At 35.1% G+C, this 243,793-nt stretch overlaps 1 protein-coding gene and 1 pseudogene across 5 annotated transcripts; both read left to right on the forward strand.

Moving 5' to 3' along the window:
* The first annotated feature begins 86,396 nt into the window (after positions 1-86,396).
* Positions 86,397-242,889, forward strand: Fndc3a (fibronectin type III domain containing 3A). Of its 5 annotated transcripts, none has more exons than XM_071611506.1 (26): positions 86,397-86,449; positions 113,536-113,673; positions 145,522-145,597; positions 178,837-178,913; positions 189,321-189,558; positions 194,700-194,969; positions 197,059-197,117; positions 199,606-199,763; positions 202,042-202,101; positions 203,125-203,263; positions 207,524-207,577; positions 209,984-210,108; positions 211,885-212,059; positions 213,969-214,055; positions 219,207-219,345; positions 221,106-221,174; positions 222,417-222,535; positions 224,693-224,798; positions 224,884-225,059; positions 227,249-227,362; positions 228,518-228,667; positions 228,774-229,057; positions 229,157-229,369; positions 231,468-231,634; positions 232,707-232,834; positions 240,384-242,889. In XM_071611506.1, exons 2-26 carry the CDS (start codon positions 113,575-113,577, stop codon positions 240,696-240,698), a joined length of 3,597 nt encoding a protein of 1,198 aa, XP_071467607.1. In that variant the 5' UTR covers positions 86,397-86,449; positions 113,536-113,574; the 3' UTR covers positions 240,699-242,889. The 5 variants fall into 5 exon arrangements, with proteins under 5 accessions (XP_071467607.1, XP_027784682.2, XP_071467609.1 ...); XM_027928881.2 differs by lacking the exon at positions 86,397-86,449 and adding an exon at positions 87,056-87,306; XM_071611507.1 differs by lacking the exon at positions 86,397-86,449 and adding an exon at positions 87,822-87,838.
* LOC114087385 (COP9 signalosome complex subunit 8 pseudogene) lies at positions 117,913-122,081 on the forward strand (annotated as a pseudogene).
* Positions 242,890-243,793: the final 904 nt, after the last annotated feature.

Consider the following 243,793-nt stretch of genomic DNA (forward strand, 5'->3'; position numbering starts at 1 on the left):
TTTGATCCTTTGATTAAAAACTTGGGCCAAAGAAAAGGAAGCACAGAACGATGTTAAGTTCTCACTCACAAAATATTTTATTCTCTCATCTCACAGCTCTAGATACACTTGGGAAAGATGAAGAGGAATAGTTAAAAGATGACTGTGTTTTAAAAAATCTATCCATTTAAGTACTCAGAAATGAAGAAAACTTACACACGTTGAAATGCAATTCACATCTAAAAGTGTTTCTCTTTGGGCATTGAAATTACGGTGGAATCAATGGCAAAACTTTGGGAGGTGGGATCAGTTGATTTATGCTTTGAGGTCAGCAGAGTTACTGGGATGAAGCTCGGTGCATTGTCTAGATAACAGTATCGTTTGGTTCAACTTGTCAGGACACTTCTCTTTAAAAGTAAGAAACAGGAAGAGGGCAGGAAGAAATAGATTTTACAAAATATATTCACTTAACTGGAAAGAAATACAACCTAGCACTTGCAAGACTGTCTTAGGAGTTTACTTTTCAAATATTCAAGCAAACTTAATGACTGTTTTCTCAACCCAAAGAAGGTAAGAAGCTAAGGAGGAGGGCAGAATGAAAGAGAGATTATTAAGGGGAGACTCTAACCATCCTCAAAAGGGAAATCCAGTAACTCAATATGCAAAGGAGAATTAGGAAAACAAAAGCAAACCAACAAGACAGAATAGCTCAAAACCCATTTTAATCCAGGTCCCCTGGTGTAGGAAAAAGCCCATCTCCCATCGAACAAAAAGCAATTACTGACAATAATAACTATGACCTTAGGTCCATGAGATAGCAATACATGCTGCTATTGTGAAGCGTTTCATGTTAAAGCATGAAAAATACCAGATTAGGTTAAAATAAACTAGTTTCTTTACAACTTTCTATAGCCCTTAAGGTTCCCAAGAGGTAAATATGACACACAGTATTTCCTAAACTTTTTTGACCAGCAAATTTTGTCTTTTTAAGTCTTGTTTTAGAAATACCTCATAGGATCAGGTTAACTAGGAACACACACTAGAAAACATCACACTACGTTTTCAAGAAAAAGATTATATTCTGTGTGTCACTCGGGAGCAGGAATTATTCATTTTAGGAAGATTTCCATCCATCCACGACATATCTGGTTGTACACCCAAAATTTGTGCTCTACTCTTCCATGGTAGACAGTTGTCACTGAAAAGTGGCTGCCCAGCCAGGGACAATATTTCTATCCACCCCACCCCCACCACCACTACCCTTTGTAGCTTCTTGTAACGATGTAATTAAATCCTAGCCAAAGGTTTCTTTCAACAATGTGGGACCCCATTGTAATCCTTCGAGTTCTTTGCTCCTCTGCTGCCTGAACACTGATGTTTAAAGCAACCTTGGACCTCACATTGAAGATGGCAGAGCCCCCTTCATATTGAGCCCTTAAATGACTGACTGTGTTTAACAGAGGACTCCATCTAACATACACAAATGTGTGTACATGGGCACACATTCGCTACTACAGCTGCCACTTCCACTTGACCTTCACCTGCACCAGATTATCATGTGAGCATAAAATAAACTATTCTATTGTGTTAAGCCTCAAATAGCTAAAGCAAAATGAGGCTGGGAATTTGAATGGTAAATTGGGGTTAGAGCTCTGCCTCGGATGGGCAAGGGACACAGCTGCCCCAGGCCCTACGGCAATGCTGCACCTTACTCTTCTATTTTGAAATGTCATTAAAATTTAATTTTCAAGTTTCTGTCTTGAATAAAGATAACCCAAGGGAGCCTACTCTTAAAAGATGCTGTTGGAGAGATTCCCTTCAAGTGTGATTATCTTAGGAGACTGCACCAACTGCTTTGCCCAAGGACCCTGATCCTTTAGAAAGACCCTGACTTTAGTTATTTGGAAAACCCATCTCGTTCTCTAAAGATGCCAGATAAATTAATGTTTCGAGAGATATGCCTATTAATTTTGTAGTTGTGCAAACTCTTTGATCTCTAGAAATCCTATTTGAGCAACATTTGATTCAGCAAATGTTAACTGAGCACCTATAGGTGGCCAGAGCAGCGATCTTCAATACCAGATATGACAAGAGACTTGAAAGACACATTCCTAGGCTGAGGTGGGAAGCAGGCCATATTCATCTTAGTGCCAGTCCTGATGTGTGGTAGCTTTATACTACCACATGACTGTTCCTCTGCTCACTTTCTGACTTTGGTGGTTTGTAGTGTAAGTGTGTATCCTTTCCTAACAGTGCTGTCCTTCAAACTAGTGGTTCTGTAACTGTGATCCCAAACCAGCGGCATCTCCATCACCTGGAAGCTTATTAGAAATGCAGGTTCTCAGGACCCTTCCCCAGCCTACTGAATCAAAAGCTCTGGGTTGGGATCCATAAGCTGTGCTGTACCAAGTTCTCCAAATAATTCTATTCCTTCTGAAGTCAGAGAATCACTGCTCTAAACCACCCACACTTAGACTGTAACCTCCTCCCTCCAATTTCACCTAAACTCTTCTCTCTGCTAAGGTGAACGACTTAATACTTTGTATTGGTTGATGAAAACAGTTAAAATGTTGACTATCTCAATGAATAGGCTATTTTTTTTCCTTGCCAGACTTTTACCACATAAGTGAGAATTACACCTTGGGCCTAGTGTTGGGGAATCGTCCTTAGCTCTCTGAGGTAGAAATGTCAAGGCCATCATTCCTGTTTAATGGCTCACTTCCAGCCCCAGTCAAGACCTGCAGCTTTACCAGACTGCAGCCCCCTCTGCACAGGGTTGTAGAGTAGCAGCCAGACACTTCCCCACAGAGCGCATCACCTGGACGTCAGATGGTAGAAGGAGCTGGAAGCCTGTGGGACCACTCCCAGGCTAAGCCTGCTTCTCAACTGTCAGTCAAGACACACTTCTCCTATAATAATCACTTTGGCCTAATGTCTACAAATGTTTCACTTTGAACCATGATACTATTGCCCCATTCTTTTAAAAAAAAGATGAGAGCTAGAGAAAACCACAACGTGAAATGACATATAAAACCTCCTTTTGGCTGTGATAGTCAGTGTGAGTAATTTGACTGCCACAAAAAAGAATGAGTGCTCTGAGTTTTCTTCCTCTTCTTAAACAGGTAAATAGAGTAGTATATAAAAATCCCAGCAGAGCAAGCCCTAAAACAAGCTTTTCTGACCTGTGTTTAACTTGTACAGTACAACTAGAAGACCACATAACATATGTGTAAAATATTGTAAAGTTAAACATCAACCTAGCAAACTTTTAAAGTTTTTCCTCCTTTGTCAAATATATACCTTCATAATAACTTAGAAGGTCAAGTTCAAATTTAGGATCCTTAGATTCCAGGACAGAACTTGATGATAAGAGGTAAAATTGTTCCCAGCTGCTCCCTTTGTCTTCCCGTCCTTGACTCCAGACCACACCAAGACTGCCTTGGGTGCTCACTGCAATCTACATATTCAAGCTTTATCCCCAAATCTCTGCAAATAGTTGGCCCTTGGCTACCCCTGGGCCTGGTGTAAGGGAAGTGCACTCCAGGAAGACAAACTCAACTAGATACTCACATAGACCTAGTGGAGGAAGTATCCCAGGGAACTATGATTCTGGGTAGGACTAAGGAGAGTCCTTGCTTTATCTAAAGATAGTTCTGCCTATATCCTTCCTCGGATTCTCTAAGAAAAAAGGATTTTTATTCTAGTAAATTTGAGAAACACTACATAGTACACAGCCCTCTTGGAAAGGCAGAACAAACATTAGCTTAGTATCTTAGATCAGGCTGTCATAAAGGAAAACCACAGTTGCTTCAATAACTAATATTTGTCTCTCACAGTTTTAGACACAGGAAAGTTCAAGATCAGGGTGATGCCCACTTGGGTTTCCTGGTGAGAAAACTTTCTGACTCACAGATGGCTTCCATATCATGTGTCCTAACTTGGGAAAGAGATAGAGAGTGATAGAGAAAGAGTGCTCTGAGTTTTCTTCCTCTTCTTAAGAGGGCAGGTATTCTATCACGGGAGTCCCACCTGATCTCTTCCCAAAGGCCCTACTTCCAAATACCATCATATTGGGGTGAGGGTTTCCAAATGTAAATGTTGGAGGAACAAAATCATTTAGTCCATAACGCACAGACTCTGGGAAGGTGTGATGCAGAAAAATGCATGTGACTTTGAATATTATCTACAGGTATTTATTTATGGAAAAAAAATTGTGCAGTTTGGTGGTTGTTTGATTCCAAGAAAAATACTAGTATTTTCTCTAGTTCACAAGGACCTTAAATCAAGTACTACTTTGGCTCTATCCCCTTGGCCACAATCCATTTTATCAACATGGCACCTGTGTTAGTCAGCTTTATGGCTGTGACCAAAATATCTGACAAACAATTTAGAGGAGGAAAAGATTTGTTTGGGCTCGAGGTTTAAGTTCACAGTCAGCTGGCTCCATTGTTTTGGGCCTGAGGTAAGATAGAACATCTTAGTGGGAGGGTATGGCCAAGGAAAGCTCCTGGCAGCTGGGAAGCAGAGGAAGAAAAGAAAGAGAGAAAGAGAGAGGCCAGAGACAAGATAGAGTCCCTAAAGGCATGTCCCCAGTGACCTACTTCCACCAACCATGCCCCACCTGTCTCCAGTTTCTACTACTTCCCAGTAGTCCAATCAACTATCACTGGATTAATACACTGATGAGGTCAGAACCCTTATGCTACAATCAGTTTCCCAAGGCTCCATCTCTGAACATTTCTGCACTGGGAATCAGACCTTCAACACACTTCCTATCCAAACCATAACAGCACCTTACTTCAATCTATGGTTTTTATATTCGCATCTTATGAACACCATCAAATAAATCCTGTGTCTCAACTTCCTTCTCTGTCACTCTCAGGCTTGTCTTCTCTTAAATTGTTCTAACAATTTTCACAATTCCCCAAATATCAGTCAAGCATACTATATTCACAGCTACTAAAGTAATATCCGTAATATCACCCCCACAACAACAATGTACATGACGCTGTGACATTTCTAAATGCAATCAATAAGCAAGTGGTTAAGACTCGGACCCCACAGAATAGATTCAAAACGATTCTCTTGGGCTGGGGTTGTGGCTCAGTGGCAGAGCGCTTGCCTAATACATGTGGGGCACTGGGTTCAATCCTCAGCACCACATAAAAATAAATAAATAAAAATAAAGGTATTGTGTCTATTTAGAACTCAAACAAACAAACAAACAAAAAACATTTCCCTAAATTCACCGTTCTCTCCCCCTAGCATCTTAATCTGTTTTTCTTTCAGTCTGGAGATAAGTACAGCCAATTGGTTATATCATCAATGCAAAAATCAGAAATACAGAATCAAAAACAAAGTTAGATAAAATCTATGCTTTTCTGTAGCCTACAACAAATTCTTTGGTTCTTTTTATTTTTCCTTTTCCCATCCTTTAAATCAAAGGCTGTTGTGAAGATCTACTTAGCATTTATGAAATCCAGAAAAAAAAAAGAATAGAAATGTTGCATAAAAGCCCAGAGAAGTGTTTCATGTTGAAGAACAATCACAGTGTGTACTTCTGTTTACTAGGAAAAACATAAAGGATTCCCAGAAGGCCGATCCTAAAATTTAGTCACTATTAATCCCAGTTGCAGCCTTCCTCACAGCTGCCCTGTTCCTCTGCTGGAGCCCCCAGGGTCCAGTCACGCTGTTGCCGTGGTGACTGCTGCAACCACTTGCCTGTTTCAGCTAAAAAATATATTCAGGTTGTCAGCCTCCACCACCAGCTGAGTTTGGCTCAGAACATTAAGGTCACTGACATTGTCTTCTCAAAGCACGTTATCAATCGAACGGTACTGCAGTAAGAGAAAGTTGAAACACAGTTGTTCTCTAGGCCTGAAGCCAGTCAGGGTACTAAGGGATGATAATGTCCTTGGTCACCTCATTTAGAGCCTAGTCTACTAATTTTTGTCCAAATAGTCCGTTCTGTTGGGATACCTAGAGACAATTAGATGCTGGGGTGCTAATGAACATCAATCAAACTCACAAAGGAATAATGTTGAAATTAGAATGTCTGTTATTTGTGCTGGAAAATATAATCAAGGGTACCGAGCCAGACTTTGTGGTACACACCTGTAATCCCAGCAATGTGGGAGGCTGAGGCAGGAGGATCACAACTTTAAGTCCAGACTTAGCAATTTAGTGAGAGCCTGTCCCAAAATTAAAAATGGCTGGAAATGTAGCTCGGTAGTAGAGCACCCCTGGGTTTAATCCCCAGTACTTAAAAATATATATATACTGGAATTCCCATTGGCCAATAAATTCTTTGTGTGGTTCTACAAAGCCAAGTTCAAAGGGAACAGTTGCTGAGCTATTTAAGAACCAAAGAACCAAAGTCAAGGGAATAAGTGAAGCTATTTTAGTGGCCAAATCTTGAAACCCCACAACTCCACTGCAACCATTTTCTAAGTTATCTGCCCATGCATTTCCCCACATAAACCATCTTCCCTTAATCAGGGCAAAAACCAACTAATTGGGCTGCATCTTTAGACAATGTAGTGTGGCCATTCTTTTCTCAGTTTACAGTTAGAATGCTTTAATTTAGCTTTAGATATTCCCCAAACATTTCAGCCTCCCTTTTACAAACCATAACTTCAGATGTGTTAGATCTACAGACCACTGGTGTCCGATTGCCTTTTTCAATTGTTGCCTTATGTTCAATCTTGGAGAAGCCTATATTTGACTGCAGAAAACAATTCAATGTTGCAATTTTTAAAAGGAAAAACAGGAAGACGCTGTAGGAAAAAGACTCAGGACCAGTTTGATATGTGATTTCTGGTGAGAGATTTGATTTTTAATATTTTTGTCATATTCTGATATGTTCTCCAGGATGAAAATCAGGTACCATTTGTGGTAGACAGAATTCCAAGATGGCCTCCAAGGTTGCCACCACCTGGTACAGAGGTCCTGTTGGGTCCCCTCCCCTTGAGTATGGGCAGGACCTTTGAACATGATATGATATCTCTCCTGTGATTGGGTTCCTAATCAGTTGATGAGTTGTCTCTGAGTTAATTATAAGGAAAATTATCCTGGGTGGGTCTTCTTAATCTGGTGAGCCCTATAAAATAAGTTGAGGCAACAGAGGGATCCTCTACTGCTGGCCTACAAGAAGGTACACAGCCATGCTGTGAGCAGCCTAGAGAGAGGGCCATGTAACTTGCCATCACTCCAACATTCAGACCTCCTTAAATAATCTATGTTCATTCTTCCAAAGAATGTACACTCTATGTAACACAAGAAAAATAATAAGATACTTATATGTCATTGGTAAGAAAACAATGGAACATACAGTTGTTTCAAAAACATTGGTTAATGGTATATATTATCCTATTTCCTTCAGAAACTGCTGGGTGCAGAGAAAGCACTGGTTTTACTACTGTGTTTACAAATAAGTTTATTTAAGACAGGATTCCATAAAGGATATTACTATTTGGTATTGCCCCCCCCCCACAAGTAAAACACAAAGACAAGCAATTTTATGAAGACAAAGTATTTGTTGATAATGACTAAAACCAATTCAGAAGGAAGAATGAGATACATTTCATGCTAAATATTTATGTATGTGTCTGTAAGAAATATTAGAGAAAAGATTCTGATACCAAATACAATTTCCCCCAGGGATTGGCTAATTTTGGCCCAGATTGGCTCCCTCTTTTTCTGACCCCAGAGATTTCCTCTGCATCTCACTCAAGCCATCTTGAAATGGGAATGCCCACATCTTAGTTCTGACATTATGATGTTAAATGGTTGATGTTTACTCGTGTGATTGGCCAAGACATTATCTTTCAGTGCTCAATCTTAGTCACTTGATTCCTGGTATTCCTTAATTTCCTATGTATATTCTTTACAAAATGCTGGTTGTCTTTGTCCCTGTGAAATAAAATGAAAAACCACTTCTGCCTCCTTAGGGGTACTGAGATGGCATCATCATCCATGCAAGAGATAAATTCCTATTTTCCTGCAACCTTCCATATAGGAGAGACTCATGAGAGAGGAAAGCACACCTAAGTCTTTGATCCTATGAAAAGGGAAGCTGCAGTATTGCTTTTGACTCTGAGGAAGAAGTGCTACTCTGAGTTGAGCTAAGTAACTTAATGAGTTATCTCTCCCAGCTCTCCAATATAAAGCCCAGAGCTGAGTTTTAGGATAGGGACAAGAAAGAACCAAATCCCTTAGAATAATACAGTGAGAGGGATTTTGAGCCTTAGGAACCAGAAGAGACTTCGATAAGATGATAAAAAAGAGAATGGTGGAGGACAGAGCACCTGAGAAGTTTACTTGAGCAGGAATGGCCAAAGAACTTCGAACTCAGGATTCTAACTTCAGGATTAACCAACATCAGTTTTCAGTCATTTGCTGTGATATAATCCCCTCTACTCCATGGGGTAGATGGAGAGGATGGTGGTGAATAAATCTGGAAGTTTCTGATATGGTGTGATGCTGGGGGTAGGATGTGGACAATGCTCACAGTGGGTACTAGGAACAGTGATGAAGAAGAATTCAGCAGTAGAAGAAATTTTGGTTCAAAGATGAGTTGAATTATAAACCTTTAAGAATCATGAGAGGTATTTCAAGGCTACTTGGATACTCACCACAAGTAGGACAGGAACTTGAACCATTTTAATTTAAAAGTTATAATAGAACAGATGAACAGCTAATGATAGAGGACTTAGGGAAGCCCAGATGGTTGACATCTGCTGGAGCAGATGGACCCACTGTGTGAAGTTGCAGTTCTCGCCCAACCTCCCTAATCTCAGCACCTATAGCTGAATCTCCCCTGAAGTATGGCATTCACGGTGACAAGAATAAGGGTATTTCAAACTCTTTCCATGGAAGAACCACTTCTTGATAAGAATGCCAACTGAAAGCAAACTTTGGTACAGGAGCAAGGATGTTGTCTCCCTACATGTACACCGCCATTGGGCATGGCCCTGATAAGATTAGGAACAGCTCTTGTATTTAGAATCGTTCAGTTACTGCAGATCCAATCAATCATTAGCTAGGCTGGACATCTTGAGACTGGTAACAAGAAGTTCCTCTGGGGGTAGTAGAGAGGAGGGACTATTAACTCTGGCCTGAAAGTTCATGTGAGACATTTAAAAATGCTAATCTGAGGTAATGGACCATGCCAACGTGAACCCATTGCTACTGTTGGAACTGGTTGGTCCGGTTCTAGAATAGCATCATCAAACATTGCACTTCTCTTCATGCTTGTCTTAACAATACCCCATACAAAATCAAACTCCTCTTCCAGGGTTATGTTTATTGAGCAGTGGCTGAATGATCCTGTACTAAAAAAATAAACACTCAGATCCACATAATAAATTAATAAACAGAGCCTCTCTCCAAATAACCCCAAACATTCACAAAGCAGATTAAGGCAGTAAACCTCATGGGGGCAGAGACCTTGGTGAGTCTGGTTTGCCATTATGTTTCAAGAACTAGCAGAGTGACTAGCAAACAGATCCATGGTGACTCTGTCTCTTTACCATTCTTAAATGTCAGGCTTCATTTGTGTGGTCTAGTCGCCAATCTTCTGGCTGTCTCTGTCTCTCTGAAGATGTCCAGGACAAGAGGCTACACAGCTGCCCTAGGCTGCTGAGTCATCTTCCTATCAGGAAATTGTTTCTGCCTTAGCTAAATAGGTAGGCAATTTTCTGCCCATTTCAGACAGAAAACCTAAGTTTAAAAAAGATTAAGTGAATAGCTCAAGGTTATATGCAAACTCTGGCCCAGTTAGAAATAAAACCCAAGTTGTTCCTAACATTCAATTCTATGGTTACTTTTGCAGGGGAGCCTATCTTTGTAATTTACAGATATTGTTCCCAAATCGCTCGCTGAAAATTCTGCCCAAATATTGAAGGTAAAACAGCTTCATGGAGCCAATAGAGAGAGAGAGTATGTATAAAAAGAAATTTTTCCCACATGAGGAATGAATCACCGTAAAGAACATTTGTTCAGTTGTTTGATTATAAAATAAGAGCATCCCTCCCGGCTGCCACAAAATCCAAATGCTCCATTTTGTTACTAAACAATCCTTTTAACACCAAGCCAAAAATAAGTCACGATGTTAATGCAAACGTCTTGCAATCCAAGTAAAAGGACTGTGCCAAATTTATCAGAGTTAGAGGGAAATTGTGTCAGACCTGTCTGTCGATGAGAAACTTTCTATTAGATCACCAGTCAATAGGATATCAGCATCTGCTGATGCCAACTGAAGGCGTGAGTAATAACAGACAGCTTTAGAAAATACATTTTTCTTCCATAGTTAGCAATGCATGACTCACTAGAACTCTCCAGACACTATACTGCATGAATGACTCAAAATTCTACCAAGGACAGAGCACAATCAGTTCTCTCTTCCTGCGCCAGGATTTCTCATTCCAATTATCACTGATTTGTTAGCTTACTTCAAAGACAGAAAATCTCGGTCCATTTTCCTTCCTCTTTCAAAAATGGTGGTCTGTGTTTTAATATAAAGATAATTATTGGAGTGCTGCAGGAAACAGAGATTAAACATTACAGTGAAGGCTGAGAGCAATGTTCAACTACCCTCACTGCCGCCATTTGGGAAACTAAGTCTGGCAACGGCCATGGTGGATTTCTTTCTGGGATATTGACCAACAAGTAGAGACACTGTTGCAATATAAGAAATGCCATATTGTGTCAGAACAATGGCTTGCCCATCCACATTTTCAGTAGCCAATAGTGGTATCAAAGATATTTTGGAAAATAGATATTACTGTCTATGAAAGAAGCTTCATTTCCTTTAAGTAACTCTTCTCTTCAATTATTCTAGTAGCTTCCCAATGAGGGTTTCCACATCTCTAGGCTCCTTCCTTTTCATTCCATCCCTGGCATTCCATCTCCATATTGATTTTATTAAAGTATTATTCTAATTATGACATTAATTTAACATAGTGGTGAAGAGTACAGGTCTTGGAATTAGACCACCTGACTTCAAATCCAGGATGTATCAATTTATTTTTTTAATCTTTCCATGCCTCTGTTTTCTCATCTAGGCCCTAGAGTTTGGAAGGTACTTGCATAGCTTTCAACTTTGCATTAAAAATGAGTGTGTAATAAAATGGTGCATTGATTTGGTTCAGAGCATAGGCTCTTTAACAATGTGCAAGGCTACTAGTTAATTCTGTATAACAAATCACCCCTAAGCTTCCTGGATGATGACAGTAATAATCATTTTTTATCTTCCACAGTTTCTATAGGTCAGAAATTTGGGAGCAATCTGGCTAGATGAGCCTGGCACGAGGTCTCTCATGAGGTTGCAATCTGATGTTGGTTGGGGCTGTGATCATCTAGACTAGACTGTGATCATCTGTGACTAGACTGGAGCTGGAAGATCTATGTTCAAGGTAGTTCACTCCCATGGCAAGTTTGGTGTCGGCCAATGGCAGGAGACTCACTTTCTCTTCGCATGGGCCTCTCCACAGTCTGCTTGAGTGTTCTGATAATATAGCAAGAGGCTTACCACAGAGTAAATAATCCAAGAAAACAAAGCAGAAGCCACAATGCCTTTATTACCTTCTCTTGGAAGTCACATATCATTACCTCCACCATACTCTACTGGTCACACTGTTCAGCTCTGATTCCATGTGAAAGAAGTTTATTTAAGATCACCAACACCAGGAAGTGAGAATTATTGGCACTATCTTTGAAAGACTACCACAATGACCTTGAACAAGTTTTTTTTTTTTTTTTTTTTTTTAGGTTCATGAACTCTCAGACTCCTTATTTCCTGAATATAGAGACTAACAATATACTTACTTCAAAGTGTTGTTACAAGAATCTACAAGATGATGCATGTGAAGTACTTGGTATATAGTAAGTAATTTAAAAATTATATTAGTGTAGTAATTCAGTAATAGTGTAACTCTTTAAGAAGTTGTCATGAGGAAGAAGGTGCTATTTCCGGGGAGCAGGCAGAACTATCAATTCCACCCCCCATCTCCCTTGTTGTTACTTCTTCCCATTGACTTCATTTTATCTCACATATGTAAGGCTTCTTCATAAGATTTTTATTTGAAGAAAGGATTATCCAGATTTTTTTTAAAGTAAATTACTGCTGTTGGCCATTATTTATTTCAAGCAGTAGGAATTTTAGAATAGGTAAAAGGATCTGTATATCCACATAATTTCCATATAGAGAGCATTTCCCTTCTAATAGAGATGTAGTGTGGCTAGAAAGTAGAGAACATCAGATTGTATAAAAGAACACCTCGTGGAGGAGGGGACTCTAAGGCTATTAGACATCAATTTTTCATAGTAATCAAATGGAAGCCCTGACATTTGAGGCCACTGGGTGAATGGATTAAGTAAACTTCCTCACATCCCAAAGGTTCATTCATTCACCATGGTATTTATTCAAGCATCTATTTTATTCATGCACTGGTCTAACTGCTATATAGTAGTGAAAAAGATGAGTCCTGCTTTCCTTCATGTTTACATTTTTTTTAAAGAGAGAAAGAGAATTTTTTAATATTTATTTTTTAGTTTTCAGTGAACACAACATCTTTATTTTATTTTTATGTGGTGCTGAGGATTGAACCCAGTGCCCCGCACATGCCAGGTGAGCGCGCTACTGCTTGAGCCACATCCCCAGCAGCACGTTTACATTTTAGTGAAAGAAAAAAGATAGAGTAGACAAATAATGAACAACAAATAAATGAACATTGTATTTTTCAGGCAGTCAAATATGCTATAATAACAATGAGACACAGTGATATGTAAAGTGTCTGAAGAGTAGGATGAGCTCAGTTCACTAGGAGAGTCAAAGGAGTCCTCTATGAAAAGGTGATATAAGAACTGAGTCGTGAATGATGAGAAGGAACAGTCATATGAGGAACTGAGAAGAATTCACTGATATGCACTAACGTGGCACCTTGGGAAGACTGAACCATCAGGAAACCTCATTTCAATAGAAGTCGCACTGACTTCTATTGACTGAAGTCACTGACTTCTATTGACTTCACTGACTGAAGTCTTTGAAATTTGGTTTGAAAAATATTCATAATAGGCTGGTTTCCCCTTGATTATACATCTTCATAAGGACATTTAGCTAAAGTTGCTGACCAGACCAAGATTTCTGACAAAATTAATTCAATGGAATTGCTAATAGAAAATATGGCAGAAGCCAATTTCTTCAAGTGAAGAAGCAACTCTGAATCTGTGCCACTCCAAAAATGTTATGGATAATCTGAAAATCCAAATAAAGCCTATGAAAACAGAAGTCAGTATAATGACTTTTACAAATTATAGAACAGGCAATATATACACTCTTATGTTTTTTCCCTAAAATCTTCAAGCTGTTTTCAATACCAACTAATATACTTAGGAAGGAAGTGGGTGTCAAGTGAGAAGAGTCTAGGGTAGAATTGGAAGAGACCTCAGAGATGGTCTTGTCTAACCTCTTCGTGTTATTTAACCAAGTTTTAAATAAATGAAGCAACTTCCTCAAAGTACACAGTCAATGGTTTTAAGCAGCATCCTCATACCCAATGGGGGAGAGGGCCATATTCTCTTATTTCCCACTCAGGCTCAGATGCATAAAGGGTGAATTCAGGGAACTCTCCACCCCTCGTTCCCCCTTCCAGCCGTTAAGATGCCCTAATCTGCTTCTGAAACCTCCTATCCCTGGAATAGTAATAATGATAGTTTTCTTTTGTAAAATACCTTTCTTGTATTATTTTTTAATCAATCCTTCTTCTCTTCCTTCCTTCCTTCCTTTCTTATTTCCACAAATATATTTTTTTCAAATAGTGCTAAGAGTATATTAATAAACAGAATTCCTAAGCTGAAAGTATAGGAGGAAAATAAACAATTAAATAAGTCTTCAAAATACACCTTCATAAGTGCTATGCTAGGGGAAGTGCAGGGCAATATGGAATGGCCGGGAGGGGCACCTAACCTGGTCCAGGGAAGTGTCAGAGTGAGGGACATCTTCCTAAGGAAATGGCATTTAAGCAAAAGACAGAAAAAGATGAAAGGTAGACAGAACATTCCAGACAAAGAGAAAAGCCCTTTTGTAGGGCAAGTGAAAAGCAAGTCCATGTATATTTCAGGGACTAAAAGCACCTTAGTAAAGCTGAAGTATAAGCTTTACTATACGTGAACACAAGTGAAAAGACATGACAGGTCGAGACAGAAAGCAGTGACTTGGACTAGTCTGATGACAGAGGAGAAGAGAAATGGAGAGTCAGTGAGTAGCACTGATAGGACATGGGGATGACCTGAAAAAAGGAAGCAGCTAAAGATGAAGTCAAAGATGCTGCCCAAGCTTCTGGTGTAGGGAAGAAATAGAGAAAGGCCCATTCACAAATCCAGGAAAACCACAGGAAGAGGAATCAGTGCTTCTTTATATTGGGGATAGAGGGGGAGATGAGTCTGGATTAGGACAAACTGTGAAACATCTGTATAGAGAGTATCCAGAAAGCAACTGGGTATCAGGGTACCTAGGAGACAGGTCTGGATAGAAATACAGATTCATGGATAATCAGTTTATAGCTAAAGATGAGCCCAATTACCTCTTGTTTTTAGATGGCAAATATGAAGCACAGAAATGTAAAGCAACTTGTCCAGGGTCATACTAGTGGGTGAAGAGCAGGGATTTAAACCCTTAGTTTCCTGATTCCCACTTCTGTGCCCTTTCCATGGGAATTTGCAGCCGTAACTGTGCTCCAATGAGCAGTGATAGGAAGGTGTTGCAGCAGAATCATAACCTTTTAATTTCTACTGCATGCTTCTATTAGGATAGAGAAATATAAATATGTCCTAGGTGGGTGGCTATGTACATTTTGCAGCTTGTGCAGCCACCATATAGTCTGCTGACAAACAGCTAGTCACTTAGCATTGTCCTTTGGATGTATTTCCAACAAGAAATTTCCAAGCTAAGAAAAATCTAGTAACAGCTCCCAGATGTTCCCTTCTGGTTCCTATAATATTCCCCAAAGAATGAAAGCTGCTTGCCACAAATGCCCTTTTTATATGGGTACCTGACTATTCTCTCTGCTATCCAAGGAATCTGTGTGGAAGGAAGCAGCAGACATCACAATGTCCATTGCACTAAGACTGGGAGCCCAACCAGTCATTGGTACAGCAATAAAGTAGAAATGATGATAGCTGAGGTTTCTGAGAAAGTGGATTAAATGCTTTTAAAATTACTCTATACTGAGCACCAAAGACCAGAAAAGACCTAAAAGGTAACCGATCATTTTAACTGTATTATTTTTATGGTCCTCAAGGCATGACTAAAAACAATGGAAGATCCATGGCTATTAATCCAAACCCCTGAATACCCCCAAGTTCTTTCCATCACAATTGTTTGGCTTTCTATGCTTAACATACGTCTTCTTAGCTCCTTCAAAGTCAGCCCCTCTTTTCGGCCCTATCGTTTCTGTTTCTCTGCTTCAAGTCTAAGAAGCTACCCCCAAACCTCTCAATAATAACCTAAGACTACAGGGGTGAGACATTTAGCATTTTAACTCCAACAAGTCTCATTCCTCTTGCTCATTTCTTGCCATTTTGATGGTTTCTTCCTCTGGCATTGATGATCCTTCTTTATACTCTTCTAATAGGACATTCTCTAAGGTTCTCACTTTGGGTCTGTTTTCTAAAATCCCTATGCTTAATTCCTTGCTGATTTCAGCAATTCCACCCTTGCCTCAACAACCTAGCTTTAGCTATTTGGTTGAAATAGACTAGAACCCACATTTCTAGTCCTGAACTTCAAATCATATATTTTCAAACACCTGACAAATATTTCTCCTCAGAAGTCTTTTTTTTTTTTTCTTTTTTTTAAGACTGCTTCTTGCTATGTTGCCCAGCCTTGCCTCCAGTTCACTCCAATTCACTCACAATCCTCTTGCCTCAGCCTCCAAAGTAACCAGAATTACAGGCAGGCACCAACATGCCCATTTTAATCTTAATTGCCTGACTCCACTGTTGAGACCATCAAGTTCAAACTCTTAGACAACATTCACAGCTCTACAAAATATAGTTCCAACCTTCTTTTCTAGATTTATCCATCCTCTTTCTCTTCTACTCCCCTAATCCTTTCATCCCATTCTTCCACCTTGGTTATACCCTGAATTGTGTTATTCCTATCCCTTTCCTTTGCATATCTTTTCTGTCTACTTTAAAGGCCATTTCTCATCACCATCTTCAACTTTTAAGATAGAACCTATTCTCCCACATATTCCAAGTACCACATTCCCACAGTATGGTGTTTCCTTCAGCAGGCAGCCATCTGTGATAGACCAGTTACCTCCAAGTCCAGAGGACTTCTCTCCCATTCCCCGTGTTTAATCCACCATCTATCCTGGAAATTCTACTTCCTTAATTCAACTACCTCTTGAATTCATCCATCTTTCTTATCTCCATTGCATTAATTTTGACCAAGTCACCACCATTTTTCACATGGGCTACTAACATGGCCTACTAACATGGCCTTCTGGTTAACCTTCTGGTTCTCTTTTACCCACCTCCAGTTTGGGCCACACCATACATGCAGAGTGATTTTTCAGAACATGAGTCCAGTCTGATGTTCCCTTCAGTGCCTTCCCATTGCTCCTAACCACACAAGCCTGTGGTGCTCTGGATTCTGCCTACATCTCTGACCTCCACCTGCACCATGCCCTTCCTGCTATGAGTCCCCTATACCTTCCATTCTCTCTGATTAAAATGCTCTTCCTCTCCCATCCTGCTCTCTGAACACATTTGATAACATATCTCAAGTGTCCTTCTTCCTGAGAAGCCTTCCCTGCCTATTTTCCCCCAGCTGTCAACGGTACCATGTGTGGGCTTTCACCTCTTCTAAGTTCATTATTTTACTATATATTTCTATTATTTGATTCATTTCTCTCTCTCCCACTAGAATAAATGTTCCACAAAGAAAGAGGTCATGTCTGATATTCTATCCCAAATTTCCAACAATGCTCATAGTAAGAGATACTTAATAGACATTTGTTCATTGAATGAATGAATAATTATTTTCTGCCCTCAGATTTCCTAATTAAGAGAGAATTTTTACACATGACTAATTCCCTCTGGTGATGGTTTTCTGAAAATTAAAGTGTGAAATTTTAATCCGCTTTGTTTAACTGGTCCTGTGTGTATAATGACAGTCATAATTCCATGCTCCAGTTTCTTCTTCCTTTTTAAAAATAAAATATTAATGGGTATAAAAGCTCGCAGAGAGGAAAATTTAGATAGGTGTGAATGAGGTTAAGGGAGATTTTAGGTTAATTTGGTCACGCGGATAAATGTGATATTCACAGGTTATAATGAAAAACAATTTAAAATGCTTTTTTTCTCATGTCAACTGTTTTTTTTTTAATCTCTTACTGAAAATGATTTACACTGGGTTTTAAACTAAAAAAGTCTCAAGTCTTTTATCCTTTGACATTTCCACGAAAACCAAAGGTGAATGTGAGAGCTATATTGAGTCAGGGAACATGTAATGCAAATATAAATGCATTTTCTTCATTATCTGTGGCCCTAATGAGCAAAGGCGCATGCCCAAAGTTCTGCTTGTCAACATTCCTGTACAACTGCATTGAATTCCACTGACAAGCACTGAGAGGACCCAGAGAGGTGAAGAAATGTGGGTAATAAATAAAAAGAACATTCGTCTAAGTGAAAGAAAACCAGAACTCTAGCTTTCAGCGCCACCTCTTAATAGTCATTTGATAAAGCGTTCAAGCTCTCTGAGCCCAAGTTTCAAGACCTATCAAATAAGGCAATGATCAAGTTTTGGTTTGTGAGGGGAGGTTAAAATATATGCTGATCTTACTCCCCTCCCAGACATCCCATGGATTAACAACAAAGGGGCATATCCATTAAAGACTGAAATGGCTTCCTGTTGAGAGAAGTCACAGTTCAGGACCTATACAGAAGGCTACAGCAGAGATAGGAGTTGGGGTTGTTCTTACCCGGACCCAGGAGAGCACCAAGCACAGAGTTAGGAGGTATGAGAGGGGACGGGCTGGGGATAACCATAAGCATAAGTAAGTTAAACATCCACTATGGAAGCAACTACAGCAGATTTTCTCCCTCTTCATGAACCCCACATACAAATAGGCAGAAGTGGAGTTAGCAGAGGAAAACTATATCAGCTCCCATAATAAGAACCTAGTGCTTTTTTCACAAATATAAATGGAAAGCCAAGGATTCCTCCTATTTGAGAATAAAAGCCTCACAGGAAGTAAAGCATTATAATAAAAAAAAATTTAAAGAACAAAAATCTAAGAAATATGGAAAATAATTCTAGGAGAGCCAAAGTACGTCTAATAAGAATTTTGAAAACACAGCAAGCAAGAGCTTTAACAATTAAAGGTAAAATTTAAAGATATAATTCAAAATTTCCTGGAAGAAAGCTTGGAATTGTCAGATTGAAAGAGCCCACTGAGTGCCTGTTTGGATGAAATTTCAGAAAACACAAAGGCAAAAAAAAAAAAAAAAATCTAAAAACTTTCAAGGAAAAATAATATGCTTTCTCTTCATCCCACCCTGCAAAAGAATTAAGATAACATTGGATTTTGTATCAGCATTCTTAGGAACTAGAATACAATACAGAACCACCTCTAAAGGGATGAGAGAAAATTATTTTGAAGTTACAAGTTTGGCCACATTTTTAAATCATGAAGTTCATATAAACAGATTTCAGATTTGTTATGACTTAGAAAATCTATCCTCATCATCCTATTGTGAAAATTACTTGGAATTTCAATACACATAAAAAAGAAAGGAACCCCAAAAAAGAGGAAGATGTATAATACAAAGATTAGGTGACCTATCCCAGGAGCAAGGTAATTAAAGAAATCTTGATACTTTAGATGCACAGTATACTTAAATAACAACTGCAAGGATTCTAAGAAGAATGCATTCAAGAAGAAAATGGATTTCTTTTTAAATTATGCACTCATTAATGATTTAATAAAGATGTGATATTCTATTAATAGTATCTTAAGTTGGATTCCCCAGAAGATCCTGAGAAAAGGATCTTTCGCAAGTGATTTATGGATTAAATATTTTTTGGAAAAGAGAATGAGGTAAATAAAAAAGGGTAAGTGGAATAAAAAACTAGAATGAGGCACAGCTGAATGTGCACTGTATCCTGACTCTTCAGGAAATGGGAGCACAAATTGTTCCAGAGAATGGGTCTCATCTTAGGCAAGCTGGTTTACCATACCCTATGGCAGTCAATCTGCCAGCAAAGGGCTTGCATGGGAAGGGGTAACTTCCCTGGTGAGGCAGCTTCCAGCAGACTAAGAGCGATTCTTTGGATAGGTGGACGACTGTGAGCTACTAGAAGCCAGCCACTCATTGGAATGGAGGTATGGCTTTAATGTGAGACACTCATTATAACAAGGGGAGAAAAAAAGGCAAGCTGTTTAAAATTCCAGGAAACACAAAAAGTTGTAAAAGAAAGTCATTTCTCTAAATATGAAGCAAATTGCAACACTGTAACATATCTTGAACAATCAATAGGACATAAGGAAAAGTTGCCTCATTTGATGTTGATACTGGAAATACTCTCCTTTAAATTATATAAATTTAGTTACAAGACTATATTTTTTGCTGACTGCACTGTCATACGCCTGTAGTGCCAGCTACTGGGGAGGCTGAGACAGGAGGATCACTTTAGCCCAGGAAGTCCAGGCCAGCCTGGGCAAAATAGTAAGACCCTATTGACAAAAAAAAAAAAAATTAAACCAAAACTACATTTTCTTATTTAGAAACTGATCACCAATTATAGGATTGTATTAAATGTATTGTAAATATTTTCATGATCATATTAACATGTTTTATTTTAACTTTTTTTTAGAGTCCACTTGAAAACAAAGCACATAACAATTAATAGTTACAGAATACAAAGTTAAAAACCTTAACAGTATAAAAGCAATGATAGAGCTGATAGAAGTTAATAACAAGATGACACAGGAGGTGGAGGGATGTATAAGCATAAAAATTCTTCATCTTCCATAAATCGAATTCATGTTTCTAAAGTTGAGATACCAAGAAATACAGATTTAAGCACTATGTTATTTAGCTATAAAAGAATTACATAATAAGTATATAAACTACAAAAGTTTGAAGGAGAAAAGGTAATATAAATAATCCAAATTTCTCATTTTTCAGAAAAAAAGGAAATAATGGGTTTATTTAAGGCTGATAAAAATCAATAAAATGACCACATAATGATATTATTTGATGTGATGAAAATAAATACTAGAGGTGGAAATAAAAACAATTGAAAATGATCATCTCTGTGGAGTGGTGCAGAAAGAGTGGGAGAAGCAGTAAACACTTCTTTTTAATTTTTCACACTTCTGTATTGCTGGGGTTTCTGGGGGTTTTGTTCCCCTGTCTTTCACATGCATGACTTTTGTAGCTGTAATAAAAATGGCAATAAGAATACTTTCTGGCCTGTTTCAGTAAGTAATTAAGAGAAATAATTAAGGTAATGTACAGGAAAATTCTGAAAATTCGTAATTGCTGAGATAAATGTGAAGTAACATTAACAGGGTCATCTCACCAGCTCAAGATAGAGGGAGGGGACAGGCACATTCTTGATCCAGCCACTATGCTGAAGGTGCCAACATCCAAATTAAAAGGAAGCTGTCGCCAAAATGCTGACTATAAATATATGAAGAAATAGATGTGCTGAGAGGATGTATTTGGAAGGATGACAACAAGAAATTTTAAATAGTAAGCGTTGAGATAGAACTATTGGGTTTCCATCAAATTTTTCTCCAAACCAAAAACACCATAGGAACTATATACCATCAGCAAGTCTGTGGTCATAGGAAGTGCCACTACAGAAACAACTCTTAGCAAAATAAAAAATAAAAGCCTTTAGTTTGTCTATAATGTGCAACAAAAACCTGGGAACTGGGCTGATGTTGTGGCTCGGTGGTAGAGACTTGCCTAGCATGTGTGAGGCACTGGGTTCAATTCTCAGCACTGCATATAAATAAACGAATAAAATAAAGGTCCATCAACATCTAAAAAAAAAAGAAAAAAGAAAACCTGCAATTGCCTCTGAGCCATCTTGCCTATTTCCAAGTGGCAATAGGGAATATATTGGCCCCTGGGTAAAATTGTTCACTTGAGCACCTAAGAACACAGACTTTTCTGTTCTTATCTGAGGCTCCAATAGAAAGAGATTCAAATCCCACTGTCAGAACCTATGTGACCTTGGGCAGTTTCTTAACATTTTTTCCAAAATCACTATTAGCATCCAACAGGTACTTGTGGAAGAGGTGCTATATTGGCTGTCCGCCTTCTCAGAGATTCATTTAGAAAATGAAAATAATGGCTTCCACCTCAGAGAATCATTAATAGTGTGCCGCAGTCAGGCTGCAGCAAAATAGCCGGGGGGTGACGAACAACTTGTGTACATTGATACAGCAGGAATGGGAGCCGTTTATTGTAGGACAACAGAGGTATTTATACATTCCACACAGCTTATCTAATTAACATAAACTCGATACAGCAGTCAACCAATAAGGAATCTCCACACTTAATGGCTCGCTGGCGTTACTTCACAAACCACTCCCTCTGGCATTTTGCCAGGCACCATCCAGACTTGTTTACAGACTCTAACATTTGCTAGGTGCCATCCTGACTTGTTTATAGACTCTAACAATAGTGAGTTAAAGAAATAATATAGGCAAAGCCCTGGGTGTATAGTTAATTTTCATTAAATGGCCATACTTATTATTATTATTAATGTACAACTGCTATTACTAAGTGACCACTATGTTCAGCCGCTTCCCACAGAGCTGGTCAGAAAAGATAAGCAAAACCAGAAGCTCATGGTCCAATAGGGGATAGAACTAACTGCAGAGCCTCCTTATTGAGGGTCTCTCTCATGTACTCCATGCATAGGTCTCCTAAGAAACTAGCCCTACTAAACAAAATTTTCCCTCCTGGAATCCTATTAGGCCACTGACCAGTAATAAAGAGGTCCTTGTACTCAATTATCTGTGAACATCTTTCTCTCTCCCCTAAGAGTATTGAGAGGCGGGGGAAAGCCTTGTTCATTACGTTCCTCCATACTCCCTAACATGTGTGTCCTATAGAGTACTAAATGAATATTGGTTACATGGCCAATAGTAGTCAAGGTAAGAGACTGAGCCAAGGGAAACAATCCAGAAAGTGGTGATAAAGGAGGCTGTGGTCTCAGTAATCCACAATGAAAATGGCACAGGGATTCCCCAAGACTGAAGGAACCATGGTCTGACTGTGGGCACAGAGGTTCTGATTCTACCAACCCCCTAGATTGTCCCCAGAGAGGCCAGAAGCAGGTCTTATTTAAGCCATCAGGCTTTGTATCATGCAGCCCTTCCACCCTAACCCCAGGAAGCCACCTGAGAATTCATGGCCAAACCTGAAGATATACAAAGGAGCAGGAAAATGACCCATTGGTGAAAACCTCTACTGAAGGCACCACATTCAGAGTATTTGGAAAAAGAAAAACAAAACAACAACAAAAAGGTCCTCTTCAGCAAACTGATTTCAGTTTTCTTGCTATATACCCAAGTAGTAGAATTTACTAGGGTTTTTTTATGGATTTATTTTTGATAAACACATAATTTTGTGTATTTTATTGTGGATATATTTATGGGGTACAATACAATTATACATGGTATGGTGATCAAAGCAGGGTAATGAACACATCTACCACTCTCAACATGCATTATTTCTTGGTCGTGAGAACATGCAGAATCCTCTCTTTCAGCTATTTTGAAATACACAGAACTTTTTGTTTATAGTCACTCTACTGAGCAATAGAACTCCAGAACTTATGCCTCCTATTTAATTGTAACATTGTACCCACCGACCTCTACCTATCTTCCCTCCCTAAAATTTTTATTTTTTTGAGGAATCTCCATATTGTTTTCCAAAATGGCTGCACTAATTTATAGTAGTACCAAAAGTGCATAAGGGTACCCTTTTCTGCACATCATCACCAATACTTGGTATCTTTCATCTTTTTCATAAAAACCAATCTAACACATGTGAAGTGATGTGTCATTATAGTTTTAATTTGCGTTTTTCCAGTAACTAAAGATGCTATTTTTTTCGTGTATCTATTGTTATTTGTATGTTTGTTTTGTTTTGTTTTGTTTTTAAGAAATGTCTATTCAAGTCCTTTGTCCATTTTTAAAATCAGGCTATTTCCTGTTATTAAGTAGTTTTAATTCCTTGTATATTTTTAATATTAGCCCCCTATCAGATGAAGAGTAATATATATTTCAAAATAGATAGAATGATACATGTTAGGATAATGGATGTACTAATTGCCCTGATTTGATTGTTACACAATGTATACAGGTATCAAAACATCAAAATTTACCCCACAAATATGTACATTTCATTTTTTAATTAAAAATAAAATATTTTTTAAAGGCTCATTTCCACCTCACAGCTCTTGAACTCCCTTCTTTAAGGTTGCCGTGGTTTTACATTCCTTGGCATTTATATGGCAAGAGAACAGTGACATCTTCCTATGGGATTCACCTCAGTCCTGTGCATTTTCTTATTATAAGGTAAATATTTTCTCTTTGTTCTCTCTCATCGTTTTCTTGAACTTAGACTTTATATTTTGAAGTAAGGAAGCTAGCACACACAAAAAAAAAAAATTGGGAATGGATTGACCTCAGTTTATATCTAGATTCAGTTTCTTATATCAAAAATGTTTCAGCTTTAGAATGTTTTTTTTTTAATTTGGGAAGAGATTTAAAATACTCCACAAGGAATTGAATGTGCAAAAATGTTGTGACTCTATGAATTACAACGAGTATGCTAGAACATCCCTCTCCTTGAGTTAATTCCTGAGCCGGGCTCAGAATTAAACATGACCACATTCTCTATGTCTCTGCTTGTTATTCTTCATTCAGACCCTCATCACACTAGCCCGATATCAATGTCTCTTGATTTTCCAGCGCCCCCACTTATTAAGCAACAAGGATCATTTTTCCTGGCCCTGTAATGATTTTGCAGTAAAGGGCAGAATTGATTTCAAGGCTATGACTCAGGGCCTGGTAAAATATTGGCCAAGATGTGGGTGTAAGCAGCCACTAACACTCTGGAGATTTCTGTACCTTGTTAGCAGCTAAAAATACTCATGAAACCAATTATGCTAATTTAAAGAAAACATCTAAGTATTTGACTACTTAGAGGTTTCTTCATAAGAATCTTTAAAGGTTTAAGTAGTTTCCTATATTAATGCTCTTTATTCGCCATTTTGTGGGGAAGGGGGTAGGATGGCATATTTCATAAGGCTTTTTTTAAAACAAGATTACTATGTGTTTATCATAGTATGGGGGGTGTAAAAAAAGGAAGTATAAGAATCAACTCATGGCTTTAAGGGGTCAGAAACAATTCTCTAATTAAGCAAGATGCCTCCAAAGGAGCAGAACAATTATATAGGACTACTGGGATTCAAGAATGAAGATGATGTACCCAATGGTACAAGAGGGGACATCATGCCAGCTCAGCACAGGCCATGCTAAATCACGCAGACCACCAAGGATATCAACCACAGGCCCCTGCAACTGGCCTCAGAGATGGGAGGGAGATTCTTGCAAATACTGGTTCTTAGTGCTCCCTTTATTCAGCCACATGGAAAGACTTACCAGATGTTTTTCTGCTTTGGGTTATAATACAGGACATAATCAGGAGTCACACGTTGGTTCTGCCTGATACTAATACATGATGCTCTATAGCACCGCACTGAAGAGCCTGAGAGAGCTTGCCTCAACTTAACTTTCCAGATGTTCTACCTAATAACATCCCTCCCAACCCTTGTGCACTTCAACTCCAGAATTGTGCTCTCTACCAGGGGCAGTACTCCTTATCTTTCAGTATTCCTTATCAGTATTTCTTATCTCTCCCTGTGGAGTCAAATCTACCCTCCTGTCCCACTTTCCATACTTTCTCTTCACAAACTCTTTCCTGACTCAAACCCTAAACCACTGTCTGGCTGAAAATAAACTCACTCCATCAACTAGTCCAATACCATCTTGTTTGTAGCTTATCTCACACTTTTCACATTATACCCCATGCTGAATTTTCTGAAAATACCCTTCTCTCCTCACCAAATTATTTGAGAGGGAAGCAAATGCCTTTTCCATCTCTGTTCCCAAATTCCTAGAATGTTTCTCCCAAAAGGTATTTTAAAAATATCAGTTGCATGGCCTTAAATTAGTTAAGGCAAGACACTGAGCAAAGGGCACCAATGCAGAAGGAAGTGATCAAGGTGGCTCTCGGCCCAGTAATCTAAAAAGAAATGAGGGTGGAAGTCATGGCTGACAGTCAGCTGTGCTGCTTACTCACTCTGTTATATTAACCAAGTTATTTAAACTAATTTGACCTCAGTGGTCTGGGTAGACAGCACCTCTTTCAGTACTGTGGAGTCCAGATGAAACACAGTGTTTGAGGGAACTAGTCCACAGGCGAACCTTTGTCAGATGCAGCTGTTACTCAAAGCAGATGTGGTGGGGTCATGTGCCCTTGCATACCCCCACAGCATAGTGGCCTGTTTGCTATGAGAGTTCTTTGAACTTTTATTATTTGAGGAGAGGCTATAGAGGCAGAGAGGTTGAGCTTACCATACTCCTTAGTTCATGGCTCACTAGTGTCATTCATTGTTGCTAGGTTGCTCCCATATTTCTGGGATCAGTTAAGTATTTCTTCATTCTCATTTATTCCCATTTCCTATTCTCATGCGTCTCCTTGACTCCCCATATTTGTGAACCTTTTAATAAAATTCGGATTGTTGCTTTCTACCAATGTATTTTTAATTTAATGAAGTGGTATTGTGCTAAGGCTTGTCTTCTGTTCCTTCCTTTTTCTCACGTAGCACCATGTTTTAAGATGAATGCATGTTGGTTCATCTTACTCATCCATTCTTCCAGATACAGATGCTTAAATGACTTCCATCTCATCACAAAAATTACCACAGGGAACATACCCACACACTTATTAAACTTATATAAAATTTTCTCTGAGATATCCCCAGAAGAATAGTGTCAGGGTTTTAAGCAGGGTCAATATATATCCCCACTTACCCAAAGCACCCCACTACTTGTTAATAGCATTAATTGTTGATATTAAGTTAGGTACCATACTAGGCAAAGTGCATACTTCCCAGTGAACTAAGTGCTACCAGCTTGCCCATCAGCAATACTTAGTAACATGGGCTGAAAATTGGAATCATTTGATGAGCTTTAAAAAAGTGGTACTGCTTGGGTTCTACTTCTAGAGATTCTAACTAATGCAGTTGGTCTGAGTAGGGCCTGGACACAGGAATTTAAAAAGCTCCCAAGGATCTTAATGAACACCCAAAGTTGAAACTCTTCTATAGATAATGGTCTTTTTTTTTTTTTTTGGCACTTTATTTTTTTATCTTCAAATTTTTCATTTGTTCTTTTTAGATACATGACAGTAGAGAGTATTCTGACATATCATTACATACATGGAGTATAACTGATTCTACTTAGGATCCCATTTTTATGGTTGAACATGACATGAATGGTTTTTACCAATCTACTCTCCCATAAGCAGTTTTTATACACCCCACCTGTTCACCAACACTTGGCGTTATCCAGTTGAAAGCACTTTTCCAAGTGTAATTCTCTAAACATCAGGTTTTACAGCAACTTGTTCATTTAACCATGCCAAAGCTTCAGTGATTCACTCTGATTTAAGATGCTGCTTGCCAGTGAGATATTTCACATTAGCAATGACTCTGTTACATAAGCAAATGGCAGCTGGGTGCAAAGTAAACAAGGTTTTGAGAGGCTTTAACTTTTCATGTGAAATTAAATGTGAAACTGTCTTGTTTAATGTGATTCTTCCCACTGAACATTGTCCCACTGTCAGGCAGCACACCCAGCTCACCCCTGTGTCCACCTCAGCCCCAAGCTTGGAGATGGTGCAAATGGACCGGATAAAGGACTGAATGCCCATATCTTTTCCTGGTCCTGTCAGCTAACTGCTTGAGTCAATAAGGCAATTGAAAGAGCTTTTTAAAAGCTTTTTTAAAGGCAAAATATAAAGTAGTAATGATTTTAATTAATATTTAGTAAACCAAAGAAACTTCTAAAGAAAATTTCAATTTCTTAAGGTGGCAATCTTTCTAAAATTAATTACAAACTACCTTCTTAAGAGCACACTAAATTCCACTGAATTCCTTGGCAAATAACCCATTTTGATCATTATGGACATCAACACAATTAGTTTATTGTGCAGAACTGACCAAGGCCTACCAACTTCTTTGCCTTTTCTCTCTATGTCTGCAGACATAGAGGGTTTTTCTGACTTCTTCCAAACTCTCAGGACTCTAACCATTGCCAAGCCCTTCTGAAATATCCCCAAACTGTAACACCTTTCCTACTGCCATCCACATAGCTGCCTCTGATGTGCTTTGTGGAAATGAGATCCATAGTACTCAGCAAGAGGCTCAGACTGAGAGGATATATGGGTCTTCAGTGAGCAGAGACTTTGCCACATAACGTTGGTTACTCAGAAACTTTGTTTATTACTTATTGCTCAGCTATGTTCTCAAAATGATAAGAATGCTAGATAACTGGATTCTATGTAGAAAAGGATTACTCTGACATCTTTAGTCAATGCAATAGTTCTTATGATGGATAAGGAAGGAAATGCTTTCTCACTGATAATTTTTGATGACGTCCAGTTAGTATTGGGAAATCTGTTTTGAAGGGGGAAAGTAGTTTACACACTCTTCCCTTTATCTAAAGGTTTTTCCCTCCTTCTCTATCTGGCAAAATTCTACTTACCTTTGAAGACACAAGCTCTAGTGTCACCTTTTTTGAGGACATCTTGCCGGAACCTCCCTGGCAAAATTGTCTTTTCTGTCCTTCATGATCCCAAAGAGTAAAGGCCTCTGACCAAATAGACTATAAACTGAGAGTACCTCTTGTACATCCTTGGACACCCTAGACCTAACACAGGGTTTGACATGTAGTGTTTCAAACATGTGTGATCAAATGTATATATTTTAGAATATTCTATTTTGTGGCCACCTTAGGGAGTGGGAAAGATATGTGCATAGTTGAGGATGCTACTAGAAGGAAAAAAAGAGGTAAGAAAAAGGAACAGGCAAGAAAAGTTAGGGAAGGGGAAAGCTGAGAAGAGGAGGAGAAAGAGAACATGTGAATGATGGGGAGGGATGTGCCGAAACAGAGAATGAGATTTAATAGGTCCTGGGGTACTGGATGACCCACTCTTGCCAACTTATCTGTTTAAGCCACACATTTCGGAATCTGGTTTTCTTTCTTGTCTCTGTTCTCTGAGATGCTATTAGCCTTCAGAACATTGTTCATAATCTTCTGTTTTTCCCAACCCTAAGCCCTAAAGCTTCAAGGCTATCCTCCCATCACTCCCACTCTGCTGACTCAGAACTTTGAGATTCCTAGCCAGCTCTCTCTGTTTTTATCAGAATAATACAGTCAGAATGCAGGAAATACTTCTGTCATCAGAGTATTTCACACTGGGTGGGAGGGAGCACTTGTTTCAGGACTGGTGATTTACCCTTGATCAGAAGAAATTTGTTACTGCTATCGTCAGAAGAAATAAATTCCACACAATTCTTTGGACTGTATTCAGTATTTAATAAATTATTCCTTTACTTGACAAAAAAAAAAAAAAAAACAGAAAGGAAGTCTGTGGAGAAGAGGAAGCATAGAGCTTATTTCGTATGATCTATAAAATCAAAAGGCAAACAGCAGGGAGTCACAGATAGCAATCTGGGATATAAAGAAAGAAAATACCAAACTTCTCAATTCCATGGTTCCAAAACTAATTTATTCACCGTGAACCAATCTTACAATTCATTAGCTTCACCCCAGAGACAAGACTGAATGTCAACTCTCTTCCTGACCTATAAATAATAGGTGCCACTTGCCTAGAAATGAAGCTTAGTTAAGAGCATAATAACAAAGTGAATCAATATGATCTTTACAAAGCTAAAAAATAACAGGCCAACTCCTGAATCTTTGGGGAGAGATTTTTGACTCTGCTTTTTATGAAAAAAGTTTTCAACAGGAAAATTGATATATTATTTTTTAACAGAACTAAGGTTAAACCAAAAAATAGCCTAAAAATTAAAAATAAATAGTCATAGGGTTCAATCATTTATTTAACCTGAATGGACAGCTGGGAACAATGACATGACCTCATAGGCTAATTATGATGGTATGCCATTAGGTGTGGCAAGACTTAGTTCTTGATAATGGAATGTGGGTAGAATGTGTCCTGCTTCCAGGCCTGGCTCTAAAATACCTGCCATACACCTTTCTCCATGTGCTTTCTTCATTCCTGTGAATGGAAATAAAAGATGATATGGTCTGAACTGAACTTTATTTTTTCATAGCATTCATGACGTTTAATGTAACTAATACTAACCAGAGGCTCGTGTTAATTCTTAAATGAAGAAAATTCAAGGAAATAAGGATAGAATGATAAGCTACTTGTTCAATATGGCAAAATCTCAGTCAGCCTGGGACCCTGAATGTCTGTGTGGAGTACAGCCATCGCCAACCAAACTGGCTCCTAGACCAGCTCTGTTGCTTGAGTAAGAACTAAACCTCTAGTTCTCTAAACCACTACGTATTTTTTTAGCTTTATTTGTTAGCACAGTCTATGTGATTTGTATATATGTACTACTTTTATTTCATATTTATAAAGTTTAATAAAAATAATATAAATTCATTGGAAAAAATATCATTTGCAGATAATGAAAGGAAGGAAAGAAATAAAAAGAAAGCAGTCAGGTGAAGGGAAAGAAAAGGGAAATAAAAATCTCCTATAATTACTCAACATAATGATATCAACTGTTATAAGACAGAAATCACATTTTACCATTTTGCAAGACACTTTTTTCCTCTTAAAAATATTCTTTTTTTGTATCAGTAAATATTATACTACCATATTTTTAATGGAGGAATTAGAAAAGTTACACAGATCATTGGAAAATCACAGTTGAGCAAACAACAATAGTTCTGCTCATAAACTAATGAACCTAGAACAATGTTGGTTGATGTTGTTCTCAGAATGTTTCAATCCTGGGCTAGGAGTACAAATGACCACTTGGAAAATTCTAATTGGTCCTGGTACACAAGCCAGTTGGTATGATGGTAGAAGTTAAGCTGCTTTAACAATAGAAACAAAACAAAACAAAACAAAAAACCTTTGGCAGAATGCAGGACGCATTCCTGACATCAGACCACTTCCAGTGGGGTAGGAAAGAGCAATTGTTTGAGAAATATGACTTATCCTGTGATATCACAGCCTGGCAGGTCCAAGCCAATGTGGCACCTCTGCCTTACCCCACGGGAAGAAGAGAAGTCCAGGGTAAGCAATTTTCTTGATAGAAGTTTCATTGTTTCCTCCTAATCACATTCCATTCATTCCAGCTTAGTCTTCTGGCCAAACCTAGCTTCAAGGGCATTCTGGGAAATGGAGTTCAAGCAGGGTAGCCTTGGGGCTACTGAAAACTCCATGATATGGAAAAAGGGGAGGACCAATTTAGAGGGAAAATGGCAATCTGTCAAAGTTAGCAGGGTACAGTGTATAAGAACAGGAGCTCAGGGCTCTCTAGCATCAACTCCTACCTTGCCTAATTATTAGCTGTCTGACCTAGGACTGTTATTTAACCTCAGTTTGCAAAATGGAGACATTAAAATTCACACACTTGTTATGGGAATTAAATAATTTAATTTATATAAAGTGCTTATAAAATGTTGACTGTAATTACTATGTATCCAGAAAATTGATGGCATGTGTCCAAAAGAGAAAAGTGAACATTATACAATAAGGAAGCAAACTCTAAATATGCTAAATATAGTATAGTAGTTAAAAGCATAATCCTGGAGACAGACTGCCCATATTTGGATCATCTCAGCCACTTAACTAGCCTCTTTGGCAAGTTAGGTTACCTCTATGCCTCAGTTTCCTTATCTGAAAAGTGGAGATTATAATTAATATCTACTTCTGGGGTTGTAGTGATGATTACATGAGTTAATGTAGCAAATACGTAGACTAGAATCTAAAATACAACAAGCTCTATTTAAATGTTAGCTTCTGCAGGGCATGGTGGTACATGCCTTTAATCCCAGGTACTCAGGAGGCTGAGGCAGGAAGATCACAAGTTCAAAGCCAGCCTCAGCTACTTAGCATAACTCTAAACAACTTAGCGAGACCCTGCCTCATAATTAAAACATTAAAAGGTCTAGGGCTGGGATTGTGGCTCAGGGGTAGAGCTCTCGCCTAGGACAGGTGGGACCCGGGTTCAATTCTCAGCACCACATAAAGTAAAGGCATTGCATTGTGTCCATCTACACCTAAAAAATAAATATTTTTTTAAAGTTTTTTAAAAATTAAAAGGACTGGGGGTGTGGCTCAATGGTTAAGCACCCCGGGTTAAATCTCCAGTACCAAAAAAAAACCTAAAAATAAATAAATAAATAAATGTTAGCTTCTACCTATCTTAAAGTACATTGCCAAAGAAAATTAACCAGTAATTTTTTTTAACAAAAGCTATATATTTACTTGAACCATTGCAAGAGAGTTACACCTGCATGTACACTGATATCACACTAAAAAAAAATCTCACCATCTCCATTCTTGTTCCCCAGTATTAAAGTCTCTGTGCTTCCCCAAATCAATATATGGGTATTCTATAGTATAGGACGCGGGAATATATCCATCATCCAAATTGGACAGGCATTGCATCTGCACCGAATTTCATTTCCTTTTGGAGAGTCATGCATGTTCTCATACATCTTCCTTGGTTCTGTAATACAGGCTTCTGAATGAACAAAAGTGTCCTTTCAGGTAATGAATTTGCACAAAGAATGTCCCTGTTGATTCTGAGACTTCAAGATTGAAAGCTATTCTCAGAATCCAGAATTGAATTAGGCCATGTCTTTTTCTATTATTTTCAATCAATGCATTCTTGAATGATGATATGTGCCAAAAGGCCCTTCAGTATGATGCCTACATTTAAACTTCAATTAAATTTATCCATTTAAGTTGATGATGATTTGCAATCAAGAAAAAAAAAAGTCAAGATAGTAAGAACACCTTCCTGAAAGTCACAGTTTCTATTAATCTGTTTGGTCTCTTTGATAAATGTGATTAGTTTGTGGATCATTCTCACTTCTGTGGAGGATTGCTTTTCTAGAAAAGATGCCATAAGTCAAAATTATGTACGTTGGAAATTATTTTCCCACAGATTTAAAGTCATACTAGGGCATTAAATTCTCAATCAAATGTTTAATGTTTTAGTAAAATGGACCTAAAGACTATATTTAATTAATTATGAATTAACACATAGTGTGTACTACAAAATATTTAATCTCACATGCCAAGTTTTTATCTTCTGCATAATTTCTGCTTTATTTCACTGCATAAATCTGAAGGTGAAGAAATCCCTTCATAGAATCCAGAAGGGCTCTTTCTTTCATTTCCTAACTTTTTATTTTGAAACCATCTTAGATTTCTAAAAATTTGCAAAAATGCTACATGAAGTTCCATATGCCTTCCCACAGGTTCCACTAATATTTACATCTTATACAACCATGGTATAATTATTGAAACCAGAAAATTGACATTCATGCAATAAAATTAATCCACAGACCTTATCTAGATTTCACCAGTTGTTCTACTAATATCCTTTTTCTGGTCCAAGATCTCACATTACATTTAGTACTCATGTTTCCTTGTCTCTCAAACTTGGAATAGTCTCTTGTGAAAAATATAAGCCAGTTATTTTGTAGAATGCCCCTCAGTGTGAATTTTTTTTAATGTTTTGTCACTATTAGCTTGAGGTTACACATTTGAGTCAGAAGCATCCTAGAAGTATGATGTTGGCATTTCACAGAAAGAGGTACATGATAACTATATGTCTATATGATGATGTTAACTTTGATCATCAAGGGGTTGTCTGCTGTATTTCTCCATTATTCAGTGACTATTACCCTTTTGTAATTATGACTATCTTAAAGGAAGACATATTTTAAAACTATACAGATACTTGTTTCCCATGACACCATCATCCACTAATTTTAGCATCCATTGATGGTACTTTCCTAAAATAATGATTATGTTAATGTTTTCCATAGAGTGATTTTCCTATTTCCATCATTTATTCTACATTTTTTTCAATTGACATTCTACTGTAAATTTGAATGGTCCCTCTCTCTCCTATATTCAATTATTTTTTAAATTAATATGGACTCTTTGATAATTATTTTATTTTATGAGTTAAAATCCATTATCATCATTGTTTATTATATTGCTCAAATTGTCACAGATTTGCCTCTAGGGAACTCCAGAAGAACTTGAGTGCTTCCCACTTGCCTCTGAGGAACCTACATGGTAGTCCGAAGTCCACTTGAGGGCTTCTGAGAAATTCATCAAGGGATATGTCTTCTCATTCTCTTACTCGCTGTCAAAATTTCCTGTAGCAAGCACCAGTAGTTGAGATGATGTTTTGGGACTCTATACAAAGTTGCTTGGGGACAAGACATTCTTTTATGTGTTTCACTGCCATAAATCTAGGAAGTCTTATCATGAGTGACTATTTTTAAGAGTTCCTCCTTTCAAACACACAAAACCAACTTCTTTAGGAAAAGCAGTTCTATCATAGAAGGACCATTCAATCACATTTCTTATGCTTCTCCCCAGTGAACTATAAGCCCCTCCCCAAGAAAAGGAGCAATGATTAGAGACTCAATTCTGATTGTCTGGGTTTTACTACTGGGCAGACTTCCAGTGCCTAAGAGAAGACAAAGGGCCTGCCCTGCTTCCTTGCCGGAGTGTAAGGTGGCCTGTAAGGTTTGCCTCTGGGGCAATCGGAGAGAGTCCTCTCTCCCGTGCATTATTCTCTATTCCAGATAGCCTCAGGCTCTGCCATTTTATGTTCCAGTAGAAATGAATCAAAACCCTTGTTGGTCCTTCCTGTCCTAAACCACATTGGAAAATACAGCCTTTTCCTGAGAACTGTGCTTTGGAGAGTATCGGATACCTACGCCAGTGTTAATAAGCAATTCTTTGGGCAATTTTGCTTGGGCAGTCCTGTCTCCTGGAAAGAAAATATGAAGAGTCAGAAAAATCAACCTCCAAATCCCAGCATCCTGGAAAAAACACATAATGACTCCTTTGTCACCCCTTTTCTCATCCTCCAGTCACATCATCACAGATGACAACTGAGACAAGCCTCACCTGATGTTCAGAAATAATGACATTCTATGGGTTGTGGACAGCCACGTCAGGATCATCTAAAAGTGCAAATTTCTGGACCTCACTCATTCCAGAAATCTGCATTTTTCAAGCAGCTTCCCCAGATGCTTTCTATGTGCATTAACTTTGGGAATCAAAGTTCTGTTGGTAGAGTTTAACTTAAAATCGTGTTTTCTAGATCAAGTGGTCCAGTCAGAACAATGTAGTACCTCAAGACCCATTGACCTGTCTTCCTTCCCGCTAAGCATTCAGGAATATGTCATGTGTTTTATGTAGATTCCCAACTTGCAGTTTTCCCTACTACCAGTTAAGTTTATCTAAACAACTGGACTTCTTAACAAACCTCTTCCCTCCTGATATCCTTTCTTGCCCTGCCTCATCCATCCATTCCAAGGTGGATGCATCCCTCTGAACCCCAGATCTCTTGGGGAACAGTTCCTACCACCTTCTTGGCATGCTAAGACTATGAACTTATCTCTCAAATTCATATGACACAGTCTGCCTTACTCCCAAACATTCCACCATTACATAAATTTCTCCTGTGCTGATACATGCTGGTAACTCAAGATTCTAGGACATCACCTTTAGATCTGAGACTAGATGCCCTAAACTTTGCTTAATGTGCCTAGACAGCCCAGGAGACCTACCACCACCACCAAGAAAACTGTCAGATCTGTTGCTCCCATTTTCTCCTGGCCCTGCTTTAATCTCCTTCCGACCAGTTCTATTTGGCCAAGACCCCAGCATGCTTGGAGTGTCAGGCTACCATTTGCCCTCCCCCACATAATACATGGGGGAGGGAAGAGCAAATTCTGACACGTGGGAATCATCCTGACTTTCTCTACTTTCTGCCACACTTGTTTAAGGCAGGCACCAAGTCACATTATTCTTCACAATCTTACAGTACCAGTACTTAGCATCCTGCCTTGAAGTTTATAATACTAAAGTGTATTGAGAGGTTCCAGTTCCAGGTAAGATGGAGTAAGCACCCTTCACTTGTCACTTCCACTGAGTTCAACGACATAATGCATAGGTCGTTATTTGAGGACCCTGGAAATCAAACAGTAGTAAGTAGAGTAGAGAAAATATAAATTTCAAAATACCATCAAATCCATTGTGAATTTATCATTTTCTCCCCAAGAGTTTCCCCTAATCTGGACTGAAGGTTGCCCCAAACCCAGAAGTAGGCATTGGCGTGCCTTGGGGTGAATGAGTCTTGTAGTTCAGGCTCTGAAAGGGCCAGGAGTTCCCTGGAGGTGACAGCAGTGACAGTGGAGCCCACAATGACTATATTGATAAGATGAATTAACAATAAAATAACAACTGTAACAAATTATATCCCAATGATGATGATAATAACAATAATGGTTAACATTTGTTAAATCCCCCACTATATGCCAAACTCTCTTCTAAGTATTCTGTTTATTCTCACAAAAATGTCACCAAGTAGGTTATTATCTTATTTCAGAGATCCACAGATTTTTTTTTCTGTAAAGGATAAAATAGTAAATATTTAAACTTTGCAAGCCATGGTCTCTATCACAACTACAGAACTCTGCTGTGCTAGCACAAAAGCAACCACAGCTAATATGTAAATAAATGCTTTGGCTGTGTTCCATTTAAACTATTTGTAAAAACAGGCAGAGACTGGGTTTGGCACAAAGCCCATAGTTTGCTGACCACTGTTCTAGTTAGAAGATGGAGAAATCAAAACCCAGGGAAGTTAAACAACTTGCCAGAACTGGTAAGAGGCAGAACTAGGTTTCCAACCTGTTCTTGAGTCAGACTCTTCATAACTAGGCTACAAGGATATTTGTGAGTAAATGAATGAAATGATGACATCGAGATGGACTCAGGTGATAGCCTTGATATGAATTTTTTTCAGAGCCCATAGGCAGATGCTGAATGTTGGTATGTGCCAGGAAAATAAAATTACAATCTTGAAGAGCACCGAATGAGTTTTCTGTTGCTGTAACACATTGCCACAAACTTACTGACTTAAAAACAACACAAATTTACTATCTTCAAGTTCTGGAGCTTGGAAATCCAAATTCACATCCTCTGGAATAACATCAGTACAGGGCTGTATTCCTTCTGGAGGGTCAAAGAGAAATCTACTTCCCATTTCTAAAGGCTACCTTCTAAAGACTGTAGCCACTTTCTCCATCTTCAAAAATAGCAGCATAGCACCTTCAGATCTCCCTTCTGACTGACCTTTCTGCCTGTACCTGTAAGGACTCTTATGTTTACCTGAAGCTCACCTGAATAATCCAGGGTGATCTCCACATCTCAAGACTCTTAACTAATTACACCTGCAATATATCTTTTACCACATAAAGTAACAATTCTCAGTTTTCCAGACTTTATGTGTTTATCTTTGCAGAGGGCTATTATTTTTCCTGCCTGCTAGAACTTTGACCTTTTATCTGGCTGGTTTTCTCCTCTGACATCTCTTCATGATCTAACCTTTTATAATTTGAGTGAAAGTAGAAGTGACTCTGTGCCCCCCAGCTTTATGTATACAGTAGGAGCTGTAGTCAGAGGAAAAATAAACAAAACACCTGAGATAAGCCAAAAATAACAGAGTAGGCCACTTTTCTCAGTTCCAGCCTCCCAAATAAATGAAAATTTAAGTCTTTCTTTTAACAACAACAACAACAAAAACATTGTTAAGTTTGCACCAATGTGTTACAGCAACTATAGGAAACCAATACAGTCTTATTAAGGATCATAATTTTATTTTCTTGGCGCATTCAGCATCTGCCCATGGGCTCTGAAAAAAGTTCAGCTCTGACCTTTTTAATGCTGGTGTCTGAAGATATCGATGTCAGTTTGGGTTTTCTGAGAAACAGGTGTTAGGAGAGAATTAGGGGTGCAAATATTTATGGTGGGAAATGCTTGTGAAGGATTAAGGGAGCAAGGTCAGGATGAGGGGCTAGAAGAGCCTTCAGACCAAAATATGGGTCTGCTATTTACAAAATGAAGAGGGGAAGGAAGAAGCATTGTGTACAAAGAGCTTCAGGCTTCCAAATAGCTTTGGAAAAGTCTCACCTAGGCCATGGGGAACTCCAAAAAAATTACCCTCTAGAGCAATGCTCAGTCATTGGCCAGGGGCAACCCAGGGAGATGTGGCCTTGGTGTGAATGTGTGGCAGGTTCCAAAAGTGTGGCAAAGCAGGAGGCTGTTCACTACTGTTTCCTTGGCAGATTCTCCTGTAAAGGGAGATCTGAATAGCATACCTCTATGACCAACATAATATATCACAACCTTTATAGATAATTATGAGATAAATTTTCTAATCTTGAACCCTAAACACAACAGCTGTGATATGTACAGTTTTAGCAACACTGTGACTTTTTCCCTTTAGACATTTGTAGTTGTTTTTATTTTCCCTTAATTCAATGAACTGATCTTTCTAGTACCTTTTCTGTGAGAACGTTCTCTGTGAGTAAACTTATATTCTTCCTAAATGGTTTGGTTCAGCATCTTCCTTTTCATTGTGGTAGTGGTGAAGAGGAATTGGGGGAAAAGAGAAGAAACTAAGGAAACTGAAAATGTTGTGATAGATTAAGGAATTTTTCATTTGGTGAAATATACTTATTTTAAGCTGGGCTTATATTGTATGCTTATATATGTTTGTTCCCATAATGACATCAGCGCTGTGAGGCCAGTGTGTTTCCTAACAAAGTGAACCAAACAACGTGTCTTTTCCCTTATCCCAGAATCCAAGAAGCTGCAGATATGCAGGGACCCCTGGTAAATACGGATTTATGCCTCGCTTATGCTAAAAAAGATTGGGAGATGGGATAAGATAATCAGAATATGAATAACTTGTAAACTAAAAATGATCTACAAATCATTTCATTTGGGTTTATGCACAATCACTTCAAAATAGTACACCTACAGAATGGCACATTGAGAAGGAGGTAGGGCAGAAGCACAGAAGTGGTCTCTCCCACCACCCACACATTCTCTAAAGGTACTTCCTCCTTTTATAAACTCACTGTAGATTGCCTGGTGGTAGTAGATGCTTAGTACACAGTTACCAAACTGAGTTCTGTAGGCAAGCTCCTTTTTTAAAAGGTTAACCTTAAAGTGACTTCAGAGGAAACAATAAAGTTAAGTTCACAACAAACATCAGAAAGCTGGCCAGGAAGCACAGAAAAATGAGGTCAAAGGATTGGATTTTACTGGCGACTTCCCCATCAATTAACAGTACAGCCCTCTCCCCCATCCCCTTCTCCTGCATTCCTCAGGCCCCAGGGTAACTTTAGGGATGGAGGCAGGCCAGGTGCAGGGTGGGGAGAATTGGAGAGAATAGCAAGAGAAGTGAATGGAGAGACAATAGCCCAGGTATTCAAAGTCAATGGGAAAGATGATGAAGAAGGATACAGAAAAAGACCAAAAAGAGGAGGAGAGAAACTTCTATTAAAGAAATTGCTGACTTGACAGTCTTGCCTTTGTTGTTTTTTCTACAATTTCCTCTCATATCTAAAATATCCCTTTGCCTGTCACTCTTGGCCCACCTGGGTTGCACCATCTGGGCACTTCGTCATTACTGTTAAAAATGGAATATATATATATATATATATATATATATATATATATATATATATATATATATAAAATAATAAATATATCATTCAAGTCCAACCAGGAAACAGAGAAATAAAAGGAAATCGATGCATCAAATTGGTTAACAAGTAATGAAGGATGCTAGGAATCCCACCAGGGAAACAGAGATTAGCAAAACAGGAAGTTGCCTTCACCTCTAGGCAAGAGAGACAAAAGGAGCAGATGGTGTCCTCAGAGCTTGAGGGCCTTGGAAACTGGGGTCCCACCAGACCTGTCCAATGGGAACTGGCTGGATGTAGCCTCTGTTAGAAACACTGTCAAGACACAGAAAGGAGGGAGAAATATCTGTGCATCTCTTCCCTCTTTCTCTTCTATTGAGCACCAATATTTCCTACTGGTCAAATCCAACCAAATCCTGGCTAATTAGAGAGCCTGGGAAATGGAACCTAAAGACAGCCCCCTGCAATACAGAGTGGAACAGAGAAAGGGCAGGACGAGCAAGTCTAGGACACACTTAGCCACTTGTTCTGCCCAGCTCCTAAAAACCATCAATGATGGCTGATTTTGTGTCAAATTAACTGCACTTAGGGATGTCCAGTATCTGGTAAAATGTTATTTCTAGCTGTGCTTATTTAGGCATTTCCAGAAGAAATTAACCTTTAAATCAGTAAGCTAAAAAAGAAGATCCACCCCACCAATGTATCTAGGCATCACCCAATCCATTGAAGATCTAAAAAGAATTCTAAAAATAGAGGAAGAATGAATTCACTGTATCTTCTTGATTGGGTTCATCCATCTTCTCTAGCCCTCAGACACCAGAGTTCCTGGTTCTTGAGGCCTCAGACTCTGAGAGTTACTCTAGAGGCCCCTCCAGTTCTTATCATGGGACTTCTCAGCATTCAGAATCACTGTGATTTTGTGGGGTGCGAGATGAAGAAAACCTCATGTGTAGGATCTGAACAACAGGAAGAATGAAGAAGGACTGAATTTGAGGGGAGGAACCAGAAGGTAAATTTGTACCTTTTAAGTATGAAATGCCCACTTAGCCATTTAGAGGGAAGTACTGAACAGAATAACCAAGAAAACAGCCTGCTGAAACACACACACACACACACATACAAAATCTGTTTCAAGGAAGAAGCTGCTTTTCAAATGTTGCTGAGTTAATATTTAAAGTAAAGACTGAGAATGAAGCCTACAGATTTGCTCTTTATAAGCATTTTTCCAGTGCAGTGATGCAGTGAAAGGTTCATTTAATGGATTCAAGAGAGAGTAGGAAGAAGGAGGAGAGACTGTGAGCAGATACAACTCTGCCAAACAGTTGCATTGAAAATGGGAGCACAGAGAAGAGCACTAGTAGTTGAAGGGGATGTGGAGGTTATGGTAGGACTATTTCAAGATAGAAAACGCTATCATTTCTTTGCATGCTATTGAGAATGATCCAAGGGAGAGGAAAAAATTGATGATGCATTACAGAAGGGAACAGATTTCTGCAGCAATGTCTCTGGCTAGGATCCAGGTCTGTGAGCTTTGTAGGTTCCTTAGATGGGATGAGGCTCTTATCTTCTTACTCTAAGGATATATAGCAATCTCTTACTAAAATCCATTTACCCACTCTTTGTGCCAAACAATTAGATGAAAGGTATATTTTATTGTTGTTTAATATGCATTTTTGTAATCACTAATAAGTTTGAGCCCTTCCTCATGAATTTGTTGTCCATTTGCATGTCCATTTATTACAATTTGCCTATTTTTCAAATTGATTGCAATTGTAACACATTAATAACTTTTTGACCTTGCAATTGCCTTCTCTTTGTTTGGTATCTGTTAAATCTATCAGTGCCTGTGTTAAACAGAAATTTTTACTTTTTACATAGCCAAATCTATCAGACTCTTGCCTAAGTCTTTTTAAGTATTTTTGAGTCACAAAGATGATCTTCTACATGATCTTTTACTAAATAAATTGATTTATCCTTTACATCTTTACTCTGTTTAGAGCATACCTATGTCTACTGAGCAAATGAAAAGGTGATGAATTGAACTTAAAGAATATCTCTGCACCTTTTCTGGCTTTCCAATTGCTACCATATTTGTGTCATTGAAAATAACTATCATCCTACAATTCTATACCTAGCAAAATTATCTATTAAAGATGAGGTCAAAATGGAGACAACTTTCTATAAACAAAATCTGAGAGAACAGGGTTCTCATTACAGGAAATTCTAAAGGCAGTACTTCAGGTAAAAGGGAAGTGATTGCAAATGAAAGCAATAAAGATCAGTGAAAGTCATAAATGCATGGGTAATTTTAAGTGAACATATGAAACTACAGTATTTATCATGTAATGCTTTAAACAAAGCAAAAAGGAATTAAAATGTTTTCCCCTGGTAACACATAGGTCAAAAGAATTAACAAATACAGTTCAAGTATCTAAAGTCGTTGTATTGTTTAGAAAGAAAGTAAAGACAATTACTTTATGTTTAAATAAGCTAAGATTCATTGTGTGATTTCTGGAGTAAAAAAACACAGAGGGAACTGTGTTACTGTTGGTTCATGTCCATAGAGGAGTAGATGCCAAGAAAGGGTTAGAATTGCAAGAGATTTGTTGGGGGAAATGCCAGTGAAGGATAAAGATAAGGGCGTCAGAGAAAGTCAACTATGATGTAGATTGACACCTGTGAAGGATAGGAGGAAAGAAGGATTGAGTAGGATCATACTGTGTCCAAGAAAAGAAGGAAAAATTACAAAGCCAGAGAAGAGAGAAAGCACTTATGAAACATTTCATGATCTGCAAATGGTTCAGTAAAAATAGGGTCATCGTAGTGAAACCTCTAATTAGGAAGAGACAGGTCAATAAGTGTGCAGTCATGAAAGGCTTTACATGTCACACAGGAAGGAGTTGAAATTTTAACTTAAAAGCAATGGGAAGTAATTGGATGATATTTCCTGAGAAAAGGGTATTATTCACTAGATATTGGAGCACCTTCTCCATCCCAGGCACTCTGTGACGACCTCAGAACAAGACACACACAAACCCTGCCTTCCTGTTTCAATTTGGGTCAGCAAGGTAAAGATTTAGATTTGGGGGCAGGATCAGTTACTGGATACCAACATGGAGAACAGGAGTTTTTAAAAATGAAGCAATGTAGAGCTCTATGGTATAAGACCTGGATTAGGGTAAGGCAAGTCATGTACTCGAGGGTCAAAATTTAATGAAGCAGTTGCTCTTAGACTCATTCAAGTACAGGACTGACACCTGACGATGAATGCCTGCTGACATTTTTTATCTTAAATAATAGCTTTATTAAGATATCATTCACATTCAATAAAGCTCATCTTTTAAAAGATTGGACTTTCATTCATAGTATAGTCACAAAGTTGTGTATCCATCACTGTTTTCTAATTCATGACATTTTAATTACCCCTAAAAGAAACCCCATGTCCCTTAGCAGTAACTATCATTCCACACTCCCAAATTACTGGGCAACCACAAATCTTTTCAGTCTTTTTTTTTTTTTTAATTTGTTCTATTTAGTTATACACAACAGTAGAATGTATTTTGGCACAGTGTACACAAATGGAGCACAACTTCTTCTTCCTCTGGCTGAACATGGTGATCTGTTCAATCTTTATGGATTTGCCCACCTGGACATTTCATATAAATGGATTCAGAGAATATGTGTGGTTTCTTTTACTTGTCATAATGTTCTAAAGGTAGATTCATGTTGTATCTCACATCAATACTCCATTCCTCATTATTGCTGAGTAATGTACCATTGGTTTATCCACTCATAAGTTAATTAACATTTGGGTTGTTTGTATTTGCCGCTGTGAACATTTATGTACAAGTTTTAGTGTGGACATTCTGTTAGGTAAATATCTGAGTGTAGAATCGCTGGGTCATATACGAACTCTGTGTATCATTTCTTAAGGAAATGCCAAACCATATTCCCAAAGCAGCATTTTACCACCATCAATGTTTGATAATTCCAATTTCTATTAATTCTCACTAACATTTAGTATTTGGCTCCTTTTTCATTACACTCAACCTAGTTGGTGTGAAGTATTATCACATTATGGTTTTGACTTGCATTTGTAGTGACCAATGCTATTGAGCATCTTTTCATGTGTCTTTGCCCACTCACCATTTCAACCATTGCCTTAGAATCTAAAAAATGGAGGGAGATAAAATCATCTCCTCAATAACGTAGGAAACACTGAGTAAGAGTCCTGTGCCTCTCTTATTCCCCAGAGAGGCTTAACTCCTTCTTGCAAGAGAAGATCAAAATTGATAACTTACACTAGTATGGAACCAGGAATTCTTCGATTTTGGTCACAAGCTCTGGCTTATATCAAAATCACCCTATAACTTCATTTACTGGTTTCCAAGAAAAGTCTCCTTTTATAACAACTTTGTTAAAAAGTCTGGCTTTTATAACAACCTTGCCTAGAAAGACCCTTCAAAACGATGTCTCTTTAATCCCCTTTCTTGTCATAATTAAACTACCTTTTGCTTAAACAGAGCCTCTTCTCAGACACAGGAAAATAAGCCTGGGTTTTTCTTTATGTTTGTCTGGATTGAGTTTAAATGTCAAATATTCTCCATGCAGACAAAACAAAAATAAATAAATAAATAAAAATAAAACACTTGCCAGACTATCAGGCTAGCAGAGTTAAATGTTCACATGTGATTTATTTGATAGTAGAGTAAATTACACAATTTGTTTATATCTGCCTTTTCAACAGCAAAATGAAGCCATCTACCAAAAAGCCATATTGCTATAGGATGCCTCAGTGGCACAGGACTGAAATCTGACCCAAAGATATCAAGAAACACCATCTGTGTTATGATTTATGACAATGATAAAGAAAGATGCTGTTAAACTGTTTTGGAAATACTAAATACATTAAGGGCTAAATGTAGCATTAGGTACTACATTTTATTATTTGAATGCATATTAAGTATATCTGCCTTTGAAATGCATTGTAATTTGGGGAAAAATATTTTTCATAAGTCTGAATTGTTTTGAATGAGGACAATCATGGGAAAGTTAGACACCCATTTATAAAAACTTAAGCCAATATTCAGAACTATTTAATTACAGAGAATCTTTGCAGTTAGACCTTGTAGAAAACTTACCTTTGACTAAAATTTTTCCGTATTTTATTCCTTATTTTTAAGGTCAACTGCATTGGCCATGAATCTATTATGAATAACTGCACTGGAACAACTGTATCTTAAGTTTAAATGAAAGAGAGCCTATTGTAACTAATAAGGTATCAAATAAGTTTGAATTTTGCTTTTTCAAAGAGTTCTATCACTATGAGTGTCAAGATTTTATATGAAATCAGTAGAATGTCAAATGTCTGCAAAGAATAGACTAAGGGCAAAACTAAATTCTATATTTAACTAAATTCCAAGGTGCATTTTCCTTTATTATCTTCCCTGTTAATTAAATCATCCTATCATAACTTTTTCCAGATTTCATTATTTCTATCATTGGAATACAAATTCCAGTTCTTACAAGTAGTGAAAAAGTCTTCAAAGACTATTTGTATTTAACATTGAATTTCTGAGCAAATGGCCATGCTTACCAATGTACGAAATATGATTTGCAAATAAATGTTTTTTCAATGCTCTCATTACTTTACTTTCTCATAGATTTGGAGTAATAAGGAAATTGGAGGGAAGGGGGTCAAACTCACCCTTTCATTCTCTGCTTTCTGATGCTGGTGCCAGGAACCTACAAGCTACATTTTTGCTTTGTTAGCTAGTTCCTTGCCAGACTTTGCCAAAAGGCTTTGCACTAGAGGGAGACCACAGGCTGGAGGGTGGGGAGGGCTTCCTCCATTGACTCCTTGTCCACTTCCGATTCCTAGCTCCACAGCAATCTCCATCCCTCCCTGTAGTAAGTGTTGAATCCAGTTTGCAATCTGTCCAACACTTGCAGGGACCAGCCTCATTACCTCCCTCAGAAACACCAGCACCAACTGACCAATGTCCCTACCTCGGAGTCTCAGCCCCACAGAGTTTCCTTCAGGTTCAGAGATATCAACACCAGTCAAGCTGTGCCTTCCCCAAGATCTGAGTTCCAGCTCTGTGGGGCCTCTCCTCCAAACTTTTAAGTTTTAGTAATTCCAACTTTTTCCCTTTGATCCCCCAACCATAGGGATGGGAGCTCTTCCTGCGGTTGGTAACTTCATGATATATTAATGAATTCTTTCTGCTTTTTCAGTTACCTAATTAGCAATTTAATACTTAGTTAATAATTCTCTATGTTAAAATAATTCTGTGAAAATAACTGGTGTGATTTCTGTCTCCCAAGTGGACACCAGCTATACATGAATTAGTATCAGGAATAGTTCCAAGAACAACAACAACAATGTTTAAAAAATGTGATTTGGGGCTGGGGTTGTGGCTCAGAGGTGGAGAGCTCGCCTAGCATGCGTGAGACACTGGGTTCTATTCTTAGCACCACATAAAGCAAAATAAAGACATTGTGTCCACCTATAACTAACAAATCAATATATATTTTTAAATGTGATTTGTGGAGTGGTTTGGCTGTATCCTCAGACATGAATGCAATGCTACATCCCTTGGCAATGGAACATGGGATACTAGTGATCCATGCATTGGCATTGCAGTTAATCAAATTACACCCGTGGTTGGTTATGATAAAGTTCTTAATGAATTAAGTACCTTAAGGAAACAAGGGATTGCTCCACTTGATTGTTAATGAAGTGATGTTGACCTCAAGGACTGTGACATTGAACGAATTCTTCTGAGTGCACAGGAGCACTTACAGAATGAAAATTACAAGCTCAGGTCTTTACACACTCAGCTTCCATGACGGAGTATCAAAGAATTTCTATTGTGTCCTAAAATAATTTCTTACTTTTTATAGCCACAGGACAAATATCACTGAAAACCAAACACAAAATATAACTATATTGGTTGCGAAACTACCATATAGGGCTGGGGTTGTGGCCCAGTGGTAGAGAGCTTGCCTAGCATGTGTCAGGCACTGGGTTCGATTCTCAGCACCACATATAAATAAATTAATAAATAAAGTAAAGGTCCATCAACAATTTTTAAAAATATTTTTTTTAAAAATTACTACAGGGCTGGGGATGTGGCTCAAGCAGTAGCGGGCTCGCCTGGCATGCGTGCAGCCCGGGTTCGATCCTCAGCACCACATACAAATAAAAATTACTACATAAATTGAATTCACAGCCTCTCTGATTCTCTTATGGAAGTAAAGCCATTGATTAGCTAAGAAAGAGAGTTGAAACTTAGAATGGGGGCATCTACTTGGGTTCAGAAGACATTGATTATCTTAAACCTTCTCCCTCCCCTAATACTCTGAGGGTCTCAGAATAAGTCTGCCCTTACCTGGCTTAGAGGATATGTTCCTTGCCTGGTTACACCATAATAGTTTCATCTGAAGCAGTTGTTGTACAAGGTGACACTTGTTCTTCTGAAGACTTAACTGAATGTTCCACAGGTTTATAATGAAGATCAGATCTCATTATGCTCAAAGGGGAGGAACACTTAGTCTGATCTGGGAGACAGTGGGTTTAAAAAAAAAAAATTAAGTGCAAGATTTGCCAGTTGTATGTGGAGAAAATATGTGAACATGAAAGCCAGAAGGTAGTGGAAGATAAACCCCATGAAAATTCAGGGACCCATCACCTCATTAAAGTTTCTGCAATCCAATGATCTGGAACATGTTGAGATTTCTTCTTCAAGAAGAAAAAAGTTGGGCCCAGTGGCACACACCTATAATCCCAGCGACTCTGGAGGCTGAGGCAGGAGGATGGTGAGTTCAAACCCAGCCTCAGTAACTTAGCAAGGCCTTAAACAACTGAGTAAGATCCTGTCTCTAATAAAATATTTAAAAGGACTGGGGATATGTCTCAGTGGTTAAGCACCCCTGGGTTCAACCCCTGGTACAAAAATAAAAAAAAAAAGAAAGAAAGAGAATTTGCTGCATCTTGTACCACCTTCCCCCAAAAAATGGCTCAACACCAGAGAGGCCTGATTTTAGATTTTGGAAGCAACTTACATCACTTTCCACTGTCTACTTCAACTCATTTGCCAAATGCATATAAGACTGTCAGGTTCAGGTGGATACCAGAGTAAGGGAAGCTCTAAAGCAAATTTGGACTGAAGTACAAGCTGCATTTCCATCGAGATTTCACAGCCCAGCATATACAATAGATTCCTACTATGCACACAAGGAAAATACAAGAAAGCAAAGTTATAAACCAACTTTTCTCAAGTGCATAGATGTAGAAATTATGAATAAAATTTTATCATGCCGAATCCAGTGGTGTGTAAAATGCTAGCACATGAACGCCATAATACTGATCTCTGGATATTTATTTTTCATTACTGTGTCTTAACACTTTAAGTACAGACTGGAACATAATCAGCATCCAATTTTATTATTTGAAATGAACAAATGACTAAATTAGGTGTGTTCCAGGAATTCATGGGTGGTTTAACAACAATGAATTTAGAAATGTGTTTCGCCATATTAACTGATGGAAAAAGAACACACATACAATCAGTTTAATAGATACACTAAAAACATTTGATAAAATCAACTACCCATTTATATAAAAAATTTTTTAACAAACTAGAAAACAACTTGAAAATAGGAATAACCTATAAAAGAATAAAGTTATTTGGGAATATATTTAACAAAAATCTGTAAGAACTTTGAGGAGAAAATTTGATGTTATTGAATGATAAGTAGTTCCCAAGCACAGTTTTCAAACTAAATACATAACAATGTCATTTTTTTTCTCTCCAGTATACACATCTTGTTCCTGGAGGACTGATGGGATTCCTATAACCTTGGAGACACATAAATGACGCAGTTCTGAAAAGTGCATTAGAATCTATAAACAATATACAAGTCCTTGCTACTGTGAGTCTCCAGCAGCCCCTCGGAAAATGTGTACTGTGTTCTCGTCATGGGGCAGAGGTTGTGGAGCTCTGATGATTTTTGCAACCAGAAATAGCATAAGATGCAATTCATCTGCGTGATATCCCTTTTTCTTCTTTCTCTTTTAAAGATAAAAAGATCTCCCAACCCTCTCCCAAAAAGCAGCTGAGATAATTATTCTAGTAATCATAATATAGGTAAGAAATTCACCCTGACCTATAGATGCCCGACCCATAAATATTACCCATACTTTAATAATAATTGCTGACATTTATCAAGCCCTTTCTGTGCCAGATGTTAAGCACTTTACATGCATCATCTCATGACACATATGATACCTTTTCACAATAACTATGAGCAGATAATGTTCATTTTACAGAGATAGAAATGGAGATAGAGAAAGAGTTAGTTAACCAAAAACCACACAGCTAGGATATTAGTTGGACTACTGGAATAAATTACCATGAAATTTGGAGTTTAATATTCTCTCACAGTCTAGGAGGCTAGAAGTCCAAAAACCAAATATTGGTAGATTGAGCTCTGAGGGAGAATCTGTTCCCTGCCTCTCTCCTAGCTTTAGGTGGCTGCCAGCAAACCCTGACTGTCCTTTACTTGGGGCTGTATAGCTCTAATCTCTGTCTCCATCTTCACACAGCATTTTCCTGTTTCCATGTCTTCTCCTTTTTTGTCTCTTATTAAGATCCTTGTTATTGGATTTAGGGCCCAACCTAAGTCAGGATGACCTCACTTCAAGAGACATTAATAGCATCTGGAAAGACTTATTCCAAGTCAAGTCACATTCTGAAATTCTGGGTGGACATATTTTTCGGGGGTTGCAGGGGGTGCAATTCAACTAGCTACAGTTAGTAAATGGTAGAACCGGGATTCAAACACAGCTTTGTTTCAAAGTCTAACGCATCCATTTTTCTACACTTCTCTTTTTACTAAATCTTACATATAGTGTGTAGAGTATGTATAAGGGTTGTCTAAAATATATGTATGCAAATTATGTAAAAATAGTAGGTGCTCAATAAAAAGTTAATGACTGAATGAGAATTAAATAATAAATGTGATACTTGCAAAATCTCTTGAAGTGTTTTATACTGAAATTTATTCTAAAGTCATTTCTCAGAAGACTACTTCTAAGTAATCAGACTGTGCATAGCTACTATTCCTCCTACAAAGATGTCACTAACTTGCCTCTTCCTCCTTGTCATTATCCTCTTTGATCCTTCACAATCTGTTGTTTTAACACAGAAACCAAAGGCAAATTACAAATTCACTCAGGAAAGAATTAAAGAGAGAGGCGTGGTCAAGAGTCCCACTAATGATGTGAAATCAGTCACTGCCCTTGATCAAAAGGCAAAATGAACAGTCTCAGGCCTCTCCCAGGGTCTCTGTAAACTTTGGACTGCAATGCTAATCTACTTCCCATGTTTTCCAAGAACTCTCTAGCAGAATTCCTAGAACAAGAAGAGAACAGGGTCGTGGGGTTTTCTTGGTCATTTAATGTGATTTGAGCTCCCAGGATATTTCTCAGGTGGTTAGTCTTTCCAGCCTATGTCCCAGAAGCATAAAGCCATGGAAAAAAGGGAAGAATGAGCAAGACTTCTATTGCCAGTATTTTTAACTAAAAAATGTGGTAATATGAATGATGAAGAAAGTAATGAGATAATATTTCTGGTGATGCCATAAGCTCTTTCTTTTAAAAATCATTTCTAGGGCTGGGGATGTAGCTCAATGATAGAGCACTCTCCTACCTTGCACAATTGCTCTGGGTGCAATTCCCAGCACAGCAAAAACATAAAAATAAAAATCCTTTCTCAAGTCTGTGTTAAGAAATATTTTTAGCCAGACACAGTGACACATGCCTAGAATCCCAGCAACTCTGGAGGCTGAAGCAAGAGGATTGCAAGTTGGATGCCTCAGCAACTTAGAACGCCCTAAGGAACTTAGTGAGACCCTCTATCAATATAAAAAATGAAAAGGGCTATGCATGTAGTTCAGTGGTAAAGTGCCCCTGGGTTAAACACTCAGTACCAAAACAGAAAAAAAAAAGATTTTTATACAAAACCATTCATTGTGAGAGTTATACCTTAAGGATGACTGATGTATTTCCATTATCAAAAAATTCAAAACATTTAAATAATTCCAATATTGTACCTACTTCCATGGAAGACTGGGCAAAACAAAAGTGGGATCAAGGTCAACATCAATGAGCAGATAGGGGGTTCCATCCACAACCTAAATGTTGTTCTAAACTATCAAATTATAAATTCCAACTATTTTTTTATGATCTTAAATGGTGACAACAGAAAATGGGGTGTTTTTTAAAGATATAATGCATAGTATCAAGTTATTCTAAAATTTTCTAATTACCTTCTTACCCCCACATATGCTGGGGTGGGGAAGGAAGAGAGGGGTAGAGTTAGAGGCTGGTGGTTGGTGGGTTGGTTTTATCCATAATGTCCAACTTTCCAGCATCTCTATTCCTATTTGCAGTTCCCTCCCTGGACAGCAGGCAATGAGATGTGAACTATCGAGAAATCAACATTCATTTTCAGGACATGTATCCACTTTTCTATATTCGAGTAAGGTCGTCAAGTTCACAATCCCACCACTCCTAAACACAGAAAACTTGCCATCCAGAACTGGAATTTTGTGATCCTGAGCAATCCTTGAGTTGTGTTTGGCCCAAGAACTCCATGATTCCTCCATCTATCCCCATCTTCCTTGAATGGTCTGGACCTCAAAGTCCGGCTTCAGCTTAGGTAACCCTTGTTCCAGGTTTCTGTCCGCTTCTCTCCTAAAGCACCACAGTCTCAGGATGGCTTATGTCCAAACTCACTCAAATTTCTGTACATCCTACTTCTTCAGCATTTGATAATGACAGAAATACATTGCCACTTTGATTTCTTGGATACCCTCATTGCTTCCCAACTTCTCAGACTACTGTTCTCATTGAGTTCTCTTGCCAAGCCAATTCCTTTAACATTGATGTTTCTCCACATTCTGTGCTGAGTCCCTTGACCCTCTCAGCCTATTATCATAAACAATCTCATCCAATCCTGTGGCTTACCTCAGGCACTAGTGAAGTATGGTTCACAGACCAAATCTGACCCACTGCCAGTTTTCATAAAGTCTATGGCTGTTTTGATGTACAATACCAGAGCTGAGGAGTTAGGCCATATGGACTACAAAGCCTAAATTGTTTATTATCTGGCGCTTTACAAAAAAAAAAAATTATTGGCCCTTGGTTTAAACAAAATCATTTTTATATTGATAATTCCAATATTGTACCACTTCCATGGAAGACTGGGCAAAACAAAAGTAGAATCAAGGTCAACATCAATGAGCAGACAGGGGGTTCCATCCACAACCTAAAAAACATGGCTCAATTTGAACAACCAATGTCTGTAGCAGGAAGACATTGAAGGCCACACAGAAGGTTTCTTTTGCCCCTGAATGATAGATGATTGTTAAAACTGAGGAAAGAACACAGGTGGGGGAACAAATTGAACAGGAATGAAAGGCAGAAAGAGAGTGAATTTGACTTTGGGATCATTCCCATTACAAAACCAATGGGATAGCCAGTTTATGTCTGAAAGAAGAATTGGTTATGCCACACTGAAACCTGAGAGAGAAGGGTGAGAATACAGATTTGGGAGTCATCACTGTTTAAGTGAGAGCTGAGTCCTGGACTAAGAATGAGATCAACCAGCAAGCATGTGTGAAGTGTGTTTTAGCAAGACAAGGTAAAGGAGGCCAGGGGAAATTAATACCTTCTTGGGTGTAACACTAACCCACTAATTTGGAAAATGCTGATACTACTTAAGAAAAGAGATAAGGTAATCCACAAAAAAAAGGCAAGAGAACTGTGCCCTAAGTGCCAATTCTGGGGAGCAAATGCTAAAAAAAAAAAAATCTTCATTGCTATGGTAGCTGTTGTTGCTTCAGCTAACCAACCTGTAACTGTAGATAGTCTGATAGAAAGATAAGCAATTCCCTGGTAAACTTAATCAGTTCAGATCAATCGCAACATTCATTCCCAATAACACATTCTTTTATCTGAATTACCTGGATAATCATTCCTATGCCCACACATATTTATTCACTAAATAATTTTGTTTTGATAAATATAATTGCATTTCAACTAAAATGTGTTGTTTATTTGTATTGGGTTTATTTTTAAGTAAAACTATTTATTTCAGAATGATTTTAGATTCATAATAAGATTAAAAAGATAGTACAGAAAGTTTTCCAGAATATCCCTCACTCAATTTGCCCGAATATCAACATTATATATTACAATAGTAACTTTGTCAAAATTCAGAAGCCAACATTGGTATTATTTACTATTAGTACTATGACTATTAACTACATTCCAGACATCATTTGGATTTCACCAGTTTTTCTGTTAATGTCTTTCTCCTGCTCCAAGATCTCACCCAGGATACCAGGTTGCATTTAGTTTTCAAGTCTCCTGAGTCTCTTCTGGTCTGTGACAGTTATTCAATCTTTCCTTATTTTTCATAATCTTAACAGTTTTGAAGAGTACTGGTGTTGTATTTTGTATAATGTCTTTCAATTTGCCTTTTTTTTTTTTTTTTTTGGTACCAGGGATTGAACTCAAGGGCACTCAACCACTGAACCACATCCCCAACCCTATTTTGTATTTTATTTAGAGACAGGGTCCCACTGAGAGTTGCGTAGCATTTCTCAGTTGCTGAGGCTGGCTTTGAACTCGAGATTCTCCTGTCTCAGCCTCCTGAGCTGCTGGGATTACAGGCATCACCGAGCCTGGCTCAATTTGCATTTATATGATAGTTTCTCATCATCAAATTGGAGTTATAGGCCTTGCGGATACTTGATAGCAACATTATAATTGGTGATATTACTTGATCACTGGGTCAAGGGAGCATTGCCAAGTTTCTCTATAAAGTTACCTTTTTTTTTCCCTTTTCCATACTCTGTTTTTTGAAAGTAAGTTACTAGGATCAGCCCACACTCAAGGGAATTAAGTACCAAGAGGAAAAAGTACCCACTTCTGTTATTTGAAATTCTTCTTTGGGGAAAACTGGCCTCTTCTTTCATTTATTTGTTTATTCCATCATGCATTTACCTCATTATGGTCTCATATATTTATTTCATACTCCAGGTGGTAACTTAATACCATGCTACTTCCTTTGTCGCTCAGATGCTTCCAATTTGGGCTATGGGCAGCTTTTTCAGGTTGGCTCCTGTGTCCCTATGACATGCTTCCATTCTTGACATACTTAGCACTTCCTTGCTTTCTAGAAGAGATGCGCTGAGTTCATCCTGCATTTTATCCCAGAAATAACCCACTTTTTAGCTATTTCTAACAGACAAAGAAAGTTGGTTAGTTGCTTCAAGTTTTAAACAGTCACCACATGACTCAGCAAATTCCTTCCTAAGAGAATTGAAGATATGTCTACACAAAAACTTGTATATGAGTGTTTATAGCCACATTAACATAAGATCCAAAAAATAGAAACAGTCCCTATTTCCACCATATTATGAATAGAGAAACACTTTCTAGTATACCTATACAATGAAATAGTATTCATCCATAAAAAAGAATAACGTGTACAAACCTTGAAAAATTTAGTTGACGCAAAAGAGGTCCTTCACAAAAGGCCACATATTGTCTAATTCCATTTTTAAGAAATGTCCAGCAGAAGCAAGTCTGTAGACACAGAAAGATTAGTCATTTCCACGCGCTATAGGGAGGGAAGAATAGGGAATGACTACTTATGGGCACAGTTTCTTTTAGGAGTGATGAAAATATCCTAAAATTAGTGGTAATAATGACACATCTCTGTAAATATACTAAGAACCACTGCATTGCATACTTTAAAAGGGACAATTTTATGAAATTTGAATTATATCTCATTAAAGCTATTATGCTTTAAAAGAAAATAATAAGGCACTTTATATGATCATCCTTTGCACATCCTTTTCATCAGTATATAAATGCTCGTACATTTTCAAGCTTAAAAATCTTTAAAATATCAAATGAACAATCCTGATGGCTACTATTAATGTGACACCCACTGTATATACCAAGCTGTGCCACATGAAATTGCTGATATTTTAATGTCTGAGCAATAAAATGGCGATTTCATATAACTCAACGATAGATCCTAGAATATACTACATATAGTTTCAAACACCAGAACTGTACCATCAGCTAGGAAATAGACACAAGGAGACTGAGTTATCTAAAGTCATAGAACATATACTATGTTATATAGTATATGAATACACTAGAGCTAGAATTCAAATCCTGATCTATCTCCAGTATTTTTCAAAGTTGCCACTCTGAGCTCATTCTGCTGGTCTACACAGGTTCCCATAGTAAATCAGCCTCTTGAATTTTACAAGTAACAAGTCAAACAATTATTTTCATAAGAAGTAGTCATACGTAAGCTCACTTGTCTTTCCAAGATGGGAGAATTGGACCACCCATTTCCAACTCGGAATAGTCTCTTAGTAGAGCTAAAATCAGAACTTACTATCCTCAGACTTTACAATGAAGGGATTTCTGGGTCTCTCACATTGCTAGCGGTTCTGTCATCTCTAGGGAGGCAGGACTTCTTATTTATAAACTTTTGCCTGTTTTCTAAGACAAGAGAGTAAAAGAAGGAACCCAGGAAATTTATCTGAAAACAGAATCAATGATGCACAGGTTGACTGAGAGCATCAACTTTGAAATAGTAAACTGTTTTTAATATTACTTGATTTGTTTCTAATTTTACCTCAGTTTTTTTATTTGCTCTTTTTAGGTATACATGACAGTAGGATGTACTTTGACATATTATACATACCTAGAGTATAACTTATTCTAATTAGGATCTCATTCTCACAGTTAAACATGATGTGGAGTTACACTGGTCATGTGTCCATATACGGACATAAAAAAGTTATGTCTGATTCATTCTATTGTTTTTCCTATTCCCATCCCCTCTCTCTTCCCTTCATTCTCCTTTGTCTAGTCCAAAGAATGTCTATTCTTCCTCCCCTACCCCTTATTATGTGTTAGCATCTGCATATCAGAGAGAACATTTGGCCTTTGGTTTGGGGGGATTGGCTTATTTCACTTAGCATGAAATTCTCCAGTTCCATCCATTTACCCACAAATGCCATAATTTCACTTCTCTTTATGGCTGAGTAGTATTCCATTGTGTATATACACCACATTTTCTTTATCCATTCATCTGTTGAAGGGCACCTAGGTTGGTTCCATAGCTTTGCTATTGTGAATTGAGCTACTATAAACATTGATGTAGCTGTGTCATTGTAGTGTGCTGATCTAAAGTACTTTAGGTGTATACTGAGGAGTGGGATAACTGGGTCAAATGGTGGTTCTACTCCAAGTTTTCATCTCAGAGGTTCCAAGCTGATCTTTCTTCAAATTCTCAAAGTTTGATATCTGAGTGCAAACATTCTAATGACTAGAATTTGTTCTCCTCTTCTCTTTGCCTATTTACTTTCTTATTTGGTACTTCCTTACCATTCTATCCTTATTTCCTTGAATTTTCTTCATTTAAGAATTTACACAAGCCTCTGGTTAGTATTAGTTACATTAAACGTCATGAATGCTATGAAAAAATAAAGTTCAGTTCAGACCATATCATCAAATGTGCATTTATGGGTTGGGCTTTTTGGTATGTTTTTCGTTTGTTTGTTTTTATTGTTGCTTATTTAAGTTTTTGTTATTGTTTTGTTTGCATTTTTCTGGGCAAAGAGTTTTGTAGCGTAAGACCTTGCATGTTGGGAAGTTGGAAACTAACGGCTCCTCCACCGACCCCCACCATTCCCAAAACTTAACCTGTTTTATTTTTTCCCCTAAAAAAACTAACTCTGTCTGACATAATATTTATTGGTTTATTTTCTAAATTCCCACATTGAAACGAAGATCTCTTGAGGGCAGGGTTGTTCCCCACTATATCCCCTGTGTTGAGAATGGAGGTTGATCTGTAATAGGCTCTCAATAAATATTTGTCAAATAAGCAAATGAATTGATAACGGTGAAAGTGAACACAAAAGAAACAATCAACAAGAATTGTAGACCTTCCTTCCACCAAAATTGTCTTCATAGTTATTACAATATGATACTGAACGTCAAATAAAAATCAAAGAGGGAAATGTTTCTTATTCACCCCAAAATGCTAAGTTCTAAAGTTGACAACCCTTGGGAGAGAAACCGGCTGGTCTGAAACGTGAGAAGAGTGTGGAGATTAAAGGACTTACCGATTTACCGAGGGGAGAGGAGCAAGCATGAGGATCTCTAGCAGGATCACTGTAAAGAGGAAGGAAAGGAACAAGAAGTTCATTGCACAAGAGCGCAGAATAAATTTTCCTCCTTTTTAATTTTTTTCCTCCACCCTCTCTTTCTCTGAAGCATAGCTAATTTCTTTGCCATCAAATTAATTGCAACAGTTAGGAAAGACATTAATTAAGCACGAATTCTGCTTTAAACAGTGTGAATACATTGCAACCCTGTTCTAAGAAACCTGAGGCCTTTGGCTGGGGAAAGAAATAAATCTGAATGGCTGAGGAAGTCAGGCCACATATTCAGAGCCAATTAGATTCATGGAATGCCCAAAATTTAGCACTCTCTAATAATGAGCTTTTTTTTTTTTCTTCTCTAAACAGCCTCATTTCCACTTCCAGACAAACTCCTTACTATTATGAGAATTTTTTTTTTTTAGTAACTATAACCTGTCATTCACCAAAATGGCATCTCAGAAAGTCAATTTCAAGAATCATCTTGGCTGTCACTCAATCTCATAAATCTTTCCAAATCCCTTTAGAGCCAGCCTGAGAGCACAGCTTCACACGATTTAGGATAAAAGTCAGCTACACCTGTTGCCTGTAAAATGTGGTTTATTACAACAAATGCAATTGTAAACCTATATGCCCTAATGCTGGTTTTTATGGTGAAAATTGAAGCAGCCCTGTTTTTTTTTATTTGATCCCTAATAGTAGTCTTAAACAACACAGTGTTCAATAACTCACAGGGCTGCTCTTGATTCTGGTGAATGGTAAACCATGATTTTATGAAACATCACTTCCTAAGACAAACCATGTTACCCATGAATTGATTAAAAAGATGGGGCTGGGGTTGTGACTCAGCAGTAGAGCACTCACCACGCACTCAAGAGACCCTGGGTTCGATCCTCAGCATCACATAAAAATAAATAAGTGAAATAAAGGTATTGTGTCCGACTACAACTAAAAAATAAATATTTTTAAAAAAAGAAAGCAAAGTTACGACAACACAATCTCTTAAAAAGACTTGTGTTTTTCTCAAATACAAGTTCTCTTTCTGACATAAGTTTCCTGACCAGATTACAAATCTTCTAATTATATTCTGACTCCATAAATCTATCCCCTTTCATTTTCAATGAATGAATTATACTCAACTTGTCTTAAATGCTCTGAAGGTTTGCTCTAGAGTTAATTGCTACCATCCTTCTCCCCAGATAGTAATAATAATTTATATTTGTATAACTTGCTTCAATGTGCAAATTCCTTGCACATAAAATTTTTACTTTAATTTATAATGAAATACCTGTGAACTAGGTATCCTTAGACACAGTTTTAGAGACCAGGAAATTGAGACTCAGAAAAGTTTAGCTTGCAAAAAGTCAAACAATAACCATTCTCTTACCCATTTCAGCCTTAGGCTGTGATGTCTGTTACCCATAGTCTCTGCCCTGTTAGGTTCCTGAACAAGATAGAGAGTCTACATGCATTAGGAATCTCAGGGACTAGCTAGGAGGGCTTTGGAGTTGGTCTTGCGGCAGACCTGAGTCAGTTAGTTCTATATATTGTGATGCCCTTTAATTGGCTGCTCTTCCTTAATCTCTGCTTTAATCCTCTTCCAAAAACTGTTGTAGGTCCTAGTTCTCTGTCTGGCACTAGAGCTGTAGTAAGAACCCACTCTTGCTTATCTTGGCTAAAGAGCTAATAACACACCTAACCTCTCCCAGCTTCATCTCTTTAGGAGGTGGACCTAGTACCCTTGTGCTGGCTGGAAGTGTGTCCCTAAACCATAAAACTCCTTCACCATTATGAGATGATGAGGCTGATTCCCATATGCATAGAGCAAAGCACTCTCTGGAGAATTGCCCAGAGTGCTCCACAAATCCGATAAGACCTGGTCCAGATGAAGACTATGGAGAGGCCAGCCACATAAATAGCTATAGAGAACAAGCCCCTGTTGTACCATACTGAACGAGTTTATCTTGATTGATGAACACCCAATTTTGATCTCAATTGTTTGTTGGCCAAAAAGAAGCAAGTAAATAGTACAACACCATGTTTTTAAGAGATCATGAAGAATCTACTGGGATTCTTCAGGCAAACATAAATAGAAGAGGAAATCTCTGTAGCGAAGGAATTGGTTCATCTGTAGCAGTAAAAAACTCCAAATTAATAGTAGCCCAAATACAAAATATATTGTTCTGTTAAAAGTTCAGAATTGGTATTTCAGAATTGGATAAAATCCACACAGGTTTCCTAAGGAACCTAAACTTCTTTCAGTTTTCTGCTCTACCATCCTTAATGAATGGCCTTTGTCCATCTGAATCAAAATGGCTGCTGAAGCTCCAACTAACACTTCCACATTTCACCAAGTAGCTAGAAGGAAAGGGTCTAGAAAAGTGCACTCAATCTTTGAAAAATTTCCCAAAAGGCATGTATGATGCTTCCTCTTACAGCCTATTGGCTGGAAATTAATTATACAGCCACATCTCAAGGGAGACCAAGATTTAATCTTTATTCTAGGAAACTATGTGCCTCACTGAAAATTGGGGTATTATTACTAAATAATAAAAGAGAGATGGATATTAGGAGACAATTGGAAGATTTTTACCATCTGTTCCTGCCTCAAACAACTGTTGGATCTCTTTGCAGCAGGGGGATTCTATTCTGCCTTCCTCCAGGACTCATGATTTACCCTTGCGTCTCTCTCTCCCCAAGTCATCACCCTAGGATCCAAAAGAAGTTCACAAAGGCAACGTGGTGCATGAATGACTGCAAAAGAATTTCCTGAGGAACTATTTAAACTTTTTCACCTCAAGTGTTGAGTTTTTTTGATTCAGGAAATCTGAGAAATGCTCCTGAAAATCTTAAAATCAAAACCAAAAATCTCTCTAAATGATGCTGATCAACAAGTGTCTTCAGCATGTGAAAATTTGTCAAGTTTACACTTACATTTGTAATTTGTAATTTAGTAAATTTGTAATTTAGTATTTTTCTTTATGTATATTGGGCTTTAATTAAAAGTGCTTTTAATGTTAAAGAATATTTCTAAATGATTCTATTGCTTTGCAGAAAGAGCCTTGACCAGGGATTTATTCTGTCCAGGCCTGGAATCCTGTCATATGCCAAACTTCTATTTCTCTGACTAAACTGCTATTAAATTTTATACATAGATTTACAGAAGGAAGCATTGATTAATTTGCCTATTCACAACTGAATCCAGGTTTAAGACAGATGAGAAGAAGGTGGAGTTAGAATATTATCCCATAATTAAAAAAAAAAAAGTCTAAATTTATCTTACTATTCTTCAGCACCTCAGAAGCATTCCAGGACATATTTTGTTTTTATTTTTCTTCTAGTTTTCCATTCATTTATCCCTTTTTCTCCAGGATTCTCCCTTCCGCCTGTCTGGGTCTATCTGTAGCTGGGAGAGAAACTAATAGTCATCATAAACAGTGATACCAGTAAGAGAGAGGCCAGATGGGTTGAAAAATGAGAGCTGTGGAAAAAAGAGATCCTGCCCATCTAAGCCAAGCTAGCTCTGCCTATGAGGGAGATCAAGGAAGCCCTTGTTGTCACCTGAAATGACAGGAAACTGCTAAGCAAGGCTTTGCCTCAGGAATTCCGGGCTCTAGTCCTACTTGAGGTGGCAACTAAGTCACTCTGATACAGGGCTATCTCAGGCCAAAAAAAAAAAATTAGAAAAATCTCCTGTAGCAACTAGGATACCAACCACAGAAAAAAAGTTATCTCACATTCCACCAAACCTTGCTTTTCCCATTAAAAAATTATGGGTGGAGATGTTTTTGAAATACTTGCCTATCTTATCAACCCCAAATAAAACATTCACTGCAGTCATAACAATTTTTACCTTAGATCTATTTTGAAATGTTTGCTGATGGTGCAAACGTTCCCTCTTGGAAATGTGCTTGCTTTTAAAACAATGCCAAATGAAACCATTTTCCATGCATATAGGACATTTTATTTTGAAAACCCTTGCTGATGTATGCAGGGCCTGTGCAATGTCAAGAAACATATTTAATCAAACATCCCTGGGAAAACAGCTTAGTACCATTAGCCTCATTATACAGATAAGAACACTGAGATCTAAATGGGTTAACAAGAGGTTACAGAATCCTTCCTAACAGCAGAGCGCTCTAAAAATATTACGTGTACAGAAAGAAAAATGTGATCTCTTGTAGGGAAGAGACTAGGGAAAACAGCCTAGAGGCAAGAAGATTTTATATTTTTGTTTTGAAAGCTTTCATGGCTAATGTCAAAGAATACATTGTTCTCCTGAGCCATGTACAATTTTCTGATCCAGTATTTTGGGAAATTATACTACTTCGTTTCCAGAATTCAAGCAAATTAGAGGCACATCCATGCCTTTCCTCTGTGGATAAAAATTATTAAGAAAATTTTGGTTTGTTATTGCTGTCAATAGCGTGCATAATCAGCACATTGTCAATTGTGCCTCATACAAACCCAATGAATAAGTTGCAGGAATATATCAACTCTGGTTTTTTTTTTTCCTTCATCAAACACTTATTGAATATAATTATAATGCACCAATGAAATTAATTAATTTTAAAAATATTTATCAGTGGGCACTCTGGTTCAGTGCATGTGCTAAACCTGCAGATAAATAAAATATTCTCTACCTTCTAGCAGCTTAGTGTGTAGAAGAGAAAAACAAGATGGAATCGAATAGTTAAAAGATAACATGATTAGTTAAATTAGAAAATACATACTAAGTATCCTGGAAGCTCAGAGAAGAGTGCAGTGTGCTATTCCAGGAAAAAAAAAATAACTAGAGAATGTTAGAGAAACATCTTAAAGTATAGCTGCATGAAAGGCATTCTACCCACATAGAGTCATGAGTGGAAAGGCAGAAGAGTATGGACAGTATATTATGCAACCTGCATGCATTGAGTAGAGCTGGGAAATGGAGATGGAAAGATAGAATGAGATGAGCTTGTGGTTGGGGATGTAGTTCAGGGGTAGAGTGCTTGCCTAGGATGCACAAGGCCCTGGATTTCATCCCAGTACCCTACACACACACACACACACACACACACACACACCATTGAGATGGGCTGGTAAACAGCTAATCCCATCAGCAATATATTTGTGTTCTTGAAAGACAAATCTGTGTAAAGAATGGATGAAAGGAGATAAATGGGGCCTGTTAGGAAATCTTGAGTGTTCAGGGTGGTCCAGGACAGAGCTGATGAAGGCTGCAACCACCACAATGGTGGTGAAAGTAACTAAGAGCTATCAGACTCTGAAGATGTTTGGGTGGTAGAATCAACAAGACTCAGGACAACACTGGGCATGGTGAGATGAGTGCTATCTGAAGCTGGCATCATTATCTAAGATCATCGTAGAAAGAAGTTTGGGAGAAGGTAATCATGGGATTTTTACAGGTATATGACTGTCTCATTAAATAAATAGAGTTCAGGGAAAATTATTAAACCTTTTACCAATTGCCTTGTGATACCTTTATCATCATGATGCTGAAATGAAGAGCTTTCCAATTCCATTAGAAATTTGTAAGCATATCAGTTCAAGGGTACTTTTTTTTAAGTTTCTTTATGCTTGCAATAAGAGAAAGGCTTCCTTTTTTATCCCCAAATATAAGAATCTTAAAATCTGTCTTTTCATTTTATAAAGCCCATGGGAAAGTAAGGTTAACAAAATGGTATGTAAAATGGGAATTGAAAGAGACAACTCAAGACCTGCCTCTCAAATGAAATCAGCACATGAAAGAGATACCTGCACACTCACGTTTATTGCAGTACCATTCAGGATAGCTAAGATATGGAATCGGCCTAGCCAACTATCAGTGGATGAATGGATAAAGAAAATGAGATGTCTATACAAAATGGAATATTATTTGACCATAAAAAGAATGGAATCCTGTCATTTGCCATAAAATGGATGGAACTGGTGGACACTATGTCAAGTGAAATAAGCCAAGCACAGAAAGACAAGTGCTCGTGTACTTTCTCATATGTGGAAGTTAAAAAAAAAAACTACCTGAATATCTGAATATAGAATTGTGATTACTAGAGCTTGAGAAGGGAGAGGCAGGGTAGATTAGGGGAAGCCAGATCTGATCAGAGCATGCTGCATTCATATATTGACATATCACATTGAATCCCATTAATATGCACAACTAATACTTGTCATTCAAAAATTAAAGATAAAAAAATAAAATTCTAAAAAAGATCGGCCATAAAAAGGTAGACATGCCATTCTATCTTTGTGTCCCCAACTTCCGGTACAGGATATGGCCTACAGATTATGTTCATATTAATAAGTGAATAAAGTTAAATTTCATTATCATCTGCAAAGATATAATAAGACAGTGTGGGAGATCCTGTTTCTGCTCATTAGACACAGACTTGGAGATATCATTATTCAGGATATGTCTTCAAAAAGAAAGATTCTTAGCATATTAACCTTGTGAGTGACATTGGCCATGGAAGGGCTTAACCATAGATGTCCCTTGGTAACCACAATTGTGTTAAACAATCTGACCCAGAAATTTCTGTGGCACCCTTGTTTCCGCTTAATGGAAAAGCTGTTCTCAATTCAGACTTGAATCAAGAAATTATTCTACCCATCTTCACAATGCAGCAGATCACAGCAGCTGGCCAGAGCAATCAGATTTTAAAAAGGTAAAAGTAGAGAATCACACAGAGAAGCAAACTAATCCCAGGGAGTAACTAATAAGTAGCCGAAGACATTTTATAGACAATAAGGAAGGGATGAGCAATTGCATAAACAAGAATTGAGTGTTTGGGGCAAATAAGAGTTTACTTTTAGGATAGAGCCATTTATTTGTTCATTCGATTTAAAATTAAAAATTAAATGGCATCCATGCTAAAGACTTCTGGCACTCAGAACCACTCAACGCTAGCTCTAAGGCACTCTAATACTTAATGCACTTCAATCGTACATTTGTTCACAGATCAAAAAGGATGCACTCTTTCTTCAGGAAAACTTTTTCTCTGGAATTTGCTTTTGATATTGTCACTATCATTTTCACTTCTTTCTGTAGCTTCCTGGTTTTCCTTTTTACTGAAATGCATTTCAGGTTAACTGATGTTTCCAGGTAATTAAGCTCTTTCTATTATAAGTTGTTAATAATTTTTTAGCGTAGAATCTACGTACTTAATGTGACTTTAATATACATTTTTAAAAATAGTTTGTCCCATTTCAAATGAATAATGTTATTGCAGATCATGTCAAGGGTTATAGCAAGAACAAAACAAGAAGGGAGATACAAGCATGCATGTTTTAACCTTTTAGAGAACCTTATTGGCTCAATATTATACTCACATTTATATCTACTTTAGGTGATACTATGCTAAAAGATTAAACTCACAGGTTTTGCCTTATGACTGTATGCAGAATAGTTTGTTTATTGGTACTTTATAGTTGTGCATAATAGTGGGATTCATTGTTACATACTTGTATGTGCACATGATTTGCAGAATAATTTTAATATTTTTAGTTAGATATTTGATTTGGAGAAAGAAATATCCATGGAGTGTTCTTAATAAGCATCAATAAAAGAAATTATCTTTCCTGGAAAAATGAAGCCTGGTAAAAGGAAATGCTTATTATCCTTATTTCAGACTATTCCTAGAAATGTTTTACCTGAGTATTTGGTCAGTGGGATTAGGGGGGAAAAGAAAGAATGTACTGAGACTTTGTTCAAAAGAAATAGGAGCCTAGTTATTTCATCGGGAAATGGAGTCATTTTACAGCCATTTAGGACCCTAGATACAGAAGTGGTCTGCTGTCCGCATCTTTGTTCTCTGGGACAAGGCAGAACTCTGTGTTCACCAGGAAGAGGGGAGCTTCTGTAACAGGCTCCCCGAACAAAAAGAAGCCATTTATGGCTCAAGGCTTACATAATGCACGTAACCTTCCAGTAGGTCTCTTGGCTCTCACTGAGCTGTGACCTGTTACTGAAATTACATGAAGTGTATTATCTCTTATAACAACATGTTTAGATCATTAACAATTTGGGATTATAAATGCCATTTCAAAAATATCACTTGAGTTCAGTCAACATCAATATATATCTATTCATTGATTCCTGTTTTTTAAAAAAGAAATGTGTTAAATACCATGTTTTAAATGGTTTCTAAACCATGAATTTAGTACCTTTGGATCACAAATGCTTTTTTTCTTTTCTAACTTGCTCTTCTTTCTCTCTTACGTTTATCTAATCATGCTTTCATTCGATGGATACTTAATTGAACTCCTGTTAGGTACACAAGTCTATGTTAATACTATAAAGAATTCAAAAGAAGTATGAGAAGAGATACTTGTACTAAATATTTAAATGACACCAGAAAAAATAAGGTTCAGCATCAAAATAAGTAGGGAAAGGAGTTCAAACGAGAAAGGCACTTATGTGGGCAGTAATGGTCTAGAGTAGCTTCATTTAAAGTTACCTTGAGTAAAAATGTCAAGTAGATCCCTTCCACCGCCTCCCTTTCAGTATCCTGGCTGCCTACTGTCCTGATGTGACCTTCTCCCACTCCTCCCTCTCCCACACAGAAATATAATACCAGTTGGCTCAGGGAACCCATTATGAACTTCTCCCCATCAGTCCCCTTATGGTCTTTCACTCCTCTCTTTTTCCTATAGTTTATTCAATCTTACCTTTCCAATAGACTAGCATTCTTCTTGGAGCTTATTAAATTAATATAAGAAACTCATATTAATTAAAGGTGAAAACTTTTCTACTATCAAATGCTTTCTAGACTAATTCAAGGCAATGGTTTGACCATGGTAAGACTAAATGTCATTTAGGCAGGGTGATGGTGGTAATGTTTTGACCAAAAACCTATGAAGCCACTGGTTCTTTCAAAGAAACAGGCCATCCTACAATGACAAGCTCAGTCTTAAATGGGTTTCTCTAAAATTAGGGATAGATGAAGTATTGATTTTAATAGATAAGGTGCTGATTGCAAAATGTTTATATGGAGAGTGCTCTCAGAAGATATACCTGTTAGGGAAGTGAGAATTGCAGCTGCGATCAGAGGAGCTGACCCACAAAGCTGTTGTAGTTGAAGGCTCAGTCAATCCAAAACAGCTAGGATGACTGTTCGCATTGCCCAAAACTGAATTAAAACTTCAGGTCCTGGGCTGGGTTGTGGTTCCATGGTACAGCTCTTGCCTGGCATGTGTAAGGCACTGGTCCTCAGCACCATGTATAAAATAAAGTGTTTTTTTTTTTTTTCTTTTAAGAGTCAGGTCTTTTAACCCTGACCATTTTATCAGTCAGTCATTTGCCACCAGCTGCCTCATAGTAGGGGTAGTTCCTTGGTGAGGGTAGGGAGAGGTCTGGTTCTCTGTGGCAGAGGAAAATTCCACTGGGAAATACAGTATGAGCTGACAGCAGCCAATATGCCCATCAGCTGGAAGATGGAAGTGTCATTCCTGAACACAGCAACCTAGAAGGCCAAGGTATAATGACAAAATCAGGGGAATGTCTATTAGTATTAGATTGCCCTTATCTTCCAAGTTTGCGACTAGACATCCCACACTAACAGACTGACTTTGGTATTATTCCCTTATACCTAGCCTATATTTGCATTCTGTAATCAATAAACCAACTTCAGTGACTCAAGATGGTTGTCCCAATCATCTTAATAGGGCTCCCAGGTGAGAATAGCATAATATAATGATCTCCCCAGATAGCCCAAATAATGCCATCGGCTTCTGAGTCATCCTTCTTGAGAGGCAGAGGGAACACTTAATTTGAGGATGCTGTTACAACTGCAAAATATTCACATACAGTGAGTTCAGGCTTTCAGCTGAAATGGATGCTTTTTCAGTTCTCACACATTCTGAAGGAAATCATATTTTGAATCGTAACTCTACCCTGATAACAAGGCAAGAAGTTTGGTCTTTATGAAACCTACACATTTACATACATGGAAGCAAAATAGCACTCTGAGAAACCATGATTTTGCAAACCCTTGATTTCATTTAATTTCAAGAAATTAAAGATGAGATTTTATACATTCAATTTAGTAAACCTTCTAAATTTAAATTGATCACACTGTACTTCTAAAAAGGAATACCACAAAGAGAAAGAGCTCCTCATTTTAAAACAGGTAATTTAACATAGTGCCATTTCGTTTGAAATATTCAGACTCTACCTTCTACTAAAAATAACTGGCATTTAATTCAAAACACATCCCCCTGGGCCAAAAATTATATCCTCAAATTATACAGTCTAAATTTATTATGGTCTCCATCGAGTTTTTAATCTACTTAGACATTCTCTGTTTTGAATGATTACATTTGTGAGAGGTAGTCAAAGGTATTATGTGTGACTTCTATTTTTTAATTTTTTAGTTGTAGATGGAAACAATACTTTTATTTTATTTATTTATTTTATATGGTGCTGAGACTCAAACTCAGTACCTCAGACATGCTAGGCAAGTGCTCTACCACAGAGCCACATCCCCAGCTCCTATTTGTGACTTCTTAACATAATTTTGAAATTTCGTTCATAACCTCGATATGTCAATTACATCACATCATGAGTTCTTTGGTCAGCTTCAGGTTGAATGGCTTTGGAACTGACACTAAGAAAGTTAAAAAGCTACGCAAGCTCACTGGGTCTCAATAATCATCGAACACACTAGCCATAAAAATTGACTTCATTCAAAGGGTCTGTTAATTCTATTAATTTAACTGGCAAATGGACTAAGACTGTTGTTAATTCCCCGAAAAAGAGTAAAACACTTCCCATAACTAATCTCTAAAGGTGTGTTTGATGACTTCCAAGAATGATTATGAGGTCCAGACAATCTATATTACTACATCGCAGTTAAAGGACTTATGTTTTGTGATTCCCAAACTAAAAACCACACGTCCTGTATTACACACTTATTTTGGGGGTGGAGGCAAGTAGCATTGCTTGTGGGAATATTATTAAACCTCATTAGCAGAAGCAAACTAACTCCATCAAGTCTGTGTGCACAAATATGCAGAGAAACCCTACAGTAAACATATTAACTAGAACTTAAAGGAAATTAGAGGTTGAATTCACCTCACCTTGTATAGATTTGACTGAAATCAAACCCAGAGGTGGGGGCATGTGGGAAAGATTAGATGGTTTAAAAATAATTTGTCCTGCTCAGTTTAATTTGAAGTACCAATAAAGACAGGTCGTCTTGTCTTTCCCTTTGAGCTTTTAAAAGGCAGGATGTTCATAACAATGCTTAATACTTAAATAACACCTTTATTCTTCAAAGAGTTTTAAATACAGTAACTACCTATTAGAATCTGTTTCTAGCATGGCAGGAGAGCCCCTTACCTCAAACCCAACTAAATTATTGATGTCAAATGTCAAAGAACAGTGAAAGTGAAAAAATAAAGAGGAAATGTTTGGCTCATAGTCATCCTAAACCATGACAGTGAGTGACTGGTTAAATTCCTAAGCTCTTTTATATCCTTAAAGATTCATTATATTTCAATAAAATTTAATATTCTTTTTCCTTTGATTCAAAAAGAATATATGTTCATTTCAGGAAGAAAAACAGAGAAAATGAAAACAAGGAATGTTTTTTAAAAGAAAGAAAAGAAAAGAAGGCAAGGGGAAAAAACAATTTAGTGCATTACTAATCTACTTTATAGATTACTTTATTGTTGGCCACGTAACCCTTATCAATTCTTTGTTCTTTTTTTTTTTTCTGATACCAGATCATCTAGTTTATTTATTTAATTTTTTAATTAGTTGCTCATGACAATACAATGATCTTGACATATCATATATTTGATTCAAATGGGGTATGAATTCTCACTTTTCCATGTGTACAGATTGCAGGATCACATTGGTTATACAGCCACGTATATACATACAGCAATACTAGTGTCTATTGTATTCTGCTGCCCTCCCTATCCCCCCTCCCATCACCTCTCTCTACCCAATCTACTGTTCTTAAGGAATGCAGTGAGTCACAGTGAAAAATTGGAATTTTAAACTCAAAAGCAGTTTTACAACACAACTACAAAAAAATGCACCTGAACCTATCAAGAAACAAGAGATAGCAAGGAATATTTAAATCCTGAGACTTGATTTTTTAAAAAATGTAAAACCATCTATTTTTAAGCAAGATGGGTTGATTTCAATTTCAGCAGCCAAAATATTTACAATAACGTGTTAAGCAGATTTTACTTTTTATTCACTCTCTCTCTCCTCTGAATATTCCTTGTTCTTTATTCATGTATTTATTCATTCCGCAACTAGGGAATGAGAATATGCTGTGTGAACAGACTTGTGCTAGGAGCTGAAGACAGTAGTTAATGGGGAAAAAAAAAAAAAAAAAAACTCCTTGTTTCCTGATTTGGACTCATCTAATTTCTAACATTGTAAGAAACTACTATTAATACATGAAAGAAAGATTTAAATAAGTACTTAAAAAATAAAGACCTTTAAAGACCTCAGATTTCCCTTGTTTCATTTACAAACATATCATTTCACAACAGATTCTAGATCAAGTTAATTTATGCATTTATTTTTCATACTACTGGAGCCTTTCTACCCTCTTGAGAAACTAATTACTTCATATATAATACTTCATACAGTGTAAATTTTGCAGCTAAGAGAAACACAACTTAAATAATGAGGTAGGAAAACTATTGTAACGTGCATAATAGGTAAAGAATTTCTAATTCAATGAACTCCTTTGAAACAGGGAAGGCATTTTCAACACCATTGTGTGGCTGTAAGTCTCTCTCCCTACCTTCTAGGAACAAAGGCTATCACCCTCTCCAGGAACTTTCTAGGTCACACTGGCCTACAGTGAATATTTCCTATCTTTGAAGTCCTCTGGCACGTGTTGTACATGTGTTCTATACATTTAAGACATGCACATAAGACAGAAGATTGGTTGGTTATCTTGCTGTCTGAATATATTTGTCTTCCCAAGCTAGATTATAAATGCTTCATGGGCAGGCTGTCTCCCCTATGTTTCATTACCTGTTCGCAAATTGCATCCCAAGCCCTTGTTGTACAACTGCATAAAACCCCAAGAAGTTGCAATGCAGTGGCTGTGGTCATGTTCACTGGTGACTGTGTATTTTAGTACATGTTCTCTTTAGTCAATGCCCACTTCTCAAACCAATTGATAATTTGTGGCTCCCTGTGTTTAAGAGTAGAAAAATTTCAAGAGGGCCACTTTCAAGAGGAACAAGACAGAAAACCTGGCAGAGCATGCCCTTGGGTCCAAACGGGCTTTAGACCCCTTGAAAAATAGCTACCCTAAAGCTTTTGCCTCAGAAGTGGGTATCTGGGAAGGTAAGACTACTATCCCAAGAGAGGGATATGGTGAAAATTCAGGTTCGTATTTTTATTTTTCTAACAACAAACCTTTTATTATATGTCATAATACTGTTAAGTAAGATTCAGCTGAGTAATTTTCCTGTTCCATGTGGAGTTGACAAGAGATCTTATGGTGGCATTTTGCTAGCCAAGAGACTGGTCCAGAGAATCCAAGTGACTTCAATTACTTCCGGATGCCTTGGTAGAAATGGCTGGAAGGCTGGGCTCAGATAGGACATGCACCTGTCTGTAGCCTTTGCAGCATAGTGATCCAGTAAGACTTTTTTCATGGCAGTTCAAAGATCCCAGAAGATGTAGTCTAAGAACTCAAGTTATTTTGAATGACTTAAAATTTTCTTATTTGATTCATCTCCTCAAAGTGTCATTTAATTAAATAACATTCTTAGGGAAAAAATGTTTTATTTTGTTTTGTTTTTAATTTTTTATTTGTTTTAGTTATACATGACAGTAGAATGCATTTATGCACATTGATATATCATACATACATGGGATATAATTTCTCATTTTTCCGAGTATACATGTTGCAGAATCATATTGGTCATGTAGTCACATACATACCTATAGTAATAATGTCTGTTTCATTCATTCTGCTATCTTTCCTATCCCCACTTCTCCTCCACTTCCCTCACACCACTTCTCTCTACCTAATCTAAGGTAATGCTATTCTTCCCTAGTGCCTTCCACCTTTTTGTGAATTAGCATCAGCATATTAGACAAAACATTAGGCCTTTGGTTTTGTGGATTGGCTTATTTCACTTAGCATAATATTCTCCAACTCAAGCATTTACTGGAAAATGCCATAATTTCACTCTTTTTTAAAGCTGAGTAATATTCCATTGAGTATATGTACCACATTTTCTTTACCCATTCATCTATTGAGGGACATCTGGATTGGTTCCATAGTCTAGCTATTGTGAATTGAACTGCTATAAACATTGATGTGGCTGTGTCGCTATAGTATGATGATTTTAAGTCCTTTGGGTATAAATCAAGGAGTGGGATAGCTGGGTCAAATGGTGGTTCCATTTCCAATTTTCTGAGGAATCTCTGTACTGCTTTCCATAGTGGTTGCACCAATTTACATTCCCACCAGCAATGTATGAGTGTACCTTTTCCTCCATATCCTCGCCAACATTTATTGTTGCCTGTATTCTTAATGATTGCCATTCTGACAGGAGTGAAATGAAATCTTCATTCTTACTATTATACTCACTCTACTGAGTTTTAAATTTTTTATTTTTTAATATTGTAAAGATTATAAATTCACAGCCACAAAGGGAATCAAGCAATATATAAAATTATAAAGCATAAAGTAAAAATTATCTGAGATCCCACCACTGTTAATTATTGGAGGTTATAGAAACCATCATTTAGGAAGCCTGTGTATATGTATAAATATTTCTATATAAAGGTGTATATATATATATATATATATATACTTCATAACTGTATTTTACTTAATAGTATGTCATAGAGTTCTTTTGATGTCAATGAATATGGATATACAGCATCCTTTTAATATTTGTATATTAAATCATTTTGTGCTATAAAATTATATAATCAATCTCTTATTTGCAGATAAAAGTAATATGATTTCTTTTAATAAAATATTTTGGGGTATCAACAATTTCAAATAAACCTTAGATGAAATTCAGCCATTTATTTATTTTATCAAGTAAGTTATATAATAATTCAAGTGCTATAGGTTTTAAATAGGTAAATTTAGGAATAAAGAAGCCAGATAGAATATGTATGTGTTTTTTCTCTGTTTTGATCAAATAAACAACTAAGTAATGGCAGTTCTTTAGTTTGTTTTCTACTGCACTAACATAGGTTAACCTATGCTAACATTAACATAGGTTAACTATTCCCCTAATTATTTATGTGATTAGATAACTATCACTCAAAGTTTGTATTGTACTACATAAATCCAAGACAGAGAAAGAGAAAAAGAGAGTTACTATAAGGTATTTTTATATATGTAGGTGTATGTATCTGTAATATATTCTCAAGAAATTTGACCTAAGAAAAAATAACTAAAGCTTTCATCGAAGAAGTCTGAATTTACAAGGCTTTAGAATAAAAACATCTATGAGAATTCTCACTGAAAAGAGAATTTCTTCATTTTTAATTCAAAACAACAAATATCTAAGATGTGATAAGGGAAAAATCCTGATGGATAAAAATAGACTCTGCTCTCGACATTCTCAGTCTAGTGACACAGAAGTTTAAACAAATAGGTTGAATCTGTTGCATTGAGAAATTCACAAAGGACTGTAGGAAGAGTGAGAAGGAATAAATGTAGAGGAGTCTACACCTACTCTAGGCTTAATAGCTAAAAATACACAGAGGGAATGAAATAAGAGAAGGACTTTTCAGATAAGCAAGCAGTAAACTTCAGTGCCTATCAGGTACTGACTGGTCCCTTTAACACATTGTGCAAGTGGTACATGAGTAGCCCGGTCCTTGAGTTTGGTCTATAAATCATAGGCATCTCAAGTATAATGCTCCACCTCCAGTGATTCTGATAGACTTGAAACAGCATTTCTCAACAAACTCTCCAATGCATATACACACCCAAGTTTGAGTACCCAGGATCTAACCTGTGGAAGAGAAGATGGGTCAAAGAGATTGCATCCAACACCTTAGAATACCTTCCTTCGTGACTGTCTTATATCAATCTAACTATATTTCTACATACATACAATCAAATTGGATTTCTAATTTATGATGCCTCCTTCTAGGACATTCCTTTTAACTACTCCCTCACTGAGGTCCTGATTCTGATCCATTGTCAGAGACTCTGAAGTTAACTGTATTTTGAAGAGTCAACTAGGCCTCAACATTTTTGTTAAAGTATGAAATTTTAGACTTTTTGTGTGATAGATCTCTGCAATCAAGTGGAAGCCTATATACCCACTTCTAAAAATAAGTTTTTTCAATGCATAAAATAAAATACATAAAAGTAAAAAAAAAGTTGAAATATAGTTAACATATTAAGAAAAAAAGGACACTATTATGTGCTTCTTTAATGCTCTGAGTAACATGCACATATATACAAATTATAGGCAAGATAGATTAATCTGAGCATTATTGTTGCTTAGCTTTAATAACAGCATTGGACAGCAGCCTTTGACAAAGCAACACACAAGTCATATTGAACATAAAAGCGTGTGCTTTTTTTTTTTTCTTCTAAGTTTGTGGGCCTCTTGAAATCATATGGGTCTCTGAATCTCACATTAAGAAACTTAACTATGAGATTATCTACTTTAGCAGTCCTCAAATGAGGAATTACTGCACCCTGTGATGCATTTGAGAAATATTAGGAGGTAATTTTGGTTATCAAAATAATTGAAGAGATGGCATTGGCCATTAGAGGCCAGGAAGGAAGCAACACTGATGACCTGCAACGTGCTGGGGAAGTCCCATACAACAAAACTACTATGTCTTGCATGACTCACTGATGTTCTGATGAAGCCAGATTTAAAGACAGGTAGACAGTGTAGCTAGGTAAATCGGGTCTGATGGAGAAAATGGAGTCCAAGAAATTGGAAATAGCCCCTGGGAGAATGGAATGTTCAAGTCTCCAAAGCTCTTTGATACTACCCCTCCCAAAAAGGTTGTTAATTAAGCAACTCTTGAGCAGACAGGGAGCAAATAATCAACGCCTCCCGGGTCGCTCCCTTCCTGCCCAGCACTACACCTTGCCCTTCCAGCCTACCTGCCCACCCCCTGGCCATTCCACCACCTCCCCCAGTCACTATGCTGGATGAGGGGAAATGAACAAGATAAGGGAGAAGAATGCAGAACAAGGGAAACTTTAGATGTATAAAAGGGACAGGACTTCCTCATCCCATGGATTCTGTCTTGGGTCCCCTTTTCCACCCATGAGAAGTGTGTTTTACTATCCTTCACTAAATCTTACTTTCGACTCTATGGTTGTGGCTTCTCTGGTGTTATACTTCAACATTGGAGGAAGCAGGACTCATCAAGGTAACCAGTAGCCAGTGGTGTCACTGACATACATCTAGGTAAAAATCCTCTGTAATCATCTGAATCTGAAATCTACCTCCATTTCACATAGAAACACAAAAATAATGTATGCTAAACTATCCAGGATGATGGATAATTTGGAGGATGATCGGATTTTATTTTGTTTAAAACTTTACTGAGTTGTTCACCATTTTGGAAAATTATGTCACTCATGGAACTTGAGTCTCAAACAGCCTACCTGTACCTTGTAGCTACTGCATTAGTGGTGATTCTGTGTAAGTGTGTGTGTGTGTGTGTGTGTGTATGTGTGTTTGTATTTAGTCCTTTTATTAAAATGCCAAATATGAAGTAAAATATAAAATAAGTGGTAAATAAGATAAATGATAAATATAATAAAATGTTATGTTAAATTACCGATAATATTCAGTTGAATATTGTTTTCTTTTTCTTAAACCCCAAATTAAAACTTATAAGTACATATAAGCATAGGACTACTCATCATATTTGTTCATCTTGAAGCATTTATTTATATATCAAAATGTATATTGTTTTCATTAACTTGCTTTTCTTTTACTAATGTTGTAGTTTTAGCATTGTATTGATTGCTCATAAATTTTACATATAAAGTTATATTATTTAAAAAGATGTCTGGATCTTATATGGTTAGAAATAATTTGATTTAGTCCAACATTTTCACAAACCTTCACTAAAAGAGGTATTAAGGAAGATATGTTTCATTCAATAAGAACAATAAACCAAAATGGCTATTGCTTTCCACAAAAGAACAAAAATATACATACACATATAAATCCATTAAAATAACAGAAAAATAACCTATGATTTTAAGCCAGCAAAGAAAATTATGAAACACATGGAAAACCTTATTTAATCCTTTAGCAAACAAGAAGGAAGGTAAAGAAAAATGTTATAAAAAGGAAATCCAACTAAAAGTATAGAAATATGGGCTGGGGTGTGGCTCAGTGATAGAGTGCTTGCCTAGCACGTGCAAGACCCTGGGTTCGATCCTCAGCACCACATAAAAATAAATAAGTGAAATAAAGGTATTGTGTCCAACTACAACTAAAAAATAAATATTAAAAAAGTATAGAAATAAGTTCAAATAAATAAAAAAATCACCAATAAATGTAAGTAGATTATACTCACCTACAAAATATAGAGATTATCAAAGTGGATAAAAAATAAAGTCTACTTATGTATTATTTATAAATGACACACTAAAACATATAAAGACTAAAATAAAAGGATACAAAAATTATATATGCTGGGGCTGGGAAAATAATTCAGTGATAAACCACTCACGTAGCATGCCTGAGGTCCTGGATTCAATCCCCAGCAGCAGCACCACCACAACACCACTATATATATATATATATATATATATATATATATATATATATATATATAGTCACACATATATAGATATAACATATGTGTGTATATATATATATATATGAAAAATCAGACAAAAAATTGCAAAAATAAGATTAGATTAACTAGAATTAAGTCAAACATGTCAATTAGACAAAAATCACATTAAATATATTAAGAAGAAAGGAGAAATAATCCACAAAGAAAATACACCAACCATGTAAGTACTTATAAGCAGAGCCCCCAAAATATGTGAAACCATCTTACTAGGAGAAAAGAGCAAACTGACAATCCCAGTGGGAAATTTTTAACTGAGAGCTCAAACTCAAAATGATTAATAAGAATAATGAAGAGCTGAACAACAAAATTATCACCAAATTCAGTACATGTGAAAAGTTTTGCACCAAATAGAGAAAATACATTCTTTTCAAGTGCATATTTTTAGAATGACCTCATATTATATCACCAAAGAGAGATCAACAACTTCAAAGAACAGCTATTATGTAAAACATAGTCTCTGTCCAGAATAAAACAGGTTACAACTCAAGAATAAAATGTGAAACTTTTGGAGATAATGGATAGGTTTATAGCATGGTTTGTGGCAATGGTCTCATGGGTGTATACTTACCTTCAAGTTCATCAAGTGATATACATAAAATATGCACAGCTTTTGTATGTGAATCATAACTCAACAAAGTGGTTTTTTTAAAAAGCAAAACAAAAACAAGCTATATTTCTTTCTTTACTCCTACCTAAAACAAGATACTAAATTTTAATTTTAAAAAGTTTAAAAAGAAAAAAAAAGTACTCCAAAATAATTCTGTGGATTTCAAAGAAAATCATAGAAAATTTGAATAGCAGTAAACACACTGCACCTAAAGCCCTCAAGAAGTACTTGAACAACAGAACTACTAGCATGGAGGGCTTTTGACTCTCAGGCTAAAGATTTTATGTAGCAATTATGAGGAATACCAAAAGGGAGTATTTGAAAAACTATAAATATAAAACAAAGGACTGGGTAAACTCTAAAGATAATATTTTTCAACCTGTCAAGGAAGGGTTTCAAAAGATAGAGTATATAATTAAAAAAATTGTTTCAGTGACTTTTTTCTTTAGTGTATAAAAACAATGATATTATTTCTGCCACATATGTGATAAATGAACGAGAAATGAATCTGTTTTTTAAAATAAACAATCAAACAAAAATCCCAAGGGTAAAATAACAAGTGAACTTTATTAAGAACACCAGCTTTCATTACTCTGAATGTTTGATGAAAAAACAGAACTTTACATAATATATGCAGTACCTCACAGACCAATCAGCTCTGAATGTAATGAGGTTAGCTAAAGTCTTCAGTAAAGGATGGGTTGATGGAAGAGAGGGAGATTCTTTATTATGCTGAAATCTATTTCAATTATTGTCTTTTTAAAGAGAAAATGAGAAATTAGTTGAAAGAGTAAAATTAACTGGAAATCCAATCAAGCATTTTATATGCTTTTCCTGATCAATAAGCATTTCATCCTCTTGAAGAAAGACAACTTTTTACACAAGTTATCATTTATAGGTCTTCACTTGAAACTTTCTGTGTACTGTTCAATAGAAAAGTACTACAAGAATCTTTACAGTTCTAATCTAGAAAAACATTCCCTGTGATATCCAAATGTCATTATTAAGAAAAATATTAGTCAGACATTTTAAGATAATTCTTCCACCTATGTGATAAATGATCCGGAAAGAAACCTGAATTTTGCCAATCCCTAAAAAACAAATGCCAAATGTCTTCTTTGATATAAGGAGAGTAACTAAGAACAGAGTAGGGATGAAGAGCAGGAGAAGAAGATTAACATTTAACAGGGATGAGAGGTGGAAGGGAAAGGGAGAGAGAAGGGAAATTGCATGGTAATGGAAGGAGACCCTCAGGGTTATACAGTGGAGGAGGTAGAGAGAGAGGAGGGGAGGGGAGGGGAGAGGTGGGGAGGGGGGAGGGTGGAGGACGGGAAAGGCAGCGGAGCACAACAGACACTAGTATGGCAATTTGTAAATCAATGGATGTGTAACTGATGTGATTCTGCAATCTGGGTATGGGGTGAAGGTGGGAGTTCATAACCCACTTGAATCAAAGTGTGGAATATGATATGTCAAGAAATTTGTAATGTTTTGAACAACCCACAATAAAAAATTAAAAAAAAAAAAAAGAAACCTGAATTTCCTTTTCCTTACCTTTGCATTGTTGAGACAAACAGTACGTAAATCCTGTCTTCCATTAATAATGTTATAAATACTCAAGTACTTTCTAATTCTCATAGACAAATGTTGACTTCCTAATCATCAGGACTTTACTTTAATGGCAAAAAAAAAAAAAAAGTCTTTGAATTTGCCTTTTCTTCACACCAGGCAGGTTACTTTTTAAATCTCCTTTTCCCAAATAAGGTATTGTTTGAAAGAAAGGTACTAACTAATTTGAAATCCTCTGCGACTCAATGGAGTTAAAGCCATGGAAAACCATGGTTATAATAGACAATCAACATTCAAAGCACAGGCAATCCCCAAGTTGCAAATGGGTTATATTCCAAAAGTTAATTTGAAACTCTGCTGTTTAGAACTTGCAAAGGCATTTTGCCATGGAAACAAAGTTATAGATGACAGTTGAATCTCTAAGCTACCCACAAAAGTCTATCTAACCTATAATGTGTCTGAATCCAATTGCTTCAACGAGAGGTTTGTAACAGAACATAATAGTCCACTGACAGGCTGATTGGTGGTCCACTTTATCAGAATCTCTCCATTTTGTGTTGTTGGCTTGTCCTTTTAATATTTCTTCATTTTATCCCTTGAAGATGTATTAGTCAAATAATAATACCTTTCTATAAAAAGTGCTTATTTCATTTCTCATAGCCCTGGAGAATATTTTAGGACTTTGATTTATCTTAAAGCAAGAAAGAAATAAATATTCTTTTTTTCCCTCTGTGATAAAAATCAGTTTCTTTCCTTATAAGATGATTTGTTATTGTTTGATGTCTGGATTTTGCTCTTTTGGAAATTTATGCAAAGTTAAAATCCTTTTCCCATCACTTGGTTTGACGGCAGTAATCCATAAAGATTTTTTTTCTTGTTTTGCTTTAATGTATTAGTTATTTTAAATGACTCTGATAACAACAGTAGCTTGACAAATATCAGGGAAGGCCATTAATCAACAATACCAAATAGCTTTTTCGCTTTTGCCATTTCACTTCCCTGACCCCTGATTAAAAATAAATGGTTCCTAAATTCCTCATGTGCCACTCAAAGTCCTTCTTAACTTAGCCCCAACCTAATCATTCTGCCCTGTATCTCCATAACCTCCATCACAAACTTTGTTCTGACGTTTTTACCCCAGACACATTTGCCATTTTCCCACTTGCCTTTGCAGCTGCTGTTCCTACTAGAGCGTTCTACTTGGAACAGTCTATCTGAAACCCATTCTTCGAGGTTCACCTCAAATTTCACCCCTTTTGCACTAACATGGAGTGATGGAAAAGGTTCACACAGAGCTTAGTGTGAATCCCAGCTCTGCTCCTTTCTTAGCTGTATAATGTGAACTTCAGTTTAACCTCTCAGGGCAATGTTTCTCATCTATTGAATGGGACTAATAGTACTTTGATCAAAATGTCATTTCAAACATTAAATAAAGGAAGTTGCCTGTCTTTGACCATCCCATAACAACTGATTGTTTGCCCTTTGGAACACCTATAGCAAATTTTATCTCAGCTGTTTTTTAAATCTGTATCTCTAAGTGGCTTTTTACATGAGTATATTTTGACTCCCTAACCAAGTAGTTTTAACCTATCTGGATAAAATCTATCAGTCAAAGACAAGATAGGATCTCAGAAATCAGAAACCACTCTAGGTATTCCAGACCAAAAAAAAAAAAAGATTTCATTTAAGGAATTAGTGACATGGATGCTGGAAGACTTAAGGAGCAAATGGAGGATGCTGGAGGAAGTAACCAGCACCTCCAAGGTTACAGAAGCCAGAGAACTAAACAGAAAAACCTAGGAGCTTGAAGGAGAGAGGCCCTCATATGGTGAGTATTCCGCTCTCTGAGGAAGGTGTCTTGGTTGTGCTTATGCTAATAAAGGGGCACAGCTGGCTGGTCCTCTTAGCCCTGAAGCAATGTGGCACAGCTAGTGCTAAGCATACCAAACAACACAGGCGCTTTTTCTGTAGCTGTTATCTTTTGAAGGAACACCACTGACAGGCATTGCAATAGAAAGCAAGTCCTGTCTTTCTTTCACCTCCTTTCCAGTCACTCTTTTACTAACTGGAAGGATCTGGTAAGGAAGTTTGGGAAATGTAGTTTCCAGACTTAGTTTTAGCATACTGGAGCAGAATATAACAGGGTGGACTTGGAGCTCAAAATAAAAGATAAATAATCAGCACAAAAAGGAAATCTTTAAGATCAAGGCATTTGTTCTTTATACAAAGGTGTCACTATAAAAGGTATGCTAGAAATATTTCTTGGTTGTTGATTGGTTTTCTCCATTGCAATAGACCATTCTCAGAAGCAAATCTGGATTATCAATTTAAAATAGATTCTTACTAGAAAGGAGTTCACTCTTATTTTATGTTGAGTAAGATGCTTAGTATAATATCAATGTGCAATTGATACTATTATTAAGGAAATTAATATAGTAGGTTGTTTCATTAATATGCAAGTCCCTCACCTAAAGTAGCTGGATTTTGTAGCTGGAGTCACAGATTAAGCTTAATCTGTGTGTTTGTGTGTGTGTGTGTGTGTTTGTTTTGTTTTGTTTTTCCTTGCCTTGGGATTTGAACTTGATTTGGACAGGTCTGTAGAATTCAGAGAGCAAGCCTATTTACAAAGGAAGAGAAAAACATATCCTAAGTGAATAGAGATAAATGAAGTTTGCTAGCATTAGCAGTAAAGGTTTGGTAGGATATGTTGTCTATTCCATGAGCTTAATCTTGAGTCCTGGAATTGCAAACAAGTTACAGTACTGAACTAATCCATTTTCTGTTGCTAATAACACAGCATCATAGACTGGGTTGGTTATAAAGAAAAAGGGTTTACTTTGGCTCATAGTTCTGGAGGTGCAAAATCAAGGAGTTTCATGTGGTGGTGGCATTCTTGCCAGGTAGAATTCCTAGGTGGTTTGGGGCATCCCATAGCAAGAGATAGAGAGCATTTGTGTATATGTGTGGTTTTGGTCTCTCTCAGTCATACAGATCACCAGGATTCAGTCATGTAGGCTCCATCTTGATGAGTTTATCTAATTCTTAGAACCTCCCAAAGGCCTCATTTCTATTTATTTCAAAATCAGATAAGTTTTTATCCTCTTACTACCTTACGATGGACGTAAACTCCAGAATGAGTTTTGAGGGGGCAAAACAAATTTAAACCATCACAAGTATATAATTAAATGCTTCATTATGATGTACATAGTGGTTTGGGAGCTGAAGACAATAGCAGTAGAATGTTGTACCCAAGAAACCTCATCTTGGTAGAGGCATCTGTGTCCTTTAGTCAGGGGTTGGTAGCCTCAGCACAGGCGCAGATGCACAGCAGTGGGGAAGCTTTGTTGGCTTTGGAAGCAGTAGAAGAAAACACTTCCATGACCCAGGGGATGAAGATGGTAAATGTCATAGAGTGTCATAGAAGACTAATTCTTAGAGTGCACCTGTACAAATCTCTGGGGATCTTAGAATCATCTGGAAGAAATTTGACTGTGGATGACAAAGAGTGTGAGAACACTCTTTGAGACTTGTACTCTATTTTTACTCTTAGTCAGCTATAGTTTGGGAAAATGGGCTACATTTAAATTTCTAATGTTGTAGGCCATTAGCTTTTCTAATTTGAAGCTCAATGTTTATTTGGTAAAGTTGTCTTTAATTATTTTTTATGTAAGGGTTTCTTCAGTCTCTTTCAGTAATGAAAACTATTAGTAGTAATTAATTTTAGCTTTGTCTTTTTAACATTGATTGTACTGGGTTTATATGTAAAGATAAAAGACTATCAAAATTCAGAAGTGCTTTGATTTAAAAAAAACTTTACAGATAAAATTTTGAAATAAGAAATAAAATTTGTATTTCAATTTATTCCTTTAAGTCTTTAATTTTATGATTTCCCTAGTTTTCCCATTACTATACATCTCTGTCCTTATTTGAGAGATGCCTGTCTCATGACTACATTATATTAAAAAATAACAAAAATAAGTTATTGTATAAAGATATTTGTGCTTACTACCATGCATAGTTAGTTGATTTGTCTGGTAGTTTTAAAGTGAAATTTTTGTTTAAATGTTTGGATCTGAAAGTTGAAGAAAAGCTTTCTTTTTTCTTTTTTTAGAAAAAAAAGATTTATTTCTAGTATTTAAAAAAGGCCTGATTTATGTAAAACTAGAATAATACAAAAGAGTGAAAAACCCAACTGAAACATGAACTTTTAAGTTTCCTTGATAGGAAACATGTCATTATTCTAACTCCGAATGTTTTGTTAAATCAAATTGCTAAGAGTCTTCTTAAGTTTGGTAAATTACAACTGACTTTAGATTATCTGAATCTTCATTTCCTAATTCATTTAAATTTTATATTTTTTAGATTAAAATCTCATTTTGTTATCTTGGTAAAGTTTTGCTCTAGTTTTGAAATTTGCTTTTTCATTTAAAGAGGAAAAAGCCAGGTAGTTTAAGAATAGTTTTTTTTTAAATCCCAAGTCATCTTCTGCCTTATTATCCTTATAGATGCTTATCTCCTTCTTCTGTCTTTAAAATTGATTCATATGTCATCTGGTTATGCTGGATAATGATCATGATGTGTTCAACCCCAAGGCTTCTTATAAGAGTCTCCTAAAGCTGTACAAAACATCAAAGAGCTGTTGACAGTCCCAAAGACAGACATAGAAACTTTATTTTTCAGCCTAGTGAAAATCCTTATAATCTGTCTATTATTGTATAGCCCCTTCAATAGGAAAGCTATTCAATAAGTCCTGGCTAGCAACCAGATAAGTCTTTCCCCTTTTTGCAAGTGAGACTGTCCCCTGTAGAATACTATGAAACCATATCATTAAATATTTGGATAGTTAGGATTGGACTATTAGGATTATCATTTTGTGATTAAGGAATTCCTGGTCTCTTTTAGTTTCTCTATAAAGAAGAAACAATATAAAAAATTTGAACTATAGATGAAAATTTTTTTTCAAACAACTCAGTAAATTCTATTTTAATTCTATGTCACAGAGGAAAAAAAAAACATCTTTGCAAAAGTAGACTGTTCTTTGAGCTCATTGCTCTTAGGTACTCAAAGTATGATCCATGAACTGCCACTATCAGAATCGCTTAGAGTACTTATAAAATTTAGATTCCTGAATCCAAATCAGTGAGTGGGGAGAGGCATGAGTTGGAATCATTCATTATCTCTTAAACAATCACCCAGGGTGATTTTTATTTATGTCAAAGTTTTAAAACTACTTCTGTAGGCCAGAGTTACATTTTAGTTTAGGAAGTCACTTTCCTTGTGGCACTGTGAATTGAATTCAGTGCCTTACACATGCTAAGCAAGTACTCTACTACTGAGCTATACCTCAGCCTTAGGAAATCACTTTAATGAATTTTCTTAGTTTTGAAAGATATAAGGCTTCCAAGGCTATTCTAGATAAAAATGAGGACAGAAAACAAAGAAACAAATTGCTTTGAGTCATAAAGTTGTCCCTCCAAAACCTGTCCCTCCTTCCCCATATCATAACATACTCCTCAGAGACAGATAAAAGCTTTGTTGGCTTTAACTGGTGTACCTCCAAGTCAACTGGTTCTTCCTCTTCTAGCCTTGCACCCAAAAAGAGTGTCAATGGTAATAGTGTTCTCTCTGGCTATTATCAGTTAGGACCCTCAATTTTGCTTAGAGAATTTAGTCAACACAACTCTGCCACCGCAATCTGGTGTTCTCGCTTTCTTTTCTCTTCTTCATCAACAAGTCTTTTTTCTTTCAAACTTCTGAAAAGACAAGTCTTCACTTGCTGTTTGACTTCTTCATATCCCTCTCTCTCTATCTACCCACAAAAACCTATCAAGAAATGTGAAGGGTCTGAGATTTTATACTCCTTGCAAACTACTAACTTCATATGCCATAGTTTCTTGGATGTTGGCAGAAGGCCTGGGTCTTTGGGGTCAAAGGACTATATCACTCTCAGCATAGCAGGGAATACTCTTGTCATGTTCAATCAGTTCCCTTGCCTCCTAGGTTTTATACAAGGCAATGAGGGGTAGGCGTCAGCTGAGGAGCCATACACTTAGGAAACTCCAATCTTTCATAACGGTCTGCAGGAGAACTTGCTCCACCTGGATTAAGGAAATAACGTCTTTATTATAGTGGATGATAAACAAATATATCCTCTATTTTCAAAAGTTGTTTGACAAACAAAAATAATTTAAAAAAATAGTCTAGAATAAATGCTGTTAGTGCATTTACTAACAAGACATAGAGAAATATAAGAGTCCCATGGATAATTGTCTCCCAATACATTCCTGCACCTCTCATACAGAAGACTGCTCTCTCGAAAGTGATCAGTAATTTACTAGTTTTATAATCTAACTACCTTCTAGATCCTGGAATGAAAAATAAAATAGAATCCTGGAATAAACCTTAAAGAACAATATTCAGTCATTCAAAAAATATTATTTGGCATCTTCTATTTGCCAGGAACTATGCAAGCCCCAATGCACATGCTCCTTTGTCCCCATAGGGAGCAACAGACATAGTATTCACACATACCAAGATGTAATTACAAACTGTGGGAAATCTTAAAAAGGAAAGGAACTTGGTGGTAGGAGAATTGATATCAACTAGGGATCTTTAACTTGTCTAAGAGGTCAGAAATGTTTTTTCTCAAGGATGTCCCTTTCAAGCTGAGACCTGAAAGGTGAGTAAGAGATAAGGCAGTTAAAAGGGAGGAGAAGGGTAGGTATAGCGATCCTGCAGCTGTTGGGAATCATTGCACATTTGAGAAACTAAAAGACTAGGAGCTGGGGTTGTAGCTCTGTAGTAGTGCCATGCTTGCCTAGCACATGTGATGCACTGGGTTCAATTCTCAGTACCACATATAAACAAACAAATAAATAGATGGATGAATGAATGAACAAAATAAAGGTAGAGTCCATCTACAATTAAAAAAAATGGAAAAAAAAATCCAGAAAGTCTTCTGCCCAGGAAGTAAGGGAAGAGTGATATGAATGAGACTGCTAAATGTTTTATAGACCACTTTAAGAACTCTAGTCTTATTCTAGAACAATGAGAAGCTGTTTAAGGGTTTCATATAAAAAGTGACATAGTCCTACTTGTATTTTGAAATAAGCATTTTGGCTGCAAAGTACAAAGTGAATGAAGAGGCCCAGGCTATATGGCAGTTAGACCAAATTAGAGTGGTGGTGATGGAAAGAAGTGGACTTATTAGAAAGACTCTGGAGATAAAATTTCTGGAGGCTGGTGCTGAAAAAAAAAAAGCTGAAAATGAAGGTGAGGGGGACATCAGGAATGACTGACAGATTTTTGATTTGAACAATTAAATACATAAGGGAAAAGGAAAACAAGAAGGGTTCATGAACTCAGTCCAAACCTTGTAATTCTGAGACATTGGGTGGACATGTCGATGAAACAGTTGCTATCAGATTTGGAATTTAGGGGAAGAGACTGGAGCAGAGACCCTACATGGAAATCACTGGTATATAGATGGTAACTAAAGCTGTGGGTGTGGGTGATACTTTGTGAACTAAGAGATCATAATGAAAACAGAAAAGAACCTAAAATTGAATTCCAAGATTCTCTTTAATAGCTAGGGAGAAGAACAGGAATCCACAAAGGAATTAGAGAAACAGTGCCCAGAAAAGTAGGAGGAAAACTAAGAAAATACACTCCAAAGGAAGAAGAAATGTACAAGGAAGAATAGTGGTCAACGTATTGAGTATTGTTGAGAGTTCAAGAAAGATGAGGGCTGAAATAAGGAGGATGAAGTACTGAGATGAGAAGCAACTTGTCGTAAGTCAACATAAATCCTTGTCCCTCCTTGTGTTCTCAAAGAACTCATCTGGGGCCCAGGCTGGGGTAATACATCAGTGTGTGTTTCATTCTTTCTACAAAAGATAAATTCCCATGTTCACTTGGCTTGCTGCTCCACCTTACAGCACTGTATATCATACCACAATCTCTAGGTCAACTTCAATGGTATTTTTTAATTATATGCCTTTAGTCTCCTTCAATATAGTTGTTCTTTCTTGCTCTGCCTATCATGTAGGTATGCTCAAAACATAATTTTTAAAATATTAGTATTTATTTTAATTTTTTAGTTTTCGATGGACCTTTTTTTTTTTAATGTGGTGCCGAGAATTGAACCCAGTCCCTCACACATGCTAGACAAGTGCTCTACCACTAAGCCACAACCCCAGCCCCCAAATATTGGTATTTCTAATGTCATTTTTTGAACGCTGTGCTCAACCAAGTAGTCAGAATCTTGAGGGGTGAATTGTACAATTCTGCATTTTTAAAAAGCTTTGGAAATTACTAGCTTAAGTTTGGAAACCACTAGCTAAGCTTCAGATCAAACAAAGCTAGACAGCTATATGGAGAAGCTACCCAACTCACCCACACTCTACTACATCCTTATATTTTAAAACAGACAGTTATACTTCAGTTATTCCATGATCAGCTTTCCAGCAATTTTATCTGGAAGAGGGCCAAATCTAGAAGTTAAGAAAATGAAACATCTCTGTCAGGGAAAGAACTTTTGATAATGAACAGCAATGAAAATATCTCAAGATACCATATTTGATACAGAGTCACTCGGTTATTTACTGATGGGAAGAAAAGAAACCTCTCATTAGCTGGCTGTAGATATAAATACCCAATCAATCATCACCCGGAGCCATAGAGAAAAGCAGCAGAGAAAGAAGAAAAAGAGTAAAAAATAAACAGTCAAGTACAAAGAATGAGAGGATGGATCAAAGTGGATAAATAGGGAGATGAGGAAATGAGAAGAAGTGACAGATATTAGAAAAGGTGATGAGAACGTTTCAAAGGGGGGGGGGGGGCGGGAAGCAATGAAGTAGGGATTCTTTATCCCTCTGCAATCCCCCCAGCCCCGGATGTTAGCGTATGGCCAGGATTTCACACAGGATGATCATCAGTCTCCAACAAAGGATTTCATTAACCACGGCATGCGTTAAGGATGCAGTGAATACTTACATTTTTAACAGATTTCTGTAAAATGTTTTGTGTTTTTTTTTTTTTTTAAGATTGACATTTTCAATGGAGGCACAATTAATAAATTTAAATAAAGCCAGTCGTGGAGCTTGGTTTCATCCGTCGCCACTTCTGAAAGGAGGGTGCCTGGGGTAGGACTCCCGGTCCCAAAGGCTGCCCCCTCCCCAGCCTTCCGGTGGAAACTGCAGAAGTAAGCACCGCCAGCCGGCCCTTAGGCATTATTGCAGCGCCCCCCATTGCTTGAGGTTTAAGGAAATCGCTGCCGCGTTCACTTGTCTTCGTGCGGTGGTAAAAATTAAGGTAATGGGTTTCCATGAGATTTGGCTGGCTAAGAGACCAAGAAACCAACCCCTTTATTGTCAACTGAAGTAAATCTGTAAATATTTGGGAGGGGGGGGCCGCTCTCGAGATCCCAGGCTCTAGATGTTCGGGACTGGGAACCTCCGAGCCCACTTCGGTTGGCTTCCTAGTCCTTGGGGGAGTGTCTCTAAAAGCACCTGCTAGCGTTAAGTTCTGGCGTTTTCGGAAAGGAGCCGACACGGTGCGTCTCAGGGAGCTTTTAAAAATGTGTACTGCGACTTGAGTGTGTGACCCTGGGAACGTCAATTAACTCCACGTTTCCTGAGTGGGGCTCGAGCCCGGCCGCGGCGGAGGCTACCACCAGCCAGGCGCAGCCGGGCCTCGGGAGAGCCCGGGGCCGGGAAGGCGGCGGCGCTCGGGCAGCCGCGCGCGGGCGCTCGGACGCCACACGCCGGGGGCCCCTGTGGGGATTCGCACTGGGGGAGTGCTCCAGACGCGGACGCGGGCTGGGGCTCGGGGTCCCGGCCGGCCGGGGGCGCCGTCGGCGGAGCTCGCGCAGCCGCACTGAGCACACCGACGCCGACTCCTCCTCCCGGCTCCGTAGTAAGCATGGCGGCGGCGGCGTTCGTGGTCCCTCGGGTGAAACAGAAAGCGGGAGCTACGCGGAGAGGGAGCGAAGAGCGGGGCTGAGGCGGCACCGTCACTATCGGAAAACAACCTCAACAGTCAGCGCGCTAGCGGCCGCGGCGGCCCCAGAGAGCTAGCTCTGCCACTGAGGCAGAGAGAACGATCAGGAACCCGAAGAAGAGGCGCCAGGGGAGCCGCCTTCCTCCGCCTCAGAGCGGTGCGACTCGGAGGTGAGAGCGCGGGCACTCCCTCCGCAAAGGCGGGCGACCCCGACCCTAACCTGCCTGTCCCGCCCCGGAGCTGGCGCCGCGGAAACCGTTAGGCTGCGGCTGAGGGCCGGGGCGCCGGCGGGGCTCGGCCCGTCGAGGGGCCCGGCCGCCCCACCCCATCCCGGGCGCGCGCTGCGCAGAGGGGAGCGGGCGGGGCTCGGGACCCATCGACTTGCCCCGCACCTGCTGGAGCCGAATCTCGCCCGGACGCGCTCGCGGGGGCGCGGCCGCCCTCCCCTCCGTCCCCCGCCCACTCTCCGGCGGCCCGCGGCGAGCTTTGCAGCTCCGGAGGACAGGGGGCGGGCGCGCAGCCCTCGGGAAGGGATCACTCTGCGCCCGCAGCGCCTGCGGCTTTGGCTGCCCAACAGCCGCCGAACTTAAACGCTTTTCTGAAGAGCTTTCCCCCCGCTCCCCTGGGGGTTAAAACCTCGAAAACCCGCCCTTGTTTGATCCCGTTTGGCTGCTGCCTGTACCTGGCGGCTCCTCTCCCCAGGTGAGTTAACCACCTGTTCAGTCGGGAGGTGGACCGGAGGCTGCAGTCCTCGCTCTGTTCAACAGCCTGGATCTTTGAACTTTTGACACGGCTTTGCGTTAGGTAAAGAAAGATGAACAAATAATTTCGACGTCAAATTGCAAGCAGAACGGTGGATGTTATTAATAAGTGTGGTTGTTAATCCTTTTATTAAACTGTTAGCTTTAAAACAGCCTTGAGATATTTGGGGTTGGGGGTGTGACGATTGCTGGATGTGCTAGGGATCGAGAATTAGAGATATTCTTTTGAGATTTTATGTAAATTCCTTTGGACACCTTTGTGGCTGACCATCTATTAAGATTAACAGACTGGGAAGGTTTTCGTTTTCTTTTTAACAGCGCTATTCTGATTATGTGTTCACCGTGGACTTTTAAAACTGAGCCTCATAATTTTGCTTCTTATTGTGGTCTGTATTTTTAGTTCTTGAAACCAAAGTGTGTGTGTGTGTATTATAAGAATGAACTCTTTCTGTAGTATTTTATCATATGCTTTTACCAGCACAAGTACTAAACATATGCCACTCAGGAGTTGGAGCCATATGTTAGGCAGAAACAAATTGAGTTTTGTGGCTCTGATCTTGTGTTTGGATAAATATTTAGTTTTTTGTGTATTTGCTAAATCTGTAATTTTTGCCATCTAGTCAGTTTTGTTTAAACTACCTTAAAATGTTAAAGAGAAATGAGTCCCTTGCTGCCTTAATATTTTCTTTTTTGAATTATTTTTTCTCAAGTAATGAGTTAAAGTGCCCACTGAGACAGATAATGGGCCTACCAGAAAGCAATGGTAAATATTTTTAACACATTTTTATAAAATATAACCTAAAATTTTATTTTTAGCATTTTAACCCATTGGTAATTCTTACTATCACTAATAACATCCATTGTGGGAAGAAGGGAGGGATGATGACTTGACAAGAAAACAATCTTGTTAAAATTTTCAGCACTGTTACATTAAATTTTACTGTTTTCTTCCCAGTTTTCTATGTGTAGGTCAAGTGGAAAATTTTTATCCCAGACTGGCTACCGTTAGCCACTTGTATGCTTCTGTATTAACTCCCCTTTTTTTCCTTTTGTCTGAATCCTCCAAATCATGGAATGTTCAGGAAAAATCATAAGCTCCTGGTTAACACTCAACTCAGTCAAGCATAATTATAAGGGTGGTTTGCTTCTTCCAAAATTAATGATATGCATTAGGAAAAAAACCCCAGATTTTTTTGATGCCATTTGTGTCGTCACTTTTTCTCTTCATGTGATTGAGAGCTGATTTATTTTACTATGTATTTAACGATCTCTTTTACTTGTTAAATTTTCTACCATATAATATTAAGCGTATTTTATTATTGATTAAGAAAAAATTTCTTCCTCTTTCCTGGCCAGGCAGGTGAAGGGTTGAGAGATTCTGTAAAAACCGGGGGGAAGGGGGGGGGAATGCATAATTAATAAGCTTAATGATTTTTTGTTAGTTACTTAGGCAAAGGACATTTAATTTATAATTTAGTTTAGATGCACAGGTAATAATATTGTTTATTTTAAATTTTGGGGGCTTTTAAAATGTCTATATATCCAAGGCTTGTGCATGTGATATTTTGCCTATATTTTTAAAATATTGGTGATGTAGTTTTGCAATGCATCTACTATAATTTGATGTAACCAAAACAGGCTTTTTTAAAAAATAAAACATTCTGGGTGCATTTTTTCCATGCAGATGCATCTAGATTGTATCTTAGAGATGAAGGATATGCACATGATTTCCAAATTTATTATCCAGGTAATAGATAAGTGATTAGTGGGGTTTTCATTTGTTTGTTTTTGTTTTTCTTTTCAGCAATCTCTAATAGACTTCAAATAAATACACAGTATTGTAAGTCCAAAGATTTAGAATACTTTGTATGTCTATTCCATTGAGCACAACTTGTTAAAAAAATTAGTGACCATTAGTGTTGAAAGGCAAATTTTGTTCTTTTACATGTATTTGTGAGTTTTTATAATATTCTTAATACTTTGGTCTTTATTTCAGAATATTTTTCAGTGGTCTCTTTTTATGTATTAATTCTTAATCTTCTATCTTTCTGCTAATATGGTTTTGCTTGTCTTTAATATTTACTTTCTAAGTTCACAGTGTAGTCTCTGGTCTGCCATCAGGTTCCATATAGATGTCATCTTTTGATGTTTTGCATTACTTATCACCCATTACAAGTCCTCAGACTATTTTTTCTCCAAGATAGAGGAGTACACTTGGGAGGTGGTATATGCCCAGAGGATAATGAAATATTATCAAATGCAAAAGCAGTGTAATATGTGCCTTCAAGTAATTACAAACGAATTGGGGATACTAGACTTACACAAGAGATTATTAGCAAAAGCTATACAATAGTACTATTTAAGTGTGTGATACCAATTGTAATTTAAAGCACAGTGAGAGCTAGAACAATCCTGGCATTTGGAGGAAGTCAAACTTGAAACTTAGGAAGGATTTATATATCAAAGGAAATGTCATTTCAAAAGAGATTGACAAAGTTGGAAGTAGTAGTAAGGAGACCAGCTTGAGAACATCTAAGAAAAAGTATTAGGAAAAAGAAAGGTTAGGTAGAGATTTAAACTAAGCCCCAAGCTGTGGTTAGAAAGTAGGAAGGACTGGCAAGACAGTTGGCTGTATCATTAGGAACCCATCAAAGAAAGAATTATGCACTGGGAGCAGTGGCACATGCCTGTAATCCCAGCAGTTCAGGAGGCTGAGACAGGAGGATCGTGAGTTCAAATCCAGCCTCAGCAATGGCAAGGTGCTAAGCAACTCAGACCCTGTCTCTAAATAAATACAAAAAGGGCTGGGGATGTGGCGCTGAGTTCAGTCCCTGGTACCAAAAAAACAAAAAAAACAGAATTATGCATCCTGCTTGGCACATTAATAGTTAAGGCTTCATTGTATAGTGGGTAGCTTATATGTGTTTGTTTATATAGCTTAGGTTAAAGGTTAGCAGACTTTTTGTAGAGTACTAGATGATTAAAGCCCTAAAAGACCTTTATAGTCTCTGTGGAATATTCTTGTTTGTTTGCTTGCTTAACTCAGGGGCCACATATCTGTGAGCTGGATTTGGCTATTGGACCTGGTTTGCCGACTGCTAGCTAATAATTGGCTAGGTTATTATCCATATAGCACATACTGTGAAGTATCTTGTTTTGTCTACATGGTTGTTTGGTGTGTTTCATAACTATCATTTATATATTTTTCTTTATGGTATACTAAAAGTAAAGAAAATAATGCTAAAATAAATAGTACTGTAATTGTTAATTTGTGGCCAAACTTCTGGCAAGGGCCTAAAATAGGTCTCAGAACTGGGAAGTGAAAAAAGAAAAAAGCCTTTGAGCCAGGCCTTACAGCAGTGAAAATAGCTACGCAGTGATTTCATAGAATTTGTATAAGGTTAAGTATATCAAATGACTGTGATGGTTTTACATTTTTTAAAACTAGTATTTCAGAAACCTTGGCTAGAGTACTGGTGGACTATAAGTGTACTGGTGGCCTGTAAATGATAATAGAGGAACCAGGCAGTAGGGAATCTAATTTTTATAAGTAGTCTAGGATGACTTAGTAATTACTAAGAACAAACAGTTGGAAATCCTGTTTTAACTCCAAGAAGAGTCACTATGTGGGACCGTGTAATAATTGATATTTACTTTGATAAGCTTGAATCATGAAGAAAAGTTATATTGTATTATATACAGATTAAGGCAAAGAAAGAAGACCTAGCCCCTTTTAAAAATGTTTCCATTAAAATTATTTTAAGATAGCTATGGTGATTTAAAGGATAAGTATTGGTTATTTGAAAATTCATTTACATGAAACATCTCTTTGAAATTTCAAAATGTGTAGAGTGTATTTCTAAGGCAGCGCTGTTCTCTCAACCTCCTATGTTTCCTATCCCATTACCAGGTTAGTAGTGGTGCCTCAGGTTATAGCTTCATGAATCAATTGGCTTAGGTTTCTCTATATTGTATCAGGAGATCAAGAATATGGCATAAAAGCATTCTTTCATTCAGCAGCATTAGTAAATAGGTTCTGTATATCAGGGTTGATATTAGGTGCTGGAAAAAAAATGGTTTTAGGCGGGGGCTACTTGGATAGAATAGTGGTGTTTTATTTTCCTGTTAAAAACATTAAAACCAGATGAAACTGAAAGACTTAAGTTAATTTTTGTATATAAGTATCATTTTTCCATTCTTTGTGAATATCTTGAGTTTTAAGGCTATACAAACCCTTTGAAATAAGTTTCAGCCTTCATAAATTGGTACCTAATAAAAATTTGACTTTGTTTTAAGAAGAAATTAATAATGTACTCCCTTCCACCCCAACTTTTGTCAACTCTTGAAACAGCTTCCCCATTCCTGCTGTTTTCATTTCCTAAGTAGAAGATAAAATGCCTTGGATGATGACTCAAATCTAAATCTTAGTTCCATCTTCACCATACATTAGCGAATTGGTTTCAGGTTAGATTTTTTAATCTTCATTTTCAATTCTTAAAATAGAGAAAATTAAAACTATCTTGTTTTCCTTACAAATACTGTGAGGACCCAAAGAAATGATATAAACTATAAAAACATTAAAATACTGTACATTAATACTACTGGATTGGACAAAAATGCAGCCTTTTTTTTTTTTTTAAATAAGGTTAGAAATCTTAAGTCTCAGTTTTATCCTCCTAAGTTCTGTAAACCTACTATGTTTCCAGTAAACATTTAGTTTAAAGTTTTAACTGCTTTCTTGGCAAAGAGAATACATATAAAAACATTCTTGTTAATCTTTCAGTATTGTATATATATCCTATGTGCCTCTGTTCCTTTTTGCAAAGAAATACTGATCTTCTGTTCCATATAACCTCAGCTGTTCTTTACAAAGTGAGGTTAAAACTGCAAAAAGTGAATTCCTTATGGTTTTCTTTTTTAAAATCCACTTGTTGAGATTTCATTGGATTTTAGGGCCTATGGTTGATAATTTTTAAAATCCTACACAAACATGCCAGGTACATAGAGGTACTCTGATTTTACAAATATGATTGTAATTCTGATTTGACTTATTTCTCTTCCTCCCTCAGCTTCTTGAAATCTTTTATATGCTATTTTCTAAAAATTCAAAAGTATATATACTTTGTAATAAACCTTGACATAAAAGTTATTTAAATTTGATAGATTATATGTATTAATCAGCCTCTATCAGAAATGTTGAAAAGAGTTGTTTTGTTTTCCTTCTTGAGAATCCACATTTTAATACATATTTGAACAGAATGGTTTTTAAAAGTTACATTATTCCTTCACTGTCTATTTCCCCAGTGAGGGGTTACTTTAATTGATTTATGTATATAGTCATCTTTAGTAAACTGGCAGCCACAGAATTTGGAAGGGAAAAATCTTCCTACTGGAGGTTCCAAACAGATGTTTCGTAAGTACATTTGAAAGCATAGTTAAGACTTCACTTTTAAAAAATATCTTTAAAGTATTTGAAAATACTTTAAGAATAACTTTAAAAGTTATTACAGGTTGAGCATCCCTAATCTAAAAACACAAAATGTCTCATAAGAGTTCCATGATAATGCCACAAGTGGAAAATTCCACACCTGACTTCATGTGATGGGTGTAGTTAAAATGCAGGAGCACTAAAAATATTGTATAAAATCACTTTCAGGCTAGGTATATAAGGTGTATTTGAAACATAAATGAATTTTGTGTTTAGAGGTGTGTCTCATCCTCATTAAATACCTCATTAAATAGTATATGCAGATATTCCAAAATCTGAAATTGAAACACTTATGGTCCCAAGCGTTTTGGGAAAGGGATATTCAACTTGTATATTATAGAATTTGCTTTACAAAACATCATATACAACTCTTTGTTTAAGATCTAGCTTGTAGTCATTTCATTTTCCTCATCATAAGTTTTTCTTTAAGATTTGCCTAAAAAAGAAAAGTGAAAATTTATAATTTATGATTAAACTTTCTGGATTGTTTGGATTGAATGGTTGAGCCATTCTCAATTATGTCTTTGTTCATAAAATTTAATTTTTTTCCCACAAAACATTTTCATTAGCAATTATACATTTTTTTTTTTTACATTTCAGTGTAATAGTTTGACGTACATACCTTTTGTTTCTTTAGTAACTCTTAAAACCAGCTATTTCTACTACTATAGATCAGTATTCTTTAAAAGTACTATTGTATACTGACATTTATTTTTTGTTTATTACTTAAACCTTGCAAAAATTGGCCTGCGTGTAGTAGAGTAGTTTTTGGTTAAAACATGGGCAATTTTCTTTTCCTTCAACCCATCTTTTAGTGTGCTTCCAAATGTTTCAGAAACATAAATTTATTCAAATCATTTCTAAATTTTAGAAATTAAAATAATATCACTGTTTCTGCTGCATCAATTAAAATCTCTCTTGTCTTCTTGAGAGTTCATCCTCTTTTAATATGCTATGACTATATCACCATTCTCCATGACTTCCCAGCTTCATAATGTAGTATAAAGAACTACATTTTTGCTGTAGGCAAAGACATAGGCTTCTTCGTGGCTGCATATAAACATGATACTTTACCTCTTTGAGCCTTTATTTTTTCATTTTACAGTGGAGTAATTATAGTACCTATTTCTTAGAATACATTGTTACAAGGATTAAGAGAGAACCCAGTTAAAAAGGCAAATACAGTGATTGCCATAGGCTATTTATATCTAGAACTTAAGCAGGCAAACCTAATCATTATTATCCGGGTATCCTATTTTCATCATTTGTCTGTTATTTATTGAAAACTTTAAATGTCCAGATACTTAGAATATGAATGCCACAAAAATGAATGTCTTACTCCCTTCTCTTTAGAAATTCACAGATTAGGATAAGAGAAAAAGACATGTAAATAAATACATACTTTTAAATAATTAAAAAATAAATAGAAAATTTCTCTTGTCTTCTTTTTCCATGTGTGAATGCTACCTTTAATACTGAATGCTGTGTGTTTGCACATATTATAACAGAATATCATAATTGTGTATCATTATGTAGTGTGTGTGTATATCTATATCTATCTATCTATATTTTTTTTTAACTTGTCTGACTCAGCTATTAGAACATGAACTACTTGGATTTGAATATTACTGCTGGGGTTGGCAGTTCTTAAAGAGCAAATAGTAATATTTCAGGCATTGTAGGCAATATGGGCTCTCATATGTACTTAGATGAGCTACAGGAGCACAAAAACAGCCATAGATAATTACAAACAATGAGTGTGACTGTATTCTTTTGTTGTTGTTGTTGTGTGTTGTTAGCTGTAGATTATTTTATTTATTTTTATGTGGTGCTGAGGATCAAACCTGGTGCCTCACATGTGCAAGGCAAGCGCTCTACCACTGAGCTACAGCCCCAACCCTGGTGTGAATGTATTCTAATTAAGCTTTATTTACAGAAATAGGCAGCAAACCAGATTTGACCCACAGGCCTTAGTTTGCTGACTCTTGAAATGCTATATACCAATGCAACTGAAGTAGATACTATTATCACCATTTTAAACATGAGAAAACTGAAGCACATTAAATAACATGCCAAAGATCATACTACTAGTTGGTGAACAATCTGGAATTTGAACCCAGGCATTCTGATTCCAGAGCCTGGACTTGTGATTGGTAAATCATATAGATTCTAATATATTGACTCTAGGAGTGTAATGATGATTCTGTATCAGGAAACATTAGTGTAATTTACTATGTTAATAGATTTAAGGGGAAACTATAATTTCTCTTTGGTGCTAAAAATATCATTTTTAAAATTAAACTGTCAGTTCTAATAACTCTTAAAGAAATAACCTTACAAAATTATGTACCAGAAATCTATATGGACTCTAATAGTGAAATATTAGAAGCACTTCTGTTGAAAGATAGGAATATAACATTGGTCCAGAAATCTTAGCTAGTACATTAATAAACCTGAAAAATAATTAACCTTTATAAAATGGGAGAGAAATGTGCCACCATTATTATTTATAGTTGGTATGACTGCTAACTTAGATAATACAAGACAATCAGCTAAAAATTATTAAATTTAAAAAATGTTTTAGTTAAGTGACTAGCCATAAAGTAAACATCAGTATCTCATATACCAGTAGTAACAAATTATGAAATATATTAAGAAAAAGCATCCTAAATTACAGAATACTTAAGGAATGCATAGTAACTATATGAAGAAGCAAGAAGGTCTGAATGGATAGAGTAATATTAAGTTCCCTAATGTGACTGCTTAATAGTATAAAAATGGCAATTTACACTAGATTAGTCTATAAAGTCAATATAGTTCTAATTATAAATGCAGTGGGTTTTTAAAAATGGAATTTTCCAAACAATGGCTCAAGATTGAAAAGGGGAAATGTACCAGAATGGCAAGCTAAATTTCAAAAAGAAGTGCTAACAAAAGGAAGTGTATCCACTGAAGATCAAAACATTATTGTAAAATGCATTTATTAAAATAATAATTTGGAAGAGTGATAAGCATGTTGATCATAGGAGAAGATCCACAGATAAGAAGAAATATATGATAAATGGTTGAGTATTGGAAACACTATTCTATAAATGTTATGGAAAAATTGGCCATCCGGTTGGAGTAAAGATAGTTAAGTACCCACTTCATGGCAGTCTCAAAACTAATTTCCAAATGAACTAAATGTCTCTTAAAACAAAAACAAAATGGTGAAAGTTTTAGAAGTATATCTTAAAAAATTTTGAGATGATGGCCTTTTCAAGTGAGACATTAAACTTAGATAACAGTTTAAAATGCAGTCAAGAGACTAGGATGAAATATTTGACATGTAATAGACAAAATTAATAAATTTAGAGTTTATAAGATTTGCCTATAAATCAATATGAAAATGACAACCTTGTAGAAAATGGGAGAGAATGTGATCAGTACATTCACAGAAATAGGAAAATACATATATATACTGTAAAACTTTAAAGAGATGCTCATCCACACCAGTAAATTAAAACATCAATAAGACTATTTTTAAAAATGAAGATATATCATATGAAAAAAATAAGACACTGACCAAAGTATGTGATTTTATTTATCTAACAACTACTGCCAGAAAACTTGATACACAGCACAGTAAAAAGTCTGAAAGGTTACATACCATAGTTGGTGGCTATAGAAAAAGAGCTTGAATTTGGAGGCAGCAAAAAGTTGAAAGTAATGTTGATATGTGCATTTCAAAGTATAAGCAGGTTGTGTTGTAACAAATATGATAACAAAAGATGAAGATTTGACTTTGGTGATTTTGATTGGTCCAGCTTAGGACCATACCTTTTAATTGGATGGCCTTGGTTTATGTCTAATTTTCTTGTGTAATTTTTAAAAAATGTTTATTTTTTAGTTGCAGTTGGACACAATACCTTTATTTTACTTATTCATTTTTATGTGGTTCTGAGGACTAAACCCAGGGCCTCACACATGCTAGGTGAGCGCTCTATCGCTGAGCCACAACTCCAGCCCTTTTTGTGTAATTTTTTTTTAAGAGAGAGAGAGAATTTTTTTAATATTTATTTTTCAGTTTTCGGTGGACACAACATCTTTATTTTATTTTATGTGGTGCTGAGGATCGAACCCAGCACCCCGCGCATGCCAGGTGAGCGTGTTACCGCTTGAGCCACATCCCCAGCCCCTGTGTAATTTTTAATAGCACCTCTTTTCATTTGTAGATCCTTTCCAGTTGGCATCTAAAGTCATCAGTGCTTTTAGAAATAAGAGTTTCAGATCTGAAACTGTGATAAAGTAGGTTAAAGAAGTGAGAATTTCTTAGTGATTCATAATCTTTATAAACGTATCTGCCAACCCAGACAATGTTGTTGCACTTTATTTTCTAAGTTTCTATTATTACATTTTTCTTTTTTATGTGTAAAATTGTGGGACCAGGGATGTAACTCAGTAGAGTGTTTGCCTAGTATGTGCAAGGTTCTGTGTTCAATCCCCAGCACTACCAAAAAGAAATTGTGATTTCCAATATAGATTTGTTTTCCATATGCCTGGATATTTTGATTTCCCTCCTGCTAGTATCAGAAATAAATCTTCCTTCCTTCCTTCCTTCTTTCCTTCCTTCCTGATCAAACCCAAGGCTTTGCACATTCAAGGCAAGTGCTCTGTCATAGAGGTACACCTGCAGCCCTAGAACTTAGAATTTTAAGAAAGTTGGGGTTGAAGAAGTCAACAGCTTGAGAGGAAGACACAGAAAAGAGAAGGAATATGTTTTAAAAATAAGATGGAGTCCAGCCATAATTAAGCTCACCTATAATCCTGGCTATTCCAGAGTCTGGGGCAGGAGGATCAAAAGTATGAGACCAGCATAGGTAATTTAGCAAGCTCTGTTTCAAAATAAAAAATATTTTTGCTTTTTTACCACTATCTATATGCTATGGGTGTGTGGCTTAGGTGTGTGTGATAGAGTGCCACTGTGTTTGGTCACCAGTACTGCAAAACAATAATAAATAAATAAATAAAATGGGGAAGATGGTTGTGTTTAGAAGCAACAATTTTTTTTAACCCAGGCATTTATAAACAAAGGGTTTTAAACAAAGAATTTGGTTGACTAAGAAAGGACTGAGTTCTAAAAACATGTCTTCCCATTGAAAATAAAGTGTTTCTTGATTTTCTTATGGTAGAATTCTCTATTTGTAGTTTTGTTAAAGGAAACAGTGCAGATTTTACATAGGAATTCAAACCCTGTTGCATGAACTTAACTATCAAAGGGGTACTCTGGCCAGAAAATATTTAGAAACTGCTGGTTTACTCATAAGTCCAAAGTCATTCTCATAGGTATAGTCAAGAATTTGAAATTTTAAGACTGAAGTGAACAGTCTTTAATATAAAATTAGTACTTCTAGAGAGGGCAATAAAATATTTGAGGTGAAAATAGAATTGCCTCAGGTATAATTAACTTTGACACTAATGGTAATCCAAGTGCTCCAGACACAAGACACTACAGCTGTATATGGGATTTAAGATGTCATTTAAAAAAAAAAAATCAGTTGGTCTTATGTGCACACCATTAATTTTTTAATGGATTGGGGTTGATTTGAAGCAACTCTTGTTCTCTTATTTTCATAGTTTCCTGAGTAGAAGTATCTTTGTTATGTATTTTCCATTAGCAGTTCTTTGGGAATTTGTTTGAACCAGATTTTCATCTTAATAACTATTACAGTGTGATTTCTTAGTGATGGAGCAAGGGCTATATCCTGTGAATACCTAATTAAATTATATAATGTTTAATGCATTAGGTAATATTAAAAATTAATTAATCCTGTTGACTTAGGGGTAAGGTCTACCCTTCCTATCCATTGTACCTCTCCCAGTGGATAAGGAATTGAATATGAATACAATAAATTAGTTATAATAAATTTGCTAATAACCTATATAAACTAGTATTTTCCTTATAAGAATATGATTATGTATACTTCCTTGTATTAGGTTAAACCTTATGAAGTAAAGTTATTTTAAAGTTTTTGACCTTAAATGGCAATTTTATATGGTTTAGCCTATTATAAAACTATGATAGTCTCTGTCCTATGTAAAAATATTATTTTACGTATCACAAAAATACATTGTAAGCTATTTAAATAGTATAAATTCATATATAGCACATGACTGATGAAATATCACCGTACAAGTAAAATTGGATATCTATTTCTAAAAGGATAAAAGTAGTAAATAAAAAATATTTACTGCAGATATGCATCATTGTACACTATAGTGTTACACAACTTTCACCAAAAACTAAATTGAATTTGAGGATGATGAAACTAAAAGATAGTAATTTATAATTAAAAACCCTGTAGTAATTTATAAGAAAAAGCTATCAGGCTTGACATTGTCAGACAAGTTGAAGACACCACAAAAACTAGTACCAATTAAAGAAAGCATTGATGATAGATCTACAGATAAAAATGTATTTTTCCCCACAAATTGTAGGAATCCCATCTGTGTTTCATACCACTTAGTCTTAGTATAATCCTGAATTAGTGGCTTTATAAATGCTGGAATTATATGTATTTATGTTTGTGGATGACACATTGAAATAAGAACTCATTCTGCAGGTTTCTAGTAAGTAACCCAAAATAAATAACTTTGGTTTTTCTTTTAGTTTCTGGGCATATCTAGAGCACACTGACTTTAAGTGGTGAACTGTGGATCAATTTTTTATTTATTTTTTACTCTTTTTTTTAAATTTATTTTTATTGGTCCATTATAATTATACATAATAGTGGGATTCATTATGCCATGTTTGTACATGCGCATAAAATAACTTGATCAATCTCATTTAATATCTTCGTTTTCCCTTTCATCCTCTCTCCCCCAAATCACTTACTCAACTATGCTGATCTCCCTTCTATTATTATTACTATTTTAATTATACTATAATTATATGTATATAATTTGTATATATACATGCATGTATGTGTATGTATACATAACACAAAAGCAGGATTTGTAGATGGACATCGCAAATGTGCTTCCTCTTGCCCTCCCCTCTTCCTTCCCTCTGTGGATCATACTTTTTTAAAAACTCATATAGGTCATAATGAGTGAAATTATCTAGACACAGAAAGACAAGTATCACACTTTCTATGTGGAAAATAGAAAGAAAAACAGAAGGTAACCTGAAGAGGGACTATTAGGGAAAAGGAAGGGGAAGGGTAAAGTGGGAAGAGGAGTAGATGGTAACAAAACATGTTATATGCATATATGGAAATGTCACAGTGAAACCCATTAATTTATCCAGTAATATGTGCTACTAATTATAATAATTTTAAAAATCATACTTTTAAATCATAACCATTTGGATCCTGCTTTGGATAAATATTTTCACCTTTGTACAGTCCATTGGATACATTATAAATTAAGAGTAGCAAATTTAGGTCCCTTGTCAAGAAGGAATAAAAGAAGCTGAATTTACTTTTCTGCCAAACCAAAAAAACTAGACGAAGTACAGGGAACAGTAGCACTTGAGACAATAGGCATTGAGCAACAGAAGAGGGAAAACAAGGCAAACCCTATGATTGCCTTAGCTTCCTGGAGAAAGTTACCAGGGCATAACACAGGGAGGGAAACCCAATAAGTCTTGGCAGACTGCCTGATTTGAAGAAACAATGCTAGTATTCCCAGGAATCCAAGGGACTAGGGTTTACCGAGGAGAGAGCTGCAAAGAAAAAAAACTTCAGCGATACAGTGAAGGGTTTCTCTTAAGCATTCAGCAAAGTATTGGTAAATGTATACATTTATATACATCTAGGGGAAGAGCCACCAACAGGATTGTACAGAACATATCCAAGTTCATGTAGAGCCAAAAAAAGTGCCTCTTCCCACCAGCCACACATTGACACAGCCTTTGGTAAAGTATTCTGAAGATTTTTTTGCTTTAGAGGTGGAAAGAAATTAATCCTAGACTAAAAGCAACTCTGGGCCTGAATAAACAAGACCCAGAATGATCAAACTGTTTCCTCATTGAACCACATCTCAGAACAAAGCTCTAAATTATTTGTAGGAATAAAAAAGCACATAGCAGTCCACAAGGTAAAATTCACGTCTGACATTCAATAAAATTACTAAGTTTGCAAAGAAGCAGGAAAATACCAATCATAATAGGAGAAAACTCGACACTCAAAACAGTCCCACAGATGATGAATTTAATGGTCATTAAAACAGTTATGACTATTGGAAAGTCTGAACATTTTAAGTAGAGATCACTCCTAGATTAAAATTATAGTGTCGGAGATAAGACATACTGGATGGAATTAATGGCATGTTAAGACATTGCTGAAGAAAAGGTTAGTGGACATGAAAATATAGCAATAGAAATCACCTAAAAGGAAAGAGTTTTTTTAATGAACTAAAAATAGTATTTGAAGAAATAATGATCAGAATTTTTCCATATGAGATAAAAATATTATCCAAGAAAACACAGTAAACAAAATAAAGATGAATAAAACTACATGAAGGAACATCATAATCAAATCAGTTGTTTAAAAAAAAAAAAACAGATCTTTAAAAAAATAGAGTAAAGATAAGAATGACATCAAATTTCTCATCAGAAACAATGGAAGGTGGAAGACGATTGGAGTAGTAGCTTTAAAATACTAAAAGAAAAAACTATCAACCTAGTGTTCTTTACCCATTGAAATTGCCTTTTTAAATCAAAGGTAAAATAAAGATTTCAAACATACAAAAGCTGAAAGGGTTTATCTCCAGTCCTGTTCTAAAAGACATGTTAATTGGAGTCCTTCAAGCAGAAGGGAAATGAAACCACATGGAAACCTAACACCTGTACAAGGAGCTAAATGTATCAATAATGGTAACTACATGAATAATTATATGATTTTTAAAAAATATTTATTTTTTAGTTATAGGTGGACATAATATCTTGATTTCATTTTTATGTGGGGCTGAGGTTTGAACCAAGTGCCTCATGTGTGTTAAGCGACCACTTTACCACTGAGCCACAACCTCAGCCCCTTATAAGATATTTTTATTATTATTTAGATTTCTTTAAAAGATAATTGATGGTTGAGCAAAAATGAGCACAGATTGTGGAGTTTGTGACATGTAAAAGCAAAATATACAATAACAATTGAGAAAACAGCAACAAAAGGGGCGAGTTTGTAGATTTGTTGTTTGAATACGTATGCCTGAAATGTATAACTTAAAGGTAGATTGTGATAAAATTCATGTTATTAATACTAAAGCAACTACTCAAGTAACAACAAAGAATTAGCTTATAAGTCAATAAGACAGACAAGGTATAATAAGAAATGATCTAAAACAGAGATAAGGAGAAGGCAACAGAGAATACATGAGACAAATGGAAAACAAATAGCAAGGTAGTAGACACAATTCCTGACACATTAACAGTCACATTACATGTAAATAGTCAAAACACAATTAAACGGTAGAGATTGTTAGATTAGACTTCTAAAAATCAAGACCCCATTGAGGCTGTAGCTCAGTGGCAGAGCACTTGCCTAGCCTGTGTGAGGCACTGGGTTCGATCCTCAGCACCACATAAAACTAAACAAAAGCATTCTGTCCATTTACAAATACAAAAAAAAAATTAAAAAAGGAATCAAGACCCACTTCTATGACATCTGTAAGAAATTCACTTTAGGTATAAAGACACATGGTAAAATTATAGAAAAAGATATACCATGCTAACACTACACCAAAGAAAGCTAGAATCACTGTTAGATAAGCAGTTTGATGACTGAAATACAGTATTACCAGTACTACTGTTTTTTTTCATAATTTTAAAGGGATTAATTCAGTAAGAAGACATACAATCTTATAAATTTTTATGCAACAGAATGTAACATGGAATGTTGATGTTTCTTAAAAACAAAAGAATCTGTGGATTTTTTTGAATTAGGCAAATATTTCCTGGATACAGTGTCAAAGGCACCATCAATAAAATGAATTGGTGAATTGAACTTTCTAATTTTAACTTCTGCTCTTCAAAAGACATTTGTAAGACTACAAAAACAAGCCAGGCTGAGAGGAAAATCTTTGCAAATCAGTTAATAGGTAAAGGCTGGTATCCAGGATACATAAAACTGTCAAAACTCAAGAAAACAAACAATCCAGTAACAAAATAGGCAGAATGAATTGAATAGATGTTAAACCAAAAAGCTTGTGTGTAAATACTCGATGTATATTTGTTTCATTTGTTTATCTCATAACTGCATTTTCCAAGATCATTATGTTTTTTTTTTAACCTATAAAAATAGCAATTTCAAATTTGAGGGTATAGGATACTTTCTTAGTATGTTGATTAGGCTGAAATCTCCAAAGGTATTTTCAAAAACCTTACTAAACTTGATTACTTTACAAATACTTTCTTATAGTATCTAGTTTTATTTGTTTCTAATTGAGGTTAAGAATGTATTCACATCTGGAATGGGGCCTTCAAGAATGAGCTACACCTTATGTTATTATCAACTTGACATCTTTATTATAGATGATTACTTAAATAAAATAGTTGAGTCTTAAATCTGTATTGTCTTGAGACTGGCAGCATGAGCTTAGGCAGGAACTAGTTAGAAATTTGTATTTCAGAGCCCTATTCTACATGTTGGGCCCAGCATTCTGTTTTAATAAGGTCTGCAGGTGATTCTGATACATGCCAGAATTTTAAAACTATGAACTGAGAGCAGCAGTGGAATTTCATAGATGCTTGGGATACTGGTAGTTATGGAATTTGTTTTAAAAAGTGCTACTCCTAAAATTTGTGTTTCATATGTCCATTTAACCTTTTAAAAAAATAACTAAACAGATATTGAATACTAATTATTGAGACATCTGAAAGTGATTAGGGGTGAAGTATACTGATTTCTGCGACTTTGAACTGCAATTTTTAAAAAGAGGTGGAAGAATATATGTGAAAAGGGAAAATGTCTTTAGAACCCAAATGGCAAATATGAGTGTTATTTCAGCCTTCCCATAGCTTAAATTTTTGTATAATAAAATAGAAATCCTGCCATGACTTATTTTTTGTGGATTTTCTTGAATTAGGCAATGAAAGAGTGAAACATCCCAGAATGGGCTCCTAGATATAATATTAATGATGACTGGTAATGAAATTTTAGTTATCCTAACAGCAGTTATGAATAAAGATATATAAGACCTAGCTTCACTATATTGGTAGATTTATTATTCTTAGAAATAGAGATTTTTTTCCCTAGTCAAATTAAATTTGATATTAAAATGTGATATCATTAATGATCTCTAAATAACCCTCATTGATTGACTCGTTATTTCAACTTGAAATGGTTTGTCAGTTATATGTGATCTAGTTAATGTCACTTTTAAAGACATAGAATTTTCTGGTTTTTAAAACATTTTATTTTCAAGTGATAATTAAATGTTCCATACTTAAATTTAAAAAAGTTTAAAAGGACATAGTAAACAATAGTCAGGTACTTTTTAGTTATTCATAACATTAGGATTCATTTTGACTTAATTATAAAAGCCTGGATTATAATTTGCTTCAATCAGTTCCCAGTGCTACTCTTTTGTCCTGCCCTCTTCCCTCTCTCTGTTCCCCTTTCCTCTCCTCACTGCTCTTTTTACTTTTAGGTGTTTTTTTTTTCCGTTGGTTTGGGTTCTTTCTTTTTTTTTTTTTTTATAGTATTTTGTGAATATACATGATAGTGAGATTGATTCACTGGTATATTCATTCATGTACATAGATTCTTTCCACTGTTCTTCCCTTGTCCCATTGCTTCTCTTTCCTCCTCATTCCCATTCGTATCATCCCACAATTTTTCTTCAGTTTTGATGGAACCCCCTACTTTCCCTTTCTTTTCTCTCTCTTTTCCCCTTATTTTGGATAAGCTTCTGCATATCAGAGAAAACATTCAATCTTTGGTTTTCTGAGTCTGGCTTATTTCACCCAGCATGATAGTCTCCAGTTCCATCCATGTACCAGCAAATGCAATAATTTCATTCTTTATGGCTGAGTAATACTGCATTGTGTTTAGATAACCACATTTTCAGTATCTGTTCATCTGTTGAAGGGCACCTAGGCCAGTTCTATAGCTTGGCTATTGTGAATTATACTGGTGTAAAAAGACTTTTTCAGAGATACATAATGAATTATTTGCAAATGAAATTATGGAATGACCTGAATTGTTTCAGAATAATACAAGACAAGAAGTGAGTGGTGGTATAAATGAAACTAGACTGGCCATGAGTTGATACAGTTGAAGCTGAGTGATGAGTACATTATACTGTTAAGTTTATTTTAGTGTATATGTGAAATTTCACAATTTAAAAGATTTAAGAAAGATAAAAGTTAAATTGAGCTTTTTAAACATGATCTGAAAACATAACCTTCACTTATTACAATGTTTCTATGGAAAACATTTTTCAGACATTTTCCAGGAATGTTGGAGAGCAGCCTGTATCTTAGTTGAATATTGTTTTTTGACATAATAGTCTTAGTTGCAGTCTTTTCTTATGCCAAATTTTGTACCATTGTTCATTTTATATTTGCAGGGTCCAAAGAAATGAAGAAGTGATAGTAGAGAGAGAAAAATTGGGAGCTGGTTTAAATATAAGTCTTTTTTTTTTTTTAATTTATTTATTTATTTATTTATTTTAGTTCTCGGCGGACACAACATCTTTGTTGGTATGTGGTGCTGAGGATCGAACCCGGGCCGCACGCATGCCAGGCGAGCGCGCTACCGCTTGAGCCACATCCCCAGCCCCTAAATATAAGTCTTTTGAATAATTAAAAGTTGTCTTTTTCCCCCTATTTTATGTTAGTCATACATTGATAGCTCTCTTTCCTTTCATCTTCCTATTCCCCTTTTATGTTTTAATAAATTTATAAAAGAATATAGATTTATTTTATAAATATAAAAGAAAAAAAAACAATTGTCTAAAACCTCATAAAAATTCACATTAAAATGTGGAAATTTGGACTGGGGATATAGCTTCAGTGGTAGTGCTCCCCTTGCATGCATAAGGTGTCCTGGGTTAAATCCGCAGCATTTCCCCCCCAATCAAAAAAGAGGAAAATTAAGTGAAATAATACATTTAATTAATTACATGTTTTTTAAGAGCCATTTCTGGAGTACAGAAAAGATACCTTCTTCAACAAAGAGTGCTGGGAATACTGGAAATCCATATGTAGCAGAATGAAATTTAACCCCTGTCTCTCTCACCCTACACAAAACTCAACATGGATCAAAGACCTAGGCATTAGACCAAACACCTGCATCCTCTAGAAGAAACTATAGGCCCAACTTTCCATCATGTTGTCTTAGGAACCTACTTCTTCAACAGGATTCCATAAGCGCAATCAAGAGTCAATAAATGGGATCAAACTAAAAAGCTTCTTTACAGCAAAGGAACCAATCAAGAACATGAAGAGAGAGCCTGCAGAATGGAAGAAAATCTTTGCTACTTGCACCTCAGATAGAGCATTAATCTTCAAGATATATAAATAACTCAAAAAATTTAACACCAAAAAAATAACCAAATCAATAAATGGGCAAAGGAATTGAACAGAAACTTCACAGAAGAAATACAGTCAGTCAACAAATATATGAAAAAATGTTCAACGTCTCTACCGATTAGAGAAATGCAAATCAGAACTACACTGAGATTCCACATCACTCCCATCAGAGTGGCAATTATCAAGAATATAAGTAATAATAAATGTTGGTGAGGATGTGCGGGGGGAAGGTACACTCATACATTCTTAGTGAGACTGCAAATTGATGCAACCATTCTGGAAAGTAGTATGGAGAAAACTTGGAATGGAACCACCATTTGACCAAATTATCCCACTCTTCGGTATAAACCAAAAGGACTTAAAATCAGCATATTACTGTGATGCAGCCACATCAATGTTTATAGCAGCTCAGTTCACAATAGATAAGCTATGGAACCAACCTAGGTGCCCTTCAACAGATGAATAAATAAAGAGAATGTGGTATATATACACAATGGAATATTACTCAGACATTAAAAAAAAAAAGAATGACATTATGACTTTAGTAAATGGATAGGTCTGGAAACTATCATGCTGAGTGAAATAAGCCAATCTTTAAAAAAGGCCGAATGTTCTCTCTGATATGCAGAAGGTAACACGAAATAAAAGGGGGATAAAAGTTCACTGAATTAGACAAAAGGAAAGAAAAGGGAGGAGGGATGGAATAAGAAAGACAGTAGAATGAATCAGACATAACTTTCCTTTGTTCATATATGAATACGTGACCAGTGTAACTTCACATTGGTACGACCACAAGAATGGGATCCTAATCAGAATAAATTACACTCTGTATGTATAATATGTCTTTGGGAGATAATTAAGATGAAGTCATGAAGGTGGAGCCTCTATGATATAGTAAATGTTCTTATAAGAAGAGGAAGAAACACCAGTACTAATTCTGTTTCTCATGTGAGAATACAGTAAGAAGATATCTGAAACCAGGAAGAGGACTCTTACAGAGAACCACATCTGCCAGCCTTGAGAACTGTGAAAGACAAATATATTTTATGCCATCCAGTGTGTGGTATTTTGTTACAGCAGCCTGTGTAAGACAGTTTGCAAATGTTTTCTCCCATCTGAAGGTTGCTTTTTCACTCTGTCATTTGTGTCCTCTACTGTGCAAAATTTGTAAATTTGATGAAGTCCTATTTGTATGTTTTTTGCTTTGGTTGGGTATGCTTTTGCTGTCATTTTTAAGAAATCATTGCCAAGTTCAGGGTCATGCAGGTTTTCCACTGTTTTCTCCTTAAGGAGTTTTATAGTCTTGGTTTTTACCATGTTAGATCTTTAAGCCATTTCAAGTAATTTTATGTGTGGTTTAAGAGTCCAACTTCATTCTTTTGGTTGTGGAAATCCAGTTTTCAAGACACTATTTGTTGAAGATCCTGCCCTTTCCCTATTGAATGGTCTTTGTACTCTTGTTGGAGATCATTTGACTGTATATGTGGGAGTTTATTTCTGAGCTCTCTGTTTCATTGGTCCCTTTGTCTTCCTTTATGCCAGTACCACCCAGTTTTGATTCCTGTGGCTTTGTGATGTTTAGAAATCCGAAAGTTTTTCTTCCATCTCCTCTTTCAAAATTGTTCTGGATATTTAAGGTTTCTTGAGGTCATATGAATTTTAGGATGGATTTTTCTATTCTTGCAAAAAGAATGTTGGTGGGATTTTTCAAGGATTGCATTGAATCTGTAGATCACTGTGAGTAGTGTGGACATTTTCTCTATATGAAGTCTTTCAATACATGAACATTGGATATCTTTCCACACTTATTTTAGCAGTGACTTGTAGTTTTAGAGTGTGTCTTTCACTTTCTAGGTTAAGTTTATCCTTAGTATTTTATTCTTTTGATGCTATAAGTGGAATCTTCTTGATTTTTCAGATTGTTCGTTGTTAATATGTGGCAACACTACAGATTTTTGTGTATTGATTCTATATCCTGAAACTTCACTGAATTCACTCATGAATTCGAATATTTAGGGTTTCTACGTATAATATCTGTAAACAAATTATTTTACTTTACATTTAAAACAGCCTTTTTCCCCCAACCTTTTTTCTTGCCCAATGGCTTTGGCTATAACTTCCATCACTATGTTGAACAAGTAGCAAAAGTGAGCATCCTTGCCTTGCTCCTGATCTTAGAGGAAAAGCTTTTATCACTGATCTTCCCTCTGGGTTTTTCATATATGGTCTTTATTTTGAGATGGAATCTTTCTATTCCTAGTTTTGTTTTGTTTTTTTCCATGAAAGGGTGTTAAATTTGCCAAATGCTTTTTCAACATCAACTGAGATTATCACATGGCCATTTTAACTTTTAAACAATATTTTATTGAAGACTAATATACACAGAGAAGTACATATTTAATCAGTACAACTCAGTTAATAATTCAATGGTAATAAGCATATGACAGCCTTCAGATCAAGACAGAATAGTACCAGCACCACAGAAACTGCCTTCATGCCTCTCTCCTATCCTCATTCTTTCTTCCTTCCCAAAGGCAACCACTGTCCTTTCTGTTTTTGAACCTTAAAGTTATATAGTATGTATTATTCTCTATTTTTCACTTGCATTGTATTTGTGAAATTTATCCATGTTATTCCCTGTGTCACTAGTTCATTAATTTTTATTGTCATATGTAGTCCATGGAATGAATCAACTACAATTGATTGATAAGGGGCCTTTAGGGTACATATGCTTTTGTGCTATTAACAAATCATGCTGATGTGTACCTTCTCATGCTTGTTGTTTGGTCCACATGTACATGCATTTTTTTATAGTATACATTAGGAGTCTAATAGCTGAATCATATCTGGTTCATAGAGTATGTATTTGTTCACCTTCAGTAGATAATATAAAACTTTCCAAAGTGATTTTGTGAGTTTTCATTTCTATTCCTTGGTAAGTTTGCAGTTGTTCCATAGCTTTACTGCCACTTGATATTGTTGGTCCTTTTCATTTTTATCATTTTAATATTAGATGCATAATGACATATCATTATGATTTTTAATTAGTGTTTTCCTACTAATTGATAGAGAATATTTACAGGTTTATTAGCCACTTGATTTGACTTTTATGAAGAGCATATTCAAATCTGTTGTTACTTTTCTATTGTTATCTTTTTAATCAATATGTAGAAGGCCTATAAATATTCTAAACGTGTTCTTTGTTAATTATATATGTTTGTAAATATCTTCTCTCAGTCTGGTTTGCATTTTATTCTCTTAAAGATATTTAAATGTAGTTCCAGTAAATTATTTTTTCTTTATGACTTAAGAAACATATATCCTATTTAAGAAAACTTTTTGTGTCCCATGATTAAAGAGTTATTCTGTGTTATCTTTTAGAAGTATTTTTGTACCCTTACATTCAGATCTATAATCTATCTAGCATAGTTATTTTTAAAATATTGTTTAATTTAGCACTAAAATTTCAAACTTAGAGAAAATTTGCAAGAATATAGTACAAAGATATCCAGGTTTTCTTCATCCACATTCCCCAAATGTTAGTTTTTTACTCATTATTGCTACATGGTTCATTGTTGTTATGTAGATATGCTAGAGCCATCTTTACTTGTATACAAAAGTTGGTTGTTAAAAATTCAGAAATTTTTGGTCATCTTTTAAACCAGTGTATGCTCTACATTGTGAGTGGGTTTAAAGTATTTTTACTTTTAGCTTCAGCTGGGCCATTGGGTGGGGTATTTATCCCATGGACATTAACAAAATACTACAAGTCATTCCTACTCTTTTTCTTTTCTTTTTTGCATATATTAAGTAGTACATTATGAAGAACAAAATAGATGCATGACTAAAACCAAGAGTCTGCCCATGGTCACAAGATAATATGAAAATGTAGAAAGTAAGTAGTAACAAAATTAGAAGTGGATTGGAAGAAGAGACTGATAGTATTCTCTACACAAAGAATGAAAGGAATTTCTAGGTTGTTAAATGCAACATTTGCAGGGCTGAAGTTTCCATAGAGTATAAATGGTATGGTCAACAACAACAATAAAAAGTTTATAAATGAAATTATGGTGGCTTGTACAAGTTTTTAAAAAAGATGCTAATAAGGATGGTAATATTAAATTAATATAACATGTGGCTTCATACTCAACCTATCATAGCACTTACTATTCTTAGAATTAACTGGAAGAATCAGGGGGCTGGGGCATAGTTCAGTGGTAAAGCTCTTATCTAGCGTGCACAAGGCCCTGGGGTCAATTCCCAGCTCCAGGAAAAAAAAAAAAAAAACAGCAAGGATCAGAAGAAACCTGCATTTCTGTGTGTAAAGCTTGTAGTCTAGCTCTTAAAACCAAACTATGGTTCTATCCTCAATATTATATTGTAGAATATAAATTAATAATGGGGTCTGCAGCTTTAGTTAAACATATTATATGGAATATTACAAGTAGAAGATACAGTGACAAAATTAAAAAGACCCAATGGGTTTTTTAAATTTTTAATAAATTTCTTTTTAGAAAAATGAGCAGGGTAGGGTGGTGCGTGCCTGTAGTCCAGCTACTTAGAAGGCTGAAGCAAGATTGTTTGAGCATAGAAATTTGGGGCCAGCCTGGACAATGTAAATGAGACACTATCTCTTAATTAAAAAAAAAAAAAATATTCCCCAACAATACACACAAAAAAAATAAGAAAAGAACATGGAGTCATGAATTGATAGTGGCCAAATTATATTGTTGTATGTACATATAAATATGTTGTAATGAATCCCACCATTATGTACAAATATAATGCACCAGTAAAAGAAGTAGAAAAGAAAGAAAACTGAATTACTTACAAAGTCTCTCTTTAATCATGTATTAACTTCCTGGATGTTTCTTCTTACACTAAATTTTGTGACATGCAAGAGGGAAAATAATACATTGACTCTTTCCTATCTCATAATTCTTCCTATATTTCAAAAATAGAAATTATTTGAAAAATTTAAAACACTCAGCATTTTCACTGAACTTGAAGTAATTTAATAAAGCAGAGTGTGCCAGACATTAATTTGCTCGTAAACACACACATACACATCCAGGTATACATAAATAAATGCTATGGTTAAGTAACATGTATTTTCATGAGACAGTTAAATAATACAAAATGATTCATGCAATGGTTTTAAGTATGAAATCTTTAAATATACCTGTATTGGATATTTTTAAAAATCTTAGAGCAGTTTTTATATACCTAAATGGAAAATTATTTTCAGGTTAAATCAATTTGTATAAAAGTTTCTGCAAAACTTGAAGACTTTTAAAATAACATGAATTCAGTCTCATAAAAATTAAATCTATTAACCCTTAGTACTGAATGATAGAATACTATAGGCACTCCAAAATGTTTATTTTGCCTTTCAGAATAAATGATTTATTATTTATGATTGTGCTCAGTTTTCAATATCTTAGATGTAATTTACTATTGTTTAATTGGCGGGCATTGTATATAGTAGACTAATATTGCCTGTGACACATCTTTTCTATTTATATGAGTCATATTGTATCTACATTTAAAGATTTCTAAATGTATGTACTTTTATCACAGAAATGATCAGATTCATTGAAAAGAGAATATCAAGAATAAAAATAAAACCTTGCTGGGCACAGTGGCACACGCCTATAATCCCAGTGGCTTGGGAGGTTGAGGCAGGAGGATTTTGAGTTCAAAAGCCAGCCTTAGCAATTTAGTTAGGTACTAAGCAACTCAGCAAGACCCTGTCTCTAAATAAAATATAAAAAAAGTTGCTTCTGAAGTGTTTCACTAATCAATGGTTAAGTCCCCCTGGGTTCAATCCCCAGTAACAACAACAAAAGTAGTGAAACCAGATGATTGAGTAATGTAAAAGCTTAAAATTTAAGACTTAAAGGTTTTTTTTTTTTCCTAATCCTAAGCAAGTTTGTCTACCTTTTTTTTTTCAAAGAAGGAATGAAAAAAATCTTAAATTAAATTTTTCTTGTTCCTCAAAGTAAATTTTATGGTGATGAAGAGGATGGGTTTTTATAATTACCTTGTCTATCACAGACAAAAAAAAGTTAAGTGGAGAGTTGCCTTATTCAATCATTGTATTTTAGTGCCCTTGTGTTTAGTTATTAAGTACTGGTTATGGTTAAATTGAATAAATATTATGTAAAGGTGAAGAGAAAGATAGACATGGAATTTAAGTAGAGGGTTCTAATATATTAGCTCTAATGTATCTTATAAGCATTGGTTAGGTCATAAAAAATATATTACCTTGAATGGTCTATAGTCAACACAGTATTGCAGGATTTTTTTTTTGACAAGAATATCCCGTTAGCCAGGTACTGTGGCACATGCCTGTAATCCCAGTGGCTTGGGAGGCTGAGGCAGGAGGATCATGAGTTCAAAGCCAACCTCAGCAACTTAGCAAGGCCCTAAGCAACTCAGTAAGACCCTGTCTCTTAATAAAATACAAAAAAGGGTTGGGAATGTGTCTCAGTGGGTAAGCACTCCTGAGTTTAAAAAAAGGGTAACAAAAAATCCCTTTATGTTATAAAATGAAGACAAATCTTGAATGTGTTATATTTTAATATATTTTAACATTGTATACATAAATGGCTGTATATTTTTTGTTTTTCAGAGTTGGAGGGCTATCCGGTATATTAATGTCTTATTGATAATGGCAGAACATCCACCACTACTGGATACAACTCAGATTTTAAGTAGTGATATTTCTCTTCTATCTGCCCCTATTGTAAGTGCAGATGGAACACAACAGGTAAGGAAACCAAAGTGTTTATTTCCTTATGGCTAGTACACATCTGTTTCTTCCACACAAGTGCAAAATTTAACACAGAATTAAACTTCACTATAATTGGTTCCTGTTAATTTGTGTTTTGAACTCCAGTTAAAATATTGTTTTTAGAGATGGTAAAATAATGAAACTGTTTTTGAAGTTGCTTCTGAAGTGTTTCACTAATTAATGGTCCAATTTTTCAAGTGTTATTTAGTTGCCACTAAATTTGTTTTTGTTTTCCTTTAGATAAACAATTTACTAATCCTTGGACCTTAATGATTATTCTAAATCATTCCTTCAAGTCATTATGAAATTATGACTTAATGATACAATTAAGTAACTGCCTACATTATAACATCATAAAATTTATCTTCTTTTCTTCCCATATCTGCCCTTCACCAGACCCCCACCTTCCAAAAGCAAATACACAGTTCCTAAAAAGCTGATATGTTTTCCTAATATAGGACTTTAAAAGTGTAACTCTGTGGTTGCACTGACTTATTTCCCCAGTATCCTAAAGGGATGGGAATAATGGGTTTTCATAAGTACCTAGTATGCAGTGTGCTGATGTCTAGTTAGGCAATGTGTTTAATTTTCACAACCACTTTATATGCTAGGTATTTTAATGTGATAGGTGAGGAAACAAAAACTAAGGATATTACAAATGATAATGAGGAGGAAAAGAAATAGTTTGGGTATTTACTATATCACTGACATCATGTGAATTTTATGATCTCATGTAATTCTTTCAGCAATTTTGTAAGGTACACCTGTTCTTATTTTTGTAAATGAAAGAAAATGAGTTTCAGAAAGGCTAAAATGTAAACAAGGTCATACAAAGTTTTTATTCCTTTTACAGATATTGTCTCCTTGGGAAGTTGTTTATTTGTTTGTTTAAGTCATAGTTTGTTATTTTACAAATTTAGTATCTATTCTGGACAATTTTTTTACAAGATTAGGGGCTACTGTCTTAACTTTGCCATTAAAAAATCATTAGTGGGGGCTGGGATTGTGGCTCAACGGTAGAGTGCTAGCCTAGGCCCTGGGTTCAATCCTCAGCACCACATAAAAATAAATAAATAAAGATATTGTTTCCAACTAAAAAATAAATATTAAAAAAATCATTAGTGATTGGCTTGGGTTCTAAATGTTTTCTGTTTGTATAAACGTGACAAAAAAGCATCATGTCCTGGTTTTAATTTTTACATGTGCTCAGCTTCTAGCAACAACTTCATTTCACTAACTTGCTTTTCATGGTCAAATTTAAGTCTGTTAAGGTTTTTTTCCCACACAAAAATAATAGGTGTGGCCGATATTAACTTACTTTTACGAGACTCTTATTTTTTGTTATAATTTTTTGCTTCAGGCCAGTCACTGGTTTCAAGTTGTTGATAGTCTATGCATTGAAAAACACATCTATTAAGCAGCGATTATATTGACATAATTACTATGTTGTATATTCTGTTAAGGAGAAGTACACCAGGCTGAAAAACTATCTTATTGCTCTCAAGACTTCTTTCTCTGATTCCTTTTAAAAAAGATAGATAGTCTGTTGGCAGAATTTTCTTGAAATTTTGAGGGTACCATGGCTATATGTAACTGTAGTGGTGTAGATGGATATAGAGAAAGGATCTGGGAATGGAAGAATCTGCTGGAGTAAAATTTAAAAGATCAAGTGGGTCCAGGAGTTCTATAGGATAGGGTTTTGGGTAGGGTAAAACAAAGCAAAAAAACACGTTTCAGGAGGTAAATAAAATCCCTGTATTCTAACTATCAGGAAGAAAGCTAAAGATGAGTGGAAAGAGCACTGAATTTAGTTGATAGATTTGATTTAGATGACCTAAGCCAAAAATTTTAACTTATCCTTGGGTGTTTACTTCTCTAAAAAATGGAGGTAATGTGGGCTGGGGTTGTGGCTCAGCAGTTAGATTCTCAGCACCACATAAAAATAAGTAAATAAAAAAAAAAGTATTGTGTACAACTACAACTAAAAAAAACAATGGAGGAAATGTCTTCTTAGGGTAGCTGTAGTTATGAGGGTGAAATGAGTCTGAAAGAGCTCAGTAAATGTTTGCTAGATCCAATTGAAGCACTCAAATGTTTTAAAAACTAAAGAAACTATAGATATGCAGATTGAAATAAATAGAAATTGTTTGCAGTAGATTAGGAAACTAGAAAAATAATTATGAAGGATGCATACTATACTGTAAATCTGAAAGTGTGAACCAGTAGCCATGTAGAATGTATAACAAACTAAACAAAGATAGATGACAATTAGAGGTAGAAATACAATAAGTTTGACAGTTGACATTTCTTTACTTTAACTCAAGAACTTATTGGTATGCTGAGTTTGAGTTTGCCTGTAGAGACACAACACTTGGTTGATGCTGGATTAAAACAGTGAACTGAAAAACAATTCCAAATAGAGAAAAGTGTCATGTATAAGAATGATGTTAAAAAATTAGAATAACAGATATTTCACCTCTTATCTTTACTTTCTTGAGAATATTATAGTATGTGGAATGATTTCTATTGTACCTCTTAGGATCATATTAATTTTGTTACAGTTGGCTGTTTAAGATTATCTGTCTCACCAGGCTCAGTGGGACATGCCTGTAATCCAAGTGGCTCAGAAGGCTGAGGCAGGAGGATCATGAGTTCAAAGCCAGCCTCAGCAACTTAGTGAGGCCCTAAGCAACTTTATCAACACCCCGTCTCAAAAGTAATATAAAACGGGCTGGTGTGGTGGCTCAGTGGTTAAGTATCCCTGGGTTCAATTCCCCAGTACCAAAGGGGGAAAAAATTAACCTTAGATAATTACAGATGATGCTAGTCTGTAACTCCAGCACTTTGGGAGGCAGAGGCAAGATGATCACAAATTTGAGATCAGTTTGGCATCTCAGCCAGATTCTGTCTCAAAAAATAAGTGGTAGAGCAACCCTAGGTTCAATCCCCAGTATTACAATCAATCAAAAATAAACCTCAGGCTTTTTTTTTTTTTTTAAACAGAATTCTCTCCATTTCTTTAATCTCTTTACATTATTTTGTAACTTGTTTTATTTGTACCCACAGAATTTTACTTTATGGAGATGACTAAGAGAAACTACAGAGACCAGTACTACTGAAAGATGTTTATTATATTTTCCAAAGAAGGCAGGCAAAGCTACAGAGATAGCAGCAGATTTTGGTCAGGAATTAGAAGTAAGAACTGGAAGAAAGCCTAAGCCAAAACCTTTACTGGGAAAGCCTTCAGGGAATAGAAGGCAGAGTAGAGTAAATAATCTAGGATTGGCTATTTTTAATAATTCCAAGAGGCTTTGGGCTATAGAGTGGTTTCTGATTGCCTGTAAATAGCCCCACAATGATTTCAAGCAGGTCATTGGGACTGAAAATTTGGGATTGACAGATAAATGAGAAGTATGTTCCTGGCCAGACCCTTGATAAAAATGATCTATTTCTGTGAAGAGGCAGTCTTTCCCAGGCAGATTGAAATGTTTAAGGGGCTCAAAGCTGAGGAAAGAAAGTATCATTAAGTTTTCAAAACCTGAATTATGGTCTTGTTAATGATGCACAATTTGAGAAATATTACAGAGGTAAAATAAATAAACAAGACTTGAAAGAATAAAAATTTCCCCAGGCATTTTCTTTGAATGTTCAGGTAGATAACAAGACCATTCACTAAAATAAATCTTATCAGTCACAGTAAGCAAGATTATTATTTTTTTGTTGTGGGGTTTTGTTTTATTTGTTTGTTTCTGGTACCAGATTAAACCCATGGTGCTTAAGCACTGATCCACATCCCAGCCCTTTTTATTTTGTATTTTGAGACAGGGTCTCTGTTGCTTAGGGCCTCACTGATTTGCTGAGGCTGGCTTTGAACTTGTGATCTCCTGCCTCAGGCTTCTGAGCCACTGGGTTTACAGTATGCGCCACCGTGCCCAGCTGCAAGATTATTTTTATGGGAACAAACAGCCTCAATCTCAGTAGTTTACCAAAAGGTTTATTGTTCATTCTGCATGTCCTCCACAAATTAGCTGTGGCTGTGCCCATATAATCTTTGATGAGATGTGGCCTCTGTATAGATGTTGCTGGTGTCACAGTGGACAACATACTGACCTCTGTTCACATTGCAGACCTGCCATCAGTGAGCTGGAGGAAATCTTACTTAAGGGAAAGGCAACAAATATTTGTTAAAAAAAAAAAAAAAATGAGTCTTCCACAATGAAGATTACCGAAGTGACAGCATGTTTGATATTTGAGAGAGTGTAAGAACTTCATTTGATTTTGAGGTATTTTGGGCTGTAATAAAAAAAGATAATAATAAATACCATTTGAGCTCTTACCATGTATCAGATACTGAGTTAGGCCCTTTACTATTTAAATATAATGTCTTAAGAGACTAGCAGAATTAGAGAAGTGTTCAGTTATTTGTTACTAAGTTAATTAAGTAATAGAGCACCTGAAAGGCAAAAACCAGGATTCAAAGCTAAATATGTAAGATCCCTAATCATGTAACGTGGTCTTAATCTCTGTACAAATAGAGTTTAGATTCCAAGAAAAATACATTATTTAAGGCAGAAATATAGAAATTATGAGACCACTAAGGGTAACAAAGCCATTGGTATTTTTTTGTTGTTAATTTATTACTCTGTTGATTTTTTAAAGCCCTAGCAGTTGAAAAAAGGAAAAAGCATGTAATTCCAATTGTACATACATGTACATCACAGAAGAGAAAATTCTGGACACAGGAAACTCTCCTTCCATTTCAAACTAAAGATTAGTTTTGGGTTTTTTAAATTTTATGTAAATAGAATTATAGAATATTATTTTGTGTCTACCTTCTTTTGCTCAATGTTGCATATATGGGATTCATAATGTTACTACCTGTAGCATAGTATTTGCTGTGTTTAATATTTTATTACATGAATATGTTCTAGTTTCTTTATTTGTTCTACTATTGATGAAAATTTGGGTTGTTTTCAATTTGGGGCTATCACAAATATTGCTTCAAGAACATTTTCACAATTGACTGGTTATACATGTGCATGCATTTCTTTGGGTATACTGTTGATAGTCGAATGCAGGGATCATAGGAAATATGTTTATTTGAATGGGAGCTAGCTTTTATTTTTATTATCTCTACTTATCCCAGAACACCTCAAAATCAGCTGAATTCCTTTCAGATTCCCTCAAACACCAAAAGTATTGCTTCTTATTTCCCCAAAATTTCCACTGCCCATCTCTAGGATATGGTTATTTTTCTGCATCTCACTGATGGCTGAAAAAAATTTTTTTCCAAAGAAGCAGTACCAGTTTATACTTCCCTCAGCATTATATTGTTGGCAGTTGGTCTACAGCCAAACCAACATTTAGAATTGTGAGTCCTTTAGTTATTAAGGTAAATGTTTTTATCATTGGAATTTTAGAGGGAATATTCATGTGCCTCCTATATCAATGAAAATAAATTTGAATAATAATGAATAAGAACATTTTCTAGGTTTTATTTTCTGTTTTTGCTTTTGTGAGAGATGGGGAAGATCCTCTTCTTCATGTGTAAGTTTTTTTAAATATTTAGTTTGGATGAGTCCAAAATTAGCCAACTCAGTCACATAGTTTTTGTTGTTTAATAATTATTATTTTAAGTAATAGTAGTTCATATTTTCCCCTCGCCTCAAAATATGATTAGAAAAAATCCTTTATTGCCACCACTGTTTTCTTTGATATTTTAAATTGTCTCCTAAATATCTTCCTGTGCCTGCTCCCATAGATGGGTAGGAATTATGACTGTGACAAACCATAAATCATTGGATTTAAAATTGCTTAGCTGTGATGATTCTCAAATAATGCATTTTTTAGGAACTAAAATACAATTCAACTTCATTAGCATATACTAAAGTAACCACTCCTAAGATGAACAAGTATAATTTCTGTCCCTAAAGATTTATAATTGTATATGCATATACTCCCTGCCATATCCACACATAGTACTGTAAACAAGTATGCACCAAAAGTGCTTAATATTTGATTATATGTGAAAAAAATTTTACTTTTTATAAGATTTCAACATGACTTTGAATTATCCATTATGCTTTTCTCTTGGGGAGTGTCTGAATAAAATACCTGTTCTTTAACTAGTGAGCATCAATCCCAGGTCTCATATTTGTTTCTAAACATGTTATTAATCACTACACATTTCTCTGTACAATTCCAAAACTAGCATTTTAAAGCTAAAACAGCTGGTGAACCTGACACATTATTAATTTTTATTATATACAGAAAGGAAATTAGCTACAGAGTACCTGTATACAAAGTATACTCTCTTCCTGGGATGATTTATGGTACTAATTAAAGATTTCAGGGAAGAAGGAAAATTGGTGCTATGCTTTAAAAGAGGGGAATGCAAGTTAAAACCTCAATAAGGATTTAAATACAAGAAACCTGAGAAAGGTATGGAACAGTGGAATCCCTCATGCACTGCTGGCACAACCATTTTGGGAGGAGGGTGATCTGGTAATATTTAATAAGGCAAAAAAAGTATATACCCCAAATTTAACATATGCTTTTAGATGTATATCTTATAGAATGTTTTTTACATGTATACGAAGGCATGTGTACTTAACTATTCATTGCATCATGTAAGTGTTCCAAAGCAGGGGAATGGATAGATTTTAGAAGATTCATACAATGAAATATTAGAATACTGTATACCAGTATTCCAGTGTATGAATTTATGCTATGGATAAATCTCAAAAACTCAATATTGAGGGGTGGGGTTGTGGATCAGTGGTAGAGTGTTTGTTTGCATGGGTGAGGCACTGGGTTGGATCCTCACTCAGCACCACATAAAAATAAATAAGTAAAATAAATGTATTGTGTTCATATACATCTTAAAATTTTAAAAAAATCAATATTGAATAAAGTAACAAGTTATTGATATGTAAAGTGTGGTATCACTGATATAAACTAATCAAAACAATTAATAGAAAAATAATGTGTTAAGTCAGCTTTCTGTCACTATGACAAAATACTGAGAAAAGCTTAAATGGAGGCAAGATTTATTTTGGCTCATGTTTTCAGAGGTTTCAGTCCATGGTCACTTGGCTCCATTGTTTCTGGGCCTATGGTAAGGCAGAACATCATGGCAGGGAGCATATGGTAGAGCAAAACTGCTTACCTCAAGGGATTGGGACAAGATGGTCCCTTCAAAGACACTCCTCTGATGATCTAACAACCCCTTCCCACAAATTTCCTCCCAAAACAACCATCAGCTGAGGAGCAAGCCCTCAACATGTGAGCCTTTGGGAAACATCCCAGTTCCAAATGATAACACATGGTACATTGAGAATATTTTTTAAAGGATGAAAAAGATAATGCTCTAAGTTCAGCAAAATTATCTATAAACTTGTATAGCTCACCTTCAAAAGAGCATCATTTGTCAACATAATTCTGTAAAGAATGAATATAATACTTCCTGAGTTTCTGTATATTTGAAATATTTTACAGTAAAAAAGCTAATGACATGAGATTATGCATTATAGACTGAGTATTTGATAAAGGTTTTAAATATTATATTCCAAATTTTAGATTTGAGATAATAAGCAATAAGTAGCCAAACAAGTTAAAAAATAGATAATGAAATGATGAGAATAATCCTTGAGGGAAATTATTCTGGCTAGGAGAACATGTAGCCATGAGACCATACAGGAATATGCAGTAGCAGTAATGGCATAAAGTGCTTTCATTTTCTTGAAGTTGCTAGCTCAGTACAAGAACCAGGAGTTCAAAGTTGCTATACCCACAATGTATAATCAGCTTCTAATTTTATATTTACTTATAATGACATGAATAATTCATGCTATCTCTGGAAAATAATGACACCTATTATAAATTCTATAGATTCTGAACTTGAGGGAATTTGATCAGTAGAACAAAGAATCTAGCAGAGAGATTTCCCTAAAATCTTTAGGACCTTCGGCATTCACCATTGGTCTGAAATTGTCCAGCCAACAATGGAAACAGAAATGCAACAAGGAAACAAGCATTGGCCCTGGTCTCTCAGTAATCAGTGATTTTGCAGCCTTTCTTGAACTTGTGTAGAAAAGGCAGTGAAAGGTGCATTATAATAAGGATGGCAAGTCAACTCTTCATCACAGAAAAGCATTCTTCCCACAAACCCAGTTGGCAGCCTAGATATTTCCTTTATTAGATTTATTCCCTTATCAGAGCCTGCCCCAGTTCCACCAATCCCCAATGAACAGCATTTAGCCAGATGGACCAATTACATGGCTTTCCTTAAAAACATTTATTCTGAGTTGAAGGTACATTCAGAATTGTATATACTGACAAATATGGAAATTAAATTTTTTATTTTCAGTTTATTGCGGATTTAAATACCTCAGCATTCCTTACTAAGTATGTGAAATATGTGTATAAAGTATATTGCATACATTTTGTCCTTAAACAATTCTCATTTTGTAATACAATTTGGTCGGAGCCATCAATATTATGTGGTTAGTTTATGTTCCCTAGTGACCCTTAAAAGTAAGCTCTCCTGCTTAATATAGAATAATGGTTATCAACTGTTGTCCCTGCTGCAGCATATACCACACTCCTATTTGTACCATTGATTGATGTCGTAATGATCCATTTGGAATTTGAGGATGACTGCCCTTAAGGGCACTACCTGAATTGCTGGGATTATAAATCACCCTCTGGTGAATATGCTTCCCCCACCTCCTGAAAATAATTAGTGTAGAATACAGAAATCTAGCTGAGGAACAAATAGGCCATTTCCTTAGTATGTCAGTTTGTTAATTTTAGATTTATTACAAAATGCGAGTGCACCTATTGCTGGCAGTGGAGGGCCTGCTGTGAAAATGCAACTTAAGATGTTCATGTGAAGTAAATTCCATTTTCACCTTTCAGAAGAATGGTAGTGTGGAATGTATTACATGGGGAAAGATGTTATTACAAAGGGATACACTTTGTACAACTTTCCAAAGCCTATAGGTTGCTTGTCTTTATCCCTTGGTTCAAGTTGTGCCTTTTGTAGAGTACTGGACAAGTTTTTCATCCCTTATGTGACAACCCTCTGAATATTTGAAGTTGTTTGTTGTACCTCCAGATTAAGATACCTTTAGTTCATTTATTCTGCGTTTGTTCAATAAGTATTTAATTGACTCCTTTATAAAAAATTATTCAGGCTAATGGGTAACTACATCACTAGATGGATTGAAATCTGTTCTAGAATTGATTGGCTTCTCTGTCCATTCCTACATAAAGTAATGCAGATCTTTTTTTTCCATCTTTTTTGGTGCATTACACATAGTGGAGGAATTCATTATTACATATTAGTTCATGTACATAATATAGCAACATATTTTGGCCAATATCATTCCTCAGTATTTGTCCTTCCCCTCTTTTCCTCCCTCCCCTTGGGCCCTTTCTTCTACTGATCTCCCTTCAAAGTAGTGTAGATCTTTTAGAGAATATCAGCTGTAGAAGTGGAATTAAAGGAGGGATCTGGTCTTTTTTTTTTTTTTTTTTTTAAGAAAAAGAATGAGTATGATAAAATTAAGATAGAATTTCAAACCTGAAAGGGAATACAGAAAAATAATCTAATTTACATTTTTTACAAATAGAGAAACTAAATAAAGTTCACAGCTAATTACCTTGTCCTAGGTTACACACTGAGTGGCAGCATCGAGACCAGAATCTAGATCTTCTGCTCCCTAGTCTCAGTCATTTTGAAGTAAAAAAAGGAAATTGAGCTTAAATTCAAAATTTGAAAACATTTGATTCTAAGTAAATAATAGTTCAGTTGAAACAAATAAAGTAATTTGAAAATGACGCATCCTAATGAATGCCTTTTCAATACTGTCTCCTTGTATTTTTACTAGGACTGTTCATAAAACAGTAACTGAATCCATATGAAGAAATAGAGTATCCGTAAAAGTAACTAGGCAAATATATATATTTTAATTCTTCTAATTTAAGAGAAATTTTCAGAGAGCAATAATTATACACTGTCGATTGACTTATAATGTATAAACATGTAGTTAATAATTGGCTAATGGCACAAAGGATGGAAGAGGGAACAGCTGTAAAGTAACAGTTTTTATATACAGTTGGAATTAGTAGGTACAACGTTGTTATAAATTAAGAGTTTAATTGTAATCCTCAAGATATCTACTAAGAAAACAAATTAAAAGAATATAATAAAAACAACTCAAGTTAGAACATTAGGCAATGTTTAACATGCACACAAAAAAGTCAGTAATAGATGAATTGAGAAAAAAGGCATAAAATATACAAAAACCAAATAGAAAAATGGTAGATGTGAATTCTACTTTATCACTAATCATATTAACTACAAGTGGATTAAACATAACAGTGAAAAGACAGTTATTGGCATGAGATAAAAGTCCATGTGCTTTTTCACAAAGTATACACTTTTTAATCAAAGATACAAACCAACTGAAATTAAAGGATGAAAAAACATGTAGATGGGAAAATATTCCATGTGAACTATAACCAAAGTAGAAGTGAAGGTCTCTATAATTATAATGAAACTGTATTGAGATCAAAGAAGTAAACTTATAAGTCAAAAAACATTACCAGAGCCATTATTGATTTTATAATGATGAAAGAGTCAGTCTACCTAATAAAAGATCTCCACAAACGCCTGAAGTGATAATTGACAGAGTTGAAGGAAGAAATATACAATTAAACAATATAGCTGGAAACTTCAGTACTCTGCTTTCAATAATGAATAGAACTAGGCAGAAGGTCAGCAAGGAAAATAGGAAATGTAAACACTGTAAATCTAACAGACATCTATCTGTAGAACATACCACCACCAACAGGAACATATATAATCTTTTCAAGTGCACATGGACCAGTGTTCATGATAATTTTTCGTTGCTGTGACCAAAAGAACAAGAACAATTAGAAGCAGGAAAGTTTTGGGGGGGTTCACAGTTTTCAGAAGTTCAGTTCATGGTTTGTCATTTCTATAGCTCTGGGCCCAAGATGAGGCAGAAGGGCATGGCAGAGGAAAGCAGTTCAAGACATGGCAATGAGAAGTAGAGCTGTGCTCACCAGGGATTAAATATAAATCCCAAAGTCACTCTCCAATGACCTACCACCTTCAGCTACACCTTACTTGCCTACAGTTACTACCCAGTTAATCCATATTAGCAGATTAATCCACTGATAGGTTAAGGTTCTAATAATTCAGTCATTTTACTTACCTCTGGCCATTTTTGCATTGTCTCACACATAGCTTTTAGGGACACCACATATTCAAACCATAACACTAGACCATAAAACAAACCAACCTCAAGAAATTTTAAAAGCTAGAAATAACACAATCTCTAAACACAATGGCATGAAATTAGAACTCAGTTATGCACAGAAATTTGGAGAAATCACATATATTATAGATTAAACAATATATTCATAAATAACTAATAGGCCAAAGAAGAAATCATAAGAGAAATTAGAATATACTTTCAGATGAATGGAAACAAAAATATAGCATACAAAACTATAAGTTACAGCTAAAGCACTGCTTAAAGGAAAGTTTTTAACTAGGAAAGCCTATGTTTAAAAAAAAAAAAAAGATCTCAGATCAATAATCTAACCTTCCACCTGAAGCAACTAGAAAGAAAAGAGCAAACGAAATCCAGTGAAGAGGCGACATCACCACAGACCTTACCTAAATAAAAGGGACTATTAGAAAATAGTATGAACAGTTGAATGCCAACAAATAGATGCCCTAGATGAACTGGATAAATATCTAGAAAGCCACAAAATAATGAAAACTAAATCCAAAGAAAAAATATAAAATCTGAATATAACTGCAGCAAGTAAAATAATTGAATTTGCATCCCAAAACTGTCCACCCAAAATCAGACCCGAATGACTTCTCTGTCAAATTCCACCAAACATTAAGGATGAATTAACAAACCTAAACCTGCAAAGCCATCACAGAAAACTACATATCCATGACCCATATGAATATAAACACAAAATCTTCAACAAAATACTAGCAAACCAAATCCAGTAACTTGTAATTATACACTTCAGCTAACCTGGGACCTAGTGCAGGAATGTAAAAGTGGTTCCTTAAACATAAAATAACCATTGTACTATACTACATAATAGCAAAAGGATAAAAACCACACATAGTCATCTCACTAGGCTCAGAAGAAATATTTGACTGAACTCAACATCATTTGACTAAAAAAATAAAATAAGGAACAGGGAGAAACTTCAACCATCTGCGAAGCACAAGCACGCGCGTGCGCGTGCACACACACACACACACACACACACACATTATATTTAGTTGTGAAAGAGTGAATGCTTTTCCTTTAAGATTAGAATTTAAGAGATGGTTGTCCTGCTTTCACTGCTTCTCTTCAACAGTTATACTGGAAGTATAGCCAGGGCAAATAAGTAAGTAAAGAAATGAAAGGTCTCTAGACTGGAAAATAAAACCCTATTCAAATAAATAAATAAGGAATAAAACTATTCAAAGATAACTTGATCTTGTAAAAAGAAAATCCTAAAGAATCCATTAAAAACTATAAGAACTAATAAACTCATCATGGTTGTAGAATACAAGTTCAATTTCAAAAAATCAATTGTATATCTCTATATATGGACTGTCAACAGTGTGAAAATGAAATTAAGAAAACATTTTCATTTACAGTAGAGTCAAAAAGAATAAAATAGAAATAAATTTAACAAAATAAGTACAAGATTTATACTCTGAAATCTATAAAACATCATTGGAAGAAATTATGAAACATGGAAAAACATCCCATGATCAAAGATTAGAAGACTTAATGTTAAGATGGCAGTACTCTCCAAAGTGTACATATTCAACATATCACCTACTAAAATCTCAGCTTATTTCTTTGTAGAAATTGATGAGTTGAGCCTAAAACTCATATGGAAATGCAAGGCACCCAGAATAACAAAAAGAACATAGTTGGAGGATTCAACATTTCCCAATTTTAAAATTTAACTACAAAGTTAAAGTAATCAAGACATATCGGTACTAGCATAGGATAGACAGAGATCACCGGAATAGAATTCATGGTTCAGAAAAAAACTTTACCTTTATGGTCAGTTGGTTTTTGACAAAGGTGCCTAGGAGAATCAATGGGGAAAAGAATAATCTTTTCAATAAATAAAGCTACATAACTCAGTTACCGCATGTAGAAACATGAAGTCAACTTTACCATCCCATATATAAAATTAACTAAAAAGTGAGTCAAAATCCTAAAAAAAAGGGCTAAACTTGAGACTCTAAAAATAGGACATAGAGATACATCTCTATGATTTTGAATTATAGAATGGTTTCTAGATAAGACACCCAAAGTACAAGTAAAAAAAGAAAAATATAGTGTACTTCCTCAAAATTTAATGGTTTTGTGTGACAGAAGACACTACCAAGAAACTGAAGAAATCCCTCAAAATTGGGAGAAAGTGTTTGCAAACCATTATCTGATAATGGGCTTGGTGTGACAGAAGACACTACCAAGAAACTGAAGAAATCCCTCAAAATTGGGAGAAAGGGTTTGCAAACCATTATCTGATAATGGGCTTGTATTCAGTATATATAGACAGCTCTTACAACTCAATGAAAAGGTGGGCAGAGGATTTGAAAAGTCGTTTTTCAAAGTTATTTATATATCCAATAAGCAAATGGAAAGATTCTTAGCAACATTACTCATCAAGGAAATGCTAGGGTGACTAGAATATAAAAGGAGAAAGCCATTTGTGGTGTTGTATGCCTGTAATCCCAGACTCAGGAGGCTGAGGCAGGAGGATCATAAGTTTGAGATCAGCCTGGGAAACTTAGTGAGATACTGCCTCAAAAAATGAAAAGAGATGAGGATGTAACTTAGTGGTAGAGTGCTCCTGGGTTCAATTCCCAGTATAGTGTAAAGAGAGAGAGAGAGAATAATGCTGGCAAGGTTGTTACACTGGTAACTCCACTTTGTAAAACAATCTGGCAGTTCCTCTATTAAAAAGAATTACCGCATGACCCAGCAATTCCACTCATAGGAGAAATCAAAACATTCCCATGACAAAAATAATAATAATAAAGTTATACAGCAGCATTCATAGTAGACAAAAAGTGAAAGCATTTCTAATATCCATTTGTAGGCAAATGGATAAACAAAATGTGATCTATCTATACAATGAAATAGTATTTAGCCATAAACTGGCAAGGGAATCCTTCAATATAAGCTACAACCTGGATGAACCTGGGAAACATTATACTAAATGAAAGAAGCCAGACATGACAGCCTACAAAAGTTTTTCTGAGTTAATGAAAGTGTTCTGAAATGTGCTGTGGTGTTGGATGTACAACTCTGTATACTAAAAAAACTACTGTATTGTACATAAGACTATAAAGGTTTTTATCCTATATGTGTTCATGTGATTGTTAAGGATTCATAAATTATTATAAGATTGTTACCCATCTTTGATAAGCAGATTGAAGTTATAAAATCAGTTTTAAAATTAAAGCATTAATAGATTATAATTTTTAGATACAGGGGGTTTAGTAATAGTAGAGACACTGGCACTGTCTACTTCCTTAATATATAGCTACATATAGTGTATGTTTACTATGAATATATTGACATACTCCAAGATCAGAGAACAAAGATAAAATAACTAGATATATGGCTTTAAAACAAAACACATTTGGAAACAGCATACTCTTAAATTCTTAATTATTAACTGACGTTGAATGATCCAGAAGCAGATGCTACTACAGCTCTTTGTTGATTTAGTTGCTATGGTGACCAGATACATTCATATACAATAGGAAGCTTACTGTACATTGGCTAATTTGATAGTGAGGTTGGAGGTTGGTATTGATGAGTATACTGGTAATTGGTTATTCCTTTAACATCCTGCTTTTACATGCGTTTTCACTGGACAGCTCTAATGATATAAGATGTTACCGAAATGGTTTCTAAAGGTTGCCTTATTAGACTAAAGGCAATGTGAAATTTGACTTGCCAATGAAGATACCTCATTATTTAGTGAATCAGAACAAATTGGAACATCTGGAAGCAGAAACTGTTGAATCTTATAGCAGCCATTGGTAGCTGTGGGAGCAGCAGTTGAATGAGAAAATTAAAGAGGATGCAAGCAACCGTAAGTAAAGTGCTAAGGTTTTAGAAGTGGTTTTACTACGTTTATGATTTAGCACTTCAATCAGATTTTATAATTTGTATCTAAATCTTATGTGTTTATGTGTAAATAAGATCATGATACTTTTTTTTTAATGTGGACTCTTGTTAGGGAATAAAAACCACAAATTTGCTAGTTTTAGAGTATTAAAACTATTGAATGTTTACAATAAAATTTCATTAAATCTATAGTTAACTGGGGCTGGACTTGTGGCTGAGTGGTAGAGTGCTTGCCTAGCATGCGGGTTTGATTCTCAGCATCACATATAAGTAAATAAAAAATAAAGGTATATTTTTAAAAATCTGTAGTTACCTATATTGTTAGGGAATACTGGGGTTTAAATTTTAAAAAAACAACTTTGTATTTAAAACTATTAGAACACTAATACTTTGACATGCAAATTGTTTGTGTAAATGAGGTTGTTTTAGCCTATATCTTATATTTATTGCGAAGAATTTTTATATGTATGTATATGTGTGTATACATTATTGTTGTTTTGTTGTTGTTGTTGTTCTTCTTCTTCTTATTATTATTATTATTTTGAACTCAGGGGCACTTAATCACTGAGCCACATCCTCAGCCCTTTTTATATTTTATTTAGAGACAGGGTCTTGCTAAGTTGCTGAGGTAGGTTTTGAACTTATGGTCCTCCTGCCTCAGCCTCCCAAGCTGCTGGGATTACAGGTATGTGCTACCACGACCAACCAAGATAATTATATTTTGACACTTGCCTTTAGGTTAAAATTTGTAGTATCATTGTAGCAGCTGTTTTTCTAGTCTATTTACAATCTTTATAATTTGAGTGTAGAATTTCAGAGTTCATGTATCTATTAAGAATGATCAGTCCAGCTACACTCTGTGAAGTTATAAATGTGAAGATTTTCAAAGCTATATTAGGAAAACTATGACAGATTGCTATAAGACACCTGAAGTAAACAACTATTTTACAGGCACGAATTATCGTTCATCTTTAAAAAGTGTTCTCAGTAATTATGTTTTAGTTTGTTAATATGATTGAAATGCCTGTCTCACTGTATATACTCTTATTTAGATAATTTATTGTGAAGTTCAAAAATAACCTAACAATATTTGTCATTCATATAACTTTGTCATAAAACTTTTGAAAGTTCAATAACTTATTTTTAATTACTCCAATAACTTATTTTGATCCAGTCCTATTATGTTGTGAGAGATGTAGTTCTAAATCTCAATATAAAAACTTGCATGATAGTGATCATAATTAATTGATTTTATTATATTGATGAAATTTATGTAAGAAAATTTAATCTTCTGTGAAAAAACTGTCAGCATTTAAGATAAACTTTAATTAACAGAAGCATAAATTTTATTTTAAAGATAGTTTATTTTCAAATGTAGGCAGTTCATGTGAAACTGAACTGGAAATATTTCATGTTAAAGGAGTACAGTTATTGTTCAGTACACTCTGTATGAATAGTGAGTTAGTATTTTAAGCTCAGTCCTAAAATGGACAAAATGAACGAGTATAAAAAATGCTGCTATTAAAAATAAAGTAAAACACAACTTTAAAATAATGATATTGTCATTATTTTCTGGGCAATCTTGGTACCTGCACTTATTTTTTATGCCAGTTAATAAAGAACAGTATTAGGGTGGTTAAAAAAAACTTGCAAACCCAAAGGACACATGGAAATTCGAATTGACCCTGATATTATGATTATTGTGCAATCTTATAAGTTTCCTTTAAAATAATTTCTTTTTATTTAAAAGGGGAACATTTTAAATAATGACCTTTCAAGAAAACTGACTTTGTAAACTGAAGATTTAATTGTTGCCAACCCTTATTTTATTTATATGTGTGTGTGTTGATGTTCAGTGGGATGTGTGGCACTCTTGTGCAGTTAGAATCCTTTTTTATAGGATCAATAAGTGAATAAAGAAAGGTATCTATTTATAAGCCATTCTGATATAGGCGAGAATAAATCCTTCTTTTTATATGTATAAACATAGAAGTGTGTGCAGGTATATACCTGAATACACTCATATATGCACACGTTGTATATTTGTGTGTATCAGAAATAAATCATTTTCCTACCATTGTCAGAAAATGAATTATTCTACAAAGTTTGGATAATTAATTTGTATTGGTTTGGAAAGAAATATTTATTTATTTATTTTAGAGTATATTATATGTCAGGCTCTGTGCCAATGTTGTACATACAGTGTTTCCTTAATCCTTCAGAAACACTGCAGTTTAAGTACTGTTACTTCCATTTTAGGAAAGAAAACTAAAGTTCACAGAGTTTAAATAATTTGCCTAGTAATTGCACATCATAAGTAACTAAGTAAGATTTGAGCACAGAATTATCTCACTCGAAATGTATATTCTTTTCTCTCATAATGACTTTATTTCTAAAAAGCAATTACAAAGACAAATGAGCCTAAACAACAACAGAAAGACGCAAATGTTTTCTAATTATTGTATGTTATACCCTATACTCTTCTGTCTTAACATTGTAACTGTCTTGTCTCCCTTACTAATTTACCTTTGTATACCTGAATCCTTAATTAGAAATGAAATTTGGGAGCTTTGATTGTCCAGAGTACATTGTCTAATACAGAGACATTAACTACATATGACTATTGAAACTAATTAAAGTTAAGTAAAATTATAAACTCTGTTCCTTATTTTCACTAGTCACATTTCAAGTGCTAAGTAGCCACATGTGGCTAGAGGCTATAATAACAGCAACATAAATAAAGAATAATTTCATCATCACAGTTCTATAAGCACCCGTGTTGAAGCCAGAGGAAAAGATTTAGGCCATTTAGAGATGTACCACTCTGACTAAAAAAATAAATTGATTGACATCTTACAAAAGGCTCATGTTATAGCAGATATGACAACATGTAAACACCTGAATATAGTTAAGTGCTAAGTGTTATTATTATAGAAGGGTATACAAAATGCCATGGACCTAAGAGTAGAATAATCTAATTCTAGTTTAGGATGTTAGAGCCTTAAAGGATGAGTAGAATTTACTGAAGAAGAAATTCTTTGTTCACAGGCTAAGTTCTCAGTTGGAGCAGTTGAGATACCCCATTCAGCATTGGAAAATTTCAGTTAGAAATCAAGTCCAAATTAATTAATTGATTAATTAATCAAACCGTCGAGCTAGAGAACAGTAAGTCAGTCACAGACCAAGAAATGAAGGTTAAACTATTGACCATTGTAACACTAGATTGAAAGGAAGAGACAGATGGATAGCTGGAAAACTAAAATATCAGTAGGGAAAAATATAGAAAGTAAGGGGAATTGCAGATACTGGGTGAATTCAGGGGAAATCTCATAAATTTTGTATTCCTGAAATATTCTATCTTGTAAATTGGTAGGGTAGGGAAAATGCCTTAAAGTGGCAGATGTACATTGATAAAATGATTTGCTCATACAGTTTTTACAGTAACAGTTAACATGTTTGTGGGTAATGCTTACTGTACACCAGTCACTGTCCTAAACACTTGACATACATTAACTCATTTAAGCATCACATCAACCCTATGAGTACTGAGTTAATTTTTTGGTCTTCACCAAGGATTAAAGGAATGAATGGTTTAGTTTAGCTAATCATTGCTAAAGTGTGTGTTGTCAGCTGTTCAAGGATACAGGCCCAAAGGATTTTTCCCTTATTGTTTTCAACTGCATTGGGAAACAATTGGCATAAACAAGCAGTTAGATAAGGAGGGGTTAAAGGATTAGGCATTCCAGATGTTTATGTGCTTTCTTTAATGGGTTGTTACTGTTAGGGGCTGAATTGTCTTCACCCCCCCCCCCCATTCACATTTTGAAGTCTTCTCCTTAGTACTTCAGACTGTGACTGTATTTGGAGATAGGGTTTTAAAATCTGAAACTAAATTAAAACGAGGTTGTTAGGGAGAGTCCTAATGCAATACGACTAGTGTCCTTATAACAAGAGGAAATTAGGACAGACATATGCCAGAGGTAAGAACATGTAAAGACACAGACGAAAACAGCATTTTGAAAGCCAGGGACGGGGTTATGGGGGAGGAGGCCCTGTCAAGACCTTGATCCCCCAGAATTGTAAGAATATGAATTTCTATCGTTCTTTGTTACTACAACCCTAGCAAACTAGAATAATAACCAAGATCATTCATTTCTAAACACTGGAAATACGAATATATATTTTTGAATTCTGGGTGGATTTTCTTGTTCTGATTAACCATCTGCTGACTTTCAGTAACTGTTTACTTTATTCTCTTCAGACCTAATTTAATGTCAGTGATGAATGTAAGTTGTGTGTCCTTTGAATGGGCGTTTTTGGTTTCATAGATCATATTCTATAAAAATATAACTGACATTTTTAGGAGCCAATACATGATTAAATATTTTATAATTAGGTAAATATCTTAATAAATAATTTCAGTTGTTAAGAGTGGTTTTGAAACAAACTTTTTCTAAGTTCAAAAAGTTAAAATTTTGTTAACCATATAGAGTACATTACTTAAAACAATTTGTTTTTCTTTTCATTTTTTTCTTTTAGAGGTTCTAAAATTTTTGCACTAACTTTACAATGTTTATTAAATCTTTTAGGAAAATAAAAAGTAGTGATATTTTCTAGAGCAGTAAATAATGGCATGATTTCTCTGATTGGCATCTGCAATTTAAGAAAAATTATATTTAAAAACTCTCTCTTTTTTGGGGGCGGGATTCAGATTAGGGGAGAAACACTAGTGTCTTCACCCTTAAGAAAGGAACCTAAATAAATGTACAGACTTAAATGGTTCTGTGGGACAGATGTAATGTGTTTGTTTTTCTCATTCTCATTTTACTTAAAGAAGTTAGACTTTAAGTAAAAGGGAAGCAGGGATTAAGGAATGATCACTGGAATGTAAAAGAATATTTTCAAGGTCATATTTAGCATTAATTAGCAGCAGTTGAAATTAGATAATAAGGTATAATTTATACCCAGCTGCTAATGTTTTTAAAATATTCACTCATAATTCTGTTTCCTTTAAAATACATGCAAATGTTGTTAATAAATGATTATACCTTGACATTTGAATAAACTTTATTTGTATAGAAAAGGTGAATAACTAAATTTTAGCACCTTTATTCATGGTTCAAATTCCACATTGGTACCCAAATCCTACATTTTTTTAATTCTTTTTTTTTTAATATTTATTTTTTAGTTGGACACAGTGTCTTTATTTATTTTTATGTGGTGCTGTGGATCAAACCCACGGCCTCACACATGCTAGGCGAGCACTCTACCACTGAGCCACAACCCCAGCCCCAATCCTATATTTTTCGTTATAAATATTCATTTGGATTTGCCTCACTTGAAGTGCCTGATTGATGTAAATTGAATTTTAAGTTTAATGCACTGGAGGAGTATAAGGAAAAAGCTTGTTGAATCATTTTATAAAATGAGGTAACCTTTTGACTAATACCAGTAATTACCTTTTAGTTTACTTTAAAAAAAATAAATCTGGATTGGACTAAGTAATATCTCTTATTTGTCTCTTACTTTTCCCAAAATGTACAGTCTGTTTGTTTAACGGTTTTTGCCAAATCTCTGCTATCTATGCCCTCTTGTATTACTGTTTTTTTCTTACTCCAGGATCATCTTTTTCTGTTCTGCTTTTTCAAAACTTTATTTTTGTATCCCAAATGAACAATTTTTTCTTTGGTTATCTTATAATTGGTTTTTCACTCTCTTCCATAATTCTGGAAGCCATTATCAGTATCTTTTTATTATTTATTAAAGAATTTAGGAAGTATTAAATTTTAGTTGTATTTTTCTAGATTTTTGTAGTCTTCATTGGTGTGTCTACTGGGCATATTTATGGCTTTACTTAGTGACATTTTCATTTCCCTTTTTGTGTTTAACATTTTTATATTCATATACAATACATATTTCCATATTTTACCAATTAAAAGTCTACATAATATGGCATTGTTTTTTTAATTAATTTATTTGTTCTAATCAATTATACATGACAGCAGAATGCTCTTTGGTTCATTGTACACAAATAGAGCACTATTTTTGACTTCTGGTTGTACCCAAAGTAGAGTCACACCATTCATGCAGTCAAACATGTACCTAGGGTAATGATGTCCATCTCATTCCACCATCTTTCCTACCCTCATCACCCACCTTTGCCCTTTCCTCCACTCATCCCATCCCCCCCATTATGGATTAGCATCCACTTATCAGAGAAAACATTCGGCCTTTGGTTTTGGGGGGGAATTGGCTTATTTCATTTAGCATAATATTCTGTAACTCTATTTACCTGCAAATGCCGTAATTTTATTCTCTTTTATTGCTGAGTAATATTCCATTGTGTATATATACCAGTGTCTTTATCCATTCTAAATGGCATTATTTATAGTCACCATAAATGTTAATCTGCCCTTTAGAGATAGTCACCTTATACAAAACAAGTTTTAAGCCTATGTTTGTCTATTACTCAAGAAATAATGTTAGTGAATATTTACGTTCAGAATGTACTTAAAATGTTCTTTAACTTTACATATCTCTGTTCAAATGATTGAAGGAATTATTGGTATATATTCAGATAATTGTTTTTATTATTTGTCTAATCACTAAAACCATTCAGAAGTTCTCAGCATTTGCAATAATGGATGGCAAAGACAAACTGCTAGGCTGATGTTTTGCACTAATAGAGAAAGGTCTCAAACAGATCTGTTTCTACAAATTTTAAAAAGCGAGGGTGGGGGAAAAGTAGAGAAACATTGAAGAACTTTTACAAATAGTGTAATGGAACTGTCATGTTTGAATTCTGATTCTTTAAGTAGTTTGGGTTAGAAGATCAGGAGTGCATTTGAGATGAGTAGACTTAAGAACATGATTATTTCTGTGAAATTTGAAGATCTTAAGAATTAGTTTTAAAAGTCTAATAAAGTACCACAGAATCATTTCATGATATTGTATTTGTAAAATATTACCCCATATGCTAATATAGAAACATCGGTGAAATGAGTCATGAAATGATGAAGAATTGACCAGAGTTTCTCACTTGTCACATTTCTGAGAGTTAGTTTGTTTACAAGATTTTCTGGTCATTGAATAAGGTAATATATATTAAGATGCTGTACTAACTTATGTATAATTATGCTGGATATAGTTTTTTTGACATATTTTGTCTCAGGTTAAATAATCATTTGTAGTTCTCCCCTTTCTCTTCTCCGTTCATCACATTGTACTATTATTTGTAATGCAATTATGAAAATTTCTGCATTTGTGGCAGATAAATGTAAAGTGGCATTAAAATCCAGATAGTTAAAGATACGAATTCTACATTTTGGAACTGAACAAAAATCTGTTGATTATTTACTGGGAAATCTGAGTGGCTTAGGATTTAGGCAGGAACCTTTATTTGGAAGTAGCCCTCCTTTGATCTGTGATGCTAACTAGAGTGAAGTGATCCTCAACCACACATAATCTATATATGTTAGTTCTTCTGACTACACTTTTTCAATTTAGTCTTTTGGAAATAACTACCTCATTGGTATTGGTGACATACCTTGAATCTTAAAACTTTCTTTGCCATACCAGGTAATTTTATCTGTTTTGTCTCCTACTTTGTCCCAATTATCTAGAAATAAGCCCCATGTGTAATAAGACTTCAGAAAATGTATGCTGAATGAATTTCATATACCTCCCAGTCCTCATTGTTCAGCTGCTTATTCATGGAACAAAGGTTTATTAACCTGGGCTCTTAGGGTATAGTTTGTTTTAGTTTGTTGTTTTGTTTTGGCAGCACCTTGTAAACCCAGGGGCACTCTATCACTGAGCTACATTCCCAGCCTTTTTTATTTTTTATTTTGAGATATAGTCTCACTAAATTACCCTGGGTGGTCTTGAACTTGAGATCTTCCTGTCTTAACCTCCCTAGTTACTGGGATTAACAGGTTCAAGGTGTTTGCTTTTATTCTACTGGAATAGTAACTGCTCCGTATAAAACTAACCAAATAATTGCACAAAGTAATTTTAAATAGTAATAAGTACTAGGTAAAAAAATAAAATATATCAATATGGTAAAATGTATGAAGTAGATGTATGCCTTATAATTTGGCAGTGAGGGAAGTCTCTTTGAGGAGGTGTTATTTGAGATAGCAGAATATTGATAAGGAGCCAGCTTTGTGAAGATCTGGGAGAAGAATCATAATTTTAATATTGTCTAAATAAAACTTGCATGGAGAGATATTTATAAAATTCATTTTAAAACTGTTTCCTTGCCCCAAATTGTCCAAGGTTTGTGACTCTTAGAAGACAAAAGAGGTGACTACTTTTTTCCACTTGCATTTTTTTCTCTTAGTTATCTTTGATTACTCGTGGTTCTTTGATAACTGTGACAACTGTTAAAACTATTTTATAATTCAACGGGGCTGGGGATGTGGCTCAAGCGGTAGCGCGCTCGCCTGGCATGCGTGCGGCCCGGGTTCGATCCTCAGCACCACATACAGACGAAAAATGTTGTGTCCGCTGAAAACTAAAAAATAAATATTAAAAAAAAAAAAATTCTCTCTCTCTCTCTCTCTCTCTCCATCTCTCACTCTCTCTTAAAAAAAATAAAAAAATAAAAATAAAACTATTTTATAATTCAATATTTCTCTGTTGTCTGTTTCATTATTTCTGCTCTTATTTTTGTTTCATTTTACTTTCTTTGGATTAGCACTATTATCAATAAGTCAGACACTTAATATATTAATTTTCCATCTTTTCTGTTGTAAGTATTTAAAGGTCTTTGTTATGGGTGCAGTGGTGTACGTCCGTAATCCCAGTGGCTTAGGAGGCTGAGGCAAGAGGATCATAAGTTCAAAGCCAACCTCGGCAACTTAGTGAGGCCGTAAGCAACTCTGTCTCCAACTAAATGTAAAAAAGGGCTAGGGATGTGGCTCAGTAGTTAAGGCCTCTGGATTCAATTCCCAGTACTAAATAAATAAATAAATGTCTTTGTTTTTTTGATGAATACAATTCTGTCTGCATCCTATGTATTTTATAATGTTTTGGTTACCATTTGTTTCTTTTCTGATTTTCATTTAAATTTTTCCCTGATCCATGAATTATTGAAACTTTAAAATTTATAAACATTTTTAAGCTTTTTAAAATTTATTGACTTCTAAGTTAAGTATGCATATAACAATTTAATGCTGATGTCTTTGAGTGGATTTCAAGAATGGATGGCTTGGGCTGGGGGTGTAGCTCAATGGTAGAGCACTTGCCTAGCATGTGTGAGGCACTAGGTTCAATACTCTGCACCACATATAAATAGATAAATAAAAGTATGGTGTCCATCTACAACTAAAAAATATATTTAAAAAAAAAGAATGATGGCTCATTCTTGTAACTTAACTGAAAAGAATGCATATATTTTAATTGTTGGCAATTATTTTTCCATGGCTTATTGTGTTATTTATTTTTCAAGCTTATTGTGTTGTTCAGATATTCTATATCTCAATTTTTTTCTGCTTGTTCTGTTAATCAGTGAAATGGGTATTAAAATAACCTACCATAGGGTTGGTGTTGTAGCTCTATGGTAGACCTCTGCCTAGCACGCTCAAGGGCCTATGTTCAATCTTGGGGTCATGGGGGGTAGGGGAGGAAAGAGAACCATAAAACCACAATAGTGTGTTTGTAATTTTTTCCCTGTAATAGTTTTTTAAATCCAATTTGATTTCCTATCTTTTTTTAAAGTAGGCAAACTTAGTCCATTTGTTTTTTATTGGTATCTTTTTGGGGGGTAGGGGGTAGTACTAGGAATTGAACTCAGGCACTCAACCACTGAGACACATCCCCAGCCCTATTTTATATTTTATTTAGAGACAGGGTCTCCCTGAGTTGCTAAGCACTTCACCATTGCTGAGGCTGGCTTTGAACTCTTGATCCTCCTGACTTAGCCTCCCAAGCCACTGGGATTACAGGTGTACACCACTGCATCCAGCTAGTATCTTTTGATTTGTATCTGACAACATATTTTTTTCTGTTTACTTTCCTGTGCTAAATTTTTCCTTCCTGGTTCTCTCGTGGTAAGGGTCTTTTCAATTTTTGCCCAAAATATTTTTATTTTACTCTTTTTTAATGCTAGAGTTAAAATTATACATTTCATTAATTCTGGTGAAGTTGATAGCTGTTTCTTCTAAAAATCTTTGCACAATTTATTTTACTGTTATAGAAGAGAAATTTGCTGTTCTAATTGCTTTTCCTTTATAAAAGTAATGGATTTTTTTTTCTCGGTATGCTTTTTTAATTTTTATTTTGGTGCTTGTCCTATCGTTATAGTTTAGATAACAGTTGTCCCCCAGGGCTCACATGTGAGAAATGCAAGTAAATTTAGAAGTGAAATTTAAACTTTCATTGTCTTTATATGGAAACTTCGTTATCTCATTTCTCAGGAGTGAAATCCTTTATTTATTTTGTTTTATGGTAGACTAATTCCTCATGCTTTCTATTTGGAGATAGCATGTTGGTCATTACATGAACTTTATCTGTGGCGATTCTCAGCAGCCTGGTTTAAGGGTGTATCCCTCCAAAGATATTCATACTTGCTTTTGCCAGGTACTCGGGCTTTATTAGCCATAATCTAATTTGGGGATTACTTTTTTAGTTTGGAGTTTGAGATTATGTAGCAAATGTAGATTTGATCCCCACGTTTATTTCAAGATAAGTCATTGATCTTGAACTCTTGAGACTTTTTTGCCCAAGCCAAGGCATAGCCATAGCATCTTCCTTATCTCTTTATGTTATATGGGTAGAAGTGTTCAGATTTATTCTTTCATTGGGTGTGTAGTCTTTAGGGGAGCTGGCTTTATAGGGAACATGTTAATGTAAACTCACTGCCTTGCTTAGAATCATTGGTCTTATTGCCTAGTCCTTAACTGCTTTTGAAATACAGGCCTTTTGGTTACCAATACCATCTGCACCCTTCTTGTGCCAAATAAACTCTCAGCTTCTACTTGTTGCTCTTATTTTTCATTTTCTCTTTATCATTAACTCTTTTTTACAAAAAAAAAATATATTTTTATAAATCTTATATATTTTGTTCTTTTTGTGAGGTGGAATGATTTTTATAATACTTAGTATTCATGTTCCCCACTAATAGTCTCCGAATAGCTTGCTCACATATGTCCTAACATTTTAATGAATTTTCTACTTCATTTAGTATACTGATAGATTTTGTTGTTGTTGTTAGATGCAATACCTTTATTTATCTTTTTTTTGTGTGTGTGTGGTGCTGAGGATCCAACCCAGTGCCTCTCACGTACTAGGCAAGCGCTCTACTGCTGAGCCACAATCCCAGTCCCTACAAATAGATTTTTTAATAACAAAATTTTTGTTCTTTACCAATACCAAACTGAGCATATATGACATCTTGGCTTTCAAGACTTTAAACCTTATTGAAAATCTGGTGACTTAGTTTTATTCCATTTTGTTTTAGTTAACTATCACACTTTCTGATTAAGCAATTCTCTCCTCTGCAAAATGAAAAGAAACCTGGAATTTTGGTAAAATAATATTCTTTCCAAATTTAAATGTTATGGGCATAAAAGTCTTATGTGAAGCCCCAAACCCCAGTACCTCAGAAGGTGACTCTATTTAGAAACATCACTACAAACACACTTCCTGATGTTACATTACATAACTTGAGTTTCTTTTTGTTTTATTGCCAATTGTTCCCAATGGAATATAAACTTCACAAGGCATGGATTCTGCTGATTTTGTTCACTTTTGTATTAACCCAGAACAAGATATGGTACATTATTGGAATTCAACTCTAATCTTGAAAAAGGTGATTAGAGTAGAATGAGTTCATAGGGGTGGAACCTAACCCAGTCTGACCAGTGTCCTTATAAGACCTGGAAATTTGACTGGATTTGGGGGCTGGAAATCTTGGGTAGTTTAGAGAGACACCAAAGATATCAGGGCACAGAAGAAAAGCCCATGTAAGTGGTGCTGGCCATCTGTAAGCCAAGTAGAGAGGGCACAGAAAAAACAAACCTGCCAACCCCTTGATCTTGTATTCTATCCTATAGAACTGTGAGAGAATAATTATATAATAATTTCTCTACATAAAAACCCTTGTTGTAGCAAAACAAATTTTTATTTAAAATAAATAAATTTCCTTGACATACTAAGAACTTGCAAATCAGTACAAGAAAGTCAAACAACCCAACTGAAAAACAAGGACAATAATATGTAGTTTCTGGAAACAGAAATATGTTCAAATGAATTGGGTATATATACTGCTGTTAAACATTTTTTGAGTTAAAAAAAATTCACCAAACTTCTCAATTCCTTGTTCAATTTTTCTGTCAGTGTGTAACAAACCAACTCAAACCCTAATGCCTTCAATTCAACAAGCATTTAATTTGTTCATTTCTGCTTTCTGGTCAGGGCTCACTGGGCGTTTTTTCCACTGGTCTTTACTATAGGCACTCATGGACTTCTAGTCTCCTATATATTCAGATGGTGCTGGAAATCTTGGGTAGTTTAGGAATCCAGGAAGGAACTAATTCAGTAGTCACAAGGCCCAGTATCTTAAATACCTTGGAAAACCAAGTTGTATGATCAAGACCAGAGTCAGTATTGAGGACGACACAAGATGTAATGCTAGGATTTGTATGGTTCACTGAAGTCCATCACTACAAACACACTTCCTGATGTTACATTACATAACTTGAGTTTCTTTTTGTTTTATTGCCAATTGTTCCCATTGGAATATAAACTCCATAGGGCATGGATTCTGCTGATTTTGTTCACTTTTGTATTAGCCCAGAACAAGATATGGTACATTATTGGGATTCAATAAATTTTCTTGGATGAATATGTCCAGTAAACCTAGCTAGCTTGTGTAAAATAAAATGGTATATATTAGGGGAGGCATGTATTTCTGTGTACATAATAAATTTCTGGAACGATGAATATTTTATTAACTAGGAACTGTACTCCAGAGAATAAGGGGGCATTTGATTTACATTATTTATTCCCATAATGTATCACAATTTTATAATGTAGAAAATATATAGTAAGATATGAGAAGCATTTTAATTTTTGTAATTTTTTTAAAATTTATAATACTAAAATTAGAGGACTTAGGCCAATAAACTTGGAAAAATTATTTTAGTGTGTCTCGCCAGTATAATAATATTTTATTGAATATACAGTTAAGTACTACACAGTACATTGAGTATCTCTATAACAAGATTCTTTGTTGGTTTTTTGTTTGTTTGTGTTTATTCTGGAGAGGTGTGCTGGGGATTGAACCCAATGTACTTTATCACTAAACTACATCCCTCAGGTGATATCCTTCAGTAATTTACTACCACTGTCAAATTCTAAACTATGAGGAAAGAAGTAGATAAGATAGTATTTAAAAATTTTTAAAATAACTGTTGATTTGTTGAGATTGCTAAAAATGTGTTGGAAATAATAGCAAAAATTAAAATTCTTCAGCTCACTTTGAAATTTTAAAAAAAAATTAGAATAACAGGAAATCAAGAACAAAACTGCAATAATATCTAAAAAATAATAATTAAAGTACTCTCTATGGTTACACTGAGTGAAGTAAAATTTAGTCTTAAACATGTATTACTAAAAGGAGAATGAAAGAGTTTTCAGCTGAATAGGTTAGAAAACAACAAAATGAGCCTAAGGAAAATGTAAGAAAGGAAATAGTAAACTTTAAAAGTAAAAATGATGTTTTAAAAGAAAGCTACCTAGCTGACTGCTTTACCCTCCTAATATATCTTCATACACTCAGCCGCTATGCTGTGGCAGATTATTTCTCCATGACACTATGCCTCTATAAATAAAATTCTTCAAATTTCTCTTAAAATGACTCACAAGACTCTTCATAACCTGACTCCCATCTACTCTTCCTTTATTTCTTACCTTGCCTTTTTGTTCCGCCATACCACTGTCCCCTATCCCCTGTTCCAACCTATAAAGCTACAGAACTTCCTTTGGTTTAGTGAACACGATAAACTTTTTGTGACTTTCCAATCCTTGAGTTTTGCACATATTCATTCTTCCATGGGTCTGAAAGGCCTTCCCACTGTTTTGCCTGGCTAATTATTATTCAGTCTTCAGGACTCTGCTTAAATTCTATATTCTCTATAAATCTATAATACATGTATGTGCACATATATTTGATAGTCTCATGTGCTCTGATATTCTCACCAGTCAGTATCAAAGAAATATTTAAATAAGAAGATCAGAAATCTAAAATTACATTGCTTAAAATTATTAAACACTTTTCCAAAGCTACTTTTGCCAGAATAAATGAGTCTAGAAGAGTATACTGTGTGCTAAAAGAAGTATCTTAAATTTAGCAAATGATATGGGTTAACAGATATAATATCGGGGGAAAACAAATATCTTTGAATCTTCTCAAGATGAATTTTAGGTACATCAAAAAATTAAATATGAACATTTAAATTATTCAAAAGCTAGAAGAAAATAGAAACTAATACTTGTCAAACCTATAGATTCATATTATATATTGTGTACATGCACAAATATGTAGTAACATATTCCACTATTATGTATAATTATAAGGCACCAATTTTTAAAAGTTTTTTTAAACATTTTTGACATTGTCCCATGGAAATACAATATAAGCCACAAAAAATTAAATTTTTAAATAGCCACCTTAAAAAATTAATATAGGCAAAATTGTAATGTTTTATTTAACCCAGTATGTCCAGAATATTATTTTAATACATAATCAATATAAAAATTATTAATTAGCTATTTTACATTATTGGATGTTTTGTACTAAAAGCCTTTGAAATCTGGTGTTTATTTCACACTTAGAGCACATCTCAGTTCATACAAGCCACATTTCAAGTGCTTGGTAGCCACTTACGGATAGTGGCTGCTATTAATGGACAGAGTGGCTGTAGAAGAAATTAAATATAGAAGAAATAGAAGATATCATAAAGAAAAAAAATGGTAACATTGACTGTAGGAAAATAAACAATTCTAATGAAATAAAAGGAGAAAATATTTGTAGCATAACACAGTGTAGTATTCTTACTCTTAATATGCAAAAAATTCAGACAAGTCACTGAGAACTCCTAAAGGCCCAGAAAATAAATGATAATGACATAAACAGGCAGTTTACAAAAGAGGATAAAACATAGCAATAATAAAGAAGTACAAATTTGACTGGATACATTGCTCAATGGTAGAATGCTTGCTTAGCATGTGTGAGGCCCTGGGTTCAGTTTCCATCACTGTGGGTCTGGTGGGGGATGGGGTGAAGCCTAATTAAAACAATAGTAACATTTTATTGTTATTTGTCAAACCAGGAGAGATTATAGAACTATAATTTTCAGGATTACACAGAAAGCAGTAAAAGGGTGTTCTTATAGTCTGTGAGAGGTACTATAAAGTAGTAAAACCCTTTTAAAGGGCAGTTTAGCAGCAGGCACCAGAATTCCTCTTCTGGGAATCATAAGGAAGCAATACTAATCATAGCAGAAAACTGCATAACAAAATGCTCACTTTGGCATTGTTTATAATAATGAAAAAAATTAAAACTACAAAAATTCCTTACATTAAAAGAGTGGTTAAGGGGCTGGGGTTGTGGCTCAGCGGTAGAGCACCTGCCTAGCATGTGCAAGGCCCTGGGTTCGATCCTCAGCACCACATAAAAATAAATAAATAAAATAAAGATACTGTGTCCAACTACAACTAAAAATAAATGTAAAAAAATAAAAGAGTGGTTAAGTAGTTTATGGTTTAGTCATTTAATTATATACGTTGCATAATATAACATGGAAGTCTTTTTTTAAAATATTTTTAGTTATACATGGACACAATATCTTTATTTTGTTTATTTTTATGTGGTGCTGAGGATCAAACCCAGTGCCTCACACATGCAAGGCAAGTGCTCTGCCACTGAGCCACAACTCCAGTCCCCATGGAAGTCTTTTTTATAATAACAAACTCAAAAAAGATACAGAATTAAATCTAGAATTTAGTGCTGCACAATTCTGTGCAGCATAAGACTTAAAAATTTTTTTTTAGAATATTGTCTTGGGATAGAAAAACTTTAGACTTCTTTTTTCCCAGTTTTCTGTTTTTCTCAGTTTTTAAATGTCATAAAATTAGACTGTATTTTATCTTCCTGATACGGAAAAAAACTACTTAAAATGGTGGGATTAATTCAACACATTCGCAGCCATACCTTAATATGTACAATTCAAGTGTGCTCAACTCATGCTCTACCAAATCAATTTATACTTCAGAAAAGTACAATACTTAGCTAATGATGAATTCCCATAAATAATCAAACATTTGGGATTTGACTCCATCTTTGTTTCTAAGTAATGTTTCTTGACCTTCTAATAAAAATTTGTCTCTATTTTCTTTTTCTGTTTCCTTTATTTCTGGCCTATGTCTGGCTTCTAGAAAAAGTGAAATAATAGTTTTTTTAACAAACCAGCATTGTAAACGTGTAATTTCCATTTTCCTTCCCAGTGTCCTAAGGTTAAATAGCTTACATCTGCAGCATTTAGTATTTTTATGTACTGCTTTGCTCTTACTATTTTGATTAATACTTTCCCCCCTTTTTAAGGTTATTCTGGTACAAGTAAATCCTGGGGAAGCATTTACAATAAGAAGAGAAGATGGACAGTTTCAGTGCATTACAGGTAAGAATGGCAATTTATTACCATTTGTGACCCAAAAAATTGGTGATACAAAATAGTATATATGCTTATGGTTTCTTCCTTTATTTCTCATTACTGCCATACGAAAGCACAATACTGTTTTATGTAACTATTGCCATAATATCCTAACTAAACTCTTTGCCATGGTTTCTTGATTAATCTTTCTGTATTTTATTGTTCATATTACTTCCCTACTTAGAAATCTTTAATGACTGTAGTCCAGATTCCTTAGTCTTTCAAAAAGATAACTGCAATTTTCTAGTCTTGTTCCCACTTCAATTCCAACATTGCTTCCCTTTAATCTTTTCTAAGTCATCTTAATTACTGTCTTTCAAACCTGTCTTGTGCTGTCAGTAATATTTTTTTTAATCTAGAATTCATCCTCTATAACCACTATTCCAGCCTGTACAAATCCTACTGCTTTAAGACTGAACTTAATTCTTACCTTTAAGAAGATTTTTGTAATCTTCCTTTAGTGAGCATCCTCTTAGCATTTTGACGCTGGGTAATTCTTTGCTGTGAAGGGCTATCCTGTGAATTGTAGAATGTTTAGCAGAATTCCTCACCACTTTTCATGAGCCACTTCTCCTTACCCCCATTTAGACAAACAGAAATGTCTCCAGACATCAACAAATACCCTTGGGTAGAAAAATTGTCCCCAGTTGATGCAAATCACTTTCATATGTAAAGATGAAAGCAATAAAAAATTTAGTGGCTAAGATGGGCCCTCAATCCAAAAGTATCCTTATGAAAAGGGGGACATTAGACATACATGTAGGAACAGTGCCCTGTGAAGATAAAGGCAGAGATCTACAAGCCAAGAAATGGCAAAGATCACCAGGAAACCATCATAAGGTAGGAGAGAGGCTTGGAACAGAATCTACCTTATATCCATCAGAAAAAAGCTAACCTTCCCAACACCCTATTATTTCATTTCTAGGCTCCAAATCTGTGAGACAATAAATTTCTGTTGTTCTAAATGAAAAATAAAATAAAAGTCACTGGCTGTGGAACCTGAATTTAAATCTCAACTCTGCCTCATACTAGCTATATGATCTTGCTCATGTTACTTAACCTCTATAAATATTTTTCTTCTCAATAAAATTGCCATCCCAATCAAGAACAGTATATCTAATAGGATAATTGTGAGGGTTAATTAATACACATACAGTGTACTCAGACATGGCACAAATAAGGTACTCAATAAATGGTGGTGGTGGTGCTAATAGAAAATGACCTCCATCTCTCTCCTCTGAAATCCTGTAATACCAATGACTGTGCCATTAATTTATCAAATAACTGTGCTATTTTATAGTAGTTCTTCTAGTTTTTTTTTCTTTTAACTATTTAAGTTTTGATATAAAAATTTTATTCAGTTTCTCCAACTATGGTCTAAGCCCTGAGAGCAAATAACATCTCATATTTCTTTTTATTCCTTTGAACCTAATAGTTTATTTAATTTAAAAAGAGTTCATTAGAGGTAGGGTGAACATATACTTTACTATCATCCAAACTAGAATACTTCTGAAAATGAAAGAACTTTTGTAAGTACTTCATGACTAGTATGAACCAAGACTTATGGTATTCCCTCTCCCCCATTTTATCAAATCTATAAATAGCATACACTTCATTACCTACATGAAAATAAGTCCATCTTTAACTATGTGTTTCATAGAATGTAAGTTTCTAATAGATTTATTTTTATATCTTTTTCAAATTGTTTTCAATAAATATAGTTTATATTGGAAACATTTTAATAAATATAGCATTGATCTTTTCAAGCACATTGGCAAGCTGAGTATGGTGGCACAAACCTAATTTATAATGTGCAGGCAGTACTAATAGTATCCTAATGTTAGGAACTGACCATCACATTAAAACACTTTTATACAGGGACACATTTCTCTGCTTCACTGGAACATAGAAGTTCCTTACTCTATATGATAGATTTTAAGGATGGAAACTGAAGATTAGTGAATAGAATTTTTTAAAACACAGGAAAGGAAAAAAGGGAACTAGACATAAAGCAAAAAGGCTTTCCCCTCTGTTTATATGTTCATTACCTAAATGAAAATAAGCCCATTTTAAAAGTGAGAGTAGGAATAGAAGGGAAGCAACAGGTAACAAGGAGAAAGAGAAAGTCTCAAGGAAGGGAAATTTCATGCCAGTGAAGCGGAGAAGAAAGAGATCCTTAGACCAAGAGAGAAATTACAAGATGGGTTATGGGTGGAAGGAATAGTAGTGAATGAAGGACTGGGGTTGAAGTCCTTGTAAAGACCAGTGTGCTCTCACTCCAAGCAAGGGAAGCATACAAAGAGTATTGACTACAAGAATTCATCACCTCCGTTTTGTCATCACTAGTCACTGTCATGTAGCAAGCCCCTTCCTGGCTTAGTTCATCTCATATTTCTTTTTATCCCTTCGAACCTAATAGTTTATTTAATTTAAAAAGAATTCATTAGAGGTAGGGTGACCATATACTTTACCATCATCCAAACTGGTATACTTTTTAAAAACAAGAGTAGGAATAGAAGGGAAGGAACAGGTAACAAAGAGAAAGTCTCAAGGAAGGGAAATCTTATGCCAGTGAAGCAGAGAAGAAAAAGAGATCCTTAGACCAATAGAGAAGAGTGGGGGAGGAAGAAAGGAGAGGAAGGGGAGGGCAAGAACTGGGAAATGAAATGTACCAAATTATGCTCTATCCATATATAAATATACCACAATGAGTCCAGTGTGTGTATGTATATTTACATGTGCGTGTGTGTGTATACACACACACACACACATGTAATTATAGCACTCTAAAATAATAATAAAAGATCAGTAGTGTAGAGTAAGTGGGTCAGGGAAAGGGAAGGTATTGGAAAATGAGATTGATCTAATTATCTTATGTGCATGTATGGATATAGCACAATGAATCCTATTTATGATTATAATGCACCAATAAAAATATATTAATTAAAGTAAATTAATTTTAAAAATTTTTAAAGAAAAAGAGGTCCAAGACCATCAAGTTAGAAAAGCTGTTCTCTGGTAGCCACTATACTCATCATAGAAAAATCTCTATAGTAAAACCTAAATAATTAAGATAAATCCAGTATAAATTAATAAACATTTGAATTAAAGCTCATTCTTTTTAAAATAATTTTGTTATCTTTCAAGAATTTATAAAAACAATTGATGTGGCTGTGTTACTATAGTATGCTGATTTTAAATCCTTTGGGTATAGAACAAGGAGTGGGATAGCTGGGTCAAATGGTAGTTCCATTCCATCCATTCTTCAGCAGACTGTAGTAACACAGCCACATCAATGTTTACAGCAGCTCAATTCACAATAGCTAAACTGTGGAAGCAACCTAGATACCCTTCAATAGATGAATGGATAAAGAAACTGTGGTATATATACACAAAGGAATATTACTCCACATTAAAAGAGAATAAAATTATGCCATTTGCAGATAAATGGATGGAGTTGGAGAATAATCATGCTAAGTGAAGTTAGCCAACCCCAAAAAACCAAAGGCTGAATGTTTTCTCTGATAAGTGGGTGCTGATCTATAGTGGGATAACGTGGGGAAAATGAAGAACTTTGATGGGGCGGAGGGGAGGGGAAAGGTGGGGAGAAGGCTTGGGGGTAGGAAAGATGGTGGAATAAGAGGGACATTATTACCCTAGGTACATGTACGACTTCACATATGGTGCGATGCTATATCATATACAACTATAGAAATGTAAAGTTGTGCTGCAATTGTGTACAATGAATCAAAATGCATTCTGCTGTCATATATACCTAGTTAAAGTAAATAAATAAAAAATATGGAAAGAGAAAAAAATTATAAAAACAAGGTTACAAAGAGCTTTAGAGATCTACATAATCGCCTTCCTTTATTATGGGTTCAGAATTTGTGAGTTACAGCTAGTTATGAGTAGTGCTTAATGTAGTCATACCTTTTCTACTGTAGCATACTTCCTAGAGAGACAAATTGCTAGTGATTTTTTCTGAGACTTTACTGTCTACTGAGGTGTACTGTGCCAGTTGCTGGTAATTCAGAGAACTAAGACAGTTCCTGCCATTCAAGAACACGGGAAAAGGGGAAATTAGCAATGATATACAGAAAAAGAGAGCTATTAGAGATGTGCCTAGGGTATTATGAGAACACAAAATGAGACTGTAATACAGAGTAGTATGTAATGGGAAAAAAAATTCCTGAAAGAAGTGAAACATAAGCAATATTTTTAAGGAAAATAACAGCTAACCAGATGGACAAAGCATATTAAGACATTTTAGATAGAGAGAGGGAAAAGTGTTCAAAAGCAGCCAGAGGGAAAAAATGACTTGAATTATTTGAATAACCACAGAGATTGGAATTGCTAAAAAGTTATATGAAAAGGGGGTGTGGCTAGAAATGAATCTCAAAAATGTAGAAAGAACTTGAAGTGGCTTGAGCAGCATACTAGGAAATTTAACTTCATTGGGAGGATGTAGAAGAGCCAGGAAAGGAAAATACACAGGGAAATAAACATCTAATTAATGATTTGAAAAGATTAGTGATGCCTTTTGTTCTATTAATATTTGATGTCTCTTGGCCCATAAATCTTCCTACTATAAACATCTAGAGATGTTCAATAAAATATAACAAATATTCTTTTAAATGCATGGCTAAGCTTCTTTCTATTCCCTTCACTTCCCAAAAAAGAAACAAAATGAAAAAAGTAAAAATATATACTTATTTGATTTGATGATTTTTATTGTCTCATACCATTTTTTCTGAGTTCTCAATGATGATTTCTGTAATCCTTTAGCTCTTTACCTCCTTGTTCCACTCTGAGATATATAAAAGTGCAGTCCCACTGACCACTTTCCAGTTTTTCTTTATGTTCTGTGGTTAGGTTTATTTGTACTGCCTGATTTGGACCCATACTTTCTTTTTATTAACCTTTTTTTAAACAGTGCTAAAGGATCAACTGAGGCCTCACAACCTGGGTTCACACCTAGGCAAGTACTCTGCCACTGTGCTACATCCCCAGCCCCAGTATCTCATTTTTACTGTTTTTAGCTGCAACTCATTAGTTTCAGCACAAATACATCATTACTTTTTAAATGAGAATATTACCATGAATCTGTCTCAGTTTTTTTTTCTATTCTAAAATATTTCTTATATTTTGAAATCAGTCTAGAACTTGGTGGGTTTTTTTTTTCTTTTTTGTAATGAAATGCTTTGATAAGAATGTCATCACATTATGTATGATGATATGTGTACTGTGAAAATTAAGTCATTTTTGCTTGGTTACTTGTACATAAGAAAGTAAACATTTATTAAATGACTTAAATTTCTGGTTTAGAATTAACAGATCTTTGTAACATATTAAAGACTACCCTTAGGTTTGTTTTTGGCTTTTTGTTGGTTTTTGTTTGTTTGCTTTGTTTTGTTTTGTTTTGTTTGGGGGCGGGGTTGGTGCACAGGTAAGCAGAAGAGGAAATTGGCAACGTTTCTAAATTGGATTACTAGAAAAGTTATAGAGGTTATAACTTATATTCTCTATATATTGCATAGAGAATATGTCATACATATTAAGATCTATGTCATACAGCTGGTTCTCCAGGTGATAAACTGGTACCTGTATGTAGATATCATCTGTTCTTTGAAGCTCTTGCTTCAGTTTCTCTCCTTTTAGTCTTAGGTATACATATAGAAATAATTGAAATCAGGATTCAAGTTCTACAACTATGTATGTCTGTCATAACCCTTTCATAGCACCCAGCATATAGAGAATGCTCAATAAATGTTTAAGTTAAAGAAGAGAAGAAAACAACATTTCTTGAGCATTTCTGTGTCAAGCAAATGGAGTCTATGTAGACAAATTTTAGGTAGTATTCTCCGTAGTTAGAGGCAGATATGGTTTTATTTTCCTCTTTTCCATGACATCTCAAAAATTAATAAATGGGGCTAAGGAATAAGAATGTGTTAATTAAATATTTAGTATTTTTGCATTGTTATAGCATTTCTACTTCTTTGGACATGTTGTTTATGTCTGTGGAACCATACAACCAAAGATTTATGTTAAATAAATAGCCACTAATTATGTTGGTCATGAATTCACAAGATCTACATTATTTTTTTTTTGCAACATAGGTGCCACATTGGCATTTTAGCGAAATTAGAACCTTATATTCTTTATTTATTCATTCAGTATTCAGTTAAGAGACAAAAATGAATAAGTACTCTTAAACTCCATAAACTTATTTGCCTTACATATCTTTATGTAAAGGCAAAATTAAATTTGTTTACCAGCCCACTGCCAGAAAACAGTTTGTCTCATGTTGTGTTATCCAGGGCTTTGTTTTCTAGGGATTTTCTGCTATTTTTAATCAATTGCTTTGACAAAAATAAAAGACATGTTAATGAAAATTTTAAGTCAGAAGGTTACAAAGGATAACTTAAAACATTGTCAAGCTCAAAAAATAATCAAAACTTCTTGAAATAAGTCAAAATTAGAAGGATGAAATTTAATAGGAATAAAGTTCTACATTTTGATTTTAATGAAGCTGACTCTTGCCTTTTAACACAAAAGAAGTTTATTAAGATTCTCTTTCTTCCCTAACAGTTCAGTCCTGAAGCCATTGGGGTAGAGATAGGGAGTATTCCAGTGGAATGAGGGAGGCAAGATGCAGTTCCTCAGAGTGGGATTTCAGTACCCAAATTGGATGAGAAGCACGTTACATAGGAGAAGAACCAAGTTTAGGAAGACAGACCCAAGCAGAATAAGGCAGCCTGGTATGGAGTCAAAGGCTGAGGAGGGTATCTTCAAGAGAATCATAGCATAGTGTGTGGCATAAGAACTTGAATAGGATGAGAAAGCCATTGACACAATAGGATGGTCCTGAGCTCAAGCAAGGGTGAAGAGGTCATCAGTGTGGACATGATCATCAGCCTGAGCTGGGTTTGTAGAAGCTCCAGCAAGTTCAGACCACCCCTATGCTGGTGTTGTTGTGGAGTGGATAGTTAGAACCCAAGTGGAGTTTAAAAAAAAAGGTAAGAGGAGATATCCACAAAGAAGTGATCAATTTAGAAAGTCACCATTAATACCATGACTATACTCCTGCTACTTCTTCACTAAGAACTCAGTAATACTTGTTTCCAGCACATAGACCACTTCTGTAACAGGAAATGTATAACTTTCCACCATTGCCTACAAGATTATCAGCACCTATAAGAGTGATAGTCTGTATCAAGTTGACTCCTTAAACCCATGAAGGAACTTCAGATAATATGCACTGAAACAAGTGACAGTGTCTGTTAGAGTGTAAGAGAGGAGACTTTAAATTTATAAATAGAGCTTATTTTAGCAGAACTGGAGTTAAATATGAGCTGTCCTATTGAATCTAACTTGCACAAGAGAAAACAAAATAAATCTTGGATTGTAGAAATAGAAATGTAAGTTCAAAATAGATGGTGGTGTATGTGGGTTAGATGTTTTCAGTTAGCATGTTTAAAAGAAGTATTGGCTAACTTGGGTTGTCCCAAGGAAGGTAACGAGCAGAGAATAAGAGCATGAAATCGTTCTTACAAAAGATTTTAGAAACAAATGAAGGATGTTTAATCTAGAAAAGAGAACAGTGACTAGGAAGACATTGTTCCATGTACCTCTGGAGGGCAGAATTTACACCAACAGATTAGAGTTAAAGGAAGCAGATTTTGACTCAGGGAAAAACCATAACCGATATGACTGTATATAAATGGAGTCATCGTTTGTTTTATAATTATATGTATTCATGCACTCATTGGATGGTACAAAGGTACATATATAATTATATGTATTCATGCACTCATTGGATGGTACAAAGGCAATTTCTACATAGGGAGTTAAGTTTGATTAGGTGAATTCTAGCCTTCATTCTCAGATTCTTTGATTCTAGAATAATCTACTAATTAAACTGAGATCTCTTTAGTTAATTATGGGAATGAGTACTTTGAGTGAGAATCTTAAATTTAACAATTACACTTGTGCACAGGCATATTTCATAAAGTAATTGAGCTAGTGAATGGTTATTGCTCATAATAGACCTATAAGCAGAATGCCAACTAGTTAATTTAATAATACTATTAGTGATGGACACTTGAGAGAGAAACTTGCACTAAACTTGTGACTCTTTTAGGGGTAGGAGCAATTATGCTATCTTTATCATGGTATGTAAAACTTTATTTAACTGAAGTGTTCCAGATATATTATCTCCTGTTTTGTTTCCTTAACAACTGAAATTGTCACTTTTCATCTGATTCTCTTTACTAAAATAATGCCATTTGCTTGCTTAGCAGGTATTCTGTTGATAGGTTATAATGAACTGCTAAAATATTTTAAAGTTGTATTAGGTGCTCATTTGCCTTGATAATAACTTCTGTATACCAAAAATAGTCTTTTTATACTTGGGATATTTTAGTGCCTCGGAGTCTTCAATATGCACCAGTTAAGATTCTCTGGTTATATGGAAATGTTAATTTTAGTATGTGAATAGTGAGCTATCAATAATCACCTGAATGTTGTCTATTTAACAGAAATAACTTCTGCTTATTTTCTATGATTTGACTCTTATGTTTAGAAAAAAGTATCAAGGTGAATTCAAATTTGCAGAGCCAGATCGCCTTGGTTTCTTCATACTTACCTTACTTAGGGAACCCAAGAACCTATTTAACAATCCCAGAGTGTGTTAATGGTGAGCCTCTTCACCCTCTAGTTTAGAATAACATTAACCCTCACCTCCAAGTCCTGTTACTTTCCCTTTTGGTTCCAAGTAGCTCAGACCTGTTTTTAAGCAGGTATTGTTTTTAAGATCATTGTTGCTACAGGTGGCTTTCTGCTCTGCCAATGGGGGTCTAATTGGCCCTTCTTTCTACTGCCCCTCATTCAAGAAGTAACCAGCACTGTTGTTAATTGACAGCTCTTTTGTTCTCATTTTTCTTCTCTTCACTGTCATTGCTGTTCATCAGTGTTTTTCTGCTCTCAGATATTATCTTTTCAAGTACTTCATCCTGACTTTCCCTCCATTCCTACAGTTTTTGAAGGGAAGGGAAAGTTTGTTTCAAACAATAAGTACCATTTTGCTCACTTTCTATGTGTTCTGGGATCATGGTGAGTATGACCATAGCCATTCTTCCTCCCCACAGTTAGTCAGCGCTTTCATATTTATCATCTCCTTTGCGATAAATAATTTTTTTTAAAAAAAAAGGACTGGAGATGTGGCTCAGTGATGAAGCACTCCTGGGTTCAATCCCTGATACCAAAAAAGGAGGAGAGGTTAAAATTTTCTGTTAAATTTAAGTTTTTATTTAATCAGGACCATTTATTTAATTATATGTTATTAAGGATATCAACAGAATTAACTCATTATGAGAGAAGGAAAACTTAACTTTTAATGAATATAGATACATAGAAATCAGTTTGCTACTTGAAGCATTGTGGTAGGACTGTAGTTTTTTTAAATTTGTGCTTTCTATATAATCTCATAATTTTGATGAATATGAATTGTGTAAGCCATATAAATGTCTTACCCCTTTTAAGTTGTTCAATTTGACTTTATTTCATGAAACATTTAGTTGTTTGAACCCAATCAGGAGAATGGTATTTTGAGTGCAGATAAGTGGATTTTTAAACTAGTGAAGCCTAGGAAAAGAGACATAGCAAATTTTTAAGTACATAATAATAGTGCAACAATTTTCTGAACATCAAGGGGGTTAAAAAAAAAAAAGTAATGTCCAAATTTAATGTTATAATATAGAAGTATTGCAAAAATTCTGATACCAATGAGAACAGTTAAGAAACCCAAGGCAGGGAATCTGAGGAGACATTAAGAATTTTGTTGACCCAGAAAAGGGTCAGTGTAAGCCAGGCTGTATTTATAAAAGATAATTTGTTTGAATTTTTTCTATTTAACCAAGTCATTCTGTGAAGGGATGCTGGGGAAATAAACCAGTATTTACTACAAAACTACTTTGTGCTTTAAGTACATTTTCTTAACCCTATGAAAGAATATTCAAAAAAATCACCTTCATTATTAAAAATAAAAATGAACTTTCCAAAGTTAGCTTCAGTAGAAGAATTTCCTGATAAGAGAACTAATGAATCACAAATACAAAGATTCACCTTAGTTTAGCCTTATAGTAAGGAGCACCATATTTTGGGACTCAGTAAATACTAATTAAGCAATCTGTTCCAGACATAACAATTTGTTTATGAAAGCATAGCTGGCATAAGGCTAAGACGTTCAGAGAATATTTATATTAAGTCATAAAGAAACTACCATGAAGTTAGCCTTGTACTATCTGCAGGAAATGTACCAGGAAACAAAATATCTTTCCTGGTTCCTTTCTTTGTATAGCAATATGTTGGATGTGATTTCTAGTACCTACCTACATACATAGAGATGGAAAAATCATTTCCCAATTTATCTAGGTTTTATCTTCATGGTTTCCATTTCCTCGTTGCTTATCATAGCAACAGACATTAGGTTTAATTTCATTTCTCAGAAAAACCTTTACTCTTATGTACAGAGGGTGACTTGTACTCCTGACTGTGGTTACAATTGTATATCAATGCCCCCATTAACCATAAGAGTCACAAAATAATGTAATAATGGTGGCAGGAGAGGATTTCCTTGCAGTATGTATTCATTTCTCTATGGCTCTCTCAGAGTCATAATTTTAACACAGAGCCCTCTAATCCTAAAACCAGTGCAATAATATTATTTAAAGATGTTGATTCACTTTTAGAGAGTTAAATTTTAATCAAATACAGTTTTCATTCTTCATGGTTTAGTTTTCTGTCTTTGAAATCCCCAGAAAGTCTCATTATAAAATCCTTAAACATTTTTTTGGAAAATCCTTTATTATTACAATGAAATGCCATTTTATTTCAATATTTTAACATTTTTAGTCTCAGTGTGTTGGAATTCCTTTTTGTACCCGGGCTCCTGTCGCTTGAGAACATTTGAAACTGTATTGCTAAATGCATGTACTCTTCCTTGCCCTAAATCTCTTTTCTTATCCTGAAGGTTAACACACCTTTAACAGTTACTTGAAAGACTTAGGTTCTGCCTTACACCCTAATAGGGAAATAGGCAAGTAATCTGAAGTTAAAACAGGGGCATTGACAAAATGCTGTGATGGAATTAGATGTGCCTAGATACACATGGGAGGTCAGAGTAGGAATACCTAAGTCAGCAATGGGAAGTCATTCAGTGCTTCAGGAAAGGATGATATTTAAAGAAGAAGTAGTTAGCTAGGTGGGAAAAATAAAGAACTATCTTTGAAGGAGAAGGAATAATAGCATGTTCAAAGATGGAGCACACAGAGATTAGAAGAGGCTGAAAAGTTATCATTAGAATGGAGAATAGGGTAGCTCGGGGATGACTGAATGTTAGAAAATATAGGCTGTATTACAAATACCATATAGTTTATGCTAAAGATTTTGTGTTTGAGGCTGTAGGTATAGCTCTTCAGCAGAGTGTGAGATCCTGTGTCCATTTCTTTAGTAAATGTGAGACCCTGTGTCCATTTCCTAGCACCAGAAAAAATTATTTTAGTTAACTTTTTTAGATTTTAATTGCCAGTTTGCAATTTTGCAAGACCATATCTCAAATTTTTAAAAATAAAAATAAAAACACCTAGGAAGGTAGCTCAGTGGTAATGTGCCCTTGAGTCGATCCCCATTTAGAAGGGAGGGAGGGTGGAAAGCTTCAGATTTTATCATGAAAGGAACAGGAAATCACAGAAGGATTTTAAGCAGAGAAATAACCACAACAGTAGTAATAAGAATGAGACCTGGGGCTCACTGTGGAAGGTGAGAAGAAGCTAGGGTAATTCCCAAATTCCACAGTTATTTTGGCAAAAAGATAAATGACAGTGACTTTCACTGTGCTAGAGAATACAGGAGAGCTGGGTGTGGTGGTGCACACCTGTAATCCCAGCTACTTGAGACTGAGGCAGGAATTTTGTAAATTTGAGGCCATCTTTGGAAACTCAGTGAGATCCTGTCTCAAAAAAAAAATACAGGAGAAAAAAAAAAGAATCAGCATTAGATAAAAAAAGGTTAGAGATAATAAATTTCTTTCTGAAAGTATTAGATTTAAAAACCTTTTAATTTATGGGCCTTATTCATTAGAAAGACTTGGAATGAAAATACATAATTTGAAGTCATGAGATATGAATGTGCTTTTGCAAGAAAAAAGTGTGAAGTATGAAGATACAAGATTGGAGTTGGGGTCAAGAAAAAATTCTAACATTTAAAGGATAGGAAAAAAGGTTGCATATAGGGATAACGCACAGGACTTATTTATCTAGTCCTGCTATGGGTAGAACAGTACAACAGGTACTATAATAGACCTGTATATTAGACCTGTATAATAGAGTTATAATATAATATATTATAGACCTGTATAATAGAGTTAATAGACATTAGAGAAGGGGGAAAGGCCCATAAGTTTGGGTGTTAAGGAAAAAACAAAAGATTTATTTGCTATAGTCCTTACCAATACCTTAAACTCTCTATCTCAAAATAATAAATTCATTCATCGTGAATTTTCAAGAAGTGGTTGTCATTGGCAGCATGTTCAGAAGACTTTGGAACCCTTTTCTACAAGCATATTATAAAAACCTAATTTTTAAAAAAATTTTTGCAGTTGTAGATGGATAGAATGCCTTTATTTTATTTGAATATGGTGCTAAGGATCAAATTCAGTGCCTCGCACATGCTAGACAAGCGCTCTGCCACTGAGCTACAGCCCCAGCCCATTAAAAACTAATTTTATAGAACATATTTTCAGAAACCATATCATTGAGCAAATTCTCTCAAGTTTCAGCTTCTACTTCTAATGTGTTTTTGTGGGGTTTTGTTTTGTTTTGATGGGGTGTTTTTGTTTTTCACAGTACTAGAGATTGAACTCGGGGGTACTTTACCACTGAGTTACATTCCCAGCCCTTTTTACTTTTTATTTTGAGGCAGGGTCTAAGTTGCTAAAGCTGGCCTTGAACTTGTGATGTTTCTGCTTCAACTTCCCAAGTTGCTGGGATTACAAGTGTACATCACCATGTCTAGCCCAGCTTCTAATGTTTGATCTTCCTAACTAACCTACCTACCTTCTTAATATCCAAAAATAAACATACAAATATACATCACATCACTTTAGGGAGAGAAGGAAAAGAACAACTTAGGTAAAAGACAAAGAAATAGAAATATTTGTAGCATAACACAGAGAGTTACCTTCTTAAGTGTATTAAAAAAAAAAAAAAAAACCCTGCAAATCCAATGCAAAAATAGGCAAATGCTTGGAACAGACAAATCAAAAAAAAGGGAAAAAATAAATGGCTCTTACACAGATAGTCAACCTCACTCAAAAGAAAATGCATTGGGAGGCTAAGGCAGTGGGATCACCAGTTCAAGGCTAGCTTCAGCAACTTAGGGAGGCCCTAAGCAATTTATCGAGATTCAGTATCTCAAAATAATAAATCAAAAGGGCTGGAGATGTGATTCTGTGGATAAGTGCCCCTGGGTTCAATCCCACGTACCAAAAAGAAAATGCAGGGATTGAGGGTGTAGCTTCATAGTAGACTGCTTGCCTAGCATGCACAAGGCCATGTGTTCAATTCACAGCACCACAGATAAAAGAAGAAGAAAATGCAAACTAAACTACAGTGGGATACAGCTTTCACCTTTCAGATTGGCAGTTATCAAAAAGATTGTTAATTATCGGTGAGGGTGTGTAGATGAAAATACATATTAGTACAAAAACAATATAGAGATTCAGGAATATAAAAACCATAAATCCTCTTTGACACAACAGTTCCATTTGTAGTAATTTCCCCTACAGATAATGTGATGTGATATTTGTACAATGGTATTCATTGCAGTATTGTTGTAATATCAAAAGGTTGAAAATGTGACTGTTAGTAGGGGAATCACTAAATAAATTATGGTATATTAACAGAGGAATACTGTGCAGCTGTTAAGAGACTGAAGCATCTCTGTATGTACCAGTGGGGAAAGATGTTTAAGATATAGTAAGGTACAGAACACTGGTTGTGTTTTTTTAAAAAACATATACAGTTGCTTTAAGATTCATAAAATATCTCTAAAAGATTTGAGACAAAGAATGGTTGCCTTTGAGAGAGATACTATGTAACTAGGGGACCAGGTTGTAAAAGGAAAGTCTCAGACCTCTACTCAAAATATCTTCAAAATATTTCATAGCCCCAAGCTAAAGGCCTGGAAGAAGCTCTGTTCCCTTATCTTTCTGTGTTTAATATAATCATAGATGACCCACTTAAACAAAGTTCTGCTTCCTAGTCTGGTAATGTTTAAACTTGAAAAGAATGAAAAGAAGAGGATCCTCTCTTAGCCTTTGTGGGATTTTGTATTTTGTCCCAGCTCTTCTCAGTCTTTTTTGTACACTGGTACATCCCTTTTTTTAATGTTTGTTTGGTTTTGGTTTGGGGCGGGGGGTGGTTTTTTTTTGTTTTTTTTTTTTTGTTGTTGTTGTTGTTTTTGAGACAAGGCCTTGATAAGTTGCTGAGGTTGGTCTTGAACTTGCAATCCTCTTGCCATAGCCTCCCTGAGTTGCTAGGTCTACAAGGTGTGTGCATCACCATACCCACCTCTTCTTAGTCTTAAACCATACATTTGACACAGTTCTTAATCTACTTTTTCCTGTTTTAAGACCATCTTAGCTGGTAGGGACTTACCCTGAAGAGGTTGGAGTAAATAAGCCAAAATATGGGGGCACCAACCTCATCAAAATATATAAATTGTGTTAAGAGAATATTAAGCCCTTATAATCCAGACTTCTGATGAAAGTTGATGTTCAATGAAAGAGTATAGAAAGTTTTTCAGTGTTTTTGTGAAATAGCATTTGGTTTCTGCTATGGAAAATCTAAATTTAAAACTTATCCCTCAAAACTATGAAGACATCTGTCTCAGCAGTTCTTATGTTTTGCAAATATTTCTTTCAGATAATTAGCTGTTCAAAAGAAAAAGAAAAACTTTAGGATAAGGGATAGCCTTTGCTTTTTACTTTTTTTTTTTTTTTAACAATTTTTGTCATAAGAAACAACACTGATTAAAAGAAAACACCAAAGCAAGTGCCTTAAGGTATGGCAAAGGGTTCTTGGCATGTTTTCAAATTAATCTGTCAGATTAAAGATGGTAGAACAAAAGATTTCTAGACACATCCAGCCCTTATCTCCCTTTGGCTTTCCAGTTGTCCTAGGAAGTGAGAGTCTTTGAGGAGAATATAAGATACAAAGAAGGAATATAGTTTCTTTTCAGGAGAACCTACATAGGATATGGACAATCTATGGCAACCCTCCAGGATTAGTTTCTCTTCCAGTTACAGAAGATTTCCAATATTCTGTTGGTATGTTGAGATATTGTAAAACCTTATATGTGATTACTCATAAACCACCTACTCTAATCTAGCTGTAGCTATTTAAAGAGTGAATATTTTGATGTTCAAAAATACTAATAAAACTAAAATCATAAAGGCCCTAATAAGAAGGAAATTGTGAAAAGGAGACCCCTAGATTGCAGTGAATTGTGAGGTCATGGTGTATTGCACTAAATCTAAATGTTATTGTGAAATACAATATGTTATATAAAATGCTTAATAAATGGTGACATATTCTGCACAGGATTGTAAAAAAAAAAAAAAAAAAAAGTCTAGCTAAAAGACCATTTTCCATGTAATTCATTTGTCTGCTCAACCCTTAAGACATGTTTTTAAAGGTTCAGACCTTAAACCACAGTAGCTATGAAGAGTCTTAAATATAGAGTTTGTTATATGGAAAATCTATAATTAAAATAGCTTAGTTATTATGTTAAAAAAAAAAAAAAAAGAACCTAGACATCCCTTTTTAACTCTAGCCATATTGATTTAATGCAGTCTCCTTTGGTTTAGTGACTGGTTTGCCCTGTCACTTGGGCACTTTTTCTTTTTAACTTCTGTGGCCTTAATGTTTGATCCTGATAGAATTTGCGTCATTGATCCATATTGCTGCTATGTGATGTCAACATGTGGGTGTTTAGTTATTGAAACATGGTTAACCTAATGTGCTGCAGTAAATCTCAAGTACTATTTCCTACTAGAACAACAAAGAATGATTCATCTTTGCTCACATTAAACTGGCACTAAAAATAGTAGTATTCACAACTTGCTGTGCATCCATGCACATCAATATCACAACCTTTGTGGATTTCTAACAAGAACACTAAAAATAACTTCATGTTTATAAAGAGGTACTTGGTAAACTCGACTCCTACTTCAAGTTCTCTATATGCAGTTCAATTTAGTGCTAAAAGTAGACTCTGACCATAATATGATAGACATTCTTCAGATTTATTCTATATAATGTGTTTTTCACACAGTTAGATATCTGGTACATCTAAATGCATAGACAAATTATGGACATTTTCAGTTACCTGTATATAAGTGAAATTATCTATAATTCTGAATTATACTTTAGCCAGTAATTTTTTAAAGAGTAATTTTTTTCTAAGGAAAAGTCTCTAAACATGTAAGCATAAATAATAACTTTGATCTTTTCTCTCTCTTCTGTAACTTACTGCCTTGTTAATTCTTGGGGAGGAGGCCTGTACTAATGGCCTGTCACATGTAAATAAATATTGCCAAGTGTGTTATATAATCTTAATAAATAAGCATCCCCTATGAATATTCCAGTTTTTCTAGAACAGTTCTAGTTTATACCTCTCATCTTGTTATCTGGTTTATTTAACATTTGTCTCAGATTTGTCATTTTTTTTAAAGAATGATTTTTTTTTTAAGTTGTCAATGGACCTTTATTTTATTCATTTATATGTGGTACTAAGACTCGAACCCAGAGCCTCACACATGCTAGGCAAGTGCTCTACCACTGAGCCACAACCCCACCCACAACCTCAGATTTGTCATTTTTAACAGAATTATTAGTAGTTCCATTAAGATAAACTGTCATAAATTAGGTCGACCACCATTTTGCAGGTCCCACTTCTGCCTTGTTCTCATCTAGTAAGTAGTTTTTCCATCATTTGAGTGTTCACTTTAACTGTGGTAAAATCTTAAACACAACCAGGATAAATCTCTCTCTTCCTGATCCTTGCCATAAGAGTGTCAAATATGGCAATTAAAGTACGTGGTAGTAAAATGAATACACTTAGTGTCTTATCCCATTTTTTTTTTTACTCAGTACCTCAGACTTGAGTGATATAAAATATATACATATTATTTCTTGATTCTGGAGTGTTTAAAGTCCACGATTGAGGGTCTGTATCCAGTGAAGATCTCTTCTTTCAGTAGATATCATGGTGGATGGCACCACTCAGGGCTCTCTTTCTTTTTTAAAACCACTAGTCCTATCATGGGGATCCTACCCTTATGACTTCATCTATTTCTATTTATCTCCCAAAGACCCAACCTCTGAGTGCCGTCAACATATGAATTTGAGGATTAGGTTTCAAACACATAAATTTTGAGGGAACAGTTTGAAACCTTAGCACTTTGAGTCTCATGGTAGTTGCAGAAGTATTTGGTGCCGCTGCCCCTGCTGGCCACTTGGTGTCAGTAGACTATCAACTGGAGGAACCAGTAGAAATCATAGGTTACAAGAATGTGAACTACATTAAGAAAATAATCTAAATATTCCTGTCTTAGTTATATAAAAATATTCTGAATGTTTTTTCATTTATTGCATAAATTTATGATTATATTACTTTTATTATTTTACGATAAACTCAGCAATAATGAGCTCCAAAAAACATATCTAAATTTAGTGAAACACTTGAAAGAATTACAACTAAAGTAAGCAATAGGGAATTAAATTGACCAAATTATGTTGTGTGCATGTATGTATATGTAACAACTAATCCCACTAATATGTATAATAATATAATAATAATGCACCAGTAAAAACTTTTTTAAAAAAAGTTCAGTGGGATTTATTTGTAAAAATAACTCAAGGTATTTTATTGTCCATGGGAAAAAAAAAAGTTCAGACCTAAATATTTGTGCATTTCATAAGAAAAAATAGTAATGGTAATATCATCCTCCACTTAGCAGAATTTATTCCAGGCTTACCAGACAGCAAGCACCTCAGAAACAAAAATATTTTCTTAATATAAACATTATAATCTTAAAATATATGGGTTGGGGTTGGGGCTCAGAGGTAAAGTGCTCACTTAGCACATGTGAGGCCCTGAGTTCGATCCTCAGCACTACCTAAAAGTGAATAAATAAATACGTAAATAAATAAAATAAAGGTATTATGTCCATCTACAACTAAAAAAAAAATTTTTTAAATATTATGGAAAGGAGTCATTTGAAGTATCAGTAGTTCAAATTTATATCAAACATAAGATACAACAATATAGGCAGTTTGATGAAAAAATATAAATCTTTTTCCAAAATTTGGGGAAATCTCATCAGTCTAAGAAATGGGAAAAATAAGGATAATGTGATTTTTTTTCACATTATAAAATTTATTCAGTTTAAAGGTCTTTTTTAAATTCTGAAGTTTAATACTTCCTACTGAAGTTACAATATTTGAAGATGAAATATTCTCTCATTGTGAGGTGATGTGATAAAAACAAGATAGACTCCCTTCTGTTTGTCCTTAATTTCTTCTTTCCTTTTAATATCTTTACTTGGCCTAATTTAAAAAAAAAAAAAATGGTTGGTGATTCACTAGACTTCATTTTGAAATTTCACTGGTACACAAAATCAATGCTTAGAACATAGTACGTAAGAAAACAGCCATCTGTATTGATCATTCTGCAGTTAATACCTAGTCTCCTAGCCTCCCCCATCCCCCAGTTCACCTATAATATATCTGGCTTTAGAATGATTCTCACATTAGCTTTCTGTTGGTATGATAATATAAAGTATAATTTTTATTAAATTAATACTGTATAATATAAAGGAGAAAATTATAGGGAAAGAAATTATGAGGCAAGATGACTAAGGCCTCTGAAAGGCAAAAGAAGAAAAACATGACAAAAAGAAAAAGGAACAAGATTTGGTTTGTGCTCAAGGACAAAATTATGGGTTCTTATCCTTTGCTCTCTTTATCTTCCTGAAGTCATTTGCATTTATCATTGTCAGTCATCTCCCAGCAATAGACATCCTCCTGGAACTCTTGGTTAGTAGCATTCAGTGCCCTCTCCCTGGTACTTTTACTCTGTGAACATGCATCATTATTGGCCTAAGATGCCTGAGCTTACACTTGTTATTTAGATACTTATGCAGAACCTATATCTTAATGCTGCCTCAAGAATCAGGGATATGTAATAGAGTCAGTCCTTTGAGGGAACAGATAAAATTTTGTAGAGGAGAAAGAAAGATGCATTTCACATCCCTGCCCTCTTATATTTTAATCATCCAAAATTACTCTTTGCTGAGCTATATGAGTCCGATGCTTAAATTTTCTGACATGCAGATGACTGAGACTCTGTATTACAATCAAAATGCAGCCATAATAAATAGCTGATCTTGTTTACTTATTGCCAGGGGGAAAAAGTCATTTCAACTTTTTTTATAATTCTATATTTATTCTAGCAAATATTCACTTTTCCATGGTCATCAGATATTATGTCAAGCATGGCCCACTAGTGACATAGCTATTTTCTATTTATTATCTCAATCCATGCAAGAACTGGGGAAATCATTTCAACTTTTTAAAAGTTGTTTCTGCAAGTCAACTAGTTTGACTGCCTTAGATGTTTATTTTGCAGTTCTTTTGGAATGTACATTGCTTAAAGTGTTGGACATTAATTGTTGTTTTACTGAATTTTTACCACTTTAGTTTTTTTTTTTTTTTTCATTAGGGTCATGCTGTGTGCAGTATGAGCCATACTTGATCTGCAGAGGACTAGTTTGACAGTGCAGTCATAGCATTTAATTTTAATCAGAGCATTTCATCTCACACAAACCAAAGTACATTTATTGACCAACTCTAGTTATAGCATAAGATCAGCCTCACTTCTTATTTTTATTATTTTTTCTGTTAAGTTTCCCTTTAATTTGTTATCCATTGTGTTTTGTGTTTTTACTGCTTTTTGGTTTAGGTTGCCTTCAGTATCTTTGAGAACAAGTTTGGCCATTGACTATTTTCCATACAATATCATTTCCATACATATGTTTCTTACTAGAAACTTAGACTCTTTCTTCACAACATTTAGTGAGACATATTTGAGTATATTTTACTTTATTATAGTTATATGTAGCTGACATATATTTGAGGTGAATTGTGTTGGATCTTCTATCCAAATGGCAGGACTTTTCAGTGTGCTTCATGTGTTCTAGGAGTTTTTAATGCCTACCTTCTGTACCATTCTAACAAAACTTACCTCTGTACCCTTAATATTGTCACAGTTACCAGAGAGCTCTAAAACTCAGTATAACTGAAAGGTCCTTGAAAGTAGGAACCTTGTCAGTAAAACTGAGTATTAGAGCTCTCTGGTATTATACTTGTCAGTATTACTGACAAGGTTCCTACTTTCAAGGACCTTTTAGTAATACTAAGGAAAATGTTATTGTATGTTTGTTTCCTAAAGACCTTATTTAGATAATCTGCATCCAACGATTTTCCTATAGGAAAAAAAATCTTAGAGGATGCACTGAGAACCTATGGTTGCATGGTTTTCATTTTTCATTTTTGCCTGAATATGACAATTTTAGCAAATTTTAGTAATTCATAAGCAATGAATTACTTAATAGCCAAACTTGTTCTGAAAGATAACTGAAGAGATACATGTAGCACCAAAACCAAAAAGCAGTAAAAGCACAAAACACAACTGATGACAAATTAAAGAGAAAATAAATATAGAAAATGTACCTTCTTTTTATTATCATAACATTGTTTCAAGTATTTTGCAGAGACCTTTCTTAATAGCATGATATATCATAGCAGTTGTTTGAAGTTAACCAGCATTCCTTAAACAATTGATTTTCAGGTAGTCTTGTCAAGATGAGCACTAACACTATTCTTGGGTGACATTGCTTATACACTCAGTTGTGTAGTAAGTACTGTAGCACTTCACAAATATGAAGTCATTTAATCTTCATTATATTCTTATGAATATATATAACTATTATATATAATATGTAATTATATGTAACATATATTTTTATTCCATTTTATAGGTGAGGAAACTAAATTACAAAAAGATCAAGTAATTTGTAAGGTCTCGTAGCCATAAGCTATTATTAGAGTTAAATGAACTAGCTCAGAAGTTCATGCTTCTCACCACTTCTTATGCTGCTTCTGTTGTTAAGTCTATAACAAATATTACAAATTATTGTAAAAATGAATGGTAAAATAACACAATAATACCAATTCACTTGAAAATATTTTGATGCAAGTGAAAAAAAATGTGATTCACTCAGTATTGACAAGTATAGACTGGTATTTTACTAGTTTAAGTGACACCACCTGCTTCATGGCAAGCATAGCAGGCCATAGTCGTAGCTTAGACTTGTCTCATAAATAATAAACAATCAGTTGTGGGTTTTAAACAAAGGAGAAAACAAGATTTGTTTTGTAGATCATTTTAGCACTAATGTGAGATGTATTGATTGCTAGGGACTGGGGTTAATGAGTTGCATTAGGAGACTGGTAGAATAGTTCTGGAAAGACATGAGTATCTCTAAGACACTAGCAATAGAATAAGAAAACATGGATTTGAAAAATATTTGGGAGACTATCAGGACTTCCAAACAGTTGGTATGGGGAAATAAAAGTCTAGGAACTCTCAAGTTTCTCTGGTGAGGTAGAAATTTAACCTTATCGTTAAGAAAAAAAAAAAAAGTAGTGGAGTGAGTATTGATGGAAGAATAATTTTGAGTTTCATGTGGACTGACTGTTACAGGCCTAGAGCTCATGAGAAAGGTCTGAATGAGATATAGAACTATACATTTTCAGGAGAGTAAAGAAGGTCATCTTAAAGAGATCATGTAGAGTAACAAAAGAAGCAAGCCAAAAGCAAAACTCTCAGGAAAACCAAAATGCAGAGGAAGAACAGAAGATAATTCCTTAAGGAATTGAAAAGGATCTGATCAGAAGATAAAAGGGGAACCAGGAAAGACTAGTATTTCAAGTGTTAAGGAGGAATAATTTGAGAGTTGTCAGCAATGACAATTGGATTTGGCAAATAAGAATTTTATCTTAATCACTGTTGCCACTATAATCTAAGAATGTTCTGGGTGTGACTGCAGTGGGTTGACATGTAATTTTGAAGAATTTCAGTTTCATTTGGTAGACTGGATGTTCTGGGAAAACATCTTCTTATAAAACAAGATCTTCCATAAGATAATTTTAATTGCATTGCTTTGCCCACAAGAAGAGGCTCATCCCAAGAGTTGGGAATCATGAAATAATTGCTGAGATAATTGGTGAACCATTTCTATTTAAAATGGAATTAGATCCTTTCCTCAGAACTTACCCAAAAGTCAGTTCTCAAAGAATTACATGTGAAAGGATAGATGTAAAAATAATAATAAAGGAAGACTAGCATGGTAACACGCTCATGTAATCCCAGTGATTCAGGAGCCAGAGATAGGAGGATCACAGGTTCAAGGATGTCTCAACAACTTCGTAAGACCCTGACTCAAAAATAGAAAAGACTGGGGCCTGGGGTTGTAGCTTAGTGGTAGAACATGTGAGGGAGGCACTGCGTTCAATCCTCATCACCACATAAAAAAATAAATGAACAAAATAAAGGTATTGTGTTCATCTATAACTACAAAAAAAATAGAAAAGACTAGGAATATAGCTTGGTGACAAAGCATTCCTAGATTCAATCCCCAATACCAAATAAATAAGGTAATCTCCTTTTAAAAAAGTTGCTCTTATTATTATGGAATACAGAGAGATTTCTTTAGACACAGACACAATGCTATCAAAATATTAGTATATCTGATTCTATTACAATTAAGAATTTCTGTACATCATAATTAAATAAAAACAAATCATAAACTAGAAGAACATATTTTCAGCCAGTTTAACCCTAAAGAATGAATACCCAGAAAACTCAAAAACTCTTATCAATCCATTTAATAAGAGTACAAAAATGGATTATATTGGGCTGGGATTGTGGCTCAGCGGTAGAGCGCTCGCCTAGCATGGGTGGGACCCGGGTTTGATCCTCAGCACCACATAAAAATAAAGGCATTGTGTTGTGTCCATCTACACCTAAAAAATAAATGTTTTTAAAAAATGGATTATATTGGGCTGGGGATGTGGCTCAAGCGGTAGCGCACTCGCCTGGCATGTGTGGGGTGCTGGATTCGATCCTCAGCACCACGTAAAAATAAAATAAAGATGTTATATCTACCGAAAACTAAAAAATAAATATTAAATATCTCTCTCTCTCTCTCTCTCTCTCTCTCTCTCAAAAAAAAAAAAGGATTATAGACATGGACTAGGTGATATAAAATAAGACCAAAGTGAAGTTGCAAAAATTTTTTAAATCTGAATACCAAGTAGTAGTGACACTGAATCATTAGAACCTCTTATACATGATTGACTAATGGGAATACAAATTGATATACTCAGTAAAATTATTTGGCACTGTCTTATGAAAATTAATATTCCCATCACCCTAAGACCCAGCATTTCTCCTCCTAGGTATACAGAGTACCTTAACTATGTGGGTTGAGACATACAGAAATAGCATCAATGTTCTGTCTAAAGCATTAGATTCTTTTCTCCCTCTCTCTTACTTCTTTAGTGATGTCATTAAGTCTCATGGGTTAAAAGCCTGTCTACCACCAAAGACTGGAATTTATATCTCCATCACCTTGATTAAACCAAGGATTATCTCCATCTCAGACAATTAAGCCAACAGCCTGCTACATGAGATCTTTTTAGGTGCCTGCTAGACATTTCAAATGTATCACATCCAAATCTGAATACCTGATTGTTCCCCAGTCTGTTTCATTCAGTTTGGTGCTGTTACAAAAGTACTGCTATGAACATTCTAAATCCTATCCTTTGGTGATATATGTAAGCATTTTCATTGCCCATATACTTAGTGGAAGTATAGGGTATGCATTTGTTCAGCTCTGCCAGTTTTCCCAAGTATTGTACTATATTCCCACCACTAATATGTGAGTCAGGTGAATTTTTTTTTAATTTTATAATTCAGATAATATCTTAAAATCCAGCCATGGCTACCCATTTCAAAGTAAAGCCAAAGTCCTCACGATAACCTACAAGGACCTGAAGGAATCTCATTCACTTCCATCTTTCCCAAGGTTACCTCACTCCTTTTCTCCTCCTCACATATTCTGCTCTCATGACACTGGTGTCCTTGCTATGTCTTGAACATGCTTTGGAGCCTATGCACTGGTTTTCTCCCACTGTGTAGAATAATCTTCCTTCAGACATTCACATGATTCATTGCCTCCCACCTTTCTTTCTCATCTGCTCAAAAGTCACCTTCTCAGTGAAATCTAAATTGATACCTGTATTTTAAGATGCAGTTTTCAGTCTCCCCCATCACCACTAGCTCATCTTGGTACTCAGTCATCTGCACCCTGGTCTTTTTCTCCCCTACTCCATAACATTTATCACCTTCAAACATATTCCCAACATATATGTTCTTGAATCTATATGGTTTACTTGGATATTATTTATTTATTTATTTATTATGTTATTAATTATTTTCTTCCCCCCAATATAAACTCTAGAAGGGCAGGGATTTTTGTCCTTTTTCATTTAATGATATAGCCAAAGTATCCAAAACAGTATCTGGCACTTTGTAGACATTCTACATGTGTTTGTTTATGAATAGTAAGTGAATGATAACAAACATCAATAACAAAAATAAAATTTTTTTAACTGGAAAAAAATCCCAAAGTTAGTGACAGAATAAAGAAATTATAGTTATTTATATGAAGTAGTAAATGAAAATGAGGAAACTATAATTGCAGGACCCTACATGTTCTATCCTCAGCACCACATAAAAACAAATAAATAAAATAAAGTTATTGTGTCCAACTACAACTGAAAAAAAAATATTAAAAAAAAAAAAGCAAGTTACTGCTGGGCACAGTGATGCACACCTGTAATCCCAGCAGCTTGGGAGGCCAAGACAGGAGGATCGCGAGTTCAAAACCAGCCTTAGTAATGGTGAGGTGCAAAGCAACTCAAGTGAGACCTAAATAAAATACAAAATAGGGGATGTGGCTCAGTGGTTGAGTGCCTCTGAATTCAATCCCCAGTACCCAAAAAAGAAAGAAAAAAAAAAGTAAGTTACTTAAGATGCTTAATTTTTAAGACTCAAAAGCGAGCAAATTAACGTCATTTAGAGGTATACGTGATTTCTTTTTAGAAAAATTTTTCCCCTGGGGATTGAACCCAAAGTGTTGTGCATGCTAGGTAAGCATTCTGCCACTGAACCATACCCTTAGCCTAGAAAACTATTTGTAAAAGAAGGGTAATAATAAAATAAAAAATCAGAATAGTGGAGACTGCACAAAGTGATTGGATGGTAAAGGAGTAAATGGACCCAACACTTGTGGACTGTTTTTTGGCTTGGATAGTAGGTATGAGGTAGTCACTTTAATGTGTCTAATGACTTTTACTATTTTCCTTTGTATGTATCAAACTTTTGTTAATAATTTAAAAATGAATATAAGGTCAGAAAATAAAGTCTGTTCATGTTAATTTTTAGAAGATTGATTAAAGCTGGGCGCAGTGGTGCACGCACACCTATAATCCCAGCAACTCAAGAGGCTGAGGCAGGAGGATCACGAGTTGAAAGTCAGCCTCAGCAATTTAGTGAGGCCCTAAGTAACTTAGTGAGAGCCTGTCTCAAAACAGAATATTAAAAGGACTAGGAATGTGGCTCAGTGGTTGAGCACCCCTGGGTTCAGTCCCTGGTAACAAAAAAAAAACAAAAAAAGATTGATGAAGAGTGATAGCTGATGGTATCACAGCGGGGGAAAAAGTGTTATTTCTTGGAGAGGGGTAGTGTATATTTGAAACTTTATCATGTTTGTGGGCACAGAAGAGTTCAGAGAGGTTGAACAGAAGGAGAAGGTGAAAATGCAGAGATGAGTGATGAAGCAAAGAATCAGATAAAAATAGAAGTAGAAAGATACCTTTGACAGTGCTTTTGAAAATAGAGGGAAGAGGTAAGAAAAGTTTGTAAATAACCTTGAAAGAATTCAGTTACACGTTGAGAGAGATGGTTGAGGTCAGGTGGAGAGATCTTCAAGCATAGTGAAGATTTCTAATAATCTCTCTCTAGAAAACAAGATAGGGACCAGGGATAGATTGCTCAAATGATTCTTGCAGTGCTAACAGCTGAATAACATTGGAGATAACCAAATTAACAAATATGCCAATCTGAATACCACTTTATTTCTGTTGTTCAGATTTAAGAAAAGAGAAGGTATTTATATGATTAAGATTGGAAATTTTGTGGGGAGGAGAAGTGAAAAGAAGATATGAATGGGAAAGGAAGCCAGCAGGCTGTAAAGAGTTTGTTTTCAGGAGAAAAGAGGAGACCATAATGACAAAGAATAAAAGTTATACAAGAACGAGAACTGGAGAGGTGAAAGATAAGGTGACCAGAAACTGAAACATGACAGTTTTTAAAGATGATTTAGTGGAATTCTAAATAATAAGTTCCAAGATATGTCTTTGAACATAATTTACTGAAAACAGAGTAAAAGAATTGAGTTCAAGAAATTTTAAGCATAGAGTTTTTTGTTGTTGTTGGGGGTTTTGTTTGTTTATATTGGTTGTTTTGTGGTCCCTGGGAATCAAACCCAGGGCCTCATGCATGCCATTGGAGCAGCACTCTACCACTGAGTCACTTACCCAGTCTCAAGCCTGGGGGAGGGGGATGTCCCATTTTTTTAATTGGTGCGTTATAGTTGTTTAGTGGGGAGATATGTTGCTACGTATTTGTACATGCACACAATATATCATTCCCAATATCATAACTCATTGTCAAAGTTCTCAGTAAACTAGACTGAGTATGACAGCTGTGAAAATGGAAAGAAGGTGGTATACACACATTCCGTGATCTCAAGGGAAAAGAAACTTTAGCCTGAAACAGGAATAATGGTAATGAGAAGCAGCCTCTACCTAGAAACTTCCAGCATTGCCTCAGGAGAGGATAGGGAGCTGCTGGGGAAAGTGTGCTGGGACGACCAGGTTTCATAAAGGCAGCACAGGAAGTGTTCTTCTGTGTTAGGGTTAGGGTTTCAGGGGAATTTATTTGTAGTGGGGAAAAGGGTTCTAGTGAGTACAACAGGAAGAATTGAGAAGGACATCATCAGTTGAAGAGATTCCAAAAATGGAAATACAACTGTGTGAATGTGAGCCAAAATGAGAAAGTGGGCTACAGGGGCTTGCTTTTTGTTTTAGGGGTGGATGGTCAGAGGCACAGTTAGGTTTACAGAGGCTTGATGTAACTTTGACTATGAAACTACTCAAAGTCTTCCACTTCAGGGCAGCCCTACATTTTAATAGGAACTTGGAAGTAAACAATTACATTTCCCTGCTTGTAAAAAACAGTCCTTTGTTTTCTTTATCTCCCAGGAGCTATCTACCTATTCCTCCAAGTTACTTTTTGACAGGTTTTTTTTCCACCCTTTTAGGAGACACAGGGTATTTGGATATGGCTTACCCTTTTTAAAATATAACATTATCATTAGATAAATCTGCCTTTCCCTTACTGTGTGCCCTTGGCAAGTTACTTATCTGTAGTTTGCTTCTTACCTATTAGCGATCCTACTTCAGTTGTGAAGATTGAGTTCTCAAACACAAGCGAAGCACTCCAAATGATGCCTGGCACATATTCTGCATTATATAATTATCAGTTTTTTTAAAACATATGATGATCATACTTTTACTTATAAAGACTATCCTTTATTGAGTGGCATCATCCAATGTACTTAGTGTTTAAATTTATCCAACTTGATTCTCATAACAATGCTATGAGGTTGTTTATTTTAACTTCTTCACAGAAAGAAACTAAGATCCAAAGAAGAGCAGTAACTTGTCTTGCTAGTAAATATTGAAGCTGTTATTAAAACATTTATTTTAATACCAAAATCCATTTTCTTCCACTGTACAATTTATTGTAAATCACAATCATTATTTGTATATTTGTGTTAACTAATAAATTTCCTCTGAACTTATTAATACCATAAAGTAATGAAAGGCCTCCTTAAAGTTCTTAAGTCTTCTTCTCCTCTTGTAGCTAAATATTAGTATCCTTCCTGGTCTCTACTTATTCTTAGAACATAAACCTGAGCCTGTCTTTTCATACTTAATGGATTGGAGTGAGAATGCCATCCACTAATCATCTATTTTAATATCCAGGTTAAATCTTTATTAAACAGAAAAAGAAGACAGACATAACAATAAAAGTGCTAGCCTTTAGTAGCTAGAGAAACAAATACCAGGCTGCAGTATAAATCCCACCTTTTAGGAACATGTCAATCAGGCCTATCTATATTCTATACAATTCTTGGTGTACTGTGGACATTCCTTAAGGATTAAATATGTAGAGTGGATTAAGTTACTCAGTGGCATTTCAAACAAATATCTTTTAAATCAATAAATAATTTATATTTATTTCAAACTAGTAAGCGAAAAATGAGCAGCAGGATGGGTGAATAAAGGAGAAAATCATGCTTTCAGGGGTATAATCAGTAAATAGAAGAGAATTGCTTTACATCAAATATTTATTTCTATAAGGTGTGTTTTGATGAGCTTTTAAATTGTTTCATAAGAAAGTTTGAAAGATGGTCACTTTCAGTGCAACGGCAGTAAAAATCATTGACTGATTTTCTGTGTCAGAAATGGTGCAAGAAGGAATGTTTCCTCCCCCGTTCCCTTTTGCTCTCCCGGTCACCGTAGGTCACGTGACATCTATCACGTGACTCGGTCAAAGGATCTTTTCCTCTTACAGCTTTGCAAAAAAAAAAAAAAAAGGCTAAGCCGTTCTCCAATTAAAGCTGTTAACGTGTACTAGGCTGTTTCCTTGTTGGATTTTCTTGTTCTCTGCTGCTACTGTAAAAACAAAATGAGTGGTAAGATTTGCTGGTTTTGAAAATTTGCTTTTATTTTAAAACATAAAAAACATTGTATTAATCTGAAGTCTTGCGGCGTGGTTTTTTTGAATAGATGCCAAAATATAATCTCTATAAAATATTTTAAATTGTTGCTATGTAGTTTTAAGAAGATTAGTCTCTATGTTGAGTTAGACTGATTTTATATTCCACAGTATATCCCATTTTGGACCCTTTATTTTACTACGTTTTTCTTATTAAAACGAAAATATGAAAATTGGCAACAGATTATTTGGAAGCCATTGTGAAAGCCTGCTTGTAAAGAGAATGTGTAGCACGTCAGCAGTCAGCAGCCCGTTGCATTTTAAGAATTTAAATGCTTTGACAAATTCGGAGTTTTAAAAAAAAAAATTGCTCTTAAACATGAATATGCATTAACAAAGAAAAATAAAGAAGAATTTCACTTATAGTAGATGAAAATCTTATGTATTAGCACTTTTTAAGAATTGAGGTGGAGAGGTTCCCAAATTTAAGACAGTTGCTGAATAGAATTGTTTTCTCTTCTGCAGGTTTTTAGGATAGGAAATGTACCCCTAAAAAATAATGAATAACTGTAATTTGGAGTAGATTTTGCTCAAAATAGGTAGAATCTGAAGGAGCTGCTTGGTGTATCCATAGTTGTTTCGATATAGCTAGCTATTCTTGTGTGAAGTGTGCATTTAATGATACAGTCTATAATAGATTTAGCTTCTTCCATGGGGCCAAATCTCCCTTGCTGCATACAAATTTATATCAGTCTATAGTTAGTCTTTTAAAACTTCTTAAATTAAAAAATATTGTTGGAATAAAGGAAGCAATCAAACATTTGCATTATTAAATATGCCTGGCTTTATTTAGGGTTTTGCTACCATAAACAGCAAGAGCAAGAGAAATAATGCTATAAATAATTGTTCTGAACATCATACTCATATTTACTATGTTTATATATTGTGGGTTTACATTTTCATTGTTGAATGTTATTTCATACTAGTGTTTTAAGTACTAAATATGGTACTGATGAAATTGTCTTTTTTAAAAAAACTTGACCATTTATCATTTCTGCCTCAGAATAAGAAAATTTACTTGCTAGAGTAAAATGATTACATCATAGAGAAGCAAATTAATTGGTATTATTCCTGACTACGACTAGTAAGGATTTCTTATTGGTTTACTTTAAGTTAGGTTTATTTTGTTTTGTTTTCAGTATCACACTTAAACATAACTAAAATTATGAACTATTTTAGCCGCTGTCAAAAAGTAACATGGTAGGCTGGGGATATAACTCAGTTGGTAGAGGGCTTGCCTCCCATGCACAAGGCGGTGGGGTCAATCCTCAGGACCACCAAAAAAAAAAGTAACATGGTTTGAATTATAGCTACAAGAATTTATATAGTTTTATCTCTATTAAAGGAGGATAACCCAGTGCAAGTATGTAGTTTTACCATTTTAAATGTTATCAGCAATAACATTACCAGGCACAGTAACACACACCTGTAATCCCAACATCCTAGGAGGAGTTCAAGGCTAGCCTCAGAGTTTTTTTTGTTTGTTTGATTTTGTTTTTTCTCAATTGTTTTGATACTGGGAATTGAACCTTGGGATGCTTTACCTCTGAGCTACATCCCTGCCCTTTTTTGGGGGGGGACAGAGTCTTGCCAAGTTGCTGAAACTGACCTCAAACTTGGGGTCCTTTTGCCTCAGCCTCCAGATTCACTAGCACCCTGTCTAAAAAGTATTATTTTGAAAGAAGCCTTTCTGCATAGAAGTGTAAAGCAGCATACAAGTTTCATGTTGTAAATTAAATTAATAGGTAATGTTTGCTTAAACTTAAGAAAATTTTGTTCTCTCATGGTTTTCAAGGTAATGAAAACAAAGGCAGCCTTAACTCCCCTTTGAGACATTAGAACCTAGCTTTTAAGACTTAAATTACATCAACTGCCAATATGCATAGTATTTTAATATTTATGTAGTAGAGTTTATATCCTAAGAAATGAAACTAAGCCTGGTATATTGGCATACACCGGTAATCCCAGCTACTGAGGAGAATCCCATGTTCAAGGCTAGCTTGGGCAATGTAGCAGAAACACTTGTCTGTAAATAAATGGGGTTTTTATTTGTTTGTTGCTTTTCTTTTTTTTTTTTAAGGGGACAGGAATGTAGCTTGTGGTAGAATGCTTGCCTAGCACACATGAGGACCTGAATTTGTCCCCGGTACTGCAAAAGAAGGGGAAAAAAGAAAAGAATAGTGCTTCTGTTTCCACATCTAGAAAATGAGGATAGTGGTGAAATTTCTCTGATAAAATCATTATAGGACAGAAAACTGTATAAAAGGCCTGGCATATAGTATGTTAGTATTAGCTGTGTACAATTAAGATATTCTAAACAACTTTAGGAATTTGGTAGGCTTGTTTTGGATCAGAGAAGTATTTTGTTGAGAAGTTATTTTCATAGCCAGATATTATGGAGTATAATTCAGTAGTGTACATTCCCTCTCCCTCCTTACTTTATCTTAACCACTTCAGTATTTGCTTTCTCCTATCCCTTCTATTCTTTCACCCTTTTCCTTTTTCTTCCTCTTTTATCCCTTCTGTTTTCCCTCCATCTTCCTAATTCACTTTCCTCCAGGCTGCTTCCTTATCTCTCCCCCTTCTTACTTTTTTCTTCCTTTCCCCTTTTTCTTCCTCTTGCCTTTCTCCTCTCCTTCCCTTTCCCTCTATTCTCACCCCAACCCTGCCTTTCCTTGCCTGTTTAGCATTTCTTCTCCTCTTGTACCCCGTTTTCACATTCTCTTTCTTTCCTGCCTACCTCTTGCCTCAAACTTCCCCTCCCCCATCACCATTGTATTGTTTTGTCCTCACCCCTCCCCCTTCCCTAGAAAGGCTGGAATCTGGATTTGCTGGAACCTCCATGCTCTTTATTGTTTTCCTAAAGCATGTGTAATATTACCTGTAGTTACATTGACTGGCAGATTTAAATTCTGCATATAAAAACGATTCTTTCCCTATTACATTAATTATCAAATTCCTTATTTGCTTAGAAATAAGAGATTTCTTTGAAAAGGTTTCATTTCAAGTGATTAAAACTAGTGGGTGAAAGGATACAGTAGTCTCAAGTTACAAGAAGAAAGGATCTGAAAGTGAGATACTTTTCTAAAAAGTTACTTAAAGCAAGTAAGATTTTAGTTTCTAGAAAGAATAAAACACCTCCGAAATGCTTATATTACTCCCAGAAAAGTGAGAAGAGAGGGTAAACAAGTGATAATATTTGTAAAAATTACTTGGAAAGCATAACACTATAAAAATGAAAGGAAATACAGGATAAAAGAAACAAATTTCTGGGGCTTGGGTGTGGCTTAATGGTGGAATGCTCTCCTAGCACGTGGGAGGCACTGGGTTTGGTCCTCAGCACCACATAAAAATAAAGGTATTGTGCCCACCTACAACTCAAAAATATAAAAAAAGAAAAAAGAAACATTTCTTTTTTAGAACTTATCAGTGTAAAAATTATATATATATTTTGGGGTAAATATACATATATGACAATTCTCTTTGTTCTTAAGCACCCCAGACATGACTTACATTACATGAGAGTCTTAAACCTAACAAAGCACATCTTTTAACTATTCTTTTAACATCTTTTAACTATTCTTCTCTTCCCTTTTTTCTTGATTTTTTTCCCGTTACTTTTGAGAATGTAGCTTTTCTATCTTTTATTGATTTTTTTTTATATGCACAGTTCTGTTTAGTTTTCTCCAGGTCACTGTTTCCAAGTTGCAAAATCATGAGAGTCACCTGGAATATTTATAAAATAAATATAATTATTCAGGATTGTAGGCATTTTAATAAGAATCTCTAGAAGAGCATGTAAATCTTATGTTTTAGTAAGTTCCCCAGGTAACTTTTATCACTAGACAAGCTTGAGAAATGCAAGTGTAGGTAAAAGGTAATTGGTGCTTTTATAAGGCAGACATTAATAACAAGTCAGTCACCTGAGTTTCTTTTTATAGTAATACAGTTACTGTTGGCTTTAGTGTTTAGATAAAATAGTAAATTGTTTTCAACTTTGGCTTGCTAAGCAGTCATGTATTAATGAATCATTTCTCTGACTCATTTAGGTCCTGCTCAGGTTCCAATGATGTCCCCAAATGGTTCTGTGCCTCCTATTTATGTGCCTCCTGGATATGCCCCACAGGTATGTTTTTATGTTATTTTTCTTATTGTATGTATATAATAGTGATGAGGTTTCTCTCTCTCTTTCTGGGGAGGGGGGTACATTGCTTGGGATTGAACCTAGGGCCTCTTGCATGAGGCTCTGCCCAATCCCCAATAAAGTTATTCTTTTTAACTGGTTCTCATGGGGAAAAGTACAATGTAAATGCTGACCATCTTTGGTGAATCCATTTATTTAAGTACTTCAGTACATTTGTAAAGGAGAAAAAAGTATATTGGCAGTGCTCACCATTTGGCCTTGTCTTTGGGTACAAAAGAAACTTCATTTTGGAGTTTATATCTCCCTGAGTATGTAACTAATGTTAATTTGAGCTGTTGGGGCACCTACACTATCATATTTTTTAAATAATCATTTGCTTAGAAGTAAGCCAAAACAATCCTTCCAATCGTATTCATGCAGTGGCTCTCAAATACTGATAGAAATTATATGGCATATTATGATAAATAGAAGAGAATTTAAATCTGCAGTCCTAAGGGCTGAAGGGATCAGTATCACTGCCCAACTATACCTTTTCTGCTCACGTGTTAGCAAGCTCTGTCTTAAAGAAAAGTATGGGCCTGGGAATGTGTCTCAATGGTCAAGTGCTTGCCTAGGATGCATGAGGCCCTAGGTTTAATCCCCCAGCACCACAAAAAAAAATAAAGACAATGGTTAAAAAAAAGAGAATGAAGTATAGTTAAGTTATATACGCAAGCAAACTGAATTAAGCTATAGATTTGCTGGGTATTCTTTTGAGTACTGAGATTCTGTATAGCCTGCATTTATCGCCTTGGGTCCCTTTTGAAAAATACTCATTTTCTCTACCTAGCACTGAATTTACATTTTAGTTTTGTTCAGACTCTCTCTTTTTTTCTTCCCTAATCATGGCAAAATATTGGTAGGATATTATGGTAGATTCTTGGCTTACTTCATGAAGCACACCACTATATGAACAACAGCAAAAATAATAGTACATGCTGGCTGGGAGAATGGAAGTATATCTGAAATTGAAAGACAGAAAAGCTGGATCTGTATCTTCAAATACTTGCTGGCTCCCAGGCCTTGGGCAAATCACCTTCCTTGAATCTCAGTGCCCTTATCGTAAGATAAGATGATAACATGAGATAACATAGTTCAAAGTACAGTGGGCAAAGGAACTGAACAGACCCTTCTCAAAACAAGAAATATGAATGATCAACAATATATGAAAAAGTATTAAACGTCTCTAACAATTAGAGAAATGTAAATTAAAACTACATTAAGATTCCATCTCACTGTAGCAGAATGGAAGTTATCAAGAACACAAGTAACAAATCTTGGCAAGGATATGGGGAAAGGGGTATGCTCATACATTGCTGGTGAGACTGCAAATAGGTACAACCCCTCCCACTCCTCAGCATGTATCCAAAAGATTCAAAATCAGCATAGGGCAGTGATAGCGCCACATCAATGTTTATAGCAGCACAGTTCACAGTAGCTAAGCTATGGAACTAACCTAGATGCCCAATAACAGATGGATAATTGTGGTATATATACACAATGGAATATTACTTAGCCATAAAGAATAATGACATTATTACATTTGCCAGTAAATAGATGGATCTAGAGACTATCATGCTAAGTGAAATAAATCCCAAAAACCAAAGGTCAAATGTTTTCGATGATGTGGAAACTAAACTACCATAAAGTGGGAAGAGGAAGAAGAGAAGTTCAGTAGATTAGACAAAGGGAAATGAAGAGAAGTGGAGTAGGGGTAGGAATAGGAAAGACAAAGAATAAATCTAATGTAATTTTCCTTTGTACATATATGAAATTACCTAATTGAACCCCACCATCATGCCTCCCCACAAGAATGGAATCCTAATTAAAATAAGACATATCCTACGCTTGTATAATTTTATCAGAATGGATTCTACTGTCATGTATAACTAATAAAAACCAATAAAATAATAACTAAAAATAAAGTACATTGTAAGGGCTGGGGTTATGGCTCAGCAGTAGAGCACTCATGCCTCGCAGTAGAGCACTCGCGCCTCGCACATGTGAGGCACTGGGTTCAATCCTCAGCACCACATTAAAAAAAGTTTACAATTACATTGTAATCTTTTAGAATAGTTTCTGCTTGGTATCTCTACTTTTAATACACTGACTCCTTAATTTATTATAGTCTGCATTCTGCCTATATTACCCTTCGCCCTGCTATGTACCCACATCTAAGGGACTTTTTTCCAGCCTGATTCTCTGACCTCTAAAAATCTGACATCATTGTTATGATTTTATCCCAGATTTTCTTGCATGTCTTTATTTTTTTCTACTTCTTCTCTGTTGTTCTTTCTTGAATTTTGTTGATTTATACAAAGACTGTTCTCTAGCATAAAGTTCAACATTTATTGAGTGGTGTCTTGTCCCAAACTCTGTATTGGGTACTAGTGACACGAATTATTTCCATTATAGGGCAACTTGATATTCTCATCTTATAATACCTTTTCTTTTTATGTTTGCAACAAACTCTTCCTGTTCTCATTTCATTCATTCATGAACTTCTAAAAGCAGGTTTCCTTAAGCCTTTCCAGGGACCTCTCCTTTTAGAATCTCTTGGCATATAATATTTATGTATATGTGTATGTGTCTTAATGAATTTTTCAGTTTGTTAACTAATTCTTTTTCCTAGGAAGATTATAAATTCTTAAACACTGTCTTTATCAGTGTTCCACACAAATATATGTTGAGTGCCCTTGAATGCTTGGGATATATATGCTAAATAAAAGAGACAAAGACTCTTATTCCCTCTAAAGTTTACATTCTTATAGGGAGAAGCAAACAAAAACTATAATCCATAGATAGATTAATATTAGGTAGGAATGATGGGGGAAGGGGTTAGAGCTGATTACATTTTAAAATAGGATGTTAGAACAGGCCTCATTGAAAGGGGACATTTGAACCAAGTCTTGAAGGATAAGTGGGAGTTAACCATTCATTTGTCTGAGGAAGAGGGTTTTAGAAACAGACAGTGCAGATGGCCTAAAATGAGAACATGTTTCATGCCTGGGAACAACAGTGAGTTGTCAGGACAGAATAATAGTAGGGAGTGAGGTCAGAGAGTTAACTGGACTCAATCACGCAGGACTTCTTGTTCTGATTTTATCTTCAGTTCTAGGTACAGTGCCTGTATAATAGGAGCTCAAAACATCAAGGAAATAATCATCTAGATTGAGGTACTATATCTTTAGACAAAGAACCACTAAAATAACTTTCTTGTAGCTTTTTTTTTTTTTTTTTAAATCTTTTCACTTCTTTGGGCATAAACAGTCTTTAGTTGACTTGCCCACTCAATAAAGTATAGGTGTTTAACATTTAAGGCATTACATAGTTCTGTCCTAGTTTGCTATTGCAGGTTTTTCTCTTTATACTTTCAATCATGTATCCATTTTTGCATGACTTCCCAAGTGCTCATGTGGTGTTTTTCTTTCTCCATTGTTTTGTTAAAGTTCTTATTTAGGGAATAATTCCCCTTTTGGGCCTTTTGGAATGTTATCTGTCCTTGAGGGCCTATACCAAGTTATTTGTACCACTTCTTGATTATATACCACCTAATATGATAATTGTGTGTGCTTTAAACCCCTATAGGATTTAGGTTCCTTGAAGAGTAGCCTTTTAATTATTTTTGCATTCTTGTGGTAACTCAAAATGTAGTAGGTGTCCCATAAATAGTTGTCTAATTAATTAAACAGCAATCTTACTGGAAAGATTGTGTAAGGCTAGCAGACCTACAGTTATTAACCTTTAGATCAAGTTATCTCATAAGACATTTATTACTTCCAAGCACATGGGATAATTTTTAAAAATCTACTCTTATCATTATTTAAATAATTTAAGTACCCAGTATATAAGATTATATTCTTACATTTTCACATCACTGTCAAAACAACTTCATTCCCTAATACACACAATTTCTGTTGGGAAACATTTATCATTAAAATCCAAGTTCTAGGCTGGGGGCACAGTGGTGGACGCCTTTAATCCTAGGGGCTCAAGAGACCAAGACGGGAGGATCGTGAGTTCAGAGCCAGCTTCAGCAACCTAGCAAGGCACTAAGCAAATTAGCATGACCCTGTCTCTAAATAAAATATTAAAAAGGCCTGGGAGTGTGGCTTGGTGGTTAAGTATCCCTGGGTTCAATCCCTGGTAACACACACACATACATAAGTTCTAGGTACAGCTAAGTGAGCATTTGACAGATTGTCCAAAACTTGACACATAATCATAATGTTAGCAATCCAGAAGCTGCAAGTTTAATCAAGTATTAAAATTTATAGATGGCTTTAATAATATATAAGTTCTGTTTGGCTCAGCAGGATCCAAGAGTACAAACTATCTAGTTTCCTTTTAGACTTTTATACACCCATCCTCCCTTTGCTTTAAGGCTAGTAACGTAAGGAAGGTCAAATTTTGCTGTGTCGTCACGTTTCTAACAATTCACTACATACTAACAATTCAGCAAATTTATGTATCTTAACAGGTGGGATCAAGCCAGCAAGAACCACAAAAATTAAAATCCAGTGTTGGAACCACTTTAATCCATCACTGAGGAAATGAGAATGCTACTAAGAACATATTGTGACAGAAAAATAAAAGAGCCAAAAGATAGATCTTTTTATTTTGGGAGAGTTTTTTATGATACTGGGGATTGAACCCAAGGGTGCTATATCATTAAGCTACATCCCCAGCCCTTTTTATTTATTTATGTTTTTAATTTGGAAACAAGGGTCTGATTAAATTGCTGAGACTGGCCTCAAACTTGTGATCCTTCTGCCTCAGACTCCCAAGTCACTGGGAGTACAGACATGTATTGCCATACCAGGCAGATAGGTCTTAATTAAAGATCAAGATTTATCAAAAGTACTTTTAAGAGAAGCACATGAAGAAAACATGATTTATGAAAGATATGTTAATCTTCAAATTTGTCATGTTTTACCAATTTCATATCCCTATTAAGTTTCTTTTTCATTTCATATTTGAGAGTAACATTAGATAGCCAGGGTATCAGATACTAAACATTACTTTAGGAATAATTGGGTTTTTTCTCCTTTGAAATGTTCAAAGCCCATACATGCTACTTCTTACATTACTCTTACTTTATATTCTTATTCAGGAATTCTCTGATATTACTTTTTTGTTGATTTTTGTATCTTATTGTTCTGATACTTTATTATTATGCTCAGTAGTAATGGGAAAATAAATTGTTCTGTTGACCTTTAGTTTTGAAGAGAAAGGGATATTATATAGTTATAGAATGATTCTGTCACCATAAAGATTGGGCTTCTAGGAACTATTTTTCCCTTTTCCACTTGTGAACAGTAATAGCTTTTAAATGGTAAAAATAGGCTTAATTCTTTAGTTATATACATGGATTTAGTTGTTGGATCAGAAAATAGATTATCTTCTTTTAAACATTATTATAAGAAAAAAAAATTATTAAACATACCATCCAACAAAATAGAGAGACCTAAAACTAATTTAAATGATGCAGAAAGCAAAATAAAATTGCTTACCACAGGCTTAAATTTTAAAGAAATATTACTTTTGCAAACAAAGTCTAGCAAATTCATTTGGTAATAAAGAACAAATATAGCAATATACTTTTATTTTTATCTATTTTTATGATCCTCGTTATATAGACTTGGAAAATATACAAAAAGGTACATTAGAATATTTCCCTTTAGCCTTTTCTCTAATTAAAAAATTATAAGCCTTAAATATGCATGATGTTTATACTTGATATGATCATTTTCTTATACCATTAAAGTATTTCAAAACTATAAAATTTTAGAATTAGAAGCTATAGATATTACATCAATATCTTTAATTATTTTTATTTTGTGATTAGTTAGGCTCCTTCCAATTTTTCTTTCATGATTATAAAGGTATAGTGAATATCTGCACAAATCTTAGTATTGTTTCTTATTTCCTTAGAATAAATTTTTGGAAATGGCATTATTAATTCAAAGTATTTGGGGCGGGGAGGTACCAGGGATTGAACTCATATGTGTGTGTGGGTGTGTGTGTGTGTAATATTTCTTCTTCATGATGGACATTTTCAAAGTTATACAGAAGTAGAATGAATGAGTAGTAATTATTACCTATCTTGTACCCATGATCCAACTTAACAATTATAAACAATTTGCTAATGTTGTTTTATCACACATATCCCCTTTTTTAAATTACTGGAATATTTTTAAACAATTTTAAATAACATCATTTTACCTATCATTAGTCCTTTTTTCCTACTTATACTTAATTAGCAACCTTGTTACGGTATGTTTGGTTTTTTTACAAATTGGGGGGAAGCTCTCAGAGATAACAAAAAGATTAGAAAAGATTGTATATATCCTGGAAACCAGGATTATGCACTTTACTCATAGATAAGTTCCATAGCCATTTCTGGGGCCTGGCCCTTTTTACTTCAGGCATAATGTTAATAACCTTTATTATTGCCATTTAACAAATAAGAAAGGGAAGGTTGTAAAAAATTGACATACTACATCTAGGCAGAAATATATGCCATCTGAGATGTCAAATGGAGAAATGAAAGAGTAAACTATAAAATGTAAACACAAAGCAAATGATGACATAGAAAGCAAATGGTGACAAGAGTGGAAGGAATTTTAATTTGCTGCCAAAGTACTAATAGTCCCTAAGAACATTGCATTGCAAGGCAGAATTAACATTTGATATTTTAGTGATGACATTAATGGCTTATCAAAGTTTTATAAACTACCTGAATGGGACTCCTGAAAGGCAACATCAGAAGTCCTGCTGTCTTTCTTAATGGCTTTATTAGCTACTTTTTTATGGAATGTGGGTTGTTATGGAGATGAGCGAGTACCTAACAGAAAGGGGATTGTAGATCTCATAATGTAGGGGAAAGACTTGTATCAATTTAAGGAAAGGGTTCATATTATGCCTTTGAGCTTTATTTCCTATTTTACTTTGTTAGCACCCAGTGGTAATGTCAGTATATATATATATATATATATATTTTTTTTTTTTTTTTTTTTTTTTTGCAAAGATTTTATAAACCAACCTGATCTAAATCTATTCTCTGTCTTTCCTGGGAAAACAGTCAAAAGGAAAAGGCAAGGGGTATGGGAAACTGGAAGGTAGGGGACTAAGGTTCAGATGAACATGAAGTAGTATAGTAAGAGCTAGAGAAAAAAGAGGTTGTGCTTACTAACATCATGTATATGTGGTTGAATATCTAAAATTATTTTTTGAGTGAATAGTTAGAAATAGCTGTATTAAAAGCTTAAAGTTGAAGTAGTTCAGGATTCAGGGTGAGGTAATAAAAGTAGTTGTGGGAATTGAGGCAAGTCACAGAATCTAATAGCTTTCATTAGAGTACCCTGTTGGTATGAAATTCAATGTCTACATGTTTGGCTACTTCTCAGCAGCTAAGCCTCTGAAGACTTAGCAGATATTTCTATTTAAAACTGCAGGGTTTGTTAATTTTTCATATTCATATATTTTACTCTACAACTTAAATATCTCTCAAGGAACCAATATTAACTCTTGACTCCTCATAATAATGCAAGTAGGTATTATTACTATCTCCATTTTAGATGGGGAATCTGAGGCAAAGACATTTTGAATAACTTGCTCAGGGGTCACAAAGGTAGTAAATAGAGGAGCTAGTCTTAGCTGAGACTTAAGGTCTCTGGCTGAAGTTACTGGCTGCTTAGACCATTACTTGAAATGGTGAAGTCTGGCTCTTTGTGTTTGTTTTTCTCCCTCTCCTGTGCATCTTAGTTTTTGTGTTTTTTTGGTCGGGGGGAGGCCAAAAATGTAACATACACATAGCATAAAATTTACCATCTTATCCATGTTTGAGTCAACAGTTAAGTAGTGAATGAATATGTTGACATTGTTCTAATACTGTCACCCCCATCTATCCAAAGAACCCTTCATCTTGCTGAAAAATGAAGTTGTGAACCTACCTATTAAACAATAACTCCCTATTCTCCCCTCCTTTTTACTTTTTTTTGTTGTTGTTGTTACCATATAAAAAATGGCCATCCCATTCCCTTTCTCTCTGTGACCTGTCTGCTTCTGCCCTTTCACCTCCATAAGTTCTCATCTGGTCATACTGGCTTCCTTCTATTCCTTGAGTATAGTCAGCCCCACTTCTGCATTAGGGACTCAATAGTAACTGTTCCCTCTGCCCCAGCACTCTATATTCTATATAGTTAATTCATTTACTTCCTTCAAGTCTCTGCTTAAATTTCACTTTGCCAATAAGGCTTACTCTGATCACTCTGTTTTACTCTGCAAACTGTACCTCTCTCACAATATTTGTAAAAGTACCCTTACCTGCAGTACTTTTATTCAGAAAATTTGTCACCTTATAACATGCTAAATAATTCACTTTTGGTGTGTTTGTCCTTTTTGTTGTGTTAGTACGTGTGCTACCAAATATATATCACTTCTAAGGTTTTTTTTTTTTTTTTTTTTAATCAATGGAGGAGGATAAGTTAGAGCTAGATTTGCAAGGATAGATAGAGTTTGCATGTTTATGGATTAAGGGGAAGTAAAATGAAGAGAAAAAATGCTGTAAACAAAAGTACAAGATACAGAAAGGTACAGGTCAGCTCAACACAGGTTTTTTTTAGTATGCCAGCCTGACTGCAGTTACGGGTTCAGGATTTGGTACAGAAGAAAGATATGACTAAAAAGATAAGTTGGAACCAAGCTGAATGATTATGAACTGTAATCCTATCAGAAATGGTAAGTCTTTGAAGATTTGGGAATCACTGATAAAGGAGAAAATGGTATTGTGACAGATACTGGGGTTTAGCTCATTCCAAATCCATTCCAAACTTCTAATGTCCTTTCCTATAGTTTCGAGACTAAAAACCTGTGAACACTTCATAGATTTCTTTCAGTAGGTTTCCAGATGTGGTTCAGTTTTCATCAACTATATGCACTTGCTTAAGACTTAAATTCAGAAGCAAGTTGAATAGGGAAAAAAGGCCAGGAAATGAGACATCCATTTTACTGAAAATAAGGCATTGTGACATATATAAACAGGAATTTATTTGGTTTTCCAATCCCATGTTACAGACCATTCATACCACTCCAGTAGATAAGAAAAGTTTAATATAATCTGATTAATATTAAGGTGTTTGTTTATGGCACTGGGGATTCAACCCAGGGGTGGTGCTTAACCACTGAACCACATCCCTAGCCCTTTTATTTTTAATTTTAAGTCAGGATCTTGCTAAGTTGCTAGGGCCTGGCTAAATGGCTGAGGCTAGCTTTGAACGTGCAATTCTCCCGCCTCAGCTTCCCAAGCCACTGGGATAACAGGCATGTGCCACCACACCTGGCCCTGTAATTTAAGTTCATCTATACCCAAATAAGTTTTATTTTAATATACTTACACCTACCAAACACTATGTGTGTGTGTGTGTATATGTGTGTGTGTATTAGCGTATAAAATTTGCCATCCTTATGCACAATATAAAAGATTTGTCTTTAAATTAGCAACCTTATAATTATTTCCTGTTTCATGAAGAAAAATATTATTAACTGTTTATTCTACTTTGGTAGTAACATTTTAAGCTTAAGAGTAAGGGCCTTATTGTAGTGGAGAGGTTCCTAATTTTGAGATCAAATCTTATAGCATTTGAGGCTTTCCTGTGTGTCCTTATAGCACCAGTGAGGTTCAGTGGGTAATCTGTCATTTCAAGAAAAAAATCTATTCAGTTTTATTCCTATTTAAAGGAGGGAAAAAGCATAATTTCTAAGCCTCATAATCACAGATATTTTTCTTTAAAAAATGGGGTTAATATTGGTATTTGCCTCACTTGAAATGATAAACTGTTTAAATTGTCCTTGTTGCAGTCATAAGAGTTTTGTAGCTAAACTCTGATACAGTTTTTCTTTAAAAATCCAGATCCAGGGTTTTTGTTGTTGTTGTTGTTGTTTTCTTCTTCTTCTTTTTCATCTTTTCACAACTCATTTTCCTTTGACTTTTCACAATTTGTTTTCCCTCCACTCTAGGCCATAATGTGGAAAAGGAAATATATTCCTGTTAAACCACAATTATTACATAACTAAATGCATGTAATACATGTACCTGATATTAGTGCTCATTGTTTATAATATTTGACTGTTCTCATCAGTATTTTAAGATTTATATTGAATTGTATAACAAAAATTGTTTCATGTTATTCAGTGTTAATTCATGTGTACCTAATGTATTTAATAAATTTTTTCATATTGACTCTCTAAAATTTATATTTGACTTCTAGTAGTTTAAAAATTCTTACTCTAACATATTTGAAAAGAATTACTTATATTCTGCTTTTAATCTAATAATTCATTTTGTAGGTTATTGAAGACAATGGTGTTCGAAGAGTTGTTGTGGTTCCTCAGGCACCAGAGTTTCACCCTGGTGGTCACACAGTCATCCACCGTTCTCCACATCCTCCTCTACCTGGTTTCATTCCTGTCCCAACCATGATGCCCCCTCCACCACGCCATATGTACTCTCCAGTGACTAATGCTGGAGACATGGCAACACAGTATATGCCACAGTATCAGTCTTCACAAGTATATGGAGATGTAGGTAAGACATCTGAAAAATCCTTTATTGAGTTGGATATTCTTTGCATAGATATAAGAAATGGTGATCATCGTATTCATCATATTGTATAAAAGAAACAACATATAGTAATGATAACACAATTCTATTGCCCAAGCACTATATTAAGTGCATCATCCTCATGATCATTACTCTTTAAGGGAGATTAATAAACAGAAAATCAAGATGGAAGTAACTTACATCATGCAACAGTATTTAGTGGGATCACATCAAACAAGAGGTCTTTTCTGCTGTCCTACAGTACAGCCTCTGAGGAAATTTTCAGCCAGGATGACGATGTCATTGATAAATCCTGAAGGCTATGATGCTATTACACAAAGTTACTAGGTTCCTTGAGTGATTGGGGAAGAAAACAGAATGATCCATAACTTCTTCCTTCAGGGTGTTAATAAATTATTGGGAACAATAGATTACCACACACATGAGAAATAATAATTTTATTCTTTCCTGTGGCTTTAAATACCACCTGTGTATACTGACGGCTCTCAAATGTATATTTTCAGCCAAAATTTCTCTGAGCCCCAGACATCCATTTCTTGCTGCCATCTTTTTTTTTTTTTAATGTTTAAATTTTTTTGTTGTTGTAGATGGACAAATACCTTTACCTTATTTATCTATTTTTATGTGGTGCTAAGGATTGAACCCAGTGCCTCACATGCGCCAGGCAAGCTTTCTACCTCTGAGCCACAACCCAGCCGCAATCTTGCTGCCATCTTGATAACCCCCATTTAAATTTCTCCTATAGGACAACTGAAATGTATATGATATCATTCTCAGTTTTAGACCCCAGAACGTACTTTCTCTCTGTGTCTTATTCATCTCAGTAGGTGGTATCACTAATAACTCAGTTTGCTAAAATTGAAGGCTGATGGTCATCTAAATTAGTATCTTTTATTTTTGGAAGATTGCCAAATTATCTACTTTTTCTCTACTGCTACTCAAATCCAGTCCACCCTTAGTTCTTTCCAGGACAACTGAAACAGCAGCCTTCCACTTTGTTTTGTTTGTTTGTTTTAATGTTTCAGAACTTTTATTTGTTTATTTTTATGTGGTGTTAAGGATTGAACCCAGAGCTTCACATGTGCAAGCACTCTGCCACTGAGTTATGCCCCAGCCCTTTCCACTTAGATTTTTTGTTTTTTGTTTTTATCCCCTAATAATTCATTTTGGCAATTGTAACCCATTTTTAAGTATTAACCAGATCATATCCTGTTTAAAACATTTCAACGACTTCCCATTACATTTGGAATAAAATCCCAAACCCTTCCCCTAGACCAGGGTTTCTCAAATGTGCTACCATTGATGTTTTAGAACAGATAAGTCTTTGTTATGGGGAACAAAACTGCACACGTTTGAATGTTTAGCAGGATCCTTGAGCTCTACCCACCAGATGCCAGTAGCACACAGCTTCAACATATTCCTGACATACCCTTTTAACATCTAAAATTATCTCCAGATCTTGCCATTTATCCCCTGTCCTGTTTGTGAACCCCATTGTCCTATGGCCCCTGACTGACTTATTCTACTTTTGCCCCCCATTTTTTAAGTTTTTCAAAACCTTCAAGCCTTTCTTGCCTCAGGCTCTCTCCACATAGTGTCCTCTCTGCCAAGAATATTCTTCTCCATTTTCTTTAGGTTTTCCTTTTCTTTTAAACTTCAGCTTTCAGAGGAATCTTCCCCAACCTTACCTTATCAGTCTTTAGCACTGAAATCTTGTTTGTTTGTTTGTTTCCCACAGAATTCACGAAACTTAATTTCTATTTCTTTTTTTGTTTTGTTTTGTTTTGTTGTGGGTTTTTTTGGTCAATTTGTACGCCTTGTCTCCCTTATTTGACTATAATCTCTGTAAGACTTGAACTGGTTGATTCATCACTGGTGTTCTTGGGACTTAGCAGTGCCTGCCCCTTATGCTCAGTAAATTTGTAGAAAAAGTAACCCTAAATAAAAATTCAAGTTATTCAGCACAGCCTTTAAATAGTGGATACATTGTATGTTTTTTTTTTTTTTTCCAAACCTATTCAATGCCAAAGTAATGCTGATTGACCCAGTAAGTCTAGATGGGGCATGAGATTCTATATTGTAACAATCTCCCAAGTTGTGCTCATGTGGTGGTCCAACAAACATACTTTTGACACCTTCCTCCCAACTCCTTAATGCTGAGGATGCAACCCAGGGCCTCATGAATGCTAAGCAAGCACTCTGCCACTGAATTATGTCCTCAGCCTAGACATACTTTACAATAGCAAGAGTTTATGCTACAAGTAAGTCCCATCCTTCTGTTTGTATTGTTAATTTTGGCAGTTTATAAATGTTTGAGAAAAATATAACTGGGTTTCATAATTATTAATATTTTGCATCGTTAAAACCCCTAATGAAACCACCCAATGGTGGAAGGCAAGATTCATATTGTGTTTTAAGTTTATAGGCCAGGAAATCTAACACAGGATCCTAATAACTTATGGCACTGGTTTCCTAGCTAGTAGCTGCTTCCATAATCCCTTTTCCATGCACATTTTGTGTGGATTCCCAAAGTGAGACCTGATGGAACATTCTTTGTAAGCCATAGGCACTGTGCTCATAAATTTATTATCTCACTTAATCCTCAATATTCTGCAAAAAACAGAAGAGAAAACTGAGGCTCAGAAATGCTAAATAATTTTTACAAGGTTACACTAGTTACTTAAGGATTTTAACCATCTTATGTCTGTTTGATAATAAAGGTCCTGCTCTTTCTACTGCTGTAACATATTTTTTGTTTGTTTCTTGAGAAATAGATAAAATATAAAGCATTTGAATAACCACAATTTAAATGTATATACTAATTGATTACATTTTTATGTTTTATTAGTTTTGTTATAATTCACATAATAGTTATTGTACATTTCAATGATTTTTAGCATATTCTCTGCAGGTTGAGTATCCCATATTCAAAATGCTTGGGACCAGAAGTATTTCAGATTCTGGAGTATTTTCATATATAAAATGAGATATTTGGGGAATGGGACCCAACTCTAAACACACAATTCATTTATGTTTCATATATACCTTACATACATAATCCAAAGGTAATTTTTATATAATACTTTCATAACTTATACCTATTAATAGTCCCAATTTCCTCTTTTCCTCCCAAACTGTGTCTTTGTGAATTTGCCTCTTTTGCAACAAGTCACTTAAATATATGTACAATATATATATTGCATATAAAATTTTCATTAAAATGTTCACACAGCCAGTCAGGCATGGTGGTGCATACCTGGGTATAATCCAGTGACTGGGTATAATCTAGAGATTTAGGCAGGAAGATCTCAATTTCATGGCTAGCCTCAGTAACTTAGCGAGACCCTCAGCAACTTAACAAGATCCTGTCTGAAAATAAAAAGAGCTGGGATTGTAGCTCAGTGGTAGAGCACCCTGGGTTTAATTCCCAGTACCAAAAAAAAAAATTGTCTAGGTTTTTTCACAGTTTTGATGTTCCTCTGTATTATCACATATGGTAGTTATTTCACCCCTTCTTATAGTTCAGTAATACTACATTAAGGGATATAGAACATTTTGTTTGTTTATTCATTTGTTGATGGACATTTGGATTATTTTCAGTTTTTGTCTATGAACAAGATTTTATATTGACTTGTTTTCACTTCTAGGTATATACATTAGAATGGAATTTCTCTATCATGTGTTAATTCTTTTTAGTTTATTGGGGAACAAGCAAACTCAGTAATTACACCACTAGATATCCCCACTAGCCGTATGTGAGGGTTCCAATTCTTCCACATCCTTGACAAAACTTTTATTGTCTCAAATTTTGATAGCCAACCTGTTACATGTAAAGTTTTATCTCATCGTAGTTGGGGTTGTTTTTTTGGTTTTTTTTGTTTTGTTCTGTTTTGTTTTTAGTTTTTTAAATTTTTTTTAGTCGTAGTAGATAAACATGGTACCATTATTATTATTATTATTTTTAATGTAGTGCTGAGCATTGAATCCAGTGCCTCACATTCAAGGTGAGCACTCTACCATTGAGCTGTGACCTCAGCCCTCATCATAGTTTTGGTTTGCTTTTCTCTAATGACTGCTGATGTTGAGCATCTTTTTTGTGCTCATTGGCCATTTGTGTCTTCTGTGGAGAAAGTTTATTCATATTCTTTACCCACCCACCCCCATCTTTTTCTTTTTTGGCACTGGGAGTTGAACTCAGGGTGCTTTACTACTGAGCTTTTTTTTTTTTTTTAATTTTGAGACAAGGTCTCGCTAAGTTGCCCATGCTGTTCTCAAACGTGAACTCCTGCCTCAGCCTCCCAAATAATTGAGATTACAGGCATGTGCCACGACACCTGTCTCTTTACCAATTTTATTGAATTTTGCTTTACATATTCTGGTTACAAGTCATATTCTGGTTACAAGTGTCTTTATCAGATACATGATTTGTAGATATTTTCTCTCATTTTATCTCTTCATTTCCCTCATGGCAGCCTTTGATACAGAAAAGTTTTTAATTTTGATAAAGTCCAATTTATTTTTTCTTGGTTTGCTTTGTGCTTTGGATTCTTATCTAAGAAACTATTGCCTATTCCAAAGTAAATCAAATGTATACCTTTGTTTCCTTCTAAGGGTTTTTTTTGTTTAATATTTATTTTTTAGTTGAAGTGGGCACAATACCTTTATTTATTTTTATGTGGGGCTGAGGATCGAACTCAGGGCCTCACAAGAGCTAGGCAAGCTCTCTACCACTGAGCCACAACTGCAGCCCCTCGAGTCCAGCTTGTTTCTTTTTGCTAACTCTAAATCTTTTCCAGTGATGATTTCCTTTTTTAAGTCATAAAGGAATTTAGTCAGGCAGTGTTTTCTTTTTACTTATGTTTGATTTTTTTTTTTTTTAAGAGATGTGAAAATCAATAGCTTACAGTATTGTCAAACAACTGTGGACATGTAAGTCTCATTTTTCACTTGTGATAATCATAACATACCACCAAGCTATTTCTATGGAGATCAGTAGTTGGGAACAATGAAAAAAAGAAATGTTAGACTTACTTCCTAATCTGTTCTCATGTCATGAACTTATTTAGGGAAAGTGATCTTAACATTTGCTTTTTATTTCTTCCTAGATGCTCACTCTACACATGGAAGATCCAACTTTAGAGATGAAAGATCTAGCAAAACGTATGAACGTTTGCAGAAAAAATTAAAGGATCGCCAAGGAACACAGAAAGATAAAATGAGCAGTCCACCATCATCACCCCAGAAATGCCCTTCTCCCATAAATGAACACAATGGACTTATAAAAGGGCAGACTGCCAGTGGTATAAACACAGGATCAGCAAAAAACAAATCAGGAAAAGTGAAAGGTTGTATACAAGTGGATACAGAACTAGAAGGTAAGGCACTGATACTTTTCATCATTGTTTAACCTACTAAAATTATATTCTGATTTTTCAGTTATTTTTGTCCTGGTCCAAGTAAACTAGATTCATACCCTAACATTTCTTAAATATGAGAAAGGTTTTGGAACCTAAATTGTTACTAGTCTGCTGCTTTTGATAATTTAGGAAATCTCAATAATTTCATCTATATCATAAATTTTACTGATAGATAAGCATGCTCAGATAATGTTAATCCAGATTCCATTTCTTCTATTTCTAGATCTTTGATAAGGTTAACCTGGTTTTTAATCAAAATTTTATTTCTCCAAACTTCTTTTATGTGTAAATCTCCAATAGTAACTAACTATGTCCTTAACGAGTTCCTCTACATACTCTATAGTAATTCTCAATTCCTTTGAAAAGTTTTTTTCTTTTAAAATACTATTTACCTTGGATCCTTCCCCTAGTCTGTTCACCAGATGAACTCTGAGCACTATTTTTTTATATATACTAGGTTCAATCTCTATAAACTAAATATAAACTGGATTAACAAATAACCTATCTTCTATTATGCCTATAACATGAAGTTAGTACCCAAGACTATAACGTTAATTCTCACTACTACTTATCTTGACTTCTGTAGTTTCTGTATGTATGTTCTTTGGGATTTCTTAGATACTGACTATATCCCCTTTCATTTCTAATGGTAGATCAGTTCAAACTTTAAACAGTTTCATCAGAGATGATGAAGCATACTAACCTGCCATTTCATAAATACTAATCCCACAACTTTCTCAGTTCTTGAATATGTTTATCTAAACTTATACTTCTAATTCTTCATATGTTTAATTATCAAATAATGTAGCTAATATTTGACTAGGAGCTCAGATGCTTTCAGCTTTGAGGAAATTTTCAAAATGTCAGCCATGATAACTCTTCCCATCTTCTTTTTCCTTAAAATTTTCATTCCTCACTAACAAATTTTAAATAATGCTCTAATGGCCTTTTGTGGCTTATATTACTAATAACATCTACTTCAGTTTTGAGACTTTCTGATCATTCTTTTCAGCACAGATGTTTCCAAAGAATTAAGCTAAATTTTCATGTTTGTCAGTGGAATCAGTAAGTTATGGTCAAACAAATTATATTGCTATTTGGGGAAACCACAGTTATGGCATGACATGAAAAATTCTTAGTGAATAAGTTGTTCAAGATTGGCAAATGAAAACTTCCAAAGAAGAGAGTATTTTTTATACTGTGAATAGAAATATACTTTTTTTTTTTTGGTACCAGGAATTGAACTCAGGGGTACATGACCACTGAGCCACGTCCCCATCCTTATTTTTTATATTTTATTTAGAGACAGGGTCTCAGTGAGTTGCTTAGCACCTTGCTTTTGCTGAGCCTGGCTTTGAACTTACGATCCTCCTGCCTCAGCCTACTGAGCTGCTGGGATTACAGGCATGTGCCCCATCCAGCAGAAATATACTTTTTATAAGAAAAGCTTATTGTTCACCTATGTATGTGTATATACATATTGTGTGTGTGTGTGTGTATAATTGTGTGCATAGATATGTGCATAGAGATATGTAGTTATAATTAATAATTATGGTTAAACTTAAAATAGAAATTGAAGTATACAAATACTAAAGGACCACAAATTGCACTGTATGAACTAAGGATAAAAAACTAGAAAATAAGGGCGTTGGGGGTGTAATTCAGTGGTAGAGCATTTGTCTAGCATGTGTGAGGCACTGTGTTTGATCCTCAGAACCATATAAAAATAAATAAGTAAAATAAAGGTATTTTGTCCATCTACAATTTAAAATATTTTTTTAAAAACTAGAAAATAAAATCTCAAATACCAACCAAGTTTTATTTTATTTTTTTTTTAATATTTTTTTAGTTATACATGGGCACAGTATCTTTACTTTGTTTATTTATTTTTATGTGGTACTGAGGATTGAACCCAGTGCCTCACATGTGCGAGGCAAGCACTCTGCCACTGAGCCACAAACCCAGCCCCCCAACCAAGTTTTATAAAACATGTTGTAGAGGAAGAAAGGATTGTATTTAAGTTTATTTTAATTTGTTTTGTTTTAAGAAAAAGATGAAGAAACTAAAGCCTTTGAAGCACTTCTTTCCAACATTGCCAAACCTGTGGTGAGTATTTCATATTTTATTGGCATTTATATATAGGGGATGAGTTTGATTTGGTATATGTTCATTCGGGCTTTATTTAAAACTTATGAGAAGTGTGAGGTCAGTAATATGTCATCATGGATTTGACGTAAGGAAAAACTACATTAATCGGTGAAGCAGAATATTAAGAAAAGCATTCTGTTTTTAAACAAGGATACAATGTATCCTAAATAATATTATTAATCATTAGGATAGGCAGAGATCTGATAGTGTGGGTACACTGGATATCATAGTCTTAATCCATTTATATTATTTCCATGTAAAATGTAACCAGCTAACTCTGTAAGCAAAATGAGTTAAAATCAAATAATAGAAAAACTAGAAGATAATTAGTATTTTCCAGCCCTTTATAAGTATAGATATAATAGGATAAAGCAGAATATCAGAAAAATGTGTGGAAGCAGAATTGGCTTACATAAAACTGTCTATACATTTAAAATAAGCTATATAAAGATAGAACCTGCCTACCATATGACCCAGCTATCCTACTCCTTGGTATGTATCCAAAAGAACTATAATTAGCATGCTGTAGTGATACGTGCATAACATTGTTTACAGCAGCATAATTTATAGTAGCCAAGTTACAGAACCAGCCTAGGTCCCTGTCAACCAACAAATAAATGATAAATGGATAAAGAAAATGTGGCATACATTCACAATTTGAGTTCTACTCAACCATAAAGAAGAATGAAACTATATCATTTATTGGTAAATGGATAGAACTGGAGAATATCATGCTGAGTGAAATAAGCCAAACTCAGAGAAAGTCAAGGGGTAAATGTTTTCCCTCGGGTGGAAGCTAGAGAGGAAAAAGGAATTTAAAAAAGCGGGGATCTTGCAAAAATAGAAGGGAGTTCAGAAGAGTAGAAACAGGAGGGAAAAGGGGAATGAAATTGACCAAATTATGCTTTGAACATGTATGAATAAATTACAGTGCATTCCAATTTTATATATAACCATAATGCACCAATTAAAAACTAAATGAATAGCCAGGTGCAGTGGCACATGCCTGAAATCTCAGAGGCTCAGGAGGCTAAAGCAGGAGGATCTCAAGTTCAAAGCCAGCCTCAGCAACTTATTAAGCCCTAAGTAACTTGGTAAGACCCTGTCTCAAAATAAAAAATAAAGAGGGTTGGGCATGTGGCTAAGCACCCCTGGGTTTAATCCCTAGTGCCAAATAAATACGTAGAAAGAAGACCAATACAGGAGAGGAGGGGGAATCAGGGAGAGGGAAGAGGGGAAGGAAAAAGTACTTAGAATTGAAATGGAGCAAGCCTACAAATTGACCATTTTTTGCAGTATTGAATATTGAACCCAGGGCCTCACACATGCTAGGCAAGCACTCCACAACTGAGCTATACCCCAGCCCTTTTTATTTTTATTTTGAGACACAGTCTTGTTGGCCTCAAAGTTGCAGTCCTACCTCACCGTCTCAGGTGGTTAGGATTATAGGCATGTACCAGAACACCCAGCTCAAATTGAATTTTTTAAACAAGAGCAGAAAGGATTCTTCACTGATAATCAAAAGAAATATAAACTGATCTCCTCTGAAGCTGCATGAAGTCTCATTTCTCCATAAAAATCTACGCAAACCAAAAAAAAAAAAAAAAAAAGCTTGCATCATTAGCATTAGCAAAAAGCAAAACTAAAGGAAAATGTAGTTAAATCATGACATGTTTTTACTGGATAAAATGAAAGAGCCATTGAAATATATGACTGAAGCATTACGAAATATGTGAAGATGTTCTTACAGAAGTGGGGGAAAAGGAATACTGAGGACCATACTGTTTGGACACCATAATTACAGTCTGTTTATAAAGAATTTAAGAAAAGACTAGAAAGGAAAATACCACAATAATTGTTCTGATTAGTCTTTTTCTTCCTCTGCTTCTTTAAAGGGCTATAACTTCACTCCATTTTAAAAGCAATTTCATAGAAGTACCAGTGATTTAGATTGAATCCTGAATATGTTTATTACTGTTGTTGACTTTTTTATGGTAAAAGATGTAATATAAAAATATATAGAATAAAAATAAATCTCCTTTTACCCACTCCTTCAACTTGATCATGCCAAGTTTGAGTTTTCTTCCAGTCCTCTTTCATGTCATTTGTGTGTATCTATCCATTTAATACCCTGTGACAAAATTGAAAATAGAATGGAGAACACAGACACAGCCCCTGACTCAACTTAGTTTCACGGTCAGCATTATGCAGTAAATGTATAATGTAAAATTATAACTGAAGTGCCAGAACAAACAGAGTATTATCAATGTGTAATAGGGGGATTAAACATTGGCAGGAATGTTAGGGAAATTTTCCTAGGGAAGGATGAATGCTGAAATTTAAAGGAAAAGTAGTGCATTGGGCTTTGTGGACAGAGGATGGGAGTTTTCAAACAGTGACCAACAATTGAAAATCACTGAATATGGCATGCATTATGTTTTTGCAGGCCTCAGACATCCAGGCAAGGACAGTAGTACTTACCTGGTCACCACCTTCAAGCTTCATTAATGGCGAAACAGACCAGACTACTGTGCCAGAGCTCTACAGTTATGAAATTCTGGTCTCGAGTACTGGAAAAGATGGGAAATACAAAAGTCTTTATGTGTAGGTATTTGTTAATTTTGTTCCTTCCCATTGTGTAAATTAATGGTTGATCATAAATAGGTTATTTCTGATTTGGTTCTATTTTCCCTCTTCATGTTTTTATTTGGATCTGTAAGTTGACCAGCAATAGTGATTTTGCTGTATAATGAAGGCTGATACACATTTCTGTCTATACTCCCTCAGAACAGTCTTTTTCATTGGCCACATTCAGCTCTTCCACCATCAGCTCCCTAATAAATGTCTCATATTCATATATTCTTGATGCGTTAAATATAAATTGTAGTGTATAGAACCCAGGACCAAGAAATGGAGAACTTTGAATTGTGAACTCAGGTAAATGGATAGAGCATTTACATTGCTCCTCTATGGACTTGGATTTAAGTCTTATATATACATTCCATTGTAAAATGAACTTAGTACCAGAAATTACTGTTCTGCCTTTTTAATATAGAAATTGTTTATTCTAATGGAAAATATGAAAGGTAAAGCCAATTACTTCTTACAGTTTAAGCACCATCAAGATGATTAAGGAGGTGGTTAGTCATTTAAATGATCATGACAAGGATCACTGGCAACATTATCCACCTTGGTATCTTTTTTCAAAAAATAGCTGTTAAGAAGAAAGGAAAAAGCTGGGGAATACTCACCATAATGCATGAGGTACTGTGTTCGATCCTCAGCACCACATAAATATAAAAAATAAAGATATTATGTCCACCTAAAACTAAAAAATAAAATATTTTAAAAAAAGAAGTGAAACTTCCCTAGTGAATCTCATTTCATCACATACAGTTATAAAATGCCCTGCCTCCTTTCTCGATTTTCTTGTGTTTATTTCTAATTTTGTATTCATGACTATTTCTAGTTAGATGTGGCTGTTTACTAAGAAGAAGGATTTATTTCCATTTGCAGCCTAGGCAGGGAACACAATAGTAACCTCCACTATCCTACACCAATTAAAGTCTTTTTCTGGGGATGCTACTATAATTGCCCAGTTTATTAAACTGTACTTTGGTAGATAAGACATTATTTTTCATCATATTTATTGGTTTTGATTTAAGAAGCAGGGTAACTGAGAGGCATAGGGTAGGAAAGAAGTCTACAAAATAGGAGTGATTTGGTTGAAAGAAATAGAACAGGGAACAATGGTTTTTGTTTTGTTTTTGTTTTTGGCAGTACCAAGGGTTAAACCTAGGTTCACTCTACCACTGAGCTATATCCCCAGACTTTTTAAAAATTTTTTAATTATTTTATTTATTTATTTTTTCTGTGGTGCTGAGAATCAAACACAGTGCCTCACATGTGGTAGGCAAGCACACTACCACAGAGCCATGACCCCAGCCCGACTTTTTAAATTATGAAACAGAGTCTCTCAAAGTTTCCCAAGCTTACCTGGCTGGCCAGAAACTTATGGTCTTCCTGCCTCAGCTTCCAGTCACTCATTATAGGTGTTCACCGCTACAACCAGCTGGGAACAGTGATTTTTAAATAAAAGAAAAAGGAGAGAGGGGGCTGGAAGTATAGCTCAGAGGTAATGTACTTACCTAGCATGTGCCAAACCCTGGGTTTGATCCCCAGCTCTCCAAAAAAACAATCGAGAAGAAATGAGAACAGATTAGTTTGTGGCTACATACTCAAATAGTTGTAGCAAATAATTTTAGTTTGTATGCTGCTGTATTTAAAAATATAATAGTGGACACAAGAAATGCTTTACTTTAAATTATGATTCACTTTTTTCCTTATCTACTCATTAAATTTAACTGCAATATATATAATTAAAGTCATGTTGTTATATACAAAATGGATTTTTTAGTAATAAATTTTTTAGCAATGATTCCATTTCCTCAATAAGTTAAATATCTTCCCTAATGCCACACCAAAAAAAAAAAAAATCTCGTCTACACATTTGATTTGCTTAACATATTTTGCTGTTTTAAAATAGTAAGAATTCTGTATTAATGAAATCTGAATAAGATTTTAGTTAATAAAGAAACAGTAGGTTGGGTGCGGTGGCACATACCTGTAATCCCAGGGGATTAGGAGGCTGAGGCAGGAAGATTGCAAATTCAGAGCCAGCCTCAGCAATTTTGCAAGGCCCTAAGCAATTTCAGGAGACCTGTCTCAAAATAAAAAGGACTAAGAATGTAGTTGAGTGGTTAAGCCCTTCTGGATTCAATCCCTGGTACCAAAAAAAAAAAAAAAGGAACAGTATAATACACATCCTTTGGAAATGCTTTATTTGTCAAACACTGAAATATTACTCTTTTTCCCCAACCAGAGGAGAAGAAACAAGTGTCACATTAAATGATCTCAAACCAGCTACAGATTACCATGCAAAGTAAGGAACTCCTTCATGTTGCCTTTATATGATACATTACAGAATTATGGTTTTGGTTTTTTGTTTTTGTTTTTTTCTTAACAGTTTCCTTGTAAGTATAGAATATAATTTATTAATTTTAGACTAAAAATGTGGATTTTTTTTTTCTGTTGGCAACAGGTATCAGCATTTTCCCTGAAATAACCAAAAGCATTTAACTTCAGTGTTATAGTGAGGAAAGATTTAATCACTGAGTTTATAGGATCTAGGGATTTAAATGAATCTGTAGAATATATAATATCTAATTTAGTTCTGGAGACTTGTCCCAGATTTTTGAAATCTTTGTTAATAGAATCAAATTATACTTCGTTTACTCTTACCTATCATACTGCATTGTGTTTTGGAAAGAGCATAAGATACTAAACCATAGAATTTCACATTTAATAAGAGTAACTCAAAATGTTTTATAATTTTTCCAATATATATTGCCAAGCATTTATAAATTTTAGGGCTTCCCCAACTAGGGTCCAATATAACATTTAGTTAATCACCTAGTTTTTAAAAAGCTTTTATAGCTGGGATTATTTCTGTTAAACTATTAACTCTTCGAGTAAATTTTCCATGGTTAAACCCAAAGTCTTGTCTAGCCTAATATTTTTCAAACTGGATTGCCACCATTGTTGAATCATCAATTTAATTTTGTGGTTTATATTCAACATTTTTTAAAAAACAAAATAGAATCAAATGAAATAGAAATTATCTGTATATTAATAATACTGTTTCAGGAACATTTTAGGAAACTCTTGTTACAGGTATGTACAGACATAGTTAGGTCTACAATTTAAAATGCATTTCTTACTTTGGGTTTCAGTAAAATAAAAAGAAAGCCACTGGTCTATACTGTTTTTTTTAAGGATCATCTCTTTGTATTTTCTTTATAGAACACTTAGAAAGCTACCTTATTAATTTGAAAATACTTTAAAATTATGCTTTTAAAAGTAAGCTACAGTGATTCTACAGGGTAAAACTATTTTATCCCCTTAGAGTACAGGCAGAGTCCAATTCTATAAAGGGAACTCCTTCAGAAGCTGAAAGCTTTACTACCTTGAGCTGTGAACCTGATATACCTAATCCACCAAGGATAGCCAATCGGACCAAAAATTCACTTACTTTGCAATGGAAGGTAAGAGTATTTCGTAAAGTAGTTCTAACTGTACATTTCTCCCCCTGCCTGTAGTATGAAATTTCAATTGTTTTTGAAGACTGAAAATTCTTTAAGCTAACTTGTTCTTTAAATATAAGAAATAGGCATACTTATACCTTCAGATAATTCTCTTACAGGTTTTTCCTAGTATTTATTTGTACATGTGATGATACTGAGATTCGTTACAATAATTCTTAACTTACTACTCCTATTTATAATAGTTTGTAATAATACCTTTATATCCTAAATATTATCCTAAAATCAGATTCATGGTAACTAGACTCAGTTTTTTAAATATTTTTTTAAAAAACTGCCTTAAAGGAGAAACAAAGCTGTTCTTAATAGGATATTGTATGTTCTAATATAGCAATGTTTGGGCCCAAATACACACAAAGATATTATAGAAAAAAAACATGTGGAATTGATTATTCAGATACCATAAGCAGTATTGTCATTTGTGACATTAATTTCTTATATATAGTGTGCAGGTCTTGGTATATTTCAGAACAAAATTAAATAGTCTTGGGCTGGGATTGTAGCTCAGCAGTAGAGTGCTCACCTAGCACATTCAAGGCCTTGGGTTCAATCCTCAGCACCACATAAAAATAAATAAATAAAATAAAGGCATTGTGTCCAACTACAACTAAAAAATAAATATTTTTTTAAAAGTTAGTCTTTCCCAAAGTGCATAGTAGTTATATGTTGGGAAAAGTCAGTGTCTTCCAAACTGTACAAAAAAATACCTTAACAAATGGAAGTAAGTTCTAGATTCTAATCATTACAAACAGATATTTCACCTACATGGACATCTAACAAGACATCCAAAAGTGATAGAGGAAAGGACCAATTTCTTATTGGACTGATCATCCCACATTCTACAGTGCTCTCAGTACCTTATAACCATCAGCCACTTCACCTGCATATTGTGATCAGATCAGAAATACCCCTTACAAAATTTCAAAACACCCTCTACAAAGAAATACCCCTGTTAGCAACCATTGATTTGCAGTGAGCTATAACCACTTACCGTGATTTAATTATGTACTCTCAAGAACAAAACTCATTGCTAATTTTCCTCTGAAAGCTTTTGAGAATTTGGGGCTTTCTACTTGATTAGTAGCTTTGTTAGCCCCTAGTTCTGAGGATATTTAATGTTTTGTGGAGTTTATAATAGTTTGTAATAATACTTTTATATCCTAAATATTATCCTAAAATCAGATTCATAGTAACTAGACTCAGTTTTTTTAAATATTAAAAAAAAAACTATAGAAAAAAAATGTGGAATTGATTATTTAAAAAAAAACTAAAGTACATGAGTACATGCAAATCAAATATATACACATTTCCATTATAATAAAAAGTATGGCTAACTTTATTCCATATCACACTTTAGTTGTAGCAAAACCTTTTATTGATGAATATGCTCGGGCCCTGTCTGTTGATACGGCATTTGGGTAACATCCCTTCACTACTCTTCATTCTAAAGATAATCTAAATGCAGTTCTGAAATTTCTACCTTTACCAATATGCCAACAGCCCTATGTAAGCAGCAAGTGCTTCTTATTCAAGTTACACAGACTTGGACTCTTATAGAAATGGCCCTGAAAATACACAGTAATCTGGGTAGATGAGGAAAGAGCCATCAGTGTTAATGTTATTGGACATAATATTAAATACCTCAGAGTTGCTGAGAGGATTAAACAGATAATTTCTATAATGCTTGGTTATGCCTAGAAAATATAAATAGCATAATACTACTGTTTTTATTTAATTTTAAAGATGAAGAAAACTTGGGCTGGGATTGTGGCTCAGCGGTAGAGTGCTTGCCTAGCATGTGAGAGGCCGTGGGTTCGATCCTCAGCACCACATAAAAATAAATAAGTAAAATAAAGATATTGTGTCCAACTACAACTAATAAATATTTAAAAAAAAAAAAAAAAAGACAAAAACTTGATTAGTTTAGTGACTTGGTATCCAGTCTTTTGACTCTGCTGTCTTGCATAATCTACAAGCATTCCAATGGAAACTAGTGTGGAGTAAGAACAGCAGCATGAGTTGGCGCTTGGGTTAGCAGTTGGAAGTATTTTATCCACTGATGTTTAGAATTGCCAGTGCAATGGTGATAATAAAAAGCTGAGGTTGGGCTCTTACTCTCTTTAATTGCCAGGAGCCAGGCTAATCTGCTTAGCCTCTGGAATATTGTTTGGTAGTAATATTGGTTTGGGAGTCATACAGACCAAAATCAGTTCTGCTTCATTCTAATGACTTTTTGTGATTTATGATAATTTACTTATGTTCTTCCGAGTCCCCATTTCCTGTGTTGTAAAATTTAGGTAATAGTATATTAGAATTGCTGTGATGATTAAATGAGCTAAGGTAAACATAGTTTCTCCTCCAACTTGGAGAAAGCTGGAAGATGGGTCTCAGGTTGTTGAAGGTAGACATTTTAATAGCCTCACTTTTTTTTTTTTTTTTTTTAATGTAAAAGGAAAGTGTGAGATTTTTAACAACCATAGATGAGAGCAACCTGCAGTCATTAACTCTTGGGAAATAATATTTTTACACCCCTTATTGCAGTCTCTATGTCTGAATTATTTTCCTCTGCTATATCAGAGTCTCCCAACAATCCTTTCTTTGCTCCCTTCTCACTTTGTTCACTTTTAACTGTCATTGCTATGCCAATGAGTTGAATATTGCTTTAACTTATATAGTATGTTTAATTTTTTAAGATGAAAGATCTGTGTTAGTATTCAACAATTTAGACTTATAAAAGACATTATTAAAAATTCGTGATCCTTAAAAAAATGTGATATATATATATGAATATTATTCAGCATTAAAAGAGAATAAAATCATGGCATTTGCAGGTAAGTGGATGGAGTTGGAGAATATAATGCTAAGTGAAATTAGCCAATCCCAAAAACCCAAATACCAAATGTTTTCTCTGATTTAAGGATGCTGATTTATAATGTGGTTGAGGGAGGTGGGGGCATGGGAGGATTAGATGAACTCTAGATAGGGTAAAGGGGAGGGAAAAAAAGGGAGGGGTAGGAAAGACGGTGGAATGAGATGGACATCATTACCCTAAGTACATGTATGAAGATATGAATGGTGTGGCTCTACTTTGTGTACAACCAGAATATGAAAAATTGTGCTCTATATGTGTAATATGAATTGTAATGCATTCTGCTGTCATATATAACAAATTAAAAAAAAATTAGTGATACTTGATTGCTATTTACATTATTGACAGTTATTATATTAAAAATGGATTCCAGAAAATTATAGAGGCAAATTCTCCGCAGAACCATTTCAAAACTTACAATTATTTAATTTTGACAAGCAAAATTTCACAGTTGTCTTCTAATATGAAGTCGTAAGAACAGTGATAATCATGTGTTCTACAAAGAAGAAATGGGTTGAAATTTTAGGAAGAAAATTCAGTTAGGAATAAGGTTGAGATTCTTGATTTCTAGTGATAACATGCTGCAGTAAAATGCCAAGGGAGACTCTAATTTTCACCCCTAAAGATAAGCAGATTACTGAATTGTTCATCTCCGGTGATGGGTTTATTGAATCTACACATAGACATCCAGAGTTCCTTTTAGCATCCTAGTTCTTCCTTCTTTGGTGTATCACACATTATTTCATATAAATTTTTTTCTTTAAATATTTTTTAGTTGTTGATAGACCTTTATTTTATTTATTCATACAAGTGCTGAGAATCAAACCCAGTGTCTCACACGTTAAGCAAGTGCTCTACCACTAAGCTACAGCCCCAACCCCTCTATAGATTTTTTTTTTTTGTATGTATTTTTTAGTATAGTTGTAGGTAGACACAATACCTTTATTTTTATGTGGTCCTAAGGATCAAACCCGGTGCCTCATGCGTGCCAGGCAAGCATTCTACCATTGAGTCACAGCCCCAGCCCTCCATATAGATTTTAAAGTGCGTGTTTAATTATAATGATAGGATTGATTGAAAGGAACTGAAAGCCTGAAAGAAGGGCAAAGTGATTTTTTTTAAGGATTATGAATATTCGTATAGTTCTTGCTAAAAGATTATTCTCTGTTCACAAAAACTTGTAGCCTCTTGTTCTTCTATGGATATTTTTCCAGGACCAAGTCACAGAGAACATCCACAATATAAAATAGATCCCTTAGCTTAGATTGTGGTATCATTTATAAAAGTACTAATTTGTATTCTTTTTGTTGTTGTTTTTTTGGTATTTGTTTTAGGCACCTAGTGACAATGGTTCTAAAATCCAAAGCTTTAATTTAGAATGGGATGAGGTAAGCAAATTTAATCTTTTTAAATGATTAAGATTATGTATGGGTCTTCAGACAAAAATAACATTTTTGTTTTTATTTATTTTTTCTTAGAAATATGAATGGTTTTATGTGGTACATAAGTGGATTGATAGTGTTCTTAGAAAACATTGCTGACTGAACCACCTCTCTGTTTTGTTTTGTTTGTTTTAACTAAATCACCATCAAAACTGTCATGGAATTATCTTGATGAAGGCATTTTTTTCCCCACATCAGCCTTAATGACACGGATATTTATATCCTACAGCTGCTGTAACAGAATGTAATAGAATGTCCTCTGTTACAGTAAACTTGATGACTTGAAACAGCATATGTATTCTCTTACAATTTGGCAGTTCAGAAATCTAAAATGGTTTTCACTGGGCCAAAATCATGTTGTCAGCCTGACTCTGTTGCTTCCAGAGGCTCTAGCAGAGACTCTACAATCTTTCTTTTGACCAGCTTTTGGAGGCTGTCCTCATTACTTAGTTCATAGACAGATGACATTGCTTATTTTCCCCATGCTTCCACTGTCACATCAACTTTTTTATCTTCTGCCTTCAGATCTCTTTCTGCCTCCCTCTTGTGATTCCATTTATGGTCCACCAGATAATCTAGGATCATCTCCCATCTCAGGATTCTTAACTTGTCATATTGTTCAGTCCTGTCACCACCATAACATTCACAGATTCTAGGGATTAGGACCTGGATATCTTTGGGAGCCATTATTCATCCTGGCACAGAAAGCATACTCAGCTTTCTTGTTAAGTTCATTGTTTTGCTCTTGGCAATCCTGTTCTCTCTTGTCCTGTTTCTTATACCTAAGAGAAGGGGCCAGAAAGAAAGAAATTCCATTAATAATTTGGGTATGCATGAGTTAGCACAATCAAGAAGGTTTTAATTCCAGAATTTAAATTTCTGTTAACATTAACAGAATCACATTAGTATGGAAGAAAAACTATTGTCATGATAAATGGTGAGAAAATATTTGGTAAAATTTAGCACCAAGTAGAAATTTAGAGCAGTAATTTCTGATTTGATAATTTTTGTGCCATCACTAATCAATAAAGTATTTCTGGTCAAAGCAGAAACAAGTCAAGGTTCCCGGTTATCCACAATTGTGTTTAACATTATTCAAGAAATTATAGTTATTGCTGTATGACTTGGAACTGAAACAGGACATCATTATAGCCATGATGTCTGCTGAGAAGCCAAATTATCATTTAAAGATGATTTTCTACTTACACCACTCAGTAGACTCAACTAAGTACCATTAAAAGTAATAAGCGAATTCTGTGAAATAACTAGGTATAGGCTAAAGTTTTTCTCTTAAGAGTCATCCTAACCATCCTTTACCTCTATCAACCCAATAAAGAAAAATGGGGTTGGGCTGTGGCTCAGTGGTATTCATGAAGCCCTGGATTCAAATCCCCAAGCACCAAAAAAAAGAAAAGAAAATGGGTGGAGAACAAGAAACTTGTCAATTTTACTCAGCACCCTACGTTTCTAAAACTAGTTGTCCTGAGCCTACCCGATATTTCTTTCTCCCTTTTTATTACCTAGAAGGGCTATTCTGTCTTCAGTGTTGCTAGGATTCTTTCAGTGCCAAGTCTAATCAGTGGCTCCTCCAAATCTTCATTTAAAGGTACTTAGCAGTATCTAGGTTGAGATTTGAGGATAAGTAGAGATCTTTTCTTAAAACCATATTCAGCCAAACCTTGCTGAATGATCCAAACTCTTGCTTATGACCCAAATAACTAAGACAGGAGGATCACAAGTTCAAAGCCAGCCTCAGCAATTAAACAAGGCCCCAAGCCACATAGTGAGAACCTGTCTCAAAATTTAAAAATTTTAAAAAGGTGGAAGTTGTGGGAGAGGGCATTCTGGGGATGTAGCTCAGTCATAAAGTGCCCCTGAGTTCACTCTTCAGTGCCAAGAAGGAGAAAATATAAAAGAAATGAGAAAAAAGAAAAAACCTGTTTGCATAGAACTTTTCATAGGTTGAAGAAAAGCTGCCAATTTAATTGCCATTCTGTTTCCACGACTACCAGTCCCCTGTGAAGATTGTAAGGTCATACCTGGAAAGAGTTTTTTTTTATTATGGCTAGGTCTAGCATTATCTAAAACACTGTATTTAATTCAATAAGCTATACAAATATACCTACTTTCTACTTCTTTAATTCTACACTTGATGAAGTATTATATATATACATACATATATACACATACACATACATACACATACATATATATATGTCATATACTTTTCTTAAGATCCATGATTTACATGTAACAAATGATTTTTAATGTATACTAGCTAATATCAAGAAGGAATTGATGTGGATTTGCCTTTTTTTAAAATAATGTGCATTATGTAACCATTTCTTTTAGGGAAAAGGAAATGGAGAATTTTGTCAGTGTTACACGGGCTTACAGAAGCAATTTAAAATTACTAAACTGTCACCAGCAATGGGTTGTAAATTTAGACTATCAGCCAAAAATGACTATGGTACAAGGTAAGACATATTTTATAAAATAAATATTGGAGATATCTAGTCAACTTCATTCAGATGCATGCTTATTCAGTTCAAATTATCCATTAGAAATTCTGCTCTATTTTGTTGACATAGTTACAATATTAACAAAAGCTATAAGAAAATTTCTTAGTTTTGTGAGTGCCACAGGTAAGGATAAAGTTAGCAACTTTTCCAATTTCAAATATAAATTAAAACATTCACCTGTGACTAAGAAGTTTTGTATTAATTCTCAGCATATGTGCTTTCATTGTTTTGTTTAAGTCTGTTAAATTCCAAGAGCATCTAAGATGTATGATTTAAATACAAAGAGAGTCATATTGAAATTATTTATATTCTAGAGATAACCCTACTTACCTTTATGATGGCAGGTGTATTTAATTATCTAATCAAGAATTTGCATTTTCTGTTTCATATAAATGGCATTATATGAAAGTATGTTTATACAAATAGAAATCTGTTACTATTACTGTGTTCACCTTTCATATAAGGCAATTTGTGTATTTCTTCACTGACTAGGTAATTAAAATATAAAGTCTTGATTTGGGAATATAACCCAGCAGTAGAGTGCTTGCCTAGCATACTGAGGCCCCTGAGTTCAAATCCCTAACACTACAAAAAACAAAAACAAAAAAAGATAGGAAAGTTGAACAGTACTGCAGTTTGTTGTTGGTTTTTGTTTGTTTGGGTGGGTTTTGTTTGTTTGTTTGTTTCATTTTGTTATTACTTTGTTTTATTTTTGGGTTTTTTTGGTAGTACCTGAAATTGAACCCAAGGCCTCACACAAGACAAACACTGAGCCATAACCCCATCCTTTTATTCTAAGTCTGTGTCTCACTAAGTTACCCAGGCTGCCTTGAACTTTAGATTCTCTTGTTTCAGCCTCCTAAATAGTTGGAATTATAGCTTATACCAGCATTCGCAGCTAACATTGCCTCCTCCACCCTTGTTAACAGGGATTGAACTCAACAGGCACTTTACCACTGAGCCACATCCCAGCTCTTTTTATTTTTTATTTTGAGAGAAGGTCTTGCTAAGTTGCTTAGGGCCTCACTAAGTTGCTGAGGCTCATCTCAAACTTGGGATATTCTGGGGCTGGGGTTGTGCCTTGCACATGTGAAGCACCGGGTTCAATCCTCGGCACCACATAAAAATAAAGGTATTGTGTTCATCTACAATTAAAAAAATATTTAAAAAAAAAAAAAAAAACTTGGAGGCTGGGGATGTGGCTCAAGCAATAGCGTGCTCGCCTGGCATGCATGGGGCGCTGGGTTCGATCCTCAGCACCACATAAAAATAAAATAAAGATATTGTATCCACTGAAAACTAAAAAATAAATATTAAAAAATTCTCTGTCTCTTAAAAAAAAAAAAACTTGGGATCCTCCATCTTCATTCTCCCAAGTTGCTGGAATTACAGGCATGCATCACCACAACCAGCTCTAACACTACATTTTTTAAAGAATACTAATTCACTTTTTGATATTTAACCTGGTTAACTTTGAAGATATTATCAAATCCAAGATAAATTATTTGGATTGTAATAACCATCAAAGGTTTCATTTTCTGGGGTTGGTGATGTAGCTCAGTGACAGTGACAGGGCGCTTGCCTAGTATGTTCAGGGCTCTGGGTTTGACCCCTCCATACTGCAAAAATAAAAATTTTCATTTTCAAAAAAATAACATTAGTCAAAAATTTGTTCCTTAGCTGTAAAAATAATTCTTGCTATTCCTCTTTAAAACTTGTTTGTTTCAACAGTGGTTTTAGTGAAGAAGTCTTATATTACACCTCAGGCTGTGCCCCTTCTATGCCAGCAAGTCCTGTATTAGCAAAGGCCGGAGTTACTTGGTTGTCCTTACAGTGGAGTAAACCCTCAGGAACACCGTCAGATGAAGGAATTTCTTATATTTTAGAGATGGAAGAAGAAACTTCAGTAAGTATGAATATGTATTTTAAATAGGGTATTGAAAACATTTTAGTGTAGCATTACTTCAGATAAATAAATATTGCCACAATAGTTAGCTCCTTCCCCCAGTCCCTTCAGGCCTTTTTATTATTATTTGGGGGGAGTTGGGAATGAGGAAGAACTCAATCTTTTGTTTTCCTCAAATGTAAAAAAGTCATTTATTTTTTGAGTGTCTATGTACTGGGGGGAAAAAAGCATAGATTATACTTTAAATGTATTCATTTAACATCTGGGGATGTAGCTCAGTGCTAAAGCACTTGCCTAGCATGCACTGCAGAAGAAGAAAATATATCCATTTTGGGGAAAATATTTTGGGGAGGGAGAAGATCACAGCCTCCTACTAGGCAAAGCACCTTTAAAAGATGAGGAAAAGTCTACCTTCTCCAACTATAATTATATGCTACTTCTCAAAGTGTCACAGAAGATTTAAGAGTCTTACGTGAGACGTAGTGTAGCCTGAATGGATACTTGTTGCTCATCTTCTGTGAGCTAGAACCTAGCCGAATAAGAGGGTATATTCTGTTATTTCTTTCTTTAGTTCCATAGTTTTTCTTTTTTTTTTTTTTTGAATTTTTTAATGTTTATTTTTTAGTTTTCGGCGGACATAGCATCTTTGTAGTTCCATAGTTTTTCAAAACCACTTTGAAACAATATGGGTCAAAATAGCAATAGTCTGAAAACACATATTGATTAAAATTTGAACAGAGGATAAGATATATAGCACAGTAGTAGAGTTAATGCCTAGTATGCACAAGGCCCTGGGTTTTATCCTCATCATTGTTTAAAAAAAAAAGTACACTAATGTTCATAATAGCATTTTTCGTGCTAGCCAAAAACTGAAGCAGAGCCAGGAACAGTGGCTCATACCTGTAGTCCTGGCTACTCTGGAGGGTGAGGCAGGTGTTTTGCTTGAGTCCAAGAGTTCATCTGGGGATGTAGCTCAGTGCTAAAGCACTTGCCTAGCATGCACTGGACAATGTAGCAAGACCCTATCTCAAAAAATAAAAAGTAGAAGTAACTCATGTCCATCAGTGGATAAATGAATAAACAAAATGTGGTATACCCTATACAGTGAAATATCATTCAGCCATAAAAAAGGAATACTGATAACATGCCAGAACATGAATGAATCTTCACATCATTGTACTAAGTAAGAAAACCAGTCACAAAAGACCAAATATTGTGTGATTCCACTTGTATAAATTGACAATTGATGGAAGCAGAAAATGGATGAAAAGAGGGGAAAGTAACTGCTAACCAAAAAAGGACAGGCTTCATTCTGGAATTAGGGTTTGGGTAATGGCTACACAGTCTTGTGCACCTTTGAATTATATTACTATGAAACAGTGGAATATTATGTATGAATTGTATGTCTGTTTTTAAAAATTTTAAACATGATAACATTAGAACTGTAAAGAGTGGCTCAAACCTGAACAGTATCCTCACCTGCCAGTGCACCCAACCATTGATTTATTCACTTGAATACAACACATTCAGGACAAATTAAACTATTAAATAGTTACACACTGATTAGCTTTTGTGTAACATCTGGGAACTTCCCTTTAGTTCTTGGGATAGGTAACTGATGGAGAAGTTGCCTTTGACCCCTTTTCTTCCCTCAACACAAGGATCTTCTCTTGGCTGCTATATTTATTGAAAATAAGTAATCTCCTTCATCATTCTACAACGGTTCACTAGCATTTCTGGGTCCATGCACTCAGGATAGAAGCATCAACATGAGAATAACACTCAACAGAGTATTAATTGCACCTAAAAGGAGATGAAGAGGAGAAACCTGGGTCTTTGCACATGTTCATTATTCCCTGTATTTCTGCTGTTAAACATCTAATGAAGATTTTGTTTTTTTCCTTTTCAGGGTTATGGTTTTAAGCCTAAGTATGATGGAGAAGATCTTGCTTACACTGTGAAAAATCTCAGACGTAGTACAAAGTATAAATTTAAGGTAGGCTTTTTTTTAGTAAGTGCATATTAATTATACAGAATAATGGATTTCATTGTGGCAAGTTTGCACTTAAGGTAAGCTTTGAAAGCCCTTAAAATATTTGTTTTTTGTATTAATTGTTCTTGTTTTAAGTACATACTTCATTTCTTTGGTTTTTAAATCATAAGTAATTGATCTATTCTAACAAGCTTTTTTGTTTTACTTTTGTATTACATCATAATACTTTTCAAACTTTATATATTTAAATTCAAAACCAGTTTAATGTTTGGGGGACTCTTACATGCATAATGTGAACAAATGTCTTTTAAAATACAAATTTTCTTAAACATGCTCAGTGTGCTTTTTGGACAGTGATATCAAAAGGTAATGCTGTATTTTTCTCAGTGCATCATATGGAGTAGTGCACAATTTCAGGTTGTCCCATCTGATAATCATTTGAGGGAAACAATATCTACCATGTTTCTTCCCTTTGTAATAAATAGTTTGTAGGTACTGTGTACTATTGTAAATGTCTTACTCCTTATTAAATCTTCATATCATTTTTTCTCATTTGAGGCAGTGACAAGCTTTGAAGATTCTTTTGTGGAGACTTCCAAAATTTATCTTTGCTACTATAGCATCATTCTGGGGTATTAGCAATGTGATGTGTATATACATTGCTATTTCTTGGCAGCCAGTGCTTGAACTAGTTAATATATAAGATAATATAAGCGAGCCTAAATATTATACAGAAGTTTTCCCAAGAATATAATAGGATGCTTATCCGTTGACGAATTCAACATTTAAACTTTCCTTAAAATTACTTATCCTTTTAAATAATAGAGGCCACTAAATTATTTTTGTTATTAAAAAGCAAAGTTAAATTTTAGTACCCCTTAAGAATCTTACAAATAAACCTTAATAATGAGAAATTTGATTACATGGTGCATGATAATCACAGTCATTATGTTTTATATATAGCTTCATTTTAAAGACTTCTGATGACTAGCTCATTTTAATTTCCAAACACAGTTTTTATATTTACAAAATTCATAAAATACCTGGGGAATACACACTTTCAGTCTAGTTTTTATGGCAATGTTAAATTGTATTTTTGCTCAGTAATAGTTATCATGCCAACAGGTCTTCTATCGAGGAATTTGTTTGTCTTTTTTAATTTGTCAAGTTTATTAAACTTAGAATTCTACTACCGTGTGACACCAAGATGTTATTTCCACTGAATCCACACACATACTGAATAAACACACATAAATATGTGTCACTTTTACTGACTCACAATAGAAATTTGCACTATAGAAGTCAATCTCAAATTTCAAGGAGAGGGAGTATGCAAACAATCTCCAAGGAGACAGTCAGCAGTTCTAATAGGCCGCTCCCAAATAACAGGATCAGTAATGGGGATCAGGAGTGCAAATACACATCTATAAGCCACCTCTTTATGCATCACTTAATTATAGAAAGGTGTTTTGTACAGGCTTATTAAGTAACAAACAAACTAAAATAGTGATAATGCTGATGGAATGGTCTGTAGAGCTTAGCTGGGAACTTATTAGAAGTTTTAAGATCTCAAGTCCTCATTGCCACCAACTAAATAAGCAATTTTAGAGGCCTATGTGTTATAGGAGACCTTCTAGGTAATTCTGGTGCTTGCTAAAATTTGAGATCCACTGATCTGGGGTGGGGGGTACAGAAAATAGGAAATGATACCTTTATAAAGTTCTGGGAGCTCAGACATTTATTTTAGAGCTCAGCCATGTGCTAAGGACCCTGCTGAGGTAGCTTTGAATCATTAAATCCCATTGTCATGTCTCAGTCTTCTATTTTTAGCTTGGCATTGCAGAATCTTTCAAGCCATCAATCAAAATACAATTTAATATTTATAAAAATCTTAAAACTCTAAAGCAGAAATATTAAAAATATACTCCCGGAAGTAATGGCTACATAGCATATTGTTATTCCTAAGAAACAATAAGAATATGATTAACATAAAATGAATTTCTCCTATTAGGCAAATGTTAAGAGTTCAGGGTTCTACACTGAAGGTAACCCTAGAACACTCAAAATACTAAAACGAAATTAAGACAATGAAAAAATCTAAAACCAAAAGAAAAATGAAAATACAATTTTAAAATATAACAAAGCAATCAGAATTCCTAAAATTGAGAGTGATAAACAATTCTTATTATCAAATGATACACTAGAAGTTGAACGGGGACCTGGTATCCAAATTTGTTTAAAAAGCAGGAAAGGCTTGCCTTTTTTTTCCCCCATTAATGTCTCATTTATAAAGGAAAATAAAAAGGCTTGAAGAATACCATTATAAAATGTACATTTTTCAAACTAGATGAGTATATATGGGTCTTCATTATACTACTATTTCTAATTTTTGACAAAGCATTAAAGGCTTTTGAGGCAAGTGGCCGGTCCTATGTATGTCAACATGTGTGACAGTATATAATGATGTTCCTTTTCTCATTCTTATCTTGTCTGGGGTCAATTTATAATCTCTTCCTTTTTTCTCTGCCCTAATTCAAGTATGCTCCCAGCTAAGGCTTTAACTTTTACTGGTATAACTATTTCTCACTTTCATGCATCATCTCTTTGCCTTATATCAGCTGTGACTTCTGTCCTGAGGAATACTGAATCTCCAAACATATTCCATATGTAACTACTTTCAGTACTTCTCTCACCTTTTATTCATAGTTTTATTCTATACCTAGATTAATCTTTCTGAAAAATAGCTTTAACTCTAAGAAACAATTTCCTTAGTATAACATAAGATTATCTATCCAGTTTTAAAACTTACTGCTTTCATTCTTACTTGGACCAAATTGATTAGAACTACTTACTCATCCTTCCCTATCTTCTGCATAAGATCTCTAGACTCTTTAGCTAGGGTAGGACTTGACTACTAGGTGCAAGGCTCTTGATTCAGTCACCAGCACTGGAAGAAAAATTTTAAAAGTACACAGATATTCATAGCATTATTCATAATAGTCAAAAAGTTAAAGCAGAGCCAGGTGCAGTGACTCACACCAGTAGTCTCAATGCTCTAGAGACTGAGGCAAGAGGATCACTGTAGCCCAGGAGTTTGAGGCCTGACTGGGCAACATAGCAAGACCACTCTCTCAAAAAAATGAAGGAAAAAAAATTATTCTCAACTCATTAAAGGTAAGGACTACATCACATGTAGAATTTGTTGCAAAGTGCTCCCCGTGTGGTAAGCACTAAATAAATCTATGATTATTTGTAAAATTAGGGAGAGAAAAAACTTTCAATTTTTTGCCTTTAATTACTTTTGTGGCTAATTGAAAAAGGTGCTCTATAATAAAAGGGGCAATGATGAAATATATAGAGAGACTTTAAAAATAGTTGTATGAATCTTTATGGCTTTTAGGGACACTGTTCTTTAAAAGTTTAAATAAGTTTAAATAGACACTGTTTTAAACCTCTTTAGTCTATTTAGTCTCATTTATAAAGCAGAAGAAAATAGATCCTGAAAAATCCATCTGACCATGTGAAAGGACTGAAGAGGCCTAAGCAAAATCGAAAAATTGAACTAAATTTTAAATTTTACTGAGTTCTCATGGGCTGCACAAATTATTTGGAGTGGTAGGTTTACTAAATAAATCCTCATCTCTAGTGTATACTATCATAGTTCCTGTCTATAATGAGGTAAAAATATAAGTATAAATGAATTTCTAAAACCATATAAATTGAAATCTAGATGTTAATTACGTTTCACTATTGCTATATGACAAATTACCCCATAACTTGACAAAAATGAATATTGCTTTTATTATCTTGATTTCTACAGGCCAGGAATTCAGGACGTTTAGTTGAGTGTCTAATGTCCACAAGGTTGTAGTTAAGATGTGACTGGGGTTATAGTCATGTAAAGGCACACTGTCATTTCTCCTACATTCTGTTTGTTAGAGGGAGTCAGTAAGGACTCCTCACACCCAAGGGAAAGGGAATGAGCTTTCATCTTTTGAAGAAAGAAGAGTGAAAGAATTTGTGGACATCTTTTTAAAGCACTAGAAAATAAGTACAGCATGCCTAAAGCACTTCAAGAATCATCCGGTTATAGCTTGTTCCTTTGATGGCCATTGTTTAGTGTCAAAATGGTTTGTTTATTTATTTATTTATTCATTCATTCATTCTAATTTATTATACATGACAGCAGAATGTGTTTCAATTTATAGTATACATATAGAGCACAATTTTTCATATCTCTGGTTGTACACAAAGTATATTCACAGCATTCGTGTCTTCATACATGACTTGTGGGTAATGATGTCCATCTTATTCCACCATCTTTCTTACTCCCATGCCCCCTCCCTTCCCCTCCTTCCCCTTTGCCCTATCTAAAGTTCCTCCGTTCCTCCATTCATCCCATGCTCCCCACCCCCACCCCCATTATGGATCAGCATCCACATATCAGAGAAAACATTTGACCTTTAGTTTTGGGGATTGGCTTAACTTCACTTAGTGTGATATTCTCCAACCCCATTCATTCACCTGCAAATGCCATGATTTTATTCTCGAAAGAGTAATATTCCATTGTGTATATACCACAGTTTTTAAATCCATTCATCTATTGAAGGGCATCTAGGTTGGCTCAACAATTTAACTATTGTGAATTGTGCTGCTATATATATTGATGTGGCTGCATCACTATAGTATGCTGTTTTTAAGTCCTTTGTATATAAACCAAGGAGTGGGATTGCTGGGTCAAATGGTGGTTCCATTCTAAGTTTTACATGGAATGTCATCCTGGTTTCCAGATTGGTTGCACCAATTTGCAGTCCCACCAGCAATGTATGACTGTGCCTTTTTCCCCACATCTTCACCAACACTTATTGTTGTTTGTATTCTTAATAGCTGCCATTCTGACTGAAGTGTCAAAATGTTAAACTTGCACTTGTATTCCCAATACTGACTCTAAAAGGCAAGTACTTTGCATATTCTGTATATATGCCAAGTCCCTATTGAAAACAAGCAATTCTCAAAGGAACAAGCTATCACATTCTGAAAATGTGTTTTATCATTTAATGGAAACTATTTTTCTTCATTACATTCTTTGTTCATTAAGCCAGTTTTCATTAGATACCAAACATATCATTTTAAGTCTTTGTGTTCTCGTCACAGGTTATTGCTTATAACTCAGAAGGTAAAAGTAATCCAAGTGAAGTAGTAGAATTTACTACCTGCCCTGATAAACCAGGAGTACCTGTAAAACCTTCAGTTAAAGGAAAGATACATTCACACAGTTTTAAAATAACTTGGGGTAAGATATTATGCATATTTGTATATTATTACTCTATTTTTTATTTTTTTTATTTGTAGTTGGACACAATATATCTTCATTTTATTTATTTATTTATTTATTTTTATGTGGTGCTGAGGATTGAACCCAGCACCTCACACGTGCTAGGCAAGCACTCTACCACCGAGCCACAACCCCAGCCCCACATTATTACTTTTATATTTGAATAAAATAATTTTAATATGAAGATAGTTTTTAAGATATTTGAAGGTGATTTAGATGGGTTGGGCTTGTGAAGGAATCACCATGACTTTGGCTAGAGATGAAATAAAAAGAAACATAAATTTTTAGGCTATAGATGTATAATGCCACAAGATGACCATGGTTTTCAGCCATGCTCAGACTCTGTTCTTTGTGTGGTTTAACAGTGTTGCGTCAACCTATAAGAGGAAAGGCCAGACTCAGAATGTTGTTCATTTAGAAGAAAGCAACACTTGGGAAATGAAGTTGACCAAATTATGCTGTGTGCATGTATAAATATGAAACAACAAAGCCTTCTAATATGTATGATTATAATGTACCAGTAAAAAATATTTTAATAAAAAACACTTTTACATTCTAAAAAAAAAGAAGAAAGCAACACTAAGAACTGGCAAAGTAGCTTAGTGGTAGAGCACTTATCTGTCATTCACATGGTCCTGTTTTTGATCCCCAGCACTGCAAATACTAACAATAACAAGAATAATAATAGAAGAAAACAACACTTATAAATCTACACAACTTCCTGAATTTATTTTCTCACAGTCTAATCATAAGTTCAGTAATTATGATATAATCTACCAAGTCAGTGTAATATGTTTGGTTTTTTATAGTATATAACAGTGATCTCCTGTTTTGGTATCAGTTTTTCAGTAAGGCTTTGTGATTATAGGGGAAAAAAAAATACTCCAGTAAACTTGTTAGCCCAAATTAGCAGTAAGAAATGTGAGTCATTCATTGAGCATCTTTTTTGTGGAAAGCTTTGTACACTCAATTTTGATACAAGAGAAACTGGGGATCAGATTATGGGCAAGGTAACACTGTGAGATGAAAAATGACTGAATTTGCAGACAAAGTTAACTTGGGTCATAATGGCTCTCAGGAGAAATAAAAAGCACTTATTCATTTAAAACAGACATTTCTTGAACGTCCTCTTATATACTAGTTAAAGGGGAAAACAAAGTTATAGAAACTTCATCTCTGGCCAAAGAATTCAGACCAATAAAAAAGACTTCAGTGGTAATTATAAAATATCCTCATATTTCAAACCACCATAGAATGAAAGGTGAATGGAATATTGTGTTGTCATTAAAAATTGTTTTTAGAGCTGGGTGTGGTGGTGCATGCTTGTCATACCAGCAACTTGGGAAGCTAAAACAGGAGGATCACAAATTCAAGTCCAGCCTGGGCAACTTAGCAAGACCCTGTCTCAAAAAATAAAATGGGCTGAGGATGTCTCTTGGGGGCAAAGTGCCCCTTCATTTAATCTCTAGTACCACAAAGTAAATAAATAGTATATTAAAATTCTTAGAGGGAACCATATTTATAGTCGTGGGAAAAATATGGTAAATTAACTGAAAAGCAGGTGACAATAGCATGCAATAATAAGGTATAGGTATTAATAATTGCTGTGATTTTTTTTTCTTTTTAAACAATCTGAGTTTGATATTCTGTTTATTAGGATTTTCTATCATTTTTACATTGTATGAACTTTGCCTGACACCACTTGTTTCTTTGGATAGATCCACCAAAAGACAATGGAGGGGCACCCATCAATAAGTATGTAGTGGAGATGGCAGAAGGTTCTAACGGTAAGAATAGCTGTTAAGGGACGAGAGGTGGAAGGGAAAGGGAGAGAGAAGGGAAATTGCATGGAAATGGAAGGAGACCCTCATTGTTATACAAAATTACATATAAGAGGATGTGAGGGGAAAGGGAAAAAAAAATCAAGGGAGAGAAATGAATTACAGTAGATGGGGTAGAGAGAGAAGATGGGAGGGGAGGGGAGGGGGGATAGTAGAGGATAGGAAAGATAGCAGAATACAACAGTCACTAGTATGGCAATATGTAAAAACGTGGATGTGTAACCGATGTGATTCTGCAATCTGTATTTGGGGTAAAAATGGGAGTTCATAACCGACTTGAATCAAATGTATGAAATATGATATGTCAAGAGCTTTGTAATGTTTTGAACAACCAATAAAAAAAGTAAAAATAAAAGAATAGCTGTTAAAATTTGATAGATTTATTCTAATGATTTTACATTTTATATCTTTTCTCTGCTTTTCATTTGTACGTTGAAAAGATACTTGCATCACTGTGGACTGTCCTTGATTGTTTGTTGCTTGTTGGTAGCAGTTAGGATTTTGTATGTTAATTAACCCACTTCAAATTGTGATCTCCAGAAATATAGTAAATCAAATGTGAGACTGCTGTATTACCTGTATTATTATGTTTACATTTTCTTACATTTTTTCTTCATTTGTTTACATTGCTCAGTCCCAGAATACCCAGACTAAGTCATTAGATACTATGACATCTTCTAAAGGTAGTTCAGTTAAATTTACAACCATATGTACCAGAGAAAATTTTTCTTCTAAAATTTAACTCACATTTTTTTAGTTTTCTTGAATCACACACTTAGCAGTTTTTACTTCTATGAAATGATCTATTTCCTGCCCAAAATGAGAATATATTTTAATTCAGACTAAACTTCCTATGATATTGATTCTTTCTACGCTTTGTTATAATGTTATTACTGGACCAGTAAACACATTTAAAATGTTCAATTAAAAGCAAATTATCAATCTAAGTCAAGTCTGTACAGAATTACAGAGATATTTCACTTCAACAAAGCTACACATATTTGTCTAGGAAGCTGCACACATAAAGACAATTAGATCATTTCCAGGAAATTTGTAACGAGCTTAAGTTGTTTCTGTCAAATTACATAAACACTTATTTAGTGAAACTAGGATACCTGCCATGTCCATGATAACAAGACGTTAAACATTACCTTGTAGGTGTGTGAACACAATTTTTTCTTCTTACAGGAAACAAATGGGATATGATATACAGTGGTGCTACAAGAGAACATCTTTGTGATCGACTGAATCCAGGCTGTTACTATCGTTTACGAGTTTACTGCATTAGTGATGGAGGACAGAGTGCGGTAATGCTTATGTACTGTCTCTCTGGTGTTTAACTATGCAAACACTAAAGGAAATTTTGTAAAGCTAAATTTTAGGATGATGCTCAGTAACCATACCAAGCAGAAATAGAAATAAAATAATTGTACACTGATTTACAGCCGTATAAACTATGTGTGTCAGGGGAAACCATAAAGTATCATTTAATGTTGTTATGTTAAAACGTTTTCTTATTTCAGAAAAGTTGACCATTCTGTTATTAGAGACTCAATAACCAAAGTGGATTTAAATGTACATTGATAATATATTAGAAATTTATAATATTCTGGAGGGGTAAATTTTTTATATAAGAATGAGTTTTTAAATGAATTTACCCAAGAATGATTTCTTGGAGCATTCATAATTACTATTTTTCAAATGGAATTTAACATGAAGTGCTCTTCTAAAAAAATGAATTATAATCAATTTGTTGAAAATGTGAATACTGTAAGCAGGGGTGCAGTGGCACATGCTATGATTCCAGGAACTCCAGAGATTGAGGCAAAAGGATCTTAATTTCATGGCCAGCCTATGAAATTTAGCAAGATCTTGTCTCAAAAAAAATTAAAAATGAAAAGATCTGGGAATGTAGCTCAGTGGTAGAGCACCCCTGGATTCAATTCCCAGTACCACTCCACCCACCCCACCCCACACACACACACACCAAAAAAAAAAGACTAAAGAAATTAAATGTGAGTATTGTGAAATTGAGTGTAAGTCCTGCCCAATAGGCTTGTGATCCAGTTGCTTCATTTTATCCAGTAAGAAAATCTCCCTGGGGTTGGAGGTGTAGCTCAATGGCAAAGCACTTGCTTAACATGCTTGTGACCCTGGGTTCAATCCCCAGATCTGCAAAGGTAAAAGAGAAAGAAAAAGAAAATCTCCTTAGGTTTACAAAAACATATACACGGTAAATCCTGTTATGCTAATATAGTATTCTAGCATTCTTATTGTAAGGATAACTTTTTTAATAAAGTGATGATCAAATATTTTGTATTTAAAAACAATTTTAAGTATAAACTTTAATATGGTAGAAGTTAAGGAATGTGGCATTGAATTTATATCAATCTTTTTAAAACTAAGACTTTTAAAAATACATATGGTGTAGAAATTAAATGCAATACCAAATACCTAGAAAGGTGCCAGATAGCTAGATACATTTTACCTGATTTTGTAAATATTTTTAGGAGGAAATAAAGAAGGAAAATTTCGTTTTGTTTTAATAAATAAGCTAATATTTAGGTTTAAAATATAGTAGCTAAAAGAGTCTAAACCTTTTGAAAATAAGATAGGCAGCATTTAAAGAATGTTAAAACATCCCTTCTCAGAAGAGATTTTGTGAATCCCTTTGGACAGAATAAAAACTTTTTTTTTTTTTTTTTTTTTTTTTTTTTTTTTGGTACTATGGATTGAACTCAGGAGCACTTGTCCCCCAGACCATTTTTGTATTTTATTTAGAGACAGGGTCTTACTGAGTTGCTTAGTACCTCACTTTTGATGATGCTGGCTTTGAACTCGAGATCCTCCTGTCTCAGCCTCCTGACCGAATAAAAACTATTATATTATTTATTATTATATCATGTTGAATTTTGTTTTGTTTTAGGGGGTAGATTGATCTTGTTGGTTTTGTATGTTTGTTTTTGTTTTTGTTTGCAGTACTAGGGATTAAACCCAGCGCCTCAAACATAGTAGGCAAGTGCTGTGCCACTATGTTGCATCTCCAACCCTTTTTTATTTTTTATTTTGAGTCAGAGTCCTGCTAACACTGTCCTCAAACTTGAGACTCTCTTACTTCAGTCTCCAGAGTAACTGGAATTATAGCATGTGCCATCACACCCTACTGTTTTTTTAACTATACAAAGAAAGGAAAGGATTATTGGAGGTTCTTTTTCCACTAACTTCTTTGTGTATCATAGTCACATGTCTTTGTTTGTATATAAAAATTTTGTTTTAGTGATTTTAGTCATTAGATTTTTATTTTATGCAGAACTTTAGTCCTTTTTAGTTGATAGTCAAGTGTAATTTCAAGTTATTGGTATAGTCTTTATGTTTTGTTCTTTTCCTTTACCAAAAGCACTCTGGTTATTTGGTTTGTGGCATTTTTTTGTTTGTTTGTTTTGTTTTTACTTTTGTTTTGGCAGGTCTCTGAATCTTTACTTGTGCAAACTCCAGCTGTACCTCCTGGCCCATGCCTCCCTCCCAGATTACAGGGTAGACCCAAAGCAAAAGAAATACAGTTACGATGGGGTAATTTTCATTTTAGTAATAAATTTTAATTATTAGAAATGAACATATTCATCTTGTTAAATCGCATAAATCTTTCCACACTTAGGACCCCCTCTAGCTGATGGTGGATCACCTATTTCCTGTTATGGTGTAGAAATGTCTCCTCCAGAAAAAGATGAACCCAGAGAAGTATACCAAGGCTCTGAATTGGAATGTACAGTGAGCGGCCTTCTTCCTGGAAAGATGTACAGCTTCAGACTGCGTGCAGCTAACAAAATGGGGGTGAGAAGAGCATCTTAACTGAATCCTAATTATAATGGTGTTTCATTTTATCATGTATAAACCCACTCATTATTTGGCAATTTCAATTTCAACATGTGACTCCAGATTTTACAATTATTAATATTATAATATTGATAACAAGAAAAAGTTAGTATGTCCTATAACGTGTTAGGGAATCATTATTTTCAAATTTCACTTAGAATTTGTGACACTTGGGGACTGAGTTATGGCTCAGTGGCAGAGTACTTGCCTCGCACAGGTGAGGCACTGGGTTTGATCTTCAGCACCACATAAAAATAAACAAAATAAAGATATTGTGTCTGTGTATAACTAAAAAAAAAAAAAATTTTTTTTAAATTTGTGACACTTGAGGGGCTGGGGCTAGGGCTCAGTGGTAGAGTACTTGACTAGCACATATGAGGCACAGGGTTTGATCCTCAGTACCACATAAATAATAATAATAGTAAATAAAGGGGTTTTTTGTTTTTGTTTTGTTTTTAAAAAAGAATTTGTGATACTTGGGACTTTGGTGGTGCTAAAGTTTATCTTTTAGGCAGTGCCAATAAGATTTACTTAAATTTGTAGGCTGATTGTACACAGCATTTACTTCCCATTGAAAACAGTTGTAATTTATATTTTGCCTAAGGATGGGGTCTTATATTTTAAGCATTTCTAGTTTTGTATGAGTTATTTTTAAAATATTACCTATGTGTCTATAAAGTTTTATAAAATGGAAAAAAGTGGCAGCTCAGAAGTGCCTTGCCCATAATCATAATCACATACACTAATAAATGATAGAGTGAGCCACAAACCCAGGCTTGTCAGACTCCAGAACCAAAGTTCTTTCCACTCAAGTATAACACTTCTTACCAGGCACAGTGGCGCACACCTGTAACCCCAGCAATGTGGGAGGCTGAGATAGGAGGATCACAAGTTCAAGGCCAGCCTCAGCAAAGTAGCAAGGCCCTAAGAAACTTTGGTGAGACCCTGTCTCAAAGTAAATAAAAAGGACTGGGGATGTAGCTCTGTGGTAAAATGTCCTTGGGTTCAATCCCCAATACAAAAAAAAAAAAAAGTATGGCACCTCTTATCTCTCTTCATTAAGGTAGTTTCCCTAAGGACAAAGCAATTTCTTACTTCATTTGAGTGACACTTTGTTTTCGTGGACTGTTCAATGATTAAAACTTAATGACAAATCTCTTTTTCCCGATTTCAGATTTTTAGTGGCTGTTCTACATTTCATATCCTATCTCCAGCTAAGTTCTGTATTTATATATGTTAACTCATTTTTAAATTTCTTTTATGGCAAATTTATAGGCTTTTGTGGGCAATCCTTAATGTCATTCTTTTCTACAGGAAGGGCATCATGTGATAGCATATTTAATATTAATATCTTAATTTATGTTTTCAGGTCTGAGATAGCTTGTCAAAATGACCTTAAATATTTGTTTTCTGTATTTCCAAAGAATACACATTTTTGACCCATCTAGAGCTATTCCACATTTTAAGGTGTAATTTATGCTTGCCATCCCCCATGCCTTTAATTGGTATCCATTTCTTCAGTCTTTACATAATTCCTTCCTTGTTTTTGTTTTTGTGGAGCACTACCGGGGACTGAAACTCAGGGGCATTTAACCACTGAGCTGCATCCCCAGCCCTTTTTAGAGACAGAGTCTCACTGAGTTGCATAGTGCCTTGCTTTTGCTGAGACTGGCCTTGAACTTATGATCCTCCTGCCTCAGCCTCCCAAGCCATTGGTATAACATGCATGCGCCACCGCACCCAGCACATAATTCCTTCTTACTTCACCTACTGAATTCTCTAATGCCTTGCGTTTCTTACAAAAAACAATTCATGAGGGACTGGGGTTGTGGCTCAGTGGTAAGGCACTTGCCTCAGCACCACATAAAAAATAATAAAATAAAGAAAAAAAATTATGAAAGGAATAAAGTACAGAAGAAGAAAGCACAGTAAATGAAACTGTAAAATTCCCCACTCGTTTACTTCATAATTATTAAACCTTTTTCTTTTCTGTGATTACTTATAGATTTTCTGACCAAAGTAATCTTGAAAGACAGGGAAGATGAACTTAATTATTAATGAACCCTTAAATATGAAATTCTGTGCAATCGGTAGACTTTATTTATAAAGGGTGAAAAATGAAAATGCTGGTTATGTTGTTTTTCTAGTTTGGACCATTTTCAGAAAAATGTGATATTACTACAGCCCCTGGGCCACCGGATCAATGCAAACCCCCACAAGTGACATGCAGATCTGCAACTTGTGCACAAGTGAATTGGGAGGTATTGTAATTTCTATTGGCGTATGTTTACTTTCTTAAGTGACTGGAATTAATAGTTTATATAAAAGAATAGATACTTTTCTTTTTTGCCTCCTAAATTATTACACTTTGAGTAAGTCCTGGTTAAATTTATATGGTACAAAGTGAATTTTGTTTCCTCTTTGAAACATTTGAGTAAGGTATATCTTCATTTCAAGTTCTTGTTCATGACGTGCTTTATGTTTTTATCAAAGGCTTTGTCTCAGTGCTGATCTCCTAGTTCAGCCAATAGTGAACTTAATGTTCAGAACAAACATTCATAAGGAATTACTATAATACTATTTTTCTCTTGTATTTGTTATCCCTGGTGTATTTATTGTACACAGGATTAATCAGTAATGATAATCATATTTTCAGTTTCCTTTGAAATTTAACAAGGAAAATGTTCTTGTATGGTTTAACATTTTATATTACCTAATAGAATTATTCAAAATATATTTACCTTAAAATATTCTTTCTGAAGTGACTCCTGGTCATATTTCTACCTCTAATTCAAAAGTTGTATTTTTGAGGGGCTGGGGTTATGGCTCTGGTAGAGCACTCGCCTCGCACATGCGAGGCCCTGGGTTCTATCCTCAGCACCATATATAAATAAATAAATAAATAAATAAAGTGACGGTATTGTGTCCAACTACAACTATAAAAAAATAAAACATTAAAAAAAGTTTGATTGTATTTAAACGTTTTAAAGAAATCAAAAAATAAATGATAGGATAATAATGTTCGATTCATTCTACTATGTACATGTTCGATTACACGACCAGTGTAACTGTACATCATGTACAACCAGAAGAATGAGAAGTTATACTCCATTTATATGATGTGTCAAAATGCATTCTACTGGGCTGGGGTTGTGGCTCAGTGGTAGAGTGCTTGCCTATAATGTGTGAGGCACTGGGTTTGATCCTTAGCACCACATATAAAAATAAATAAAGGGATTGTGTCCATCTACAACTAAAAATATTTTTAAATGCTATTGTCATATATAGTTAATTAGAACAAAATTTTTTAAAGTTGAAAAATAATCGAGTTTTTAATATACATAGTAAAAGAACATATTTGCCCAAAAGCTATTTAGTCAATACAAAGACTAAGAACTTTATACTTTTTCTTAAAGATTCCTTTGAGTAATGGAACTGATGTCACCGAGTATCGATTGGAGTGGGGAGGAGTTGAAGGAAGTATGCAGATGTGTTATTGTGGGCCTGGCCTCAGTTATGAATTAAAGGGACTTTCACCAGCAACTACCTATTATTGCAGAGTCCAGGTAAAGGTGATTGGTTCCTTGTCATGTACTCTGTCCAGAGTTCTCTCTGTTGTGAGCATTTTCATGGTTGTGTCTTTGTTAACTTGGAGGCTTTGTTACTTTGTAGGCTCTGAGTGTTGTGGGTGCAGGCCCTTTCAGTGAAGTAGTAGCCTGTGTGACTCCACCATCAGTTCCTGCCATTGTGACTTGTCTTCAAGAAATAAGTGATGATGACATAGAAAATCTCCATTATTCACCTTCTACATCCCTTGCAATAAGCTGGGAAAAACCTTGTGACCATGGTTCAGAAATCCTTGCCTACAGTATAGACTTTGGAGATAAACAGCCCTTAACAGTGGGAAAGATTACAAGCTATATAATAGACAATTTGCAACCAGATACAACATACAGGTATACTCTAAAAGATGTTAATTTTTCCTAGACCAGAGAAACACTTTTAACTAAAATGATCATAAACTAAATTTTTTTTTCTTTTAATGTGGAACTTAGAATACGAATTCAAGCCTTGAATAGCCTTGGAGCTGGTCCTTTCAGCCATATGATAAAATTAAAAACTAAGCCCCTCCCTCCTGACCCACCTCGTCTGGAATGTGTTGCCTTTAACCACCAGAACCTTAAGCTGAAATGGGGAGATGGTACCCCAAAGACACTGTCAACAGATTCTATCCAGTATCACCTTCAGATGGAGGATAAGAATGGAAGGTAGGTTGTTTACTTGCTTTTTTATATAGTTTTAATAGGTTTTAAGTATATATAAATTTTATAAATTATAGAAGTAAAATAAGTTTGCAAAAATAGTTGCAGTTATCATAAGAAATGACCTTTAAGTGTACTGGGTTCAGAATATGAGAAGACACTGTTTACAATTTGAGTGGAATGCTAAAGGAAAAAAATTAAGTGGGCTATTCTTTGGATCTCTTCTCCAACCCATTTACTCTCTTCATAAAATGTAATCTTGGCTACAAAATAATTGTAAAGTGTTTATTTTCAGCAGGGCATAATTTCACTATTTCTGTATACCATTCCATATATACTGCCCAGCTAAACCCTGCATTTCAGTTACAGTGTTATTGAAAATATTTGTAATGTTAACTATTCAAATGCCAATTTAGGGCTGTTTGTTCATGTTTAATCCCATACAAATAATGTCATATACCTCCACAGCTATTATAATATTTTAAGACTTTTAAATTTTGGTTTTTTACTTTTTACTCTAATTTATTAGAATTTTGTCTCTTTTTGGTACTGGGGATTGAACCCAGGGGTTCTCTATCATTGAGCTACATCCTCAACTCTTCTTAAATATATTTTATTTAGAGACAGGGTCTCACTTAGAGCCTCACTGAATTGCTGAGGCTGGCTTTGAACTTGCAGTCCTCCTGCTTCAACCTCTCAAGCCACTGGGATTACAGGCATGCGCCACCATGCCCAGTTTATCTGAAGCATTTTATCTGAAATTTTTCATTTTTTTAAAAGGTTATTAACTTTAATCTTACTGGTTTAAGTGCTACAAAAGAAAAAAAGCAAACACTTACATTTTGCTCTAAAAGCAAAGTGCTAAAATTTAGAAAAGAATTTAGACAAAGATAGAAAAATGAAGCATATATAAACTGTGGTTAAAAAGCTGGCAGTATGGCAGTGTAGCTAATTTGTTGATTTGGCAAGATAAACATCCAGTCATGAAACTGGACATTCTAAGTTCCACATTAAACAAGAAGAAAAAATGCCAATGCTCTTTAAAAAAAAAAAAAAAGCAAGGCTTATCTAATAATTGCTTCTTGGAAATACTGTTACTTCAGGTCATTAAATATTTCTTCATTTTTTAACTTGACTACAGTTCATACTGTTAGCACTATAAGAGCATTCATTATTTGTTCCAAAAAAAATTTACAAATAGCCAATCAAAAATACTGGGAAACACTTAGCTAACTTATAGATAAAATATTAGAATATATAATACTAAACTTCCATCACACAGTTCAAGTGTATAATTTATTTGAAATTTCATATTTTCTCATACTGTTGTAAATTTCCAGAAAACGTGCATCGGCTAAAATTTTGCCTAGAATTTAAGAGTTCTGTTTCCCCGTTAAAGGCAAGAAATACAAAAATAGAAACCTACTGTGCAAATATATATTAGAAGACTACAATCAGAAGCAAAGCCATGGTTACCAGAAGCCTAAGGAAAACCCAACTTAGAATGGTTGGACACCGCTGGGCACGGTGGTACACGCCGGTAATCCCAGCCACTCAGGAGGCTAAGGCAGGAGGATCACAAGTTCAGGCTACCCTCATCAACTTAGGGAGGCCCTAAGCAACTTAGCAAGACCCCGTCTCAAAATACAAAATAAAAAGGGCTGAGGCTCAGTGACAGGAGTGCTTGCATGTGTGGGGCACTGGGTTCAATCCTCAGCACCACATAAAAATGAACAAATAAAATAAAGGCATTCTGTCCATCTACAACTACCCCCCAAAAAAATTTTTTTTAATCCTTTAAAAAAAAAGCGGGGGAACAGAGGCGGGGGGGGGGGGAATGGCTGGGAATGTGGCTCAGTGGTTAAGCACCCCTGGATTCAATCCCCAGTACCAAAAAAAAGAATAGTTGGACACGAAATTCAGTAAGATTTTTCAGGATACCAAGTCAAATTGGGAATCTTATCACATCTGTGATTTTCATCATCTAATGATGAAAAACAAAAAGATAATATATGTAATTTTGAAATTTTTGTAATTTAGTAATTTTGAAAACATTTTTTATAAATAGTCTAAGGTTTATTTAATAGAGTTATTTCTATTTTAGGTTTGTATCCTTGTACAGAGGACCATGTCATACATATAAAGTACAAAGACTTAATGAGTCAACATCGTATAAATTCTGTATTCAAGCTTGTAATGAAGCTGGGGAAGGCCCCTTCTCCCAAGAATATATTTTCACCACTCCAAAATCTGTCCCAGCTGCCTTGAAAGGTAGGTTATACATCTTGCAGTTCTTTTCTTTAATAATAAATCAATTTTACATTTTAATAAAGTGTTTTGTTTACTTTCATTAAAACTTAGTACTGAATATATGTCCAACACAGACAAGCCTACCTACTGGGAGTTTCCTTAAGTAATAAAAGCTATTTTATCTGGCATGTTAATACTCAGACAAGTATTGGGTTTGTCAGTGGTCATTTTAACAATTAAAAATGCTAAATTGAATAGATAGGCTACTTTTCTAATCAGATCATTTGCTGTTTCTGCTATTGTTACTTAAAGGAAAAAAGCATAAAATCTGATTGTTTATGTTTTAAATCATTGTTTTTTCATTCATTCAGATTCATTCAGGGGGAGAGCCAAGTCTTCTGCTAAGTAAAACAAATTTTTACTTGCTTAACTTGGATTTTTCAATCATATTTATACACAAACATGAAGTACTTTTTTTAAATGAGCCTTGTAAGGATTGCACTTTATGCATTTAGCCAAAATGCTTAAGTTCTTTGAACTCCAAGGACTCATCACAAAGACTTCTAGGATAGTATCCTGGATCAAGAGTTTGAATGGCTCATTTATAAAGCAGATCTAGAATTTGTGGGACTCTTCTTGAATAGTCTTTCTAATAATGTTGATGAGTTTCACTGAGAACATTATTCTGTTCCCTCATCCAGTTTAGTGTCTCTTGGCCTTAAGAATATTGTTGATTTATAGCCAAGTTTGGTGATGCATGCCTATAATCCCAGCAACTCGGGAGGCTAAGGCAGAAGGATTGCAAGTTCAAGGCCAACCTCAGCAATCTAGCAAGATCCTGCCTCAAAATAAATGTATAAAAAGGGCTGGGGTTGTAGTTCAGTGGTAAACTGAACTGGTTTAAAACTGCAGTACCACAAAAAAGAAAAAAGAGATTATTGATTTTCTTAACTTCTTTGTATGCAGATATCAAAAATTCACTGATATTTAAGTTTATTAAGTTTTATAGGTTTGTTTATGTTTATAAAAGCAAGTATGGTGTATGAAGTTAAAAATCAAATGGAGCAGCATATCTTATATTTCTTCCCTATAGCCCCCAAAATAGAGAAATTAAATGATCACATTTGTGAAATTACATGGGAATGTTTACAGCCAATGAAAGGTGATCCAGTTATTTACAGTCTTCAAGTTATGATGGGAAAAGATTCAGATTTCAAACAGGTATGTGCCAAGATGTAATTTTATGGATATCTATTTTATCTTTCTTTCATTTTCCAGTATTTTCAGTACAAGATTTGACCATCTTTACCATTTTGATTTAGAAACACTGTTCAATATAGAATATGTTCCAGAGATCTTAGGATTCAAAATATTTGGGGCATGAACTACACAGATTATTTTCACTTGACAATTATTCATTAAACTCTATGCTAGGCAGTCAATATATAACACTGAACAAAAAGTATTTAGTCCATGGAGTTTACATTCTGTTAGAAAAAGATATATTAAAGGCAAATAAACACATCGGTATATAGTGTGACAGTTCTAAGTGCATTGGAGAGAAAATTAAATGGGGTTAAAAAAAAATTGTACCAGAGGGAAAAGGACCCAAGGGAAGTGATAGGACTGCTTCTTAGAACATTTTTCTCCTCATGAGATAGGAACATGTATGTTAAATTTGAACAATAAGAAGGCCAATATGAGTGAGACAGAGGGAACCCTAGAGAGACTTGTTGATGAAGTATGGTAGCAGCTAACAATTTTGCTGCTGCTAGAGAATAAAGACTTACCAATACTTGGCCTCCACAATTACACATTTCTTTCTTGAGCCTTACTGAAGCCACACTTAAGAATTCGGGGTTCCCCCTAAGCATATTCAGTCTCTAGAGTCAGTTAAATGACATTCCTTTTGGAAAAAACATTAAGGGAGCCAATGTGATATGAAGATGATAAGAATGTCATATAGGACATTAAAAGGTATACTACTATACTTAACTGCTTGTGATTTCAGAAGCCAGTGGAGTATTTTGACCAGAATAGTCACATAATCTGACCCAGGTCATTTTGGTTACAGTGTTGAAACACTGGACAGAGGGGCAAAAGCAAAGAGACCAATAAGGAGACTTTTACAATAATAGTAATAATCACAAATATTATATAATGCTTAAATATAACAATAAAACAATTGTTATGGAAATCCAAAGGAAGTATCGCCACCTTAGCAGAGAAATTTCAAAGATAGCTTCCTGGTAAAGAATGAGTAATGGTCAGGTAGAGTGGAGAGTGGTCAGTGTTTATTATAAATATATGACTCACCTACTGGGGCTGTAGCTTAGTGGCAGAGCACTGCCTAGCATGTGTGGGTAAGGCACTGAGTTCAATCCTTAGCACCACATAAAAATAAATAAAGGCATCCTGTCCACCTACAACTACAAAAAAAAATTTAAGTTATTTAAAATATATAGAGAGAGGTGTGTGTGTATACACACACACACACACACACATATATGACTCAGAAAATATCTGTAAGCATTTCATCTTAATTTCCTTCTTTCTGTCAACCTTCTTTATTTTTGAAGACTCAATCTGGGCTGTTTTAATTGTACTGTATCTTACATTTTCTTTTCCCACTAGAAAATCAGTCATCTGTTTTATTCCATCCTTGTGCTATTCTAATTATTGATAGAATTTTTAATATATATTTTTCTTTCAAATTTTGTTAAATATAGACATGTGACAAATAACTAAAATTTCAAAAGATCCAAAGAGTTAGATTAAATTTAGCACATGATTGTTTTTCTTTATTAAGCCATCTACAAATTTACACGATAATTAGATTTGAAATGTAATTTGCAGATAAGCAGGTTTCCTTCCAAGGAGGAAGCAAAATTAATATTAAAGAAAATATAATTGTATTAGCATGTTTAAAGGAAATAGAGACCCCACTTTTGAGTAGTATATGAATTTTAATAAGTTAATGTCACTACATGAAACACCACTGCTAGTTCTAATATAACTTCAAAATTAAATTAACCCTTTTATTACTTTTACTTATTTTAGATTATACATGGTAAAACTTAAAATTATGATATCTTTAGAACTTCATTCTATAGATGCTCATCTAAATCTCTTAAAAAGTTATAAAATTTTACAACTTACAAATTGTATTCCAAAAGTTTGAAGGCCTTTTAAGAAGTCAATTTCTTTCATAGAATTTAGCTTTTTATTTATAATTTATTTGACATTCAACACACATTATATAAAGAGAATTATAGGGATACTATATTAACTATTCTAATTTTAAGAAAATTGTTTAGATTCTAGCAAGCAAGCAGAAATTATACAATGATAACATTTTACATAACCATAAAAGGTCATAAATATAAAACCTTTTAATATTAAAAGAAGAATGATTAACTTCAGCTGGACTTTGGAATATTTCCAAAAGGAGTGTCATATAACTAATACTCAGGGGCTGGAGTACTTAACAGGGAACCGTGAACTCTCAAGTGTGACTTCAGCAAGGTTCAAGAATGGAATATGTTGTGGAAAAGCCAGGTATGGGTGGGTCTTCATTCTTTAGCAGTAGGAATTGTTGATATATTTAAGAAGGAGAAATTAGCCTGGCAGCAAGTATCTATGAGCCAAGTATTAGGAACAAATTGATTGCTTTACTTTCTTACTTTTCTTTATTCATTTTTCATCAATGGCTTTCTCTAAACTTTCGGTGTTGTCTTGCCCTGTGCCTCTCAATAGCACTTGATATGGAGTTGCCCTCGTTCTCTAAAGTCTCTATTCTTACCTTCCTCTCTAACATACATGCTAACTTCCTCGATAGATAGCTGACCTTACTAGGTATTAGGAGAAACATACTTTATTTGGGAAAGTTATCTGTCAAATGTCTACTGACTCTTTAAGCCTCTCTTAAGTGTATACATTTTTAAAAACAAATGCTTTCTAACCAAAAATCGCATTTTAGATGGTGTAACAAAGTGGTGTGGAAAATTTGGAGGGCAGTTAAGCCACTTTCAAAGCAGATCAACCCCCTGGGAGTTTTCCAAGTACCAGGAAAACTTAGAATTGGCTTTTGAGAAATTAAGTGTAAATCCTCTCAGGGAAAAACCTGAAGGTAGGTGGACTTGGTTGGTCCAACAGCTGAATGAAATCATCTGGGACTTGGTTTCTCTCACTGCCTTCAGAATCTTCACCTAGCAGTAGAGAATTTGACTCATTCACTTAAAGAAAGCACTTAGATTTCAAAGACCAATGACTTTGCTAGGGCTTAACCAAGCAGAGCCTACCCTCAAAGCTAAGAGTGGACTGGGTAGTGGAGAGGGTTTGACACCTCATCTAAAAACTAGAGCACTTGTGGTAGTGGCAGATAAGGGGGCTAAACAGAAACAGTACCAACAGGCCTTACAGATAGAAGCATCTAGAAAATTATTTATTTTGATGGATCTGTTTGAATTATGGAGACTGCTGAGATCCATAGTCTGTCATCTGTAAGTCTGGGGCTGAGGAAAGCAAGTGGTATAGTTGAAGTCCAAACCGTAACTCCTAAGAACCAGAAATGCCAATGGTTCAAGTCTGTGAGGATCCAAAGGCCCAAGGATTGTGGACATCAGAGTCCCAAGAATAGGACAAAATGGTGTTCCAGCTAAGCAGAGAAAACTTGCCCTTCCTCTGCCTTTTTGTTCTGTTCAAAGATTCGATGATGCCAAACACCTTGGTGGGGATTATCTTCTTTACTCACTGAGCCAATTCACAGCCTAATCTATTCCAGAAAGGCCCTCACAGACATACTTTGCTGCAGTGTTTTACCTACTATCTGGGCATCCCCTTAGCCCAGTCAACACATACCATCATAGTAGGAACAATTGTTGAGACAGTGGATTCATATAGAATCTACTTCCTTTCGTAAGCTTCTGAATTCAGATTCTCAAGACCTGGGTCCTCAGAGAGCCTTCCAGGCCTAATGAACCCAAATATCTGAGGATAGGGCCCACAATTCTATAGGGTTTTTTGTTTTCTTAATTTTTTATTTGTTCTTTTCAGGTATACATGACAGTAGAGGGTATTTTGACATATCATATACACATGGAGTATAACTTCCCATTCTTGTGGTTGTACATGATGTGGAGTCAGACTGGTCATGTATTCATATGAACTGTCTTTTCTATTCCCATCCCTTTTCCCTTCCCTTCATTCCCCTTTGTCTAATCCAGTGCACAGTTCTGTTTTATTTTGTTTTGTTTTAAAGTTCCAAATGATTCCTATGAATAAAAATTTTTAGAAATCACGCACAGTAAATTTAATAACTGCTCAGAAAATTCCACCTATAACTCCCTTATCAGTAGATAGAAGATAGATGAGCTGCTGGTTATTTATCTATATTTAGTTGTTTTTGAGGGGCTTTACTGTTCTCAATGTATTGCTCATTATCAAATACATGATATGTTAAGGAATGACTTAAGTTGTTTATACTCAATTCAAAAATAGTGTATTGCTAAAAATTATTGTATTTAACTATAATATTTATTGTGCATATGATTCACTGAAAAACCAGATTATGGTTATGTAACACACACAAGAAGTAGTGATAGTTAAAATCTATTCCTTTGTTTTTTTTTAAAAAAAAAAAAAAAAAACTGCCTCAAAAGTTGATACCTTTGAATGTACACTTGTCCTCAGAAATAACTATTTTGAATTTTAGTAGGAGTACTTGGTAAATGAAGTTTATCTAGCCAACCAAATGGGTTTTGAGAATGTAGAGATAAAATCAGATAAGATACCAGATTCATTTATTCATTTTTCTTGATCATAATTCTCCAATTGTTATTTTCTCCGTGGTACAAAATATTCATAATATTAAATTAAGGACAGATATCAATTTATGAAACTTTAAATTTCTTTGAAGGTTTCCGTGTAAAGTCCTGTTGCAGTTGGCATACTGTTTCAAATCTGTTGGCTAACTAGACACATAAAAACTTCACAAGCTTACATTTTTAATCTGCAGTTCCCTATTAAAATGCAAAGTTAAAATAGTAATCTCTTACCTGATATTCTCTTAACTGTAAATCTATATTGATATTTGCCTATCTATGAATAGATAATTCATTTGTAGCAAATATAAAGGGCTATTTTGTTTAAATAATATGTAATTTTATCTGAATAGTAGCAAAGACCAAAATAATTTCAACTATCTATAAGATGTACCCCTTCAGATCCTTCCAACATTTGAAACAAAAAATTGAGAAAATTTGATATCATCATCTTTCCAACTTCTTCCTAACTTCATTAGTATCATGGGCATCAAGATCATCTTGGTCCTGGGGCTGCAGTTGTAGCTCAGTGGTAGAGCACATGCTTAGCATGAGTGAGGCACCAGATTCCATCCCCAGCACCACATAAAAATAAATAAAGGTGTTGTGTCCATCTACAACTATTTAAAAAAAAGATTCCAGTAAATTTTTTTTCTTTCCTACCAGCTCTTTCAAAAGTCATTTCTAGGTTCATAAAAAAAAATACATCAGTAGCACATGCCTGTAATCCCAGTTAATGAGAAGACTGAGGCAGGAGGAAGGCAAATTTGAGACTAACCTAAACAACTTAGCAAGACCCTGCCTCAAAATAAAAAATTAAAAGGGCTGGGGATGTGGCTCTGTGTTAAAGCACCCCTGGGTTCTATCCCCAGTACCAGAAAAGGGAGACTACATCAGAACCTCATAGCCTTATTCAGCAAGAGTGTCCTGTCCACTTCCCTTCAGTCCCTCACACAACATGATCAAGGTTCCTCTAATACTACTTAATGTGGTACCCTAAAATGGCCCCTCTTATGTTAAATCTACCTAAATTTCTAAACTAGAAAAATTAATGTATTCCTCCTCTCTGACAGATCTCTGAACTTTTTTTTTTTTTTTTTTTTTTTGAGGTACTAGATATCAGGACCTTGTATATGCTAGACAAACGCTTAACTACTGAACCACCTCCCCAGCCAGATGTCTTTGCCAGATCTCCTCTTCTTTTGTCATGTTCATGCCATTTGTTGACAGTTTTTTCCCCTAACCATACATTGCCATGCTCATTTGGAGACATGGAAAATAAAGCTTAAAGACAAAAATTAAAATCACTCTTTATATTCATAAAAAATACATTTTTTAATTTTTACCAAGTTGGCTTTATCATATGTGTAAATTTTTAATACTGATTTCTAATACAAAATTATTTTTTTATTTTTTTTTTGTTTTTAGTTGTTGATGGACCTTTATTTTATTTACTTATATACAGTGCTGAGAATCAAACCCAGTGCCTTACACTTGCTAGGCAAGCACTCTACCACTGAGCCACAACCTCAGCCCAAAATCATTTAATTTATTACCATCTCTCATATATGGATCAGTTTTACATTCCTACTCCCTGAGATGTTCATCTGTGTTCTCCAAACTAATGTATAAAAACTATTTTCTGTAAGATTCATCTTAGGATGAATAAAAGTTCTTTTATCTATCTTACCAGAATCTACGTTTTTATTTAAAGTTAATAATTCACAGAGGCCCTTTATTAAGTACCTACTGGATTCTGGAGACACAAAAAATGAAAGAGATTTTCTTCAGAAGCAAGCCCGTATGCTAAAAGTGCTTAAAAGAATGCTAGCTCAGGTATTGGTTGATCTAATTTGTAGCCCAACAGCTAGTGGGAGCAAGCCAATTGGGGAATGATTCCACCCTGTGGGCCTTGGTTTTCTCATTAATAGAGTGAGAAGAGGGACTCGTTAATGAGAACGGTTACCTTCACATTTGAACACTCTTCGTATGCTATTAGCTCATCTCATCCTCATAATTACCATACAAGTTAAGTACTGTTATGCCTATTGTACTGAGGTAATTGATCTAAATTTACTGGAGTGGGAGGTGGTGGAACAGAGCTTGGACCACTGGGTAACCAATTCCATCTTCCTGTTGAGTAGCACACTTCCTTAAAAATCCCTGCAACTCTTGTTTTCTCTCTCTCTCTGCTCCCCTTCCTCCCTCCCTCCATCCTGAGACATGGTAGAGGAGCCTTTGAAGTTTATAGTGATTTACCACAGGTACCTGTAGAAAATTCCTGGTTTTCATTCAACGGGTATGTTTAAATTTTTATAGAAAGTTACTAGTTAGCCAAAAGTGGGGGTGGGGGGAGACAAGATTATAGTCTTTCTCCTCACGTGGAATGAAGTCACCAAAAATGACTTCCTACATGTGAGGAAAGCTGGGAAGTGCCTGAGAGCTGGCTGACTTGCTTGTTCTCTTGCCGCTTTAGGGCACATCTTCACTCCTTAACTGGTTTGTAAGCTGTGAGGCTAGGTCTTCCATCCTCACTTGTCAAATTTCTCCTGCCCTTATACAGCAGACAGATAAGTACTTTAATGGATAGGGGTGTTCAGGGGTTTTTTGTGTTTTGTTTTATTTTGTGTGTGCTTTGTTAGTTTGGTACTGGGGATTGAACCCAGGAGCAGTTTACCACTGAGCTACATTCCTGGTACTTTTTATTTATTATTTTGAGACAGGGTCTTGGCAAATTAGCAAGACCCTGTCTCCAAGTATAAAAATAGGACTGAATACATGGTTCAGTGGTAAACTGCCCCTGGGTTCAATCCCCAGTATTGCGGAAAATAAAATCGATGATATTTACTAGCTTTCGTGTCAAAATATAATTCTAAAACTAGTCATTGTTAACACATTTTCTGACTAGACACTACACACGATTCTTCCTTTTAATCTTTCATTGACAGATTTACAAAGGTCCCGACTCTTCCTTCCGGTATTCCAGCCTCCAACTGAACTGTGAATATCGCTTCAGAGTGTGTGCCATTCGCCAGTGCCAAGATCCTTTGGGGCACCAGGACCTAGTCGGTCCCTACAGCACCACAGTGCTCTTCATCTCTCAGAGGACAGAACCGCCAGCCAGCACCAACAGAGACACTGTGGAAAGCACCCGGACCCGGCGCACGCTAAGTGACGAGCAGTGTGCTACTGTCATCCTTGTGCTGTTTGCTTTTTTTTCCATTTTGATTGCCTTTATCATTCAGTACTTTGTAATCAAGTGAAAATATAACTTTATTTTAACACTGTATTACATTTTATTTTGTCATGTACTAAAATTATTTCTGTAACGCTTTTACAAAAACGATGGCATTTAGCACTGGCATTGAGACTATAGCACATCATTTTTTGCCATTTTCAGTGCTCATATTGTTAGGTAGAGGCTGGCACTTTATTAGAATGCAAGCCACAGAAATATCAATTTTGGGGAGGGTTTTTTGGTTGGTACTTTTGACTTTCTCTCTCTCTCTCTCTCTTTTTTTGACATGCCTTCTTGTAGAACAAACTTTCTAAGAGACAACAATTTATAATTGATAATTTTGACCAGTCACCATGAGTGAAACAGTGATGACCTGATAAAGATTATTACCAAGTGAAAATTCAGAATGACTAGAATTTACACTAATGTGCTATATAAAAATGTTAAAGTCTGATGCTGTGAAAGCAATCTAGTGCTATATTTCTACCTCCTCATTTGTCTTAATTATTTGGTAAGTGGGATTATGATGAATAACTGGAGGGGCTTAGCAAAAACTGGATGAAAGAACATGTGTGAAAAAGAACCTTCTTGTTTGATAAATGTGGAGTTCTTCATTACAAGTATATATTCATTGATTCACAGATAAGTCAAAGAAAGCACAGGCAGTTTACTTGGCCTAAAAATATTTCAATGTTTACTCCAAAAGTACCTCTTCGGGTCTTGAGAACATGGAAAAACAGAGACTTTTAGATAGTAACTTTTTAAAAAAAAAATCATCATAAAAACCAACTCTGAATTTCAAACCTACTTGGCTTGTTTTGTGAGCCTTTGGACTATATGTATGTTTGTAAGGGCACACACATACATATATGACATATATATAAACTATACATACCTAGTGTAGGAATATATACATACACACATCTACTCCACCTCTCTGGTATAGGCTAATTTTGAAGAACTCCCATAAACTTTGCTGCTTCTCCTATAACTACTGCCATCACCATCAAAATTCATAATCAAACCTAACCTTTTTTGTTTGGGGCACCAAATCTGAAGACAAAATTAATTTGCACCAGTAAACTTCAAGCTGCTTTCTTTCTTGAAAAACTAATGTTTAATGTGTAATGTCTGTTCAGATACTGTTCCAAATTGTTGATTGCATGTGGTTAATGTTGCATTAGAGCACTTTGCAATTGCATAATTCATTAATGTTTTGTGAGCTTGCATTTGTGAGTTATTGGATGATCAGATTGAATCTTGTCGAGTATCACATTGTACATCTTGCTTAGATGTTGACGACTGCCAGTAATAATACAGTTTGTAATGAAACTATCTAAAATTCTTGTTTTATCACATCTGTTATCTGTAAAACACCTGTAACTAGCTTTTTTAATTTATTATTTGAATTTTAGGATAGTGAATCACTAATTTTTAGTTGCTGAAGTTAGCATTTTAGTGATAACTAAGCACTTCTGTCAGTCTTAGAAAAAAGGAACATATGTTTTGTGCTTTGAAGATCTCTGAAGAATTTCCCTTAATAGAATGGGCATGTATTGTAATTGTTTTATGTCAAATGATCTGTGCTGTAGGAAAAAAAACATTAACCTTTGTTCAAAAAAGAAACGGATAAACTTGGCCTTTCCGAGTGGTAAGAATGATCTGTCACTATAATATACTGTATGTTTACATTTTATTTAATCTCTTATGTATAGGGTGATAACCTTCCCCCAAAACAACAGCGATTGCGATTGTTTTCTAGAAACTTATTCTTTAAAGTGCCACATTTGGCAGTACAAATGAGTTTGAGTGTAAGAGCCCAGAGATTTCTATATAGTTGAATGTCTAAAATGGTAAAATGTGCCACTGTGACAAGTTACAGTGGCTTATGTTTTTCATAGTAATTCAAATGAACTCCTATTTTTGATAGTAAATGTCATTTAATAGTGTACTTGCCATTTGAGCCTCACTGCAAAATTAGTGCAGAGGAGAAAACAATTTTTAATGTAATCTTGATTTTACCTCATATACTGTACATTCCAAAACTCTAAACTTTTTAAAGGTTATAGATACACTACCAAACATATCACCTTAAAATTGTACAAGATTAAACTTCATAAAAATGGTAAAATATAATCTCATAAGAATACATAAACTGTGTAGCAAAAGTATCTTTAAAATCCATGGAAAATAAAAGTTGTATCATTCTTTTTTGAGATATGTTTATTGTATTCATATATTAATTACTTGCTACCTATTTGAGAAAATAAAATAAGGCTTTCCCTCTTCTAGTAGGCTTAAAACAGTTTTCCCAGCCCTATTCAAATCTTAAACATGAATGAAATTAGAAATTTTATCCCAGCAACTTGATTTTATGCAATACATTATCTTAATTGCTTTACATATATAAAGAATAAGATAAGTCTGAAGTAAATGAGCTTTGGAAAATAAAAGCCTGAGGTAAATGGCACATGCCTTTAGTCCCAGCTACATGAGAGTATCATTTCAGCCTGGGAGCTGGAGGCCAGTCTGGGCAGCATAGCAAGATCCCACCTCTAAATAAGTTTACCCATTGGGAAGAAAATTTCTGACCTCCCCTTTTCTGCATTCCTCACCTGTTTTCTAGTACCATTCTCCCACTCCTAGGAGCCCATGACTTTCCTACTGTCTGTATTTGTAGGTCTGCCTTCCCCCAGAAAATTCACCTTGTCCTCTCTCATCCCCTATTAAAATTTCCATCCCATGGGTCACCTCTTGTACATTCCTTACTTTTAAAATCCAACTGGATCTCTGCCACAAGTGCAGATAATCACAATAAAGTTTAAAGTGTAAGGCTGGGGAAGCATCACTGCATAGAAACAATTAAGGAGGAATCCAGCCTTTAAGGGCTATGATACCCTGTCACCTCTGATTTTCCATAGATTGGATGTAAGAATTTTGCCCATCCTGTTGAGCATTCCGTGGGTTGGTTTCCAACACAAGCATCTTGTTTTTCATTATTATGGATAGGTATCTTTCTGCAGGAGAATCCATGTGTACAGAGGCTCAAGGAGGCAAACAGACCTTTTATTTAATGTTTTTTTTTATTATTTTTATAGTTGTTGATGGACCTTTATTGAT

This window comes from Marmota flaviventris, chromosome 4 (assembly GCF_047511675.1).
Source record: "Marmota flaviventris isolate mMarFla1 chromosome 4, mMarFla1.hap1, whole genome shotgun sequence".
Classification (NCBI taxonomy): Eukaryota; Metazoa; Chordata; class Mammalia; order Rodentia; family Sciuridae; genus Marmota; species Marmota flaviventris.

Coding starts and splice junctions, on each gene's coding strand:
- Fndc3a (XM_071611506.1), top strand. CDS start 113,575: ATGGCAGAACATCCACCACTACTGGATACAACTCAGATTTTAAGTAGT. Junction 199,764..202,041: donor AAATACAAAAGTCTTTATGT/GTAGGTATTTGT, acceptor TTCCCCAACCAG/AGGAGAAGAAACAAGTGTCA. Junction 232,835..240,383: donor AAGATTCAGATTTCAAACAG/GTATGTGCCAAG, acceptor TTTCATTGACAG/ATTTACAAAGGTCCCGACTC.